We start from the raw sequence: 243,781 nt of genomic DNA, 5'->3' as shown, positions 1-243,781 counted from the left end.
GACAAAACTGCAGTCAGAAACTATCCGATGTGTGCAGTGATGGAAAAGGTATTTAGATTGTAGACTAAAAGGTATAATGCCAGAACAAAAATAAATAAAATACTCCAATACAATTAAATGTCATGCGTTAAAAATACATTCAAATATGTCCTGCTGGGAAACTTCTGGGCCTGGTATTCATGTGGATGTTACTTAGACATGAAGCACCCACCTAGACCAGACCAGACACCCCCACCCCATAGCAATGGCACTCCTTCAGCACAAGGCTTTGACCTGGCCTCCAAATTCACTAGATCGAAAACTCATCAAGTATCTGTGGAATGATCCACAGAGGCTCGTCCCCTCAACGCATGGGACCCAAAGGCCCCCCACTTCCAGTACCACAGGACGCCCTCAGAAGGTCCATGTCCATTCTCTGATGGGTCCCAACTGTTAAGGAGGCCTACACAATATTAGGAAGGTGGTCTAAATGTTATGCCTGATCGTTATATGTGTTAAACATGATTAAGATTGCAGTATTCTTGAGGCAACGACTCCCTCTTGTGGACAAAAGTGGAATCAACCCCCTGAACTTGACATTTGCGCAGCAGCTTTAAAGGTGTACAGTTACAACAGCATGAAAACCGTACAATGAAACAAAGGACACTTGTCGTTGCTTTTTACTTGTGAGTTTTATTGCGAAACCTTTAATGTACCCTACACAGGAGTGCACAGGCCTTATAGAACATGCCCTGCATGCATCAACATTGTCATAATAATCTACTGCTGTTCATACAGAAAACCTGGAACGAAACAAAATGTACAAAGCTACAAATTATAACTAAAGTAAGAAAGGTAAGAAACCACATATTAAAAACTTTCCCTCATGCTATTTATAGTTTAAAAAAAAAAAAAAAAAAATGCCCCCCTGGTATTCACAGAAAAAATAAAAGGCACACATAAAGGTTAACAAGTGTAACATGTTGATAGTGGCTTTACACAGAGACAAGAAAGGTAAAGACAGACTGGCAGACTGATATTAGGGGAGGCCCAGCACACGTTAAGACGGGATCACATCACATCCTGCAGATGTTTCTGTGCATTAATTATCTTTCAAATGCTTGAGTTGACTTTCCAGAAGAGCGGAGGAGAAAATGAATGCATTTGGGAACACTGGAGTAATACAGCAATAAAATAAAAGAGAGAGAGGAAGAGAGAGAGAGAGAGAAAGGCAGAGTAATAATAGAAAAAAGAGATAGAAGATGGCGGTAAGGGGATGTCATCTCCAGCTCATGACAACAAAACAAGAAAAGGAGAAGTGGACTTAGTGACCCAATCTAGGTCAGGAGGCGCAACGCCAGCATTGCCCCTCCTCCGAAACCTTCTAACCTCCCTCGCTGCTTGCTTCCTTCCCTCCCTCGCTCCTCCCTCCTCCTTTTCCACTGTATATTGGAAAGGAAACGCTGACAGAACCCTCCCTCTCCTCCACCTCTGCCTCCCTTCTTTCTTTCCTTCCTTCCCTACTCATCTCATTCTTTCTCATTTCCCCCTTTTCCCCTTTCTCACCAACACCACTTTTTATAACTTTTTCATTTCATTTCCTCCCCCCTGCTTCGCCCCCCTCCCCCTCCTCTCATGCCTCTGACACTACTAAATCAGCAACATGTGGGCTTAATGGAAACCAGACCCTGACCCATTCTTCTCATGCATGCAGGCTTCTCCCTCGCAGACTTAATTAGCTTCAACTCTATTTACCTTTAACGTGAAAAATGAGGAGGAGATGCAGAAAGGAGGACGCCGTTGCTACGTTTTTTTACTCTTCACAGATTCAGATTTTATAAAAAAAAAAATAATAATAATTTTTAAATACCACTAATAAACCTTTTTGATTCTTCTCATAAAAAAAAGGGGGAATAAATCCCAGCACTGGCAGTGGTCGTATATCAATACGTCTCCGCTGGGATTGTGTTTTTAGTGGTGCAGTCTGAGCATTTACCATGGCTGCGGTGGGAGGAGGGGAGGCTGGAGCCTGTGTGTCTGTGCACAAAAACTCTATGAGCCTTTGTATGGGTAAATGGCCTCTGCATGTGCACATGTGGACATGTATGCACAAACGAGTGCAGATATAGGGGATTTTTTTTTTTCTCTTCTGAGATCATGTGATGTCGGAGCATGTGTGTGTGTGTGTGTGTGAGAGAGACAGAGAGAGAGGGAGGGCAGACATAATGGGCTCAGTGGGGGACGGGGCAGTCACGGACACGCAGCTGTCTAACATTCCTACGCTGGATCGGGGCTTCGCCTCCGTGCGTCTGTGTGTTTAATAAGCAGATCTGCTTTGCACGAACAAAAAAACAAAAAAACCAAAAACACACACGGGGTGCAGAGGAGCAACCTCAGCGAAAATAACCACAACAAAAAAACAGAATCAAAGTGCAAATTATCTGTTCTAAACAGAAAGAAGGAAAAAAAAAACGGTCAAGATTGGTTGAAGCACCAGAGTCGAACATATGGAAAACTTAAAAGCACTTTTTTTTTTGTGTATGTACAGCAACGTGTGCTTCTCTATTACGTATGTGCTCTAACGACTTTATCTGCATTTATACTACAAATAAGATGTCCCACCTCTGTCCGATTAGAAAGGATAGACACAGACACTCCTAGCGTGTCTTTTACAGTACACAGAACGTGACTTTTAAGCAGGTATTTTTAAGAAACAGGTACGTTTTGAAAGGCACGGAGATAGGCGCGGGAGAAAAACTTCTGGCTGAGCGGACGTCAAGGTCAGAATGAGCAAAAAAACTGTAGCTCCACAGGCACGACTTTACGAATAATTATCATTTCACATGAACAATAAAAGTTCCCACAATGAATACCGGGGCCCAAAACGTTGAGGTAACTCATCATCAGCTTTCTAAAACTTCAGCGCTGTGTCAAAGCTTCGTTCTCGCCAAAGTGACTGCACCAGACAAATGATGGATACCCGCTCTAATCTAATCTTCTAACCGCGCACCTCACACCCAGTCCTGCAGTGAGCGCTTGCAGTGCACCAAGGCCCTCGGCGTCTCTTTGTTCTGCAGAGTCCTGAGGATGGCGTAGACGAGGATGAGGATGAACAGGATGAGCACCAGAGGCACCGTCACCATGATCAGGGTCATGATCTTCGACTCGTTGTCGGCCACCGTCACGATCACGTTCAAATCTTTGTCCTCCGCGTCTTCCTCTGTGCCGTCGGGCTTAGTGGTGTCTCCTTCCTCCGAGTTGGTGCCCTTGCCTTGGTCCCTGTCCGGCTCTTTGTTCTCGTCTTTGCCCCGGTCCGAAGGGTTGACTGGTTTGTCACCTGGAACCTGGTCGGGGTCTGCGTCGGGCGTTGGGTGTGAGACTCCCGCACAGCCCATGAAATCTTTCAGGATGGATCGGGGGTAGCCTTTGTCTGCTTCTGATTTGGTGTTGTCAAACCTCCAGTAATTGGCGCCTTTGTAGAAATAGGTGTAAGCTGCATGGGAGGAAGACGAGACAAATTTCTGTTCAGTTAAATTATTTCAGACCTTCATTTTTTTATTCGTGGAAGAGGAATTTAGGGTTTAAATTTAAACTTTCAAAACAAACAAAGCATTTTGGGAAATAATTCCTGCTCGGTTGCTGACTTGATTTATTCCACTGTCATACTTCAGCACGAAGTCTGGAAACAAAGGGAAACAGCTACCCTGATCCCAAAGATCCAAAGATACCAAAATATGCACACCAGCCTCTCACCAAATAAACAGTTTTTTTGTTTTATTGTGGAGATGGAGGTATTTGGTAGCCTAGATTTGGACAAACCCCGTTGCTGGCTGTTTCCAGTCCTGTTTATGATAAGCTAGTTGGATGCAAGGAATGCCTCAATATTAGTCATCAGCCGTCTCATTCAACTTTTCTTTTAAATTCCCTTTAACAGGGGAAAACTAAGCTGACTTTCTAAGCAAACAAAAAGTAATTTAATGTCTCTTTAGGGAGCAGTTAAGCTATCGCACCCTCCCCAACACGAGTAACATTCCCCTCATACAGATTTTTCTAGTTTCCAGCCTTAACTGATAAATATTGTACCAGATTGTGCATGAACGCGCCTACAAGATGTGTTGCTTTCACACATTAAATTGGCAAAAAGAACCACACGCAGTCTTCTTGGGGGTAACATTTTCTGGGCGTAAATGTGGCTCCGTAGTGGAAACCAGGCTGCATGCAGCCGACATTAGAACCGTTAGGGTGGAGATGAGATCTGACGGTTACTGAGAGCATTTAGAGCAGCTCTGCCACAAATCTAATTTCCAAAGGAAGGACGGGCCAAGCCTCAAACCAGAGCTCTCATTCCTCTCTCTATTCTCTCTCTCTCTCCGTCAACCCCCTCACCCTTCTCTCTGCTCCGCTCTGCTCTGCTTGCTCCAGCCTAACCAGTCTCCGCAGTGTTTTTCTGTCTTTTACACACCCAATTTCACCCCTTTAACCTCTCATTCTTTCCCTCCCTCCACCTCTAGTCTCTCACTTGTCCTTCCTCCAACACAGAATGTGTTTTTTTTTTCTCGTGTCTGTTGTGAATCCCATAAGCCCAAGCTGCTGATTTTCCTGTCCTCCAAGAAATAACGGCTGCAAATCGACCGATTTAAAGTCATTATTTACCGCCGTCGTCACTGAGGAAGGCTCCTTTGGGGGAGTTAGGGATCTTGCCCCATCTGCTGATTGGTTTGGGGAAGTCTCGATCTGTAGTTCGGGTCTCCTCGTTGTATCGCCAGTACCTGCACACAGACGCGTGCAGATGTCTTCACGGTCCACTAAATTATCATAAACAGATAATAAAATGCCACAACCATGAGTGGTGACTTAATTGCACGGGTGTGCATCATACCTGTCATCTGAGAAGAAGTACGTGTATCCATTAGGCTCCCACCAGATAGCTGTGTCGATCTTGTGCGCAGGAACTCCTTGTCCGTACTGATATAAGGGCTGTGGGTATCCTGGCAGCACATCGGCCTCCCTGAACACCCAGTATCTATCATCTGCGGAAAGAAAAGGCAATAAAGTCTCCAACAGAGACATTCATTCATTCACAGCCATCACCGGGCGAGAGGCGGGGTACACCCTGGACAGGTTGGCAGTCTATCGCAGGGCTCGCACTCACGCGCACACCTACGGCCGATTTAGAATCGCCAATTAACCTAATGAGCATGTCTTTGGACGGCGGGAGGAAGCCGGAGTACCCCGTACCTTCTTGCTGTGCAGCATCAGTGCTAACCACCACGCCAGCCACTGTGCCGCACTCCAAAGAGACAGTGGCACAAAATAAAAATTGAGGCAAGAGAGAGGAGATGCAATGCAAAGGTTAAGGAAAAACCAAGCAGATGTATAGAAAGTGATGGCCATGGGTGTCGCTCCAGGAGAAACACAGAAAGAACAGGCAAGGTAGAAATGATACGCTTATAGGTTTAACACAAACTTTCCAAGATATCCTTGTGTGAAAGCCAACTTCTCTCTTAACACTAAGGGCACAGCCATTTTCCACTTTTACTGCCAGAGTTCTGCAGCATTGCAATATACTGTACTGAACTGTAATGGCTAAGTTTCCGCTAATAGTCTTTAAAGAAAGGTTATTTTTTTTTCTTGTCTCTTTTTGTTACATAATCTTGACGTCACGTGGGCGCCATTCCCGCGGGTTTTGATCCACGCGCTATCAAATATGACTCACGACCCCACCGTGGCGTTCGATGAGAGCGAATCCGCCATCGAAAGCTCGTTCAACTTCTGAAAATCCATGACAAATCACAACATGGCCTCGTTGTAAAAAGTTAAAGCGTCACAGCTGTTCACATCTGGGGCAGTGCAAGCGCGGAGAAAGGCTGACGCAATCCTTCCACCTCTCTCTCATGAGGCCTTTTGGGGCTCAGCTGGAGCTGGAGTCGTACCGGGCCAACAACAGCTGCCACGCTGCGCAGGCCTCGCTCAAGACACCCACTGAACTCGTAAACACGCAATACTTTTTTTTTTTTTCTCTCGCTCTATCGGCGGCCATATTTTCTGAATACTTAAGCGGTGAATCACCTTTGCGTTCACTTCGAGCGTCGGATGTGGAGAGTTGTAGCTGTGCTGGATTATTACCATCTCCTTGTAAATCAAGCCGAGTGTTGGGAAACAAAAAAAATGCTTCGGTTGCACTGTTTTCTTTCAGCCTGTCCAGTTCAAATCAAAACACAGATTTGTGTTTCACTCCCCATTTTGTGTTTATAGAGCGCGCTCTTGAACTGTTCCAGCGAAAGCAGGAGGAGGAAACAAACAGGGTGCCATACCCCTGAGCGAGATCCTAAATCATAAATTGTTTAGTGCGCTCTTTCACGAAGGTTTTGACGTCAACACTTCACGCGCTCTGCTCAGCACGTGGGCTCGGTGTTAGTGAAGCGACTTTTTGTCACTGGTAATAAACGGCAGGGACGCACCTTTGAAGAAGACAAATTTGCCGTCGTGGCGTTCGTAGGCGGCGTCGATGTCGCTGGGGAGGCCAATCCAGAAGACGGATATCGGCATCGGGTAGTTATCGAGGACCCGGTTCCTCCGCACGCGCCAAAACCAGCGACCCTGCATAAACAAGAAGAGTCAAGTTTATCTTTCAGCAGAGTTATTTATTGCTCCCTTGCGTGACTCGTGTGTTGTTGTGACATTTCAGTTTATAACCAAAGCAAATGAAAACCAGCGCTTTTAGGCCTCACCTTGAAAACAAACATCTCCCCCCTCATCATGGTCACCGTGTCAAAGTCGCCGTCGCAGATGTCGGGGGCCTGGTTGTCTGGCACTTTGGGAGGCCGAGGAGGAGCCGGGGGCCTGGGAGGCGGCCGAGGAGGGGGGACATCTTTCCTGACAGGCGGGGTGACGGGTTCTGGCTCAGGCGCAGGTTTGGTGGGGAGGGCGGGAGGCGAAGTAGGGAGGAGGCTTGGCTCCGGTCGGGCCGGCGGGTCCAGGCTGGCGTCAGTCGGTTCGGGTAATTCGGGCGGGGCGTCGGGGGGAGAAGAGGCAGTGGGTTCGTCTTCAGGAGGTGAAGAGGAAGTGTGGTCGTCGGGGTCGTCGTCACGGGTCGGAGGAGAAGTGGGTGAAGCTTTAGTGACAAGCGGAGGACCTGAGAAGGAAAAGACGGAGGGCTTGAGCGCAGAACAAGAATTCAACAGAATGAATGAAATCCTCCAGCCTGTCTGTGTGGCATTAGACGTCCATAAATCATTTTAAACTCGTCTCAATACATCCTTTCAATCAGTGTGAACATCATTTTCCATTTTGTGCAGAAGCCCACTTGACTGACTGTCACTGCGCCTCTGCTCTTTGGAAAAAATTGCCCTTCTGGTTGCTAAGAGAGGAAAACACACAGCCAGTTGTGTAATACAGACGGGCAGCTGATGGGGCTTGAAGATGTATTGAGTTACACCGAGACAAAAATATTCCTAGAGGATATATCAGTGCCAGCATCGGCCAATGACTAGCAGCTATCAGTGTGTGGAGACATTCAGCATCTGCAGCATTTTAACCTGCATCGCAGTTTACAGACAGTAAAGACAATAAAGTCATTGTTTGTTTCCAAGGATCTAATATTTTCCAGTAAGGCCTCTTAAAGCACCAAGGAGCCAGCAGAATCATAGCACAAGGCAAATTCAGCCAAGTCTTTAATATATATTTTTTGTCACTTGCTCAAATCTGTGTTTGGACTGTGTTTTATTTTACTTGTGACCTCGTCTTCAAACTAGATTGTACTTTAGAGGACTGTAAATCTCACCACTACTAAAAGAGCTATTTTTTAATCACAGGAAAAACTATATGCTCACGCCAGCAGCCCAGAGAGGAAGCACGTCCGTGTCTCCACACAAAGAAAGGGAAATGACCTCCCAATAACGATAATTCAAACCTCTTAGTAAACATTTAGCAAGGAGAGAAGCGTTAGCATTTATTCAGAGCCACCTGGTGAACGCGAATCTCACACTCGCTCCCCTTTTAGAACAGTTTCGTATCCTCCCACTCCGGAGGGATATAGGCGCTAAATGCTATAGTCTATATTCACCAGCCAGCTGCTGACTTTGTCTGTCGACCGTTTGCCGCTGTGAGCGTGGCGAATGCTACGTACGGTGGGTTTTTGAAGCTTGCCAGCTGAAAAACAGACTGATGAGAGAACATATATCCCAAAAAAAATTATTAAAGCTGAATGTTTCTTGTTATTTTAATATCTTAAGTTCTCCCTTTTTGTCCAACAGATGGACCCATATACACCGATCAGGCATAACATTATGACCACTTTCCTAATATTGTGTAAGTCTCCCTTGTGCCTCCAAAACAGTTGTGACTCATCAGAGAATGGACATGGGCCTTCTGTGGGTGTCCTGTGGTGTCTGGCAACAGACTGTTGTTAGTGGGGGCCTCTGTGGATCATCCCACAGATACTCGATCACTATGGGATCTAGTGAATCTGGAGGCCAGGTCAACACCTTGAGCTGTTCTTCATGTTTTTTAGTTGTTCTTAAACGGTTTTCGTGTGTGTGCCTGTGTCAGGAGTGTCATTGCTATGGGGTGGGGGTGCCTGGTCTGGTCTAGGTGGGTGGTACATGTCTAAGTAACATCCACATGAATGAAAGCCAGGTCCAAAAGTTTCCCAGCAGAACACTGAATTGTCACAAGATGGCCAATGTTATTTACTTCTCCTGTCAGTGGTTTTAATGTTGTGGCTGATCGGTGTACTGTGTAGTGTATATATTAGTGCGTTTCCTGGCATAACCGGCCACCTTTGACAGCAAGTAGTAATCAAAGTTCCAGCGCCGGGTAAGAAGATGCCAAATGTTTCTGTTCAGTCAAAATGCTTCAGTGATGTGTCAAGAGATGAGTAGCTGACCTGTGCAGAAAACTGCAAAGCTGCTGGCCTCTTACATAAAAACCCCTTCAAAAAAACCCAACTGTTTAATCTACTGACAAAGTTTATACGGTGTTCGCTTCTATTTAGATTCATCAGATCTCTTTTCTTGTCCAATTATGGGGTTTGCTCCAAAGAAATATTTCAGATCTGTTTAACAAAGGCTAAACATTTATCTTAGAGTATCTGCAGGACAAAAAACCGGCAAGATTTTACACATTTCGCTTGCCAAAACTGAAGTTTACTCGGGTGCAGCTTCTAGTACAGGCTTATCAGCAGGTGGAGTAGAAAGATTTTGGTTTTTCTGGAAACCACAGACCATAAACATTCAACCCAAAATGAATCAGACTTGTTGTTAGTGTGATAGCGGGAATGTGAAAATGAGCAAAAATGATGGACAGTAAGCATGAAAACATGATTCTGGTTTTTATCTGAAGCAAAAGAAAATCAATCATAAAGTGTCTCAGCTCTATTAGGAGGACAACTTCCACACACACACACACAAAAATGTCCTCGGCGAACTAACAATGCCATCTATTCACTGAGAAAGATGAGAGCATCCTAACGGCATGCATGACATGCTGCTCTGAGTGAGGCCCACTGATGTGTGTGTGTGTCTGCTGCAGATGCTCATGTGCACAATGCTTCTGTACATGGATACTTGCCTCCCTTACACGAAGATACAGATGTGATACGAGTGCGATAAACCCTCAAATTACAGCTGGCATTCTGCCCTCTAACCTCACAGGGATTTTACAGCCAAAGCAGCTTAAGTGAAAAGGCAAAACACATAAAAAAAAAAAAAAAACTTGGAATTCCCAGGTTGGTTTTGTTGCTTTGCAGCTGGCGTGGGTGTCTCCGCAAACTCAAATGCTTGAAAAGGGGACTTTTGTTGAAAAGGTTGAAAAGGCCTTGACAAAACTGAACTATGGACATTAGCTTTATGTTGTATTATGCACAAAAAATACAATTACATGACATGAAGCATGTTTTTTACCTTAGCCATGGTCTTAGATATACATAGACTGTATATAAATATGGACAATGCGTCCCCACTTCCTTACATTAGCCAAACTGACGCTATTTTCTATATCTTGCGGTTTTGGAGCCAGAGCCTGCGCAGTACGGTCTGAGATTGGAGCCACGCAGAGCCGCGACATCGATGACCCGCCCACACTTCCTCCAGACTCACTCGCGTTTCGTTTAATTAATACTGCGCTCCGCTCTACCTCCACCAGTTACAAGGAAATCTTGGACTATACACTGTACTTACTCTTAAAAATTGTTTTTACAACTTTCACGGTCTCACAGGACTGCTTTACGTAGCGGTTGGTGGGGCAACTGGCGGTCGCCATTATGTCACATCCTGTTTCTGTAGCGTCAAATAATTAACTAAAACGAAACTTAGACACTTGAACATGTATTAACATTATATAAACTCACTAAAATGACTGAAACCATCCTTGAAAAAAATGATTTGACGTGTATTTTAGTGCTTTAGTTCGGCCCAAGTTCCATCCACTAACACGGAGGGGGTGGAGCTTATGACCTATACTGCAGCCAGTCACCAGGGGGAGCTCTACTTGCTTTGGCTTCACTTTTGAGGAGCTGTTCCGCCGTCCATATTTATACAGTCTATGCCTTGAACTAATGCTGTATTGTAGTAAATATAGCGGGATGTTTCTACCTTAGGACTGCTCCAGGTGTTTTACATTCACATAAACTGATGGTGGCATGCAAGGTGCTCGCCTGCAATCAGGAGCAATTTCGGGTTCCCTGTTTTGCTGAAGGCATCCAACACATGGACAAACCATTCTACCACATGTGCCACAGCTGTTTATTTTGCGAGAAAGACTACGAACAGGTGGATTAGCTGTCTTCACACAGAACTAAACTGAACAAGTGTGCAAGCACAATTTACCAGAAGAGTCGTGAGCACATTGACTGGATATGGCTCATTTCAACACATGTTAACAGCACATTTATTCCACTATTTAGGCTGTGGCCTTCTCACGTGACCTCTTCTGCATAAACAGACCTGCGCGCAACACCACAGGTTAAACAGCACCATTAGATGGCAAAACAGTGGACAGATTTTCGGGAAAAGTTCTGCTTGGGATTAACAATATGTGCTTCTTACCGTAAATGTACTGTATTCCTCTGATGTCGTCCTCGTGCAGGGTGAAGTTCTTCGTGTGAGTCCACTGGTAGAAGGGAGCCATAGTGGCGCTGGGGTTATCCGAATGCTCCAGACCCAGAGCATGGCCGAGCTCGTGGACCGCAACCAGGAAGAGGTCTATACCTACAGGACGAGGGAGACACACAATATAGTGGTAACTGTAGGTGATACACAACAAAAGGTGGACGTAAATGCTGACATTTAAATTGCTAAGAAACTGTGCTAATAGCAGGCCAGACATGAAATCTAAATCTTAGTTACCAGAACAAAACTTGAGCCTCTAACCTTTTGGGTTGTAGTTCTCCAGTGTCCAAGGCTCATCCGCATCAAAGTGTGTATCCCCACCAATTCCTGGCCCGGGATAGTAAGCGTGTGCCAGCGACCCGCCCTCGCCGTCAAACAATGACATATCGCCATGGAAACCGGAGGCAAACAACAGCAGGATGTCAGCGAGCTCTGCCTGGCTGCTGTTGACGCCGTTTACGGCAGGAAGCTCCACAAATGTGAGCGGCGTGACCCGCCTCCACACGTCAAAGGCCTTGCGGATTGCCTCGTATGTCAGGTCCTCTCCCAGCGATGGGGGGATGTGCTGGTTCATTATGCTGAGGCCAGAATAGAGAAAGAGGTGTCAGAGCTGGCATGTGGAAATATGACCATTTTATTTATTGATGTTTTTCAGCGCTGTTAACCTGTAAGTGATGTGGTCTTTGTGCCACTGCTGCCCCGTGAGAGTGTAGCGTTTCCTCCTTGCTCCTTCGACCAGCTCCTCTGGTTTTCTGTCGGGGAGGCCACAGCGAGGCCGGCGCATGGCCCTGCGCACACACACAGACACACACACCGTTCGCTGCCAAATCTGTCTGTAAAATCTTCTCAATTCTACAAAAGCGGTATAATATAATGGTACACCCATCAGCCACAACATTATGACCACCTTCCTAATATTGTGTAGGTCTCCCTTGTGCCTCCAAAACAGTTGTGACTCATCAGAGAATGGACATGGGCCTTCTGACTGTGTCCTGTTGTTATTGGGGGGCCTTTGGGTCCTATGGGTTGAGGGGAGAGGCCTCTGTGGATCATCCTACAGATACTTGATCAGTTTGGGATCTAGTGAATTTGGAGGACAACACCTTGTGCTGTCCTTCATGTTTTTTTTAGTTGTTCCTAAACGTTTTTTTGTGTGTGTGCCTGGTCTGGTCTAGGTGGGTGCTACATGACTACGCAACATCCACACGAATGCCAGGTCCAAACGTTTCCCAGCAGAACATTGATGGTCAACGGTATCAGTTGGGTTTAAGAAACAGGCAATCATTTTGGGAGGTGGGTCTGTTTATTTTTGGCCAATACTATGATCAAGATAAACAGCAAAATGAGATCAGGGTGAGCTTCAACAAGTTATTGCACCTTCTCAGGTGTGCATAGTTACGTCAACCAAGCCTATGCAGAGACACAGAAACACTTGCATCTACACTGCAGGGCCGGTGGTTAACGATGCAGCCACCACTAGCAACTCTGTAGCTTAGCTTCGCTTAGCTTAGCTTAGCTTAGCAAGAAGACCAAGGAACAGCCTCATGTTAGTGAGTTTCAAGGTTTTTCCAGCCTTTATGTAAAGCTAAGCTAACCTGCAGCTGAACCGAACTGGCTGTTCAACTTGGCGAACCTGTGCATAAGAAGAGAAATGGAAGGCTATCTTCATATAATCTGAATATTCACACACCCAAATACAACAATAACAATCATCTGAAATTAATAAACCATAGAGCAGCTGATCAGCATGTGTCCTACATAGATTCTTTCTAACTTCCTCGCCTCTCAGCGAATTCTAGCTCTTCTGGTTTCCACATTTGTTTGGCGAAGTTATACGACTGCCACCTGTTGGTTTTAAGAGTTTTGCGAGGCGGGGAACAAATGAGCCAGGTGGCCGTTCAAGTGCAGGCGACCTGCATACTGCATACTTCCAAAATGTCGAACAGTTTAGTCACTAAAAGTTACATTTGACTAAAAGGATACGGCACATTAGGCATACTGTAGCTTCCTGAACAATGAAGATGTGATACAAGCAAAATGAAAGTGAAACCGTCTCACCTAAAAATACACTATTATAAGCAGGCATTGTCTCAGCAGCCAATTATTTGAACACAAATAATATTTTGGAAATATTATTGGAGCAAAGCCAGTTCTCTGAAACAAATTGCTTCAGGAGGGCTGGCTGCTGAGTCTAAGTTCATTGGCTATCCGTGCCATGAAGGAGAAATTGAGAAAAGGGGAAACTCCTAAAGCAGTCCATGAGATCCCCGGATTCACTTTCTGGTCACACAAATGTTTTGTGATGCTGAATGTCTGTGAGGCTTACGCGACAGTAGCAGGGTCCATCTCACCGGTCACCTCCAGCCCATAGAAGTGCTGCATTTCACTGATGGCTTTGGACAGAATCTGGGCCGACTGCATGGTGGACATTTGTCTGCTCGCCTGGGACAGGTAGCCGAACCTCCGAAGCCATGCCTGCGTGAAGAAATCAGACTTGTTTAGGCTAGGCCACAAAAAAACAACAAAAAAAAACCCAAAGTGTTAACACATGTGTGTGTCTTTCTATTTAAGCAGTGAATGATGTATACATGTGTATGACGGATGCAGCTGCAATGTTATCCGGGAACAAGTCTAATGATTGGAGAGAGCGTCTGAGGAGTTAAAAGAAAAGAGAAAGCAGAGATAAAAACCAGATGGTTTGCATTAACATTACGACATTCCTGCTCTTTCATTCCTGCAGTGACAGCCAAGATGAGGAGAAGAGAGGAGGATGGAAACAGGAAAACTAGAAGGTTCCTGACAATATTAAAACTGTATGTCAGTCATGTGGTACACAAGCTAAACACACAGCCCTGCATGTGTGTGTGTGTGTTTGCGTGTGTGTGTGTGTGTGTGTCTTTGGCTGACAATCCAGCAACACATGTTGAAAGTTCTCCTCTTTGTTCCTTGTGTTTGCTGTCAGTGAAATTAAGCGTGCAAAGCCACGTAGTCGTAGCAGGGTCCATCTCAGGGGGGGAAAAAAAAAAAGAAATGTTCTATCAAGCGTTGAAATCTGCCCTTTGAGAAGCCTCAGCGACGGGGCCGAAAAGTGACACACACAACAGGCCGTCCCACGCAGCTGGATGGCGGAGTTTCATGCGTGTGTACAGTAAGAACAAAGGCCAGGGGGCAAAAACACACACACTTTCATGCAGGGCACGCACAAAAATAAAGATGACCTATTTTTTTTTTTTTTTTTTTGGCACAGCAAGACAAGTCTCAACCAATCTGATGTCTGAGCTGGTTTATTCATGCAAAAGGCTGAAGAAGGTGAAACAAGGAAAGTAAAGCAAGTCAAACTCTACTATAAACATGGGTTATGCAAACTCACTCCATCCATACACTGCATATATAAAAACTTACAACATATACATAAGGTAGAAAGTAATCTAAATAAACAAGTATCTATCTATCTAACCTCCCTGTTAAAGATTTATACACAGAGTATGGTCACTTAAACACACTTTTTAGAGTTTACCAGTGGATTTGTCAACACTCATACCTTCCTACCATCAGCATCTAGTGCATAGCAGTTATGCAATAACACAATACAGTTGATTAAGCACATCAGTAAGTCCTTACGGCACAACATTAGCTGTTTGCCCACATGTAAAAGTCATTCACAGATGTTCGAATCTCATGAAGCAGCAAAGATTTCACCCTTCACCTCTGAAATGGTTCACGTTTATCTAAAATACAAAGGAATCAGACTTAGAATAGCGCAATATAATCTGTCTTTGAGATGCCTGATACGGGAAATTGTTCGAGAAATAGATTAATGTGTGCATAGAATTGAAAATGCCTACATGTGTGCCAAGTGTAAAGTGGGAATTTTGGTTGGTTACGTTGACTTAACTTATTTTCACATATAGATAGATAGATAGATAGATAGATAGATAGATATGCATCCTTTCTGTGTCTGCTCCACATGTGCAGTGTTATTTGGAAAGAGGACAAAAGGTCAAAAGACTCTGCTGCCTGCAGTGCATCAGGCCTCCTGATGTTTTGAAGGTGTTTGCTTATCTAACCTCTAATCATGCAATCAACTGTAAATTAGAGTGTTTCCTCAAAGTAACTTTGAAGCCACAGTGACTTAAAATGTGTATGTAATTAAAAAGTAACATAGTTTATTGTACCTCAGCACTGAAGCCTTCTTCCTCTGGGACCTCTGCCACTGAGCTGCACAAGATTATTGAGAATAAAGACGCTGAGGTGATGATGACGATCTGTGTCCAGGGTTGTTTGGATGCCATCTTCCTTTACGATCTGCTGCGCAAAGACTTGTGGAGTGATGAGGATGAAGCTGACAAGCGGGGGGTGAAAAATAAGCAAGCAACTTCCTCAGAGCGCACTTACAAACCCTGCACACAAAAAAAAATCTGAGTGCTGCTAATCCATTCTCGGTGGCAGGCAGCTCGGTTCGGGCCGGGACAGCAGCCTCATGGCTCAGCCAAGCGCTTCATACGGCCGTTTCTTTCATGCGTGCAGCTAACGCAGGAGCCAGCGGGCAAATGAAGAAGTCCTTGCCCACTTTCCGACGTCCACACAATGGCTGATCAGGAGCGGCGGCGGCAGCAACAGCGACCGGTTCCAAACCATGCAACAAGTCTCTTTACACAAGCGTCCGAGCGCAACAAGAGTGGATCAGGGAAAGTACCTCAAAAGTTAAACACTTTCTGGAGTTTATTTAAAAAAACAAAAAAAAAACAATACGCGGACGACAAGTAAAATAAATCTTGAAGTGGCTGTCAAATTTGCTGCTACTCAAAACAACCTCCACAATAACCGGAAAAGCGATGGGCAAATGTATCCGAGCCCACCATCCGACAGCTGTCTGTGGTAAAAGATTTCTCAATGATTGCCCATGAAGAGCCCCCCACCCCCCCGTTTAACCCAATTCTTCTTCAACCTTGTAAACCTAACCCACATCAGAAGGCCAGAGAAGGCAACGGTCTGTGCGCCATCTGCCTTCTCTGAGGAGGAACTACAGCTGATCCACATGTGCGCAAACATCCATTTTGACTGAAGGTGGATGGATAAGGAAATAAAACTTGCAAAATGTCAAAGTAAAAAGAAATAAGAAAAGACAGCAGGATTTTTAGTCAGGCTACAGATCAGCACCTGCAAATCTGCAGGTCAAAGGTTCCCCTGTAGTATTATGTTGAATTTAATTAGCGGCATCCAGGAGTTCTTGCTTTCATTATTTTTCGTAGTGTTTAATTTCTATGCAAACATTGTCTCCAACATGATCTACACTGGGAAAATCCACTGTCAGACTCAAGTCTTTTAACCTGGATCACCACCTTTAGTGGAGTTAATTAACATGAAGACGTATCACAGCGACATGAAGCTTAATGAGATAAGATAACGAACCTAAATGTAAGGTCTCAAAACGACACTCTTTTTGAGAAATAGTAAAATTAGGAGAGAAATAACGAAGATGATGATGATATGGACCATTTTCAAAGTTTTATTTATGCTGCCGGCCGCAGCCGCATTGTCGTCACTGCTCTTCCACTTTTGCTAATCTCCTGCTGCCTGCCTTGGCCACGGTGATGAGGACGATGAGGAAGAAGCCCACGATCCAGACAACAGCTACGGGCAGCACCACAGTCATCAGTATGCCTGAAATAAATGTAGTACAAATGAAGTGTAATGGTATCCAGATCAAACCCAGTGAGGCCTACAGACAAAAACAGACCATTAGAACGTGCAACGACATCCCTGATGATACAGCGTTAGTGTACAAAGAATGATAAAGAGATTACTGGATGGAGGTCTGTCTGGCATTTCAATCCTGATGGGTCCATATGAGAGGAGGCTCTGGGCGGGGTCCGCTCTCACCGCCTCTCGTTTAGTGACTGAATTACAGTTCTGTAAAGAAAACAAATCAAGATTCTGTTACGTAGGGAAAATAATGAGCCAATAAATGCTCCTTCCTTTGAGACATGAACAAAACAAATGCATCGATAAATAAATTCATAGGAGCATCTTTAAGCGTGGCAGTGAGTAAGGGAGCTCACAGGCGTGCAGGACTTGGGGTCCTCCGGCTCACACAGCTGCACAGTGCAGTGCAGGTAGAGGTCGTGAGGCTCCGCCGTGAAGCGAAACATGTCGAAGCTGTAGCGAACCGTGGAGCTCCTCCCGTTACGTCCCGACTGCGCCTCGGTCACGTTGAGGAAGGAAACGGTTCGGTCGTTCGCACATCTGCATTGAGGGGGACAGAGGAGGAGGTGTGGAGTTCATCATAGCTCACGGGACAAAAGAGCTGTCAGTAGGAAGGGATGATCTAACCCGTTCAGGAGCAGAGTGTGAACCAGCGGCTCTGAAGTGTTCAGCTGAGGGGACTGTGTGGCCCAGCACTTGTTGATCAGAAGCAGGAAGAAATCTTCAGGCTCCGTCACCTTCACCTCGACGTACACCTACACAAGAGACAAACGTATTAAAAAAATGATTTGATATGGATGAATAATCATTCTTCTGATCTGGTTCTTTGAAAGACGAGAAATAATTGACTTGCTCATTCTAGTTATTGTGAATGGCTCCTTATTTGAAACAAAGGCAAAACGAATCTGGTGTCTTGCAACTGAATGTTGTTAGTGGGGGGCCTTTGGGTCCTATGGGTTGAGGGGAGGGGCCTCTGTGGATCATCCCACAGATACTTGATCAGTTTGGGATCTAGTGAATTTGGAGGCCAGGTCAACACCTTGTGCATCACATTTTTGGAGTTGTTCCTAAACTGTTTGTGTGTGTGTGCTTGTGTCAGGCTGCATCCTGCTGGGGATGTCTGCTGGCATCAAGGAGTGTCATTGCTATGGGGTGGGGGTGCCTGGTCTGGTCTAGGTGGGTGCTACATGTCTAAGTAACATCCACACCAATGAATGCCATGTGTTCAGATAAAATGCACACTTTTGCAGGATGACTGACTTTTTAGACGATTTTAAACTAGCTTAAAGAACCACCCCCCTGATTGACTTAATGCAAAATACTGGACAAATCAGCTGACTGCCTACCTTGTCTCTGAGTTCAATGGTGGGAGCACTGGTGTAGGCCTTAGCGTAAGTGTGGTCCGTGTACAACATCATCCGGATGGTGGCATCGAGGTCTTCAACACGCATCACCGTCTCACTGTTGGTATACACGCAGAGAAAGAGAGTGGTTGTTTGATGGCTTTGACCACACAGCTTAAAAACATTTTCACATCCCGGTCGTGATCTTCTGGACGAATAAACTGAAACCGTCTCAGATAAAAGTTTCAGGAGGCTGCACATGCATCATAAGAAAAGTCATATTAACTAAATTGGGGTGTATTATAGACAGCGCTGGTGTGTTTTTTTCTTTACCTGGAAAAGGGGATAACTGGGAAAGGCAGACTGACTCTTCTGATGTACGGATAGACGCATGCGAAGTCCATCTTAATCACCGGATCTCTGATGATGTTTCCAGAAACCTGAGGGTCTGACAGTAGACTCAAGGAATACGAAATGTGAGTAATATTTTTCTGCAAGAGGAAAAAAAAAACAAAACACATGATCTATAGCTGCTTCAGGCTGACGCAGGTATTTTAAAAGTGGATAATTATGCTGCTTGTACCTCAAGCGGCTTGCCTCCACAGGTGAGGTATTTGTCTCTGGAGATCCTGGACATGAAGTACGGCACACCGTCGATGACCTCCCTCTGAGCACGACAAGACTTGTTTGGTAAGTGGAGGGACTCCAGTGGGATGTTGTGATACCTGAAAAAATCCTCCGCCGCTCTGATCGCTATGTAATCTTTGCCACACATGACTTTGACGTGTGCATCTGTAAGGGGAAAGATGAGGAAAGTGGATCCTCGAGATTCGTTAAAATGACTTTTTTGTGTGTGTGTGTGCTGGTTGCATTATGGGAAATGTAGGATCCAGTGCTGCTGCAGCCTGAATCTTAAACGTATCCTAAGTTACCCAACTTTATTTTAAGCACCCTCAAAAAGTGAGTCAACAGCAAAGTGGAATTATTTACATTGAAAGGAACATGTAAAATATTTTAAATAAGTAATATCTGCACTATCTATTGGTCAGCAATCAAATCATGCTTCCACTGAAATACACTTCCTGATGACACATGCATTTTTATTCACTTTCAGCTGTTGTTCAGTCGTTATAAATATGACCGTGCCTCAGGTTTCCAGGAACACTAGCTAGCTTTCTCTGCGCTGACAAAAGGTTTCTCAGGAGGCAGCGCACAACACTCTAAAACTCTCTGACCACATGCACCCAAAGCACAATTTCGACCACACACACACACACTTTGTTCACTGAGAGGCAGAGAGGGAAGGTCCATTCCAGACGCAGAGGACTACACAAAAAAAGCAAAAGAAGGCCGTGCCATTTCTCAAGAGGGAAATCAAAACCAAACGCTTGGAACCAGCATTTCACACAGCATGACAGGAAAGAGAGGACTCCATTTACAGTACACTGCAGTCTGTCAAACCCACAGTGAAACACGGTGGTGGGAATATTCCAAGCTTGCAGCTGCGCTAAAGCGACTTCTCTCCAGGGAGAACCAGCCCTCCAGTCTCCAGAGACGTGCCGCTTCCTCTGGTTTGCATCTTTTGCGGAGAAGGATTCACACTGCAGAGGGATTATGAGCCCAAACACACCTCAGAGCTTTGCAAATGGAAGAGGAAAGAGGACTTTGTTGACTGTCACCTGAAGAAAGCAAACATTTGCAACGTGGAACACATGCGGGTCATACTGGGGTAACATTTGGTGTTGGGTATGAACTATGCCGCCCAGGTGCTGCTGTCAGTATCCATATAAATAAATGAAAAAGAGTATTTTCCCCCACAGATTCAACTGTTTTTTTATGCTGATATCATCACTGGACCTGTGTAACTTGATGATCTCAGACGTTTGAACCTCTGTGGCCTTAGATTGAGATATTCATCCAAAAATAAATACGCCACATAACATGAATTGTCTACTTTTCTTGTCACTGGCATGCATTTATTGCAAATTCAAATGCCCAAAGTAGCAAAACATTCTTGTTATCATACATTTGGACGCAAAATGGAAATGTTTTTCATGGTGAGGGTTAACTCACTGTCGCCTGTTGTGGGTTTTCGCCCACAATAACTTCAAATATGACTGAATTTAGATTTAAAATGCTTACTTTTGTCACACTGGTCATCATAAAATCCGATGGCACACTTGCAGCTTCTCTGGTCTCTAGACAGAACACACCTTGTGGGGTCAGTGCAATGCGCCACACTGCAGATTCCTGCACATACAGTTGAAAACAACTTTAAGAATCTTTCAAAGGCTGCAAACTCAACTTTCCGTGTCTCCCCTTTCCCCTTACCTTCAACCCTGTGGCACTTGAAGCCGAGGAAAAGCACGGCGACAAGGCTGAGCTGATTTGAAGATGTGTGGATTAAAATATATATATATATATTATCAGCTCCCTGATCCTTCTAGCTGAGATGTCTTAAACGTCAGTGCAAAACATATATTTGTCCACACCCACCTTTAAGCCGATTAGTCTCATTGCCGTAAAGATATATTTATAAATGTCGTTTTTTTTTTTAAACGCCGTATCTGGAGTCAAGCCGGACCTTCTCCTCTGTTGTGTTCGTTTTCAACACCTGCTGCTCTCCAATTAGGAACACCTGCTGGGCCGGGTTGTCATTCGAGCTCTTAAACGCGATAAAATCACGCCGTTTATATATTTATTTGTTTTTCATCGTATGGTGTGTCCACCAAACGATCATCAGCGCCAGTGTTTGTCAAACGGGAGTGTTGATTTATTATATTTATTTATTTTCTTGATTTTCTTCCTCCCAACAGATTCCATGATACTTTACTGATTATCCACCACTGTAAATAATTAAAGTCTTTATAACAGTTTCTTCTTCTTCTTTTTTTTTTTTTTTTATGATTTCAATTTTATATTCCTCCTCCAATTATATCCACTTCCAGTGTCGTTTATACATAGCACATGCAGCATCTTACTTTCACCAGTAGATGTCGCTATTGTCGGCTCAAAGTGATTCACTTCACAAAGTTCACCTCAGTAAAAACTCTACCCCGATCAGCCACAACATTAAAACCACTGACAGGAGAAGTAAATAACACTGAGCATCTTGTGGCAATCCAATGTTCTGCTGTGAATCTTTTGGACTTGACATTCATTTGTGTGGATGTTACTTAGACATGTACTCCCCCACCTAGACCAAACCAGACACCCCCACCCCATAGCAATGCAGCGTATCTGTAGGATAATCCACAATAGAAGCCCCTCCCTCAACCCATAGGACCCAAAGGCCCCCACTAACAACATCCTGTTGTCACCACAGGACACTGATGAGTCACAACTGTTTTGGAGGCACAAGGGATACCTACACAATATTAGGCAGGTGGACATAATGTTATGCCTGATCAGTGTATATTCAATTAATAATTATTAAATTTAAATATCCTCTGCACTGCAAACTACAAGAAAATACTAGTAAATCTCTGAGAACACTTATATATATATTTATTTAAACCATCAGTGTGAAGTCAGAGACGGTTTCAGTGTCAGCAGGTCACATCAGGTCTTTGAGTATCACACCGTCTCAAGGGAAAACCATAAGTGGGTCACTGCATTTCCTATTGCGCCAACTCATCACACCCAGAGGCTGGAGTCCATATTTTTCAGACACCATGTTTGGGTAAATACCATCTGCTTGCGATGGGACAGAGCAGAGCCGGAAAGTGTAGCTGGTAAAGGAGGCACCGTGACTGATGAGACAGGACCGCAGCAGGTATACCCCCCTTCTACGACGAATGGCCTCGAATCAAGACATTAAAAGGCTCTGCAAACATCCCCCTGTTATCAAGAGGGTCCAGCAGTAGCATTATTTTACCTGTCTGTCAAAGCCTGAACATGTTTTTCATTACATTACGCACGTTTTGGTAGAGATACCTGTGATATTTGAGCGTTTTTCACCATTGGTGCACAAGATATAAGAAAAAAAGAACAGAAAACTAAAACCCCAGATTTCTGAAGAGGTAAATGTTTGGATATTATCAGTTTTTTTAAGCCAAACTAAACTTTAGGCCTGTGTGAAACTATATAATAGAAAAAAATAGCCATCAAATCCAAATCTGAACATTCGAAGCACTGAGCATAAGTAATATGTGAGGATGGAGTCATGAGATAAAGCTATTCAGCATTTATTTAACCCTGGTATGAATCTCTCTCCTTTTTTTCTGAATAGAAATGATTGATAAATGAAAAGAAATCAAGATTTATACATGTGTTTTTGACAAAGAATTTAAATACATGAAGTTTCATTTAAATTGGGAATGAAAATGCTGAAAGTTGTGGGATCAAACTGATTAAAAAAAAAATCAATGTAATTTTACAACTTTAGGTCAAAATTCACATTTAGTGATTTCTCTATTCTGATGTGTGTCATTATCTGTGACTAAGGTGTGTATTGAGGTGGGTTTGTGCTGATACGGTACGTCCAGAGAACTGTGCCCAGATTTAATTAGCTTTTCAATTTGTTAAATTGCTTCCTCCTGATGAAACCTCAAGGGCTTGGCCTCATGTACCACGTTTTAAATTGTCTTTAAAGTTCTCTTTCTTTAGTTTCCTGAACCTGAAAAACTTCTCTAAATGACAATTTGCTCACACGGTATATTGTTCTCCTTCTTTCATTTGTGCTGCTATATCCGCAAACCAAACAATGACAGAACAAATCTAAGTGCATTAAAAGTATTCTTTATTAACAGACAGATACTGTACATTGTTTGTGGTGATATCCGAGTGAATTTAGCTCACAAACTGAAAAAAACAAGGCAGAAAAAATGTGCTTAGAATGGTGTTAATACTTCAAATTGTAGTTGTGGCACCGACTCCAAGACGAGCCGCCTTGTGTCGCGTTGTGGTCCTCCGCCTCGTCGGCAGTGGTGCGGTGCCACCCTGGTGTTGTGAAATAGCCGGGTTATAGGAGGTGTCTGTCGTCGGCCTGATTCACAACACCAGCTGCGGCACGCGCACCTGAGATTCAGGTCGTCTTCCGGTGCTGGGAGCGTTACCGCCGAGCCATCTCAACCTTGAAGGTGGATTTAAACAGGACACCTTCCACCAGCTGTGAGAATAAAAAAACACCTATAATCCTAACAAATGCGCTTTAAAACAATCTAAAGACAAAATAATGCTTCGGTGTAACACCAACGGACGACATGGAGCTTGGAGCAGCTCTGATTGTGGCAACAGACGAACTTAACATCTCAGAACAGTTATGTGGAGCAGCCAAAACAGAACAGGCCTCCATCTGTGTTCTCTCAGGCCAGACTGAAGGACAGAGAGTGCGGGCCACAAATTTAACAGAGGGGATGGAGGGTGTTTGTTTCTTGCAAACCTCGTACCTCGTGTTGCCAGGCTGTTTGCAGCAGGCATCGGTTTAAGTAGGTTGCAAGGTGCTTTGCTATGATGGAGGTCTAAATGGTCACTGGGGCATGTCCCGACAGACATTCAAGATGTGGTCTGTACAAAAAAACATAAAATGCAATGACAGATTCCAAAAAGGCACCAAGAAAAAGTGCGTTTTGGTCCACATAATTCTCAGTGAGAAAAAACACGTCACCCCAAACAGAGGGACGAGTTGCTCTCTAATATGTCGACAAGCTGATTTTCTTAGAGCATACAAAACTCAACTTGAGTAATCTGGTTCAACAATATGTTCGGCAGCTTGTCTTAATGAAAAAAAAATACAAAACAACAAAACACCCTCCTCCTTTTGTTACCCCAGAGATCACCCCTCTAATACAGACAGAAATATCCCTCCAGTCCTGTAGCCGAGCTCAAGCCAGCCAACCAACCATCTGCCAGGGGGACAGGATGTGTCACAGTTACCACACTACAGCCTGTGGAAACATTCGCGGCTGCAGCCGGCAAAGCTCGGAACTGCGAGGAACAGTTTAAAATCTGTATTATCAGGAAAAATCATCAGATCATTCGCTGCCCATTTAAGAAACAAGAGCATTTAAAGGTGACCTGAATCAACACACGATGACAAAGTCTCGAGTTTGTTGTCGTCGTGACTCTAATGTTCTAGTTTCTCTGAATGAAACAAATTAAATACTTCTAATTGTAAGGTGTGGGCATGTCAATAAAAAGTTGACACTGTGTCCTGACGTGTAAGAACATTAGATGGACTCACAAAGTGGAATAACTCCACTGTTAACTTTAACGTTTGCAGAATAATGAATCAGGGTCGATGAAAAAATTAAAAGTAAAACATTTAAAATCAGGCTCAGGCTCCAGTTTTCGAAGTAGACGCGTCAATTACAGTAGTTAATTCATGAATCTTTAAACAAAATCAAGCAAAATGAAACAAAAATAAATGTAATGGACATTAAATGTTATAAAATAAAAAGACAACTGAAATGTAAACTTATATTTTTTTTTTATTCCAAATCATTAAAGATACAAATATGAAACAACAAAATGGGGGAATAAAACAACAACAGAACAAAACCAACAGACATAACAGGAACACAGATGGGTGAAATAGCTGTCGATGAACGCGGTAGCTTGTACCAAACGAAATGGCAGACATGGGCTAGTGTGTGAATGCCTGGGGGCTTCAATGAGGTTTATGGAAGGAAGGTGAGTTTGTGTTGATCTCAGTTCATGAGTAATTCCATCTGCACCAGTCTGGCGTTGGTGTCCCCGGCCATGTTGTAGGGAATCATGCCGGCAAAGGTGATAAGAGCTCTGGCTTGGCTGCGTAGTTGCTGGAAGAAGAAGAAGAAGAAGAAGAAGAAGCAGCGTTAACATCCATCTTAACTTGGAAATCCGCTCTATTATACTGTACCCTTTAATGAGCATGAATTTGAGGCAAACCGCCTCAACACATCCAGTCCTCTCACCATGTCTCTGTCCTCTATGGTCCTCTGTTGTCGTCCCGGTGTGCCTGCTGGCGCCCCCTTCAGGCGCTTGTACTGTGTGAAGAGGATGTTCATGGTGGCCAACAGCACCTCGGACAGGTTGTGACGTACCTGGAGACAAGGATGAAATGTACCAAATCTATATTTTTATTAAGAGTAAACAAAAAAATAATGTATTTATGAAAAAGACTGGATGTTCATTATTATTGTATCGTTCAGAAGTCGATCGCACCTCGTCACTGAAGTTCCTGAAAGCGGCCACTCTCTCTTCCACGCTGTCCTGACTGAGAGGAAGAAGCTTCAGTCGCTCCATCACCTGAAAGAGACACGGACATTACTTATTAGTCATTAGATGTGTAGCAAAACTATCTTGTGTGCTTTGTTCTCAGGGGCCGCGCCTCTCTCTACATTATCAGAGCTGCACTCACGTCATAGGCTCTGTCCACGTGACCGGCATGGTACTCATCAAAGAACGTCATCAGGTCTATCAGCAGGTAGAAAGTACTATTAACTGACTTCTCTCCTGCTATCCCCTGAGAACGATACCTGGAGCAAACAAGAGAAAGGGGTTCAGTTTTAGGCATTCATGCATAGATGTTAACCGGCACTCTGAGTGCATGTGTGCGTGTTCGTACCTCTCGGCGATGGCTATTGCAGTGTTTTTTAGCCTCTCCTTGTTCGACTGCGGCGCGCTGACCTGAGCGATGACCGGACTCAACAGCCTGTTCATCAGCTCCAACACCTTGTCTGGGTTCTTCGCAGAGACAAATAAAAAGAGACAGGGAGACAATGAGGGGACTGCAAATGACAGCAGCTCTCGGGGGACGATTCCGTGCAAGATTAAAGAGAGGATCTGCTCACCTTGGCCAGCTCGTAGAGTTTGACCGCCTCCTCAAACAAGCCCTTGTTCTCGGCCTCTAGAGCCACTTTACTGATGATGGCTCTGGTGTCCCCGGCAAACTTATCTATGACTCCAGGCTTGACAGAGGAGGGGAAAAAGGCATAGGTGAGCATGAGAAACAGATAATTCCTATTGGTTTGATCAAAGAAAATATCAGTCGCACTACGAGCAACGACTGTGGGAATCTTGAACTTTCTTCTCTAAGAGTTTAATAGAACCCTGTCAGCCATGACAACAGCATTACACACTAATTAGACACCTAACAGACCATGATAGAGACGATATCTTATTAACAACCATTACAAATGTCTTTCTTTGTTTACTTAGTAAGCCTCATTAACATTTTGTTGATTTATTCTTCTAAAGCCAATAAACTAGTTTTGTAAAAAAGTCATCTATTTTTGTTGTTAGTGGAGGGTCTTTGGGCCTCTGTGGATCATCCCACAGATACTTGATCAGTTTGGGATCTAGTGAATTTAGAGGCCAGGTCAACACCTTGTGCTGTTCTTCATGTTTTTTTTTTTAGTTGTTCCTAAATCGTTTTTGTGTGTGTGCATGTGTCAGGCTGCATCCTGCTGGGGATGGCTGCTGCCATCAAGGAGTGTCATTGCTATGGGGTGGGACTGCCTTGTCTAGTCTAGGTGGGTGGTATGTGTCTAAATAACATCCACATGAATGAATGCCAGGTCCAAAAGTTTCTTAGCAGAACATTGTATTGTCACAAGATGGTCAATTTTATTCACTTCTTCAGTCAGTGGTCATAATGTTGTGGCCGGTCGATGATAAATACACATACTATTTTGACGCTTTTAACAAAAATGTATCTAAACAAACTCCTGGTATGAGGAGTTTCCTAACATGCTTCCTGGTTTGTGTTTGTATGGTTATGTCTGTGGTATTGTACATGTCAAGCCTTTATTATTAAACTATACAATAAAACCCTTCATGAAAGTCTGAATGTGAGTCAAAAAAAACATATATTTTTAGCCGGTGTGTAGGTACTTTGTCAGAGCCATGCTGTGAGGCGTTTAACATCGTCAGTCGTGGGCGGGATGAAACATACAGTGATGTGAATTTGCAGAGAAAAAAGGAGCCGGAGACGTCGCATCTTAAAGAGAGCTGTGAGAAATGTCAAGAAACTTTTGGAAGCGAGGCTACAATGAAGCATTATGAAGAGCGTCTTGATCCGTGACAGCCGAACAGAGTGCCTGCCTGCTAAATGGGGTGTGTCAAAACATGTAGGAGACGTGTTGAAGGAAGGCGAGATTTACGACCACGTCTGACTGACTGACTGACTGAACCCAAAGACGGAGCGGAGACAAAGAGTGACAGGATGAGGAGGAAGAGAGAGAAAAGGAAGACGTAAAAGCAGGTGAGAGGAGAAACCAGGAGATGAGAGGGGTAAATGGAAGAGATCAAAGACTTCCTACCTTCCTACTGCCGTCCTTCTCTAATCTTCCCAACAGCATGTCAAACTGTGGAAAAGATAAAAGTCTGAATTACCACATTGAAAACATACAAAGTTACATGGAACATCAGAAAAATAGCTACGCCTGAAGTATAGAAGGCAATCCAACATGTATGCATGCCTGACTAACAATATATTATTAAATTATTGTATTATAATTGAAGTCATATTTCAGCCACTTATCATCAGAGGACGCCTCTCATTGGTTTATAGTTTTATTTGTCTGATGGTTGACTGCTGACACTAAAAGCCTTCAGATCAAAGTACAGACCAAGTCCGATTTATCTGAGCAGATCTGGACTACGAATAAATGGAGATGCTCTGCCTGACAATTTTAAAGAAACGAGACTTTGCTTGTGTGAGGATACTACAGTAAACATTAGCCGATGTCTCGCTGGTGGAAACTATTAGATCTGCAGTTTAACCGAACGACTGAACGGTCTTCATATCCAGGCCTTGGTGTAAATGCACTCACCTCTCGACTCTCAATAACAAGTTCACTGACGCAGCGCATGAACATGTTCTCTCCCTGGCTGTCCTTTTCATTGCTGTGGAATAACACATGGAGTAAGAAGAAGAAACGAAGTTGCAATAGAAATATCATGTAACATGTAATGAGTTTAAGGCTATTTACCGTAGGAAGTAGAAGTACTGGAGAGCTTCCCGCGGATCAGTAGACTCAAACTTGCGAGTGTAAAGCATGAGCAGACGGATGAAGTTGAGGCGGCGTACCATGGGAGGGTCGCCGGGCTCCTGACTCACTGCAGGAGGACACGTGCGCAGCTTATTTGAATGCAATTCTCCTTCTCGGCTGTCTGCCTCCATCTACGAAACAAAGTCGGTAATACTTACGGAGCTGAGCGCTCTGACCGGATGACTTGAGAAGCAGCCGGAGCTCGTACAGGACCAACGCCACGTGCACAGCGTGACTCCGGAGTCTCTCGACACGAAACAAGAAAGCCACCGCTGCCTCAAACTGAGCTGTCAGGAACAACACCTGGAAGTACAGGAACGGCAGCTGGCTCGCGGAGAAGTGGGACTCGCCTGGTGGATATGGAGAGAAAAATGGATGATTAGTATGAAAGATGCTGCTTTAACCTGCAAGAGGAAAAAGATCAAACTTCTAACATCAGATTTAAGATTAATATGTTTGTATGTACAGCTGCAACAGAAATTTTAACTAGTGGCATTGCACAATAAACTAGATATTTAACTCTATACATTTTAAAACCATTCCCAGCATAACAAGAAAGTGTTATTGGAGTGTCTTCCATTTATTTTTTGAAGGTCATCCACTGGCATCAAACGAGGGAAGTCTGGACTGGACCAACTGATTGAAACTTCCATGTCTTAACAAATATACCCCAAACTATTTGCAAAGCTGTTAAAAAAAGAAACTAACTAACCAGACTAAACCAGAAACTAACATGTACAGTATTTTAAACATCTTTATTGTAACTGTTGGCCACAGACAGTCCGTCTTCACCCGAGGTCTGCACATGCCACGTCATCTTTTTTTTTTTTTTTTCATTACATGTGAGGATGAATGTGAAAACATTTTGTTGAGTGCAGGTACTTAGTCATCAAGTTTACTTTTTAATTATAATTCTTAATCCTCTTGTTGGCTGAAAGTTTGAGGAGTAGAACAGGGTGGACCCTGTCAGCCATTTTATAGCCTTATCTCAGACTTACAGCATTTTAGTTCAAAAAGCAAGAGCGTACGAGGGAAGGAGAGAGAGAGAGAGAGAGAGAGAAAGAGGGAGAGAGCGATGAAGAGAAGAAAAAGGACGAAGGAGGAGAGAGAGATAGGAGTGTGGGTGTGAGGAGGGGAGGGCTGCAGCAGCCGGAGTGTGCAGTGAAGAAACGAGAAAGAAGAAATGCATATGCGAGTGGAGAACGTGAAACGGGACAAAAAGCAGTGGGTGGAAGGAAGGACAACAACCGTGCATGTGTGAGAAAGAGGGATAAAGGATAAGAGGAGAGGACAGGGATGTAGCAGGCGAGCGACAGACAAACAGAGCAGATGAGGCTGGAGACTGCTGGCGGTATGTGAGAGAAATAAAGATTTTGGGTTTGATTTTGGGCTTTATGGCCCGCTGTGAAGCAAGATGGAGAACAACAAGGAGCGCCGTGCCAGACAAGCAAGACAGCCGAGCAGCAGAGAGGAAAACAGAATGAGGCTTCAGGCTGTACTTCCCACTGAGCAGGAAGAGTGGGAGCGCCGAAAGAGAGAGACAAAGAGAGAGAGAGAGAGTTTTCAGCCTTATCTGAACGAAGCAGGATCGGCCCATGGAGAACGACACACTCGGGGGAGAAGGCTGTGCTTTTCTCCATCTGTGGGAGGGAAGGCCTAATGCCCCTTGTGTCGCGGGCATGTGGTTTTTTTAAGTGGCAAGTCTTATTTTGAATAGATTCTGAATGAGGAATCAAAGTCCGTCTGGTAGCCCGTGGTTTCACTAATGCTGTGTAAACTTTGATAGTCGTGATGAGTTTTTTGCAGGCACAAGACGTTCACAACCGTGTCGGTCTCAGAAACAATCTTTCACAACTTTCCGCAGCGACAGACCAGACGTTCAGAGAAACAAAAAAATAAAACATACGCCGTTACTTCATCATCATTTGCATACAACTCCATGTGCAACACTATAAATGCCTTTGAGGAGAAGCCTTCTGATAGTATGCCCCTAGTCCCTTCTTGTAATATTAATGGTGCTGAGACATCCAGGACACAGGATTCTTGGAGAGATCAGGGAATCAGTGTGATGCAGCCAGGAGGAGGCGTGGTTACACAAGCACCCCACAACCTAGTTTGGTGCAAGCATGCTGACCTCTTAACGGTGCAACATTTGACAGAGCCTACAGAGGGATGGGGTGGAAGGCATTATTTCATTTGCAACCGGCAGTTGTAACACTTCCAAGCAAGAAACTCTTGAATCATGAGCACAAAAGGCGAGCAACTGTGTTGTTACTTCTACATTTGGCCGCTTGAAATCAATTCACAAACAGAGTCTGGCTCAGTTTTCTTCAGACTCTTGAACTTTTATTTTATCTGCCTTGCGTGACAAAGCTCTGAGTCACACTTGGCTTGTTGTCCGTAGCAACGGCTGCCGAGGCTCCTGGGTACTGTAGTATTTAGAGCGAACATAAATATTTTGAAAAAACTTTGAGATATTCATAGCTTACTGCTCATAAAAACACCCAGGAGACTTGCAAACTTGCCTGTTAAAAAAGCTCTCGAATACTGACGTCATTTTATTTATGCAGTTACCAGCTCCGCGCAGATGTTCACGGTTTTACCATTTACTGGAGTGAACGCCCATCTATTAACAACACGCAGGTGGTTGCAGCCTTATAACAACGAACAGCATGCGAGGCAATGAGCCCACAGTAACCCAGTAACGCATCTGTGCCCGTTTCCCACATCTGCAACAACAAGCACTGCAGAGGAAAAGATAACAGAAAGACAGGCAAGTCCAGAGACATGTATCCCAACTCTCCAGGAACTCGAGTTCATATATTTGCAGCTATTTCAAGAGCGTAAAACAGAAATGAAGTGCCATACCATAGTCTTCCAGCAGCTGTTTCTGTAGCTGTGGCAGAGTGAGCTTGTCCTGAGGAGAGCTGCTGCCGTCATCATCAAAACACACCTGGTTCAACTGCAAGAGGGAAAAAAAAATAAAAAAATTGGCACACATTATGTTAAATAACTAAAACAAATGCAAACAAGTTTAGTTTAAAGGTCGACTGCTACATTAAGAAAGTAAACTGTAATATGCCCAAGCATTGGCAATAGTCGAGCTTTAGAGCAAATATTTAATGATGTCTAAACTGTGGAAAAAAAAAAAAAGCTCAGACATTGTGCAATGCTTGAACTACAACAAGCAAAGTGCACCGTACCTTAAGCCAGAGGTAGTCCATAGTCTTGTCCGCTACCTCTCCATGGTTATCACTGACGTCGCACTTCCCAATCAGGCAGTACACGGCTCTCTTGTAGGGGTCAGCGCAATTCCTCAGCACTCTGCGGTAGTGGAGACGAAGTTTGTTCTCTGAAGTCGGCGAAAGGCTAAAGGGATGAAAGAGGCAAAAATCGATGAGGGCGAGATGATGCCAGGCTGACCTTGCTTGACCTACGCGGGCGTCCGAGTGTGTAAAAAAAAACACGCAAGATGACAAGGAGTTGAGGCGTTCTCACCGCTTGTCTGGGCTGTTCATGTACTCCTGAAACCAGGTCTTGAAGTCTCCTAGCTGATGTTGCACTCTGTTCACCACCTGCATGGTCGCATTCAGATCGCCGCAGCGCAGGCAGTAGTAGATCACAGCCCACACAGGGTGGCCCTCTATCTCTCCATCCTATCGCACACACAAGACAGAGGTCACTATACTTCATTCACTCCTATTTTTTTTTCAGCGTACAATAAACAGGGTCGGACCAAGATCATCCTATCAGTTGCATTATTTGTGCACAATGATTTAGCAAGAAAATGCAAGTAAATGTTCCCAGTATCAATTATTCAATATGGTTTTTGAATGCAATACTAATGAGGGCATGTGCACTCTAAGCAAGTCTTAATAAGTTTAATATGCTATTTATTTAGAGGAATGCCAAAGAAAATCGAAATCTTAAAATTCGGTAGAGCTTTTACTGATTAACTGATCAACTACAAAGTTGAGGTCACAAATATTAGCAGAGATATGACCAGGGATTAAAAAAAATGTAGTTTAGGACATGGATATTTAGCAGCTTTTGGCACATTTTCAGTTTGAAGTTTGCAAATTTACCAACGACTTTGCCAAAAAGTACGCCACATCTTAGATTTAACACGTTGTGTATGTAATACCTGCATGCCAGGCAGGGGCCCCGGCAGTTTGATGTTGAGGAAGCTGCGGACTAGTTGGTACGTTCCAGGCACCCCTCCTAACTGGGCCTGATGGAGGTTCCCAAAGACGGTGACCATGGTGTAGTTTTTATAACTGGGGAAGAAAGGAGACACACAAGAGTTGTTAGCTTTGGCGAAGTTCCGCTTCATTTTCGACTAATGAATATCTTAAAAAGGAACAAAAACGAGCATAGTTACGTGTTCTCGAGGAAGCTCAGCGCCTGACGCACAAAAGCCATTTGCATCTCAACACTAATGCGACTCTTGAGGGTGTCTTTGGCTGGAACCAGCAACACATCTGTCACCTGCTTCACCATTAGCCACATGTCTGATACGTTCTGTGGTGTAAAGAAAATGACAGTCACACAGAGAACCCTTTCTTTTTTGCAGAAAATTAGCCTGCTACGTTTGAAAATAACATTTTATGGTGATAGAAGATGTGACAGATCTTTGTTCTTACCTTGTCATCCAGGCTTTCAGCTACTGAAGCACATAAATCTCCCAGATTAGGCTGAATGCGACCATTCACTATCTTCTCGTTGAAAATGTAGATCTGAATGAGGAAAAGCAAAACATTATTGTGAGTGATTAAAGCAGTTCCACAGATTGTTAAATGCTCAGTTTCAGGTTTAGTTTTGACATTGTGAGGTGAGAGATCGTCTTACAGCTCCCATCCCGGCTTCAAAAGCAAAAATCCTACGACCACCGAGTGAAATGGTTCACAATGAAAAACAGCACGAAAAGAATCAAAACGTTAAAGAGGTCATCGAAGAGGATAACAAAAATCAGACAAATGACGCCGCACGCAATGTGTCGACACATGGCTGGAGGAAAAGCCACATCTAAAGCTCTGCGTCATCCAACAGATCAGAGACAAATGGAGGGAACGAGAGAAGGTCAGACAGGATGATGAGGGAGGAGTGAGGGCGAAACGACACAGAGACAGAAGGGGGAGAGAGATTTACCCCCTCTCCACCCCACAATCAATCAGTATGTTTGATCTGCCACTTCCTGGCTTGCTGTGACCTCATTCCGACCAAATGATCAGACCGACGCCATCATGGACTTTGACTGCATTTGAGCTGAAGTGACTTTAACGAAAGTCAAATCAAGAGATAGGTTGTATTTAGATTTTAGATTAAAAAAAGTATAAAAATCAATTTTAACATTTTGCCCAATATGAGTCTGGCTGACAAATCAATGTAGTGGTATTATAACTGTGATTGTCATAGTATCAGATTAAATGGATGTGACTAATATTAATATACAATATTACAGATATATTGGTATTATTAGCATTATAATGAGTAACAAGAAACTGCTGCATAAGAATCCCACTGAGGTGAATGCGTGAGTCATCCAGCATCAGATATAAACTTGTTAACAAGCCCCAAATCCAACTGTGTGCCCAAACCTGCAGTTTCAATGCGGATCAAAATGATCAGACTGGTGATGACTCACCTGTCGTCCATAGGCAACCTCCACACTGTCCAACGCACTCCTCCCTGGAGCTGTCACTTCACTCACAAAGCTTGGCTACGACAGACAGAAAGGCAAAAGATGACTTAAGAGCTACACTACACACAATAAAGCAGGAAATGTTAAATGGGCCAAAAACAGCAGGTAAGCACCACTACAGCTGGCATTGTTGTCTAAAGTGTCAATTAACATCTTAAATGGGAAATATTTTTCTGTATTTTAATAATATTTCCAGCCAAGATAGAAGGACAACCTGTTTTTCACATGACTTCTGCCCAAGTGCATGCTGGGATTTGCTCCCACAGAATTAAATTCCTTTATTTTACTCAGGGAGAGGATATAAATAGTTTCAATGAGCCTGGGATGAAACCACTTTTATGATTATTTTAGATGAGTGGGTAGACAGTTAAGAGAAGTGTGTCATGGACACTGCTTCAGAGACTCAAGATTTGCTTTTAAGAAGACACAATCAGTCCAAGAAGTTAAAAAACATCATAAAAGAACTGTTTTTTTTGTGCGATGCAATAAATTGGAAAAGCAATTACACTGATTCTCAGTGAATACTGAGTAGAATTAAATTACACTGTATTAATACATCAGTATTTCCACACAGCTGACACACACAGTCAATAATAACTGGTCACTATTATTTGATAAAGCAGCTATTTTAACCAAGACTAATTAAAATTTTTCAGATATAAACTACTAATAGGCAATTTAATTGTAGACCATTAAAAAGACACATCCTCATAAAGGGAGGTACCTGTGCAGTGAATTCTACAAAATTAAATTAACCGACCAATATAACATTACCGAACAATGCTAATTACTTTAAAAATAAGTAAAACAGTGATATCTGAGGTGTCTATCAGGCTGGGACGAGGGGTCTCTAACGACAAAACTATTGTCTCCCTTCTAACCGTGGAGGTCCCTCTTCCCAAACCGTGTTGCGTGTCCTGTACCTCCACATCCTGACTGAAGTCCAGAGCATCTTCTCCTGCTCCGAGTAGCGTGTGCAGCACTCTCTGCTTCACCTGCTCCCACTGAACCAGCATGGACTCACGATGGTACTCTTCAGCCAACAGGAACGTCTGTGTTTTTCAGCACATAAGACCGGACATTCTTAGATTTTGCACTGTTTACACTGAGCATGTAAAATGCACCAGTTTTTTTTTTTTCCCCACAGGGTGTTGCAGCAAAAAAATATCATCATATTAACTTTACTAAGCTTTTTTGGAGTGTATTTATGCAACCTAGTTAAAAGATTTAATTAAGACCCTGTGTGAAAATGAAGGTGCACACACTTGCAGCACACAGGTACGTACATTACGTAAAATGAGGCCTACTTATGCAACACACGCTCGCACTGGATTTAGCAGCAGACCCCTGTCAAGATTATACCACTCCACCAGGAGACACTGCAGTCTATTTTAACTATCCATGGAGACTTAAAAGTGAGATAATGGGAGCACGGCATAATTGAATCTCCAGCTCAGGGAGACGCAAATCTAGACTAAATTCACCATTTACTGGGTTAATTTGCCTGGATGCCAACTCACTTTAAACATTTCAGAGGTTGCAAAGGTGCAACATGTCAAAAAAAAAAATATATCGTTGAATCAGTGACCTACAAATAAAATGGTGAGGATAAATCTGAGCTAATTAAGAAGGTGAATAATGGCTACATACAGAAAGCAGTGATAATTGTATTTTCCTATGCACTGCATTTTTTTAACAATGCAAAAAGAGCCATGCCGGCAAACCTCATACCTCTTATTTTCTACGTGAATTAAAATTCAAGTTGTGGCTTCGGAGCAAGGGGCCGTTTAATATGTACCTTATGTGATGTGTGTATAATTGCACCCATTTCCATTTTCTTTAGCTATCAAATTTGAAGGATTCTTTTAAAAATGTTTAATGTTATGTGAATATAAGTGGCGCAGGGGTAAAAAAATAACTTTTAATTTGCAATAATATTCATGTCAAGTGGCTGCTGTAAGACTGGACAACTCCAAATTATGTCATTTAAAAAGCCACATTTCCTGTGATGTAAAAGCCAAAGCTGTCAGATAGAAATCTGCAAGAACATCCAACATCCACTTTCTTTTTTTTTTTTTAATCCTCTGTGCATTTTCTTTTTCCCCCCACCCTTGCTCACAAGTCCTTTTTCCTCTCTCAGGGAGCAGAGAGAGATAATGGGAACGGCAGCTAATTAACGCAGGGCCTATTAGCTCTGCACATCAGGGAAGCCATTTCAAAATGATTCCCTAAAGGTTCACACCAGAAGGACTTCCAGATCACAGCAAGAAGAGATTACAAAAAATCTGTTTTTTAAGTGTTCGATAATCTGAGGCGCTGCTGTTTAAAACTTATTATTATTTGTAAAACTAAGTTAAACAAGGAAACGCAAGTGTGTGACTACAGAGTCCTGCGGCTGCATTTTATTCTCTAAATTTGTCGATTTCACATGTAATAAATGAAAAATAATGAAGGCAGTATAGAAGACTTTACAGGTTTATCATGTGAACTGGTTTCCTCCATGATAAGATTTAGATTCTGTGGCTTTTTTTTTTTTGAGAAGCAATCAAACACTGGGCAGATACTGACCCTGCGGCGAGACTCCTCGATGGCTGACAGGAGGGCGTTGTCCCTCTCGTTCTTCAAGAAGCCCTAAGGATGAGGCAGAGACAAACAGACAGACAGACAGACACGGAGAGAGGATGAGACACGGTGACAAACAGAGAGGCAGAGAAGACAGAGACAGAGAGAGAGAGCGCAGGAGATATTACCTTAACTGGTGTGGACGAAATGAAACGGGGGTAAACTGTATGCGGTTCTAGAGGGACAGATTTAGCAGGTGCAGCATAATTTGCTCTTCGGGAGATAGACGCTGCGTCTCGACTTTCCATCTTATATATATTTGTTTCCTTCCTTTCTCAATCGGTAATAGTATGGTCACCATTTTATACAAATGTAGATGCAGCCCAGAGACGAGCCCAGGCTTTTCACACACGATTCCTCTATGAGACGACAGGCGGCCTCCATTTTGGTATCAAATCAAGATGGCTGCCGCTGCATGCATAGACCTTTCTTTCTGTGATGATGATGATGATTCATATCTTATCTCTGTGGAAATTATTCACATCTTACACGCTAATAACTATGTATTTATACACACAATATGAGCTATGAAGTGTGTAAAAAAAAAAAACGGAGCGTACACAAGAGTACTCAAGGGCACTCATCTGAAGACAGTGAAAGAAGACGTGACGCTGTGCAAAAACACCAAACGCTATGCTGTGTGAGCTTCGCCCTCTAAAACGCCAAAGAGTTGGGTTCTGGGAATAGGTTTCAAATTCCTGGACAGAATATTATACATGTGTCGCTTTCAATTATATGGAGAAAAAAGAAAAGAAACAATAGTATGTTAGCATCTCTGTATTAAGAAATAAAAGCTATCAAACTTATTAAATGGAAATGTTTGATGCTGGATTTATCTTTATCACCATACACAATATCATGCTAAATGGAGACAAACATTAAACAATGACAGAAAAGGTCCAAATAAGTGGCATAATACGTTTTAATGCCAAAAATGGCAATTAAACAATTTTAATTATCTAGCAAACCAAGTGATTACTCCCTATCAAATAACATAATTCAAACAACGGTCCTGTCTTTTAGGATCACCTGCACATCCTTTAACAGTGTCAGTTCAGTGAAGACACTTTAAGAGACTTTAAGAGACTCTAAATTTATTTTAGAAAGCCTGATGTTTGAAAACTGCACAGAAAATAAAATAATAAAAAAAACTAATTCATTTATTTTTTTTAATTTACGCGAGGAAATATCAGATGATGATGAGTTTTACCGGGGTCACCTTGACTGTTGACTTACAGTTCAATACGTCGCCTAGGAACTGCTTTGTGTAAATTTGCATTTATATGAAAGGCATAGAATTACACTTTTTATTATACAAATAAGCTCTCCGTTATGCTGCATTTTTTTTTAAACTTTACATAACCGTCAACCATCTACTCCTAACATTATAGTCTCTTAAGTTGGAGGAAGGTTGTCCGCTCTGTCGGATAATGGCCTATTAATTTACTGATGACATTTTTGGCACCATCTGTCTTTGCATATGGAGCGTGTAGGATCATTTTAGCCTGAAGAACAAGCGTCTGTTAAGAGACGTAGGATTTGTCGAAGCTACCTCGAGGTTGCTCTACAACATAGGGTGTGGTTGTTCTCAGCTACCCTACTCCTGTCTGTTTTATGTCCGTTTAGTTCAGCCTACTTTTACCTCTTCCTTTCTTTTCAATCTATCACGCTCCACTTCCGTCTGTTATCGCATTCCTCTCCTCCGCGTTCGCTCTTTTCTCGATGCTGCCAAATCACAGCGAAGTGGTAGCACAAAGGGTCCTTGTGCAAATGAAAAACGTCCTAAAAAATGCCAATGACCAAATACAGTTGGGTAACTGATGAGAAATACAACAAACCCTAGTGGTTTTCATACTGATTTAGTCTCAGCAAACTTAAACCACTCTGTATAATAAGGTGGTGCCTATTAATCTGGCCTTTTTTGCAATTAAAAGATTGTCTCATAAACTGGATGACCAACTGAAAGCGATACTGATATATCACTTGCATTTACGCATGCTGATGTACCCTGATGTACCCTGGTGCTTTCCACAGTGAGTCATCTTGACACTTTCTTGTAGGAAATTATGCATTTCATCCAACAAATCCAAGAATGTTAAGCATAATATAAGCGGTTGTCTACGTTTCTATACCCGGTTATTCCTGTTAAGGGTCGCGGGGCGGTTGTCTACATCTTATTCCTAAACTAAAAACCAACTAACCCATCCGTTTTTGATTTCTTCCTTATACGGTTTAACCATATGTGGCCTCTACAGGCACGGCACAGTCATTTTCTATCTTAGCAATGAGTCAAACTTCTTCTATTGTGACCTGCACAATAGAAGACGTCCTCTCACCTGACAAGAGTACAAAATGAAGCACGACAGGCAAGGCGTGCGACAGAAATAAGGAAAGCCTATGCAGACGGTGGTGTTTTTCTGCAGATAATGGGGCACAGAGGTGTATTGTGCTGCGTCAAGGTTGCTGCAAGTCTACGAGTTTACATGAAAAATAACCGGTGGCTGTTATTCGGTCTTGTGATGCACTTGCGTGTTACGGGCTTTGATCTTGTACAGTCACAGTGGACATCAGCTTATTAGTTCCAAAATAGGTCTCATGATGTACCTACCAGAAATTAGGTCTAGGTCACGATGTAAAAGGGAAAGACGTATTATAATTCCTACATCTACCCACTCTAACCAGAGAACAGCTCAGGTCAACGCTCTCTGGATGTCTGAAAAGTTGCTTTGTGTCTATGTGTCTTTGCCTTATGCTGTTACTCTAATTTAATCCAAATAAGCCTTTCTGTCCCCCCAACCCAGCTTTTAATTCACCCCTTTGGTCAATTCCTCATTAACGCAGCTTCCCTCCGCCCGCTCTGTCCCTCTCTCTTTCTTTCCCCATCTCTCTTTTTCCCAGGAGAGGCAGAGAATAGGTCTATATTTAACCACTCTAACCAGGGAAAAGCTCAGGTCAACGCTCGCTGGAGAGGTGCACTGGAAAAAGAATTAGAATAGAATAGAATAGAATAGAATAGAATAGGAGGCTTACAGAATAAATCTACCATGATATATTAGGAGACTTGTCATAGCAATGATTTCGACCGCTCTAGTAAAGTGAAAAAAGGGGAGATTAGACCGACACATTTTTCCAGAAATGGGCTTGAGTTGGGGGGAGCTGCTCTTTCCAAAAGCATCTGAAGCAATGGTGGCACAACGGGTAACACTGGACAACGCTTCTGGGGAGTCGCCTCAGCATTTATTTTGCTTCAGCAGGAGGCAGAGATTTGTCATTGCTGTCATTTTGTTGCCTGTTGCCAGCTGCACTTGCACTGCCAACGACTTTGCCTATACACCGGTTTTTGGTGCCAAATGTAAATTGACAAGTTAGCCAATAGCTGTGGCCAACATTCCCATTTGTCTGTCGTGCAATGTGTTTTTCGCTTTTAGAGAAATAGTTTCGTTGGCTTCTGATAACTGTATTGCTTATCGTGAATACTGGAAGCAAAAAAAGAATGCGCAAAAGAAAAGTCGCTGCTATTTAATATCTCTTTAAAACAAATTCATCTCAGGTTTAATTGTCTATTTTAACTGCTACTAACTACGTATATTGTTTCTCCCCAAACGAAACCAGTTCATTTTCTTCTAAGATGGCTTCAGAGCTTAGGCCTGGGCATGAGCAACACCACTGTTGCTAATATCAAAATTGCTGTGTAATACTTAATAGCGCTTAACAGCTGAAAGACTGGGCATGTTTGTCCTTCTGATGCCACCGTTTCAAGACGCTGCCAACGCTTCAGTTCCTACTTGCAGTTCGTTCCCCAATGGTATAAAATAAACGTAATACGGAAAAAGGCGTAACGGCAAAGGCTGAATCATATTGATATATAAATAAAAAAAGAAAGATAGAAAATTTACTAAAGGTTCAACGCTGGGCAACTGGTTTATCTGTATACGTACACTTCTATTGCCCCACCCCTGTATTGTGTATCCTTAGAGATCTGCAACCTACTGTGAACACCCACAGCCTGCTGGCCAGACAGCCCAGAAGCTTCTACAGGAAGAGGATCACAGCCACGGAAAATGATTTAATAATGGCTGACACATCAGGAAACTCTGCATTGTTAATAATTGTAGGCAACTCACCTTGAATTGGGTTAAAAGCGTAGTCTATCTTCAAATGAAGACGCAAGTCTGTAAGCTCTGCCTAAATGTTCGGAAAGAGCATCTGACTGCGTCTCCAAAAATACACAATTTTTTTAGGCCAGTACGCACATACTGTATTTTAGGATATCGCATAAAGCTGACCCTTAAAAATGTGTGTGCCTCTTCAAATACGCTAATTCCCTGTGCAGGCACACAGGCCCTCTATCTATTAGGCTTGGTTAACATAGTCTCACTGTCTACACCTGAATGCAATCTAACTGTATACTCGGGAAAATCAAAGGATCAGATTTTTCTCTCTTTTAGCTAGATATTAAGCTTATTTTAAGAAAAATAGTACATCGTAGATATACATAGTCTGTGGGACTCTGGAGGCTTCATGAGGACACGGTCAAACAGCAGTTAAATAGGAAATGAAATGAAGGAGCCTTGCTCACTGTGCAAGTCATTGTGGAAGTTAAAGTAGGAGGCATTGGCCATAATGAGCTGACCACTGTCCTAGAGTGTGTGTGTGAGTGTGTGTGTGTGTGTGTGAGTGTGCATGTGTGTGTCGTGAAACCCCACCCTTCACTCTTTCACTTCCTGTGTGACAGACTATATACAGAAAATACAATATATAAAATGTATGTGTAAATACATTTAGGATAGTGATATTTGCGTCCTCGCGATTACACAATTAATTAAATAATCTCCGTAGTCACTACACAGCTACGTACGATGTAGTCTTACCAGAGAAAAGATTAAAATGACCGGTCACGAAAAAGTGTGACAGACAAAGCACACGCCTGTCTGTCTGCGAGTGTATATGTATGTGTACGTATTTATATGTGTAGGCAATACTCACTCATGTTGAGACCCTTCCTGTCTGGCTGGCAGACAGACAGACTGATGAGAAGACAGGATGAGACAAGGAAAAGTAGAAAATAGTTTTTTTTTTTCTTTGTCTTTGCCTAGGTATCTGGGCTTTGACAGCCCAGGAGACCTGCTTTGCGCCTCCACCTCTCCCATCCCACTGTGTCGCTGTGCCAGGCCGGTGGCAGTGGCCGCCATGCTGGGGCGTGTTCCCTGTGCCCTGTCGAGCCGGCATGGCGGTCCGCCTGCAGCCTTTCTCCGCTCTAAAGCAGGGCAGGGACTCTTGCGCGTGAGCCGGAGAACCGAGTAGAAGTGCCACATCAAGACTCACTGGAGGTGGTTTTATTGTCGGAGGGCTGTACCAACTGAGTGTTCAGACACAGGGGGAATCCATGAGAAGAAACTATGGATTCATATAGAATATCAGTTCCTGCCATCAGCTGACACCCCTCCCCTCTCGGCTGTCCATCCTCCATCCTTTCTCTCTCTCCTTCTTTCACTTCATCCGAGCATCTCTGATGGCCCTCTGCCTCCTCCCTCCCTCCCTCCCTCAGTCCCACTCATTTTCTTCCTTTTTTTATCCATCTATGCATCCTTCCTTTCTTCCCTCCCTCTCTCCTCCCTCCCTCAGCTCAATGCAATTATAGTAATGGATTTTTTCCCCCTCGGTTGATGGCTTCCGACATCCTGTCTTGAAATGAGGCTAATCATGCTCTTAAGGGTCATGTTTAGTTAATGAAGGGTTTGGGAGGCACGTGGGGGGATGGGGGCATTCCTATATGCAACCTGGCTATTACAGCACACACACACAAAGCATGCATGTTACGCCACACACCTTCACTTGAAGTTTTGAGCACATAGCAGAATCTCATTCACAAACAGTCATGTGCCACGTAGGTTGTATTTATACGTGCCGGCCAGTGCAGACAAGGACGTACGCACACACGTGTAGAAAAATCTATGCCACACACATGTCATATATGTCACATTTTCATTCATAGACACACGGGGAGACACTGTACACAGCACCAATCGATCCCGACCGGCACAGATACAGGCATGCAAACGCAGCACAAGGAGTGTGTGCATGACACACACACAATCTGTGAAGCTATGTCAGGAGCGTTCGTGTATCTCAGCAGATGCTCTGGGCTTAGCCAACTGCATCCGCAGAACGCATGCCATCACTGCTGAGGGATATGTGTGTGTGTGTGTGTATGTACAGGGCTGGGGAGGGCAGAAGAACAGAAAGAGACGGGGAGAAAGGATGTAAACGGGAGAGGGAGGAAAGGAGGAAAAATCCGAGAGGAAAGAGAGAGAAAAATGGAAAAAAGAGAAAGGGGAGAGTCAGCGGGGGACCAGCTGAAAGGAGAGTGAGGTGAGGAGAACGAGAGAGAGAAAAGGCTGGCAGAGAAAGATGGAGCAGTGAAAAGTGAGATGAGGACACAGACAGGAAAAAAAATAAATAAAAAAATCGCAGCCGGTCGCCATTTTTCTACCGGCACTGCTCTCCGCCTTTCACTTCTACGGGTTTCATTTTTCTCTTCATTTCATGCGATCACTATCTACTTTCTCCGGTTTTCCCCGAGCATGCCACCGAGCGCTTTCTCTTTTCTTCCAGTTTCTCTATCTCTCTGTTTGTAATCCATTTATCCATTATATGACACAAGGAACAAATAGCATGGATTTCATTTTAAAGACTTCTACGTGTTGAGAGGTTGCCAACGTCGTATGTAGCATTAGGTTTGCATGTGTACAGATTCTGTCTAATTTCACATTAATGACGAAAAGAGATGATCCTCACACGGACGTAGACATAGGTGACAAAGCTCAGCAAACAGAAAGACGATCTGAATCGGTAAAATCTATATACAGTATTATACCTTTTTAGCTTTTTCTACAAAACTGATGGAGGATTAAAATTTCCCATGACCAGAAAATTCCTCTTCAAGTACAAGCAAATAATTATTTCCTTATGTATAATATATCTTCCTTCTTTCTCTAAAGATCAAAAAAAGAATAAAGTCAACGGCTTTTTCATTCGATCAGCAATCAAAACCGTATCAATATCGATCAAATAATAAATTATTAAACTAGCTGATTAAACAAATAGTATATATTTAAAAAAAAAAAAAAAAATCGATGTCTTTTCTATTAGACTAGTTGAAGGTAGCACTGTCTTCATACTGTTAATTAGTCCAATATAATTTACGTTTTAATATCTAACAAAGGGGTGTAAAGGTATTCCCATATTAGAACTAGACAGAGGGAGCCTCATTTAACAAAACTAAAACAATCTTATTCATTTATTATAATAAAGATGCCCACAGTATGTGTGGTCTAAAGCCATGGTCAGCACACTGCTAGCTGCCTCCAACATCCATGAAGCCATAAATGCAGGACTCCGAGTCTGTGCAGCCCTCTACCCACTAATTTGCGGTCAGCCATATATACAGACACATCATTCACACACCGCTGCCCTCTGAATGCATGCGTCGTGTGTATGTGCGTTCCACACAGGAGCCGCCGAGGCACGGATCAGCTCACTCATGCGCAAACACACACACACATATATATATATATATATAAATTCATAAACAAAGGCAGGACGTTTGCTTTTTCTTTGTGTCCCGTCTATCAAGCTCGAGCACTCCAGCTCCCTTTACATCGCATCCCTTAAACCAAAATTAAATGCTATGCTACATGGCGACGTCAAGTAAATTGCGCATGTTAGCAGGGACGCGCCGCTGTCATTATCGGGTTCAGTGTTGGTCCCAATGCTGGCCTTACTGAGTGGATCAAGACACAGCGCACATAAAACACTGTGTCTTTGTTAATGTCCTTAATAAAGTTGTAGAATATAAACCGATCTATCAAATATTTAGCAGCCATTAACCACTGTTATTGCCCTCGCACTTCCTGTACACTTCCTCCTTTTCTGTTGTTTGTATTGTTTCAGCTTTGCAGTCATAAAACAAGAATATAATCAATATTTCATGACGCAGAAGTTGATCCCAATCCTGTGTGAAATTTGCTGGACATCTAAGAGCCTTGCTCATGATATATTAAATCCTGTGTGGAGTAAAGGAGCTGGGTCAGTTTGTGACGGGAAGATTCAAGTAGTTGACAAATGCCTTTTAAGTACAACTAACAATAACTGTAGTGAAAAGTATTTGTGTTATTTGCCTCGCCAATTAATGCACTGATATCTTGTAATATGTCAACACCAGTTAACCTCTTTCCTCCTCAGTGTGCTCAGATACGTAAAGCGACTGAGGCTCTCCTGACAGGATATTAAACTGAGATCTGAATTTCCCCGTTGTTTTGTTATTTCAGGCGGAATGTGCCTCGCGAGTCTGCTTAAATTATTATTCTTCTGGCTCCTCGTAACGGAGCAAAACACACACACAGTTAGATTAGACTGACAATTAGTCACAATTTGCAATTAGAGTAAACGGCGTGTCTATACCACAGCCTTCATTAAAAATACCCAATTCCCAAAGTGTCAGCAGGCGGCTTATTAAATACCTACTCACCTCTGTTGGGGTGACCTACACTTCTTCTTTTTATTTATATTTTTTTGAAAACATTGTCTTTTGTTTTGTGTTCATCCATATACTGTATGTTGGTAAGGTGGATAGACCTTTCATTATAATACAGATAAGTGCACATCCTCACTTAAGACTAGGTCCAAAATACTGGAATTGGAAGCGGTTGTCCAGAAAAAAATGTTAAATGAAGAAGACCCTAAATATCTATAAACTGCAAAATGAATGCCAAAGAAATGCTACTCTCTCAACTCTTTCCTTTCATCCTCACCAATTCCTGGAAATTGGCTGGCTAAGTGAAGCTGCGGTTTTGTCTGGGATACGGAAGTAGAGTTTTTCTACAGAATTCCTTCTGAAATGCGACTTTTTAATGCACTGCATACTTATAGACCAACCAGGGGGGAAAGAACAAGAGCAGGGAGGGAGATTAAATGAGAGTGAGTGTGTGTTTTTACCCCCACACTGCCAGAAGCTAAGTGCTCTTCCAGTCAGTCAGTCAAACCCACCCAGGCCGGCATACATCCGGCTGACCAAGAGAAATAAAAGAGATGTCCAAGAAACGGAGAAGAAGATGTAAAAGAATGATGGATGGTAATAGAGGAAAAACAGATATGTAGAGATGAAGGAAGAGCAAGGCGTGGCAATGAACTGGTCTCACATGTATGGCTAAAAAAGATGGAATGGAGAGAGATGAGTGACAAACGGACGCTGAATTAGGTGGAATAGAAAAGAGGGATGGAGAAGGAGAGAGGAGCTGAGAGAAATGCAGCAAAATGTCTAATCCAAAAAGCAAAAAAACAATACGGTGCAGATTTAATATTGCACCCCCATAACTGATTAGACTGTGTATTATGCTTTAGTCTTGAGCCATTTGCCTGAAGCAAAGGAGATGTGTGAGCTACTGTGTACAGAAGTCCGATAAGCTCACACCTTTCAGCTCCACATTTATTTTCACTTTACAAACTCGTAGTGTTCAAGCCCAACCAATGATTACTCAGGGTTAACCAACTACAAATGCACAGAGAGATTATCACGACGCAATTCAGCTACATAACATGTGCAGGGGACCAAAGCCAATTACAGCAAAACCTCTAGAAGCAAAATGATGATGATTCGGATCTATAAATTATGCGTCACGTATTGGAATATGTGTTATAAACATTTTCTCTCTACAAGAACAATTCAGTGCGACTCTTGTGAAGTGCCTCCGTCTATCAAGTAGGTATAAGAACAAGACAAACAAGACCACAGAAATAAAAGACAGTTGGCCAAGCTGCAAATGCATTCTCAATGGAAATGACAATTAGCTCGCCGAGGTGCTTTTTTTCTATGTGCATCTATAATCCCTTCAATCTCCAGTTTTGCCAGCGATAACAAACGAATTTGAAACTTTTTAAGCCCCAAACTAACACACTTGGCAAGAAATGTTCCATCTATATCGGGCTTCGAGATTTTATCATCTGCAGCTAATTAATGCTACTGCCAGAAATTAGCCCCAGAGCAAATTTTAATTCATATTTGCTAATACAATCTCTCTGCAAGGCGGCGTTTGAACTACGCACGCTCAGCCAAAGATGGGTTTGTAGAAAAAGCCCAGTCACGAGACACAGCTATGTAAAACACTGGATAATGGAGTGTCGCTTTGTATTCATCTCAACGGCGGGTGAGCTTTCCTCTAGTGAATCAATCAATGTAAGAATCACAAGACTGCATTAGCGGCAGCAGCTGACCACACTGCCTACCATGTCATTCATACCTGTATGTCAGTGTCTTTGACCGGCTCCAGGGGCTCAAATGTGGTGGCAGCACTTAGACTTTCCAACCTCTGAGAAATGTGGAAGATGTCTAAACCTCTGGAACCGAGGAGGATTGATCTGAGAGTGAGACAAGGAGGTGGTGAGAAAACCGAGGCAAAGGCTGATGAAGAACTGTAGTTATAGTTAATGACCACTAGAGAGCAGAAGATGCTTTGCCACTATTGCAGGTCTAACTGTGTACAGATCAGGTATTACAAAGGGTTTTAAAGGGATTCATGAGAAAAATCACATATTATAAAAATCAGTGGCATTTATAAACAATTTAATATGTTACATATCAAAGAAACAGTATCTTTTAAAAGTGTGCAATCCCTCTTGTATAGCTGTGCCACAGAAAATACATTTTTCAAATTTCAGCAGTAACTATTGTGTCATTTCCAAACACACACAGTAAAAGCAGTGCATGGTTCATATTCCTTACGCTTTAACGTCTGCGGCATCTTGCGATGTACGCGTCAGGGTGCGGGATCGGAGTCTCTCCCCTGCCTGCTGGATCTCCTGAAGGTTTCTCTCAACGTGCGGCAACTCGGACACTGCTTCCGTCTCAGCAGCCAGTTGTTCTGCCTGCTGCAGCAGCTCCCCAAAGCCCTCTGCATCCATACCGCTGTATTGAAACAAAAGAAAGCATTTACAAGTGAACTCTAAGAAAGTAAATTTGACGTACATGTAACTAGCTCTGAGATATATAATTCATATACAGTGAAAAAAGGTTTCAGTTGTTTTGACTCTTGTCTGCAAACGTCAGTCTGAGTTTCGAAACTGTTCATATCTGTTCTGGATGAATAATGGAAACAAATTCTGAGCTATAGGGAGGCACAGTGGAGTGGTGGTTAGCACTGATGCCTCACAGCAAATAGGTTCCAGGTTTGAATTCATGGGCCGACTGGGCCTTTCTGTGTGGAGTTTGTCTCCCCGTGTCTGCGTGGGTTCTCTGCGGTTACTCCAGCTTCCTCCCACAGTCCAAAAGACATGCTCGTTAGGTTAAATGGTGAGTCTAATTTGGCTGTAGGTGTGCATGTAAGTGTGAACGGTTGTCTGTCTCTCTGTGTACCCCACCTCTCGCCCGATGACAGCCGGGCAGGCGGTTACAGAAGATGAATGAACAGCTATATAAGGCCTACGTTAGTTCCTAATCAACACCGCAGGTCCATGGACAATTTAAAATTATGTTAGTACATTGCAAGCAGACAGTGACTGAGGGATTTGAAACTAGAATGATTACTACAAATGAGTGTACTTTTGTCCTGTAAAAATCGAAAGCAATGTGCTAAAGGTTTAAAATTCCTACAATGCGCCTCAAATGTGGATGCACGCAACCTCAAAAACATAAAAATAAATAAAACTAGGCATCTCTTTACATGATATTTGTTTAAAATCCTAAATGCTGCCGGACTATACAACACAGTACATACGCGTCTAGGGCTAACTTGTAACAATAACATTTAATTTAACCCAGGGTTAGTTTATAAATACACTTGGACTCGTTTTCCCGATTTCACCAAGATCATAAAAATGTAAAGTTTAAACGTAAAGCATATACCACACAAACTGTGACTAAGACGTGTAACGTACATATACCTTTTGACAGTGACATCAACAAACACCTGCAGCGCGCGCATGAAGGAGCTTGGCTGTTGTTAGCTTAGCGGAGATAAAATGCTAACAAGTTAACCAGTTAGTAAAAACTCGCCTCATCAGAGACAACAAAAATATATAGTTTTGCTGTCCGTTTCAGCTGCGGAGAAGGGACGTGGTAAGAATGATGACAGCCACATGTTTGGATTATTTTCTTGGCGCTAGCCTTCCGGCCTAGCTTTGTTAGCACGTTACTTTTTAGCTTCAAGCCAAAGTGAACGGCGCTCTCCAGAGTTTGCTAGCAGGCTAAACCGCTAACGTTCTCGCGCACGCTGGCAGCTCAGTTAACTTAAACGGTTTATTTAATTCACAATGTTGGACGCGGGTTTACCTGTCGTGTGAGGCGGGTGAACGTATAATCCAGTCGGTACTTCGCCGGAGAATGTATTTACAGTTATTAGCTTTCACTCAGTTTCTTTCTGTATGAAAGTAATATTATTTGCCCCGGCACTTCTGGAGGCGTTTGTGATTGGACGACACCCGGTCAATGCCGGATGTGTTTCTTCTTCTTTGGTTGTAACGGCGGATTACAAACTATAGTTGAAGGCGCATATCGCCGCCTATTTTTACCCGAGTGCGCAACGTCAATACTTCACAAAGATTTATTATTTAAAAAATATTTAAACATTTATTTAAAACCATTTACACCTAGAAATGGTGACCTCTCAGTTAGACAGGGAGACTTTGACAACCAGTCCAATTGTAAAGACAACAGCCTGATGTTGTTGTAGGCTACTTAAAAAGTGGTCTGGGCCGTTTTGTATAGTAATAACTAATTTTGTAATAACAACATTATTTACAATGCAAAATACAAAAATGTTATTTCACAGTAACAAAGTTAAAGGCAGAGAAAAATGCCTTATATTCACTTGAACGTTGTTGGGGGTTTTTTCTTATTTTTTTTCTTTTCTTGTTTCTTTTTGCTTTGTTGTTAGTGTCTGACACACATCTCTTATGACCTATTAAAATCTTTAGTGTGTTTACAGTGTAATAGTTCACGGTCACTATGTGAAGCAACCTAGGTTTTACCAGGTCCTGCAGCCAGGACATGTGACACAACAGCTCTCCATAAAGCAGGCTAAAGTACCAAACACACCGGGGTCAAGGGTCCAGTGCAATGTTGATGCAAAGTCAGTGGATGAGTTAAATGACTTCATCACTGCTGACCACTGAGTGACTGCAGGACAATGGTGGCATGCATGGATTAAAAGGTTTGATATCACAAGATTTTTCTCATGATAAGAACACATGCACCCCCGTTCCTGTACAATTCAGACTGTTATCTAAAAGTCTATCCATGCAAAACATTAGATATTGAAAACACATATGAATGTTGTGTAAATTAAAAAGCTGTTTTCCATGATCAATGGTTAGCTCTTAAAATTCTCCTTTTGGCCTCACTTCGCATCTTCTTCATATCATATCATTGCCGGTTCCCCCAAAGAGAGAAAAAAACAAAAACAAAAACAAACAAACAAAAAAAAAAACACCAACATCTTTTTTTTTTAATTTTTGCTGTTGACTCCTGTTGAGTTGTCAAGTGATCTGGTCACTTGTTTTAGGGCTGTTTTAAAATACAGGTTGCACAACTGTTTTCTCAGTTATAAAACACAGAAAGCAGATGGGGAAAGAGCAGCACACCATTGATTATGTAATTGTTTACTCTGAGTGACAGAGCTAAAAAACCTAAACTGTCTCAAAATCCAGGGGCTTCTGGATCATCAGCCAACCTTGTGACAAGGTCATACAGTATGTGTGCATTTAAAGTAATTAAAGTAACTACAAACAAAGCAAAAAACAAAACAAAACATACATCTCCAGTTCTCCAATATTTATATGAATGTCACAGGAGCAGAACATGTCTGGGAAGTTAAGGCAGTCTAATAAAACACAGTAAAATAAACTGAACCTTCATATAATGTTATTAGCTCCATCTGGGCATTTCATTTCTTGACATTTCTTGTTTTCCAAAGGGTGAAATGATGGATTTTGTCAATGGGATATGATGGCTTTAGAGAGCACTTGTTTGCAACTCTAAATATCTATTCTTTTCTGCAGCAAAATTGTGATCCGTTCTAAAGCACACATTGTTCTCCTAATTTGTCCTGTATTTTGTGGCCTACATTAACGGGGCTGACCTGCCAGTAAGACGCTGGCCTGATTTTGTCATGAATCACTGTCTGACCTAGATAACCCAAAACGTATTTTTTTATGCATTTTAAATTGGCCAGTGGATAAATATAAATATTGCAATACATTCTAAAAATTCTAATGATCTGGATTCGGCTCCGGCTCCTGCTATTGACTGAATCCCACAAATTGTAATGTTTTTATTAAGACCTGTGCCTTTCATGATGGGTCAAAATGTCTTGTGGCTTTAGTTCATAATTCTGTTAACACTGCAACAAATGAATATCGTTCTTTTAGTCTTTACTGTGACACAAATAAGAAAAAAAAAAAAAGTTCATCACAAGTTTCCAGAGCCCAAGTATTTCAATATGTCTGAATAACGGAATTAAATAAAACTTAGACCTGCAAATCTTCACATTTGAAGAACTAGAAGAACGAAAGAAAGTTTGGCCAACATTCCTGACTATCAAGGTTGCTGCGCATCTTCACAAAGCTAAAACCACGCCAAGTGGACTTGTTTCAGAATGTAGTCTGTGCAGCTCAGTACAGTGAAGAATGTACTTGCACACTGGGGAAACAAAACGACCCATTCACAAACGCATGGCTCAACGCAGGGGAGTCGGGTCTTCGGGTCAGGCCTCAGTAATCCACCTACACCTGAAGGACAAGGGACACTCTTTTGCGGATAAACAACGCAGGCGTTTACCCAGAGAAAAGATGGTTCGAAATAGGAGTAAAGGAGGCAGTCTATGTAAAATCAAATGACCCCTCTCTGAACAGGGAACGTGAGCCGAGGCATAAAATGTCACAACACAGTTTAACCTCTGTCCACTCCTTGGGTCGGGAATATCTGGCCATTAATGGCTCTTCGGATCAGAACAAATTCCTCCAATTGCAGGCGAGTCACTGATCGTCTCAGATCCTATCGTGCGAGTTTCATGTGGGATCCACTCATAGATGTTCCGAATGAAAATTTAGAACTGAAGAAGCTCCTGTGGATGAATGGTAAAACACCCTACAAGTCCAGTGGCCCTCATTTCTTTCTTTCTTTCTTCTTGGCTATATGATAACCTGAATGAATGAGAACCTTCACACACATTGTAGTCGTACTGATTAATCTATTTCTATAATCCAAAATGTCTTCTATAGACCAAGAACATAAAATATTGTTTTCTTGTCAAAAGCCATTTTTGAAATAGCTAGATCAGGTTCTCCCACATGCAGAAAAGGACAAATTAATGTTTTGTAAACTTTGCTGACTTAACGATTGTCTGTAGCTTCGTAGTTTTATTTTTGCAGCTGAGGACTTCTGTGCAGAACATGACAAAAAGAAAAAAAGGTTTTAAAAATGTCAAAAAATGTTTATTTTTTGTAAAAAAACAACATTACAGTCTAATTTAATGATCTGCCTGTTCAACCCAACACATTAACATGTATCACTCCTGTTTATATACACATATATTGTCCTCTTCAACACAGATCCCAGAGGTTTGTGGAGCTGCAGGGCCTCCACAGCTCCACAGTTTGTGTCTGTCCCTCTTAAACATTCATCTACTTGAACTGATTGTCAATGAGAGTGCCCTTCATCTTCGCCTTCTTGGCCTCCAGCTCAGCCAGCTCCTGCAGCCTCCTCTTGCTCATGCCCTTCCTCTCCAGCTGCTTCTCGATAACTTTTGCATTCTGGGCGTACGAGTCCGCCACCTCCCTGGCCTCGATCTCCTCCTCCTCCTCGTCGATGGTGGAGACGGTGACGGAGCTGAACTTGCCCATGTCTTTCGTCCGCTTGGTCATCATCACACGAACCTTCTTGGGAGCCTCCGGCTGCTTCTGGCTGTAGACGCTGGTGTTGCCGAAGCCCTGGCCGAACTTGACCACGGCTCCGTCCACGATGAAGGTGGCCGGGTTGTTCTTCTCCTGGTGCTGGTAGAAGAGCAGCAGGCCGCACTTGCCGCACTTCTTGCGGTACTGCCTCTCGATGCCCTCGGCTCTCTTGATGTACGTGTTCTCGTCGCCCTCCACGTTGCAGAACTTGTGGGCGTGTTTGGCCGCGTCGATCACCCTGGCCCGGTCCCGGGGCCTCATGGGCAGCTTCTCCAGCTGGCAGTCCAGGACCAAAACCATCTGACCGCACAGGCAGTAGTAGACATGAAGAGGCTTCTCTCCGTCGTCGTACTCCTCTCGGTCCCTGGTGTCCGAGCACACGACGCTTCTGGACACGACCTTCGGCATGTTCGGCTGCTTAAATGTATTTTAATAACGACCCAGGGAAAATAAATGTTGTCACTGGGACGACATAGCGACGAAAACAAGGCGTCCTGTCGAAACTTCTATCGCTAACATAGAAACAACGCAACGCTTCCGGTGTACGTCACTGCTCAAGTTCCTAAGAGAAACCGGAGTGTCTATTTTTTTGTTCCGCCTTGTTAGTTTTTTCCGCAGAAGCCCTAGTCCAAATTAATACTCTTTATTGGAGCCATGTTGAGGTTAAAATGACAATATGCCGTCTAAAAATAATATATTTCCCAATGAAACTGCACACAATGACCTAAGATAAATCAAAGTCACAAATTGACAGGAAATGGACAAATTCATATAAGCGTCACATAAATTCACTTTAAACTTACTAAGTTAATCGCTTCTACATTTTACACCGTTATTGGAAAGCAAAAGGCACCTGCAGCCATATCGTTTCCAAAAATACAGCTAAAACAAAGGCAGCTATACTCTAGTTTTAAGGCATTTCAACACTCATCCAAGTGGCTTCTTTGGTTCTTAATGACTGATGGGGTTTATTTGGCACAGTTGTCTGTGTGAAACTCATGCTACAATGGTTCCATTTTATTACCAGACAATCCTCTAGCCAGTTTTTGGATATATTATAGTTGATATTTATGCATTTTTGCTGGACAAGTAGCCTTTAACTTTGTATATTTTAGAGGGGGTGAGGGCCTTTTAAGTTGTCCACGTTTCAAACCTGAGGTTGACCTTTTGTCTGGAACATAGTTTACCCCTCATTAAAACCACAGCAGCATCTTTGTCACAATGACTCGCAGGATTTACCGTTGTGCGGCCTTTCTGATTTTGACCTTAGTCACAACCGCAAACTGCGACACTTCCATACCCTGCTTAAATATTTAAAAAGCAAAACTCCACAACACCAGCTTGTGTCAACACATTTTTATTTCAACAGAAAAGCAATGTAGAAAATGGACTACTCTAACATCTGCAGTTTTTATTCAGCGTAGCGTACGGGCTCCATCACAAGGTCAGAAGGGCGCCGATGCCACTGGATCTTCACTGACAGCAGCTCGTGTCGCATGTCTTCCCTTTGCACACGCAGCCTGAGGCGCACTTGCTGCAGCCAGATGGGCAGCATGGGCAGCAGCCTGCAATCAGGGGGAAAGATTTGTTAGTTACAGACACAAGTCAAATTTGATTTTAAACAACCTCAAAAAGACACATCAGGGACATATAAACAGGGATGCACATTAAAAACAAAACAAACAAATAAAGTTATTGATGCCATAAGATCGAGCATTTTTGTAAATCAATGATGGGATTGGTTTGACTTTCCCCAAAAGCTCACCAATTAGAATCACCTGTGAAGTCTATCACGTTTAATATAGGCTAAAAAAAACAAAAGGTGCATCAGTAGACTACATCTGATGTGTCCTCAGAAAACAAATGTAGTGGGCTGGAGAAAGTAGCATTGACTGGAATCTGATTCAGATGTCAGTAAATCACTCGGTATGTGACCGTGAGGATGAAATCTGACTTAGCCTACTCTTCTTGCAGCTGGTGCAGGAGCAGTTAGTGCAGGTGCAGGATCCTCCGCAGCTGCACTTTCCAGCTGAACATGTAAAAGAAACCGGCTCAGTTTCAGTGTGGCACGTTAACAGACGTTTCGAACAAGACAAAATAAATCTATAAAGGAAGAACACTCACTCTTAGAGCACTCGCAAGGGTCCATTTTTCAGATGATGGCTTGTTCGTTCGTTGAGTTAGAAGATGATTCGTCCGTCTCTTCGTCAGAGTCAGTGTTGTGATAGGAAGATGAAGGGGGCGGCCCTTTTATAGCGTCCAGGGGACAACAGAACCGGGTGCAAAAACGAGCCTGTCACGCCGCACGCCTGCACGTAGTGGTTGATTACAAAGAGGGTTGTGCACACGACTAGGTAAACCACCAAGCAGCGGGGACAGAGGGGCTCCCAGGCGACCGGGACGCGTTGGCCCGTAGTCAGAAGGATTATATAAGCCCCCCACGATCCCCCCTCTTGGAGAAACACAATCTGCGAATACTTGTTTACAAACAGAAAACATAATTTAAGTAAAATGGAGAGATCTGGTTGCTAAAGTTCACCTATAGATTGTTGCTTGGTCATCGAGGACCCTGAACGCCACATGATTCTCACATGATGATTTTATGATTTCCTTTTTATGATGTGGTACTCGGAGAGTAAATTTTTTATGGACCCCATTGTTTATATGGGAGAAGATGGATACACAGTGGCTCAGTTGGGCTTATCATTTTTGCGCATAACTTAAAGGCCTTTATGACACAATAAATCAGTTCAGACAGACAGAAGTGTTTTGAATATTTGATTGGTCTGCACTAAAATATAAAAGGTCTTCCTAAGTTATAGAGGGGGCCTCTGTGGATCAGGCTTGATCCATTGCATCCCACATATACTTGACCAGTTTGGGATCTGTTTTTTTTTTTTTTTTTTTTGCCTGGTCTGGTCTAGGTGGGTGCTACATGTCTAAGTAACATCCGCACGAATGTCAGGTCCAAAAGTTTCCCAGCAGAACACTGTATTGTCACAAGATGGTCAATTATTTACTTCTCCTGTCAGTGGTCATAATGATGTGGCTGATCGGTGTATAAGTTATATAACAATTAATATTACTATTAATATTGCCTTAAAGCCTACTTCTGGCACGCTACAATGTGAATATAAGGCAGGCCACAATTTTAAAATAAAAACATTACATACATCAACATACGTAAAACATATGACCGTATAGTCCTTTTCATATGGCTATTTTGTCTAATGGAAATGCTATTTTTTTTTTTAAAGCTAACAATTAAAATGGTTTTCTGAAGCGTTTCCCAGTGATTTGGGGTCTGTGCACACGGTGCAAACAAAAACTGCTGTGTATCTGAGTCCCTGCTCCTCTCCTCTGCTCTCCTCTCCTCTCCTCCTCTCCCTCCCTGTCTGGTCTGCACCCGGCGCTCGAGAGCAAAACATTGTAATTTAATGTGGTGCATTTACGTGCCGTGTGCTGTAGGGAAAGTACGAATTCAGGAGCGAGTGGAGCGCACATGTCACGTGGGGCGTTGCTAGACGCCACACTGGCATACAAAGTTAGTATTTACTTTAAAAAACACACACACAAAAAAAAATAAAAATAAATAAACTAGGTTTTATGTGTAAGCATATCCCAACTTTAACGATGACACTGAACAACTTGTGACAGACGGATCATGAGATTACGCTTGTTTTGAATCCTGCTGAAAAAACACTTTACTCATATGAATGTTTATTCAGATCTTCATCACCCCTTTCGCTAATGTCCAGAAATGGCGATTATTCAACATTATTTACCTCTGCTTGGATTTAGATCTTGTGATGGGAGCTTGAAGGCAGCATTGTCCCCTTTTTGCACTCGCCACCCAGTGTTTTTCCACATAAGGTCACTGTAACTCTCAGTTCCTGAATGAGCTGAGTCATTACATCGTGTCACCAGTGTAAACCACGGAGTGTGACGTGCCTATTAAAAAAAAATGGAGATGAGTGCAACGTTTTTTTTGTTTTTTTTTTTTGTTGAAATAACTCAGGCATTCATTAACGGGAAAAAAGAGGGGGCCACTCTGCAAACAAAAACATTGGCCACTTTGGAGAGTTTCATCCATTTTGCTTAAAGTACATTCTTTCAGACTGGCGTGAAGAAAACTTCATAAAAACAGATTTAATTTACAACATACTGTCTATTTGACTTTTTTTTTTTTTTTTTTTTTTTTGCAATTCAGTTTTTATTGGTTTTCAGCTGAAAACAAACAAACAAAAAACATAGCCAAAGTGGAACACAAAAAACAAACAAACAAAAAAACAAACCAGAGGGAGTCTAACAGAGACATTATATACACCTACACGTATACCAATATATGCAACGTGTGCAAAGCATTCCTTCGCTGACATATCCCCTTTTGTTTTCCAATGTTGCAACATTACCCTGCATCCAGTAATAAGTGCTGTTCTGCACCATGGGATCTGGTGGACGTTTAGCCCACTTCCCTTTCGGTAGCGCATCCAGTAGACAAAGCAGCGGCTGTTGTACCAGCGCAGAGGACATCACGGTATTAATAAAGGAGATAATCTTAGACCATAACAAATCTATCATGGGGCATGAATACATCACATGTAAGAAAGTGCCACATAAAGCATTACATCTCCAACATAAGTCAGAGTTTCTAAGTCCTAATTGTGCCATTTTGCATGGGGTCAGACAAGTCCTATTTATAATTTTATAACTAATCGAACGTGTCTGCATTTCCCTTGATACTTTAAACCATGATCCAATAATTTGCCATCTTATTTCACCAGATATCTCTTCCCCTATATCCCTCTCCCAGCATCTCTGAAGGCCTTCAAAACTGGGTGTCTGAGACCCCCTCAGAAGGTTGTAGAAGCGTGATGTTTTCCTTTTGAGGTGCCCGTCCTTTTCCAGTCTGGTCTGTGTTTCCGTTCTAGATACTTCTTTATGGTGTGCCAGGATACAACTCTATAACCCTCTCCTGTGAGAAGGTGAGGACTGGGTTATCATAGGGGATCTTATAACCTAATTTGAATAATGAAGACCCGGTCAGGGTTAGGGGTATGTAAGTTCTTTCTCTATAGACACCCACACTGGAGCTTGGTCAGCTGTCATGTATAGTCTGGACAATAGTTTGAGTCTATTTGATAATTTTAAAAACAAGACATATTGCATATTTGCACATATATCTTCAGAAAACTTGCACTTCTAAGAAGTCATGTAAGTTTCACTGTGATATCTATGAGTTAACATTTTTAATTATAAATAGTGCATGCAATACATATTTATTGAGTTTTTACCATTATTTGTGCCATAACTCTCCACTTAATATAGCAGCCAAAGACAGATTTAACTAAGGAAAGGAAAGTAGGATTGTTTTTCTGGGTGTTGACAGTATTTTCTGTTTTATGAAGTGATAAATATGGACATTTCTGTAAAAGCATTTGACCCCTAGCATAGAATTTCAGAAACTTTAAATTCTTAATCGGCTGGTGTCTCCACTTAAACAACACTTAACAGGATGAGACATGAAATTGCACTGATCAGCTTGCAGAACTCTATCTTGAAGCACAAATCAGATCAAAAGTACTCAGAAAACTCAATAAGTAACACATACATAATCCTTTTGCTCTCTATTTCATCAAAAACACATTAGGATATCTCTGGATTTTAATAATGTAGGCAGTGTAAGAGCCTTCAGGGGACATGTATCATGTGGCTATCTGAAAAATCCTGTCTAACTCCGAGAATGATTACAATTCTCACAAACAAACAAAAACACCAGCAGTAATAGATAGTAGTGTTAGAATTATTGTGTGCAAAATCCCGGGCTTTGGTGCTTTTACATTATGACTCATCTCTCACGATTATGATGAAGTTGGAGATGAAGTATTGCGTGTATAATACATGCAAAATCACAGCAGAGTCTCCATCATGCTCAGCAATTTCTCATTTTGTCTGTTGAGAAACTTCTTCGTGGATACTGAATGTCATCGGTTGCTTAAGAGTTTTTAAACTGGTGTTTTTAATTTTTTCAGTACCTTGGAAAAAAAACTGAGATTGTAAATCTGGGACATTGGGGTAGAAAACCATAAAAATAAAAAAAATGGTCAGAGATGTTCAATAAAACTCAAGTTAAAGATGCACTGGTGCACAGGGAGGTGTAGTTTGTGTCAGAGAGCTCTAGGAGGAGACATTTCCACGTTTATTTCCACTGATTAGCAACAACATTGAAAGCACCAACCGGGGATGTGAATAACATTTGTGATCACTTTCGTGCTCCAATATTATTACCTTGTAGGATGAGTTTACATATTATATGTTACTGTACCCTGTGAATTAAACTTTTTTGCTTTGAGTTTGGGGAAAATGTGCAATAACACCTTTTCCTTATTGACTGACTCTCAGCGGGGAGTGTTTATCCTGTTTGTAATGTTGTAGGCAAAGCGATGTGTTGGTTAGCACTGATGCCTCACAGCAAGAAGGTTCTGGGTTTGAATCTACCGGCTGACTGGGGCCTTTCTGTGTGGAGTTTGCATATTCTCCCTGTGTCTGCATAGTTGGTGTGAGGGCACCAATTTGGCAAGGTAACAATTATTGCACCACACATTTTGTTGCAGGCCGCACCCATAACCGCCACTGGAGGGCATCTTAGCCACAGGGTTGTCCTCACCCTCCCGTTGCAGACTGGTTGTACCTCAGGTGGCTGCAACTATTTGACCACATGATGAGTCTCCTAAAAAAGATCATCTGCTGCGAAACACTGACAAGTGACACAAACGGTACCTCATTGAAGGCTGATGTGTCTTCATTGTGACAGAGGGAACACATTCTGATGACGAGCGGCGTTAGCCGAGTCTATACCTGTAGCCTTCTCTATAACAGAAGGAACATACTCCTGGGTTTTTCCACTGTCAGAATCTGTTCCCCTGTCTAAATCTATATTTTATAATAGCAGGAGCTCTACTCTATGACAGTGGGAACACATTCTGATGGGTAGTACCAAGTTTATCTTTGTCAAAATCACTACATGCAGGATTTCGTAGTCAGGTTACTTAACTCAGTCCGCGTGGAAAAGCACAGTTGTGAAGCAGCTCCAAAACTTTGACTCTTAGCCCAACATTCTGCCACAAACTATTTGCAATGCAGTCAAATGAACCATTAGCATTACAGAACATAGCATTCATAACAAAGAGAAAAAAGTAATTATGTGTAAATAATACACTTAACAGTTTGCATGAGATTGTAAATACAATCTGTATCCAGGCTGCTGAACGTCTGTGATGAGGCTTGTTCCAATGCATCCCACAGATATTTGATCGGTTTGGCATTTGGTGAATTTGGAGGCCAGGTCAACACCTTGTGCTGGTCTTCATGTTTTTTTTTTTTTTTTTTTTTTTAGTTGTTCCTAAAACGTTTTTGTGTGTGTGTGCCTGCATCAGGCTGCACCCTGCTGGGGATGGCTGCTGCCATCAAGGAGTGTCTTTGCTATGGGGTGGGGGTGCTTGGTCTGGTCTGGGTGGGTGCTACATGTCTAAGGAACATCCACATGAATGAATGCCAGGTCCAAAAGTTTCCCACCAGAACCTTGAATTGTCATAAAATGGTCAACATTATTTACTTCTCGTGTCATAATGCTGTGGCTGATCGGTGTCTTCTGGTTGGTTATCGAGGATATCAAACAAATAAAAACCTGTTGGCTTTCCTTCAATACTAGTATTGCATGTAATTAAATCAGCATTTTGATTTAATCGCACATAATGAATTGAATTACAAAGGACCTAAAATTTGGAGAATGGGGAGAAGGAGGGGGCTTTATTCTTCCTACAAGACCGGAGAAAAACACAAGACCTATAATTAAATTATAAAAGACATATACAAAAAAACCCTGAAATACAGCAGATAAAATGTTTAAAATGTTTATTTACAGTTAAAAACAGAAAACAAATCCTTGACCTGTCGTCGACAATGTGCTCGACAGGCTGTCGAGCACATTGGTCTAAAGTCTCACTCGAGGTATGCGCTTGAGTCAGTTCAGTACTTTAAAATCAGTGCTGTCCAAAGCTATTCATTCTCTCAGCAACACCAACCCACCAAGAAGACACAAACAAGGCAGTCCGTCTGGCTGGTAGGATTCCTGTGTAGGGAATCGCGTTTTACTGCCTCATGCTGTATTTTTACCACAAAGGAATCGCATTACGGCCGCATCAAAAGGACATAGGCTTCTAAAGGTCCCATCAGACTCCGTACCCCGGGCAACCAAAGCTCATGGATCGCCCGGCCCTCCTACCGACGAGCCTCTTCCCCGCTTTGGGTAATGACCCCATCTTAGGAGAAGGTTTCAGCTCTGGATTGAGGTTCTGTTTCGGCGACGAAGCTGCCTGACGAGCCTCCTGGAGCTCTCTGTGGAGAGGGAAAAAGTGGCATCAAAGTGGGAGAGAAGAGTTACTCCTCACTGGGTTGTTTTAATTAATCATGAAATTCCACCACCTGCTGGTCACATTTATGCACTTGTAGCTTTTTAACAGAGCCTCAGGAACAGGAAGTTGCCTTATTTAGTATAAGCACCAGTTTTTGTTCTTTCCTAACCCTTCATTATAGCAAATTTATGTTGTATGTATGCAATAGTGGTCCTTTATAGGTAAGAATGAACAACAAAGCTTGTTCTAGTTGTCAAACACCAATAAATAAATATTAATCTAGTGAGAACATTAAGTTTATGCATAATGTGACTCACTTTTCAAGCATGGCTGTCCTGAACTTCTCCACATTGAGCTCTCTACGCAGCTGAGCAGCCAGCCTCTCTGTCCTCTTTTCCCTTAAGACCGTGTGCTTGCAAAGCTCCCTGGCAGATGGCCGCCTGGTCGGGTCCGGATCCAGCAGCAACTGACAAAGAAAAAAAACAATTTAATAACTTCCAATTTCTTTGATTAAGTCTTATTTTAAAAAGACAGAAACTTCAGCCCGGTGATACCTGAAGTAAACCTTTGAAGGGAGGCGAGAGGTCCAGAGGCAGTTTGGGTAGTTGGCCCCTTCTAAGATTGTGCCACTGATCTCCGTTTTGCGGTAGAGGGGGAGCCCCGGCTGCCAGCAGCACTGTAAGGCCCAGAGCAAATGTGTCTGCCTTCGGGAGGTTGCTGTAATCCTGGGGAGCAGAGAGATGACAGAAATAAATGCTAGAAACAATGGAAAAACAGGAAAGAGCTACGCTTTCGTGATGTTTTGCTGTCAGATAACAGTGAGGTGCAACCAGCTACTTTCCCCTTCAACTCTCCTACCTCCTGCAGGACCTCGCTGGCCAGAAAGCGGCTGTCCCCCTCCTCAACTTGAGGACTGTTGGTTGATGTCACATGACCCAGGTCACCTGCACAAAACATAAATCATAAACTCAATAAAAAAAATAAATAAGTAAAAACAAGGGACCAATCTGTTCAGCATCTAAAGCAATACCAATTTTATAAATAACTCCAGCCGAAGCGCCTCCGTCGTCTTCCTCCTCGCTCTCCCCCTCAGCTGATGAACTTTGGCTGCGATGCTGGCAAATGAATATATTACCTAAAAAGAGTTGTGCACATTTCAGGCATTACGCACTCTTTGCCCGGTTTACATTTAAACGTGGGACACTGAGACATACTTGGTTTGATATCCAGGTGTACAAGGCCTGAGCTGTGGATGTATTTTAGACCCATAGATACTTGCAAAAGCAGATCCTTCAACTCGGCCTCTGTGAACAGCTCGCCCTGCACCTCCTTCTTCACGATGGCATCACTGAGGCTTCCACCTGAAACACAAACACACATAATAACAGTATCACAACTTACTTTTTATATTGTATTTCTGACGCTAATGTGAAACGTACCGTCACAGTATTCATTCTGAATAACCATGTGATCATCCTCTGCCCAGGCGGAATAATAGCGAACAACGTGTGGGTGGTGCCCAAGAACAGCGTGTGCATACACCTCCTTAAGGGCTAGCTGCCTGAGAAGACATGGACACTGATGAATCTGATCAGTTATGAATATAAATAATAAAACTGATCAGTCTCTCACAAAAAAAAGACTCATAATGCTGACTCACTCGTTGGCAGAGCCAGCCAGGGGCCGGTGAGACCGTTTTATGGCGTACAAGCAACCATCCAGCCTCTTCACGCACTTGTACACCGCCCCAAACTCGCCCACGCCGATGCACTCTAGCTCCAGGAACTCACTCTCATACCGTGACAGCATGAGGGCTTGGACAGCACGTCTCTGCCAGATAAACAGACGGAGGGACCCGTGGGTAAAAAGCAAAGACAGTTTCTAAAGACGGATCACACACGTCACAGAGCTCAGACTCTGGAGCGGCTAGAAGCAGGGTTTTTATTTGGTGCGTCACCAAATATGGTAACACTTCCACAAGGAAAGCGGTTTGTGAAGATTCTGACGGACGATTTTTCTGCCGGAGATTCCTTTGAGAAATCCCGGAAGTAGGACTGGCAGCATGTAATTTTGGACAAAACAAGAAGTGAGGAGGCAGCTGAAGATGACACAGCATGGTGATGAAATTGTTATCAGAGGCATCTGAGAGGGAGGGTTACATTTAGAATAAGCATTGATAAAAATAGTTGTACCTTCGGTGGGAGAAAGGCCTCATCATCCTCTTCGGATGACGTCAGGCTGTGTTTCAATCTAAAAGATGGAAATGCAATTTAGACCTTTATATTCTCTAAAGTGAAAAATCAGGCACAATGTAGAATGAGTTCAGTCCACCACATAATGAAACCAATTTCACTCCCGGTAAACAATTTTGCTAATCTGTTGCCCAGTAATACAAATAAAGTGCAGCTGATTTTCTGCTCTGAATTACACACTTTTTCAATCATCAAATCCACAGGTGGCCATTCAGGTACCTGCGCCCATAATCATCATCATCGTCACTCCTACAGCTCTTCCTCCACTGCTGCTCGCTGTTCCTGCGTACGGTGTCAGGGGTGAAAGGATTCACATTGACAGTAGGTGCCTGGATGAGGATGGCGGCCGTCGAAGCGAAACGCAGGGTCTTCTGCTTGTGGCTGGCTACTTTAGTGCTGGAGCAAGGCTGGGACGATTTTGATAACAGACTCTGCAGCGGGGAAAAAGGAAAGCAATTCATCCAGAGGGAGGAAAACTGATTCGAAGGGACTCACACATGACAGTCACCCTTAAATATTCCCCACCTTAGGCGTGCTGGGAGAGTCACAGAGCCTCAGCTTTTTCCAGGAAGCGTAAGGTATCGGGCTGGTGCATGCTAAAGGGGAAGTCAAGGTGTTGCTTCTGCTGCGGTGGCGTTGCACTATGGGCGTCCTGCAAGCAGAGCCGGGGCTACGGATCCTGGGACTGCGGATCCTGGGGCTACAGATCCGGGGGCTGCAGTCATCCGAGTTGTTGTCGCTGCTGCTCCCCTCCTCTCCACAGCTAGAGAAGTCCAGCTGCTGGCTGATTCCACCAAATAACGTCGCCATGCTCTGGGCCTGAGTTTTGGGAAAAGATTTCTGTCGGACACCTGGACTGATGTTATTTGTAAGATTATGAAGCGTTGATTCTAAATATGGAGATATAATGGAGATAAAGGGTCTTCTAATGAGCCAGTAGTGCTCTCCCAATGGCTGAACTAGGAGGCCTAGTTATACCATATATCCTGACCAGTATGATAGCAAATCTCTATAGACTTCCACAAAAACAGGGCACATCATTTAACAGTTGCTGCAGTTCCTAAAAGTTTATCTTTTAGGATATTTTTCAGCAAAGCACTGCAATTTTTATTTTCAGAGACAACCGAAATCCAAAAGATGCTCCACATATTAGTTGCCTCAGTAAAAAAAAAAAAAAAAAGTCTCCAGCAACGTTTGTTTATGGCGTTTACTCACGAACAAGTCGCCTTCCGCACAAACACCACCACCACCAGCACCACGCTTGAATTTCGCGCCACACATGTAAAGGACTTCCTGTTTAAATAAATTATGCCACCGCGTTGAGAAATGCAGCTCTCTGATTGGTCGAGCTGCCACGCAGCTTTCGTTAAAGTGCCTATTAATTACTTTAACAATTTTTATACAGCGTTACCATAGAAATATAATACGGCACTTATGAATGGGTAGCATGAAAACTAAAAAATAATAATATTTAAAGTCAAATAAAATGATATAAAAATTGTTTACAGGTTCAAGTAAAACGCTAAAGTTGTTGTTATTGATTTATTAAGTATTGGTGCAAACTCTAAGACATGCAGATATGTATTCCTAATGGACAAAATAAATGGCTCATGGCAAAAAATTAGGTCACTGTATGAAATAGTAATATAGACACGTGGGCGGAAGTCAGCTGCGTCATCAAAACAGTGAGACAGGAGGAGGAGGAGGAGAGGCAGCCCGTCAGTGGATGTGACACGCTTACAAATACATAGAAAACAAGCCTGCGAAGCAGCAGGGAGTCATGATCCGGCTCCAACAGCGTGTTTAACCTCCTTCGACAACAAGTGCACGTCGGAGCTTTGCGTTATTTCCCTCCCTTCTTCTCGTGTCCTTGGACGCAGCAAACCGCAGCAGCAGCAGCACCAGCACCAGCACCGGAACCATGGTGGAACAGTCGGATCGCGCCCCGCTGCTGGACTGGGAGGAGATCCCACCGCCCGATGCGAACCAGGCGGCCCAGCCACCGCCTCAGCCGCCGCGGGAGGAAGACGCAGAGAAAAGTTCGCAGCCAGCCGGGAGGCGTTCACCGACAGGCACTGCGGCTGGCACTGGGCGCAGCAGCGTCGCCGCCGCCGCCGCCAGCACCACCGCCACCACCACCACCGTCACCTGCAGCCCGACGCGGACCGCAACAGCTGTTATTGCCGGCGGGCAGGGAATCCCGAGTCGCCCGCGGACGGAGGGACACTCGTGGGATCGTCCGGAGCCTCTGGGTATAGAGCGTAACGTTCCCTTCCCCGGCCTCTCCATGAGGGATCAATGGGAGGAAAAGGACCAGATCGTGGCTGTGTTTGTGGTTACTTTCGATACGAGATCAGGTAAGAAAGGGGATCTGATCTTTTATCTGTCACGTTGAAAATGTTCAGGAAAGGACTATGAAACCAAAGAAAGAACTACCCCATTGTGTGTTTTTTTATATTCACCTTATGTGGGGCAACCATGCCAAAGGAAACGTACTTCCTGGTTTTGGTGTACTGTTTTTGCAAGCTATAAAACAAACTGTGGAGATCATACAGAACTGAAACCTGATCTAAAGAGTGACTACATCCTCCTCTATTTAATTGATCATTTGCAGACTGGTAGTTAAAACAGATCAGGTGTTTAATCAAACTCAACACGGCATCCAGGCCCAGATGTCAGTGGTTTGGCCTCATAGGTTAAATAGGTCAGTGTTTAGATAGTTACAGTAGCTGAGTCAGTGCTTTCTTAATGTCCCTGACCTCCTGCTGCACCATGTCTGGCACAGAATTGAAGAAGGAAGTGTGCATAGTGAGAGCACACTGTAGGGGAAATGATTCATGCTTTCTTTTTGTGTGTCTGTGAATGTTAGGGAATATGGTAGAGTGGTGCCTGCCTCACGACATCAACCTGGATGGAGTCGAATTCAAATCAATGGCCAGCGGTTCCCACCGGATCACCAGTGACTTTATGTACGTACCCCTATGAGTCAAATCCAGTTCTACCGGAGCAGGCATGTGTTTTTCACTCTGTTTACAACGGCTTTGTGGTTGCTTCCGGATAGATATTTTCGTAAAGGCTGTTACTTCGGGCTGGCCTGTTTCGCTAACATGCCTGTGGAGAGCGAGCTGGAGCGAGGAGCGAGGATGAAGTCTGTGGGAATCCTGTCTCCTTCCTACACCCTGCTTTACCGTTACATGCCCTTCCTGGAGAACCAAGTCAGGTAAGACATGCTGCGTGTGCTTTGTATCTGAGCCTTTTTTATTACTCATTATTCCTTTTCACCAGTGTGTTTACACCGGTCAGGCATAACATTATGACCTTATGACCTTCCTATTATTGTGTGAGTCTCTCCAAAACCTCCAAAACAGTTGTGACTCATCAGTGAATGGACATTGGCCTTCTGAGGATGTCCTGTGGTGTCTGGCAACAGGATGTTGTTAGTAGGGGGCCTTTGGGTCATCCTACAGATACTTGATCAGTTTGGGATCTAGTGAATTTGGAGGCCAGGTCAACACCTTGTGCTGTTCTTCATGTTTTTTTGAGTTGTTCCTAAAGCGTTTTTGTGTGTGTGTGTCTGTGTCATCCTGCTGGGGATGTCTGCTGCCATCAAGGAGTGTCATTGCTATGGGGTGGGGGTGCCTGGTCTGGTCTAGGTGGGTGCTACATGTCTAAGTAACATCCACATGAAGCAGAAACTGAATTGTCACAAGATGGTAGATTTTTTCTTGTTGTTATTTACTTCTCCTGTCAGTGGTTTTAATGTTGTGGCTGACTGGTTTATATTCCAGCATATTCTATTTCCGTACTTATTTCCAACACAACTTTCTTCACATACTTCTCTTTATGTGCCTGCCTCCGATCCTCGCTTCTTTGTCGAAAATGTTCTCATCTATTAAACATGAACTCAGAGTCCCAGTTACGGCTTTTGTCACAAGAACCCATTGATGTGCAGTTTTTCTAAGGAGTCTAAGAAAAAGTGGGGGGAAACTTTGACAGCCTCTTTTATCCCCTCTTCGGTAGCACTTCTCTTTCCGCTCAAAAACTTGACTTCCACCGACTCTCATATATGAGACAGCCATAGTTTGTGGTTACAAACAAGTGGATCAGCCGTGAAATGAATGGAATGCGGTTATCTAGCCTGCAGTTATGAGTGGTTCCTGTGGCTTTAGAGTCACTGTGCAATAACATACAGACGTCCAAACTGCTTGAAGAAATCTGTTAATTATGAATTGCATTGAACAGTGTTTAAACCCAGTATAAAGTGTCATTAATTTAATGTGACTGGCCTCAAATGGTGCAATTTAAGAACAAGAAGCAATGGTTAGCATCTGTAATCTTGAATCATGGATGTATTTAAATAAATGACTCACTACTGAGAATTTCTTTTGTCTTTTTGTCATTTCCTTGTAGACACCAGCTGCAGTGTCCGGGCCAGTATTCTCCACTAGAGGCCTTCTACGAGGACAAGAAGGCTCTTCTCCCCCCTACAGGAAATGGCCTGGTCACCGCTTGTCCGACCTGGAGCGTCACCTCCATCAACCGCTGCATGCACCCAGAAATGAAGGTACCTGACAGCACCAGAACACGCTTGCTGTAGTGCATATTGCCCGATGGTGCCTTATCTTGTGTGCCGTGAAACAACAACAACAACAACAGCTGCTTCTTAACCCGCAGATCACCCACCCGGCCGGCTGCATGTCCCAGTTCATCCAGTTTTTCGGGGAGCAGATTATGGTGCTGTGGAAGTTTGCGCTGCTTCGGAAACGTCTCCTCATCTTCTCTCCCCCGCCCGTGGGTGTGGTCTGCTACAGGGGTGAGCAGGGTTGAACATGCACACACACTCCCAGCCTTTTCATTGCACTTTCTGCAGATTGGTAATTCACATCTTTTGTAATGCGAACAGGTCAGGATGTGATAGACTTTTCTTGCCATTTATCTACATTTCAGTATATTGCTGTTGCTGCCTGGCCAATGTTTCTTTACCTGGAATTGGAGTTTCTGTGCCTGAATTGCGGCCTTTCTTCTACATCAATGTAGCCGACATCGGCGCCCTAGAAACAGAGATGTCATACGTAGCCTGTGAGTGAAGCTTTATTGTAAATTGTTAACACTATTTCTTATCTCTAGAAATTATTCCTTATGCCTCATAGTTTTTGTTTTTTTTATATAAATTTCAAGGCACAACAGAGAAGATTTTTGAGGAGAAGAAGGAGCTGTATGATGTCTACATTGATAACCAGAATGTGAAAACGCACAGAAGCCATTTGCTGCCGTTGCTCAGACTGAATGCTGCGGATAAGGAGAAGTACAGGAAGCTGACTGAACAGAGGTAAAAATAAGCATAATTTGATTTCAAATTGGTTTACAGTTTGTAATGTATTTTCATCGTCACATAAGGGTTGTTGTACTTGCATTCGGGATGCATTCACTGACATTATGGAAAAATGCATGTTGTTTTCGGTCAAATGTAATCTGCTTGCTGCATTTCCTTATTTTGAGGACAAATTACATTTTATCAGCACAAATAGATGTCAAATAGGTGTGTTAATGATTATTTTTTCTCAGGCAAATGCTGCTGTACTCTCAGGAGGTGGATGAAGACTGCACGTCAAATGAAGAGGATCTTTTCATTCTGTGAGTCCTTGACGAGCATTTTCATGACTCTTGAGTCATACTCACACTAAACAGTATTTATAAAGGAACCATTATTGCTATGTACTGCTGTTAGATTTATTCTTTTGGGACCACAGTATGATTTTTCTGTAGTTGTTGTCATGTATTTCGTTATCATTATTCCTGTCCTAGGTTCTTCATGGAGCTGAACAACCGCATCTTCCAGACCCTGTCCGACGTAGCAGGGAGCACCGATCCCACTCTCACCGCTGATCACGTGAGGGCCATGGGGCTGGATCCCCAGGGCGATCGCTCCTTCCTGGTCGACCTGCTGGAGGTGTACGGCATCGATGTCACGCTGGTTATAGACAACCTCTGCTGCACTTGAGCCCCTGACCCCACTCCTCACACTGAAGAAATTTGGATGCCACTGGATTATCCGTGCCTTCAAGGCCCACACACACACAAAGACACTGAAGACACTGCCTCCACCCTGGGACTTCTTTTGGGTGTCTTGTTTCCTCTCCGTGTGTCTCATCTGACCTGTGAACCAACCAGTGAGGGTGCTAAGGACGCTTAAAGGTCGCTGGTGCGCACCGGCCGATAATTCCTTACAGACAGTGTTGCGTGGCGGTCGTGTGCTCTTATTGCCGTTCACATCTCACGTCATTCAGTAAGTTTTTTGTCAAAAATTTGTTTTTTTGGTGTGTGTGCTTGTCTGACTTTTATTCTGGCTTAAGGGCCAAGGACTGAAGTACTGGATTAAAATATGAGAAGTCTTCACCCTGTCTGGTCATCTCCCGAAGATGATGGATTGTTCTCTACAGCACTTGTAACAATACAGAAGTCAACGACACTGTCACAATCCTGAAGCTTTATCGTCTGCTTTCGGTTTGTCTGAAGAATACGTCCATATTTGGGAGCGGTCTTACTCCTGGAAACGAATTTGTGTGCTTCACATTTTGGGAAAATCAAACAAAACTTCTGCTGTACTCAGATGTTTTTCATATTCCGGTAAATCTATTTCGAGAGAAATAGTAAAACGAAAAGCTTTCACTTTATTTGCCTTTAAGGAAAGGAAGCAATATGAGTCGTTGCAAGTATCTTCCTTTTTCACGTGTACTCAACCTCACAGCATTTTCTTCCCAGTCTTACCTCACACCTTGATTTCGCTTAGGAAATCAACATGTTAGGTAAGACTGGAACACGCCGAGTGTGATTTCCTCTTTTCATAACGGGGAGGATGAAACTGAGTAAGAATAGAAAAGCTGATATAAATACTTTCTTCACGGTTATGCACCTTCAGCACAAGGTAGATCTTTTCTCTGTGTTTTCTCACAAGTGATCGGGGCTTTATGGGAACTGTTATTCATCATAGCTTCTCATTTGTCGTAATCGGTGAAGCAATTTAAAATGAATGTGATCCTCCAGCACTATCCTACCGTGAATGCTGCACCTCGTCCACCACTGGACTGTTACCTGACGCACACAATCATGCTTAACTGTTTTTATATTGCTACGCTTATGATTCACAGTCTGAGCCAATGAGTAGTTACGGAGTGGGGCGCCTTTGGTGGGTATCTCAGCTTTGTGTTTTTTTTAACTTGGATTACTGTGGAGGCTGGCCTGTCAGCGGAAGCTAACGCACCTCTGGTGACGCCGTTGAATGATGAGTCCTTGAAGGAGCCGTATGTAGTTTACTTGTTGATCAGCTTCAAAGAGATCGTCTCCACTTTGTCTGTGTGCACGACAAAGATCTCTTTGTTTTTTGAGATCTGTTGATGTCCTGATGAGAGCTAAGCAGAAGCTTTAACTCCTCCTCTATGGGCAGATTCACAGAAAGGACCCCGTCTGTTCCGGCTGAGGGTTTTCTCTCAGTCTTTTCATCGCGGCCCCATTGAGTGGATCCAGCTTTAGAGATGGGCCAACCGTGTCTTTTGAACGCTGCTGGCAGAGACCGCTTTCCAGTTCATCCGTCACGTTGCCAATCTCTGTGGTAATTTGTTCCATGTTGGAACACATGAGGCTGATGTTTGCCTTGAGTAAATTAGAAGTTGCTGTCTCAACCTTCTTATGCCCCCCCTTCTGAGATAAGCTAAAACCCGAGTATTTTTTAAAAACTTTTTCATTCACTGGTTGATATTTAATCTTTAAAAATCTTTCGTCAGAATCCAAAAGTAAGTAATTTTGAAAACTGCTGATTTAGAAAGTGGTTTTATGGCCTCTGGGTTGGTTAAAGGAAGTGCACTAAGTCTTGTACGTGAAAGCAAAAGGGTAGTTACACTTTGTTTTAAAATGGCGCCTTAAGAACATGTGACTTTCTCATATTTGCTACTGCTATGTAATTGACCTATTTCCGTATGTGCGTCAACATTATTTGCTGAAATGACTAAGCGTATTGTCCTTTGCACTCCTGAGTGACCTTTGAGTCTCCAGTTAGACCTTTTAACTCTAACTGGTCTATTTACTCGTCAGCAGATGTATCCTCTCCCTCCTCCTGACTGCGTTTGCTTTACAGGTGTATGTTAAATGTAAAAGGGAATGTACACAACATGCACCACTGTATAAAAATGCCTTCTTCGTGTAACACGTGTACCAGCATTAGCTAAGCAAACTATTTGTCCAAGTGTTTCACTCGACTGAATGTCAGCAGAAGTATTGCACACGTGCAGCAACACATCCGAGTAGTGTAACCGTCTCCTTCTTGATTGTAACTCACCGAAATAACAAATAAGTCTTCACCTTTACTAATGTGAAACACCGTTAAGAGATGTCAGTAATGTAACACATGAACTCAATAGCATGAGCAACTGTCAGTTTTACTGTACTGCCATTGTAAACCAATAAAACGCTGATACTGCTTAAGTGTTATCTAACTTGCTTCTTAAGGCTCTTTTAGGGTACTACGAGACATAGGCGCCGTAGCCTATGCACATAGCGTACACATGTAGCCTACGGCGTGCGATCCATTTATACTTGCGCGCTCGTCAGTCTGGCTCGCTCTGTAAAAACGCCACTCCAGTTGGCGCTGTGTCTTTTTTGCCAGTCGGGGTAACTTTTGTTCTGACTTCCTGCTTCACTTTCAGCAATGTCGACTGAAACTTTTGCCAGTCTTTTCACAGCAGTCATACAAATGTTTGTATCTCTGAACCGCCTCAGTTAACCTGTCCTCGATGTGTTCCATCTTTATTGATCTAAAACAATCAAATCAAAAATAGATTTTCGAATTGCAGCCGGAAATACTAAAGCGGGAACATGCTACTACCAAGCAGACTAATCACAGCTCTTGCAGTCTGTGTTGCTGCGGCGTGTAGTTACATTTCTGGGGAGGTGCACGTCGGCTTCAAATTGACGCAGAAGCCTAAACTGCCTTTAACTCCTATTTTTCTTCCACTTATATCAAGCATAAAACAGGTTGTAGAATGATCTAGGAATGGCGAGAAGTGCATTTCTAAATCTTGTAGTTAGGAACTGTGTAAAAAAAATACAGCAAAATGTCCCAAATGTATTATTTAACTGCGATGGACTGGCGACCTGTCCAGTGTGTACCCCGCCTCTCGCCCGATGACAGCTGGGATAGGCTCCAGCAGACCCCACGACCCTTCACAGGAACAAGCGGTTACAGAAGATGAATGGATGTAATTAGTATTACTGATGCTTCATGTATAAGTAGTAGAGCTCATTTTTAGGGATTCCATGCCTCAGGAGGAGCTTTCCTATGTCTGGATACTAAAATGCCAGTTCATTAGGGACACAAGAAAAACAAATTGCCTTGTAATACAACACTCCTGCACTAAATCTCAGCTCCATGAAGGTTTTGGTATTCAGCATTTGTTTAAAATAGTTCCGAGAGCTGTTAATTTATTTTGGAGGCTGTGATTCATAGTACTATTGAATTGTGCTGTGTTGTACTTTGTATTATACTGAAAACCCTGTTTTTTGAGTGGGCTCGGTTAAATAACAGAAACACTTTAGTGTTTAATTCTACTTTATCAGCGCAACAAACTACATCCTCTAATACAATCCTACATTTAGTTGAATTACCATCTTGCTTAAACTGTTTTTGCAGAACATTAAGGGGGATTTAGTGCAGGACTGTTATATTAAAATGCATTAGTTTTCAGTTGTGTACCTAATTCAACTGGCAAGTGGAGTGTACAATCACGTCAAATGATGACATTTTAGGGATTTTCAGGGACGCGGGGGTTAGGAGTTTAACTGGTGCCTGTTATTAGGCCTTCATGTCAGTGAGAGCCGTGGTTGGATGTTATTGGATTTGCTCGTCTGTACCATTCTTGTGGTGGACTTTCTTTAACGTTACGACTCAAGGAGTAGAATTTGGGTTTTCAAAAGTCAAAGATCAAGGTAACTGTGCCCTCACAAAACATGTTTTTAACCCTCACATATTTATATCTATGTTGAGATATCACAAAAATGTCTGACGGGGTTAAATGTGGCGACCATTTACATCCAAAAAGTCAAAGGTCAGCTTCACTATGACATCATAATGTACAGCAAAAACATTTTTTAATAAATTCCTAGATATATTGTATTTTATGAGTCTGGGCAAACAGAAGTAAACAGAAGCTTCAGTGTTTGGTGGAGGTGTACATCCACAGTCTCTCTCCATCGTTCTCTATAGCGGCGCCTCCAGCTATCCTAAATTATTAAAGTGCCTCTTCAGTATAGAACAACAACGAAACTGATTTCATTTCTATTTATTGACCTAGATCGAAATATAGTGGACTACTTAGAATCCACCAGTGAAATTTACCACTGCCACTTCACCGCTAATGATAAAACACCGCCGAGAGGATGGCTTTGTGTTTTCCTAAAGAGTTCAGCATGACAAGGAGTCTGCAATGCAGCCACCAGTTTAATCCTGCAGATTAACTGTCCCCGCCATCTGTCAGATCAGACACAGACTCGCCAAGCAGTGTGCCAAAATGCCTCCTCTAAGCTACTGCAACACAGAAAAGGATCAGACTCGCTCCATTCCTCTGAATTCATTTGCAAATGTACACCAAACTTCTGAACACTCCTTCCTCTTTTTCTAAGAAGAGAATCTTCAACATCACACCTTTCCCTATACTCCTCATCCAAAACAGGCATATGCTTAATTCATTCATAAATGTCACAATGGTTAAAAAGAAAAACTGTCGGCAATGACGTTAAAGACATGACTTGTTTTTTTTTTATTGACCCAGTTCAAATATGATGGCAACAGTAAACCATTCAGTAAACACAATAACTGTAAGACAACCTGTGGATCAGTTACTGCCATCCACAGTAGAGAGGCCTTGGTCCTTTCATATACAACAGCCTGTATCGCAATCCTCTTTGTAATTGGTTAAAATAACTCTAACTGAATATGTTATGTTGACTCGTAGTTAAACAGCTTCCTCAATCCGTCGTCATGATCATTTAATTCCTCTGGTGAGGCAAAAATCTGTTTTCAAAATGTCAGAATGGCATCTGGTCCTTTGCTTTCGTGTTCCTCTTGAGATCAGTTTTTGTACTTGTCTTCTTTCTGGTTTGCATCTTCTCATCACTGAGTCTGTGAGAGGAGCTGCTCCCTGCGCTCTGCATTGATGAAGAAGCGTAGTTTCCGTGGCAACAGCCTTACCTCCACAGGCATGGCCTCGTAGTCCTCGTTGTCGATGTTGTAGAAGCCGGACGTGCCCTGCAGGATTGGAGCACAGATTAAAATATCAAGGCATAAACCAAATGAGAGTAGGCTGACTACTTGTGCTACACTGTGTGTGACAGTGAATCAGATAAAATCATTTAAAGGGTTTCTGACCTCTGGCAGCTGCAGTCGGCAAGCGCTGGCTTCCAGTTTAGTGGAGTTTTTAGTGAATACAGTTGGATCCTCTTCCTTTTTAGTTCTATAATGAAGAACAATTACAATATATTACTTTGTTAAATGCAAACATGAACTTTTAAATGATGTGTTATTCCTCAGAAGTGTTATTAGCATAAAGGACGCTAACAAAAAGCTGCAAGTACCGACCCGACAGTGATGAACTCGCCCACAGTGAAGTCGTCAGGCTCCGCACAGAGCATCAGGGAGTCATTGATACGCTGAAAATTCAAACAAAATAAGAATAAAATGAGAGTGAAAACAAGGCAATTGGAGCTTACAAGGGTTGGGATTTTAGGATCATTTCAGAAGAGATTTTGGACTGACCCTCTCTACAGGGTTTTTGTTGTGCGTTTGAATGAAGAGCTCTAACGTCGACAGCTGCTGCTCCACCCATTTCTCCGGCTCTTTTTCTTTTGGAGGTTCTGAGCAAACACAACAAAAACACAACTATGTACAGTGTGTTGGTTTTCTGCAATGCTGTGATTCAATAACCATCAAATTGCACACACACTCACCTTCGACTGGTGGATGCCAGTAATTCTTCAGTCTGCGGATGATGCGGTGGAGCAAGTTGGGTCTGGGAGGCTTCTGAGGCAGCAAGTCAGGGGGCCGGAGGGTGGGAGCCAAGTAGGACACTGTGACTTCACGGACCAAAGGCCACTCCTGCGAGATTAGAGCGTAAGAACAAAATACTAAATATCAACGGCCATTGATTCATAAAAGCCACGAGAGATACTAAGACGATTTTGAATAATGATTCAATATATTATGTCCCAGATTATGTCAGTAAGAAGATTTTCTGTGGAAAGACCTCATAAAGTAATAAATTAAGACAGACATGAGAAAAAAAAAAAAAGGTTTCTCATTGATCGCATGGCTCATCCTTCATGAAGCTGACCTAAGAGGTACCTCAGGGTTCTGTCCTCGGACCCCTGAGGTTGAGCAGCTTGAGCAGAGTTCTTTAGTCCTGTTTCTTGGAGCTCAGGAGACCCTCCAAGATCAGTTCAATTGTATCTGGTAAATATCTAGGACTGTCTGTCACACTACTGTCACTCTCTCTACATATGCCCCAGTCAATATAGTTTACAGAAATCACAGCTTGCAATTTAGAATTTATATTTAGATATTAAAAGAAAGTTAAAGGGAGAAAAGGAGCCTTACCCTTAGAGTGCTAAACCAGTGTGCTGCATTTGTTTTCAGTGGGCCAAGGTACCAATATCTGTGTGAAGAGGTATCATGGTTGATTATTCTTACACAAAGGGAGTCATGTCATCATTGCTCCCCCAAGGTTACCGTCTCAGTCATCTTACTTGCTGATTGTTGCGGCCACGTCTCTAAAAGCCCCCCAACGGAGTCCCATAAGAGCAAAGACCGGCTGCTCTTTTTCGCCCTGCAAAAACATACACATCAAATTCATACTAAATGCAAACTTGAAATAAATCTTATTTAGCCATCTAATCCGAGTATGTATTAAGAAACTAAATTCATGACTTCCAGGCCACGTGGAGCAAAGAGACCCTGTTTCTCACTTTGATTTGCAGCACATCCAGAGGTACAGTTTCTCCCTGGAGAATGGACAGTGTTGCTGATGTAATGTTCCTGGAAAATAATTTTTTTTATTGTATGAGAAAATCCTCGCTTTATGTACATTGAGTGAAACACACATGCAATGCCATTTATTATAGGATTGTGTGGCAATAAAATATGGATCTTTTTACTTACTTGACCTTGTTGTCACTGAGGAGATGAAGACTTGGGCTTAGAGAATTGCTAGATCCCAGAGGAATGAATCCAATTGGTGTTTTACTGAAGGTCTCCTGTGGCAATAAACAAAATCCATCAGAACAAAATCACGTGAAAACAGTTAATAAATGGTTAGACAATGATGAATAAAAACAGCTACGACATTACTTGATCTGGCCTTCGCAGTAAACCTGTGATGACTTCCTGCAACGTGCCATCCCCTCCAGCCACAATCAACATGTCCGTTTGTTCCATAAACTCCATCAGTTTTTTTGCCTGGCCTTCGTAATCCGTCTGTGAAGGAATGTATAACATACAGACATTATGTCAAGCCTTGTAAAAGAGGCACTCGTGAATGATCGAGGTAAATTACTAAATGATACCTTGACAATTTGAATCTCCACACCAGCCAGGTGTAAAATAGGGGCAGCATTCTTTTCAAACAGCTTGTTGGCTTTTCTGCAGAAGACAGGAAGTTGGAAGTAGTTTGTGAATATTTGGAGTCTGAAGTCCAGATATGTCACTCAGTGATCTGTTGAGAGATGTGCGTGTTCTTACCCACTGCAAGCTGAAGGGTTCAAAATCACTGTTGCTTTTCTCAGCTGCTCCCCTGGTGCAATCAGTTGACGTCCAAATTCCTAACAGGCATGATTAAAATTGGAGTGAAATCACTGAAAGAAAACTTACGTGATGTCTTTGGGCTGACAGTTTATGAGGATGAATAGTCTATCTCTTACCCTGGCCACTAGACAAGCCTCTCGGCGCAGAACACTGTCACTGATAACACACAAGACACAACATTAAAACACACGAACAGGCACTGCATACTGTCCAGTTTGCTCATTTCATATTTACAGATCTCACCAGTTTATGCCATACAGCCAGTATCCTCCGTAGGACAGGACGCACACAGCGAATGTGGACTTCTTCCAATGATTCCGCAGAGTCCGAAACACTTTCACAACACGAGCCATGGTTACATTTAAAACGCCCTCAAATCCTCTAGTTTAGTGCCTTGATACATTTATAATCGTACGTACAATTTAAAGGCACGAATGACAAATTTCCATGACAGCGGTCACCTGTGACAGACTAGCATGGACATCTTGGTGTAACATGAAAAATAGTACGGACAAAAACAGAGCGGAACCGATGTTGGTGCCGCATGTGTTTTTTTAAAATATGTCAGCGCTGGTTTGTTTTAGAAAATAATGTTTTAAATAGAAAAAAACTACATTATTTAATAAAAAAAAAATTAATTTTGTCAATTTAAATTGTCTCTTGAGAAGTTAATGAGCGCCGGTAAACCACAATTTCCATCCGACCTAGATAAACGGCCGGCTTACTCTACGAAGACCCCGCCTGAAAAAAATATACAGAATTGCGATAATGTTTATAATATCGAATAGACATAATTACCTAATATACATTTAAAATTAGGAGTGAGATGTATTTTTAGCTAAGCAAACATAACCAAAGCGTAACACATTTATTTATTTTAAATTTCAAACCGGCACATGCGCAGACGCTTCTGTCCAGTTTTCCGAGAGTATCATGGCGGCGCAGATGGCGGTAAATTCGGGTAACTATATTTATTTCATTAAGTTGCGCTACTAGGTTCATTTCGAGCGGTGTACGTGAATGGTTAATGCACACATGAGCAGGGAAATAGTCAGTGTTTGGTGGCAGTTTCGTAGAATATCTTATCTTTTGACCACATGGTGCCGGATCACTCAAGTTCAGTCTCAGTCTGTTAGGCTAACTTAGCCTAGCCCAGCCCTGCCAATAAACGTCACGTTAGCAAGCGCTGATTGTGACTACATTTACTCGTAACTCAAGTCTACAACAACTAAAACTAAAGCCTTGGACACATATTTGTCGCTACGCCTGTCAAACGGGTCGTCTGACGAGTTTGCTTATTTTGAAGTAAAACTGAAACTAATTTACATGGAGCTTAGAGCAAGCAAATCCATGTTTTGGCATCAGTGTCTGGAAAAGCTTACACCAGGAAAGCGTTTGTGCCAGTGCGCCTTAGTTACTAGGAAATAACTTACAAGTAGTGTAGGGTCCAAACTTAAATCGGTGTCCGGCTTTTTATTCTCCCGGCTGTAAGCAATAAATCAGCGTCGGTTGTTTCCTGGTAACGTTGGTCAGATTAATTAAGCAACCACATCCATATACAGTCATTTACAACTTCATTAAGAACACTAGTGAAAAGAAATGCATTCTAATAAAACAGCTAATAGTAATAATGTTCATTTTGGGTTGAAGCAGCTTACACATGGGGGTAATTCAACTGTATGATCAGTTTGGAGGATGCAGTTTGTGGTGCTGTTAAACTGCATTGAATTGAAGTGTTATTCAGCTTAGCCTACTGACTAAACTGGGATTGTCAAAATAATATAAACACGTGCCAACAACACAATACAGTTAAATAGTACTACAAACCACAGTGATTTTAAAGAAATGCTGAATAACACAAGCTTAATGTAGCTACGATTTGCTTATATTACACTGCATTCATCACTAGTGTATGCAGTAAACTTGCAAGTGAGTGTATACCTCCTGGTACTTGCCTTACAGTAGCTAGTAAATAATGTGAACATTTCTGTAACTGTAACTATTAAGTGTGCAGGTACTGTCAACTATATTAGCCACATGACCACCTGTTACACCTCCAGTAGCTGTTACTGATCATTGCATTGGTTCAGAGTATACACATAAGCAGTTTCCATCAGATGCAATTAGGTTAGATTATATAGATTAATATTGATTTATTGGCAAGGATCCGGCTGTTGCAGAAACACATTCACTCACGTTATGTATCATAATGCACAAGAGAATTGTCAGAAATTACTGTTTGTATTATGAGCCAAGATCTTTAAAAGTCCATCTACTCTACCCAGGAGCCAGTCTGTGGGGGCCACTGAAAGAGTTATGGGAGACGGTGGATGGAGCTGTGTTGAGGAGACAGACGGAAAGTGTCCACCTCCTGGACCTGCAACTGAAGAAACACAAACCGCACTTCATGTCACTCTTCAGGAACCCGGTGAGATACTATGCAAACGACACAGCCTTGCAAACTGTGGATGTTCTAGTATTTTTTTGTCTGTGTAGCTTGTCTTCCTTAGTGCGGAAAGTTAAATGCATTGTTATACAGTGTGTCTTTTGAGAGTCTTATGGCAGTATCTTATGGTCTTCTCATAATTTTTAGCCAAAGAGTGCAGAGCAGAGAGAAAAGGTGCGTAAAGCCAGCACAGAAGGCATCGCCATTCAGGGTCAGCAAGGATCGCGGCTTCTTCCAGAACAGCTTCTGACGGAGGCCTTCATCCTCAGTGATCTGTTTGATATTGGAGAGTTGGCAGCTTTGGAGCTTCTTTTGGCAGGTACAGTGGACATGAGAAAAATGCGTGACTTGTAAGCAAAAGAAAGTTGTAAATTGACATAATTATGTTCCATTTTGCTTTAGGGACACAAAATTGATCATAATGGCTATTCTGACTGTCAGTTGTACAGACTGTGATATTTAACACAATTGATTTTCTGATTATATTTCCTTCAGGTGAGCAGCAGCAGCCTCATTTTCCAGGTCTAACACGAGGTCTAGTGGCTGTCTTACTCTACTGGGATGGAAAACTTTGCATGGCCAATTCTTTACGTACACTCATCCAGTCACGACATGGCAAGACCTTCACCTTGGATTTAAGGTAAAATATTATCAACAAGTAGTAAATTTAAACAAATACAAGTGCCTGTTGGTGATTTTTTTTTTGTGTGTGTATCTCGCCTATAAATGTTTTGTTCACCTGCACGTTTTTGTTTTGCTATGGCAGTGGAGAGCTCGTGGCTTTGACAACACGTTTCACAGATGAGCTAATGAGCCAGGGTTTGACCAGACGCATCCTAACCTTGGTGTCAGAGATAAGTGTGACGCGGGAGTTTGAACGACTACAGAAGGAGCGTGGCCTTGGCAATGAAAAGCACAGGAAAGAAGTAGGACAACAAATTCAAATTACATTTATTTTCCATCATAAAGGGAGGGAGAACTTTGGATAACTTTTATTTTCCACTTCTGTCACCAGGTTTCAGACCTCATCAAAGAATGTCGGCAAGCACTGGCAGACAGCCTATTTTTGTGGACCTGCCAATCACCCTTGACTAAAGATGACACTCTGGCTCTTATTGGCCATCTGGAGACGGTAACAGCTCAAGCCGATGGCTCACTGGACAGTGTGAACATGGCTCTGGTTATGGCACTTCTCTACTGCTTGGATGTCAGCTTTATAGAGCAGGGAACTGAAGATAGAGAAGGTAAGTGCATGATGTTAAATTGTCACTATTAGATCCAGTGCAAAGAAACACTCGATAAGATTTCTGCTAGTGCATTTTACAGGCATTAAAGAGTTGTTTATGTGTTCCCATAGATCTGCTCCAGGCGCTGCCTTTGCTGACAGAGAGGCAGTACGTTTCTGCAGTGCACACTCGTCTGATGGACGGTCAACCATGGAAGCTTCCAGGGCTGCAGGCTGTGTGTCGACTGGCCTGGGCCCTGTCTCTGAGAGTCCTTTCCCAGCTACCACAGGGCTCCGGTACGACCTGTATTTCTTGGACCTCCCGAGCTGTATGAAGGAATATCCGCTCTTTAAAGTTGTAGCCAACTAATGTATTATGTCATTGTTTGTGCTGTGCAGCATTGGTTGAGTTCACTGAGGCAGATGAGGCATTGGCTGACCAGGCTCTCCTGGGAGATGTCTTCTTGTTTATGAAGGAGGGCATGCTGGGATGCGAGAGTTTTTCCCAGGAAGAATTTTACATCCGTCGCCTCCATTCGCTCATCACAGACTTTCTGGCACTTATGCCAATGAAGGTTAGAGATCCTCCTGGATTTATTTTTTGTAGATATCATGTTGTGGTATGAACATGCCAGATTAGGTATTCTACAATTAATTCTCAGATTTTATTTCTCTTTTGCATCTGAGTGTAAGTATTTAATTACTGCGTGTGTTTGTATCTCTTCAGGTGAAGCAGCTTCGTAACCGTGCTGATGAAGATGCCCGTCTGGTGCACATGTCCCTACAGATGGACAGTGAACTTCCATCATCATTGCGCAAAGACTTGGATCATCTCATGATCCTGGTCAGAGTTTTATTTTTTTAAAAAGCAAATATTTACATACACATACTGTATTAGTTAATGTAACCTTTCACATTTTTAACTGGTGCTCGACTGACACATTTGGTTTAAGTTTGTCTGTGTGCTGGTTTGTCTTTTCAGATAGGGGAGTTTTACAGTAAGGACACATTTGGGTTAGAACTGGGTCTTGAGTTCTGGTGTCCCACAGAGTCTCTCCAACACACCACACTGCAGGGATCCTACCTGGGAATGGCCCTGCAGCGGCCTCCACATAAACAGGTATGTTTTCTAGACTCAAATTACAGTTAAAAAATAAAATATATGACTTTCTTCTTTTGAGAGATGTTTTTCCTTTTCTTGATCATTGCTATAGGTGGTTCTGTCCAAGTTTGTGCGTCAGATGGGAGACCTTCTGCCCTCTAACCTCTACATCTCCTATCTACGTATGCTGAAAGGCCTTGCCAATGGCCCTCAGTGTGCTCACTACTGCTTCAGTCTGCTTAAAACCAATGGAGCTACACATAGTAAGAGCAGATTGCTTCCTTCATGTAAAAGATTTCTGGATTCTTTTTTTGAATTTGGAGTTTCACCAAAGAGATCACCTTGCAGTAATTCAGAAGATCATTAGTTGTTGTTTTTGCTGTTCATATTAACCTTTAATGCTTAAAGTAACTCAACTCAATCGTATCCAAATGAATACCAACTAACCTCTTGTTTATATGTGCAGGTGACAACATCCAGGGCGTCTCAGGTAGCCCGGTGTCTTGGGAACATTTTTTTCACTCCCTTATGCTCTACCATGAGAATCTGCGACGGGACCTTCCAAATCCAGACGCAGCACACTACCGCCACCCACCACTCAGGGGCATCACCCAGAGAGAGCTGGACGGACTAACCTCCTTTTTGCAGCTGCTTACTACCATCATTACATGGGTATGGCACAACATGCATCATCACTTGTAGCCATATTTCATTCTGAAGTAACACGAAGTCAAGATTTATTTGTGTTTTTTTCCTCCCCAGAGTGAGAATGCTCGTCTGGCGTTGTGTGAGCATCCCCAGTGGACTCCTGTTATAGTCATGTTGGGGTTGCTGCAGTGCAGCGTTCCTCCAGTCCTGAAGGCCGAGCTCCTGCGCTGCCTGGCAGCGTTTGGGAAGTCGCCAGAGATCGCAGCTTCACTCTGGCAGTCGCTGGAGTACACACAGGTAGAGTAGAACCATTATAGCTTGTGTTTTTTATAAGCAAGGATGATATACTTTATTTGAAGATGTGAACATGATTACTGAAAGTAAATAACAAAGGTGGGTGTTTCATTTCTGTTGGGAAAATGAATCACATTAATACAAGAGAAGAGGATTCTCATTAGTGGAGCCTTTTCTTTTTTGAAAGTGAAATGGGATAATACATAAAATTCACAAACTGACTCTCTTCTGTCAGACTCATGGAAGCAGTTATGATAATATTCTCTGTGGATCAGAATTTTTCAAGCTATATTTTTAGTTCATCTCATCTTTGACAGCTTTGATTCTCAGCAGTTTGACAGATTTTCTTTCAGGAATAGTTCTGCTGTCAGTTTTTTAGTTAAATAGATTTCCCAAGGACAGTTGCACAAGCCTTCAGAAACTCTTCCAAGTTAAACCTAGAAAAAATGAAACCCTTTTCGTGGCTGAGCAGATTTTTAAGAATTGCTGTAAACAGACTTGAAAGCATTAAGTAGCTTAGCAACATTAGTCTACAAACAACCCTGAATGTATTCTCTGTAGATTGTATTATTCTTGTACTCTCTCCATTCAAAAAAAAAAATACCTGATGTTGTCTAGTTGCTAAATCTTATATGTGGATAGATAAGTTAATTATAAAGACTTGCCACTTGTTTAGAATTTCAAAGCTTGCTGCTTGAGTATTTCATTATCGAATAACTCCTCTTCTTTGAACCACAGATCCTTCAGACAGTTAGAGCCCCAGGACAGAGACAAGCAGCTGGAATTGAGGTGAGTGAATAAGATTTAAGATTTTCAACGTACAATCTAATTTGAAACTCTTAGAAGTGACAAACTTTCTGGCTTGTGTTCTTGGTTCTCAGGTCGAACTGAATGAAATTGAGTCGAGCTGTGAGGAGTACCCACTGACGCGAGCCTTCTGTCACCTGATCAGCACATTGGTCGAGAGCAGCCTGCCTGTCAATTTGGGGGCAGGACTACGTGTGCCAGGCTTTCAGCCCTACCTGAACTTCTTGCGTGACTCTGTATTCCTACCCTTCCCCACCAGAGCATATCGTCATCCAGCTGAGAAGGTGAAGCTTTCTTCTACTGCTAAGCTGTAGCTAAAACGTGCACATATTAATTTGTTCTGTCACATCTCAGTGGGAGGTAGCTGACTCTGTGCTGGAGGTGTTCCACAAGCTGCTGCGGGACTACGAGCCCCAGCCATCAGACTTTGTCCAGGAGATGGTGGAGCTGCAGGGTGAGCAGGTCCCGGCCCACAAGCCCCCCGGCCACAGCATCATGTTCCACATGCTCAACGACTCACCCATGTTGGCCCTCTGCCTTAGCCTGCTGGAGGAGGGCGTACGCCAGCTGGACACCTATGCACCATTCCCCGGTGAGAGAACATACTCTGCTGCTGTCAGAGAAATAGGGATAGTTTGTGTGTGTGGTTGTTATGGCAACGCACTTCATTTCTCATTCCCTACAGGTAAGAAGCACTTGGAGGCGGCCGTGCTGCACTGCCTATGCCTACTGGACTTGGCTCTGCAGAAGGAAGTGGTGTTCATGGACCTACTAAGAGAGAGCCAGTCGTCCCTGCTGGTTTCTCCCCTGGAACAGCTCCTGCAGGGGGTCAGTCCTCAAACCAGAAGGGCCGATCACATTGTTAATATCGCCAGGTAAGAGAAGACAAGTTGTGGTATTGGTATTTTTGTTGAGTTCGTTCTTGTTTGAAATGTCAAACCTCCTTTCTAGTCAATGAAGGTTATGTGTAAAGTAATTTAAATGAAGACTCTCTAAAAGGTTGATGGTGTTTAACTTTTTGGTGGATTTTTGTTTGTCTCTGGCAGGTATCTGTACCACGGCAGCTCAAACCCAGACGCTGCTTTCCAGAGTGCCAAGATTCTGCGTCGTATTGCCAACTACCCCAATATACAGATAAGACTGGTGGGAGATTTCACACACAGCCAGGTATAGCCAATATTTTATCATATCTTTTTTCCCCCCAAGAGATAAATTGAATTTTAGACTAAAACCAGAGCCTTTTAAGTCTATTAAGTCGTACCATCCATCCATTACCTATACCTCCATGCTCTGGAGAGTCGACTGGACCACCACAGGCTGGAGGCTGTCCCAGGTGCCACTTGGCAGTAGGCGGGCTACACTCTGGACAGGTTGCCATTCCTTCACAGAGCAGACAGAGAGACACTAAAAACAATTCACACTATGTCATACTAGTGTATAAATGATGTCTAGTATAATGTATAGTAAAAAGTCAGGTTGTTTTTCTACTCGATGTGGGTACATAAGCTTCATTGTTGTGGAACTTCAGTTCAGGGATCAATGTATGTCTCTGTTCTTCAGGCGGTGAGTGACAAGCTTATGGCAGGCTTTGTGGAGTGTCTCGACAATGAAGAGGCTGAGGAGGGAACCGAGAAAGGAGATGGTGAGACATGCCTCATTCATTCCTCGTGGTCTATGCAACATTTCTTGAGACTTAAGTCTGCAAGCGTCACACTTTAACTCACCTTCCTTCTTCACCTTTCCACCCAAACTGTTTCTCTTCAGACGCAGACCCACAAAAGAAGGTGGCAAGAATCCGACATGAAACCCAGATTCATATTCTGAACCTGCTCATCACGTCTTTGGAGCTGAAGACACCCAATCTGGCCCTTTATCTTTTGGGCTATGAAGTCAAGAAACCCGTTTCCTCCACCAATCTCCAAGACCCAGGTGAATGTCTGGCCTCAGCAGTGTACATATTGGTTTATTCTATTTGTGAGTTGAGTGGAAAATGGATCGGTAGAGTGTTATCTCTTAGTTATGATGTTGACTTTTCTCTTACAGGTGTGTTGGGATGCCCACGCAGCTGCCTGCACGCCATCCTGAGTCTGCTGCAGAGAGGCACTGAGAAGAGATCTGGCCCTGTACTCACACAGCAGGCCCCACACCTGGCTGAGCTCTGCTATCAGGTAATGACAAAAGAAGGCCCTGACCTGGAGATCAGTCTCTGCAGGGAGAAGTGTAGCACATGTCTGCCGCATGGGTTGGATGTGTACATGAAGTCGGTGTGCGACCTCTGCTCTCTCAGGTGATCTACCAGCTGTGTGCCTGCCCTGACACATCTGGACCCACCATGCGCTACCTGAGGACAAGCCAGGACTTCCTGTTCTCCCACCTGCAGCACCTACCTTTCATCCTGCCTGGTGAGCTCAGAATCCTTGTTGTCCTGATAGTAGAGATAGTAAGAATAGAAAGCAGCAGTATTATTAATAGAAATTAGTGCTTGTTGTGCCTAAAGGAAAAAAAAATGCATCTAAAAGGTAGGAGTAATGATGGTTCACTTTAATAGTACAAGACTTTCATTAAATATGATTCCATTTCTTTTCAGAAAACCAGATTGCTGCCCTCTCCCAGATGTCTTGGCTCATGAAAACAGCTGCAATCGAGCTGAGGGTCACCTCACTGAACCGCCAGCGTTCACACACACAACGCCTTGTCAGCCTCCTGCTGGATGATCAGCCACACGCGCAGCATGCAGGTATGAGTAGGTTTGGATTCTACAAAATCTTCCATATATATTTTCTTTTTTTCCCCCTATATAAGTTTTGAGGTTGTGAGGTTGTTTACTTTTTGTATTTTTTGATATGAAGTTTGATTATATTTAGAAGACTTTGTATCAGATGCATTCTTTACGTAAACGTCCTCAAAACCTTCCCAAACTCTCACATATTCCCATACCCAGCAAATGTAATGCACCTAAGAACTTCGTATTTTTGATTTTTAGCCGATGGGGAATCAGGCATGGAAGAGGAGACCAGATCAGTCAGCGGTTTCCTGCATTTTGACACAGTTTCTAAAGGTTTGTTGCACCTCTAATGAAGTCACTCATGACAGCTGTCGTCTGTGTTCTTAAGATTTATAACATGCTGTCTTTGACTCTTCTTCATCAGTGCGCAGGAAGTTGCTGAGTGTGCTGGACGCAATTGATTTCAGTCAGGATATGCCTGAGCTGCTGCAGTTGGATTTCTTTGAGCGCACCCAGATAGAGCAGGTGATCTCCAACTGTGAACACGTCAACGAGCAAGGACACACCGTGTGCAACGTTAAGGTGGGTTTGCAGATGGATGATTAGTTTTTTTTTCTCTGGTTTGGTTGATTCAGCTACTTTTTAAGTTTGATTTTCTACCGATTCCTGCATCGAAGTTTGTCCTCATTTTCCTTACAGCTCCTTCATAGAGTGCTGGTTGCAGAGGTGAACGCACTGCAAGGAATGGCGGCGATTGGACAGAGGCCTCTCTTAATGGATGTGAGTGAACTATGACTAGCAGGATTTATGTGTGGGGCAGAAATATCTAGATGGAAACCAACATGTTTTAAAAATGGACTTTCCAAATATTAAAATTGGATTGACTTCTTGTTTTCAACTGTAATCACATCAGAAGCCTACTCCCACAGCAGTTCTGTCCCTGATGCAATGAATCCTTTGTGTCAAAATGTCATTTTCCATCTATTCTCACAGGAGGTGAACTCCATCCTGCAGCAAGTGGTGGAACGCAACCGCGTCCGTCGGAGTCTCAGTGCAAAGCGGCATGCCTTGCAGTCCTGGAGGAGCCTGGTGGAGACCCTGCTGACCGCCTGCCCTGCTGATCTCATACCTGCTGATGACAGGCAGCTCATCATCAGAGACTTACTGCTGGACCTGCATGATAAGGTTAGTGAGGATGTTTGGCGCAGTAAATTGCAGTAAATTAAGATCACCTCAGCACTCATTGCATGTGCGCTGGGATAGGGAATTTGTAATTCACAACTAAATGAAATTGTCGTTGGGCTTTCTCTAGGTATTAAATGAGGATGCAGCAGGAGAATTGATGCCCATTGTTGCAGGGGCAGTCTTCACTTTGACAGCCCAGCTCAGCCAATCGGTGCTCTCTGAGCAGCAGCAGGGGGTGGGACTAGAAGCATCCTCTGGCTTTGCCTCCATCGCCAACTCTGCCCTGCATCTGATCCTCCGCAAGCTGCTGGACTTCATCCTTTGTACTGGTTAGTCGGAACTGAAATCTCATTTGACTCGTAAACCCAGGATTCTCATATGGTATACATTGTCAGGATGATTTTTAAAAAAAAAATTGTCTTCTACCCTTAAAGGAGGTGGATACCAGCGTCTGCGTGCTCACCTGTACGGCTCTCTGTTGTACTACCTGCAAATCGCCCAGAAACCCGAAGAACCGGACACTCTGCAGACAGGTACAGCAAAGAAATAATAATACAGACAGTCTCTTAATTATTTCTTGTATTTCCTGACAAATTCTGACTGTTCTTATCTGTTTATAGTCAACTGAGTAAATCTCTTTGCTCTTGCAGCAGGGAAAGCAATGTGGGAGCGCCTCACAGCCCCTGAAGATGGTTTCTCCAAACTGCAGAGAGAGAACCTCGCTATCATCGAAACCTACGGGAGCGCTCTCATGGAGGTCGTGTGTAGGGATGCTTGTGATGGTCATGAAATTAGCAGGGTAAGGTTTATACAGTACACTACAGTAATTATATATTATCTCAAACAAACAAGTTTTTTAGAAACCTTTCTCTGTTTGTTATCATTGTCCAAGCCTGATACTGTTTTGAGTGCCTTCTCATCCTTCTCTTCTCTCTCTCTGTCAGATGCTCGCTCTGGCAGTGCTGGACCGTATCCTGTCAATAGACCGCCAGAACCAGTGGCTGCTGTACTTGTGTAACAGTGGCTACCTGCGCTCATTAGTGGAGAGCCTGAGACAGGATGATGCCGCGCTGCAGACGCTTCTCACTCCTCAGCCTCCACTCCTCAAACCACTCTACATCTATGAGAGCAAGATGGTGAGTGGATCATTTTAAAAGGCGGAGGCTAAAGCTGCTCAAAGTGAGAGTGAGTTATGAAGGTGAAAACTCTGCTGTGTGTCTTCAGGCTCTGCTGACTCGCGTGGCTAAGACAGGGCAGGGAGCGGTGGAGCTGCTGCGCTGTGGGCTGGTGGCGCAGCTGATCGAGTGTCAGGTGTTTGACATGGTACCTGACAGTGACGCACACAGGTATGGAAGGAGAAAGCGGATGGCTAAAATCCCTTTTTGTAATTACATGACATTTTAATTTATATTTTTGAACTGGCCATTTTGAGGCCAAATTGCCAAACTCAGTCCTGACTTCAAAACTTTTTTTTTTTTCTGTTGTTTTTATAAACTTCAGGGTGATGAGGGACCCATCAGGATTCATCCCCAGTCCCATAGACCGCTACAGGCAGATTCTTTTACCAAGCTTGAGACTCTTCCAGGTGATCCTGACGTCTACCTCCGTAAACCACCAGCAGGGGGCAGCACAGGTCAGCACAAAAAATCTGTTTTATTATGCCAGTATATTATGTCTTATTGGTTCGTCCTTAAGTATTTGTTATTAGTTGGCTGACAAAAACAAAATTTTAAAGTTAATTAACCACAATGTGTGTCTATGTAGGTTCTACAGTGGCTGATAGTCCATGCAGACACCATTCAGTCCTTGCTGCGCAGCCAGGAGCTCAGTATGGGAGCTTTGCAGGAACTATCTTTGCTTACTGGAATCATCAGCAAAACAGCTCTGCCAGGTACTCTTGAATTCACTTTCTGTTCTGTATTTTACCTTAAACCAAACAGCATTTTCATGTTTCAGTAGCTCAGTGAGTGGCTTTCAGGTGTTCATATGCTGCTTGGTCTCTCAGGTGTCCTTGAGATGGGTGGAGAGGTTGCCAGTGCTGCTGTAATGGAATTCCAGGGACACATTAACAGATTCCAGGTCAGACAGTTTGTTTTTTTATTATGTCATTATTATGACAGCCACCTTCCGTATCCGTCCCAGTTCATCTGATTTTCAGTGTAGGAAGTAACGTGTCTCTTTTTTTTTTCCTTTTAGCGTCTGTGTTTGTCACTGCTTGGCCGTCTGGCAGGAAGTGAGCGGGAGCGGTTGTTAAAGCAGGTTGAGATCTCTACACCTGGAGACTCAGCAGAACAACGAGAGGAGATGGAGGTGGCCATGCAACAGGTTTGACAAAATCCTTTTATAAATAGTGTAACAATAGTCTAACAAGGCATGAGAGGTGGGTGGGTGGGTAGACTATTTTAGGCCTGACTTCCCTTCAGTCTGTAGGAGGTTACCAAGTGTACTCCAAAATAAAAATTTCCACTGGGGAAAAAGGAATATAAATGGCACTGAAATGTCTGTGGAGTTTGTATCCATTATTATTCATCAGTTCTGTATCACCATTGACCTAAGCAATGCTGTCCTCTGTCCCTAGGTGTGCGCTAACATCATGGAGTACTGCCAGACCCTCCTGCTGCAGAGCTCTGCCCAGGCACAGTTCAGCATCTGCCTCTTCAGCCCGTCAGGCAGCGAGCCAGCTGGCAGGGACGGAGGACGCACCGGTCAGTGATAATCTTCCTGGGCTTTTGACTCATGTCACTGTTAAACAAACCATGCTTCCTGCCTTATCCTAGTACTTATTGTTTACTCTTTACTGTAAAATGTTGTTTTCGGTGACTGATTAATCTAGAAGTCCAGTATCTTTTTATTTTTAAAAGCACAAGTATGAGACTGAACCAAAGCTCTTATTTGTTTTTTAAAGATCTTTCATCCACTGTGCCATCAATGGCTTACTCCCGGGTCCCCAGCCTGGGTCTGGTCCTCTACCTGCTCAAGAACAGTGCTGCAGATTTCTTCAGGTTCCAACAAAGTCACAGACAGAGCCTGGGCAAGCTGCAGAGTCTGGATCAGCTGCCTCCCGAGGAGCTCAAGGAGGTACAGATGAACCCATCCATTAATTCACTCTGTCTGACACTCGCTGTGGGGATTTTCTCGAATAAAATATTTCTTTGTTAGTTGAACATTCTTTATTTTATGCACCACATTGGTTCCACTGTGCTTCAGTTTTAACCACAGACCTCTTCTCTGTAGTTGTGCCAAGGCCTGGTGTCGGGCCCAGGAGGGGTGGAGAAAATCTCATCAGTCCAGAGAAGCCTGCTAGCCAAGAGACGACTGGTCCAGCTTATCAACAACAGAGCCAAGCTGCTGGCCCTGTGCTCCTGTATCCTTTGGCCCTTGCAGCACTAACAACATTAAACAGATTGGCGTCATTTCAAGCTTTCTTTGCCATATAGTGTGTGTTTGTCGTAATGAGTACTCATGGAGATTAGCATCCAACAACACCATGTAGAAATACCTTGACCTACCTCCTCCTTAGATGTTATTGAGACCTGCTTGTTTGTGTTGTGGCGTCACCTGGAGTACTACCTGTTGCATTGTACCCCCACCGACCCCAAGGACTCCCTGCTGCCTGGAGCCAGTTTATACAGATCACGCCTCATGGACGGTAAGAAATAAATGACAATTATTCTTAAATATATTGCCGATGTACCTAGCATATCTATTTAGGAGCGTGATTTATATTTATTTTCTTTCTTCAGACTCGTTTGGCGGGCTGCAGGCTAGTGGAGGACGTGGACTCGGGCTATCCAGAGTCAGCCAGCAGGACTTAGACCTGGTAAGAAATTTCTTTCTCTCCTTCACACAATTATACATATTCACACTAAAATCATTCCTGATCTCGTCTGTCTTGCCTCCCGTTTGTGTGTGCGCGCAGTTGAAAAGCGACATGGCCGCAGGATTCGGCGAGGCTCTGCAGAGGAAGCTCCTCGAGGTGGAGAGCCTATACAGCCAGGTCCGCTCCCGCTACACCTTCATCCAGGCCCTCGTCCGCAGGATCCGCGGCCTGCTCCGGCAGCCCAAGAGCTGAGACACACACAGACTTTTACAAGACCTAAATTCTCCCCCTTTCTCCCAACGATTGCGTAACGATTAACAACACCAGAAAACTCCTATGGACTCAGAACGCTGATCTGGAAACATGACTCTTTTTTACTCCTCTTGGTGCACCTCTGATTTGATGCACTTTTTGTGTGACCAATACTGATAATGTTAACTAACGCTGTGTATGGAGTGTTTTTTTGTTTTTTTTTGAGGAAGTGAGAAACTGCAGACTTGCGAAACAAACTTAATGAAACTTTTACTTGTTTTGTTTGCTCTGTCTGATGTATGTTTTTTGCCATTTGTGAAAATAAAAACGTTTTCTAAATCTGTTAAATAATTGTCTATTTCAACACATAACGTAAATCACAGTTCATTAGCAGAGTTCATTTTTGTTTGTAAGGTAAAATTAGGGTCACAAAAATGCCGCTGCTTGTGCTGTTCTTGTTTTACAGGAACATATCCACATTTGTTTTCCTGTAGTTTTTAAAAAAAAAAAAAGAAAGACTTAACAGCTTCAACCATCGCACAATCTCGAGTTTCAGTCATATCTAACAAACAGCAGCTACAGAGTGCACCTATTTCTACGTGCATGTCTAGGTGTCTTATCAGGAGAAGCAAAACAAGGAACTAAAACAAGCTGTTCTTTGTGAAAGTAACATCGCAGTCACATGAAGTCTTTTTTATCACCAAATAATCCTGATCCACATAAATCATTGTAATGTAATTTTATTTTCTTTGAAGGTACACTTTTTTTAGACTTTAAAGTGCGTAGATTCTCTCTCCTTTAGGAAGAGAGGACATAAAAATCCGGATATACATTCAGATCTAACAGAGAGAAGTTTTGTGCTCTTGTTTTTTTTTTTATTATTTTTTTTTATTTGAATACTGAGGGCAAAGACTTCAGAGAGGTGAGCACCAGCATCGAGCACAGGAGAAATTCCGCGAACAGGGCCGTGGGCATGAACGAACTGAACTCACTGTGGAAAATATAGGCACATTTCCCCCGTCCCCTGTCCCCCCTCCCTCGCCACGGACGTAGAGAGTCCGTCCAGTACACGGACTGGTCGCTTGGTTAGTGGAAACAACAAAAACAAAAAATAGGCTCTACCTAAAGCACTTCTTAGTTGACAGCGAGGGAACAAGTTTGTGCTACGTTTAACAGATCATGCTCGTCGTACTCTATAAATTACTTTAAATAATAAAAATTAATTACAGCATTAGAAACACATTTACATTTGTCGCACTGGCTTGCTATGTCTGATTGTGCTGCTAAACATAAAAAAAAAGACGATGATGATCCCATCTCTCTCCCTGTGAACTGAACTGTGACGAGCATTTAGAACCTGCATGATTGCAATGTGGCATGTTACTATAAAGAGCTCTGTGCATACCACAGGGTTTGTATCCTTTCTATATAGTTATTTACTATATCTTTAAAAGGTTATTTAACTTATTTGACGATCAGAAGCCTGATAATGTTATTTAGATATCAGGAAAATCCTGCGTTAGGCTTAAAATACGGTCACAAACCCCATTAATAAAATGGGTAACAGGCTTTGAAAGAGCTTTAACAGGCACAGACCTTGCAGCTGAGATGCATTGTGGGAATTGAAGTGCATTTTGCCGACTCTGTGGAAGCAAATCCTCAAAGCTTTGTGTTTTATATTTTAACTATAAAGCGTGGAAATCTGTATTTCAGACAGGATTGCATCTGCGCCAATTTGATTCACAAATCACGGCTTTCTGACGTGACAGATTGTTCAGCAGAGATGAGATCATCATTATCTGACCACATGATCGTTATTACAGTTTTGCAACCATCTTCTCAAGCAAAGAAAAAGGGGAATACTGTAAATACTCTATATCATACTTAGTTTTTTTTCTATTTTTTTTATAGAAACAAAGTTTTCGTGGCTAATTTCTGTACATAAAAACACGACTGTTCCTTCTCCGGGGAACAAAAACAAAACATTTATACTGTACAGGTAAAGAGAGCTGCAGCACCGGCAGACTTAGTTTGGCCCTTTCGCTTCGCTCTGCATCCTCAACGGGGCGATTTGTAAGTCTGGGGTAGTCCACTGGCTCAGGTCCATAAAGACTGAGTTGGAGCTGTCCTTAATAGTGCCTGTTTGAGGGAGGTTCATGTATCCTGAGGCCCCTCTGCTCTAGTGTTGATTGTACCAGAAGTGTCCGTTAGTAATCCAGCACAGCTTTAGCAGTGGAGAAAATCCGGGCATAGAGTGAGACACAGGAGGAAAAACAAGGAAAAGGCAGCTTATCCAGCACTTATTTCTCCACTTTGTCTTTTAAGATTCAGATTCAAGGGCAGAACGGAGAGTGCGTGTCTGTGTTTCGTGCATGCAGCACACATCTGCACATCCCATCTCTCTCTTGAAACAGCAGTTTGTATGTAAAAAAAAAGTCCGACAGCAGGTTCGTAGAGCACGCGCCATTATGAGCTATCAGTACTGGCTTCCTGTGTGCTGCTGGTGTCCAACGTGCTGTCGTTGGTCTGAGGGCGCTCTGGCATCTCTCCCGTCACCGCCACTCGAATCACTTTCAGCCAGCGCTGCTTGAGGTCCTCGGTTTCGGCGGAGAAGTTGTGGATGGACTTGGACTGGGTGAGGCGGAAGCTGGCCGGAGGGTCTCCGGCTTTTGGGCTGTCATCCACGGAATAACCCAGCAGGGGGATGGTGCACTGGGCCTTCACATCCTGAGAGGCAAGAACAAAACAAAGAACTCATCAAATCACTGCAGGAACCCGTTAAATAAACACATCTGTTTGAAATTTTCTGCCTCATGTTTCACCTGTGGAGCTCCGTAGAGATAGAGAACCATGCCCTCCTTTTCGGGGATGACGCACCAAACCTTCTGCCAGATTTTGGTCTTCTCAGAGTACTGTAGGAAGCCGCACATGATGCTGCTGTCCGCGAACTGACCGGCCTCGATCTGAACAGTAAAGGTGGCCACAAATGAATACAAGAAAAAAAAAAAAAGTCTAAACTGCCTGTAATACAACAGCCCTGCAAGAAATCCTTATTTCCCCACTGTGATGTTGATGGGGATGAATAAAGGGAATGAATTATCTTATCTTAATGTTCAGCTGCAGTGAGTGGTGCAGTTAAATTTGAGTGTCTGTTATTGGGCCAGCCGTCACTGCAGTACAGGGTGCACCTAATAATCTGTCGACTAAGAGTACAGGTATATATTCACCTCCAGGATGCCCTTCCTCTTGCCCTCAGCTTTCCCCTCTCCCGTCAGGATGCCGAAGCAGTCTTTGCACACTTTGTTCATCTTGTTGCTATCATATTCAAGCGGCGCCTTATTGTCTGAGCATTTCCAGCACACCACCTGTGAGAAAAAAGAAATCATCTCGGTCAGTTAGGCAAGATTACAGATAGATACAGACACAGATACGCAAAACAATTAAAAAGTTAAGTACTTGGTTTTATTCCACCCCTGCTGCTTGGGGGTATTTTTGCTACGTGCGTATCACATTATTTCACATCTGTGTGTTTAAAATTGCACTTATCCCCCCCCAGCATCGCTCTCTCCTTCACCCGCTGCCCGTGCATTATGCGTCGGGCAAAAACATCCAGATTGCTTACATAGCCGCAGGCTCGGCAGTGGTGTCTTCGCCGCGTCAGAGCGTTGAAAGGCTCCTGGCACTTCATGCACATCGTCACTTCATTGTCGCGGATCCACCGAGGAGCGCGCTTCCCCAGCTCAGCTTTCTGCATTCAAACAGAAACACACACACATCAGCTTGACGGCTCAGACATGCGACGACACTTTCACCACGTACGGTACTGATGCAGCACTGACCGACACTTCCTCCACGTCCTTCTGCGCATTCTTGAACGACTCATTCTTTTGCTGGAAGATCTCGATGGTCTCCTGGAAAGCCTGGGAGGAAAAGAAAACAACAAGGACACAACATCAAACATGGGCGTTATCCTAAAAGTAAAATTAAACTTAAATAAATGATTGTGATTGCACTGTGTGTACCTTAATCCAGCCTGCCTTGTCTTGCTCTGAGCTGAGGAGGGGGACGAAAAAACGAAAGCATTAAAACAGTGGAACTGGATATCCACCACTTCCTGTTCCTCCTATAACACCAACGTAGCAATTGGTCGTGGTCAGGGAGGTTATTTAGAGATTTACAGGATTTAAAAATGAAAACTGGGTGTGCTCATTTGGGTGGAATTCCATATATATATATATATATATATATGACTTTATAATGTGGTGTGCCAAATTACATGTAATTATACACATTAACGTGGGAAGCAACTATCGGGTGTCGTATTTCCAAAAGTACCTGGCCTGGAGCTCCAGCGTCCTCTCCTTGCCCGACACTTGGAAGGTATGAGGGTAGTCCTCATTGGTCGTTTCCAGCACCTTCATGCCGTCGATGCCGATCCGCGTCCTCACGGTGTACTTGGGCCCTCCCAGGCTGAATTTGGGCACGCAGTACAGCAGCATGTTGTTAAACTGGCGGAAAAAGAAAGCCGCGTGAGCATGTGAGCTGCACGGATCAGAATTATATTTGCTTCCTTCAACAGCCTGAAAAACTCTGCAGGTAACCCGAATTACCCGGCGGGGACACATTCAACGAGCAGCTAATAAGAGCCGGCCCAGAAGATAATCACATCAACTGGTAATCTCGGTAATTGAGAGATTTGTTCATGTGCCCCCGACGTATCCTTTCACAGAGGACTTCCTGGCATGAAATGATTCACTTGTTTCAATTGACAAACTATCGCCTCAGCGTATTCCCCTGCAGCGACCTTCATTAGGCGAGAACGCGGTGGTGTGTGCCCTGCAGCTGCTCTCACCAGGAAGAGGTATCGCTCCATGGCCGAGGTGTTCCTGGCTGCCAGCTTCAGGATGTGGCCCTCTTTGATGAACTCGTTAGAGGGGTGAACAATGTCCTCCTCCTCGCCCAGCATCTCGTATATCTCCATCAGTTTCTTTAGATTGTCCTGGGGGGATATTTATTTTAGTCAGATAGGAAAGTTTTGGCTTAATTTCGTATCAAGAAGCTAAATCAACATCTTTACTTACCGATTTTCTTATGGCGCTGTTGGAGTGAGTAGCGGCTGTGGCAATAATTTCTAATGATTCTGAAATCAATTAAAAACATAAAATGCATTAGACAAAACAAGAAACTATAGTCTAATAAGTACCTTAAGTGCGATAAAAGTACTATTTCCACATACTTTCTGAGTCTCGTCGGTCAGGGTCGTCCTGAGGCAGCTTCTTCAGGTAGTCTTTAAGCAGCATCTCATATCGAGGGACTCTCTGCACCGGCTCCAGCATGTGATGCTGAAGCGTTAGACAGCCACAGGCCTCTTGACTCTGTGCAGGTGAAAATGAGAACGCTTGATTTTCTTTTTCCTTAACATGAAATTATTTCATACCGCAAAACCCTCAATCCTGTTAGAAACTCGCAAGCAAACGCAACAAATTACTCGCTCGTTTCATGAATCTAGATTCGGATTCTGGAGTCCACACCTGTATCTCTTGAATTATGGCCTTGAACTGAGGCGAACGGTCGGTCCACTGCTTCAGCAGCTCCATGGCCTTGTCGAAGTTCTTCACGTACTCGGCGTACATTTTGAGGAAGGGTGTGAGTTTCTGCAGGATGTCTCCGATGCGAGGTGTGGAATCCCTGCAGGGAAGGGAAGGAAAGGGAGGACGAGAGCAAGGTGAATCCCTTATTGATGAGTTTTAGGACCTTGTTGTTTGCATTTGAGGTACTTTACCAGCTTTATCAGCTTTATCAGCAAGCCTCTAAGAACTGGTTTTAGTATGGAGCGTCATGAACGTGCATTTCGGAGCTCACCATTCTCCCATGCGCTTCTCCAAGTCTGGAAGGAGAAACTGGCTGTGGAAGGCGTGGATGGAGCAGATATTGGAGAAGATGTTCTTCACTACATCCACGGGGAACGTCCCTTTGTTTGCCTCCTCCATTAGCTTAGCGCAGAACACCTATGCAGACGTATGCAGTTACAGTGAATCTGTTGTACAATGTAAAACCTTTACTACCAAAAAAAAAAACACCAACAAAAAAACAGAAGTGATTTTCGGCGAGTTCCTCACATGGTCGAGCAGGTTGAGCCGCGCTACGTAGGCCTTCTCTGTGTGCAAGAGCTCGCTGGCGATCTTAAACAGCTTCTGTTCATTTGTCTCCTGGAAAGAGAGGGTACAATAAAAAGGGATTATTTATTAGTTTAAGGAGACATTTTGAGCTGTTGAGTTTCTCTCTGTAATACTGCAAGGTCTTTAAATGTGTTTGGACTGGCACTATGAAAACACAATTTGCATCGCACAAATTCTGCTTCGATAGAATTAGTGAGGTGCGAAAGTGATCTTATGCTCATGTGCTAGACAGAGACAGTGTCATACAGTTTGTTGGCATGAGAATGTCAGTTTCAGACCAACACTTATGATAATGATGAGAAACAATGACTTGGTTGAGTATATTTGGCTCGAAGGAGCCTCACAGAGAATGGAAGTAATCTGACCCGAAAATATTGCAGAAGTTCGGAACAAAGACCGTCTCGAACAAAGTGCACTCGAGTTTAACTCAGTACTCATTCCCAAGTCTTTGGCATTTTTGAAAGTGCAGCTTCCTGTCCTTCTGCAAGTTCCCCGTTTGCCTTTCGACTGCAACACCACAGCGTTTAAACCATGAAAGAGAGAGCAGCCTGCAAAGCAACAGAAAACTCGCAACAAACTGTGCATTCACTGTGCGTACGCGGTCTCACCAGTGACCCTTGTGCCTTGTGTTACATGCAGTCGGGCCGTTGTCATGTACAGAAGTATGTAGCACTGGCGTGCGTTTCATTAACACTGGGCTGACAGGGGGCCGGCCTGTGGTGCAGCACAGACGGAAATGAAAACATGGGAGACGGGAAATGACACCAAATCTAACAGAGAGGAGCACGTCTCTAAAACAAAGCCTCAGGTGAGAGGACGATTATCATGACCAGACAATTAAGCGGCGCCGCTAAATCGCCACACTCACACGCACACTCACGACTGGATGCACACGCACCCTGTTGCACGGGGAGTACGTTTTACCACACCGTAACCTTAGCAACGCAATTATTCCATGCATCGCGAGAACACAGTGAAGCATTATCTTCATCCGCAGTGTTGCTGATTGTCCGGCGAGCTTCTGGGGACTTGTTTTTTTTTATTTTTTTCCAAGGCTAACTTAAAAGTAAACTTTGTTTCAGGATAAAGAGCACTGGTCAACAGAGGGTTACTTGGCTTTCATTCCAGTGGTTTCACATAACTTGTTACGGGAAGTCACTGAAGCTTTGTAAAAAAAAGTAGCCGTCTGCTTCTGTTTCTGTCCCCAAATAAATGATCTAATCAGAAGAAAAAAAGAAATGCAATAATTGTATTTTCTTGTGGATTTAGATTGCTACTGACTCACACTACATGCTGGGGAAAGATATTGCACTTTTTACTTCACTGCCTTCATCCAACAGTGTTTCCAGATCCAGATTGTACATAAAGAAACATATTAGAAGCTTATTAAAACTGGTACATCACCATTGGAGACTGGTTTAATCTGGCTTGTGACACTTCCATTTATTTAAGACCTAATATATTTGTATATTGTTAAAGAAGGAGTCTATGAATGCCTGTCTTACTTCAACAATCATCTCACAAACCCTCACATTTATGTTGTAACCCACTGGACAGGAGCTGACGCCTCTAGGTGAAGTACTTTGTTGCATACAGAGCTCCACCTCGAGCTGTAACATGCAGCCGATTGTTGCATCAGTCATCTACCGATGCTACACATCCACCAACGTCACTGTCTGTGGAACACACGCTTTTACTTTTTTATTCTTTACCCATAGGAGAAGAAAACCAGTCTGCAGGAGACACTTCGACTTGTCACGGCAGGAAATGTCCAATTTAGAGCCCCAGTGATCCATGAAAGCCACGCATCATCAACAACAGAGGCGGCTCTAAATAGAATGCGGCCATGTTTAATAGCCCTGTGTCAAAATGTCAAGCATGATATCAGATCCACATTTCTGAGCAAAGTGTCAGCAGCAGAGTTGCATTGTGGGTATGACAAACAGGAAAAATGATGAGTAGAAGATATGTTATCTCTTGTTACGGTGTTATTAAAGTTAAATACACTCCAATAAGACGTGGAGTGCAATTAGTAAAGGGTTTCAGATTAGATCAGTAAAGTTCACCACCACGTTTTGATACGACATAACTCGCTCTCAGATCAAGAATACCACTAAAACAAGTAGGATTATCGAGCGCTTTGTGTGTGTGTGTATTTTAAACACTGCTTTTGTCTTTTCCTCTCCCATACCGCTGTGACTGTGTGGTGGTTTCCATCGCGGCAAAGATAGAGAGTGATCTGAACCTGAGATATTTATAATCTGTGGACAACAGCAGGCACCATAGTTTCCCACGGGGGAGGTTGCTGGGGCACAAACTCCACTGCTCAAATGCTTTGCATCTGTTGAGCCTTCGCGAGCGATATCTCCCCCCCGGGGTGCGCTCTCGCCGAATCCAATGAATGGAATATAGACACGCACATACTTCTGCATCCCTTGTAACTCTAGCCTTACAGTGTTACCCAGAGATGAAGTAGTTCAGATGATTTAATTGCCCTGAAAGCTGATACGATAAATGGGAGAACGTGGAGTGGAAGCGTCTAGCTAGCTATGTCAGGCTGTAAATATGTGACATACAGGGATGAAACTACACAGCACCTTTGGGTTCAAAGGTCAGAATAGTAAAAATGGAAAATGAATCAGACATTATGTACGTACCTTATGATCTGTGCTCCCTTCTTCGCTTTTGTGCTCACTTTCCGTTTTAGTCTCATCATCCTCATTCTCAGCTTGGCTTTCTGTATCAGTCCTGTCTGTATGCGGAGGTGAAAGATCATCGTCTTGCTCTTCGCTCCCCATATCGCCGTTCACAAGCTTGGCAGTCTCTGTCCTCACACTCTCATGGCTCTCCTCCTCTTTGTCCTCTTTGTCCTCTTTCTCCTTGTCCTTCTCCATCTGCACTAGCGACCCGTTAGCTGCCGGTTTGTGGGCATCCTGCGTTGCGGCCGGCACGGCGGATTGGTGGTTCTCCTGAGTCCTGCTCGCCTCCGTTTGCTTCTGGCAGGCGCGGTGAGCTGGGCTGCCGTTGGAAGCCTTGCTGGTATGTTTGAGCGGCGAGCTGTCTCTCTTGTTCTCTGTGTTGCTAGAGGAACAGAAGAAACGACAAAGGAGGAAGTGGGTCAGCTTGACAAGAGCGCAGACACAGTTAACTAACAACCTTCCATAAATCATTAGAGGTAAAAAACATAATAAAAAAAAGGGGGGAAAGGATTACAGGAGGCTCTTAAGTTGCTCCGCCGACTGGGATACTACCGTCTAGTGTGAAACACAACTGTAAGCAGAGCGGTTTTTGCACATGAGTGTGAGAGTTAAAAATAAATCTGCGGAGATGCACAAACTTCCTGCTGTCTTATGAGGCTGCCGAGAGCTGCAGAGGAAGTGTAAGAGGCGCAAAGAAGGAATGGAAGGTACAGTAATGAGGAGGACAGGAGGAATAGCAGGAGTACAAGACTACTCCCAAGAGGTAGACTCTGTCCTACTTCCACACACACACGCACACATCGACCACCTGCTTTATATATTGTGCTGCAAGGTCGCTTTCACTCTTCGCTCGGACATGAATGGAATGGAAGAACTGTTTTGCACAACGCAATTTGAAATACAGCGCAGGAATGGAAGCTCGATTAACGCAGCAAACAAAACACACATGCACTCCGTCACATTGTCAGCGTGCAGCTGCCCTACATCCTGTACCAGCAGTCAGTGCAGCTGTTTCCCTGTAAGTGACCCTGCGGACCCCGAGCAGCAACAGTAGCCACTGCTTCTCAGTTTCAGCTCATCTCTGTTCTGTTTTCAAACCGCCCACGGTTCATGCAAAATTGCATTGAAAGTCTAGCACGTCCTGCAGGTCCTATATATGTAATCTCAACATTTACTAATGCAAACAACAGAAAAAAAGGACATCTGTTAAGCCTGAGCAGCTTTCTCTATGGCTTTGAATGTTGTTGGTCGGTTGAAACAGGAAGTATGTATAAATAGAGGAACAACAACCGGCTGGCGAAACACTCCATAGATGAATCAGGTCTCGCCACCTGAGGTATGTTAGCTTGAAACAATACATTTTCGCCTCTCAGTGGGAGACGGAACAATTAGCCGGAGACAAACAATATTAAACGGTGTCTTTAGTAAAACACTTCACTTTGTAGGTGCCCGCAGAGAAACAGCCCGTGAGCCCATGACTGAGTTTTTGAAACCGGGCCGAACCAGACGGGAATTAAGAACAGCTTCACTCGCCGTGTGGTTGTCTAGGTGCCTTTAAGGCAGCCGTGAGCCATGCGAACCAGATTAGTATATTAGCAGGCTAATTCTGTTTCTCAGAAGCTGCGGGCCTTTTCTCTTCGTTCCTTTCCAGAGCCACTAGAGGGATAATCCCCGGAGCCCAGCAGAGTTTGAATGAAAAAGATGCACCAGGTCACTCTGATTAACCTCATTTCACACTTTAAATTGCGATGAAAGGTGCAAAAGAAAGCCTGGAATCCCGGTTAAGATTTGGCACTTTTCAGAGTTGAGATCAGATCCTGCAGGAGTTACAAACTGGGAAATTTAAGTGGGCTGCTACTGCCGCGGCAGATTTAATATTTTTCTTTTGGGTACAGCCGTGTGAGCAGCTCTGACAAGGGCGCCATTGTTCGCGGCCTCTCGCCACTTTTAAAGGACCTCCAGCCTCACAGAGACAAGGCCACGGCGAAAACTTTCATAAACTGTAACAAAACACAACGCACAAAAAAAAAAAAAGGGGGGACACAGATACAGATCAGGATCGGTGAGCTTTGCGGAAACTTCTCACTTGATCCTACATTAGAAGCAGACAACTCAGCTTTCTGACCACCACGCAGTAGGGGTACTTAAATCACAGTGTAACCAGTTAACCAGTAAAACAAGATAAGAAACCACTATCAAATTACAGATTCTTGAGTTGAGAGCAGAGTTAGCCGAAAAGGTCCTACCTCACTCTCCGGGGTTTCATTTCGCAGCACAGAGCGCTGTCCCACGACTCAATGAGGACCCGTGTTTCCCCTCGCCTGTACAAATCCCCTTTCATCCCGTCACTAACGCTTGGCTCGTCAGGCACGGACTAATCTCCACTAGCTTTCTCTCTCTCTTTCTCTCTCTCTGTCTCTCTCTCTACAGCTCTCCTCTAAGGTACAATCAATGAGTCAAGGCTGAAGACTTTTAATCGAGAGACTTCTGCTTTTCATCCCTGAAATAGCCGGGGAACGAGACGTTAGGAAAGGCGCCGTTTTCCGTCACTGTGATTACGACAGCCGCGCTGAAATGTTTCATTACAAAAGCAATGACGTAACACGGAGGAAGAACCAAATCAGTGACGCCAAAAACTATACAGATATTGCTTTGAATCCGGCAGCATTTCCAAGGTGACAGTGATGCTGAAGCCAACTCTTCTGAATGATATCATAGAAGAGAATTTCTTCCACATATGACATTCCTTACACATCAGGGAAGAGACAAACATACACCAGCAAAGAGTTCGCACAGCCCTTACCTGCTCTCCTCAAAGCGGCTGATCAGGTGTGAGACTTTGGAGCTTATCTCCCGGGGTCTCTCCCGATTCACGGCCCCTGTTTTTCCCACTCCGCCACCTCCTCCTCCTCCTCCCTCCTCCATTGTGAGTTTAAGTGGTTTCTTCTGGGTGGTGCCAAGCGGGGACGAGAGCTCCGTCAATGGGCTCTGGAGGTGCAGCGGCTTTGGCGGCACTGCAGAGGAAAAAAGACAAAACGAAGTATGAGCAAATACCTTGAGCGCAGATAAACGGCCTCGGCGATTCAGGTGAAATGTCACTGCAGTCTTAACTTGGAGCTGAAGGGGGCAGCACATCCCAGCTCACACCACTCTCAGGACATGGAGGTGTAATCCTAAGAGTATCAAACGCACTGTCCACCTCATCACAGTCACTCTGCACATTTTTTTGTTTCCACAAATCACAGATTTACAGTAGAATTTCCTGATTGATTTATAACAGGAGAAATAATGGAGGCTCTGTTCTTATCTGTGGAGAATGATTTATCGAATGATAACAGAGAAACAACTCTCAGGGTTCACTGATCCCTGGCCAACTTACATAACTCTTTTTAACTGTTTAACGGACATGTGCACAGCCACATGTTGAGCTCCTCAGGCTCTGGCTCTGCATTGCTTTTCTGGAAAATAACACAGTAAAAGTATGTAAAGCAAACAAGAAGTCACTCTGAGATCGAACAATAAGTTTGCGTGTGTCAATACGCCGTCCCAACCCCGCCCGTCCCGCAGCGTGTGACTGAATTTGTCAAGACATGTTATTACACACCTTGTGGTTTGGACTGCAGCGTACGCCTGCAGCCAGGGACTCTTCCATTGACCTCTCCCTTGCTCCTGTCAGGCGTCCCTCTGCCCGCCCGATTCAGACACGCCTGCACACTGGGCGAGATGCTGCGTTCACAAGCCGGGCTGCTGCCTAGAGCTGAAGGACACAGAGACAAAGAGAGAACATCCATTATGAGAAGATCAATTACAGATTCAAAAGCCCTTTTTTTCACAAAGAAGAGAGAGTGGACATGCAGTTTGCATCACTATGAATATTACTCATATGCCTATTTGTGCATGTTACTGTACATTATAAATATAACCTACAAATATTGCAGCAGCAGCTCAGATGTGACTGAGGCACAGCTAAAATCTTCCCTTCAACCTTTCTCCAAGGCTTCAGAGATTCTGCTGAACTTCTGCCCCTTATTACAAAACATTTTGCACTTTCACATGTTTGTCGATGAATCATGCAGGGATGGCAATATATTGCACATCAGAGAAACACCGCCGTCGTCACAGGATAACCGCTGGAGCCCACTGTTTCCAAAGATAACACCTGCCACGTCGAAGAAGATGCGTGCACGCTTTATTTACACTCGCTTTCCACGGTAATGCTGTCAGTGACCCGTAATATCTGGGGCTGGCGTCGCAGTCAGAATGAAAACAATCAATAGATGTAAAGTAAAATGTCATCAGAGGCTTCGCTGCGAAGCTGACGAGCCATCACACTTCACCAGAAGTGTCGGCATTTCCAGACGCATCACAGAGATAATTCCAACCACATCCCTGTGAACGCGATTATGACGAACAGCTGAAGAGCAAATATAAGAGAATGTCAGCCACTTGGGTTGATTATCTGGTTAACGATCCAGCTGATGATGAGGCACCGGAGAGACTCCTACCCAACCAGCTGGCCACAGATGGCGCATCGTCAGTGTTTAGAGAGCGTAGACGGGTTGATCTTTAAAGGCAGACGACGCAGACTGGCAGTGTTTACAACAGCCTGAACCTACCCCTGTTTGACCTCACGGCACACACACGCACACAGCCCCGCAAAGAGCAGCCTAGTAAGGCAAATGCCTATATAAGGAGCAACACTGGCAAGAGAGTGTATACGTTATATATACGATACCATTATTTTACAAGCAATTAGTCCATTAGTTTCCATTTAAGGTAGTGATTTAAACAGGTGTGTGTGTGTGTGTGATTTAACAAAAGGCACCAAGAAAATCAATGCTGACCCTAACCCTAACTGGAACGAATGAAATCTATTCCAGTAGACGCAGAGTGAAACTTAACGGACACACACATGCACTTCTGTAAGAAAAAAAAAAAGAAAGAAAAGAAAGTCTATTTTTGTGTCTGTTCTGGTTTTCTGTCATAAAGTGTCTGCTAGTACTGAAAGCGAAATGCCGCCTTCGTCCGTTTGACACACGGCCGTGATAAAATGGAAAGAGAGGTTTTCCACCCGCGTGCCATAAATCACTGAGTAGGGGGTCTTAATTTCTTGATAGACTCGGCCTCTTCTTTTCTAAAAATAGATCCGCACTTTGGGGGGGAAGAAGGAGGAGAGCATGGTCGTGCGGACAAACGTCACATCGGACGATTTGGCGAGCTGAAATTAGACGATGAACTGACAAGCAGACTGACGTAAAACTATGTGATACTGTTGAGTAACTAAAGTGATTTTTCAAGCAAAAACGCATCCTGATTTTTGAAATTTTTCACTTAAAGAATATTTTCTTGCATTTAATTGAATAAAAGTTTCAGCTGATAATGAAAATAATTGTTATTTGCAGCCCAAAAACATAACAATGCCTGCCACTGGAGTGAAAAATGTATTTACTATGCATATGATATACTACTGACTGCATGCCAAAACGTCATGTGGAGCCCCATATTTTATTTTTCCTAGAGTGATCTTTATCTTCCCAATCGTAAAACAGAAAGAGAAAAAAAAGAAACAAACCACCACAGAATCACAGAGTCACAGTTTCTATTTTTACAGCCTGACCGTAATTAAAGGCAACAGCTCGAGCGACTGTCTGACTGGAAACGGTCCCACGCCGCGTTTGGGAAAGCAGACTTTCTAAACACGGCCCCGAAAATTACCAATCAATTACGAGGCCGGCCTCAGGAATTTCTCTTGATTAGGTGCTTGGCTTCCCCTTATGACCACATAAAGAGGGCTCATAAAAAAGCATCCAGCAACAAGTTATGCATTTTATTATACGTATATGGCCTGAAATATAGCCTGAGAATTGGACTCCACATGTGGAAGATTGCAAGGGGGGCCCCCTCTGCACAGCCTGGCTCTGTCTCCAAGGATTGTTAGTTGCTATGTCAAACAGCAGTCTGACATAGCAACTGTAAATCACCTCTGCACTGTATGTTTTCGCATGAACCTGAGCGAGCAATACAGGTATTTTAAGTGTGAGAGATGTAAGCAAGGATGTAAGATGTAGAGATTATTTTTTCTTGGGCCAGCACGCAGCAATTCTTCTGTCAATTGTGCATAAAAAGATCAGATCGTCTGTCTTTGAGCTCTTATCGGAATCATTACGACAACGTAACGCAGTCAGCGCTGTTCCAGTAAAAACAGGAATAAACTCCACTTCCTTTCTCAGAACTCCAGTGCTCTGCAAGAAGCGCTTCTCCTGGTAACACACTCATTCTGGCACGTTCTCATTAAAATATTCTTGGCACAAGTGACAGACCGCCGCGTGGAGTAAATCAGAGGCGGCCAGACGCCACTCCGCAGAAACACTTTGATACTCGTTCTCCATCTGTGTGACAGGGATAGGAGCCCTGCTGTCTGGAGCTGAGACTTACTGATGTAAACAGAGGAGGAGGTTTCTGATGGACAAGGACCCAAAGCTCCGTATTCAGATGTGATGTCAGCAGTTACATGTTTTATATGCTTTTACTATACTTTCATTTTTTATTTATTTTTTAGAAACCGAAACGCTGCTGGAGCGCTGTTGCAGTCCCGGAAGCGAGGAGCCAACAAAGTCAAAATAAGATGCAACCTTTGCCTCTGTCCTTGAGGCAGGATGATGAGCCATGCAGCCATGGCAACCACCCCCTTTACCTTCTGAAGATGCAAAACATATTTCACTACAGACTGCGCTGAGCTCTCAATAAATCTGGAGTGGAGAGGCAGATGAAAAATACCCCCGCAAAGGTCAGGTGTACCAGTAGTAGTGTAGATGAGAAGTAGTGGGTGCAAACTTGTGCAAAAGTGCTGGTTTGCAAAGCAATGAGCATGTTTGATTACACGTGCATCCTCCCCTGCAATGATCTATTAGCAAGGACAGCTCATTTTCTCACCGTGTCTGACTCTATGTGAGTAAGAAAGAGTAAGGTCAAAACTGTTAGTAGTAAGGTAGTAGATAAAATCTCTTCAGTGCATTAACTGAACTCAGTAAATTATATGTGTGTGTGTTGTAAAGACCCCATCCCCAATGCAACCGTGCAGCTCTGACACATCACGGAAGAAAAGAAAGAAGGAAAGACGAGAGGCTAAAGAATGCACCATTTCAGAACAAAAATATATATATATATAGAAACAAAACTAAAACAACGCAATGTCCGAAAATAGTAAAGTATCCAAGCTAGTGGCTAAAACTGTCTGGCTCCGGGTACAGCAAGTTCTGCCAGCAGTCTGTTGGTCAAACACTCAAGTACAGGATAGACCGCCATAAAATGCTGAGCAATGGATGTGAAGTTCAGTATCTGCACCTCATGGGAATTTCACTAATTGCACCAACTGTGCTTTCAAGAACATTTATTATTTGGATAAGGCAACAAGAGTCTAATTTGTGTGCATACATATACATAAAATAATATACACACCACTTATAACAGAACTAGGTAATTTTGTCATTTTTCTTCTAATTGTCTCTTAAAGAATCCACAGAGTAGACGAGAAAGACAAGATCCGTTACGTGCACATATATATATATACAGTCAGGAACATTACCATTTAAGGCTAGGACAGACTTTGTTATTGTATTGAAATTGAAAATGGAGTTAACCTTCTCTTTTCTTACTGTGCTGTACATGGAAATGTTGAAGTGGTCTTCAGGAAGGGAAACTCTTTTTTTTTCTCGTATCATAATTTCTTTGTAAAGCTTAGGAGGAAACGGAGGGGATACTGTTGAAGCCCGAGGTGCAAAGTGCAGTTTGACCACAACAGCTGCACCTTCGATAAACTGCGAGGGTTGGGCACCTTTGAGTGTGCCTGTGTGTGTGCATGACGTAAAAGACGAATCAGTCAATTAGTCAACCTGCATGAGTCTTAACGTGACTACAGAGGCTACAGCCACACTTGTAGCTCAGCACTCTGTGTGGGTTCTCTCTGGGTACTCCAGCTTCCTCCTACCGCCCAAAGACATGCTTGTTAGGTTAACTGGTGAGTCTAAATTGGCTGTAGGTGTGAGTGAATGTGTGAATGATTGTCTCAAACTATAGCTGAGACTGATGGGAAAGTCTTTACTTTTTTTTTTTAGGCATCTGATCATGATCATAGGCCAAGGCGCTGAAAGAAATGATCTAAAACGAAGCTAAACTGAGACAAAGGCAGCTGGATCTGACTGAGGCTTCTCTTTCACGCGGACTTGGATGAGTGATATCATGTCTTTGAGAAATCTCAACCAGTTGCATTCGTTTAGCTTTGTTTGAGATATTCAGAGGCGTCAGTGAGCAAGACAGTGAACCCCAGTTGCACTGGTGTGTGAATGTGAGCGCAACTGTAGATGTGGCACGTCACTGTAAAGCACTTTAAGTACCAAAAGGTAGAAAAGCGCTATAGAAAGGCAAGCCCGTTCTCCATTTACCAGATATTGTAGTCTGGTTTACTGAGAATCTTCACAGACACACTGGACATTCTGAAACTGGACCAGAAGAAAGCACTGGCACAGTTTGGTGAACATCTAGGCCGAGAAAATCCATCACGACATTAGCTGCCAAGCTGTTTCACTCAAAACCACAATGTCAACGTCGAGCTAATGGCGGAAATACATTTGGAAAGGTCAATAGGATTCATCCTCTGGGAACCTTCACTGTCTGTTCATAATTTCATGGAAATGCATCAAGAAGTTGTTGAGCTGTTTCGGGCTAAGCCAAAGCGGCATCTCGAGAGCTGATCCCATGAATCACAACAGGAACATGCAGCTAATGGAGCAAAGCTGGACATTGTTTTGTATTACGAGGAAACACGCAGACTCAAAACCACCCATGTTTAACCACCCACTCAATCAAGTGAATACTTGAAATATTTCTACCACACGCTCACCACTTCTCCACGTTCCCGCAAGTCACCTGAAGGCAGTCCTGCTTGACCTGTCTGTTATGTATCCTTCTTCTTAGCGTTTCTGTCCCGCCCGCCCCTCTGGCGAAATACGTGCAGATACTGAGACGTTAGAGGAAAAAAAAACAAAACACACAAAAGGCACACCTGTCTTAGAGGCGCAGTGTGTGTTCCCACCCCGCCACCAACCAGCTCAGCACCAAGGCAAAGGAGTGTCTGACGCAGCTTGAAGCTTTGTCTCCTCGCCTCACGCCCTCCAAGGGTGAGACAGACAGAACACAGGGAATGTCTGAGAGGGGTCTTTGCAAATTCTGCTTTTTCTTACCAAACGCAGTGGCATTGGTAAAGAGCAAAGAGCAGGATAATGAGAGAGGGAAGCGGATACAAGAAACTGCCATTTCCAGAATAACCTCAGTCTTCCCTTTGCCAAAAAGCAGCTTGGAACTGCCACTACATGTTTGACAGTGTAAAAATATTAAGTGCAATGAGCTGTCCACACCTCGTTCTCTATGCAGGCTATTTATTGCATTAAATAGCATTGCAAAACTGTGTCATAAATCAACACTTAAAAGAGATTTTTCTAGCCATTGTCCAAGCGCGATCAGAAGATTCTTTAAAAATCAAACTCCACATGAGGAAAAAGAGAAAGAGAGAAGAGAAGAAGCGTAGAAATCAAATATTCTGTTGAGTTAAAAATCCCAGTGACTGAACTCACCCCGCGTTTGAGAAGAACAGGAAAAAAAACAAAACCTCAGTAAGTCACCAGCGTATCAGCGTACAACCGCGCGTGTCTCAGAAGAGTGCTAAGTTTAGGTTCCATGCAATCTTCCCATGCAGCACAAGACTCCTCCCTCCTCCCTCCACTCTCGCTCACTCACACACCCCTTATTTAAGTGGCTTTTGAGAAAAGAAAAAAAACAACAAAAACCACAGAGCCACATTTCTAGCGGTTCACAAATTTGCTGAAGGGATCTGCTGATACGGACTTTTAAAAGCTGGCAAATGTACAAGACGCACCGGTGAGAGACCACTCTTGCACTGCAAGAGCAATATCGTATAAATGAAGAGCAATAAACCCGATGCAATAATAAATTCACCTCTACATGCAGAGCCCGTGCAGGACCGTCATTATTAAAGCGTCCTCAGGCTTCCTCTGATCATTTCTTCTTTTTTTTGATTGTAAAAGTAACAAACGAATGAAGCAGGGTGTTGGCGTGAAACAGGATGACTTGCAGAGGACAGGCGCTAGAAGAGCACAGGGGTGACCTGTCCCTGCCCCCGTTATCAGGCAGTTAGTCAGATCAATGATTGACCAACTCCACAGCAAAGCAGCCTGCAGCGTTTCTCACCCATTCTGTTAGCTGTTAGTTAACATGTCAGCGTAAACCTCGCGGCAGCCACATTGTTATTTCACTGACTTTCCCCCCAAGCACATCACTGGTGCAAATATTTAAAGCAATAGAAACAAAAAAGTTAGAGCTAAAGCTCGGTGAGAAGTCCACAAAGAAACACAAGTTTGCATGAAAAGGAAACTATATGAAGAAAACCACATCAAAATGAAACAAAGGTCCAGAGGACAAGTTTATGAGCATAAACGAGATGTACCTTTAGCAGAAGTCTGTAGCGGGAACTGAAACTTCTCCATGTTCTGTATCAATTATGTGCTGCTGAGCTGCTCCCTCGCATCTGTGACAGTAGGGTAATAGCTCATCTACACTGAGCATCGCACTGAAAAGCCAAACCAAAACAGGAAGCCCCAGTTTGGCTACGTATATGATGTGACAAAAAAAAAGTTGTTAAAAAGTTTTTTTTTTTTTCCTTTATGTTCTCTGTGAGGTGTGCATGTGAGTGGTCATGCTCGAGTACATGCTCCTCCTTAGACACATGTGAAAAGTGCACACACTGTCAAACACCTGCGCGCTCGCAGATGTGCATTTCAGGTCAGCGCAGGAGGGAATGACAGTAAACCAGTCCGACCAGAGCAAAATTCCATTCACCAATTTTCCCCCCCTACATCACTTTTAGGATTCCAGCAGTTCGAACAAGGCTCAGCTCATGATCCGATTCGTTTAGCAACAGATAGACGAAACGACCAATTGTTTACGCGAAACCCACGGTTAAAAAAAAAACACCGAAGGGCTGCAGCGATGACCAAAACTGCACACTCATGCTCACACCTCGAATGTGTAACAATAAGTTCCTGCCGCCCGCTCTCTTGTGCAGATGTTTGCAGGCTTATTGTTTGCAGGGTTTCACTGGTATCTTAAAGCTCCAGCGGGATACTGTGTTGGTACTAAGCAGAGCTTTCCTGGTGCACTTTAACCCGTTAACTGTCCCCAGTTGGTGGTGGTTTGAAAAATATGTGGAACAACCAGCAATAGAGGTTCCTGTTGGTAATGTGCCTGTTGTCTTTATAGTTTTACCTGTGCCAGAGAAATGACTGGGAAAAAAACAATCTTTGCAGTTCCAAGTAGTCATTCTCTGTCCCTCTCTCTTGCCTGTGCTTCTTTATTTGTGTTTTATCCTCGTGTGGTACCATAGCACTGTTGGCTTGTTGGAAGACACGATGCCAGCGCCTTTGTGGCCTCTGAATTGGTGGAACACCCATAATCCTTGACTCTGTGTAGACGCCGGAGAGCTGCATAAGCGGCCACCAACGTAGTGCCACGAAATCAGCCTCGATTCAGTACAGACGGGACTTGGAAGAGTGATATTTGACTTTGGAACCAGGTCAAATATCAGGCCACGACACTCAGATACTACTTTTCTCAAAGTATTATATATATATATATATAAAAAAGAAAGTGATCTGAAAACTTGTCAATTTTTGCCCTCATTTGATTGTTTTACAATGTTTGATACGTAGTTAAGCTTCCTCATTCAAAAGCTGCTAGCCTTACCTGACCTCAAAAGTACTAATCTACAAGGAAGTATCTTTTCCTTTAATCTGTCTGTTGTGTTGTCACATCAGTACTTTCCTTGTCGTAACATCTTTGTCATTTAGTACAGGTATGCACACATACAAACACTAACACAGTGAAGTAGATATTCAACCAAGCTGCAGAGAGACAGTTTTAAATTGTGTGTCCTTTGTTTCTGTGCTCCGGATTTGTCGAAAGATGTTGTTTTCTTACAGTCATCTCCAAAAATGTCTGTAGGATCCTTACAGTTAAATGCTTTGCAGATGTAGTTAGAGTGGGAGCAAAAAAAAATGAAATAGTAAGACATCAAACCACACAGTTTCTAACCATTCTGTCGCCCTTCATCGCTCAAGATTACAGCGTATGGCTGTCTATCTGTCTATCTGCCCATCGTGCTGGCACATGCTGACCGTGTGCATGGTGAGGCAGCATGACAGACTAAGTGACAGATAACCATTACCGCCAGGCATGGAGGATTAGCCGTTTGTGTTCAACTACCCAGACTTTCTTCAGATTAACCCTGCCTCATCCTCTAATCCAAGGGCCAGAGTGAGATTAGAACCTCCGGGCTGTGTTTAACCAGAAACCACCGCAAAACTGGCGGGACAATGTGACGAGGAAGGGGACTGAGTTCAGGTCGGCGAAAACAGACGGGGGGAAATGCAGTTGACGAGACAAAGGCGAAAGCTGGAGGAAAACACAGAGTGAAACAGGCAGCAAAGGAGAAAAGGAGTGAAGGAAAAAGACAGAGTACGGAGAAGACAGATGAGAAGACAGATGGTGGAGGGAGGGGGGAAAGGATCGAGGGATTTACAGGGGAGAAAATTAGAGAAAGTGAAAAATAGGAAGACACAAGGGGGGCTGGAGGAAAACACCCATTCATCAAAAAGAAGGAGACCAGGAGCCACACACACACTGGTTTGATACAAAAATAGAGCAGAGGCGTGCAGCTTCCTTCTCTCCCCCCAGCATGGCAGAGAACTGCAGGAAGGAGTGTTTACAGTGCCCTTCACAGCATCATCCTGCATCATCTCCGTGCACATTAACGCCGATTTGCTCAGAAGAATGAGAAGATCTTGTTTTAGTCAAGCTTAGAAAGACACGGAAAGCGTGAAACTCCTGCAAGATGCTGATTTTGAAGGCAAATATGCACCAACCTCTTGCATCTAACGTGTACGTGACACACCTCACGAGATGAAGATAAGGTGGACACAAGCACAAATGCAGTTTAGTCAGAAAACCACAGGTAAATAACATGGACAATACAGACATGTATAAAGGAAGGAGGAAGAGAGTGGTGGAGCGAGTGGAAGCGGCGCTGCCTACCTCTGGAGTGTTCGAGTTTCACCGCCACGCAGGCGTCCTCAACGGCGCTCTTGGTTTTGCAGCAAGCCGCTTTGCTTTTCTTCTCTGCAAGAACAAAAACACAAGATTCTCCGTGTTAAATTACTGACACGCTTGCCGTGGAGTATGAGCGAACTACACGGAACAGAGGAATATTTGAATACGCTACACGCTTATGAGGCAGGAGCTTCGAGCAAGTTGTAGGCACCCCCCATGTTTTATTTAAGAGGGGCGCCAACTGAGTAGTTGAAAGTGTGCATAGAGGAATAAGAGACAGGCATTAAGCATGCCATAACATTTTATTTCTCCACAGGTTCTCTGACTTACACAGCAGCTGAGGCAATAAACTGGTCGTTCATTAGGCTGGAGGTATTCAGATTTCTAGCAAAAGCCAAAGCAAGAGCTTTGGAGCAGCCTTCTGGTAGCTGCATTTATCAAGATCTGGAGCAGACTTATGTTTGTTTTGAGAATGAAAAGGAATTAACCAGCCCTTGGAGATAGAACCCCTAATTAGTCTGTCTGTAATATGTAGGGCATCGTCTGCGGGGAGAGCTAACACTCTTTCAACACAGCCGTTTAATATGCACATAAAAGATTAAAGAGAAAATATCAACGGTTGTAAAAAACAATGATGGGCTCCTGAGCATTACTAAACCCCCAAACACACACACACACACACACACACACACACACACATATATATATATAACTCAGATACAATTAAACGGACTAGAGCGTGCACAAACACTCGCTCTGATCTAATCCAAAGCATCAAAAATGCTGAATGATCAGTGCAGTAGCTGACATGCAGCAACATGTGCAAGCGACACACGGAACCATAAACACAACAGCTGTGCTGCAGTACGAATTAATACTGAGCTGGCTTTGTTTTTTCACTCTCCGACACTGTGGCTGATAGACGATGAAGTAATGATGACAGCAACAACTTTCGTAACGCTTTCCCTCTTTTCTTTCTGGAGGGTTATTTCGAGAAAGCTAACACCACTTTTAGAAACTGCAGGTGCACATTAAGGCTGGATGATAATGGGTTAACGTACAGCACATCTACCGGCATCAGCATGTAGTGCAGGAGAAAGAAACTGCAGAGAAGCAAACTGCAGCACTCAATGTGACATTGTGTCTTTGCTCAGGTAGAAATGTTTTGCATATTTCCATTTGTGGTTATTAAGATTATTTAAAAGGTACAAAGGTTCAGGTACATTTGCTGTTAACTTCCTGCTATACTTCCTCAACAACAGTCCTCAGTGTGTGCGGGTGGAAAAAAATCTCCAGTCTCATTTCCCTGAGCACCGGTTCCCCCCAGGGCTGCGTCCTGAGTCCGCTGCTGTTTATGTTGATGACACATGACTGCTGCGCTAGGTCACCGCTAACCACATCGTGACGTTTCCAGATAACACGAAAGTAGTGGCCCTCATCAATACCAACAATGACCAGGCTTTACAGAGAGGAGGTGACACCTCTGGTGGACTGGTGTGGGACCAGCAACTTGATCCTGAATGTTGACAAAAACAAAAGAGATCATTGTGGACTTGAGGAAGAACCAGCCCAGCCACACTTCTCTCACCATCAACAACTCAGCAGTGGAGATCGTCAGCAGCACCAGGTTCCTGGGGGTGCAGATAACAGACTCCAAACACACTGGAACCCTTGTAAAGAGGGGCCAGCAGCATATGCAATTTCTGCGCCAGATGAGGAGCGTACACCTACCCGCTCCCATTCTCACCACCTTCTACAGAGGTACTACAGAGAGCATTCTGACCAGCTGCATCTCTGTCGGGTCAGGGGCCTGTAACGCCTCCGACTGGAAGTCCCTACAGAGGGTGGTGAGGACAGCGGAGAAAATCATCGGGACTTCTCTTCCTCCCATCCACAACACTGCGAAGAAACGCTGTCTGACAAGGGCTCAAAACATCACCTCAGACCCCTCCCACCCCCACCATGGACCGTTCTCGCTGCTGGTCTCTGGAAGGAGGTTCCGCAGCCTAAGGAGCAGAACAGCCAGGTTCAACAACAGTTTCTTTCCGCATGCTGTAAGACCGACGCATTATAATATTTACCCCCTCCACATCCACACACACCTACACATGACTGCTCCACTAAGCAGTGCACTACCTCTGTGCTGTATTGCCGTGAAATATTACCCTGTAATCTGACTGTGCAAACTATTATATCTTCCATTTATCTTTTTATACAAAAGTCTTTACATGTATCTTTATTCTGTTTTTGTATATATTGTTTCTGTCAGTATTCCTGCTGTGCGCTGAGCCAAATAAAATAAAGTTCGTCTAAGTCTGTTATCTACTTAATTTCTACAACTACTGGATTAATGGCTATGACATTTTGGAAAGACTACATACAACAATCAGCCACAACATTAAAACCACTGAAAGAAGTGAAGAACATTGACAAAACAATGTTCTGCTGGGAAACCACTGGACCTGGCATTCATTCGTGTGGATGTTACTTAGACATTTAGCACCCACCTAGACCAGACCAGGCACCCCCACCCCATAGCAATGACACTCCTTGATGGCAGCAGCCATCCCCAGAAGGATGCAGCCTGACACAGTTTAGGAACAACTCAAAAATCATGAAGAACAGCACAAGGTGTTGACCTGGCCTCCAGATTCACTAGATCCCAAACTAATCAAGTATCTGTGGGATGATCCACAGAGGCCCCTCCCCTCAACCCATAGGACCCAAAGGCCTCCCACTACCAACATTGTGCTGCCAGACACCACAGGACACCCTCAGAAGGCCCATGTCCATTCTCTGGTGAGTCAGAACTGTTTTGGAGGCACAAGGGAGACCTACGCAATGCTAGGTCATAATGTTATGCCTGATTGGTGTATAAAGATGGATGAACCCTGAATATGGTGGAGCATGAGTGGAGGAGCTTGGACTTGTGCCTAGACCATAAACATGTTTATTTCTGCTAAACATGGAGGTCTGCGGGTATTGACTTACTTTTAGAACCAGACTCAAGTGGCCATTTGAGGAACTGCAGGTTTTGGCTCCATTTTTCAGTCCTGTAGATTTTGACCTCACCTCACACATTACTTTTTCAGTCATGCTATATTTCACAGTTTGGCAGATGAAAAGATTATATGAATCTGCCTAAAATCTAAAATCTAAAAAAAAAGCGCGCCTACTTACACTTGCGTGACTGTTCATGCATCACATGTCATTCACCCAAATTAGTCTTTGCACCATTTAGCGCTGTGTCAGTCAGGATTTAATAACACATCAGTGCTGAACCGAGACGACATAATGGAGTGTGGATAATGACACGTAAAAGGAAACCGGACAATCTCAGTGGGATGCCGTGCAAACAGACGAGGAGAGGTACAGATGACGGTGTGATTGTGTGGGCGCGAGAAGGTGGGGGTTATAATATCCTGGCTCAGGGATTAAAGGAGGGCTTTCTCCACCCACCATCTGGACTCCTCATGACAGGCCTGCCTGCTGTTCACACACACATATATACCAACTTACTTTACAGTGCACAAGTTGAACCCCAGTGTGTTTTATATGTAGTGAGAATATAACATACTACGTAAGCAGCTTATCAGATGTACTGTGTGCACATCGGACACTTCTCTATAGAGACAACCACTAACCCCCTCCTCCTCTAACTGGCTCTCAGACGTGCGACATCAGACGCCCATTGTTTCCTCAAGTGGGGGATGTGTTACGGCGTCAGCACTGAAAACACACGCACACAATACAGAGAAAGCCACACACTATGCCAGAATATAAGGGAAATGAAGGTGGAATGAATAGGTTTCATAGACGTGGCTGTTGCTACTGGTCCAGCTACTGGCTTGACCTCCTAACTTCAACTTCCTTTTTTTGCTGAAATGCTGAAATCTTAGTGCCCCAAGCCCTAGGCATCATAACCACAAGAGAAGGAGAAACTGCAGGCATCACACGCACACGTCCACACGGGCAGCCGACGTTGGCTAAAGGTCAAGCGAGACCTGTGCAGGGATGCGACGCACATGCAGTTACGAATGAAACTCCACACCACGTACCCTCACGCCTGCCTGTTAAAGCAGCGGTTGTGACACTTGGTGAGAGAGATTGCTAAAAAAAATATATATCAAAAAAAGAAAAAAAAAAAAATGTTGAGATGACTCATTGAGGAACTGAGAGAGCCGGGTAGACTTTCTCTTATGATTCTCTTATGTGCCAGTGACGGTAAATTAAAATAAAAAAACTCCAACAGAGATTTGACGACTTGATACGCCTCATGCCGACTGCACTCTTGCTAGAATAATGAATTAAACATTCACCAATACAGCTTTCTGAATGAAAGTTTTGCATCAGCTGAAACAACCAGACTTAACAACCAAACAGCCAAAAAAGCATTACAGTGGTTCTTTGTGTTTTACTGATCTAAATCAGCAACGATAGGGGCCTAAGTGAAAGCATGGTGGCGTGTCGGCATGGGTGCTTGGTGTCGTCTGTTTATACGGGACAGTAAGTGAACTGCAATAGTTATCACGCGGATATGTACACCACATACAGTATCTTATGATCAGAAAGTGGTGTGAATAAACCTTTCATCAAACGAGACGATCTCCCCGTCGCTGTTTATATCACCTGTGATATGACAGGCGACTGAGATGTCAAACAGAGAATGAGTTACGAGCCCAGTCTGGCTTTCAGTCATCAGACGTGACATCATAGTCTCGTCACACGAATATCTGGTATATTCATCTAGTAATTATAAACTGAACCAAATCAGTCCTGTTCACTTGGCACTGTGTGACCAGGAACTCATACAATACAACAAAAATACAGCACTATTAAAAGTCACAGAGCTGAACTGGTTGACTAATTCTAGGTGAGAACAGCTGCCTTGTAGATAGACTCTTTAACTAACCTTTAGCTAGCCAGGACAGGTCTCGCTTTCCTCTCCAGAGACCGAGTTAAATTTTAAGAATGTTTTTTTTTTATAATGTGACTGTACCCACGCGTAGTCTAGCAGCACCTGCAAGTGTGAGTTTCTGTGTTAAAAGCAACACTTCCTCCAGTGTGTGTGTGTGTGTGTGTGTGTGTGTGTGTGTGTGTGTGTGTTTTTCTTCTCAGTGGTTCACCAGTGTTGTTCACCTCTAGACCTTTTAGTGAAACCAAGTGTTTTTTTTTTAGCGTTGTCATGCTGTCTGGCTGTTAAACAAATGAAAACATCTGTACGGTACCTGTGATCCCTCCTCTCATACCCAGTCTGGTTTTCCCCATCCCGTAAGCGAAGCGATTCTTATCCATCCAAGAAACCTCTTAGAAATATCAGCATCTACGAGGAAATTGGTGTCGCTCTTCTCGTCAGAGACAAGTTTCCCTGTAAGCGATCAGTTCATGTCTGTATTTACCCATCAAATCTTGAGAGTCCCTGAACGTCACTGCACAAACCGGTTTCCTGGAAACCAGAGTCACCAGGTGAGGGAGAGAACAGAAGGAACGCGGGAGGGACAGGTCGTCCTTCAAGATTCACGGTCACTTACGTTTCCATGATAATGTTTTGAGGGTTAGCCAGGATAGCCAAGGGCAAAGACACCCTCGGGGGGTGGGAGGGGAAAAGGGGAAGACAAGAGAAACCAAAAGAGGGAGTGGAAACACTGCAAATCACTGGTGAGGAAAGGAGGAGTCGGATAGAGAAGTGAGAAATATGAGAACTAACTAGCCGTAACAGTTCATATTTAACCATCTGCAGTGCTTTCAAATCAACTCACCAACAACCTATTAAACACATTTCCTGCTATACTGAACCATGTCACCTAGTTTGCCAATGTATCTGAACTGTATTATTACCTAAATCTTAGTGCACAAACTCCCTAGAGCTCATTTATAACCTAGTCTCATCCCTTACACAGCAGCAGAAATGAATGTTGCACATTCTGAAATTACAGTCTGCCCATATCATCCAATAATGATAATAGGTAGTATTAAATATATATATATAATCGTATATATATATATATATTTTTTTTTTACCCATAACGTAACCTCACCTTCATTTGCATGACTGCTCCAGATTGCGATAACTACCATTCAAATATAACTCATAAATAATGGAACGGGGGGAACGTATTAACATGCCAAGTCACACCCCTTTAATCATACTGATGTTCATGCTGCTGATACTACGTGTGTGTGTGGTGTGTGTGTGCGTGCGTGCGTGCGGTCGGGCGTGTGTGTGTGTGTGTGTTTTCATGCTCGACACAGGAGAGATTGGCTCCCGAAAGGGACCAGATGCGTCCGTCTCCGTCCCTCTCCTTGTCCTTCCATAATGGACAATTACCAAAGAGTGATGGCTTTTAGTCCCAAACATAATAGAGTGAAAATTAAAAGGCCCTGTAAAGCCTTTATGTGGTCAGGCCAACCAGATGAGACCCCCTGCCTCCAGCTGATGGTGCAAACACGGATATGTATTACAGTTTGTGGATTGAATAAGCTAATCTCTGTGGTGATTTATTGCCAGTAATCTCTCAAATTTTAGTCTAGTATTCACTCTTCTTTTAGCTTCGTTTTGGTTGACTTACTCCTCTTAAAGCATCTCAATCTTTAGCTACGTTAATCTACTTAACTTTTTTTTTTCTGCAGTTGGTGAACAGTGTTGTTTTCCTGATTAAAACCCTTTCTAAAATTAGCTGCCTCTCTTGATTTAGAATGCATCTCATTAGATCTTACCAGCCTTAGCAAATCCAGCCGAGTTTCCCCGAGACGGTCTTTGGTTGCGGCTACAAAACAACCCACCTCTTTCCCTCGCATTCCACACACTGCAACGTGTGCTTCGTGAAATGCGTACGTCATGAGACAGGTTTCCCAGCATGCTCCCCTACGCAGCCTCAGCATGTGAAGATAAACTTTTAGCATGATCTGAACATGCTCTCTGGCCCATGTCTAATGAGAGCAGGACCACTGGGTGACTGGCTGTGCTGCGATCCAGAAATTGAACAGGGCCCCTCTCCTTGTTGTTAAACCAATGTCTCCAGAATTCAGAGAACAGAGCCCCAGATACTGGCCCAGATGTGAGATGGTAGACATGTTTAGTTCTATGACTGATCCAAGCAGGCATACCTTGAAATAAAAAGTAAGAATAAGTAGCAGAAAGAAGGACGACTGAAGCATAATTGAGAACCAAACAGCAGTGTGGACAGTGTGATCACTGAGAAAGGAATTGATTTGCTGGGGTGAGAGAATGTGATAACATCGACAGGCATCTCTGTTACTCCCTCCTTTTCACTGCGACTCCTTTCTTTCCACTTCCAGCCCCTTGTCTGTTTCTCTATCACCTCCTTTCTCCTTCCATCTCCTCCTCCTCCTCCTCCTATGACCTGCCCGTCTACCTTATAACGGATCACAGCTGCTGGGCAGGAGCTCCCAAATGTGTCAATCAATATCCTGTCTGCACAATTACCACGTCTGACTGAGTCCCAGCAGACCGATGTGTTCACAAACGAACAACAATGCAAATTCACTGCGGGCTCTTTTATGATAAGAGTGAATCAGCCGGACCTGAAAGGGCCCTGCAGATGCAGTTCAGATATGTCAAAGTGACCTATATCCGAGCAGGTATAAAGAGAAAGATGAGCAAACCAGCTGCGCTCGCATACAGTGAACCCTACGGCACCACGTGCCCCCCGAGCCCCTGCCCGCAAACCAGCTGTGTTTTCAATCCATGCGAAACATTTTTATGCAAAATGTTTACAAAAATAACCACCAAAATTTCCATCAGCTCAGCAAAAGTGGATGACTTCCTGAACCTAAAACGAAGCTGCAGCTCCAAAAATAACCCCATGAGAAGTTCCCACACACTGATCCTGATGAGTAAGTTATTCTTACTCATCTCAACGCCAGTCATAGTTTACAATGATCAAAAGAATCAAATGCGCTTGGGTGATATTTTAATGCACAGATGCGACAGACCACAACAGATGCCTTGTGCACATGAGGTGCACGTGACGTTTCTGAAAGGTCGTGGGAGGACAGATATTTTGGCAACAACATTTGAGAGGTTAAGAACAGTAAGTATTATTACTACTTTTATTTTTTTACTACGGTACAGTAAAGAACTTGTGGCCTAGCTGAGCCTTTTCTAAACTGACCAGCAGCCAATCGTCGGATTCTTTGCACATGCCGAGAAGAAAGCTCAACCAATTTTAGAGGTTGGTGTCTTTTTTTTAAACTCTTTCCAAAACACAAAATGTGCAAGAGATTGAGTAAGCAGCATATTTATCTGCTCGAATGTAAGCTGCAAAAACTTCTTGCAGAGAGAAAGACGTCTTAGGGCCCGTCCACACGTACGAAAACGATCTTTTCCCTCTCCGTTTTCGATCATCGTTTCAAGAAATATCCGCGTCCACACAGGTCCGTTTCAGCACGACCGAAAACGCTACTTCATATTCCAGGCCTATAGGTGGCGCTGTTTCGGTTTCAGAAATTCACCAAAAATGGAGAGGAAGATGCGGAGCATGCGCATAAAGCTTGAGCGCTGTTTACAAATCGCCTTTTTTGCTCAGCGTGGTGGCACAGGAGCATGATATTTTGCCCTGGTAACCCTAATAGGCTCAATATCTTCTCCAGCATGAAAACTAGCATGTAGTCCGCCATTGTTGTTGATGTTGTTACGAGACGTCTCGCGGGAGGTGGAAGGCTGCTCGGGAGGGTGGCGATGACGTCATCGTTTTCCCGTTTTCCCCGTCCACAAGAAAACGCAGGAGCTGCGTTTTCGAATTTCTCCACCCTGGGACCCGTTTTCAGAAAAGTGCGTTTTAGGGCAATGCGTTTACAGGATACGTGTGAACGCTCGGCCAAAACGATTAAAAAAACCTCCGTTTTGGCGTATTTGCGTTTACGTGTGGACAGGGCCTTACTGTGTGGGTTTGGTTTTCATAAACAAACAAAAAAAAATAATTAAAACGATTGTAGTTGCACATCCATCGTGTAGAATTTCCTCACAGTGAAGATGCTACACGGTATGAAAGCATAGGCTCATTTCAACAGCTTTGTCCTGCTCTTCATCACAATCGTGGCAAAAAACATTTGCCAAGAACACTGGTTACATTGTCCTCGTCTAAAAAGCCTTTTTGTGACGTTAAAATTCAACCATACTGTTTGAAATGTGCGAACAACAAAGAATAAATCTGATAAAATCTGCCTCTTAGCCGTTGATAGTTGCCACCGCAAAATGGGGAGCTTGTGTCTGCTTTCATCATCGTTTGGATTTTTACCCTGAACAGTGACCACTTCATCTCTATCTGTCTTAAATGCCTCTTTGTTTATATCCTTCTATTGATGAGGAAACCGTAAACAAGGAAGATTCATTAATGCTGAACAGATTTGACTCAATGCATTATGGATGAAGTAAATAGACGCCGAATAATGTAATGCCAATCAAACAGCGTGGGTGAGGACTTGTGTCTCAAACGGGATCATTGTGCTCAGCATGAATGAGCCCCTCTGACTGGAGGCTCTAGAGCCCATATTCTCGGCACAGAGCTGGAATGCACAGAAAATGCTGGTAAGGCCTGAAAGCAGGCCTGCAGGCCGGCCCGGAGCCAGGGCTGGGGCACTAATGAAGCAGAGGGAGAAAAACAGAAAGTAACGACTAGCGCTTAAGAGTGACACAAACTTCCTTCCCACGGCAGATGGTTGCTTGAACTATCATGAGTTTTCTTCCTCATTTCTGATGCCATGTATGTCAACCAGATCTGCACGCTCCACGTTCAAACCCACGGTGCAGTGTTGTTGTTTTTTAAGCCCTCAATCTGACACAGTGGAATAACGTGTCAGATGGCATCAGCATTTCTTGTCGTGGCAGGCTCAGCTGAAAGACAAACCAGTGCAAGCAAGAGAGGACAAAATGACAACACGATCAGATGCCAAAACCTCAGGCAGTGACGCCTTTGCAGGACAATGACAGAGCATTTTGTCAGACGAGAGTAGGATGAATTCCATAATGATGAAGCTGAAGATGCTGACAAAGCACTTCACAGACACTGGACACAGGGACCCCTCAGATAACTGCAGAAAAAGGCTTTTGGGAGTCAGTCTTAGTAGAGCATACATTAGTAGACTACTAACGTGCATTAGTATTCATTATGATAAAGTTCCATGATCTGCTTCCTCTTTTGGCTTCTCTTTAGAAACAACATGATCTTTAATTTTTAGTCCCATTTTTGGTCACAGTAAGTGTCTGGGTTGTTTTTCTAACTTGTTTTTCACAGTTATTTTCTGTACTTCCACTCTGTTATATAACACGGTGCAGGTTGACATGTACAGAAACAGACTCACGATTCTGAAAATGCCAGAAAATTCACCGAAGTCAGTTTGTATTTGAACATCCTAGAAAAGAAACTGCGGCTCCGACCGTGACTCATATCCCCCACATTCCTGAGGGAGAATGGACGTAATAGATTATTCTAGCGAGCAATCAGATCCGATCAGAACCTCTCCACTTGCAAATAAGACGCTCACCTTTTCACCTGAGCTCCAGGATTTGCGTTAGGACTTCCATGTTAGCAAAAAACTAACAAGGTTAATCGCTGGGTCTGTGTGCACTAAGGGCCACTCAATGGTTTCTCACCACTGCAACAAATGCAGCGTGATCTGATAACACCCCTGCCATCGCCTGCCAGTATGGGAAGTCAGCTTTCAGTGGAAGTAACAGCAGCACAGAAAATATATTGCTGCAGATAAAGTTAATGGTTCTAGCTGCAGAGATAGCTAGTTAGAGAGAACAGCACACAGTAGGAAGATGAAGTGGGGAGATTGAACCCAGAGAGAGAAGTACAAGTATATATTAGTTTTTAACCGTCTGGTAATAAAAAAAAAATCATTGCGACTATTTAACTGTTGCAAAAGCAAGAAAACATTTACGTTCAGTCATTTTCCTTGTTGCTGTCAGGAGTTAGGATACAGTTACGTTGGCATCTGTCATTATGAGATTTAATTACAGCTGTTATGGCAGCGTGACTTCAAATCATAGTTTATGCAGGAGCAGGCCACACATGCACACCCACAGACGGACACTCACACGTACCTCACACAAACACACGCTTACATATTTTCCCACAGCTCGCTCTGGGCAGCTGAGGTCGATTATGGCAATCATGTCAAACAGAGGTAAAGTGAAATCAACAGCCTCTGCGTGCACAGATACGTGTGTGTGTGTGTGTGTTGCAGATCTGTGGAGCGTTTCTTGAGACAGGCTACAGCTGAGAGGCTCAGTCAACACCGCCTTAAAGAAAATGAATAGTCTCCATAGCTCCCACTGCTTAGAGCACCCACAGAGATCACACACACACACACACACTTGGCTGTAGCAACTGCCGGAGGAAGATCCTGTGGTGAGATCTAGGGTTTGCCTTTTGTGATGTGTGCTCCTCCCTTTGTTAACCATCACCCTGAGCAGGCAATGCGTTTGTGTGTGTGCGGAATAGCAAATAGCATTTTGTTATCGCTGTGGTCATGAGCCACACACGTTTCGTCTGTCAACTCCCTTAACCCAACGCCCCACGGCTGCATTGTGCGCACTCGACACACGCAGCGCACCGGTGTTGAATGGTGAACCGGTTGTGAAAAGGGGAGAAGCGCACTAACCTGAGAGGAGGCTGCGTCTAGTGACAGCAGCGAGGTGGAGCCCAGTGAAGAATTCAAATCCACTGTAAGGCTGAAGTGAATAGATGCCTCCCCTCTCCCTACGCTCTGTTGCTCACACCGGTAGGTTCAGGCTCGTATTAAACTGCTGCCTCGCTGCATTGGTTGCATCCTCCTCCCTCTCTCTCCCTCCCTCTCTCTCTCTCTCGTTCTCTGACACACACATTTCAACACTCAATGACAAACTGACTCACCCTCAAGCTCAACCTTCTTGATGCTTCCCTTCTTCTTTTACTCTGTCCTCAGCGCTCCGTCTTCCTCTCTACAGCCAGTCAAAATGATCACATTCCAGCGGAGACGGGGCATATGGCGGGGGAGCGACACTCAGCCCCAGAGTAAAGCCCCCTCTGTGTGCGAGTGTGCATACGGCTGCGTGTGTGTCGCACGGACAAGCGGTCCCATTGTGTTGTACGAGGGGAGGGCCAGTGAGAGGGGAAGAAGCCAATGGCCGTACTCATCTGCTGTCCCTGCTGCTGCTGCTGCTGCTGCTGCTACTGCTGGTGGTGGCTATAGCAGATATAAGTGCTGAGGGTGACAGAAAACACCACCCCCACCCCCCCCCAGCAAGAAAGAGGGACACAGGGTGGGGGAGAGGCAAGGCATCTTGTCAATAGATGATAAAGAATTGATCTGTTTTAGATAATAGAAGCCTGAAGTATTGGTTTAAAGAATTTGACTTAACATTTGTCATCTCCTTCAGCTGTCGGAGGTGAGTGATGGGTTTTTGCTACGTGACTAGCGAAATCTGAGGGAGTGGGAAAAGCGGAAGTAAGGGCCGATCACTCTTTTCATTTGACAACCACATTAGTGGCTACACACACCAAATGGAGAGAGAGGAGGCAAACAGATTACATGTGCAAAGAACTCCTAAAGAACTGCACGCAAGTTAAAAAAGACAACATGAATCCACGTCCATGCTGTGAACGCCAGAGTTGTCCATGGAGACAACGGAGAGTTTCAAATCAGTCTCAAATCAGTTCAAAGCAGCACAAGTCTCGAGTCCATTCAGAGCAAGTTACAGTTAATTAAACATTTCAGTCGATAGGCGGTTTGGGCTTTTTGATGCCGTAGCTAAGGCGACAACACAGAGCCATACGCAGACCTGGACGCCGTACCTGACGTGCACCTCCCCAGAGCTGAAAGCTCGGTAGAAGCGTGTTTTCCGCTTTGGTATTTCCGGCTGCTTCTCCTTCACCGCAATTGTCAAATTGATTGTTTTGGATCAATAATGATGGAACACATCGAGGAAAGGTTAAATGAGGAGGTTCGGAGATACACACATTTGTATGAGTCACCTTTGGTGAAATTTCAGCATAAGTTTCAGTCGCCATTTTTGAAAGTGAAGCAGGAAGAAGTAGAAACTATAATTAACGCTGCTGGCAAAAGGTGGTATTTTTACAGAGCGAGCCAGACCGACGAGCAAACAAGTATAAATGGCACGCATTAGCGAAGGCTACACGTGTAGGTTACAGCATCTAGGTCCCGCAGTACCCTAAATCAACCTTGAGCCTCTGCTTCATCTATGCTAACACACCCAACTGAAATAGCAATATTAGGCTAAAGAAAGCAAGTCATAAAACCGTAAATAACTGAGTTTAATCTGCATATTTCTATGCATATTTTCAATTTTTACGAAGCTTGGGGTATCAATAAAAACCATGTGCAATGGAAATGGGGACAGTCAGAACATGGAACTTCAAAGTATAACAGGAATTTGCATGCAGACCTGAACTGACTGTGACGCATCAGAACATGAAAAATAAGAAATGCCATATCTCCATCCTGTTTTCTGCTACTAGTTTAATTATGATACAGTTTTGTTCCCACTTCTGCATTAGTTTATTGGCACACGACTATAAAATGTGCATCACAAGCTATTCATCTCGACACCACAGCAGCGGCAGAAATGCACATTAATTTGCATTTGTCTCAGATTGATCTGAAAAAAGGTTATCTCTTTTTGCACTGGAATGGAAACCTGGCTTGTTTGACTTGTCTGCTCAGAGCATGTGACCATCCATTTAGTGTTATTGTCTAGGACTTCCCCGCTGTAATGGAGTAAGTCAGTTTTCACAACAGTCAGGTCAAATTTAAGCTTCAAGTTGCCCCAGGTCTTAAAGTCTCAGATGCAGAGCTCTTGTGAAACCCTCCAAAATGTCCTCATAACAGGAACTAACAAGTTCTTTTTTAACTTGATGACATTCAACTCATTTTTTTTCCACGAGTGCTGATTTCATAAGCACAAATTGTCAAACATTTCCACCAACCCATATCCAAAACCTGCATTGCATGTAAACAAAAATAAAACAAACATATTTGATAGTGGAATGAGAGTCATTAAATACACAGGTGTGGTGGACGTGTTATTATTTGTGTCTTCCTCACCAAGTCCACTGCCACTCAGACCCGTGTTCATCAGCAGTACACAACAGAACCGCCTCCCTCTTTGTGGTTGACTGGGGTGGTAAATGTTGACATGTTGAGAAAGAACACTGGCTGTTCTCGAACTGTCAAACCTGTCTGAGAAAATGACCTACAGGCACCGATGAGTGTTACAGTAGCACATGGGGGGGAGGGGGAGTGTTGCTTTCACAAGCTTTGTGAACAAACATGCTTTTGCCTAATCACAAATACACACAAAGTAACACCGGAGGCGCCAAGCAGAAAATAATCTCTCTTTGAGTTGATGAGTACCACTCTGTCATTCTCTCTTCTAAATCTGACCGGCAGCCGTCACAGCCTCTTTTCTTGACCCTCTTTCTTTTTAACCAGTTCTTCCTTACTGATAGTCTTTGCTCCATTTCTCATGATTTACCACAGCGTCAAATTCAACGTAAAGCCAGTGATTTTCTGTAAAAAGATTCAACATGAAGTTTTATTGTTTAAGCTTTATAACCTGTGCCGGACATGAACACCCATTAAATACTTTAAGCGCGTATATTTAATGTTCTACTCAAGCTCATGCATCAAACACTGTGAGTCTGCCTGGCCCTATTAGAAAACACAGCAATTAGGGGCTGGAAGGCCTAGAGAGCAATAAATAGATCCAGACGTCACCTTCAGCAGTGTACAGGGCTTCCTGTGCGTTTCTGTGGAGTGTACGTGTGTGTGTATATGTGGGTGTGAACCACATGCAGGAAATCAGGGTGGTACAGAAATAACTGTACGCTCAGTTTCTTCCTGGCCAATTATTGCAGCAGAGCCATTATCACTGTGGGGTCAGTACTGCTGCTCTAGGGTCACAACGCCTGCAGCACAACAGACACATGCAGATTCAAAAGTGAAGGGGGTCTATGAGCCACATGTTTGGGACCCATAAAAGAGAAACAGTTAAGAATCAACCACTAATTACGAGAGTAAAGGCTGAAAAGTCTAGAAAGTTACCCGAGTTGGACACAATGGTGAACATATACCCATATGTAGTAGTTTTTATCTTCTAAATATTTCATTGGTGGTTATTGGTGCTATGCAAGTTATTAAAACAATTTCATCAATTACTAATTACAATTTTGTAATTTAAAACGTTTATATTAGATGATTATTTGCTCAACAGCAAAAGTAAAATCATTTGTAAAAAAAAATGCAAATAGAAAACATTCTGGTCACAGTTTGGGGTTTACTTTGCATTACAGGCTAATGTTAGCTTAGCGGTACATTGCTTTGTCGTGGATTTTAAAGGGATGCCTCAAAATTCACCTCTACATGGGTCAAAAACAATAAAAGGTACTAATAAATTAGTAAAAGCTAGTTTGCAAGTTACTCAATTGCAAAAGTAGAATCATTTGTCAAATACTACAAGCTCTATTGGGAAATGATTATGCTCCGACAAAGATCCGCCAGGCCAATCAAACTGTCTGGTTGAGCTTTATATGGTGATGTACAGACGAGTACTAACCTAACTAAATGGCTTTACGCCAGGCTAGGGGTTTACTTAGCATCACATGCTAACATTAGTTTAGCCGTTCAAAGATTTAACAATAACAGTTAAGGGTTGCTTCAATATTCATCACAATTACTCAACACAAAAAGTAAAACCATTTGTCAAGTATTAGCCCTCGTGCTACCTTTGGGGTCTCTGGGACCCCAAGCGAATGGACAGACAGAGAGAGATTATGCAAAAGGGTAGCACGAGGGTTAGAAAAAGATATTCTGCTAACATTTGGGGTTTACTTAACATCACAGGCTAACGTTAGCCAAGTGATATACAGATCTGTCATAGACCAAGTGTTTCTTCAATAATCACCTAAATTTTGGTCCCAGATTTTTAGAAATAATAATAATAATAATAATATGTATTAGTTTAACAATACTCATCAGCAAATGTGAAACTACTAGTCAAATATTACAAATGAAAAACAATCTGGTTACAGTTGTAAGGCGTTTACTTAGCATCACAGGCTAACGATAGCTAGGTGATACACACAGATCTGTCATAGACCGAGTGTTGCTTCAATAATCACCTAACATTTGGTCCCAGATCTTAGAAATAATAATTAATAACACATATTAGTTAACAATACTCATCAGCAAATTACACTTGTAAGGCATTTACTTAGCATCACAGGCTAACGTTGACTTAGCAATACACAGATTTATCATAGACAGTTAAAAGCTGCTTCCACGTTCACTTTAATTTTGGTCACATCTCTTAGTAGAAATAAATAAATCATAAAAATGATCAGAGGGAATCTGTTCACTTTGTGAAGTTGTGTTAACATACAGAATAATTCACTATAGGGCTATTATTCAGGCTATACTTGTTTTAATTCATGATGTGTAGCTACAGTATGAATTAAGAAATGTTCAAATAACTTAAAAGCACAAATTTATAGTTCCACTGGTATATTAGCAAATATCAGATAGCTAGATTAACGTATTAAGCAATTTATCAAGCCAAGTCAGCGTTGCACATGAAGAGCAGTCAGTCAAGTATATAGAAATCGAGAGTGCTCTGGAACGAGGTCTCTGGAAATATTTACACCACACACACTGTCTTATTTCCAACAGCATCACTTGAGTGTTCCTATGACGAGAAATAGTCTAAAACCAATTGAGGTGAAGGCCCTTCATGTGGCCTAAGACTGGGCTGAAAAAAAAAACCCATGACACTGTGTTACCGCTGCATAATGACATTATAATTTTAGGAAACACAGAATGCTTCAGCCTTGCTGTATAGTTCCTTCACGTGCTAACAGTTTATAATTAACAGTAGCTATGTACTTGCCCTTTCTGTCAGATTAGTGTTTGACCATACTGCTAAGGTTTATCTATTATAAATCAACCTACTTACTGAACAAGAGTATAAAACTGGAGAAAGTCCAACATAGCGATGTGTGCATCCAAGCTTGACTCAGTGAGTTGGACCCTAATTAATTGCAGTTTATCTTCTAAATACAAGTGACATGTTAACACATTAAAAGAAGTCGTCTAACAGCTCAGGGTTACATGTATCCTAAAGGCCACTTAAGCCACTACACTAATTAGAGCAAATCCTTTCAGAAATGTGTCAGGTATGTGAAATCAAATGTGACCACAATGTTTAATCTCATTTGAGCCATTTGGGGAAAAATATTAATTATATTGTTTTGTAATGATCCCTTTATTGATCCCTTATGTGGAAATACTGTCTCTGCATTAAATCCAACCATTTGCAAACACTAAGACTAGTGACCACAATCAGTGGGAAGTGGGGGAGTGGTTTGGGTCCTTTGCTCGAGGCGCCTCAGCCATGGACGAGGAGGGGATTTGAACCTTACAGCCCTAAATCATTTCCTCTGAAAACTACTAGTTCATAGCTGTCCCTTAAACTCTTGTTTCTTGGAAAAAAAAAATCTGTCACAATGTCATGATACAAACAGAGCTATTAATAATTCTGTGAAAATTACACCATCACTTCCGTCTTTTGACTTTCAGAAAAACGGCTGCTGGGTGGTGGTGTAAACATTTTGGAAAGTCAAACCGACGAGGAACCTAAACATAAACTAAACACACATTGATTTTGATCAGAAGGATGCCTGGTTGTTTCCATGGTGACACTTAACACAAGTATTGGTTTTCAGACAGTGAGTAATGGACTTATTTAAGTATTCACTGTACAACCCCGCAGAACGACTTGAGCTTACAGGCATAAATGCAGGCATACGTGCGTGCTTGACAGACAGGCCACAAATCCACGGATCTTTTTCTACATTGTTGCCAGTCACCCGCACACACGAGGCCATATGATTTGCAGAAACGGGCACCAAGTCACAAATACGCAAAGGTGGGTATGAGAAATTCAATCAAACGCTTAATGCGCATGCTGCTGGGTGGCAGATAAGCCCTTCAGTGATGCCCTGCAACCACGGATCAATCTGATGTCACACACTGTGAATGTCAGCTTGAAGAATCCTTTCTGAATCTTTCCACACACTCGCCTAATTTAAACCCGCTCTGTTGCTGCCAACCAGATAAAATTCAAAAGAAATGAATGAATTATCATTAGTTGTTTTTGCACACTTTATTTCTGCACCAAAGTTTCCAGAGTTCCTATAAATACTTCGATCAGTGCAATAAATAATTTACTCTCTCTCTCTCTCTCTCTCTCTCTCTCTCTCTCGCTCTCTCTCGCTCTCTCTCTCGCGCTCTCTCTCTCGCTCTCTCGACTGTTGCCTCCTGTCTGGGCTCTACAGAATAACGAATTCCTTTCCATTTTCTATATTCCACCTGTCAGAACAGCTCAGATTTTGCAGTCTATTAAAGTCCTTCAATTCCAACTCATTTTGAAGCACTAAAACATAATTGTATTCCTTCAAAAACAAATATTCATTTTTTCTCACATATAAATATATGTGCATATATTTTCATGTGTCTAAAGCCTCAGTACCTTCCTCCCACACACCACAAACACAATGCTCACTTCATACTTTGCTGCAGCTGACGTGTCCCTCTCCTCTCTATCACATGCACCTATCTCTTTGTTACTCCAGACCATCTCTCCTTCCATCAATCCATCTCTTTCTTTGCTCTTTGGGCCGAGAAGACAGGAGAGGGGAGGAGAGCAGCATGGCTCCGGGCAATTACCCATCACATCTCTGTAAGCGTAAAACCACGGGCTTCCCACACACACACATCATTAGTTAAACCCACACCGCTCAAAATGCATGCACACGAGCATGTTTGCCAGTGTGCACACACACATTTGGCGTGCGGCATTTGAGCCCTTGCCGTTTTCATCGACTCTCTCCTCGGCCCTGGTGCAGCACGCGCATAATGAAGGTCAATGATGAATGATGGCTCTTGTCTGCAGACACACACACGTGTTGATAGACACGCATATACAAGAACAAAAACTACAAAGACACAACAAACAAGGTAACGAGGCAGGACCTCTCTCTCTACACCGGCACGTAACATCAACGGGATGACACCTGCCCCCTCTCCTCACAGCAACGGCCCACTCTGCATTGCTTCACATAATCATCCTGACACACACACAGCATCGTGCCATTCATGGTGTTAGTCTGCCCCCTGAAAAAAAATCAAATAAATCAACAGCTTGCTAAAATGAATGCTGATTTGCACTGTGATGATCCTGAGCACTTCTGCAAGCGAGATAATAACGTAGCCAGACAATAGCTCTTATCTAGACACCACATTGATTAAACAATTTGTTTAGTGGGGGTGAGAAGATGCTCAGCTGCTTTCATTATCCACCTTATCTTTCTCGTCTTTCCTCACAGTAAACACGAGGAATAAATCCCACTATAATCCACCCTGCATTAACAACAGGAGCTGAAAGGGATCACACGGACTGATAAGTACTAGGACAGCAGGAAGAAGATGTGTATGCGAATGTGTACACGGTACACAGACACATTTGTTGACTTTATTAATGGTCAGTCTATGACGTCAAGAGAATTTCAATCATACCTTACTGACATACCTGTCTTTACAAAAGGAAGGTGTATGTGCTGGGTGAGACTGCTTTGTCCCCGTCTCCTGCTGAACGTACCCACCAGTCTACTCTGTCTGCTTCAATTACCACTCTGTGAACACTTTGCAAACAACGTCCCGGCGAACAGGACTGACTGCGTTCCCCTTTACCCCATTTAGCACTTAGAATGCAATCATATTTCAAATGACTGGGCTGATCAGGTTCTCAGCTCTGACTGACGACAGGAGGCATTTTTGTGTTCACCCGGTTTAGTTTCAAGGTATTTGTGGTATTGTGTGTCGTGACTTGCTGTCAGTTTTACGGCATGCTACAACACCTGTAATGAACGGTGCTTAAACAATTAAAAACATGTTTGCCTTTCCTCCTTTGACAAGTCGGCACATCCCCTGTAGGCTCAGACACACCACTCTGACAATCCTGTTGAAAAGTAAGCCCCCAGGTGGCCAAAACGAAAACTGCACCGTCTGGCCAAAAAAAAAAAAAAGATAATTTATTAGATTAAACAAATGTAAATCTAGTTTGACTTGAAGATGTTTATAGATAAAATAACCAAATGTAAATCTTCTGTTTCTGGGTAATCCAATACACTAAAAACGTGACAGGTGAAGGTATTTTATCACATTAATACTCTCCATAATTACCCAAACACCACATGAGATATTACTATATATTATAACTCGACTGTATCTTAAAATAAATGAGACATTGACAAAGCATGTATGTGTTCAGGCCTATTTAGCAGGAGTTCCAGAAGAACAATAAAATTTTTCAGTTCTAAGAATTGCGAATTGGATTGTGAATGGTTATATTTGTCTGTTCTTATTAACAAATGCTTGCAAGTTTGTTCAAGCATTAGTTTAAACTTAATTGTAAGCTTTAAAGACCAGACAAAGGACAAATTTAAGTCAAAGTCAAAAGTAAAAGTCAGATTTATTGTCAATTATGACATGTGCAACACATTCACAAGACTGAAATCTCTTTCCTCACAGGCCTACGGTGCAGCAACTTAAACATAAAATGTACACATATGAGATTAAAAACAGGAAGTGGAAAATATGTCAAAAACATCTACGGAGATTGCAGAAACTACTACAATTGGGTGAAGAACTCTCCAACGCATTATTAAAAACTGGAAGGATAGTGGGGAACCATGGCATCAGGGTAAGAAGAGAGGCAAATTAAGTAACGCTCCCATCATGCCTAGTGCCTACTGTACAAGCCTGTGGGGGCAGTGCTATGATCTGGGCTTGCTGCAGTTGCTCAGGTCTAGGTTCACCAACATTATGTGTCCAAAGAATGAGGTCAGCTGTCTACCTGAGTATACTGAATGACCAGGTTATTCCATCAATGGATTTTTTCTTCCCCGATGGCACGGGCATATTCCAAGATGACAATGCCAGGATTCACGGGGCTCAAATTGTGAAAGAGTGCTTCAGGGAGCATTAGACATCATTTTCACACATGGATTGGCCACCACAGAGTCCAGACCTTAACCCCATTGAGAATCTTTGGGATGGACTGGAGAAGGCTTTGTGCATTGGTCAGACTCTCCCATCATCAATACAAGATCTTGGTGAAAAAATGAAAGCAACACTGGATGGAAATAAATCTTGTGACATCGCAGACAGTTATCGAAATAATGCCACAGCAAATGTGTGCTGTAATCAAAGCTAAAGGTGGTGCAATGAGTGCTTGACCTTTTTTTGGTGGTGACTTTTGTTTTGGCCAGGCAGTGTATATCTATCTATCTATCTATCTATCTATAGATATATATATCAGGACTCTGACCTTTATATAGGTCAGAGTCCTGAGTTAGTTACAGCAATATTTAATTCATAGATGATCTGACCTAATGTTTTAATGACTGTCTGACTTTCTGTCAATAACTGCTGCCGTGTAAAATCTTCACCACGTCAAGCAGTTTTCTTCATGATAAGTAATTTTTAAGATTTATTGTCCCTGAAGAAGGAGAATGCTTTTTTCCCCTGTGGGTGGAAGCACTGGATGAGCAACAATCATTGGAATGCACACACATTCTTGCAACTCTATATCCAGCTGACAGCCAGCAGATGAGGCATGGGTGAAGGAAATGAATGAACCCCGGGCGGTAACCTGTGGTCACATAATGTTCATCATACTGGTGTGAAATGCGTAATCACATCAGCAGCAAAACAAGCATGTTTGGATGCACACATGCAGGAGGCATTTTGCTTTTCTGACCTTTAGAGAACAAACGTTGCTATGATATACGCACAAATGCTTGTTTGTATTAAGTGTATCCCCGCAACACATGCATTCCTCAAGATGTCTATTGTTAAGCATGCATCTCTCGTCACAATACAATCCGAGCGTGCTTTCAGAAGTCTGGTATGCCGGGAAAGAATGGCGATCAATAGGGAGAGAGGGAGAGAGGGTGAAAAACAGAGAATCACACAGAGAGAGGAAGAGAGAAAAGCTCTCAGGGAAGAAAGAGTACATAGCAACAGAGAAAAACAGAAGATGAAATATACAGTATACATATATATATATATATATATATATATAAAAAGTCTGTTCTTTCTTCAGGAAGCATCTCTTCAAGAGGGTTGGCAACCACACCGCGACTCTGTGGTTAAAAAACAAACAATGGGACTAAATTTAGCTGATCATCATTATCTCCACGACTACAAGAATATCTGGCTTCACCCCAACACTAAGGTACCAGCATCCAGTTAACAACATAACGTGTTGATGAAGCTTTAGAAATCAGATGTTGACGCTCCATTAGAGCTGGGAAGCAAAAATCAGAAAGTAAAAATCAAAGAGACGGCATCTTAAGGACAACTTCAGGCTCTGAACGCCGTTAATTAAGTGATGCAACACAAACATTTTGAACAGAACAAATTATGCATAGACTCTCAAGAGAATGCGGTGAGACTTGTCAGACCATGAGACTTATTGCTTCAAACGGTTCTGTTAATTCAGGCCTAGGTGTGGGGTGGAAGGAAATTCCCAGGGAATCCAAAAAAAGAAAAACGATATCAAAAGAGGGTTTATCCTCTTTGAAGCATGGATGTGCTTCATGTACTTCTTGTTAACCATCCTGTTTTGCATTTTGCAGCAAGTGTGCATGCATAGTGAAAGACTTGGCTGTGTGTTTTCAAAATGGAGAAGCTTTTACATTAAAAGTACTCTCTCACACACAGTAGATGTCATCAAAACATTCTCTGGAGATTGTGAATTAAATAATTCTTCACACGACAAACCGATTAACAATAGAGGCTATTAACACTGACTATCTTAAAGCAACAGCTCAGCACAAAAGGAAATTAAAAAAAAAGTTGTGATTATTTCCAAATAGGCTCAAACATTTCCAACTTCCTACACGGAGGTCCCAGTAAAAATAGAAAATGAACCAAACCCTGCATGACAAGTTCTGTCACGGGCTGTTTTTGACACTCTCTCCCACGTTAAAACAATGAGCGCGGTGAAAGGAGCCCGGGCCCGCCGGTGCTCCCAGCCTTTTCCTTCCTGCCCAGTGAGAATGAAGGCAGAATGGCTCACACTGCGCCCACTGTTCTCGCCTTAAACAGGGGTGAGTCAACCATACCCGCTAACAATACAGAACATCCTAAGAGAGGTGCGCAGTTTGAGGCCGTGCAGTGTTACAACACACCAACTCATTTCCAGGGAACTGCTACACAAACAGTTGGGAAATGGGCCGCCTGGGTTTGTTGCCAAAAGGCCGGACTGGTTTGAAGAGGGTCTTAAGAGGAGGAAACGGTTCCCAGGGCACTCAGAACAAAACTCTCTCTTTTTTTTCCACCATGGCAGATTTAAACATCCTCTTGCAGAGTGGCAGGCCAGTCCACAGAGAGACCAGTGCAACACTCACTCGTTGTACATTTACCAAACATTCGTACTGGTAAACCGCTGACGGGCAACAAAGCCCCAACTGAGCACAGATTACTGATGCGCCCAGCAGAAAGGAGGAACCTCTTAAGATAATTAGTTTGTGGAGCAACTGTGTTCACAAACTACATGGTCAGACGGTACAGCAATACAATAAATGGTCCATGTGGGAGTGCATAAAGATGATAACATTAGAAATCAGATCCTGCTCGCTGGTAGAATGCAGAGATTAACAAGGATAAAAGAGCAACAGGGAATGAAACAAGGGAACTTCCGATGGAAAAAAAAAAAACGATGTAAAAGGATGGGGAGGGAAATAAATCTCTGTCCGAGTATTAACAGCACCGACCCGAATTTTTTTTTTTTTTTGCAGTGTAAATCCAAATCTTACCATAACAGCAGAGCAGACAGATCTTTGAGCCTTTACCTTTCCGACTCCAAAACCAGTACGTGCGGCGTCGTTTCATTACGAGTCCACTGTCTTTTTTTATTTATTTTGAAAAAGAAAAAAAAAAATATTGAAACCCAAGATTTCTTTCAAACAGACATATTCAGCCAAAGGACATCCTCACTGTGCTGTCCTGGGCTTTGCAGATCACCTACCCGAGGCGACATGTCTCTGACGGGACCTCCGGTAACTGCGCGCCAGGTAATCCATGCAGCGTCCGAGCTGAGATCAGAGCGAGTGTGAAAAGATGTGCCTCAAGAAACACTTCAAGCAGCTAGCGCTAAAAGTTTCGCTTCCTATGTGGAAACGGTGTCTTAAAATACACCTTTGTTTAGTACTTTCTCTCCATGCTTCCTCCGGGTAAGTTCACAAAGAGGCAGAGGAGACAACGTTGACTGGTCACAACGCTGCACTAAAGCTCAAGTGAAGAAACACAGCGCCGTAGTGGAACATGAATCACCCTTCACATCTGTTTGTCCTCTCACAGAAGGGATGTTCTTTATTACGCAAAGGTGAGAAAAAAAAATCGGTTTACACAATTCCAACATTTCCACCACATCTTCCTCTGTGTAAAATAACTTCCTCAAAGCGTCGCTTGGTCCCTCAGTGTCCAGCAGGCTGATGCGGAGCGTCTGTAATCTCCTTGTCTGAGCTCAGAGTGAGCTTGGAAGGTGACAGAGTACAGTAGCTTTCTGGGAAGAACCTCTTTGGATAACAATGCCAGTCAGGAGAGCGGGTGAGGGTGGGAGGGGGGCGACACATATCGCAGACAGGAAGCCCTGGCTGCTGCATGGAAAGAAAAACAGTGCGTCCCGGCTGAAACACAGCAGATACTGAGGTTTCTATTGATCGGGCACATTCAGACTTGAAAACACCAGTGCCAGTGGTTTATGTTTAGTCTCGACTTGGTGTGTCAAACACAGGTGATGAGGTTTAGGTGAAAAAAATAAAAATAAACTGCGGTTTCTATAAAAACAAGGTGACATTTAATAAAGTGTGAAAGACAAGTGTGATGATGCAAACACAGGAAGTGTCAAAAGGCTTCCCGCATAACCAGACGTATGTTTTTTTGTTTTCTGGAGAAGTTTTACTTACTATTTTACAAAGAGTCTAAAAGTAGCTCATTGTTTTTCCTGTGAGCACGTTCCTCTGTGTCTTCTCAGAATCACATGAATACTGCATGTCTACGTTTGTGTTACACAATGATGTGACGACAATATAGCTGTCGTCAGTCGTGTTTTTTCAAATATGGAAATATAATGAGTCACAGTGACATTATTAGAAGCACAAGAGTGTAATTATATGCTTTCAAAGATAAGAGATTCGAGCTTGTCAGAACAATTTAAGGCGAAACGGAAGGTGATTCCTCTCCTAATTGATTCGGGAGCAACTGCACAGGATCACACCAGGATAAAGTTAACATCACTCACTGAGCATCCGTAAGATATTTTCCAGCTGCCGGATAAAACATTTGTGAGCATTTGCCTACCCCTACTGGAGCATCTGCAAACTGCACCAACATGATGCGAAACACGTTCACTGATCAGCCACAACATTAAAACCACTGACCGGAGCAGTAAATAACACTGACCATCTATTCTGCTGGGAAACCTTTTAACCTGGCATTCATGTGGATGTTACTTAGACATGTACCACCCACCTAGACCAGACCAGGCACCCCCACCCCATAGCAATGAGACTCCTTGACGGCAGCAGCCATCCCCAGCAGGATGCAGCCTGACACAGGAACAACTCAACAAAACATGAACAGCACAAGGTTGACCTGGCCTCCAAATTCACTAGATCCCAAACTGATCAAGTATCTGTGGGATGATCCACAGAGGCCCCTCCCCTCAACCTATAGGACCCAACGCCCCCCCACTAACAACATCCTGTTGCCAGACGCCACAGGACACCCTCAGAAGGCCCATGTCCATTCTCTGATGAGTCACAACAGTTTTGGAGGCACAAGGGAGACCTACACGATATTAGGAAGGTGGTCCTAATGTTATGCCTGATCGGTGTATGCTTGTGACAGCACGTGTGTGCAACCGCTAGGGTAAATTACACAGACAGACAGACAGACGCACACACACACACACACGCACACACACACACACACACACACACACACACACACACACGTATTAGCCATTTCCTGCTGAGTGCGGCTCACACCCAGGGTAATTATCAACTGAGCAAACCAATAACTTCCTACACACCTCCATGGACAAACATCTGTCTGCGTGAGACATGTGTGCTAGGCACTGACTAAACCAAAGGGAAATATTCCAATAAAGAAATTAAGTCATACTTAAGGATTACTTAATCAAATAAGGAGTTATGCATTAACAAGGAATCAATGATCACTCAGGAATTTTATGGCCTTCAGCTGTCTGCACACCAAGATCAAAATGCTTTGGGCCATAATGAGCCTGTAAAAGTTAGTAGTTATGACATCAAGGGACCTTGGAACCACCATGCAAAACATACAGTATCATAAAATATGAGTTATGAAGATCAGCACAGTGGGGACAGCCTATTAGGACAAGATGTCCTCCTGCTCACAAGGTGCAAAGAACAAAGAGAGAGAAAGATACTACACAACACATTTAACAGCAAGACCTTTTCATGCCAGATGAGATTTTGAAGACACATCAGGTGCACACATTTAATCTCAAGAGGAGTGGCATGAGACAGAGTACTCATTACTGAAATAATACCTCCACGTATAAAAAAAAAAGTATCAAAGGCAGTGTTTATCATTCAAATGGGACTGTCTGATAGAAATTAAAAGAATCTATCATGCTGCGTCAGATTCTGTCTGATCTATTATGTCTATCTATTTGCAAAGCTGAGCAAACACAAGATATTTGCAGTGATAATTAGTTGAAGCTACTCAAATTGATCGGCCAGTGTCAGTGTCAGAATGCTCCATCTACAAGTAATATCTTAATCTGGAATATACTCTAAGATCAACCTTAATTGAATTCATTTACATGTGGAGCTTTTTTTTTTTAATCAGATGAATGCAGGTTCCTTATTTACCTATGTCTCCATAAACTCCAGAGGCAAAGATCTTAACATTCATCTGCTATTTTCTAAATCGTCTGTCATTTAGTACTGGGCCTGTAACAGAAAGTAGTTTCGCACATGCATGTTTTTTTTCCACTGACTATAGCTGCCTGCAGCATCTGTAAACAAAGCTAATGGACCAGAACATTAAAGCTGCAAGTTGGAAAAACAAAACAGTGCCTCGACAAGGACTAAAGTGTGCAGCAAACAGACCTGCGGGGGTGCATAATGACTTTTGTAATGATTACAAGCAGCTCCTTTCATGTTAACACTTCATACGGCACTGGTTGAAATACCTGGACATTCTAAATTTCATTCATTCATTTTCTTTAACTGCTTGTCCTCTGCAGTGTCATTGGGCGGGAGGCGGGGTACACCCTGGACAGGTCTCCAGTCTATCGCAGGGCTAACACAGAGAAACAGACAACCATTCATTCACATGCACACCTACAGCCAATTTAGAATCACCAGTGAACCTAACGAGCATGTCTTTGGACAGTGGGAGGAAGCAGGAGTACCTGGAGAGAACCATACAGAAAGGATTTAAACCGGGAACCTTCTTGCTGTGGGGCATCAGTGCTAACCGTCATGACTACTTTTGTGAAATTTTTCATTTTTTATTTTTTTATTTTTATGTAGAAAATCAAGATCAATGAATTTACCATATACGGTTGCTTTCCCTCAAGCAGTAAAAACATGTATTTAGACCATTAGAACATAAGTGCCGATTCAGGCACTTGCCAACATACACAATATCACACTGACAACATTAGGCCACTTCTTCATGGTGCCTAATAGAGCAGTTACGCTCAGCGTTCATGCATTTGACCCTGATTTAACCTGATAATGTTGCCTTGATCTTGGCTGCTGATTTTCTGGGTGGAAACCACATCCTCCTCAACGTCACTCTGGCTGCGTTCAGACTGCCAGCCAAAATCCGATTTTTAGCCCATTCAGATTTGAATCGGATCTCGATTTTGAAGTCTGAACAGTGACAGATCACATGAAATCCGATTTTTGCCAAACGGTTGCAAACCACATCCAGAGGTAGTTTCATATCGCATTCGTATCGGATATGGACAGATGCGTCTCAGTCTGAACAGCTCCCAACACTCAGATGGGTTTTGACTGTCCGTGACGTCACTTACGCGACGCCAGGCCAGAACCAATGCGCCAGACCGCGTGCCTATTTCCATTGTGGAGGAGCCACGTTACGGCCACGGACAGTGATATTACAGCTATCACAATGGAGGAGGACTTTGAAAACAATTCGCCTTGGACAGAGGAAGAAACTGCATGCCTTATAAATCTTTACACTGACGTGACGTACATCCATCGTGTTGTTTGTTGTTGTTTTGCTTGTCGCTGTCGCAATCATATGACGTCTGACAAATACACGTGCTGAATGACGCTTCCGCTCGTTGCTACAGCAACCTATCAGCCCGGTGAAGAATGTGGCCCAGTCTGAACAGAACCATATCCGATTTGGACACTTGCTAAAGGCAGTGTGAACAGTCAGCCCTAAAAATCGGATATGAGAAGGAATCAGATTTGAATCAGATCCGTCTGCAGTCTGAACGCAGCCTCAGAGGCAAAGGGACGCAATTTGAAACGTATGCCGAAGTTAACCAAACATGCTTCCTCGCCCTATACAGGGTTAAATATTCTTTTTTAGTCATTACTGTAAAATACATTGAAAAAAGATTAAATATAAATATTGGTAAGAAAATCCTTAATGCAATGATGTTTTACTTACAAATAATTATAGTTACAATGAACACTAGATGGTGCAATTGAGTGTTTTTCAAGTTGAGGTAAGTAGTGATTATGAGTGTGTGAGAGAAGTTTTGGTAAAACAAAGATGGAGAGATTGTAAAAAGAAATCTTGTTTAAATCAACATGGACTTACATGTTGATTTAAACTTTTAGGAACCTTTTTATTGTGGGGAACATAATTTGCAGTGGGGAAATGTACCAAATAGGCCTATCACAGTGTTTTTCAACCTTGGGGTCGCAACCCCACATGGGGTCGTCTGAAATTCAAACGGGGTCGCCTGAAATGTCTAGGGTATGTTGCTGCAATAATCAACATTCTCTAAACTGCTTAAAAGCACATTTAAATTCAATCATGATGTATTGCGGGGCTTCTGGTGATTCTCACCCACAGATTCTGACTTTGAGAACTTCTTGTGTAAAATCATTGGAGCATATATCATTCATCTTGTTATTTACAAGACTGTAACTTTACTGTAACCACAAAGCAGCCGGGAGAAAACAGTCCCAGTGACGTTTTAGACTTCAAATACCATATCATATGTGAGGCAATGCCACAACCAGAGCTAAGATTTATGGTTAGTTTGCACTGATGTGGTGCAGTAAATCACGGCATATAAAAAGGAATCATCTTCATGCCATAGTGTACTGAGCTGCACAAGGGGACCACTATATGCTGAAGTAAATTAAAGGCCGGAGAGGACAGTAAGAGGGTTTCAGCTCTGGATGAATGGGTATCAGTGAGGCAAAACAATACCAGCAACGCCAGGCTAGCGGGCCACACAGGTCGTGATTCATACAGCCCCGCCGCTTCCCTCTCAGCAGAATAACAGCTCCATTGTTGGGAGACTGATAGAGCTGTCCTCGCAGTAATATCGGCGCAAACGTACATGCCTCAAAGCGGTTTGGACTAAATTTCACTGTACGTGGAGATAATTGTGGACTGGAGCATTGTGTTTATGAAGCAAGGACGCTGCAATCCTTTTCAGGGAGAGGAGGTTATTTACCATAAAATTCCCCAACACCTATTTGACTTGTATGAATGATGATGTGCAAAAATAGCACAGTGTTGACATTTCTATTCCACTTTTGTGCAACTCAGCTGTTACACCAACAAGATGAGACAAGAGCTGACCGGGTAACAATGCACTGTGGTTTACGTTCAAATGAAACAAACTCGCAGGCTTAGTTCCTAACCATTTGACTAGAAAGAATGGAAATAAAGCATCTTCCGGAGCATACAATAACGGCCTAAAACCCATTTTGTACCAATCTGGCAAATTTTCTATACAGAGACAGAACATGGTAGATCATTAAAATCATGATACTGCGTGTCTACTGAAATACTATGGTCCAAGAAATGCAGGAATCAGCCAGGAAATTGCTGGAGTCACGTTGAATCAAGTGAAACGGAAGAAGTAAATCTTAACTGGGACCGTGGCAATTAAGTTGAACTAAAAACGGATTGTTTTAACCGTTTATAGTCATTGTTTTAACCGTTTATAGTCATCAGTCACAGTTCATGTACAGGTTAGTTTCACTTTAAATGAAAAACAACCTGGAAGACTTGTTATATAATATACCAGCCATCATGGTGGAATGATAAGAGAACACGGTTTCTGAAGCAGTACTGATAGTAGAAACTGTTCATTAATGATAAAAAATCCAATTAATTATTTTATGAAAATGGACTAATTAGCTTTAAAAAAAAAAGTCAACCAGCGACAGTCTTCACAAGCTACATTTCTTTCTTACTGGTCAAATATCATAAAAGCAGGTGTGGATGAAACCTAAAGCAATACAGGATATGGCACAATACAAATGACAAATCCGATCCATACGAATTTGACTCCAGTATTGCTAACAGACAGTGATTCATTGACAGACCATATCTCAGGGTCTTCTGGCATATACCTCACTTTCTGACTCACAGCTTCTAATTTGCAGACCTGACACATGGAGCAGACTGCTGACAGACGTCTTGTTCCTTATGGCCTAAAGCCACCTTGCCTGGACTTAACAATGGCACTATCAAACACAGAGCAAAGTTCACATCAAACTACAAGTACAGTGTTGTCTGCTTCATGTTTGCACAAGCACAAAGCGGCATGCAAGATAAGACAAAGTCATGAGAGCACCTCCTCTCTCAGCGGGTCATGCCCAGACAGTGGAAAGTGTAGTAGATGTGCTGACATTTATTTGGATACTTGTTTTCTGAGAAATATAGTCTGAAAAACTGGGATGAAACCTTGGAAAAAAACTTTCAGTTACAGCCGTCAGGCTGCAGCTTTGCACAGATCCATCTGGAAGTCTGCATGGAGACAGCTCCCAAGCGTTTGATCACACCCATTTCCATATTCCCAAGGGGTGCATTCTGATCCAGAACAGATAAAGTTCCAAGACTTCCTATGAAACTGCTGTTCCCCAGAATGAAAAAAAAATACGTGCCCTCGAGCTTGCAGATGGTTACACAACACGCTGGGTCTTGCCTTTAAACCATGCATACCTGCTGAGCACCCAGTAAGACAGCAGTGGTGTGTAAACAAGGGCCATGGTATAAGTGTGTTTGTGTGCTACAGTGTGATCGCCCCATGCTTTCCCAACCAGGCTGACAGAAAAACATGATGGCTTACACGCAGGACGAATAAAACCATAACAATGGGTCACAATGCTCAGACAGGACAGCACATTAGAGAGTACAAGGGACTTTACATGACTACAATGGCATGCAAGATATGGGAAATTGGGAATTCAGTCGGGATAAAACGCACAATCTAATAAAACAAACGAAGAAAGAAAGAAACACCAGTTGAGCACCCATTTTAGTTAATAGGTCTAAATTTCACTATAAAAAGAGATTCCAAACATTCCTTCAAAACTCACCTGCTTCAATTCGGTGACTATGATCCAGACTTCGCTGTTTCCTACGAAAGGCGACTCTGTTGAAGCCCTCCATTTTCCCCTCAGGGTCTGACCGCTCAGGCATTTTGAGACTTCTAAATGACATTTTAAGTGATCCACAATAACAGTGACGAGTTTGGGAAACGCGATCGCCGCCGACCTCCTCGCAGCAAACTTTGTAGACACCGCGTCCAGCTGCGCAGCGTCAACCCGTGTACCTCAGTGACAAATCTGAACGCTCTGTCCTCCTGGTCAGTAGGAGTAGCATCAAACCTCGGAGGATACACCGGACAGAAATGCTCTAAAAGCCCACACGAGACAGTTTGATCCGCTGGTTTCCCTGCAATGTCACCTTGATGGGGGTGTTTTCTCCCTGAGCCCCGCCCGCCTGTTTCCTCTGTGGCATTACCATACCAGGACAATCATGTCCATTCTGTGGTGCCACGACTAGTCCTCACCACGGACGCACACACACACACAGAAAAAAAATACATAAACTTGGACTGATCTCATTGTTCTTTCTTTCTTTTTTTTTTTTTTTTCTTTTTTTTTTTTTTTGGCAAAGCTAAAATATTAAAATAGTAATTTGATTTTAAGACCGACTTCTTCCTCACATTCTTTAATGTTTAGGTTGCAGGAGCAATATGGAAAAAAAAGCATGTGAACGTTATCAGTCATCAAGGTTATGGTATATTTAAAAAAACAAGGGAAGCCTTTTAGAACTGAAAAAGTAACGTGTGGAAACGTCTTCAAAAAAATCCTACAAGTTTAGCTTTGTTTTTTGTTTTGTTTTTTTGGATGGAAGGGAAAGAGTCAGCCAGACTTGCAAAAAAAACAATATATCATACGGATCATCTTCCTCCTATCAGATTATGCTGATTTGTCCACTGTGGTTTCAAATCTCTTCTCAAGTTACCTGTCTGAAACGGCGTCCCTTGTCTTGTGCACCATTTGCCCCTTATTCATTTCACATTTTTTAAAATGTGGTGAATGAAAATCTTTGTCAAACCTCTCTACACCATTTTGTTTTTGTAAAATACACACATCAGGCATAACATTATGACCATCTTCCTAATATTGCATAGGTCTCCCTTGTGCCTCCAACACAGTTGTGACTCATCAGAGAATGGACATGGGCCTTCTGAAGGTGTCCTGTGGTGTCTGGCAACATGATGTTGTTAATACGTTGAGGGGAGGGGTCTCTGTGGATCATCCCACTGATACTTGATCATTTTGGGATCTAGTGAATTTAGAGGCCAGGTCAACACCTTGTGCTGTTCTTCATGTTTTTTGAGTTGTTCCTAAACTGTTTTTGTGTGTGTACCTGTGTCAGGCTGCATCCTGCTGGGGATGGCTGCTGCCATCAAGGAGTGTCATTGCTATGGGGTAGGGGTGTCTGTTCTGGTCTAGGTGGGGTGCAGTGACATCCACATGAATGAATGCCAGGTCCAAAAGTTTCCCAGCAGAACATTGAATTGTCACAAGATCAATATAATTATAAACTTCTTCTGTCAGTGGTTTTAATGTTGCGGCTGATTAGTATATATTTTATCCTATTTTTTGTTATATGTAGAGGAACATGGGCTCAGCTTCACATGTAGTTAGTAACTTTGTCTAAAGTTTGTCAAGTAATGAAATAGAGAAACAGACACAAACATAAAGTTGCATACAAATTCAAGGACAAGTCTTTTATTTACTCGTGAAATCAGTTAAACACTGTTCTGAATGGTAGAGAAATCGTAAAACCCACTGTAGTACACCATACAGCTCAGCCTCCTTTTTGTTTTTCTTTTCAGTCTTCAGATTAGTCTCCCTCTCCATCCGCCGCTAAATTGTGCAAACAAACCAAGAGGGTTAGGTCATCAGTGAGCCTGCACGGGTTTTCGGAAGCTACTTTTGGACCACAAATGGTTTCATCACTCTGTGTAGTTGCGAAAGAAATCTACACTGTCAACAAGGACATATCCACGAAAATGTATACACACGGAGGACAGAGGGAGTCCACTCATTCGTCGCTGTTGGAACAGAACTGCTGTCGTTAACAACATTAACACTGGCTTTGACGTTTTGGGATATTCATTATGTTGTTTCAATGTGTTGTGGCAAACATGGAGAAGAATATGAAAGGTACCGAAGTATGGGATTTCAATTATGCAAAAAAAAAAGGTAAAAGTCTATCTCACATCATTTATCTCAGGGGGCTATCTCGATTTTGTCACGGGAAATTAACAGTATGCTGTCACTGCGTCCCTCTTTTAACAAGAAAGTCATGGACGCCCCTGCTCTTCTTTTTCGTCAGCCTGCTGGTTAGCTCATGGTGACAGAAATGGGTGAAAGACCGAGGTCAATCTCATCCAGATCAGTCGATGAACCAGTGCTACTGTATTGCTCTAATGCATAGTGCATAATTGTGCTTGTACAGTACTGCATACTGTCTGGAGGAAGCATGTGGAGGCAGCTAAACAAGGAGACCCTACGACGACAGATTAGTGGAGATCAGGAACTAATGATATGGTTGGTTTTTTTTACCAATATAGTGAAAGAGACAGAGAATACTTCATGGTCAGAATACAGTGTGGACAAAATGCTGACAGCAACTCAAGAGGAGGCACGTCTTGGGGGAATCCTCTGTTCTTAACTAATGTTAAAAAGAGGGAGGTCAGTTCACTCAATGGTTACTTAAACCTGTGCAATTCAAAAGGCAAAAAACAAGCAAAAAAAAAAAAAACAGGCCAACAAGAGCCCTAGTCCTGATCTCAAACACTCAGCCTCTCATCTACTCTCGTCCCCGAAGAGACCTCAGCTACGTAACGGACACCATAACCATCTTCTGTAAAAAATAAATAAATCAAGAGGAGGTATAAAATTGACTTGCAAAAAGAACATTGTGTAAAAAAAAAAACCCACAGGCATCCCAAGAAAGACTAATGACGTTAGAAAGGTAGCTGAAATCCACCCATCATCATCACCTCAAACAAAACAATGTCCTAATAAAATAAAATGTCTTTCATTAGTCTGTTTGCAATGACAAACTCACTGTACCCCAACAACCCAATGTAAAAATGGCATATATGGTTTATTATTTTCTATTATTTTTTTTGTTATACTGTCAAAATGTAATATTTTAAATGATGTATAGTATGGTTAGATATATTTAAAAGGAACCAAGAGAAGTTCTGTTTTTGTCTGCATTATTTTTTTTTTTTGTGGAAGATAACAAAGTAGGCCATGTACAGTGGTAGCTGTGCTAAATTCTGTCTTCACCACCGCAGGAAAACACATCTCGATTCCCATCTCGCAGAATGACACACAAAAATAAACATTCAAATAATAAATATCTCAGAAATAAATAATCAACGGTGTAAATAAATTATAAATAAATACTGGTAGAAATATTGGGAAAGACTTCCGCTTCAGTTCAGTCCTCTCAGTCCTTTCTTTTTCAGGACAGGAAGTTACACTTAGAGGAGAAGAGAGCGTCCTGCTCCTCTTCTACGACCCAGGTAACCAGGAGGTCCGCCAGAGCCGGGCCTCGCGGCGCTTGAGGAGGTCACAGAGTTCAGTAAGCACCAGGTTGGACTGCTGGGTTGAGGGGAGTTAAAACCGAGGGAACCCCCCGTCCGGATTGTCTCTGTCTCTGCAGGACTCCTACCAGACCGAGGCCGTGGGGCGGAGCGGCGATGTTAGGTGGCGGGGGGGTGGAGTTGGTGGGCCAGGCAGTTACGAGGGTCGCAAGGGGAGAGAAGGCTACTCCTGCTAGACAGGACTGCCTGGTGTTCCTGGAGGTCTACCACAAATTTAGGACTGAAACAAAGCAAAGACAAAGAAGATAAGAATAAATAAGAGCGTGTGAAACACAAGTGATTAATGGGACAGGGAAAAGGTGAAACTGTGGTTAAAAAAACAAGGTTATAAAGGAAAATGCAACATGTGACAAGAGCAAAATGTCTAATGTGGTTTTCTTAAGGAAGAGTTTGACATTTTTGGGGAAAGACTCTTTAGTTAGATGACAACTGATGCCATTCATGTCTATGTAGTTTTGACACCATCAGTAGCTTATTAGCTTAGCTTAGCACAAACACTGGAAAAGGCAAAAACAGCAAAAAATTTTTACCATTGAATGCAACCAGGCACATTTTCCACACTAAACTAAGCTAAGCTAATCTGATCTAAACTTAATACTTTGTGCACAGACATCTTTCCCAAAATGTCAAACTTGTCCGTTCAACCACCTCAGAGACAGGGCGAGGCTTTGATAATTTCTACCGATCAGAATCATAGACTGCACAAATATGGACAATGTGTCCCCACTTCCTTGCACTGGCCTAACCGATGCTATTTTTCCGGGGATACGGGCAGCGGCCTCTTGCTACTTTGGAGCCAGAGTCTGCGCGGTACGGTCCGAGAGTGGAGCCATGCAGAGCCGTCCACACTTCTGCCAGGCACACTGCCGTTTTCGTTTAATTAATACTGTGCTCTGCTCTACCTCCACCAGTTACAAAGAAATGCTGGATTGTACACTGTACTTATTTTTTTTACAACTCTCACGCTGATGGATCTAATTTCATCAGATCTGTCAGCAGTTATCTTGCTATCTAGATACTGGCTAATGCTCCACAACATATAGCACGTAAATAGAAGGTCAGATCAGTCAGTCAGATTAGATCAATAAAAACAAGGCTGCCCCCAGTTTAGTTTTGCTTCTTTTCATGTAATACACTTCACTGATGAAAAAGGAGAGTGAATAAGGGGCAACATGTTTTATTACGCCAACAATAACAAAATAAATTATTACATGGATGTGGAAGGTGGGGTCTAGAAACCCTCCCTACGCTACCTGAGAAGGAAATCAGATTTCTTGTAGTGTTTCTGAGTTGTCACTTTCCATCAAATGCAGCAAAACTGACTTGCTGCGACTCATTTGATTCCTTAGTCACATCTATGCTTTTCCGGTTGTGGGAAGACAACACGTATGTCTAAGTTAAGCTTGACCTTTGAAACTAAAGTAGATTCTTATGATAATGTCATATTTTTGGATTCCATGTGAACAATAATAGGAGACATTAAATATTTAAGCATGTATACAAAACTGCCATGCAAAACTACACATGCAAAGTGGAAAACAATTCTTTCAGTCCTTCGCTGAATAGAAAGTGTTAATTATTCCTGCAATGCAGGTGTTTCAGTGATCCATCAATACTTAATGTAAAAAATCTGAGTACATGCAGGACCAGTTATGTTGATTAAGGCATGCTACAGGTGAAAAAGTAAATGTATTCTACAAAGAGGATGTGATGGGCCGCAACTAGATAGATAGATAGATAGATAGATAGATAGATAGATAGACAGACAGACAGACAGATAGATGTTGGTAAGCCTGCAGCTTGGTGGTTTCTACAGCTGGTTACCTGCGGGCTAGGGAGGCTCTCCCGCGCCTTAGTTGTGGGGAGAGTGACGGTACTGAGGCAGCAGGCTGCTGACAATCTACAAGAAACTGATAAATTAGACAAATATACAGAGTGGTGACACTCGGGGTTAGACAGGACAGAGAAAACAGGGTGGACAGGACAGGGGAAGGCCTTGTCAGAGACAAAGATACCGAACACTGCAGTTACTTTCATACCGAGGCACCAGTCTGCACCTGGTCTATACACACCTCCGTCCACTACTGCATGCCTGTCATATGCTTGCATGTGATGAGTGTGATGATGAGAACCAGTCTCAAACTGGCACAGCCAGACAATTAACACTGATGGTGGAAAACAAAAAAGAGACAGAGACATGAGCACATTTACAGTTGCCAATACAATACTGCATTGACCGACACAGTGGGACACATACCGAACAATCCAGTCCTGCTCACCTCAACACCTGCTGCATGTGTCTGTTCCTCTGTACTTAGCACTAATATTTAAGTGATTATTAATGTGTTTCAATTGCAATATACATAAATATCTAGATAAAGAAAATGGAACGCGCGCGCGAGAGAGAGAGAGAGGATCCAGCAGCATTTGATGAAAAAATAAACAAACTAAAGCCAAGCAAATGTGATCACACATTGCCATCTAGTGGTAAGACTACTGCAAAAGAAGTTTGTACTGTAACATTGTTGCGCAATTGTGAAAGTGGACGTGTTTATTTTAATGTGCTATACCTCTTCCTCCTCTCCATAGGGGAGTCAGATGCATCCTGAGTAGTATGAGGCCCAGCCTCAGGTCTGACTGGTTTCCATTCTGCTCAGAATAACAGATTAAAGTTGTAATACAGTATAGGCCAGATAAGCCTATTCAAATGTTTTTATTTATTTAAAAAACACAATACTAGATGTGTAAAATAAGACATGCACTAATTACATTTTATGGAAAAAAATAATAAGTAATTCCCTAAATCTGCCACAAGGAGGTGCTGTGAGCCACAGAAACTGAACCTTAAGGTGCAGCCATTTCTTCTCGTCTGACACTTCTGTACTCCAGGAGAATATTACATGATGCCACATTTTATAGCTTTAGCTTTTCAAATGTGCCTGATTTCTGTTCATTAAAAATAATGGTAGTTGAACTTTAAACGATTCAACAACTTTAACAATAGCAAAAATGTGTTTTAGGATGTTTTAATGACTGCACACAATGTCAGAGGCTCCCTCCTTAGTGTTGCTGCACGATTAAACCAAAGAAAACCAGTTTTCCATCTCTCTGCATCCCACCTTATGCAAAGGCTATACCGGTGCAAATGGCCAATCACAGCCTTCTCCGGAAGATAGGTGATACCGAGGTGCTGGGGTTGTGAGACGGCGACAATTTGCCTACGTCCTGTCTTGAATACATGTGTCCTCTGAAATTTAAGGTAAGCCACTCTGGGTTTCTCACGAAGGGCTGGGTGCCCAGAGACCACTTGGAGTAATCCAAGTTATGCAGAGCTGAAGCCGAGGTCTGGATTGTTTCAGAGACTGAGACTGAGGTCGGCACAGACATGGACGGAAAGGTGTTCAGCTCTACGGACGGAGGACTACTGAGGGTCAGGGGGGTGTTCAGGGTGTGGGCTGTGATGATCGAGTGGCTTTGGAGCCTGGTAGGGCTGGGAGGAGCTGTGAAGGCACCTCTGCGACTTACTTTGGGCGGGCTGCTTTTTATCTTGGGCACTTTAGCGCCACGGCCGCGGTGAGTCTGCTCGTGGTCAAACTCCAGATCCTCCAGGCGTTGGGTCAGAGCCAGTTTCTGCTGGATAGCCATGCGCAGGAGAGAGTTCAGTGTCTTCTTCTCATCCTCCGCTGCTGCCAGCTGCCTCTGCATCTCATCCAGCTGGGTAACGTATTCATCACACCTACACGGAAAAGGATAAGAGACAAAGATTTAGCAGGATATACGGTATGTTCAGCCATAGCTTAATATTGACATTAGAACTTGTGGTCCGTTATTCTCTTCCCACCTTGTGGCAAACATGGCCCTGAGAGAGGAGAAGGTGGCAGCGTCTTCTTTCAGAGCCTTGAGCTCGTTCCTCAGCTTCATCATGGTCTCTGTCACCATACACTTTTCATTCTCGTACTTGCTCTTCAAGTTAGCAAGCGCAACTTCCGCTGTCTGCAAAGATAAGATACATACATTCAGTATTGGTAATTACATTTTACACTTTTTCACAATGTATTAAGTGCAAAGAAAAATCCTTTATCACCTGCTTATTGGCCTTGAGCACCAGCCTGAGAGTGGCTATCTGCTCTCTCTTGGTACTGAGCAGGGACTTGAGCTTCAGTATCTCCTCCATGCAGGCCTCCTTATCCTTGTCAAGCATAGGTGCCAGCTCCCTGGCTGCAGCCCTCTGCCTGGACAGCTGCAGCGATCGGTCAACAGCCCTCTGGAGGTGTTTGACCTGATCTCTGATGATGGCGTTCAGGTTATAGATATTCATCGGCTCCTTCCGCAGGTCCCCACCTGCATCCGAGGGCACCGGAGATGGACATGGGGAGATGCTGATGACCGGGGAGCCAGTGTGGTTGCGGGTGGGGCTGCTATGGCAGGATGAAGACTCGGCCGAGTTGGTTGTCGTCTCACCGTGGTTGGCGTCTTTGGATGGGGAGTCTAGGGGACTGCGTGGGGACTCGGAGGAGCAGGCTGCCGATACTGCGGCGAGGCGCCGTGCCAGACGAGGCGAGAGCAAAGCCCGAGGGTCGTCTGAGCCTTTGAGGCTGCCGCTCCGTGTGATCCGGCTCTGGCGATAGTAGTCCAGCATGACGCGGTTCGGCGTCTCGTTATTGCACAGACAGACGTGGTGGTAGAGCTGTGCCAGTTCCTCGCTGAAGGTTACCAGCTCATCCTGCGCTGTATTGAGCATGCCCTGGCTCTCCGTGGCAGTGTTTGAGATTGCTTGGAGCTCTGCCTCCAGACTTGCCACCCTTTCTCGGCCTTCACGACAGCTTCGCTCCAGACGTGTGACCTGGTTGGAACAAATCAGTAGTAATGCAATGTTATGTGAAGTAAAACTGGTTGGGAAATACTACTGAAAAGGTAAAACCAAGGCAGACAAACCTGTTCACTGAGTGCATGGACTCTGTCGTCATTGTGACTGTCTCCCTGTCCCTCTACCGCTTGGTTGTACTTCTCCTTCAGGGCCTTGAGCTCTGCTTTTAGGTCGATCACCTCCGTCACTGCCACCTTGTACTGACACTCCAGAATCTCAAAACCGTGAATATCGGGATCGTGGCAGCCGTTGGCCGGTGGTGACAAGGAGCCCCCGTCAGATTTCTCACTTTCTTGGAGGTCATCAAGCTCTTTGTCACCATTGAGGTGTTTCATGGCGTTGACGTGCTCCGTTAGACGATGAACCCGCTCATTCTGCTCCGTCAGGGCGCCCTGTGTGTGCTGCAACTGGGTCTGCGACTCCTGCAGGTTCATGAGCAGGGCTGCCTTCTCACGCTCCACCTGGAGGATGGAAATACAAAAAATTTTTTTTTCAGACAGACAGATTGGCAAGTTAACAGATCACTAAAACTAACCATGAGAATTTATAGTTTATCATGACTGGCCAAGATCTGGATGTAACATGGACGCGCTGCATTACAATATTAACTGACCTGCCTAACCTATATAATGACATGTGATTCTGGTTTTTCTTCTTGATCAGTCGGTGAACAATCTGTGCTCCCCCAGTGCAAAAAGCATTACTATGAATCCAACTCTGAATAATCCCAGAAGAAAGCAGACGAATGACATGGGAATCAAACACTGTTAAGACAATTTGGTTCTGAAGCAATTTCTAAAAGTAAAAACCACAAACGATCCCTTAATAGTGTCTATAATGAGAAATCAAAAATGGATTTTACAATATTCAACTCGAAGCTGCTGGCGTTTACGTCTTTCTCAGGCTAATCAAGTGAAACAAACAAAAAGAAATCAATTGGTGAGTAATTGTGTTTACAGAGAAAGGCATGCCGCTCCCTTAGCAGCCACTAATCTAATTTTATATTCCCCACTGGAGCTCAGCTTTGGAAAAAAGAAACATCGTAATGACTTTATTTGATTTTTAGCATGAATCTGATCTAGCCGTGATTCCCTTGCCACTAGACATTCTGTCTGTAATTCCCCTAGAAAAGAAGAAAATAAGTGAAAAGAAAACCAGTTCCAGGACATTGCTTTTAGCATTACTAAACTTTTAAGTGTGTAGCACCACCTCAGAACATTTGAAAACATCAATATGCTGCACATATAAAAACGCCTTGTTAAAAAAAATCTGTCAAGTCATTCTTGGTTGTACCAGTAGAAAAATAGTGCATAGGACTGCCCTGCATACTGTAAACCCGGATCAATATAGCTATCTTTTGCAACTTTAAACACAATGTGATATTTACTGACGTCTTTGAAAATGAACATTCACTGACATCAGGAGTCTGAGCAAAGGAAACGTGATTCCTCGAGGCTGCAATTGTAGTGATGCTTTTAATGCGTTAATTTGAATTACTGGCCCTGTTATAAGTCATTTATCTTCTCTTGACCCACCTGCAGCAGCTGCTGTTTGAGCTTCTGCATCTCAGACAGGTTGAGCTCACTGAACAGGTCCGGAACAGGGTGCAGGCCTTCTCCTTTCCGGCCCGGCCTGTAGTCCCCGTTCATCTTAGCCATCCCTGTGCCCACGTGGACGTGACCGTTGCAGCGGTTGCTGTCCTCATTGTTGCCGTTGGCCGCGGGGACGGCGCTGCCGTTGGTGCCGTTTGTCCCGTTGGCGTCCTCGGGGAACTTGAGGCCCTCGACGCCGGTGACGGTGAGCGCCAGGTGGGCCCCTGCTCCGTAGACGCTGTCGGTCAGGCTGATGTGGTGGGCCAGTTCCTTTCTCAGGTTGTTCTTCTGCTCGCGCTCACTCTTGAGGGCGTCCAGGGCTTCTTCTAACTGACCCTCTGAGATGTCCTTTAAGCGCAGCGCGTCCTCCAGCTGGCTGTTGAGAAGGACGGTCTCCTCTTCCAGCACCTTGATTTCATGTTTCAGCCCCTCGTACTCCACCTGGAGGGATGCAGAAAGGACAAGAATGGAAAGAACATAAAACAATTCATTGAATTATTATTTTTAAGGTCTGGGCCCAATCTCAGGCCAAAATTAAAGCACAAAACTATTTTTTTAATGTTGAGGTTAAGCTCCACACAGCATTTCTGTTAGGCTAAGATCCTAGTAGTAACATTATACTGATATATGAGCTTGATTTACTGTATCTATGACCAATGCAGCCTTTGTACAACTTTGTTGCACCGGACAGGGAATACTGTAACCCTATGTGAGAAATAAAAGGCAATGAGTAACTCAATGAGAGCATGGTTTAATCCAGTGCAACCGGGAAGCAAAGACACCAAAGCGGGTGAGTCATTAGACTCTATGATGACTTAAATCGAAACTTATTAGGGCAGGCATTCTTGACGATGACGGTCCACACACTAACCTGGCTCTGCTTCAGTGTAGACACCAGTTTCTGCAGAGTGATGTTCTCCTCCTCCAGCTCAGTGTAGTCCTGAAGCAGCCGGGTCTCTCTGAACTTGTACTCCTTGATCTCCTCCCTCATCCGGCTACGCTGCAGCTCCAGCATCTCGTTGCTCTGGAGTGGGGAGAAAAGAAAAAAGAGAGACGGTAACAGCCCCAGCAGGGGGAGAGACGGGCACAGTAAGGAGAGAAGGGGAGGAAGAACGGGTGGAATTCAACCCTTTTTCAAATCTTAAATTCACATTTGAAACCAGATGCTGTCGTTATGACACCTATAGCCTCACAATGTTCATCCACGTAGGCTAACGGGTAGAAAAACACATCTCTTATGCAAGAGGAGTACGAGAACATTTTATTTTATTATCTTAAATGCACTGAGTCAGCACGCTCGGACACAGTTATTAGTTATCATTAGTTCAGGTAATCTGCCATACACGGATAGCAACCTGAGCATATGCTAGACCAGATAAACTGTCGCTGAGGGAAAAGCACCGAGCACAAAAGTCATAAATCTACGTACGGTACCGTAGGAGTTACTCGGCAGCACCGGGAATATGCTGAGACTTCAGCAAAACCATCTGCACAAACACAATAGGAAGATGCTAAGTTGGCTTTAAAAAAAAAAAAAAGCCCGCCCCCATCAACCTAATGGGACTCAAGTGTAAGGCGAGGCAGCTTACGTGTTGATTGTGGAGATGTGAGAGAGGTAGTTTAAACATTTGTTCGGTCTTACAGTTGTTAACCAAAATTAACTATTCACTAGAAGTCAGAAACAGAAAGCAGGGTGGGAATGTTTTTCGCACACAGATATGACTAAATGTGCACAGTTCAGTTTCAAGTACTCAGAATGCTCACATGCTTGTGCATTTACTGTACGTGCGCGCATGGGTTTGTGGGCTTCTCTTGCTGCAGTCCTCCCCGCAGCTCCCCTGCAGCTCTCTGTACATATGGCAGAAGTGCTGACCCAGAGACAGTGTCAGGAGTGGGTGGTTAAACACACAAGGGGAAGAAGAAACTTACAGACCCGAGACACACATTAAAGTCCCGCAATAAATAGGCTCCTGTGTGTGTGTGTTTTGGCAGGAATGACAATGCTGCTTTCAGAAGAGGCAACTGGACTGAAACTAAAGACTATTATGATACACTGAATCCTCTGATTTATACAGTTGCTGACAGCATCTCCTATAAACTTGGAGCTAATGGAGTAAACTACAAAGTGGAGAGAAGTACAGAATACACTTATATACTAACCCGGGAAAATAACACAGAAAATGACATTCTGGATGACTATTTACATTGAACTCCCCATGCTACATGTTGCTGAAGAAATTAAACTGAGCAGGGTGTGATGAAGTGCACAGGATTAGAGGCCAATTATCAGCCAGTGAGGTTCTGCACTATGCGCTTAAGCCTACTTCGTAAAATCAATCTGCCCATGTTAATGATGTTTGTGAAAGGCTCCTTTGAATCTGCAACAACCTTCTGATTACATGCGAAACGAACCCCCGGTGTGGTTGCAACACCTGCCGCTCACGATGAAAGGGCTGGTCCTCCTCATTAGAAAAGGCATTTCATAAACACGCTATCAAGGACTCATAATCACCGTTCATACAGGTGGCACTTGAGCTTGGGTTTACCTCACCAGTATCGACTAGGCTTCTAAATAAAAATACTGACCGGATTCAACGTGCTCAAACATGTGGAATGCTATTAACTCTGCTTATATTCACACCATTCGACATCAGACTGCACCACATAGAGAAAAATAAACCTGACAACACTCCCTGATCAATTTACTGAATGAAAGTGTGTGTCCCGTGAGTGTAGCGGTGTTACGAGAGCGACCCGGCTCACTCCGTCCCCACACATGTGCCGAGCTCAGGGCATTTCACTTATACCCCAGCTTAGCACCGGATTTTAGCCCCACAATGGGGTCGTGGCCGCAGTGTCTGACCCCTGCTCGAACTCTGGCACTGCCGCAGACGTGCATGCTCGCTAAATGTGCTAATTTGCATGGAGGTTTGACACCTCCCTGCCTGTCAGAGCGACATCTTGACCTTTAACACATACAGTACGTGCAGTAGATCTCCTGTTAGTTAATGTAGTATAAATAAAGATTGTGAAAAGACAAGAGAACTTACAGTTTGTTTTACTTGTTCCGCAAACTAAAATGAAGCAGCTTAGCGGTTTGGTTGATGTTGAGTTTGGTTTTTTACTTTTAATTAAATATATTCCCATAAATACAAAAAAATGCAACTTGGAAAGACAAGGGAAACTACAGTTTGTTTTACTTTTTCCACAATTCTGAGTTACATTCTTTAAAACGCTTACTTCAACCAGGGACTAAATTGCATATTTAATTAAAAAAATACATATATATTTTTAACCAAACCACTAAAGCCTCATTTTAATTTACACTTGAATTAACAATAAATTCTCAGACTAATATAATAAAAAACACTATAAAATGAAATCAGACACAGAGCACTAAAATGATTTAAAATGATTTAATTCAATAAAAAAAAAATACTGTAAAGTACAGGCAGCAGTTTTTGTGTACTTTTATTGTGTTACCGTCTGACTGGACTGATTTCACGTGTTTTTTCTTGTTTTATCCGTCTGCGTCTGTCTGTGCGGTGGCGAGCTCACCTCTCGTAGATCCTGCACAACCGCGTTGAGCCTCTCGTTCTCTGCCTGGGCGTTGGACGCCACCGAGCGACTGAGGGTCACCTCCGTCTGCAGCTCCAGCAGACGGGCCACGTAGTAGGCCTCCTTGGAGGCCGACTCCTGCAGCAACGTCTCCTCATTGGTCTCACCGTCCTCTGCCACCTTACGCTGGTTGGTGTAGGCCTGGCCAAACGCCTGGAGAGGTAAAAAAAATAAAAATAAAAAATGGAAGGAGGGATGGTCAAAAAAAGAAACAGCACTTTGGCAAAGCCAGAATTAAAGTGACACTGATCCAAACCCTCTCATATAGCACCAACCTCTTGAGCCATGAGAGGGATTTTGCACCCACTACATCATTCACAACTACGACCACCAGGCGTACTCCCCCTGCTCTTTTTTACCACACTTGCAAGGGACTGTCCGTCAAGGATACCTGCTGTGCCTCCATATGGCTGATGTTTCACTTTGATCAATAGACACAGTGTTCTCATTCTCCTGACACAGGTTTTCACAGCACCGAGCGCTGACTTGTCATGATAAAGGAGCCGAGGCCTGATTGAGGAAATCAAAGCGGGACAATAACAGCGTACCCTAGTGTGTCAAACAAATGCATAGACTAAAAACATTCAAGGTGAAGGGAATGACACAGCCTTTCATAGTGAATGCAGTTGCAGTCCGGCACTGTTTTCTTGACAAGGTTTCCTGAGCACAGGCAGAATTTCATGACTGGTAACTCCACACTCCATAACATCCATGCAGTAGTCGGCTCAGTGGTTCAATAAATACTATGAACCATCCTTCATTTTCTACATATATCAGCGGGAGATACGGTTATAGTGTCCGGCGTGGCCTCTGGGAGAGGCAGTGAATCAATACTGCATCGTCTGAAAACTATTTTATGGTTTACAGCCGCCATATGAAACTGTAAACAATACAGCATGTATGGATATTCCAGCTCTTCAGGAGGCAGTTCCTGGACAGGGTTACACCAAATGACGAAGGAGCCGTATATTTTGGGCTAGGTGTATTAATAATTCACAAACAGGCCTCTCCAAACCCAGCTCAACATATTAACGGCATTTGATTTGCTCAGGATGAATCATTTAGTTGATGCAAGAATCCATTAAAGACATGAGCTCAGTGTGCAGCTGTCTTCTTTTTTTTTTTAAACCTCCAGCACACAAGTCATTTTTCATTTTCCTGTTCTCTTTTTATTCCCGAGCTAACACGTTAGCGTTAATCAGAAATCAATTTTAGGACAGATCTCAAATGAGACTTAAACAAACAGATATTGTTTAGTGAATGTTTTGCCACTATGATGTTAATTACCACTGTCTGTGTGGTGCAGTTGCGTTAGTAAATGAAATGAGCAGATCACCATGGCGATCTGCAATCCAAATAACTGTATTGATCAACACCTGTCCTGTTATAATGGTTGCACTTTTGATTGGATTGAACTTTAACGGGTCAAAGTGATAGATGCACTTTTCCATTCTGTCAATAACTTATTCTGCACGCTGTAAATCAGCCAAATAGAGTCGTATTCATCAACGACGATTTCCTCAGGGGACGTGCTCATTCAAATTCAACAGACCCTTTGATTGTGCCTTTGAATTACAAATGTAACGGTTAGCATTTGAATAGGCGCGGCCCATAAAACACCTGAATACACGGAACATTTAGCAACTCAACCAAAAAAATTTGTACTCAAGGATTTGCTTTTGTGATGATTAAAAATACTGTATTATAATTTTTTTGTTCTCATTTGTTTCCCTCTTTGCACCTCCCTGCATCTCTTTCTCTTTCATTCCTCGCTTTCTTTCTTTCTTTCTTTCTTTCACATTCTCTTGTTCACTTGCCCCGTTGCCCTCTCCCGTTCTCCAGGGAGGCGCAGTGTGATTGTGGTGAATGATTAAGAGGAACGGCCCCTGGAACAAAACAGCTTTTCGAGCAGCAGTTCCAAGTCGCAGCGTGACTGAATGAGCTCGGACACTAGGCTTGCAGATGAGGGGTCAGGACGGGGGCCAGCAGTAGCAGCAGCAACAGCAGCAGCTGAGCCCTTCGGGAGGGAAATCGAAAATCTGGATCCGTGTCTTTCACATTCACTAGATCTGGCAAAATACGCAACACTTCATGTCTCAAAGTTATTTTTCTGCATTTTCAGATATTATCGTTTCTGTAAGGTAAGTATGAAGCTAGATAGGAACCAGTTACATAAGCTGAGCAGGAAAAAAATAGGTGAGATCTCTTTCCAAAGACAACAAAATTCACAGATGTCTTTAAATTTCATTAAATAACTCCTTATATACAGGTGAAAATCATGCTCTGGACTATTTACTCAGTTGTCAAAGTGAGTGAAGGCTTCACAATGCAACTACTCAAAGCCATAACACATAACCCCCTGTATAAACAAACTTTCGTACTTTGGTTTTAGCATCGAGTAAGAAAAAGGAGATGTAACGTGTGAATCACTGAAGCATATCTTTTTAAGCCGGTCATCTATTGTTCTGCAAGAAAGCATATAGGCATATTCCTCAAAGCTCAGACTATTACTTTAAGGGAAACAGCAAAAAAAAAAGAAAAAGAAAAAGAACAGAGGCATGCTGTAAGTAAAAAGGCCGAGCAAGCACTCTGTGCCAACTTTCAACACTCTGCAGTTTTTAGTACTCTTGACACATTGTTGTGTCAAGAGTACTGGCTGATAAATAAACCAACTGATGGAAAAGCAGAACCACGGTAACAGACAAACAGACGGTTCATTCCCAATAAATCTGCATGTTTTGGAAGCACAACGAGATGCAGATGGCTTCCTTACAGCCCTCCTTCTCGGGACGGCCCGCGCACCTCCAAGTCCTCTCGCTCCATCTGTCCACAACTCCTCCTCTGAAAGGAAATCACAGCAGACGACGTTGATGACCGCGGCTGAGCGTATTACACATAAAGGAGCACAGTGAGCTCCGGGCCTCCTGTTGCTGTTGCGCCGCATAGCTTCTGGAGGGCTAAAAATAACCCCGTGACCGGGCTGTATTTTTCATGCTAATTACATGGACGACGCTGACAATGCAGCACGCGGCGTGATTACAGTGATGGATCTACACCGGCCCTGTATCTGTGTCCTAATTGGCAGCGCAGCATGTGAGGAACAGCAGAGATGATTAAACTTTAATAGTGTTTCCTCAGGATGACATTAATATGTAGTCATTCACCGGCAGCCTGGCTTGGATCGGTGCAGAAAAAAAGAAACACATAATGTATTCAGGCTTGAGGCTCCTCAGCCTTGTGAACCTCAACGGTTAAAGTATACACAATAGACTCCCCTTCTGTAGATATTCATCCCTGGGGCCAAAGAGGGAGACAAGACCAAGCGCTGCACCAGTGTGAGAGGAGGAGTGTGTGTGCAACCCTGAACTCCTTCCCCGTGTGTTGCAGCCCCTAATGAGGAGTCAGGGGAGGGCCTCTGGGTGTGTGATCTCGTATTTGTGAGTGTACACGTACGGCAGGAATAGGAATTTATTTTCACACACAGGAGGGAGAGGAGCGAACTATTTCTGCAGCAGCAATTAATCTCCACAAAAACTTCCATCATTAAGGGCACGTCCAGTAATACAGACATTAACAAGACGTTTATTTATAGCTGGACAGCAAGGTAAAGCCAGCAAAGTATGCACAGACTTGATTAAACATTTCAAGGGCAGAGACCAAAGCTTAGAGCTAAATGTACAGTTTAATTAAAAGTTTCATTAATTAACAGTGTAGAAAGATGGACATGGTCAAGATAGCTATCAAACTCATTTTATAGTTCATTCATGTCTTTTTGTATTCCAGTTTTAAGTAACAGGGATTTTAATTAGATGACCGTACAGTCAGAAATTAACTATAAGGATTAAAGCTGTGGTATAATGGATATGGATCAGAGATGCAGTTGAAAATTAAACTAACCCTTTTATATTTTATGAATGCACATGATTTTAAACGCAACACTTCTATTGCTCAGTTTGAGGCAAAAAAAAAAAAAGCTTTGAATTGCAGCAGGGACTAGACTATCAACCTAAACCCGGCTTGTTCTAATCCCAGCTGCTGCTGCAGCAAAAATTGATAAGTTACCAACAAGCAGATTTCAGGGTATTAGTCAACTCACAAGAAGCGAGTTATGAATAACGTACACACTCGTCCTCGTCCAGATGGTCGGCCCCAGCCAGCCATGTCAGGGATTTCAGAACCATGGAGAGAGACATGCAGGCCTGCTGCTGAGAGGACATGCAGCCGTCAACTGTCGTGTGTGTATGTGTGCTCTTTCCTGGGTTTTACACCATCAGAGTGAGGACATTTTGGCCAGTTCTCACTTCTTTATGAGGCTGTCTGAGGGTTAAGACTTGGTTTTAGCGTAAAGATTCCAATTAGGTTATGGCTAGGGTTAGGGTTGGACACTTAGTTGAGATGGCTAGGGTTAGCGACTAGGGCTTGGGTAATGCATTATGTCAACAAATCTTCACAAAGACATCCATACAAACATTTGTTACAACATTTGTATGTTTTGTAAAGCATCCTGAGAGTTGTTCTTGATGCTATATGGGGGGAGCTGTCATCGAGTGAGAGGTGGGGTACACCCTGGACAGGTCGCCAGTCTATCTCAGGGCTAACACAGAGAGACAGACAACAGACAATTCACACTCACACCTACGGCCAATTTAGAATCACCAGTTAACCTAACGAACATGTCTTTGGACGGTGGGAGGAAGCTGGAGTACCTGGAGAGAACCCACGCAGACACAGGGAGAACATGCAAACTCCACACAGAAAGGCCCCAGTCAGCATGGATTTCCATTACTTCTTTTAAAATTATTACTGTCACAAGCCATGTTGAATAATTAATTTGTTAAAACAAAACTGAATAAACCATAACTACTGCATCACATCCAGCACAACAGCTAAGAATCTCATACACGATCATAAAAAATGAAAATTACATTTCTTTTCTGTCAGTTTAGTGGGCTCTATATCGTAAAGATGCACTCCAAAGCCATATTCATGATGAGGCACCAAAGAGGCTTCACGGGAAACACTGCCCGGCCATATTTTGTCCTTCAACAAGGGCACAGAAGCGTGTCCCCATGTGCTTCTCCGCCACGGGGAAAAGCGCCAAGTCAAGAGATCTGTCACCTATAAAAACACACAAGCACATTTCCACAAGTGAGGGGAAGCTGGGTAATCACAGGCCAGCAAGAACTGGAGGTCAGTCACACAGAAAATAAAATAAACAACGACTAAAGATAGAAAGTAATTAAGAATCCATATGAAAACGGTTTTCTTGATGAACGCCAATGCACACCACAGTCGACCAGAGAGTACTAAATCAACACAGACGTATAAAGCTTATTCATGTAATGTAGAGTGCCCAGGCATGCTCCACTGCGCAGTTTACTTTGGTCGAGCTGTCTGTTCAGGATTTAATGGCAAAATAAACATTGAGCTAGCATGATATGAATGTTTTATGGGTAGTAAGGAGGGCGAATTACCCGGCTTTCTGTTCCTCCTTGCTGAAATCCTATTTAGCGCAGTGAAGCCTATTATTCCTCTGATAACAATATGCTATTATGCTGACACTTGCAGCTGGAAAAAAATGCCCTAATGGTTTTATAGAGGAAGATCCATGGAATTTACAAGAATAGTGTCACATCTGGTGCTCGCTTGCCAACACAATGCGCCCAGTACACGCCGGGTGAAGCAGAGAGGTCTGCCAGGGGACGGCCTGTTTGGTTAAAAAGATGGGGCTTGTTCGGACGATTCAATCTGGCCCACGTCTGCTCCCGATAAGAAAGATGCTTGGATTATCTCCCAGAATGCCTATCACTTAAGTGTACTCAGTCTCTGCCTGACTGAACGGACATTGAAAGGCTGGAGAGGCAGCTGTGTGTAAGATTTGTTTGCCAGATCCCAAACGAGTCTTTATTTACTATCATTTCTCCTCAGAACAGTTTCTCCTCTCTTCTCTGCCTTCCTTATCTGAACATGTAAGCTGAACACACACACGGATCAAGCCTAAGACTAAAGCGCAGGCCGCACCAGCTGTAAGTGTGTCATTCCCTACGCTTGGTAACGTGCCCTCCAGGAGATCATGAGCTAGTCAACCACGAAAACACACGGCCGGACCTTCAAGCCACTCCACCACCCAAATACATGGTACGAAAATACACATGGCTACGGGCGCGCACTCAGACGTGCTCCTCGCTGGTATGCACTGCTGGCTCCTGCCATTCATTTGAAGAGAGAACAAGAGGCGGAATGGAAAATGGAAAAGATGCAAATGAGAAAAATAGAAGAAAGAAAGAAGCAACTAAACACCTTCCTAATATTGTGTAGGTCTCCCTTGTGCATCCAAAACAGTCGTGACTCATCAGAGAATGGACATGGGCCTTCTGAGGGTGTCCTGTGGTGTCTGGTAACAGGATGTTGTTAGTGGGGGGCCTTTGGGTCCTGTGAGTTGAGGAGAGGGGCCTCTGTGGATCATCCCACGGATACTTGATCAGTTTGGGATCTAGTGAATTTGGAGGCCAGGTCAACACCTTGTGCTGTTATTCATGTTTTTTTTTAGTTGTTCCTAAAGTGTTTTTGTGTGTGTGCCTGTGTCAGGCTGTATCCTGCTCCGGATGGCTGCTGCCATGCCATTGCTATGGGGTTGGGGTGCCTGGTCTAGTCTAGGTGGGTGCTACATCTCTAAGTAACATCCACATGAATGCCAAGTCCAAAAGTTTCCCAGCAGAACACTGATTTGTCACAACAGTTATTGACTTCTCCTGGTTTTAATGTTGTGGCTGACGATCGGCATATATAAAGTTTTAATTTTCAAATACATCGGCAAAATGTCTACATCCCAAACGGCCTCATCCTTTCATTATGCCTATGAATTTCTGTATAAAGTCACCTGCCGCCAACAGATTCCTTGCAAAGTTGGACATAATGTAATGCCAGACCGGTGCACATATCGATTAATCCATTAATTGTTTAGCGTGTAATTTAGTGACGTACAATGAGAAAATGATGATTAGAGTTTCACAAACTAAAGAAAATGAGCAAATTAAATGACATGAATGATAATTCTTAAATGCTTTGCCCGTACATCTCTAGTCATTTCACTAATTCACGCTCTGCAAGAAATAACAGTGTGATGTGCATCGAGGTGCACATCCAACAACAACACTTCATGTCATTTAACATTTAACGTCAACGTGTCCTCTGTGTCACGGCCTTCCTAGTTAATGTGTAGTTAAGATTGAGCGTGCTGCCCCGAGTGGATATTTTTGTACGTGTGTGCAGGTGAGTGGAACCGTGAAAACATAGTGAATATGTCGAGGCAGTGAGCTAAAGCTGTGGCCCAGACAAGTCTGCTCCCTCAGGGTACAATCTGATAAGCAGCACAGTGATTCACTGAGAGTGAGGACGCTGAATTAGAACAACGAAATAAGCCAAAAACGTCAATGATAGATAAAACCCTGTTTGACCAAGTCTTAGACTTAGACTTAGATAAACTTTATTGATCCACGAGGGAAACTGCTTGGTCACAGCAGATTAGTCGCACGTAAAAAGGACCACAAGTAAAAGAAAGATTAAAAAAAAAAAAAAGAAATATAAGCAAACATGTACAGAATTAGCATATAAACAAATGTAACTAGATTCTTTCCCCTTTTCTTTCTTTCTCCTGACCCTCAAAGCACTGCATCTCTCGGGGTTGAGAGTTGGAGAACTTGTCAAAGGAAAGAAATATCTCAACCAGCTCTGTGTCCTTTGCCTCAAGTGTTGCTTCCCTCCTACTGCTCAACACCAAAAAAGTGAACACAGACAGAGTCCTTAGACAAATGTGCCAGGAATAATGAGGATGGCGGTGAGAGATAAAAAAAAAAGATAGAGGCGTCTCAAAGCTCACAGGCTTATTGATATTCCATATTAGAGCCAGTAGACACACCCAGACAGGCAGCCAGAGGCACAGGACAGAAAAAGAGAGAGAGATAGAGAGAGAACTGATAAATAAATTGATAAAACAGTCTCCTCTCTCTGCTGCGGGTCTCTCCAGATAAAGAGGGCTCGGTCCAGCCAGATAAACACGGGGCTACAATGGAGAGGCTGGCCTGCACACAGTGACCCTCTTAGTGTTGACACATGGGGCCTCCGAGTGACTCAGTGCTTTTGTGCAGCCACAGGGGAGCCTCCGTGGCCGAGCCTGCGGACCTGTGGGAATCCTCTGTTGAAACAGGTTGCTGATAAGAGTGATATCAGTCAGGAAGTCTTTAGTGCACACCGCTCCATCTGCGTCTGTACGTTTTTCTTCCTTTTGCACTTTAATCGTCCTATTTCCTGTAAATGATTTCACATATTTTCTGTGATAACTGCCTGTTTTGACTAAGAGTCCACAGCTAAGCTAAAAGTAAGTGAGTAAAAACGAGTGGCACGTTTGCCACTTTGATTTCTGAAACATTTCAAAAGCAGGAACACAATACTACACCGTACAGTATACGTCCTTCCCCTTAGCTCTTTCAGTTCCATGGCCCAAGCTGAAACCATCCCCCCTGTGACGGAGGATGGGGTTAATTAATCAGGTTAACTAGGGGATGATTTAATACCCGTCTAAGCCTATATATCCCCAAACAGGGTTGATGTGACAAAGACGGATCTCTGACCCCTATTCCGTGTCTCACACGGTGTTTGCGTGTGCGTGAATAGCGATGAGAGAGAGAGAGGAGAGGCAGGATCATGCTCACTCCAAAGCGCACTTAGCTGGATGTAATGGCCTCTGGTCATCTCGACAGGATGCCCCTCTCTCTCTCTGGCATGCAGAGATGGTGAGCATGAAATAAAACCCAAAAATGCTCCGTCTAGACAAAAACTGAGGAAGAATAGCCGCATTCAGGGATGCTTTGAATTCTGTAAACAGTAACTGATTTATGCGAACGGTACATTTATACAGCAGATGGTACGAGTCTAGCTCCTGAATTCAAGCAAGGAAGCTCTTTGGTTTGTGAAGACAAAAGTTTATCCTGTGAAAATGATTATTTTTTTTCTGCTACGCTTTCAGAGTTTGCAGCACACACAGCTAAAGTAGGAGACTAATCAATAGAGCAGCCTGCAGGCAGGGGAGTCCTGTTCCTACTACATTTCACTGCAGCAAAAAAGGAGCTTTCTGAAAAACATATTCTGTGCAGGGTGCAGGGCTGGGCTCCTAGCTCCGAAAGTCCCAGTTTATCAGGCTCGTGAGATTTCGAAAAACAGGACAAGAGAAAACAATAACGGTTAGATTGAAACAACTTAACAAAACCCTATTATTTCCATGTTGTTGTTTTTTTTGCTGACATATGCGATATGACTCTATATTCACATTCTCTACTCCTCCCCTCTTCACGGTTCAGTCAATGCAACCATAAAAACCTGAAACAACAAAGAGACCCGGCCGATGGTGGCTGGAGCCACTCACCACCAGCACCGCTCCATCCCGCCACGCCTCCCTCTATGGTCTCAATCACAACATCCGCACCCAAAGCCCCCCCGCCCCACCTCCCCTCCTCTTCCTCCTCCCCATGTCTCTTGTTACACAGGAGAGAAAAACAGAAGTCATGCAGGAAAAGAGTGGTCCCGGTGCGTGACTCAAATGGAAATGACCTTCACTTCAGGCTCGCACGAGCACCTTTCACATAAAACAGCAGAGGCCGAGCACAACAGAGGGCAGACAGGTCCTTATTTATATGCTGGACCGCATCCCTAAACCTGTTGCTGGGGTCACAGGTCAACATCCAAGCAGTTCATCCTTTTTATTTTGACCAGCACACCTTCCTTTCTGAAAACACCACAATAACAAGTCATTTTTGAGCAGGCTACGCGAGTGCTAGTGATTTGGCTTTCTCGCCGTGGTGCCAAAACGTGCTTACATTTCTTTTAAAAGCTTCACAGAGCTCTGAACATCAATTTGGTTTGACACAATATGAACACAACAAATGGAGCCGGCCAGTGTTTCATCAACATGCACCGATTACCAGAGCACACACAACGCTGCGCACAATGGAAAGAGGCTTAGCTCATCCGCGATACATTTTCACCACACAGAGCAGAAATCGATGCATAATTCCCACTTCGCTTCAGGGGGGCACCGTAGGGGATTGACGGAGGGGAGGACGGGGGCTGATAATGGGAGATGAGGAGGGGGCGCGGTGAGGCTGACGGTTTGGAGCTGAAAGGAGGAGAACGGCAGCATCTTATGAGGTATTGATTCGGCCCTTCCGTCCGTGTTTACTGCTCTCCTGTGAACCCCCGGCTAATGTAAAAGAAGGACAAAGAGAAGAAGGAGCCTGTAATGTGCACGCTTTCTTCCCAGACACAACAGACAGATTTACAACCACGGCGGCTCTCTTCTGCAGTGGCCTCATTCTTTGTCGATGATTTTTGCTAAACCTTTTATTCAATGTTCCTTTTTTTCCTGTAGGTTCATGGTTTATAAAAAGAAAGTCAGATGTGGAAAACTGGGATCAATGTTATGTCTGCAGCACTTTGCCTAAGAATGAAATGTGACCCTTTAGTTCAAATAAATGCTGTTTTTCTTGCTGCATGAGACACAGAAAGGTCTGATGATCAGTGCGACTTTGAGCAGGTCCTTCACCATGGCCCACAATTCATTCTGAAGGAGGTTATGTTAAGCAACAGTTTCACACCTTCATACGTCCCCGATGACAGAGCAGCGGCATGATGTTACGTTGACTTATGCAGGCGGCGACATTGGACCAGATCCCACGAGGGAAGGACTGACAGCTAATCAATCATCTACAGTACAATCTAAGTGTTTCTGCTGTTTCTACCCTTGAGAATAACTGTACAGCTATAACAGACCCTCCACTTAGAATAAGATATGCTGACGTTGATAACTGATGATAAGAAATCATGTACAGATGCTACCAAGGCCCAGCTGGACTCAGAAATCTGGGTACATTGCAGTACCCCACTGGACACAACACATTTTCAAAACACTATGGTTGCGTTTGATGAGAAATCACAGCTCAAACTCACCAGGAAAACAGCAATAGTAATTTTAAGGTGCAATAATGGTTGTTTATGCAGCTATGGAGCTTTCTGTGGCCGAGACTGGTCACCATGGCAGCCAAGAAGATAGGTTTCCTTTAAACTAAACCATGATCTTTGTCCAAACCTAACTAGGTAGTTTGGTTGGCTAAATCTAACCACTCAGCAATTGAAAAAGAAAGTAATGGTCACAAAAGGAAATAAGAGAAAAAAACGCAACGGTCTCACATGGGACAAAAAGCTCTTAGAATACACAACAGCCTCCTGAATGAAAGCCATTTGTTGGGTCCGTTCCCCCGACAGCGGACTTTGTCTGCACCTCGCCTCACACACCCATCAGCCACCGACAGGAGAAGTAAAGAACATCGACCATCTTGTGACAATTCAATGTTCTGCTGGGAAACTTTTGGACCTGCCATTTGTGTGGGATGCACCCTGACACAGGCACACACACACAAAAACGGTTTAGGAACAACTAAAAAAAACAGTATCTGTGGGATGCACTGGAACAAGCCTGATCCACAGAGGCCCCCCGTCAACCCATAGGACCCAAAGGCCCCCACTAACAGCAGTCTGTTGCCAGACACCACAAGACACCCTCAGAAGGCCCGTGTCCAAACACGGAGTTTGCCCGTCTCTTTCCAAATGTGAAAAAAGCCAGTCTACCAACATTTCACAAAATAACACATTTATTTATTCATACAAGTCACTCTTGGAAGTCACTAGTGGCTGAGAAAGATAAGCTAATAATAAAAAAAAAGGTTGAAAATGTGGAGAAGGTAGGTAGACACAGCTGCAGGAAAAACAAACACAGCCCAGTTGTGAACCCTTCTATCGATGCAAGCCTTGCAGATAAAAATGGTGCAGTGCACAGCCTGTAAGCGCTATGTACTTTGAATAAGAAGGAAACTCATGATGAATCATCTTTTTTCTTTTTTTTTTTTGGTATATAAAGTTTCCACGTGAAGAACTTGATGCGGATCTCAGTTGGCATTTTTCTTAGCCCGAAGCGCCGGGAACAGAAGTGACCGGCGAACTGTCTGTTCCCAGCTCGTCACAAATGTCAATTCTGCTGAAGTATTCTAATCTCAAAGAGCCAGAAAACGGGGTTACGGCAGTCGCTGAGTAACGAGTAACTTATTTTCCAACACGCCTCTTTAGACCCATGAGTTATAAAGATGTTCAAAGTGGAAAGTTGTAGGAAATAAGTCCAGAAAAAAGTCAAATGATTTAAAAACAGGCCAAGAATAAAATTTATTTCTTAGAGGCAAACTGAATCTTTGTTGACAAGAGAGATAAAAATATCCAGAAACCATTTGAACACGTGGCTCAGACCACACAGCTAATCATGCTCTGCAGGGATGGCTTCCTCCTCCTTCTACCTCCCACTCTGTCCTATCTGAGGTTGATCTGCCCGGAGACAGCACTAACAAGCCACATCCACGGGGCAGCCGTGTCTCCGTCACTGCTTAGGCAGCTATCCAGAGACAGACAGTACATACACACTGGAGATGAGAGAGTGATCGGGACGTGAGGCGGAGAGGAGGACGGGGAGGGAGCGAAAGGGCCGGGAGAAGGGACATGTATTTAAGCCAGGAGAGGACACACTTTCTGCTTTCAGCATCAAAACCCGCTCTTAATGTCCTATTTCTGCTTGGGCCCTGCAGACACTGGAGAGATGCATGCAGCTGTTCCTGAGGAAAACCCAAATAGGAAACTGTGATCTAATGACTTTCACTGGAAGAGTTGTACATGTTACACAAACATACTAGGATTAACAGGAAAATCCGGTCTACAGATCGTGGGGGATGTCAGTCTCTCATATCATCAGGGTTTTTTCGTATCATTTCATTTTTAATCAGGAACAAATCAAGGCCCGACACACAAATCCAAAAAGTTTTCAAATGCAAAGCCAAATCGGTCCCGGATTACAGCAGCCGCGGCACTGGTGTCTCTTATAGATTTAGTCATCTGTTTGGGCTGTGCGTGGAAGCTTGTAGCACCAGCAGCTCTCCAGTCAGTTGCTTTCCGCCAGCTGGGACCTGGACGGTTTACAAAAGACTAGAAGAGATATGTGTGACCAGAGAACATATGCAAACACAGTAGGGACAAGCTATCCCGGCTAGTTTGCACGTACACACACAATGGCAAATACTCAGCATGGATGAATTACACCGATCAGGCATAACATTATGATTATGCTAACAGTGCGTAGGTCTCCCTTGTGCTTCCAGTGTCAGTTTATATTTAGTTGTCTGCTTTGAGAATCTGCAGCACAATTGTTTTGATATCTTTGTTTCCAATATTCAGTAATAAATTTAGACAATTTACTGAGGGGGGGAAATACTGTGCACTGTGGTACACCTACTGGAGGAATACACCGATCAGGCATAATATTATGACCACCATCCTAATATTGTGTAGGTCTCCCTTGTGCCTCCAAAACAGTTTTGACTCACCTATGGGTTGAGGGGAGGGGTCTCTATGGATCATCCCACAGATACTTGATCAGTTTGGGATCTAGTGATTTGGAGGCCAGGTCAACACCTTGTTTTTGTGTGTGTGCCTGTGTCAGGCTGCATCCTGCTGGGGATGGCTGCTGCCATCAAGGAGTGTCATTGCTATGGGGTGGGGGTGCCCGGTCTGGTCTAGATGGGTGTTACATGTCTAAGTAACACCCACATGAATGCCAGGTCCAAAGGTTTCCCTCATATATTTCTATTTCCTATAACTATATATATATATATGTGTGTGTGTCCAAACCCTCTCCCAGGCCCCCGACTCCCCATCTCTCTTTTTCTTCCCTCTTTTATTACAGGAGCCAGGAGGGACAAGAATGAACTGTTTGTGTCTGCACACAGTAGTCTTGTGTCAGCTTGAGAATGTGAGTTCAATAAGTCAATGCACTATAAAACACAAGATTATGAAAAAATAATACTGACCGGAGGAAATACTGGATCCAATCTTTTCTCAAATGAAAACATGAAAATGCACGGTGCACTCTCGTAATGAATTTCCACTGTCTTTCACAAGAATAGTCAGAATAACACTTATGAGATTCCACTCAGTCCCAGAAGCAATTCCAATTTCCATCTGCAGTTCCCCTGCCCTTTTTTTTTTTTTTTTTTTTTTTACATTTTTTTTTTTTATATAATGCCTGTCTCCCGAGTTCAGGGAGAGCAGACGTGATGTGATTGTAGTGGCAGGTCTGCACTCTCGCTCGGTCTCATATTCATAGAAATGTGCGACAGGCAGATTTTTTTTTTTGTGCAGGTAATATCAAGGATGGAAAATGTCCCAGACAGACACACAGACAGACACACAGACAGAGCAGCAACTGGTGAAAACATAAAATGTGTGAACTGATGACAGATCACAGGAAAAATCACTGATGCTGACAGCCGTAGAGTTTTACTACAATGGTTTTTGAAGGTGCTTATATGACCAAATGATGAGTGGTGAACACAAGATGCTAGGATCATAATATTCTGTCTGTTAAAACAATTAAAATAGGGATTTCCTGTGTTAATCTTCTCTTTTTGTTGCCATTGTTATGTCTCATTGAGCAGGGGAACTGTAAAACCACTTCCCACTATCTGCCCTCTTTTCCTACACAGCCACCATCTCTATGTTTCTGCTTCTTTCTCTTCTTTGTCTGATCACATTCCCCACCATCATCCACCACGTCACCCAATAATCCATAAGTGTGAGATATCAGCTGAACAGTGCTGCGCTGCCGGCTGCATCGGGCCGTCCCTTCAGCTCGTCTTGCTGCCGTTATCTGCGCAAAGATCATTCTGATTCTGCATGCGTGTCAAAGCCTAAATGTTGAGCTAAGCGCTGGCGTAAGAGAGCATGAAGAATAAAGTGTAAATATATATATCTATCCACGCATGCATAATGCAAGGTTGTCTGTGCTACTCGACATACTGCATAGGCCGGCCATGTGATCTTATCATGATTTTTTTATTTGGTTACATATGGTGGGTGAGCCAAAGTTGCAAAGAAGGCCCGCTAATGGAGTTCAACGATACATCCCAGCCATGAGTACTTATCTAGGATCATAGTAAGGGATAAATATAGATTTTAATGGTCCTGTGGTCCACCCCAAGTAAGCCACAAGTGAATCACGGTCAATACAAGTCTTAAATGAAGGATTGCTTTAGGTTCGGGGCAGCAACAAGACTTGAAGATGGAGGGAATGACTTGGACCATGTTATCGAGGAGGTGTCTGACGAAGCTGAGCATTTAAATAAGAATAACTGGCAACCTTGGTATTTTTCATGGTATGTTTATATAACGGTGAGGATGCACAAGTCCCTCACAAACACGTCCAAAAATCAAACCGGCCTTCAGCTCCTCCTTTCTTTTCCTTGGCCCTTCAGCTCGAGCATCTCCATAAGCGACCTTGAGCTACGAAGCCCTGTCAGCATCCACCTCTTGTTGCTGTATGCAAATATATAAATATATATATATAAGCACAGCTGGCATTCATTATTCAGGCTGTCCAGTCCCAGCAGCCAGAATAACTGCCTGAATTCATGGCATCTGACACAGGCATACTTTTCTTTGAACAAAATCCTTATCTAAGATCAAATGGCACCTGAGCCACCACACAAACTGCAGAGAACAACTCAGAAGATCCTATTTCTGAGGGATTCTTGAAGGAGAAGAAAAATACTTTAGCCTGGCACAGAGTTCCCTTAAAGTAGTGACTTTCCTTCTCAGGGATCTTGATGATATGCACTGGGGTGGGAGCTGTTATTGTATGCATGCACAGTCCTGAGCTTGCAATTGTAATATCCAGTGGTGCTGCTGGCTAAATTCAAAGCGCAAAGAGCATCTTAGGTTATTTATCAAGATATGTGATTACAAGAGGTAACAAGCAAGACCTCCTTTTTTCTTTTTCTTTTTTGCTGGTGGGCCTGGAGACAATCCCTGCTGCTGGATTTAAATCCCCACCTTCTCTGGACGCACACAGGTTGACAAACACATGCTGAGCACACATTAACAGTCGCTCATCACTCATATTAGGCACACACGAGGTAGGCGCAGCTGAACCCACACACCTGACTGCAGTGCGTATCCCTTACCACGGCGTCAGCAGCACACTCCGGTCCCCTTACCTCCTGCAACTGCTCCAACTCCTTCCTGAGGATCTCTTGCTCGGTCTCCAGCTCTGCATACTTCTGCTTCAGCGCCTGGTTCTCCTCCAGGACGACCAGACCGCACTCCGCAGCCCGGATCTTCTCCCGGTTCGCCTCGGCCAGCTCCTGCGTGAGCCGCTCCACCTCGGCCCGGTACTGATCCACCGATTCCCCGCATCCTCCACCGGCGGCCATCGCCCCTGTCTCGCTGCGCGTCTATGCGTATGTCCCCCACCCCGTCGGTCTGCGATCAACACCCCCTGTCTCTCCACCGCTCTGGACGGAGCCACGGAGGCGGGCGGAGGCTGAGAGATGCTGAATATCCGCCCCCCCCTCTCCTGGGAGCCAGCTGCAGCCGGAGACTGAAAACGCAACCTTAAAACTATTCTGTCCTCCCCTTCATTGCTGTCATCAGCCCCGGCAACAGCATCACTAAGTAGCCTAGATGACAAATGAAGCCTTTCGATTCAAAACCAGGTCAATGTTGTCTTCTGTGCGACACTCAGCAAAACAGAGAGCCTCATTTCTGCTTATTCATGTGTGCAAGGGCGCCACCTGTCGATACTTTGAGGCTATCTCTCAATCCAAAATACCTAAACAGACACAACATTACAAATTGCCACTCTAATTAATAAAATCAGAAAGAGAACTTTGAAGTAATCTTTGTATAATGTTTCATAAACATCATATTACAGAACATTTTACTGAACAATTGTTGTGTTTTTGTTTCAATGTTCATTTAAAGTAAGTTTATGGGAGGAAAAACATCTATATAAAAAGTGAAGTCTATTCTAGTCAATTCATTCTACTAATTAAATAATAAAAAGTAGTGATTTAATATAAGCAGAATCAATACTGATGCTAAAGGAACCTTCAGCAATCAGCCACAACATTAAACCCACTGACAGGAGAAGTTAATAACATTGACCATCTTGTGACAATTCAGTGTTCTGCTGGGAAACTTTCGGACCTGGCATTCATTCATGTGGATGTTACTTAGACATGTACCACCCACCTAGACCAGACCAGGCACCCCCACCCCATAGCAATGACACTCCTTGATGACAGCAGCCATCCGCAGCAGGATGCAGCCTGACACAGGTACATGCACAAAAACACGGTGTTGACCTGGCGTCCAAATTCACTAGATCCCAAACCGATCAAGTATCTGTGGGATGATCCATATAGGCCCCTCCCCCCAACTCATAGGACCCAGAGGCCCCCCACTAACAACATCCTGTTGCCAGACACCACAGGACACCCTCAGAAGGGCCATGTCCATTCTCTGAGGAGTCCCAACTGTTTTAGAGGCACAAGGGAGACCTACACAATATTAGGAAGCTGGTCATAATGTTATGCCTGATCGGTGTACACCACGGTGCATCTTTGTGGTATACATATTATTTCCCCTCTCTCAGTAAATTGTCTAAATTTATTAATGAACATTGGAAACAGAGATATCAAAGCAATCGTGCTGCAGATACTAAAAGCAGACAACTGAATATAAACTGCCACTCGGGTATTAATAATTTGTATCCACTGTACTCGGACTGAACCCGTTTAACCTTTAGTGGAGTTTTCATTGCATTACTGACACCAACGTCCTTTTCATGCCGCCCAAATTAAATGTATTTTACAGCTGTTTCTCTTGCTCCTGCACTCGGGATGTTGTTTAACAGTTTTACAGTTTCAAAGTCTGCCCTGTACTTACGCACAGGATGGGACAGGTTTCCAGAGCAGTATAATATTTTGGCAGTTCCTTCAGTAGTTTGTGTAGCCGTTTACAGTGTTTTCAGACCAGTAAAACTACTAAATTGGTCTATTAAAAACCTGTTTCTCTTTGAGTATGTAATTAAAAAAAAAGCGGTAAAGAAAAAAAATCTATACGGCCTTTCTTACTCAGATGTGCAACATGCTCACGATAAAAGATCAAATAAAGACAAAGCAAAGAGCGATGTGGTGTAAAATAATAAATGGAAGTTAAACATGAAGAAAAACACAAAGTACACCTTTGATAAATATCACTTATTGAGATATTTCAGGGTATATTACAGGAATCTGCATACAGGAATCTTGTGTGTATATCTAAGACAGGCTACTATAGACTCCAGTTTGTTACAGCAACAAGAAAACTCACATTATGATTAAACAAACAAAACAAGTACTCTTTTTTTTTGCCCTTCACCAGATATTTTTATCCTCTTTATCCCCACCCATGCGGCCAGCAGTACAATTTATCATACCTCAAACACATGCAATAAAAATATGACCGGGGTGAAAAGTTTAACCGTACTAGCAGCCTTATCAGTTATGGCACTGTTAAGTCAGTTATTGGCTTGATAGTGAATGTGAGTTATCCTTCCTATAATTGGTAGTTTCTGGAAAATGGCCTGTATAACACTTCAGAAAGAAGGGGATGTGCAGTTCGCGTCTACTATAACTAGAGGCAGGCATCAAGATATTACAAGGCTACACAGTTGAGGCAATGGAGGAAGGTTATGAAACGTACTTTCGGTAGGCTAATGTGTCACTTTTTAAATAAAAAGGAATTAAAGCATTAATATGCAGCTTTTCTTTTTGACTTTTGTAAATGTCACCACTAACCTTCTGCTAGTATTTCCACTTTATGATCCGATTTGACACGTTCTCTAAATTCCCTGGCTGACCTGCCAATAACCCCAACTTACAGGCCCAAATTAAGATAAGCACAGGTCGTCAGAAAGTCAAACCGATGAATAGTTCATGGCAACGCTGTATCTTATCTCTGATGTGTCATTAAAAAAAAAAAAAAAAAAACTCTCCTGCACAATAATACTGCGCCGAAGACAGCTCGCTACCAAGAAGTGTGTTGCGGAACAGAGTGCCCTCAAACCTTGATCTGTACAGTAGACTTATCGTGAAGAAAGCCAAGAGAAGGTTTTTCAGTTTTCAGCTTTATAGCGCGGCATAACTCTGGTCACACCTTGACAATTAAAACTTAAGAATAATGTTCTCATCCTTTAGATTACAGTCTTTTTATCATCATATTCATTTAATTAAAAACAAACAAAAAAAAAGGCTTGAACACACATAGTGTCATCAATGGAAGATACTGAAGATGCTATCGGTCTGTCCCCAGCATGTTAAAATAGAGCGTCCTGTGACCTGGGGAATGTGTGGTGGTCAGCACAGCCGGTGTTGATGTCGGTCTGAAGTACAGCCTGGATTGAAGCGGTTCAGGTAAGCAGCAGGGCAGCCAGCACGCTGCCTGCAGCCGGGGCTTCTGTCAGATCGGAGAAAAGTGCAGACCAATGAGAAGTTACGTCACAGGATCAATGAAGAAATCACTGCTTTAACCTGTGATAGCCCTTTTGATTGGATACACAGCTGCCCTGTCTTGAAGGACATATCATTTTCCCGTATTTGCCTTCTTTTTGTTTTATTTTAAATGTATTTACTGCATAATTTTATGAGACATGCTTTGTATTATTATTATTTTGGACAGTGGAGATCTGTGTATGAACTGTTACCTCATAATAAAACAGGTGGGGACTGACTGAACGTAAGTGACGTCTGTTCATCAGCTCTAAGTCCTTCAGCGTTTCAGCCTTCCTCCATTTGGCTCTGCGGTTCTGGAACCAAATCTGAACACACAATGAGAATAAATAATTAGGAATAAAGTATATATGATATATATGTCCTTATACGGCTACAGATTAAAGTTAACAAAGATCTGGCTTAGAAATTTAGTTTGTTAATGTTTTTTATATTATTTTTGTGTCATTTATCAAATTTAATACGTTTTTGCTAATTGTACTCTCCTTTACTTCATTAAAGTATATGAATTAATAATAATAATGAGTGTTAAAAAGGTGTAAAGAGCTTGCGTAGATTTGAGCTGAGCTGCATTATAGTTTGTGTAAATAATCAAACAGTAGTGTTAGATAAATCTGTTACGTTTATCTGAATTTGGTCAGTTTTGATCCAGTGATTTTTTACTAAGCAATCCGTTTTATAGTACACGCTCTAATCTTGCCTGACCTTATCATTAATCATTTGGGAGGTAATGACTTATGCAAGCATCTGTCCAAAGACCACTGCAAAACTTCCAACAGAAAACGATTTAGAATAATGGCAATGTTAATTGAGAGTAATCACTTCACCCCAGTTTGATGTACTGTAAAATAAAACTAAATAAAACTAAAATAAAAAATTTGCTACAAAATAAATACATTGCGCATAAGTTTTGTCTAATCTGACCAAACTTAAGAAGGCGATATAAATAACTACTGGTATTGCTGCATTTACATACTATATTATATTAAAGTATCTAATATTGCTCAAATGGTTTAAGACGTAGCAAAACAGAAACCTAAAAAAAAAAAAAAAGGAAGAAAGAAAGAAAAAGAACAGAAGCAGCAGCATGTGTCCCACCTGTATTCGTCCCTCAGTGAGGTGCAGCCTAGAGGCTAACTGGTCTCTGGTGTTGACATCTGGGTAATGAGTCTCCTGGAAGACTTTCTCCAGCTCCTGAATTTGGAACGGTGTGAAAGTGACCCTGGTCTGCCTCTTTTTCCTCTGACCTGCAAACAAATTGTCATCTTTATCACTGTCATCATTTAAACTTGTGAAAAATATCTTAAGATGTAGCTTTGTGTGAAACTTAATCTCATCTTAACACATGTACTCATTCTCTCTGTATACAATACTCACTCTTGCAGTCTGTTGTGGATTTCGGACACTCTTCGTATAGCATAATTTGTGGATTTTCTAGTGACAGAGAAAACATTTTAACATTCATATATTTTTTTAAATTCATATCTCAGCTTTTAAAATGAGAGTTAAAAACGTACCTGTAAGTGGGTGCTGGTTGGACTCCCTGTTGTTTTCTTTGATAACAGACCAGTTGCGATGAGCCCTGCTCTCTTTTCCGACACATGTGGGCCTTTTCAGAATTTCTTCAATCGAATGGGCTATCTTTTTGCGTGGCTGCGATTCTCTTTCTTGATCCACGCAGGGCTCCTTCTCTGTGTCTCCTCTAGCCCATATTTCCATAAGTTTGTCCTCTGCCATCAGCTCATCAGTCATCATATGCTCCTTTAGAGTACACACTTAAGTCACAGGTGTTGTGGCGTTTAAAAGATCCCAATAATCCCTTGTGTTCTTTCAGGCTCCCTCTTATGAAGACTTGTCAGGGTAAGAAAACTCTTTTTCTCTGACTTCTTCTCTCTTGGATATTTGTTGCTGTGTCACACATGGTTGTCCTCCTTCTCCTGTCAGCCTATGTTTGACCTGCATCACATGGTCATCAAGGAGGAGGAGCAACGGGCAGTATGTAATAGCATACTTCGAGGACAGCCTGGTAATCAGCATCCACTGATACCAAGATTTTCTTGTTTTAGCGTTCCTCGGGAACTGTTAATGTGAGGTGTGTTTGCTGTAAATGTATAAACTCGTACTACTTATATTATCTTCTCCCCTCATCGCTCTATAAACACAGAGTTACGAGTTGTTACATCTGCGCCAGGGTTTTATTTCCCTCGCTGCAAATGGCATACCAACAAATACTTGCACTGCAGGACAAGGCTCGGACAAAATCTCTGCAGTTCTGTAGCCTGGCTGACACCTAGATAACATTGTACTGTAAAACTTATTTCAATTGTTGCTTCTCTTTCTTATCACCTCCTTTATTGCACTGCCGTCTCACCTTGGCCTCAGGATGCCCTCTCACACTTTAGTTCAACTTTCAGAAACGCTGGGAACTTGGTGTGTGGGGAGAAAGGGATTTGTCGCCATCTAGTGGAGCTCAGTTAGTGGAGCGACTCAGTGACTTGATGTCTGATTTTCCAACTGTGACATAATGAGTTCAGCCTGTGGATCATTTCAAGGATACATTATGTCATAACAAGCAAAGGGAGGATGGATTTAAAAGCACTTAAAGGAGGCATTCCACCTACTACTCAGTTCATTTACAAATGCAAATTGTGAAGGGTGAGGGCTGGCAAAATAGAAACAATAGAGGGTGAGATCTTTATCCCCAGTGTGTCTAGCTCTAAGCATTTTGGAAACTAATATTTGTAATGCAACCAAAAGCATATTTTTGTTACTCCTACTAAATAAACTTATATTATTTCTGTAACAGTAAAAACTGTAACTGGATCATTCATTCATTCATCTTCTGTAACCGCCCGTCCTGTGAATGGTCACAGTGGGAGCTGGAGCCTATCTCAGCTGTCATTGGCCGAGAGGCAGGGTACACCAACCTCCAATCAATCTAAAGAGGATGTCTTTGGACGGTGGGAGGAACCCGGAGTACCCAGAGAGAGAGAACCACAGGGAGAACATCCAAACTCCACACAGAAAGGCCCCAGTTGGCCGGGATTCAAACCCGGAACCTTCTTGCTGTGAGGAACCAATGCTAACCACCAATCCACTGTGCCGCCCGTAACTGGCTCAATAGTTTATGGAGTGAAAATTCTGGTGTTGGGTAAATTTTAGCAAATTAGAATCAGTTACTTTTTTCTTTAGTTAAATATGTAATATATAAATCTCTGGGACTGAATAGTTTGTGTTAAATTGAAAAGTCAGAATCGGGTGATTGTGAATGAGCTATGTAAGTGTCAGTGCAACAAATAGGCTAAGTGATCATCATGTGTAAAGTCACTGCATACAGAAGTGCAGTATTGGATTGGGGTTAATCTTTTGATTACACTGGAGTTTAGTTTTTATTCAGAAGCAACAATGCATTTTTAAAAATGTATTAAACAGCATAACAGTCATGCATTTGCACCACAATGCACCAGCAGCTTTAGGTGTGGTCATTTAAATATTTACCATGAATATTAAAGAACAGAATCTCACTGCGACATGAAACCTTTAGGGGGCAGTGTTTTTCTATCTCACTGTGAGTCACAGACTGTGACCCACGTGTGTCCCTTGTGGCTCGTACGTAATCCAATATGCACAGTTCAGAGTCATGAGTAGAGCCATAGATATATATGAGTAGAGCTGAAACTAAATGTGTATGTGTCATTCGAGGAGAGTTATACTACGCATGTTTTTTTTTTTTTTTTTTTTTTCTTCAGGTGACAGGTGACATCACAATAAAAGCTTTTGTTCAAAAACAACACAAAATTGTCACTTGAAAACGAATGAAAACAAATTATTTTTCAGGCAGGGTGTTACATACACGTATAAAACTAAAGAGCTTCCTTCATTGTCCTTCCTTCTTTCTGGATTTTTTTCTTTAATAAAAGTGTACACAATTATCACTCCACAGCAAATAATATAAAAAATGTAAAACAAATTATTTTTTTCAAGTAGCATGTATGTTTAGTAAAGTACAATACGATACAAAAATAAGACAACATTTCTCCCCCTCCTGTGACAGCAGCAGCATTTAGATAAAACAGTCAGGTCTCCTCTTTAATGGAACTGCTGCGGTCGTACAAGAGGGAAACTGAAACTTAAGTGTCAATCTCATTACATTGGTATCGATCAAAATCAATACCAACATTGGTATTGATATTATTGATATTTGGATCGATCTGCCCACCACTATTGACTATTCGGTATAACCCCTAGTATATATGCAGTATAACAGGATAGCGTCCTCGGTCTGTTCTCTTGCTAACTTAAATGTCTTGTAAGTAAGTAAGTAAGTAAATTTAATTTATAAAGCACATTTAAACACAGCATAGACTGACGAAAGTGCTGTACAGTACAAGGATTAAAACAAATAATACAGAAAAACACATTGGACAATTAGTCATAAAAACATAATTAAAAGGAACCACATGGGATAAGCAGGAGTACAGGATTAGGGAACAAGGAAGGCCAGGGAGTAAAAGTGAGTTTTTAGCCTGGATTTGAAGGCAGAAATGGAGGGGGCAGATCTACGATTAGCCTCAGCTTTTGAGGCCTGACCTTGAGGATCAAATGAGTTCTTTATGGCCATCTTCCCCAAATCTCCAAAGCAATGCATATCACAGAACAAAGGAAGCAGCAGACAGGAAGAAGATAGGTTCTTCGTCTGATAACAGTAATAAAAAAAAAAAAATCTTCATTAAACAAATATGTTGATAATAATGTGAAAAAAGTATCTTCGCCAACTTTCTCCAGTCACTATTGATTACTTTATGATATTAGCAATATTATAACTAACATAAAAGTATTTTGAGAAAAGGGGAGAAAAGTTTTCTAGTTTGACATTCAAATGCTAATCTTCAATTCATCCTGTGCAAAGAATGTTTCTGCTGAAGATTACCAGTCATCTGAGCGACTGATTGCACACTGCCTTTCACCCAATTCAATTATGATACAACCTCTCAGACACATATTTTAAAAAGTACACTGTAAATGAATGGGATCATGAGCCTCTGAGATACAGCTTGATGAAAAAAGGAAGAATGAATGAAGACGTGACTGCTTGATAAACAATAGGTCATAGCTCAATGGAGACACAAGCAATAGATAAATAGGCATTTCCCTTTTTTCCCCCCACAAAACTTGTTATGCTTGGTGATCAGACACACATTCCTGAAAATGATTTGTGTTAGTTATCATTAACAAGAGTTAATGAGCAAAAAAGAACACTGGCTCCGATCCCAGACCTACGCGGCTCTGCATGTGATTTATCCTTATATGCTGCATCCAGTCACATGCACGCAGAGCGAACCTCATGATGCATCAGCGCTGCTCCTCTCTGTGGTTTGCAAGCTTCATGTGACCTGAATTTTGAATTCACTTTGGTGTAAATTTCCCTTCCCTCTGTCTGAGCAGCCCACAACAATAAAAGCGAGATCTTTCTCAGATATTCTGCATTTAACAGAAAACACAGAGTACTCGGATCATTTAGTTTTAGTAAAAGTACCCGCACCCTGCTTTAAAAAATAATAAAATTAAATGGTACCTAAGTAAACATATGTGAGCATTATCAAAACAGTAAAATATCAGCGAGAAATTATTAACTATGTACAAAACTAGCTTTGTCATCCAGCCACATATTTTAGCAGGGAGATTAAGGGACTTCTATAATGTAGATCCTGGTCTAATAGCATGGCTAATGGACTTTTTAACAGAAAGACCACAACGTGTGAGGGTCAATGGTGTTTCGTCAGACACCCTTGTCTCCTCCACTGGATCACCTCAGGGCTGTGTCCTCTCACCCTTGCTGTTTGTTTTGTACACAAACGAATGCCGTAGTCAGCATGAGGGACGTCACATTTTAAAGTTTGCAGACGACTCCGTAATTGTGTCCTTGCTGACTAGTGACGACCCTGAGTGTGGCCCCGTAGTGAAGGAATTCACTGACTGGTGTTCCTCCTCCTTTATGTGCATCAATGTGGCCAAAACTAAAGAAATGATTGTAGATTTTAGGAAGGTTGTGTCGGACACACCTTCTCTGGTTATTGAGGATCAAGCTGTCGAAAAGGTTCACAATTATAAATACCTGGGAACAAATATTGATGACAAACTGACCTTTAATGACCATGTTGATGCTATTTGTAGCAAGGCCCATCAACGCATGTATTTTTTAAGGAAATTGAGGAGTTTTAATGTCGACAGCACTTTTATGAAAATGTTTTATTCTTGTTTTATTGAGTCCATTCTTACCTTTTCTTTTATCTGTTGGTATGGTTCACTTTCCCTCAAGAACAGGAACAGATTGCAGGGCATAATAAAAGTGTGCAGCAAAATCGCAGGCATTAGCCTCAATGACCTGTCTGACCTGTATAGGCACAGAACCTTAAGTAAGGCCCGTCTACTCCTCATCGACCTGAACCATCCCCTGGTCGGTGAGTTTGTACTGCTTCCGTCGGGCCGCAGGTATATTATGCCAAGGTGTAGGACAAACAGACTCAAGAAATCTTTTATCCCTGCTGCCATAGGTTTTCTTAATAAGTGACTTTTTATTCTGTCTTCTGTGCTGATGTTTTTTTTTATTTTTATTTTTTTAACATTGTTTTTAATATTGTCGATTGTATCTGTTACTGCTGGCTGCAGAACAATTTGCCCCTCGGGGACAATAAAGACTCCTTGAACCTTGAACCTTGTCAGTGTTAACTTTTTATGTATTACTGTAACTAACTGACTGACTGAGTCCAAGCTACTTTTTAAACCTACTGTATATTTAAATATACTCACTTAAGTTGCTGCAAAAGGTTTCCATAAAATCCTCAGAACAGTGAGTCAGAATGGTGTTGACACGTGGTGTTTAAGTATAATGTATGATGGACAGTAATGCAGTCAATCTAATATGTATCATGCACCATCTAAATTTTTTATTTTTTTGTATCTTCTTCCTTCTTCTATCCCACCTTCCTCTTTTTTTCTTTCTCTCTACCCTTCCAGATTCAAGCATCAGCTTGTCACTGTTGCCTCCTAGTGTTTGACCCGGGGGTTTTCATGCTATGGTTTCATTTTAAAGCATATCAGGAAATATTTGACATTTGTCATTGCTGTTGTTCATTCATTCATTCATTCATTCATTCATTTTCTGTAACCGCTTGTCCTGTGAAGGGCAGCGGGGGCGCTGGAGCCTATCCCAGCTGTCATCGACCGAGAGGCGGAGTACACCCTGGACAGGTCGCCAGTCTATCGCAGGGCTAACACAGAGAGACAGGCAACCACTCACACTCACATGCACACCTACAGCCAATGCAGAATCACCAATTAACCTAACGAGCATGTCTGGAGTACCGGGAGAGAACCCACGCAGACACAGGGAGAACATACAAACTCCACAGTCTGCCTTGATTCATAGCTGTTATATAAACAAAAATTTAACTTGATTAAACCGATAGCCATGAAGCTGATTAGATGTGCTTGCTTTTATTTTTCACTTGCTCCTTTGAGTTGCCACTTTGTGACCTGGATCTTGAATTTGGAATAAGAACAGAAAGATGGCGTGCTAAGATTCCCATGATGCATAAATCGAAAATACACAAATGTCGGAAGCGTTTGAGAATGCGACTCCTCCGCTGCTGCAAGAACTCTTCCTTCTTGACCTTTGTAATGAAGCAGATGAGGGCTGCTATCAAACTCCTAATCTGGACTAATAATGTAATTTAATACTTTACGGGAAATAGAGAGGTAAATTGGGAAATGAAGTTAACATTTACAGTCATGTATCAATAACGGCTTTGTGCTATGTGATAGTTTGCCAACACGTGATAGTCATGGAGGTCTGCCCTCTCAAAACAAATGTTTTGTGTTAAAATTAGAAGGGAGGCAGTCTGGAGAGGGAGAAGACACAACAAAGTTAAAGGCTGTATTTTTTTTAGCTATTAAATATCCCCGCCAACAAAAATGTGTATATATGTAATATATTGGCCTGTCTCCATGAAGTATAACTTTCTATGCTTCCTGATGTTTCTTAAGTCCTGGCATGGCGTTAAAACAAACCACAAGGAGGCGAGAGTATCTCCTGCCTGCCTGCCTGCCTGCCGAACGCTGGTTGGTCAGCTGCTGCTACTGTTGTAATTCGGTTCACATGAGCTGCTGGTGGGAGCCATTTCAATCCACAAGAGCAGCAGTCTCTACTGTTTCATACCAGGCTACCCACCACACCACACCCCACTCCACCCCACTCCACCCAGCTCTCTGCTTCCTCTGTCAGATGCTCTAGTCCCCTCTGACGGCGTTCCCTCCCCTCTGACTAATGTTTTTGCGTTTTTCTTCTCTGTTTCCCGGCTCAGTGGACCAATACCTGAACCTGTAAGCTGTGGCTGACATGACTCCAGAAAAGGAAACTAATGGGCTTGACAACTTTGCCTTTGCAGTGAGTATAAGTTTTGCTTTGTTTTCTACGAGGAAATGTTTTTGGAGTTGCCTCACGTGTACCTCAGTGGCGAATACATGGATTTTTAGAATCACATATGTAACGGCAAACAGATTGTGATTCATCAAACTTTTAAATAATGTCAAAGTGAATATATCTGTGTCATATGTATAACTTGGAGATTTATCTCTTCTCCGATCACCAAAGTGTGTGACTACATGTCTTCCGGGTTTGTCTGTTGGTGCCACAGTGGAAACTAGGCATTATGTGTCGTTAATAATTACATAGATTAAATAGAAAAGCTTACAAAGTAGTGTAATGGATACGTGTGAATGTACATGTTTACATTCTTGCGTCTCCATGTACTAAATCCCATTATTGGTAAGATAAGCAGCCCACTGTTTGGTGAGAGGAACAGAAATAGCTTTGTTTTTTTGTGGTTAAAGTCTCCACATGTCTAAAATAAACGGGGGGAAAAAATCTGTGCTTATCAGGATTTTAATGTGTAACTTCTTTTTGTTTTCATCCTGCCCTGAATATGTTGGGATGTGTTATGTGAATTAGGATTTGTCAGAATAGGAAAGTTCCTGGTCACAGCTGGTTATCTGGCTGAACTACACGTAGAAGCACTCTGCTGTTAATGCTTTGAGTTTTGACCCATTTAACGAAATGATCACCGCTGCAGGATGCTATTGTTTTTATGTGCATTTTTTTATCCAACTGACCTCTTTCTAACTCTCTCTAAATGAAGCTGGAAGGACGCTTCTGCGATCTACCTGACGCCGGAGAAGAGCTGGACTCCTCCGTGGATGAAGACAGCAACAAGCTAGCATACTGTGTAACCGACGTCCCTCCCTGGTACCTGTGCATCATTCTTGGCATCCAGGTACGTCAGCAAAGTGGCCCACGTTTGACAATGCGTCTCAATTTATATGTTTTAGGAGCATAAGTAGCATGATGTTATATAAGAATGCAAACATGACCACAGAGTCACAAGACGGTATCAGTTTGACATTTCCTACATGGTTGGTTAGGCTTGGTTTTAGATTAAATCGCAAAATCTGCTTTAGATACAGTTGAGATGTCAGAGTCCATAACCACTGGTGTATAAACATGAAGTTTACTTTATGTTTAGATGATATCACCGTCTGTCTGACCACTTTAAATCTCTAGCTCCTTTGTCTAAAGTGAACGTTTAAATGAATCTCTCAGTTTTTCCCCACCGTTGCTCTCTCAGCACTGCTTGACTGCATTTGGAGGCATCATCGCCATCCCACTGATCCTGTCACAAGGGTTGTGTCTGCAGCATGATGGCCTCACACAGAGCCACCTCATCAGCACCATCTTCTTCGTTTCTGGTATCTGCACCCTGCTGCAAGTTACCTTCGGCATTAGGTAAGGGGACAAAGAGGTGGCTGTGCTTTTTTTTTTTTTTTTTAAATGCGAGATTGTTTTCTGGATAAGATGTATCTATTGAGTTTCTGCCAGAGTCTGTGTGCACTAATGCAATAATCCAGCAGTACATCAGGGTGCATTAAAGCGGGAATTAACCAGGCCGCTTCTTCTTATTAAACAAGCGGAACAGATCAACCTTTCAGCTTTCCTTCTTCACCTCGTTTGAACTGCGGGGCCTGGCAAAATTAGCATGCACAATGAACAATGGTGTATTTTGCAGAGTTAGTGGACACTGCCTCTGGTGAAGGGATTGCCAGAGAGGAGAAGTATCAAGCAGCTTTGATTTTTTTCTTAACCTTTCAAACATCACCTGATGTTTTGTTATGTGCTTTGCCTCGTTGTTGTACCACTATGTGAAAATAAGTGGCATTTATCTAGTTTTTACTTCATGGCTACTTGAAGATGAAACAACAAGATACAGTTTAATATATTAGGATTTAATATCAGTGAGACAAAGTATTGTTTAAATGCCAGACTGGAAACTCACCACTGTCACAGCGAGTTAACAAAAGCCTGCACAGCTGTTAGCGGTGACACACATGCAGGAGAAGTAACATGACGTCATGCATGATTTCGTTTTGAAGAGCTGCAATCTTTAACCATGTTTTGCAGCTCTGCGCTCCCGTGCACGTGTGCACGCTCAGCCTGGCTGAATATTGGTGTCACAGTTGGATTACCAGCGGAATTTCCATCTTATTACGAATGGAATCTGGCTCTTGCTAAATCCACATTCTCCCGGCTTAGCATCACTGATGCTTTCTTGTCTTTCTCCAAATACCTGGTAGTCAGCTGGGAGGAAAAACAATCGGCGTGTTTAATGGCTCTCTGTTCCGGGCAAACCAAACGAAAACTGTTATTTGTATCCCTCAGGTTGATAACATTGTTTTTTCCCCAATGAAAAGCTGTTTTGTGCTATGCACTTCTGCTATTCCCACAAGTTTTTGCGCAATAAAACGCTTTACTGTTAGAGACTTCTGTGCATGGAGTAGTGGAAGTGAGTTTCTCTAATTAGAGTCACTCTCTTTCTTCACATGATTTAAATTAACCCTTTGATTGAAAGAAACAGAGGTTGTAGATACCAATGGTGGAATGTAACCAAGTCTGTTTTTATTTTTTTCATTGAGTGCCACTTTACACTTCAACTTCACTTCAACACTACACTTTGACGATGTGTGACTGTGACATGTGTCTGGCTTTTACCCTTTCCTTTCTCATGGTCTTTCTTTGCAATCTTTATCTCCAGACTGCCCATTCTCCAAGGCGGCACATTCACTTTGTTGGCCCCCTCCATGGCAATGCTGTCCATGCCAGAGTGGACATGTCCGGCCTGGACTCAGAATGCCAGTTTAGTCAACACCTCCTCCACGGACTTCACAGAGGTGTGGCAGAGTCGAATGAGAGCTGTAAGTAACACGAGACCATTTAATGTCTCCGATCACAGCTTTCTTCTCATTGACGCAGAGCTTACGCCTGGAACTAGATCATTTTCTGTCATGTTTTTAAAGATGCAACTTCGGCTGCACAATAGCAGTGATTGTTAAATGCCTATGAATGATACGATTATGTGTGCACATTTCCTGTTGCTTGAACTGCTTGTTCAAGTATTTTAAAACATTAGTTATGCTGAACCTTGTGGTGGCTGTGGTCGTTCTTCCCCGGGTGGTTTCCTTATGTGAATCCATATTGAAATGCAGGCTTCGTAATGGGTTCTTGGTGTAGTGGTAATGTAAAAAGTGTCAGTGGTGAGTGGATTTAGCTCACATTATAGAATACAAATAGTAGTTGAAGTAAAACTTGCCCCTTATTTGAACTTAAATGTGTAAATAAATGAAATAGGATGCACCCAATTGGGGTAATCTACTAACCGTAATATTACTGTATCACAAACCTATTTGTAATCTGTATTTGCCGACCAAATGTGTTAATTTCTAGTCAATAAAAGAAAAGAATAAAGTTAAAATTCTAACACTCTTGTCAATGTGTCTGTCTTCAGCTGCAGGGCTCCATCATCGTGGGCTCACTCTTCCAGGTGTTTGTTGGTTTCTCGGGCCTCATCGGCCTCTTCATGCGCTTCATCGGACCTCTCACCATCGCTCCCACCATCTCTCTCATCGGGCTGTCCCTGTTTGACTCAGCTGGTAGCAGCGCTGGCAACCACTGGGGCATATCTGCAATGTGGGTACAAATTCTAAACGGGCCCTCTTGGGAAATAAGTGAGTTTTTAGTTTTAGTTAATTTATGAACTATGACAGCGACAGAAAAAAGCTCTTGACTCTAATCTGATTTTAAATTCACTTTCACCTCTAGCTGGAGTGAGGTCAAGTTTTGGAAAGTAAAAACTTTGAAGTTTTAATCTTAAATCAGGGGAGGAAAGCCTATTAGACTTGTTCTTTGAGAACCTGAATAATTGCTCCCCTTTTTTGTTCTGTTGGTTAGAGCTAATCTCACCAATATTTAACACTTTTTTCCTCATATCCCTGCCTCACACAGGACCACAGTGCTGATCATCCTGTTCTCACAGTACCTCCGTCACGTAACGGTGCCCTTTCCGACATACAGCAAGGAAAAAAAACTGCACACGTCTCGAGTCTACGTCTTCCAGATTCTCCCTGTACGTAGGAAGCCAGCTGTATTTCTTTGTTGACAATTATACGTTTATTCTCAAGACCAAAAGACAACACAGATGATTGTTTTTTTATTATTTCTTTGTATCATAAGGTCCTGCTGGGGATCACATTGTCTTGGCTCATCTGTTACATTTTGACAAGCTTCAACGTACTTCCCTCTGAGCCAGACGAATACGGCTACCTGGCACGCACAGATCTAAAGGGGGATGTTATCAGTCAAGCTCCCTGGTTCACTTTCCCATTCCCAGGTAAGACGCTGCCTGATGCTGTTGACTTGATTGGTTGAGGGTAAATAATATAAAGAAGGTTCATAGTGAGTTTACTGTTTCGGTTTACTCTTGTCTGAATCCAACATTAGGTCAATGGGGGATGCCCACTGTGAGCCTGGCAGGGGTGGTTGGCATCTTGGCTGGCATCATTTCCTCTATGATAGAGTCCGTTGGGGACTACCACGCTTGTGCCAGGTTATCTGGGGCTCCACCACCCCCTAAACATGCCATCAACAGGGGCATCGGTATTGAAGGACTGGGCTGTCTGCTGGCCGGTGCCTGGGGTACAGGAAATGGCACCACGTCATACAGTGAGAATGTTGGAGCCCTTGGCATTACAAAGGTAAGGCTACCCTCTATGTTTAGGTTACAGATTATCTTAGACTATTGTTACACAGTTGTTTATGATCACAATGATAGCCCTGAGAGATAAATGCACTGCAGTCATGGATCAAGGAGAACTTGACAAAAAGATGGCATCAGTGCACTGAAATGAAAATTGTGGCAAAATGTTTTCTAAGTGGAGTTTTTTTTTTTTTTTTTTCAAATATGAAATATTAATGGATTTTAAATGGAGTTTAAAAGTGACCTTGTTTGCAGCTGAAGGTGTCATCAGTTCTACACATATATTCTTTTTCAATGGAGAGTGGAAAGTGTTTGATTAGCTGCAAGGTATTTCTTTGAGTTTAAATACTTTGAATCCTTGAATATGGCAATTTTTCCCAGTGGTAACTCAAAGAGTTTTATTGTCATTTCACACACGTTGGTACATGAGGTGGAATGAAATTAGTTACTCTAATTAGTTACTCATACTGAGTGGTCATGCTCTAATACCTGAAAAAATGACACTTGACTATGCATCAGTATTATATTAACTAAAATGTCTTAAATGACAGAAATTAACCTTGAAAAAAATGTATTTAATGTGTATTTTAATGTTTTAGTTTGGCCCAAGTCCCATCCACTAACATGGAGGGGGTGGAGCTTATGGCCTATACTGCAGCCAGCCACCAGGGGGAGGTCTACTTGCTTTGGCTTCACTTTTGAGGAGCTATTCCGTCGTCCATCTTTATCCTGTATATGTCTAATACATCCATGACTGCAACTACAGAAACTACACTAAACCAGCAGAAAAGTAAATGTAAATGCAGAAAACACGAAAAACTAAATGCTGCACAGTTAAAGACAAACCTTTTTTGCTGACCTATGTCGACCCTAGCGACTTCCAGAGTCACCACGACAAGAACAAGTGTGTCCCATCCAGCATATCAAGTGTCCCTTTGAAGCATTTTCTTAGTCTGAATTTGTCCTACTTACTATACTCACTTAGCCTGGCTGACGCGACTGCACATCTCAATGAGATGCTGGTCTGGAAACTACGTGTTTATTTTCTCGTATTTGAGGCGTGGTTTTACAAATGCCTAGAGCCGTTTATTGGGCGCTACGAATGTCTATCAAATGCGCCTGGTAATTCCCATGCTGCCTTGCGCGCGATTCATAGCCAAAGCCTGTTGGTAGCAGAGCAAACACATCCTTCTTGGCAATGAAGTCTTTCAACGCCAAACGTTGCTCTTTTTTTTAAAATAAACTTGCGTTCTAAGCTACTTAAAACACTGTCTAAGGCTGCATCGAACGGTAACGTTAGGTCCGCTGCCATGTTGGATTAACACACTACAAGCTTCGGTGTCGCGCATAGACGTCGTCATCGTCTTGCTGCCCCCCCCCCCCCGGTTCTGTGATTGGTTCCCTATCTCAGGAGAAAATATGGGCGATGGTTTCCAGACTGCTTTTGCAGCGAGAATGAAATCGCGCGCAAAGCAGTATGGGAACACCCAGGCTAATACTCACTCACAATTTTTTACAGGTTGGCAGTCGCATGGTGATAGTGGCCAGCGGGGTGTTGATGGTTGTCATGGGCGTATTTGGTAAAGTGGGCGCTATATTCACCACGATCCCATCACCTGTGATAGGAGGAATGTTCATGGTGATGTTTGGCGTCATCTCTGCAGCAGGAGTTTCCAATCTGCAGGTACACACAATACAGTCTTCACCATTGTTGGCACATTGTGTTGTTTACATAAACCTAAATACATTTTTTTTGCGCGCGTGTGACTTTGTCACATTTTCAGTACGCAAACATGAATTCGTCTCGGAACATCTTTATATTTGGCTTCTCCATGTTCTCTGGTCTGGTCATTCCGAACTGGATATTGAAGAACCCCAAAGCAATCAATACAGGTGCATGAATAAAATGTTTGTATATGAACAGCAAATTTAGAAAGAAAACAAAGGTTTAACTATTTAACCAATGCTTCATGCAGATGTGGTAGAACTTGACCAGATGCTGCAAGTTCTTCTGACAACCAGCATGTTCGTAGGAGGCTTCTTTGGCTTCATACTGGACAACACCATTCCAGGTACTCTTTTAAGTAATTGTATATTTCTGTAACTGTGATATTAAGATCAAGATCAGACATAAGATGTGCAGTCTTGGTATGATGATCCAGTGATCCAGTAGATATTGTAAAGCGAAAAGTCCTAAGGCCCATGTACTACCAAGTGCCTGTAAAGAAAGGGTTAGGGTATCTATGCTTTCTCTCTATTTTGAGAGAGGAACTCCACATCGAGGGCCGAAATTGCCATGGAACATGATGCAATATTTCAAGGCTTTACAAAAAACAAACTGACAGAAAATAGCAAGAAGTCTTGGTTTAACACGTTTCACACATGTCCATAGGATCAAAGCACGAACGAGGCATCCTGGCCTGGAACAAAGCTCACGAGGATGACGCCAGCAACACACTGGAGAGCGGGGAAGTCTACAACCTTCCCTTTGGTATCACCTCATACTTGTCCTCTTCCTCCTGGCTCCGGTACGTACCTTTCTGTCCTCCCGGTACGCCCGGCTCCATGGATGGATGTGAAACAGACACTAATTCACTGGAGCCTAAGCAGCCACTCGGAAGTCCACAGCCTGCGCAGATCATCATCGGAGTTGGTCTGTGAGTGGTGCACTCACTCCGGCCTGCCATTTTTGGGGATATTCCAAAAACGATACCAACAAAGGCAGCTCAGTTTGGACCTTGTGTCCTATGTTAAAGGCGCTACAATCTAATAACCTGGTGCACAGAGTGACATTTACAAATCATGATCATGCATTGGACTGTGAACCAGTAGGGAGGCAGTTTTATTCAACCTTATGTATATTAGTGACATTGATGAACTGAGGATACATATATATATGTGTGTGTATATATGATCTTGAACATGTGTTGAGTAGACTCTAAGATTTCTCTGGTTTAAAGCTTGATGTGTCATAATATTTTCTCTCATGTTATTAGTGTCAAAATGCAATCACATCCAGGTGCTAGTGAACAAACACTGAAAAGACAGGTGAATGTACGTAAATTCCACAATCGACATATACATAGATCCACATGTATAGTTTCATGTATATAAAGTACCTCACGTTTGAATTTTACTTTTTGCTTTTGAGCCAATATTTTAAAGCGCCAATGAACTATTTGCATATGCATGTGCTGAAAGTACACTCTGCTCTGATTGGTTGATTGTTCCGATGGCCGGAACAGACGCCGCCCATAAATCAAGAGCTGAAGCTGGTAATGCTGCTGAGATGCAAGGGGGAAGTTGAGACATGAAAATTTTGTAAAAGCATTTCCCCGGGATGAGTCATCAGTATATAACAAAACAACCTTATATCTCAGTAATTGGCATGCAGTTGACACATACAGTATGCGATTTCATTGGGGCTTTAAAAATTGTTTCATTATCTATGTCTGGGCTCTTTCCCTCTTTGTGCTGACTTCTTTCTGTGGCTTCTTGTAGCCTGCTGCATACAAAATGCAACTTTTCCTCAATGCACAAATCAGGACAGCTGATTGATATCAATGGATTTTTTTTTTTTTAAATGAAATCTTTTTTCTTATGTGCATATAAAAACTATACATGAAACCACTGTGTAGCAACACCAGTGTTGTCAGTTTGTCAGTGTCAGATCCTTCTTGATGGCTTTGTACAAGCTAACGAAAGACTCCGCCCACACAGCTCTTTGGTGTTCAGTAGTGGAACTGGCCATCTTCTGGGACACATATACCAAGGTCAACAGGATACGTTCGAAATCGCCCTGATCCAGGTGACCAGTGTGATTTGAAAGGTCAGATATGAGCCTATATAAGTCTGTTAGCTCCTTGGGAATGATCTCCTCGCAGATGACGCCCAGCTTTCTGGTCTTCTGGAGAGAAGCCAGTTCGGCGTCTTCCACAGAAAATGCTCCACTGGCCTCAAAATGTATGCCAGCCATCAGGATCTGTGGGTGAAAAGACGAGAAAAATGTGTTACGTGTCCATTTTCAGTCATCTTCTGTTGGTCTTCTAATAGTTTGAATATTTTAGTTTCACCTCATATAATAGGTTAACATCATTGAAGGAGTTGTGGAAGGTGGGGTTGACCAGCCCTCTTTTTATCCTGCTTGCAGCTGGGAATAAGGCTAGTGGATAAAGAGAAACAGAAAGTGAAAATAGTAGAAAAACAAAGCCAGTTTCATTACCTTTCAGTTATATTTGTGTTTATATTGTGTTTATGGAGCCAAAAGGCTCCTTTAATCCTTGTGACAAGCAAATAATACATTCTATACCCTGAAATACAGGTTTTACTAGAGCGCTGATGTTCTGGCACATGTGAGGTTCATTTGGCCCGCTGCAAGACACGCTGTGCCTTTTAAAGTCTGCGATCTCTGACCTTGCAGATGAATTCTATCAGCAGACAATGAGACATGACCTCCAACTTCAAAGGGGAGCAGGGGAATCAAAGACGGGGTAACACATGGATTATACAACAAGCTCCAGATGATTCCATCACGCAGTGTATGGGCTTAAAAATCCAGCCTTGCTTCCACAGCATTCCTTGAGACCATAGCATAGACTGTGATATCAACCATAATAAAAACCTTTTCACCTACCTTTTTATGATTTTAGCATCATATACAGTTCATATTCACTGAATGCTACGCTTACTAAGATTAGTGTGCCAGGAAATTAAACTTGTCCTTTGCCTTGCTAATTATGATCATGCACAACAAAATATGTCAAAAATTCATTGACGAGATGTTTAGTAATACTTAAGAGTGTGTGATTAAAGGAAATGTCAGGCCATGGTGCAAGCAACGCTGAAAGGTAAAGGAAGAGCTTTAGACTCTTGCTTTCCTGGTTAAATGCGTGTGGAAACGTGGAGCGGTGGCCGTTTAGATTTTATACGGTATAAGTGATGGATTTCAGTTTAATAAAATGAAAGCATGACAAATGGAGTGACAAATTATGAAATTAATAAAGCATAAACACATGGATAGACACTGGCTAGAAAGTGGAGCCTTTAGAGATTGAAATGCCAACTGAACAAATCTTAAATGCTTAATGGTGACTTCAGAGAGTATTTATTATTCATGCTATCTTTGAGTCGGTTACAGCCACACAATCAATTTAAGAGAGCGAGGCACACAGAGAGAGAGAGAAGTATGGAAACACATTTAAGAAATGTCTTAATAAGAAAGAGTCCATTGCCCAACTACCAGCTCTATTATGTCAGAGTCAACAAGTGAAACGAAATAATGAGATTTTAATGGACTTCTGCAGGATCAAATCATCCACACAAGTTGGTCATAATGTCTTGATAATGATCTCCATTAATCAAAGACCAGTTAGACTTGCACTGTTTAATAGGATTACTTTCCTATTTCAGCGAGCCATGAGTAAATAGGTGAATCCATATTACCACATGTTATACACTGCTGTGTTTAACACCAACAGGTTACTTCCCTGGATAAAGTATATTTACTCAAACACTAAGCTCATTTCCTTACAGAAGATGAATGAATGAATAAATATTCCATCAAAAACCCCCAGCCCAACTGCTACTATGTAAGTACAGCAGTGGCCCATAAACCGGAGGAGCCAGATTATGGTCACCTAGTATTTACTGCTACTGGTGGCGCATATAACCTGCTGATGTAGTTTAAATGACACTGTTATTTGAACAAGTTAAGAATACTGAGCTTTCATGGTGAAATCTAAATCTCTGCAGGGTAACTTTGCAGCCTTGGCTGCTCCATCTGGCAGTCAGAGGTACAGTGAATGTTTGGAAATGTACAACCATATCAGTAAATTGCACAAAAAAACTCATACTTTCAAAATGATTCCATCTATTAAATGATGAAGTGTTCCCTGCTTCTTGGATTCTCGAAATTCCACTTGCTGTCGTAACCTTAACCAAAGCCAGATATTTTTTTTACCATTAGTACTGTTGCACACCACTCATCAGTGTGTTTATTGTTTCTGCCTTTAGTGCATTTTCAAAGATTCTCATCAAAGAACAAAAATAATTGTGCATAGCAGCATGCTCTTTCAGGTCAGTTTTAGCCCTATATAGCTCTCCCTATCAGAAACAGGGGGACCTATAGTAATAACTAAATGATAAAATGATATGTGCACCAACTAGAAAGATATTTAACCTGACAGGACAGATGAGGATCACTCAGCCGAGATTCGTCATTCATCAAGTTAGGGTTAGATCTCTTTTAGGTACATGCAAAAAAACAGATTCTTCTGTCAATGTTCAATGCTTCAGTTCAAGCCTTACCTTTAGTCCGACATCGTGCGACACCTGTCTTGATGCAGCACGACAGAAGACCAACTATGACCATCCTCCAGTGCAGCATGTTGCCCCGATCACTCTAAAAAGGTTCAGCAGAGCTCTTCTCCTACCGTTTTAGTACTCAGTTTCTACTTCTGTTGTGTTTCTTTCCTGCCTATAGCGTGCACTTGCAGACTCACAGAACTCTGAACCACACACGTTCTTCATCACTGTGATTCTTCAGAAATGTGCTTGTACTCCACCCCCAATCTCTCTCCTCTCTCTTTGACTCTCTTTCTCTCTTTTCTCTCTCTATCGCTCATATGCAGCATTTTAATGCTGTCATCTGGTTGTCATCAGGTCCAGAGTCTCATTCTTTCGTTCTCATTTTTTATTTATTTATTTTTTTAAGGTACACGTGATATTGTTTTGTTCTGTCTTCGGTCTCATCTTCATCACTTGTTTTTCTTCTCTTCACTCTCTCTTAAGTTTTAATTTAAGGTCAAAACCCCAACATCCACTCTTCATCATATTCATTTAAATTTTTACTCTAATCATTCAGCTGCAACATGCAAACCATATGATTATGTTCTGTACAGCTGCTGAGCTGCTCTTCTCACTGCTGCATCTGGCCGGCGTATTTGTTGTTGCTTGCTATTAAAAGCTCTTGGAGCACAAAAGGTTGTTTATCTTGTTTTTTTTTTTTTTGAGGAGTGGAAAACTGAACAAAATCCTTCTTACGGTCCTTACGGGAGCAGGGTTGACCCTCCGCCGGTTGGAGTAAATGCAACAGTGCCAGGATGATCTCTGGGCAACCAGCTCACTCTGTGTTCTTCAGGAGGACAAATGTGGAAAGTTCACACTCCATGACCATTAAAATCAACTTAGTGATTGTTTCTAATCATGCAATGCACGTACCCTGAGCTCAGGGCCAAAAAAAAAAAATCTGCAGAAACCACAAAGAAAAACCTTGTTCACTGCCTGGCACAGTTTACCTTTTCCACAAGCCTGAGGAATACTTAACAAAGGCACAACCATATAAAACACCTTTTATTTGTTTTAGCAGTATTGTAGCGTGAATGAATTCCATCTGGGGATTCGAACCGATGCCAACATGCGAGCACAGCACATGGCTATATTTTCTGGATGTTAGTCGTGTCAGATGTGTGTCAGTGTCAGAATCCGAGCGATGTGGCAGTAGGAGGAGGAGGAGGAGGAGGAATGCAACCGCAGACTGTGCCGAAGATGGAAAGAGATCTTTGGCTTTTGAGAGACCTCCAAGAACTACAGCTCCAGAACTTGAACAAACACATTATTCTTTAAACAAGCAAATTAAACGAAAATATTATTCCAGGCTTTGCCCTAATAATTTCCTGTCCTAAATTGGTATAGTTATCGAATGTGGATAAAGCACTTCGTTGGGACAGGGTTTGTCTTTGCGGTTATAAGAAAAATAAAATGGATGGTAGGTCATCACCTGCTCGGTCAATCTGGGTTCATGGACACCGCATCTACTATAAATAATGCCGCAATCCCTTCTTACGGAAAAAGCAACCTGGCAGTGTTGAAGGGAATAAAACATTAGGACAGGAAGGCAGGACATGCCTGTGGACTGACAGCAGTTGTTACATAACAGAATAGGAAAGCCTCCAGTGACTCTGCCTGACATATCGCAATGCGCTTTTCAGTCAGCGACTCCACATATCAGCCAGTGACTGACTGATACCACTTGTCTGCGTTTTTCTATGGAAACCAGACGGCATATGACAAATATACAAATGTCTGTCTGGTAAATTCATGTCTGCTCACCGCAGTCATTTTTTTATGATGCGGAATGTAACCTTTGCTCAAGTAGTGTAGTATTTCCATTTATTATGACTTTCTGTGCTCATTCTACAGCTTCACGGAGGGAATGTTACACACAGTCTGTGATCCAAGATTGTGATCGCCCTATAAAATATGACACGCTGTGCTTGATGTATGACTTCATGTTTGATTTGCATTATTTTTTTTTTCATATAGACAGAGGTATTTCTACTACTGCAGATGAAAAAGATCTGCATCTTCAAACTCCACGGATAAGAAGGGAGGAAGAGTTTTCACATGGCAGACACTTGAGTTATGTTTGTCCGACAGGTGAAACTAATACCATTAATCATGCTGCAATCCATTACATGTGAAAGTACATACAGCACATGTTGGCTCGCTCACATGGCCTAGTGCACCCAAGTGGGAGACAGCCGTCTTGTTATAGTTATTTGTGATACCTGTGCTTTTTTTTTTTATGCTGTGACAGGCCACAATGTATGCACAAGTAAAACGTGTGCAGCTCTGTCCCATCAAATCACAGAACGCTTACTTACGACACAACATTTGATAAAATAATGATACCTCCAAGGTCCATGCTGACCTAAGGCCTTTAAATGAACATTTGACACAGACAGCAACAAACCTCGGTGTAAGACTTGACAGCGATCTGAAATTGGAATTTTTTTCAACTGAGACAACTGCCTAAAGGGAAACCACTTCTTTCTCTGCATCACTTTTTTGAGATTTTAATCCATGCTTTCATCACGACTCATTTAGACTACTGCAATGTGCCTTATGTTGTTGGGCTATACATGACTCTCTCCACTACAGCTGGTTCAAAATGCTGCTGCTCGACTTTTAACTGGTGCCAAAAAACAAGAACACTTTACCCACAATTTTTGCAGCAGTTCGCTTGCTCCCGGTTCGTTCGGATTCAATTTAAAATTCTTTTATTTGTTCTTTTATGTGTTCATGGCCTCGCCCCCCTGTATCTGTCCGACCTGCTTCAGCAGCACGCTCCCTCGCGCTCTCCCAGGTCGATGGATCTGTCAAGGTTAGTTGTCCCTAGGACAAAGAGGAAGCTGAGAGGTGACCGACTCGCCTCCTGTTTTTTTAAATCCTCTTTTAAAACCCATATTTTTCTCTTTGGCTTTTAACTCAGTTTGAGGTGTTTGCCCTTAATGTTTTTTATTGTTTGATTGTTTTATGATTTTAATCTTGTTTCTAATCCTTTTACGTGTTTAATCTGTTCTTGTGTCTGTGTACAGCACTTTGGCCAACTGTGTTGTTTTTGAAGTGCTTTATAAATAACGATTGATTGAAAAAAAATCTCTGGAAACTGAGACACACAGCTAAATATCACACAATAGCATAGTGACAGTTTTTTCCTTACAACATATTAAAAGATAACTGGAAACACTTGCAACCAATAACATCCACTGAGCAGCAGTTAGTCAAGAGAAGAGGGTCACTCTTTAAAAGCAACAGCATGAATCCATGCACCCAGCTTAATTTACGCCGACGCTCCAGACTGCTCCAATCAATCGCAGTTTAAGTGCTACCTCCTCCCTTTGTTGCTTTGTCCATGTAAATCCTGTTATTGAACAAAGTTCTAGAGCTACCTCCAGCAGGATGATGCAACATAAAAGCAATACCAAAAAGGTTTTATTAACATGAGGAGTTTAGAATATTTCAGTCAGCTGCTTTGAATCTAACAGGACAGCTTTGGGGCATGGCAAACTGGCAGCATGAATGCGCAGCTGACTCTCTGACTCCATCCTGACACGATTCATTTCTACACCCACCCTCATCCGACCCCTTTCAGTGTATATCAGTGACTCTTTGTACGGCAAGACTCACATGCACAGACATCTAATAAACGACTCCTATGTTGGAGTAACCTGATCTTGTAAAAACTGACATTTTTATTCTTTATTCTTAATTTTTAGTCTCTATTTTTATTGGTTACCTTATTTAATTTAGTTCTTAGGCACTCGCTCAATTTGCACAATGTGGGTTGCTGCAATTTCATTTCACCGCTGCTGTACCTATACCTGCACCATGCATGTTGCAAATAATAAACCTTTAGTCTTTGACTCCAGGCACTGCTGTGTGAACGCTGTGTGTGAAAGATGAGATAAGATAATCCCTTTAATTTATCCCACAGTGAGGAAGTATTTTCCCGTGTGGGATTTATTTTAGGAAATAGTTTTTTAAAAAAAACAACAACAAAACCCTTAAATGTTAATGCTAAAATTCATCCATAGCCAATTATATACAGTATGCCATGTCATGTGAGCGCTTTGTAATTGTTGTATTGTTAACATATTCACATAAATATGACTGAAAGAGATTATGCAGCGTGCAAAATAAAGGATTAAGCCTTACAAGTTTATATGCCATTCTTAAAGCTGCAAATATAGTTGTAATAGCCACATTTATTCACTAGATGGCAGCCTTTGTACACATTAACGTTCAACTGGTGCAGACAAACTACACAACGATGGCCAACCAAAATGTTCAGTTCACTTTCTCCTACTTTTTTATATTAAAAAAAATAAAGATAAAACCGGGAAATGTGTTTTCCTGATGTGGACTTAGATATATCATAATTCTGCAGTTTGGATTTTATCTGTTGTAGTTGGCCATTTGGTAAACTTCCTCCTTCCTTTACTCAGGAAAGCAGGGATTTTTATTTATTTATTTTTTTTAAAAAAAGTCCACGAACACATATTTTTTTCTAAACTTCATCTCAGTCCATCATCATCTTCTCCTCCACAATTTGGAAGATACCGTACACAACATCCACATGCCCTGGGCGGTCGCCATTTCACGGCCTGGTACGGCAGACATCCCAGCTTTTTCACAGACCATCTGTCATCGCTATGCGCTTGTATTGTACGCTGCTGTCTCCAGGCCAAACGCAGTTTATGATCCGTCCAGCCACCCTCCTGTTTTTAAAGTGATACTAACTCCTCATCATTTCTGACTGTGGGACACTCTCCCTGACCGGGTCTTTCTTCTTGAGGGGAGCGGCAGGAACACATCACCAGTCCGTCAAACGCAGCGTCCATCTGTTCTTCATAGACACGACTGTAATTTGCTGCCTGGAGAAGTTAAAAATCCCCAGAACGCAGTGGAAACGTGACTTTTTGGGATCGTCTACATCCAAATTGCAACCCAAAATAACGTTGTGGGAATGGAGACTCAGTCTCTGGATTCTGGAATGAGCACAATTACCATCCTTTGACAAATGACCTGTGCTTTTTTTTGAGTTTTTGGGGTTTGAGTTGCAACAAATATCCGCCCCCGTGAGGACATGAGAACAGCAGCTGCATTGTCTCGGAACGATGAGAATAAATCCAAGTGCGGTGATGGCATTCTTTCCCTTTTGGGTTTTGAGGAGACACAGAGGCAGATTGAACGGGAATGAAAGAAAAAATAGGTTAAATATTTCTTTGTTGGGAGATAAATAACAGATGGTGGAAATCTGCTGAGTATTCAAAGTATTCTCTTTGACAAAGGAGTGAATTTATTTTATTATTAATATCTATAGGGAGTTATATGTGATAACTATGCTGTAAAAAGTGCGTCTGAGTATCTGTAAGTCTAAAATCACATAATAGAGGAGCAAAATTCAAACTGAATAAAAATAAAATAGTCATATATGAAAGTAAAAATGCACATGTATGCCACTATGAAAACTATTAAATGTGCTATTTTACAATACACATATATATATATATATATATATATATATATATATAACTTTTTGATTCTTAATATATTTTTTTCCAACTTTTCTGTGTAAAATCTTCAGATTTTGTTCAGAAACACATAACAGTACAAAAACAATGCAACACATTTCATATTAGTTTAATCTGGATAATGATTTGCCTCACATAAAATGATTTAATGATTGTTTCATCGTGTATAACGCCCACAAATAACAAAAATACATTTAAAATTAGCTTCTTTCAGTATTGTCAGTTCTAAACTTCCATACTTCCAAATGTTTTAAAAAAAATGAAATGCAACTTCTTACATCTTATATCACCTCTTTTTCCATTCCAAACTGTTTCCATCTTGGATTCTCGGCCTGCAGACGGAGACACAGTCACCTTCTCACAGCCTGGACCCATCCGACCTGAATCCCCCCTCTTATCTCTGAGGACAACAGATGAGCTGTCTGCACCGGCCCGGCGTACGATTGTGCACTTTTATTAGAATGTGTGTCTGCAAATCCCACCTAGATCAACCGCGGTCACTTATTTAAATCCAAGGTCTTATGTGACTTTGCTCACATATCCCTCTTCCTTCTTTTTATGTGCTTTTGTGCAGCTTCCCGTCATCTGTCTCGACCTTGACGTCGGACATCTACCTCCGGCTTCCCTCCTCTAGGATCAGAGACGAAATGCAGAGATGCAGAGAGTTATGCAACATCAGCCGCACAAAAAGCATCATTTATATTTTAGTGCTATTTAGGGAATACTTCAGTTTTTCAAACCAGAATCCCTTTGAAGCCCGTTTGGTTCCACTTTCTTCTCCTGGTTAAGCTGTAGTAATGGCTCAATAATCCGAGCGAGTGACCGCAGGGCTGTGTTTCATGCCGCACAGACTCTTGCAGTTCAAGGCCATTACCTCGGTTATAACTGCGGGTCCTGCTGGGAGCTGTGACCGAGGACTGCATCCCACCACGCCGGCCCAACCGGAAATCATTTCTTTAATCATTTTTGTCATTGCCCAAGTGACAAAACACACAGGCTGGTAAGTAAACATATTTAAAGCAGTTTTGAACATGTGTGCACACTTAGAGACATTTCTGTATGCTAAGATGCCAATATATATTCATCTGTTTAAATATGAGGCCAGTTTATTTGACATGGTGATCAATAGCCTAATGAACCAGATTAAACTGAAAGTACAATAAAGGTTACTGTCTTAATAAATGAGCTATTTTACAGACTGATGAGAATTTAATCAGCATTTATGGTCTCCATTTACTTCTTCCTTTCATTCCTCTTCTTTCTTTTCACCCCGTTACTTAGGAGGTTGGTGTCTGCCTGTTCGCAAGTTTCCAAGACTGCATATTGATGTACAGTCTATGCAGGAATTCATGGTTCCATCTCCCCAGAAATTTAAACCAAGTTTAGCGAATGCCTGAATTTTCCTCTGCTCCATCCAGTTGGTTGACAGTTCTGGCTCGCCGTGAGCTATAACAAGAAATATCTGATGGACTGCCAGTTATTTTAATCCAGACATTCATGGTTCCCGAAAGATGGATCCCAATGACTTTTTAACGCAGTACCACCGTGAGATTTACAGTTATGGTTTTGAGTAAAATATCTCAACGACTAATACATTAATTGCCTCGTACAGGGATCAGAAAGATGTGGCGTTATGCTAACCTAGTGTTAAGTGGTGCTTAGCGGCTAGCTAACATCCAGAGATGGTTCAAATGTAGCCTCACAGCTGCTAGCAAAGCTTTACAGTGTTGTTATTTTAATCTTTCCCTGTGTGTGAGTTCAACTGAGCATTTCAGTGAATGTGTGACAAGCATGTTCTGACCTTGGGCTTTCAAAAGCTTTTAGTTTGGACCTGCTTGCGTGGGAATACAGGTAGAAGCGCAAAAGCCAAGCACAAAATCATTTTAAGCCAGCACAATTGGGAAATAAATTCGAAATGATAGTTTTCCCAGCTGTGCTCTTGGCGCTGATGCTCTATGCCGGGGCGAGTGGTACGCATCGGAGAAGCTGAGCTAAAAAAATAAAATAAAATAAAAGGGAACTAGGAGTGTGTTGTTACAGTGAACAGGACAGGTTTGAGCCGCGGAGCTCAGGGAAGACGAGAGATCAAGGTTAGTTGTAGGTGATTGATGGTGTTGCCTACAGCGCTGTCATTGAGTAATTGACCTGGAGTCATCTGAGTTGTTAGGATTGAATTAAGCATCTGTAATAAAATCATGGAGCAGGACAGCGCTAAATCCAGCTCTAATGCAGGAAGAGTGATGAGGTTACTGCTGCGCTGGTGCTTTCATGTCCCTGTGTGTGGGCATTTCAGTGGGAGATACACAGAAAAAAATTCTCTAATAACTGATTTAATGCTAAGGCTGTTACAGGCTGAGAAATTTGTTCTCGCAGCCCGAGGTACTTGTTTGGGAGTTCTTGCAGCTTGTTCTCGACATGTCCACCGGGCAGAACTTTTTTCTCGTGAGGTGACCGGCAACTATTCTGTGATTGGTCAGAAAATGGAGTGGGTGTGGTTAATGCGTAAAATCTGAAATGCTAGCGGCCGCTCCGTGAGCTCCCAGAAGCTAATATTCGCAGTGTGACCACTAATCTCTCCTGGATAGAGATCGGCATACTGTGTGTGGGTGCAAGGTTGTCACAACAACTGGCTGACGTCCGAAAATAAGAGAAATGCCTCTCTTCGTCCGTCTCCCGCATCTTTTACAATGCTTAGCGCGTGTGATGTATGCTGCAGTGGGAAGGCCCTGTGAGGACTTTCCTGGAGTTTGGCACTTGACTTTCTTGTGAAGTATAAATGCCAGAACGAACTTTGTTCTTGTTCTCGCAGCCCTAGGAGCGAGAACAAATTTCTTGCTTGTCGCCTCGGCTTCGGCCTATTTGCTTTATGTTAGCACCTCTCAACAATACACATACACTATCATGCACCCATCGACAGACACACTGATACTCACACTCAAACCTCATTAATTCTTATGGGTTGATTTTTGGTTTGTTTAAATAAATCAGTTAACCTTTATGTTTAAACCGCGTTTCTCTGTTTTTTGTCGTGGCTTACGAGCCAGGTCATGACAGTATAAATCATATTATCACAACTGATGAGAATAGGTAATTTATTCCAACTTAATGGACAACTTTGTACTTCTACTTGTTTGGATTTTATGTGAAAAATCCGAGTCAGTCATCACGGTGAATGCTTGCAAACAAAGCCACATGGGAATCAGCAGAGCACCCGGTGAATGTTTTACAAACTGCGCAGCAGACCATTTTATAGATTCTACAAAACCTACAGTGTCACAGAATCAGATCAGCAAAACTCACAAAGCTCTTCAAGGTAGATGACTAATGATGAACATGCTGCCTTTGGATGACTACGCCGGCGGCCTCATGGCAGGACCCAGTGAATTACTGGAATCGTTTAATTCCTTCATCACATGCAATACAGTACGAATCAAAACAAGATTTCCGTCTACGGGAATACTGGGTGGGTGGGTTGCTCACTCACTCCTTTTGCGGTCTGACCTCTAGCTGTGTAACGCACTAAAAGGAGACTTTGGTTTGATTTCTGAGCAGGTATTTAGTTCTTTGGTGTACTTAAAGAAAATTACTAACCCGACTAAACCGCTTGATTTCGTAGCCTCAGGGAGCAAACTGCTGCACGTTCATCCTTCAGTTTCAACCGTTACACTCTGATGATATGTCAAGTACAGTGTGTGCAAGGGCTCGCATGCACAGTATGTGGAACGTAAAAGCTCATTTAGGTAGCAGCAACGCCGCTAATGGTAGCAACAGTTTATAATAAACAAAATCAGATGGACAGTGAGTCACCTGCTGACTGGTCGGCATCGTGACTAATCGTTTGCTGAGGGTGGAAACAGGGATATGAGCAATAGACTGATTGTAAAAGCAGCATCTCTGGTTACACCCTCTGGAGTGCTGGCAGGACGCCGATCAATGCTGACTAGATGGGAAAGATATCCACTACAGTTTATTGCACAAAAACAAAATAAATATTTAAATAAGGAAATGGAACTGAGCTGCAGCCGTAGCGTTGTCATTTAACCGAGGGAGAAGACGCCTTTCAGCTTCAGACACAGAAGAGCAGGGGTTCACTAATAAATTCTTACTTGGGAAGCCTTTAAGATTGTATAAATGAATAGTAAAGTAGCAACATAGCCACTTTGTGCAAACATTGAGAGCAAATTATGTGACGAACACTTCATTTTCTGCTATAAAAGAACACCTAAAGGCACGATTTTCTGTGTAATTTGCCTCAACTGCTGCAGCATATCATTAATCTGTCCACTTGGACAGGCTGTTAGTTACAATTTTTTAGCGGGCGGAATTTAAAGTGGGAAGAATGCTTGGGATAATGATTTCAAAATAGAAAGCAATGTTAAATTAAGGCCAGATTGTCTGGGCTGCAGTAATCATGAAGATTATGTTATTAGAATGCGCCGTGGATGCGGCTCAAAACGAACAAATGAAGCCAATTATGCAGTGTCTGCGTTTCAGAGGAGGACTGCAAACGACCGTACACAATGAGATTACTTTTAGTTTTTGCCTTTTATTTCATTACTTTAATCGTTCCCGATCCAGCTAATGCATCACGGAGGAGGACTGCCTTCCCGTGCAGCATAGTTGAAAGATTTCTCCGCGTTGTTCAGGTATTTGTTTGATGAGCTCAATTAACATTCTGCGGGGAACCGTGACATTTCCTCTCAGACTGTATCTACATGGACATCGGCGTCGGGCCCACAGAGCTGCTCTTTCGGTGATGGAGGGGGTGAAAGGTGATACGCGAGAGCAGCTGTTTGGTCTCTGAAGCCCGCCTGGATTGCCTCCAAGCAGCTGATGAGTATCTGTGTACACATGTGGATATGTGTTACTGAGGAACGGTATCACATAAATCAACCACTCTGCCAAGGTGTGAGGTGTTACCTTCTTGTCAAACCTGGAGCATTTGTTTCCTCAACCTTTCCCATAGGTTGTTTCTCATCTTCTTCGACTAAACGGGGAATTTGAAAGAAGAAAACACAAAGATCACTCACAAATGTACAGTATATATCTGTTTGGCTGTTTTTTTTCTGAACATAACAGATTTAATGATTGTAATAAGCATTTTAAATGATTTAAGGACCATGTCAGTGCGTGTCTGTTTGAAGTGCCACATATAAATTACTAAATTGCTGTGAATTCGCCTCTGAAGGGGTCTGGAGGAATGCTGGTTTCACTGTCTGTTTACCCGCATACAGCAATAAAAATCCAGACCTCACACTGTTTAAATCAAATTTTGCCACAACCTGAGTCCTCCCAGAGTGCACGCTGGGACGGATTCCAGACCCCTGACCATGAAATGGAATAAGTGGGTAAGAAAATGGATAAATAAAGGAATTAACATTTGCCACATTTGTAAACCAACGCTGGTTTTTCTTTTGTCTGTGCGCTACAAACCTCAATACACCAGAGACAGAGCTGGTCAGAGGAACGGTACGAGAGTGAAAAAGAAAGAGAGAACTTCAAGTCTGTGGAAATGTAGTTACTGACTGAATCTGTGTGATAGACCGACATCGTTTTCGACCTGAATTCTGGTTAGAAATTTACTTGATGCTCGAGGTACGGCTTAGGGTGATGTTAAAATGTTTGACAACTGCGCAGCTTTAATTTCGGGGTCAGATTAATGCAACCCCGCTCATTAGAATGAGTGTCGAGAGTGTCTGAGCTCACAGCACATCCATACAGATTTTCAGCATCGTTTGCCACCCCGTGCGGGTGCCTGGGCTCCAGCGGACACTGAGTCGAATCGCCAAAGACTTCTCACACATTTCCTCAGCTTGTCCTTATTACGGACAACAACAACAAATAAATAATTGAATTAACATTTTTAAAGCCTCTCTTTCATTTGAGCCACTGATTGAAATGCTAAAATGCCACAACAAGGAGGAACTTGCTGAGTAATTTCCTCTCAATACCGCAGTCGTAAACATCGTGGTGGACTAGAGGGGGATCAGTACAGCCAGTCTGTCCTCAGACATGCATGATTTTACACTATGTCACAGCAATCCATCCGAGAGCTGTTGAGTCTGAGCTGACCAAATCAAAGTGGTGGACTGATCACCCAGCACACCAACATGGCCATCAATGGAGCCACTCCACCAGCTAGGAAACAAAGACACCAAAGAGGCTGCATATTTCAGTTGCATGAGAGACGCAATAAAGTGAGTTCAATCGAATGTGGTGGATCAGATGAATTAGAACAAGAAACTGCACATTCATAGGAAGCGCTTCCTCTCCAGTTTAGCTGTGACTCATCAGAGAATGGGCCTTCTGAGCGTGTCCTGTGGTGACTGGAAACAGAATGTTTTTAGTGGGGGCCTTTGGGTCCTGTGGGTTGAGGGGAGGGGCCTCTGTGGATCATCCCTCAGATACTTTTGGGATCTAGTGAATTTGCAGGCCAGGTCAACACCTTGTGCTGTTTTTCATGGTTTTTAAATTGTTCCTGAACCATTTTCGTGTGTGTGCCTGTGTCAGGCTGCATCCCGCTGGGGATGGCTGCTGCCATCAAGGACTGTCATTGCTATGGAGTTGCCTGGTCTCGTCCAGGTAGGTGCTACAAGTCTAAGTAACATCCACATGAATGCCAGGTCCAAAAGTTTCCCAGCAGAACATTGTATTGTCACAAGATAGTCAATGTTATTCACTTCACCTGTCAGTGGTCATAATGTTATGCCTGACTGGTGTATAAAACACAAGAAATGTGATAGTCTTAATGCTGGGTACGTCTTAAACAAACAAGAATAGGCCAACACATATTTTGGTTGTTGCACTCCTTGTTATTTTATTTATGACCTACATATTTCACAGTCATATCTACATTATCTACATACACATATTGGTACTAATTCAGAGCTGAGAAGGAATGTTTCTAGCAACGTAGTTATAGAATACAGGGAGTTAATAGTTAGATGGGCGTTTGAATCTGGTCATCCTGCTGCCCCTCATGTTACACTGCAATAAGTAAAAGCAGACAGACGATGATAGAAGTAAATCTTACCCCGGAGAGATTTGCATTTCTAGAGTAGTCGATCATTGGGAGGATACTCCTGTTGGAAACGAATCTATTTGTGAATGATTTTTACAGAGATTGTGACTTGGGTTTTTCTTGGCTTCAATTAGAGCCAAATCTTGTGCTTATTCATTACAATTTAAAGTCATTATAATATTTTAACAGTTGCCACATGTTTAATAACGACGCAGTCTCAACCTTTCACCCCGACCCTCTATGTCGTGGAATGTAACAGCTGCAGATAAGGTCTGCAAAGAAATAAAAAATAAAATAAAAGCACTCATAATCTCCGTTAGACCATTATTGGTGCTCCAATAAAAGAGAAAATAGCATCGGATATGTGATGCACTTAAATGAACTCACTTGCCGGTTCACGAATGCGAGCTAAGGTAACAGTCCTGCACTAAATCTTAGCATCATGAAGGCTGCAGTATTCAGCATTTGTTTAAAATAACCGAGAGAGCTGTTGATTCAACTGTGTTTTCATTTTGAAGGCTGTGGTTTGTAGTGATATTGAATTGGATTGCGTTGAACCGACACATGTTTCTGTTATTTAGACAACCCCGTTTTAGTCGGCGGGCTGAATAACAGTAACTGTTAGCACCTTTCATGCTCCGTTTCAACATAAACCGAACACTGTTACAGTCCTGAAGGGGGATTTATTTCAGGACTGTTGTATTAGAACGTTCTCCTTTTCCCTGGTGCTCTTAATGACCTGGCAAGTGAGTGTATATGTTTTATATAATGCGAGGAAGGAAATTGTCTTAATTGTCCTCCAGCACAGTTGCTTGACCTTCCCTTCCTTCTGGATGCGGCGAAACACGATCAACTCCGCAGGTATCAAACTCTTCATTACATCCAGCCACGCTTCATCTGTGGTGAAACTCGCCCCCAAACGTTCCCCCGCTGTGCCGACCTCTCCACGCCACTCCTCCGCAAACACGACGCATCTCACCCAGAGCACATTAGTCTTAATTAAACTAAAGTGTTTTCTCTCCACTGACTGCATCCTCCCTCCGTCCTTGCCCTCCTCCTTTCTGCTTTCCTCCTTCCAGTCCTCCCTCTTCCGTCCCTTCCTCGTTTTCCCCCCTTCCATGCTTCCGAGCAAAGCTTCATCACATTTAACGACTTGGTTGCCTGCTCTCGTGGGAGGTGCAACCAGTTTACATTCATTTATTCACAACTGTGGGCAATAAAAAAAACAGATTTTCGATTCGCAAACCAATGGGATGCTTCCAAGGAATTTGCAGCGACCCTAATGTAAATCATCGGGCTGTGTGCGTAAGGTCTGGTGTGCAGATCTAAAGGCGGTTATAGTATAGGCTGTATATAATGAACACCACAATTTCTTTTATGAGCTGTGTATGTATGTAGAGAAAGTGCAACAAGGATGTCTGTGTGTACAACTAATATGTTGACCAGCCAGTGCTTGCAGCTAATATTGGGTTTACTGCACATATAACCGTATGTGTTATCAGATTTGCATTTTTTATTTTTTTTTCTTACAGTGCATAATGTAAAAAGCATGCTTAGGGTAGTTTAGATCACGCAGTTTCACAGCTCAGCAGAGCGAGACCCACTCACTACAATATTCACAGCAGTGTGTGTTATTCAGCAATCAGTAGATGGTGGTGCAGAGTCGAGCAATATTGTCACAGTGAGTTGCTAACTGGTTTATGTAATGCATTGAAGGACAGATGATAAACTGCTTATCACATCAGTTTGCTGCTGTAAGCGGAAGACTCTTCGCTGGACTTTAGCAACATACATGTGAACATGAATGCCTGAGCATTAAATAAAATCACTCAGATACTGTAAATTACACAAATGAATTGTTATTAAATTAATGTGTTACATTATGTTAGTGTGGTAGCTAGCCAGCTATTGTTGGTCAGTATATAATTTTTACAATAGATATGCAATATCAGTGTCAGCTTTGGCCTAAGATCCATGTTCGGTGCCAGATGCTTCATTTATTTTGTATTTTATGACGTTTCAAGTCTTCCTTTCCCTCTTGAACTTTGCGTATCAGTTTACTCCGTGAGAAAATTTTTCTAGCCTGATTCTCGATGGCTGTGTTGTCAGCAGACAACTCCTCTTTTTATTTATTGTTCCCAAATGAAAATTATTCATTTACCCTTATCCTTAACCTCTCATCATGCGGACCCATTTTGCAATGTTGTACAAAGCAGAATTAAAAAGTGCGATCGCATCAGAATCGGGGCCCAGCGCGGATATTGCACAATTGTATTTACGGCATATTCAGTGTGAACTTTCAATAACATGAATAAACATACATCATACTGTCGACTCTGTCGTTGGTTTAAAAACAGAAATGCCTCCGTTCCGGTTTGGCGCTATGTCCGCCGCTTTCCTTCCTGTCTCTGACCTCAGAGGTCAAGTCAGCATAATGAGCTCCCTCTCCAGTTTCTCTTTCTCTCTCTCCCTCTCTCTCTCTCTCTCCCCCCCGTGCTGTCCTGTCAGTTGCAAAATATCAGTCTCAAAGTTGTTCCGCCTATGTTGCTCCAGTACGACCCCGTGAGTGTGAGTTTTTCCACTCGCGTATGCGTAGGCACCAAAACAGGTATGACAGTGACTTATGGCGAAGAGGAAACAGGAGTGGCTGCGGAAATATCACTGACTGTGATCAGCGTAAACACACACCTCAGCAGTTAGCAGAAGCCCCACTCTACGACGGTCATATATCAACGTCTCGCAGGCAAAGATACAGTGTGCTGCATCAGAATAATGTTTGTTGTCGTGTGGCTGATGCATCTACCCCGCAAACTCCAGTCCATTACACAACCCCCCACCCACCCATAAGATTTTAAAATCACATATACTTGAGTACCATAGAATTTGCAGCCCAATGGGAGACCACAATATGATTTGGTAGCGGAGTTCGGTAAACCTCATTAGCCTTGCCTGGATATAAAAGCCATTTCTAAAGCCTCAAAGGGATCTGTAAAAGGGACTGGGTCAACAATAATGTCTTTATTTGTCTATACGCGGGCTGTCATCTGGTCTTCTGTGTTGTTTTCCTGACAGTCACTTTTGATATAACACATAATCCATTTTAATACAGCGCCGCAAACGCAGACCGGCGGAGCGCACGTTCTGACTTGAAAGGAAGCCATTCGGCGAGGCAATGCATGCGGCGAGTGCATTTAAACAGCCAGTGCACACGCCGTGGGGGGGCTTTGATCGCGCAGTGTTTATTCTTTTCCGCTGCTTGTGATCTAATCATCAAACCCCATTTCTGATTTTTTGATTGCTTTACTTGTGTGTTGAAATTCAGCAGTTACTTCTGCATGTAGTGGATTTTATAACAAAAACATATGGATTTAGATCACACATTCTGCTTCACAATACATGTTAATTGTATCAAGAAGACGTGACAGGATATACGTGTTTCATCAATAAGTGATATACAAAAAAAAACCCTGTTTATTTGACGGTGCTGCAGGCGTAGCTGCAATAACTCCACCCCTGATCTGATGTTGCAGTTGCTCCGTGACTCTACAGAGATTTTATTTACACAGAAACCTAAACTGAAATCTTGTTGAATGTAACTTTATAGTACATCACAGGGCAATCGAATCAGCCACCGTTCACGCTGAGAAAGATGAAAGCTGAGGGAGGAGGAATCGCTCGTTTCTACAGCGATACGTGTCTGGAATGTCTGGAAGCCCTCACCGTCCCACTGTGCCGTGGATCCCTGTGGCAGAGAAACCACTCAGTCTCTCAGTGGCCCCGTAGATGTGCTTTTGCCTATGGCACAGTTTTATTCTCGGCCCAAGTCTTTTTCTTTTTTCCTTTTTTTTGGCAGTATATAAAACTGCTCACTGCTGCCCGCGCAACTCGTCGCATCGCTGCCAACATAGGTTGCGGCTCGCTGGAGGAGGGCAGCAGCCTGTTGGTGGATGTATTCTGTAGCTGCAGTGTGCAGATTAAATCGAAACCAGAAAAACTTCTAGCTTCCCTTCGAAGCCGCGCGAGGTAGGAAGGCCTTTGTGGGTCCCTGTGAATGGCTCGGTAGCTGAAGTCAACGAGGTGCAACGCATGCTGAGGCGTCAAGAGGATTGAAGAACTGGGGATTATTCTAAAGAGGTTCCCAAACAAATAACTCTTTTGTATTAGTGTTCTTTCTTTAACCCTTCCCGGTGGAGGAACTATGAACAGCTTAAGCAAAAACAGCTTTCAAAACAAGAGCTGACGTTTCCCTCTCATCTTAAAGATGATCAAATGCCACTTTCCATTTTTTTTTTTTCTTTTGCCTGCACTTTGTATCCCATCTCTCACCTCAGCTGGATCAAGTCGGAGGTCTGGCACCAGACGTCCTGATAATGGGGAGAAAATGAGAGGAGCGGAAGCTATGAAAGGAAATATCCCTTCAAATGTGCCCCCTTCTTCTTTCTCTAGCCTCCACACCCTCCTCTCTGTCCCCACGCTCAACCTCTATTCCCAGGCTGCCCACCAAGCTGGGCCCTCCGTGGAGAGCAGGAAGCTGGACTGGGAACTGGGAGCCTGCTGTCTCCAAGCCAAGGCAAGGGGGTATAAGATGTCTGCCTAGGAAAGGGTGGCCACTTGCCCAACTCTGAACCAAAGTTAAACTGACAGCCATGTTCAACAGACCCAGGGGAAATTATAGAGTCTGAAAAACCTTAGTGCAAGGGGGACGACATGAAAACCAACACCCAGAGGATGAGCATAATAACACTCATTGTTCTCGCTGGTCTCTTCATATGGGAAATAATTAAACAAATCTCTATCTGGCACACAAAAAAGTCTGGGAAACATTTGGTGGACTTACGAGCCTTTTGGGAAAATTGGTAACCCACAATCCAGAACTTTAAGAACCCCAGTTTTGTCAAACCTCATCCCATGATTACAGATGTAGATAATCATTTGTTGTTGCCTCCCATGTGTTTTATGGCTGGTGATGAAATATGTTGTTCATAAAAGCGTGAGAGCCGTTAATTCTCAGACGTCAATACAAGATGTCAGATTCTGCTGAGGCTCCATCTGCGCACCAAAGACTTTTCTTACTGACATCATCCGCTGCGTCCCCCTCCACAGTTGGGAACGACGCTGTAGTGACGATTTCATAATTGTTACTGTGGCATTTTCTTTTCTTGGATCCCACAAAAATGTGCATTTCGCTTCGGGGCGGGAGGGAGTCTATTTTAACATAAAAATCTAGTAATCCACAGCTAGTTTGATCTGAAAATTAGAAACTTGTGACAAGTCTCGCTGGCTGTTTTTGGTGAACAAAGGCACGTTTTTTTTTTTTTTTTTTGGTAATCTGCTGAAAAAGAGCATTATGTAGACTCCAAGACAGACAGCTAAATGAAGCAGCCTATGGTTGAGCTGGGTTTCATATAATTGAAAACACACTGCTCACTTGCATTCTTGCGGCCGAGAAGAAGCTTGTTTTTAAGAGGTTAACCTCTCTCTTTTTGTCCTGTGTGTGTCATTTGCGAATCATCTCAGGGAGACATAAACACGTAACATCTTTAACTCTTTTCTCACCCTGTGAGCTGCCTTAGGATGCTTTCAAACCACATCGCCACTGCGGAATGTCTGAGACATTAATTTGATGCTAAGAAATTGTTTTTTAAGTGCTGCGGAGAGATGGGTTTTGTGTTTTGCTACGAATGGTTTCCATAAAACATGTTTTGGATTTTAGTTTTAACTGTAAATGGAAGCCCTGTGGGACAGTCTGGTCGATTTAGAAACGGCATTCCATCACATGCTTATTTAAGACATCTGCAGTTTTTATTTTTATTTTTTAAAGTTTTTCACAAAAGAAAAAGGATTAAGACATTGATTTGATCAGTTCACTATTGGAACCAAATGTTCGCAAATTTCCACTTCCAACTTTTCCCTTTCGTTTTAGCTCACTCTTAATTCTCTCACTTAAATTGCTTTTGTAGGTAAACGATTTATTGGTGCAGATACAGTAGTTATGACTTTAGATGCTGCATGTTGTGGTGGTGGTGGTTAGCACTGATGCCTCACAGCAAGAAGGTTCTGGGCTCGAATCCACCGGCCGACTGGGGCCTTTCTGTGCGGAGTTTGCATGTTCTCCCTGTGTCTGCATGAGTTTTGCTTCTTCCCACTGTCCAAAGACATGCTGGTTAGGTTAACTGGTGATTCTAAATTGGCCGTAGGTGTGCATGGACGAAGGAGGGATTTGAACCAGTGACCTTTCAGCCCTAAATCATTTCCTCTGATAACTACTAGTTCATATCTGTCCCTTAAAGGCTTGTAATTGGAAAAAAAATCTGTCACAATGTCATGATACAGGGCGGCACAGTGGTGTGGAGGAAGCAGGGTACTCCGGGTACTCCGTATTCCTCCCACTGTGCAAAGACATGCTCGTTAGGTTAACTGGTGATTCTAAATTGGCCATATGTGTGCATGTGAATGTGAATGTTTGTCTGTCTCTCTGTGTTAGCCCTGTGATAGACTGGAGACCTGTCCAGGGTGTACCCCGCCTCTTTCCCAGTGACAGCTGGGATAGGCTCCAGTCCCGACCCGCAACCCTCCAGAGGACGAGCGGTTACAGAAAATGAATGAATGAATTAATGTTGTGGTGTAGATCTCGGAGATTTCTCCCTACACTTCAAAAGAGTTACAGCGAATGCAGTGTCATTTGAAGAAAATTCAAAAGACTGGCTGCAGGGGATCATCAGACTGGTTCAGACTGTAACATTTTACTGCTGCATGAATTAAAGTGATTTGTTTCATGCAAATTACAACTCTCAAATGGACTGCCGTGACATTTGATAGACATAATAGTGTCCCTCTGAGGAATGAATAAAAGCTGCAATTTGTCTGTGTCTGTTCCCATCAGCCCCAGCCCAACGAACATATTAAACACAGAGCGTATCACATCTGCAGCATGTTAGCATTATCAGAGTGCGAACGTTAGCATGTCCATTTACCTCAAAGGACAGCTGTGCCTCGTTCAGCATCCCTGAGCTGCTAATATGGCCGCTATTTAAGTTACATTTCACTGCTGTCACTGAAATTAAATTCATCCTACCGAGAATGTTGAGATAGCCAGAGACGGTCATTACCAAATCTGCAACACATTAAACCACAAACAGCACGTCTGGCTGCCAAATAAGATAAGAAAATTAGATTAGATTAGATTCATCTGGTACATACACAACAAAATGCAGTTTGGCATCTAACCAGAATAGCAGAAAGTGCAACATTAATCCAATAATGGGGTAATATGGTTCAAAGCATTTCATTATTAAATTTGTCTGCTTGTGTGCATCACTGGAGCTTGATCAAATTCTGTATTCTGCTCCTCCAATCCATTAAATTGAAGTTTAAAAAATGCTGTGCGCCCATTTTCACACAATCCCCCATAAGACAGTGTGACATCTTTTTCATATCTTTAAAAAAACATGAGAGCTTGTGTTACAGCTCGGGTCCACGCAGTTAAATGGCATCAAATATTAATTAACAGATATTAACTGGCTGTTGTTAGTGTGTGCAGTTATTTAATGTTTGAAAGTAAAGCCTTGTGTCTTATCCTTGTCTTTGCCCCCCGTCCACCCCCCCAACAACCACCAGCTGTCACCACAAATGATGGATTGTCCCAATGCTCTGTGAGAACCGACAGCTGCTCCCTCGTGCCCTCTACGGCCTCGCTAACCGAAGAACTATAATCACTTTTGACTGGACAATATCTGTGAGAAGTGCAAGTTGAGGGTAAGGTGTCATGGATGTGTTATGACAGAGATATTAAAGGAATCTGTCTTCATCTTTATCCACTCTCGGACGGATTTGACGGCCCTCTCACACAACATCGTAGGATATGAGAGTCCTGATGCTCAGCAGATTATGGAGAGAAAAGATCTTTTGCAAGATGAATGAATCCCCTTTTTTCAGATGATGAAGAGATAAATTTATCGAATTTCTATGTGGAGCCACAAAGCAACTGATATTCACTGAGTATTCCATCTCTACGAGTCTGGGTGTCATCCTCGACTGCGCTTTGTCTCTTGAAGCCCACCTCCGCAACGTCAATCGACTACGCCCATCCCTAGCACAAAATTGCCTTTGTCACATTGCACATACTACTATGACAACTGTAACTCTGGTCTCTTTGGTCTACCCTCCAAATGTCTCCATAGACTTCACAACTGGTCGAAAACGGTGCAGCTCCTCTCATCTCCCGAACTCCCTCCATGGACCACATCACCCAAGTTCTTCACAAGCTCTACTGGCTTCCAATAAAATCCCATACTGAGCACAAGATCCTGCTACTTACCTTTGAGGCCCTTCACAAATGAGCTCCATCATATTTGTCTGAACGTCTCCAATTATAGACACCCTCCCATACTCTCAGATCAACTCAGTGCACCGCCTGCCCATCTGTCTACCATGGGATTCAAAGCATCAGCTCCACGCCTTTGGACCACACGCCCACCTGACAACCGAAAAACATAAGACTCTCTGACAACCTTTAAATCTCCATTTAACCCACTTTTCCTTTTATTTCTTCATTTCTATATAGGTTTTAAATCTTATTTTATCTTTACTGCATTGTACATTTTATTCTTATGATGTTTTATGCATTGCTGTTTTTTTGTAAGGTGGCTGTGAGTGCTCTGAAAGGCGGCCACAAATAAAATGCATTGTTATAGTGACATTTTTGTCTGTGCAACTCAAAACCTCGTTTGACTACGCATAGATCAGTGGCATAACTCAAGAAAGGATGACTACATCAATAATTCTGAGCCTCCTGCGCTCGTCTGCCAGTTACAGCAGCAACAACATATATATTTATATCGTATATGTACGAATAGATTATTCAACAGTTCATGCCTCGTGGATCTTTAGAACCAACGGGACTGAGAGAGTGACAAAGAGAGTGTGCCTTTTGCTGTAGGCTGAAAAAGTTTTGTACAAGAGAGACCGAGACACAGAGAAAGATTGTATGAAGAACCAGATTAAAGCATTATGAATCCTTACAGATTGAATGGTGCCAAGAGCGGAGTGGAAACTGGGATTAGGCGTTTCGACAAGGCCTGTCAAACCTGAGTCTTCAGCCACTGCGACTTTGCCACTGTCTGACAGTTCCTCACATTTCAAAGCTCCTTACATAGTGATCGTGACATCCGGGGACGAGCGAAGGCATCACGAACACTTCAGTCAAAGTGCATTAAAAATCCAGCAGCAGGGATTTTTTGCTGATCAAAAATGGATTTTCAAACATTAAGAGCAAGCCTCGCGGTTAAGCAGCATCCTTTCATTACCCCAAAGTTTTCCTGCCAAACAGATGGTTTGTTGCTCGATATCTCCACACTTTACGGCCATATAACTTCCATGTGTATAAATATATAGTGACAGTGCTCCTCACTCAGATGCCGTTATCACAGAGGGAGCTCCTCCATGCTAACCTTGTATTAGGGATAAATTAGGGGCTTTTTATGTGTTTGGCTTTTACAGGATTGCAACAGTAGGGCAGAAATCATAATAATTTAGTTTGAGGCAAGAAAAGTCCTCCAAGAGAGACCATTTATGGAGTTTATACCTTTTTCAGGGAGAGGTTATTTACTCGGTTTCTTTATATATGTACATACGACATGCTACATATGTTACCTGCTGTAGAGAGTTGGTGGGTTATTTAGCTCCAAACATGATTTATTCAGGCTTGTAAATGTCTGTTCAAGAATATTTGTACAGATTACACTTCATAAATATCCCATCACGTTATTCACTGCCCCCGTGCTGCCAGAAACTCCAAAACCAATCACATCACGGTAAACCACTTGACCCTCTGCCCCCTGATGCTGGCTGTAACTTCAGTATACGAGGAACCTTACTAATCTCCCACAAACACTGAACAGGAACAGAGTCAGCAGTGCCAGAAAATGCAGTTATTCCCAGGCTGACCCCTTTCCAGAACTGGAAATCCAGCAGTCCAAGAGAAAATGAGGATTTGATGAGGGATATAAAATGCAGTACTACTGAAAGACCATTACTTCTGACGGCAGGTATTTCATTAATTTAATGCCTCATAGTCCAAGTGGCTTATTCATTAGACTCTGGTTTAAGGCAACCGACAGGCAAGCCATCAAGGACGGCCTGTTCTACAAATTATACTTCATATACTACACATGCAGACATGCACACACGTAGATTTATCCATATATGCACCCAGATGAATCTTTCATTAGGCACATTGGTGATAACTACACAATGGCTTTGTTTTTTATGTTTGGTTCTGCTTCAGATGTGCAACATCAGGAGTAAATGTGGGCGACTTCATGGAGTCTGGAAGGTTCTGCTTTGAACAATTTATGGGTGAAACCAGATGGGATTAAGGCTGCAGTGGTAGCAGTGGAGTCTGGGTTTCCCAGGGGCTGTAAATGTAAAGAAGGGCATCCTGCGGGGCCACCTTTCTTTTCTTTTTTTCTTTACTAAAATGACATGGCTGGCTTAATACGCTTATTACAAAGGCGGAGCTCTAGTGCAAAACAGTTTTTTAGGGAATCTCTTGACCATGTAAACTGTGCTTTATCCAAATAAATATTGCGTCATGAAAGTAGCTCATACACACTGTGTCACTGGTCTATTCTAATTTAGCTGTAGAAAAGGCATCAGCTTGTTCAGTGATGCAAATGTTCCCAAATCTGCTGTTTTCTTATTTTCTTTGGAAGGAAAATGTTCAACACCAATCAATACCACACACACACACACCCACACACACTGAATTTATATTGTTTCAAATTCTAGTGTGATTTAAGAGACAACAATAAGCTCCACTGGGGATGATCTCTGGCTCGACTGTGCTTACTCAGCGTTTCCACTCACTATCATATTACTGTAAATGAATAGGAGAACATTAAGCCTATTCTCTGAGACAGAGTATAATTCAATATCTCGATATGCACATGACGCAACGTGACTTTTACGTAATCATAACACGAACTATGTGCTCTTGCTACAATAACATGTCAGAAAATCAAACACACTCAGTGTTCTGTTCTTCTTATGTAAATTTAACAATAACCCTAACCCAAATATATGTGAAATGACATAGTGGGAGCTTACAGCTGAAGAGAATAGCTGCTGCTAAGGTGCAATTACTCCGCTGCAGAGCTTTAGATTTAGCTCTAGAGCCCTGACTTCAGTCAGGCTTCAAATGTTTGATGAGACATCAAACAAATCCAGTCAAAACTTTGTAAATGTAAAGATTCTCTGACTTCTGGCTTTTCTCTTTTTTGCCGTGAAACAGAAGAGGGGTATAACGAGGGAGGAATTACAACAGAGGTGGTTTGGTTCATTTGTTTCCATCTAGTTATCTTGCACTGCGCTCTTTGCTGAAGTCTGCAATCACTGACCTTTTTTCTTCTTTCTAGCTGTCAGCACAAGCTGACTATGCTTTTAGTGCCACTCTTCCAAGAATAGTGCCCTGCTATTTGCTTAATGTCGCAGCTGTTGCTGATTTCCTCTTTTTTTAGGACTCTGCCAGCTTCACCGCAGCAACAAACCCCCGCTGCATCCTTGGACCCTTGATCCTCTGGTGGTATAGAGCAGAGAGAAAGTGGAAACATTTTGGGGCTCATTGGGAAACTTTGAAGATATTTCAACGTGTTCTTGAATATTCAGCTTCCCAGGCTGAGCTCAGATGTCTTGAGGTTGGTATAATGGGAACAATAAATGAATTAAAGGCAAATTCACAGATATTGAGACAAGCCCACACAGTCAGCCAGGGGCTTGTATAAAAATACTCTGGCAAAGGCACTCATGGCAATGCCGTATTTGAGAATCTAATATTACACTCACACTCATTCTGCGATAGCACCCGGAGGCTCAGACATGTTGAGGAGCTCATTAATCACCAACCTGCAGTCATTGCGTTTTGTGTGATAGATTGCAGCGTGAAGGCGCTGCACAAATGATGGGAAGTCTCAGTCTCTGTGTCAGTGTGCTACGATACCACCTTGTGTCTATTCTCAGATTTAACCCTTTCCCTTCATTATGAATCACCCGACAGCTGAAGGCGCAGTGTGGCTGCTGCACGCGGGCGTGGCGTGACTCACCTGGAGGGGCACATGCTGGTCGCCCACCTTGAGGCAGATGGTGATTCTGTTAACATCTGCGTCAGGCTGGCCCTGCTGTAAAGTAAATTTCCCCTCTAGGCCCGAGACAGGACTCTGTTCAGGAGCGTTAACATGCCATGTAATCACACAGGGTCTGTGAATGTCATCAGACTCCCTTTGAAATCTGTAAGGAAGGAGGAAGCAGGTCATTCTTTGTAAAAGCAGGTGTGTGATCATTATGAGAAACCCTCCTTATATCTTTTTAACAGGAGACTGCAGTGTGCCCCTTCTCCTCCTAATGCACATGAAATCAGCCAAAGGGCTATGTCAGGACGCAGGAATAGTCTCTCATTCATGGATCCTGGGCTGAGGTCTTAATCAGACAGAAAATTTTCAGGCGCCTACTCAAGCAGCGTATACCTTACAGAACATGAAAAACTGTGATTGTACACTAATGAGCCTTGAAAAAGAACATACTCCGCAAAGGGTTGGCTTTAATTTGTCAAGTTAATGCTGCATTCAGCAGAATAGGCCCCGTAAGGACTGACCTGGCAACCTGTCCCCCTTTCTTTTCCTTTCTTTTCCCCAAACTTTCCTCCTCGCATCGGACCAGGCGTCTCCTCTGGCTTGAAATTTACGACGCCGATGACGTGCAGCAGCGGTGTTCTCCCCGAGTACTAAGGGGAGAACGGTGGAAAGGGCAATTTTTTGCGAGCTGTCCTCTGACACGCCACCCACACGGTCCTAAGCGAGGTGTTATCCTCCGCCATAAATCACTCAGGTCATTAAATCACACCCCAGACACTCTTCTGCCCTTTCTCATCACAGTGGCTTCTCTTCATCTTTATTCAATTAGGGAGATTAATGGCCCGGGACACAGTGCCTAAGTTGACATTTTGTTATGGGGAGGGGGCATCACGACTGAAATGTCACAGTGCAACGGGGGACACTTTGTGAAACGTCGCGGGCACGTTCATTTAGATTAGACGTGTGGTGATAAGCCGCGCTACGGGAGTTCGTCATTGCTGTTTATCGATCCACCTGTTGCAGCTACCTTGATGTGCATTTAAGACTTACGAGATTTAAAAAGAGAATTAAAAGAAAACTAAATGCTTTCTTGCACTAGACAATATAAGTTTTTTTCTTCAGCTCTCAAGTGCACAATGACTGAGATCTCATCACAGCATCGCGCGCTGCAATTATCCTTACCCTCTGACTCAGTCTAAACATGAGCAGTGCAGTGTGACACTGTAATAGACCTGGAGACAGTGATCTCAGCAATTTAGCAACTGCCAGAAATCATAATATTTCCATGCAATAGAAGGGAAATAGAGTGGGGATTGACCAGCGCTTCGTCTGTCAAACAAGTCGACCACATCTGAATAGAAGCTCCAGGCAAAGCTTTTGAAGCCGCCTTGTTAGTATTTCCCTCAGAACAGCCACTGAAATGTAAATGAGGCGGGCAAATAAACCCTGTTAGCGGAGAAATATGACAATGTGAATGGGAAAGGCTTGAAGTGAAAGAAGCACTCTGTTCCAGATGTATTGTTCTGTTGCTAAGGAGGCTGCCTCATGATATCACCTAAATATAGATTCAAAATGCATATTTCATACATTGCTACCGTTGGTCTTGCATTAATGGTTGGATTTGGATGACACGCAACCGAGCTGAAGGGCTGTAATGGAAGAATAAAGCCTTTTCATCTCCCATCGGGTAAAATATTTCTCAGGCCATGTCGTTGTGCACTGTCTGGCATGTACATGATACAATGAAGGGGACTGAAAAGAGAAGAAAATGGGATTTTGTGTTTTTTGGATGAATGAAAAATGAACGTTCTGTTGCATGACAGCAGCTCCTATTTGTTGTCTTTTTTTAGTCATGCACAAATGGCAGGGGTCCAGACAGTCGCTCTTGTGGATGGGCAGTCACTTGGTTTCCTGAGTGGTATTTCGTGTTCCAGCGCTAATTAGAAAATGCTGTCATGCCAAAGCATACTAAACTAAGACAATGAACAAAGTAAGGATTACACACTGGTATTATCACTAGCAGACATTAGTGTTAATTGCCATACCAGTACGGTGCAATAACATTTATAGTTGAAGGTTCCTTTTAATCCTAACGTTAGATTTCAGGGTTATTACTGCCATTCAAAAACATGAGGTACATGTAAGGGAGCAAAACTAAGACCTGAGATCCAGTCACAGCACAGTAGAAAAAGAAAATTTTTCATTCATTTTTTGCAACGGCTGGAGCCTATGAAAGGTCACGGGGGGCTGGAGCCTATCCCGGCTGTCACTGGGCGAGAGGTGGGGTACGCCCTGGACAGGTCACCAGTCTATCACAGGGCAACAACTCAAACATTGAGAATATTGGAACGTATTTAAATATTTATTTTCTATAGATAGACTTTATTTATGCCGTGGGAAAGTTGGTGTCCAGTAGCATCATTACACAGAGACAAGAGGAATTACAGCCAGCAAAAAAGCATCAAAGAATAAAACAAAACTGACAGGCTAGGTCAGTACCGGGAAGTCAGACAGGAGGATGCTGGAAAGTCTCGCATGGCAAAGAACAACCTGGCAAAGGGGTGAGCGTGGAGCTGGTGCCTATATGCTGGGCTGATTGCATGAGATGAGAGACAGCTGTGCACAGGTGAGTAGAGTAGACTGACGAGGTGGGCGTGGCTGGCAGGGTGGGTGGGGCAGAGGCAGGATCAATTGAAAAATACAGAGAGCTTTATGACTGAACTGTGACAAGTACTACTAATAGATAGATAGATAGATAGATCAGTAGCATCATTACACAGAGACAGAAGGAGTTGCAGTCGGCAAAAAGGGTAATAAAATAAAATAAAAGTGAGGTAGAATGTATAAAATGTACAAGGTATTTACAAAAAAGAAGAATATACAAAGTATTTATAAGATATACAAGGGTATATATAAAAATACAGACTTTTGTACTTGCTTATTACTTTTTTCTCTACTCTAATAAAATGTTATCTTCCTTTTAAAATGGAATTTGCTTTTCAATTCTGATCATTATTCTTTGACCTCCTCTCCTGATGTGAATACTGTTTATGTCTAAAAATAAAATTATTTTCCTTATCACCTCATGGGAAAAAATACTTTGTTGTTTAACTGATGTGTTCTCTGCTTGAGAAGTTCTCTGTGACAATTACTCTTCGCAAACACTCATGGAGGAGCGATCAAGGGTTCGAACCCCCTCTCCATCTGTGCGAGCCACTCATTCTAACATTTCAGCTCAAACATTAGTTGTCTGTGCGAGTGTTGCGTTACGCTTTCCACCTCCCTCCAATACATCACACGTACAAAATGTCAGCGTCGGTGAGGGAAATGGTGGTGGCGGTGGCGGTGGTGGTGGGAGGGGGGGGGATCTGGATGTCAACAACACTTTCTAAAATGTGCTCTACGCTGTCGTGGCCCGCTTATGAAAATATTATGGTCATTATGATTTCAGCGTGCTTGTTTTCATTTCATTAACCACGCTTTCAGCATGAAAAAACAAAGTGTACCGTGATTAATTATAGAAAGCTGAAACAAATGAAAACACGCAGCTGTATGAAATATGCATCTAATGACGTTCAAATATATATATATATATATAAAACAAGAAGAGCACAGCTGCACTGTACTGCAACATGTCATCCAAAAAAAAAAAAGAAAAAAGAGAGAGATGTAAATGTCTTTTTTGCTTTTGGATCACGTTCAAATAACTTTGTCTTCATGTGGAATTTGGAGGCAGGCGGTGGGAGGAAAAGCGAGGCTTGCTGTTCAGCTCCTCTCTCATCGTGCTCTGGAGTCGACTCAAGCTGCCGTCGGCTGCTCGGCCTCTGTTGTCATCTGAAAGGTGACGGACAAGAGCAAACAGCCAGGCGGACACGGTATTGTTCGTTCAGGGGGAAAACCTCCTGGGAACCCCCTCCCCAGACTTCCCCCAACTTTTATAATCCCTTACGAACACAGACGGGATTGTCTGACTATTAGTTAGTATTCATTTCTTTCACTGACCGATTGTCTGGCTCCGGGTTTGCATTGTTCAGTTTGTGTCTTGTGGTTTTAGCTGCTGTATAATGTGACATTTATCGTGAGTGAAGCAGATGGGATCCTGGCAATAAGCTTGTTAAAGAGGACGTTAAATAACCATCTAGTTTGGAATTACAAATTTGGCACGAAAAAGAAAATACTACAAGATATTATACAGCTACTGTCTGCGCAGCCATTTATCTCTGCATTTTATTCTTCGCAGAGTCCTTTGTGCATTGTTTATATGATTAACCTTTACTCATCAATGTGAGCCAAAGCACAGTGGAGCAAAACAATCACACAAATCTCTCCATGTCCGCAAATGCAGTCTGATGAAATGAGGAGGAGTAGAGAGATCTTGGCACAGGAAGTAATGCGATTATGCAGGAACTCGCAGGTGTAACATTTCCAATTACTGCTGTTCTCAGCTTAATCAAAACACCACCACCCCGGAGCTCTACCATCTACATGTTTATGAATTATAGTTAAGAGGGCTGGCTGCGCGGTGCGTAGCTGGTTTAACTCCGGGTGGTACGCAGCGAAAGACGCCAGGATAATAATTTGCTTTGACATCAAAATCAGTCATTCCTTGTTGTAACCAGTCTGCTTTTGTGCAGATAGCAAACAGAGCCGTTTAAGTTTAGGTGTTTCATAAATGTGTTGATTTTATTTGCCCGTTTAGTAGGTGCGATTAGCAGCTTGGCACGAGTCGCTCGTATCCAAGCTGTGACTGCTTTGGCCGTCGAACATTTCAGACCGTTCAGCAGCCAAGAAAACAAACAATGGCAACCGAGTGGAAATGAAGCTGAGAACAAAACATAATGCAACGCTTTTACTTTCTGAAGAAAACGTGAACTTACATCGTGGAACTTTGCAACGCGAGTGGTTTTATGCGCGTTTGTGCAAACTAGGTGCCGACGGAAAGGTTTCAGGACAGGCAGTCTTTTGCATTAATGACAAAATCTGATTTTGTAGCCAGCTATGACGACCACCTTAGACTGGTTCTCAACAAAGTGATCTAACACAAAAAAAAGTCGCTATGAACTGTATTTATTAAGAAAGATTAAGCAACTTAAACGATAAACATAAACGTGATGGGCCAGCCAAAATAACCAAACAAGGGGGAAGACACTCAGGCTAGCCCACAAAGGGCTGTAGGACCTGGTGTCTCCCGTCTAACCCTACACATGCCGAACAAAAACCCTAATCGGAGAGAAGACCAAAAAGAAAGACCGCCGAACCCATCCAACATGACAAATCGGTAAAACAAAAGCTACATAAACAATGACTCGTGCTGGAGGATCTGGGAGAAGAATGTGTGAGAAGGAGAGCCGTGCTTCCTCCCTCTATTTGTCAGATCCTTTTGATTACCGCAGATCAGCTTCACCTGAGGGAAGGAGCACGAGACACCACATTCAACCAGTCTTCGCCAGCAAGAGGGGAAGACCAGGGTCTGTAACACTAATGTAAAAGTTAAATATTTGAATATCAGTCAGTCAGACAGGTCCACCTAACTCCATCGCTTTTACTTTTGTGTCCGTCCCTGCATGCAGCTTCGAATGCATTCAAGAAACAAAGGGGAATATGTGAAATTACTGTTTTTCACTTTCATGTGATGATTGTTCCTGTTGGACACAGGGAATTAGGATGACATGTTTTAAAATATTCACTTCTTTAATCCTTAACCCTAACCTATCTTGTAGATTTGAATATATTTTTTTCTCACACCACTGTATTTTATTTTATTTCGTTTCATTTCATTTTATTCATTCATTCATCTTCTGTAACCGCTTGTTCCTGTTAAGGGTGGCGGGGTCTGCTGGAGCCTATCCCAGCTGTCATCGGGCAAGATTTATTTCATTTTATTTTGAATTTAATTTAATTTAATACATTTTTTATTTATTTATCTTTAACTTTCTTATCTTCTTATCTTTAAACCTATTTTTCTTTTTACTAGTGGTTTCCAATAGTGTTTTTTTTTATGTGCAACTGAGCTACTGTCACCAAGCAGTTCTACTTGTGGATCAACAGAGTCAATCTGAGTCTAAGTCTAACATAGCTGACCATCGAAGCCATAAAAAAAAAGCCATGTTTATCTCCTGTAACATGTTAACTATATCCCAAGAGGCTCCCTATTTCCCATCTTGTCACAGTTTTGCCAAGAGTTGGATCTGCATCCAGAAGGAAATGAGTCTAGTTTAGCGCGAAGAGTCAAGAGGTTATTTAAGGAACTTCCCTGAGCTTCGCCCTGCCTGCATGAAACCTGCCCAAACAATTTGATTGAGTGCGGATGAGTGGTTTCAGCTGAGGCACTGGCAGTGAACGATAATAAATAGGCTTAGTTGGGCAATTTTTAAATTACTTTCAGAACTTTAAAGTAGTGGGAGTGCAAAAGAATCATGTCATGTTGTGTGCTGTTAGTCGGTAGCCTCCTGGCAGCTGTTTCTGGTGCTATTTGGATGGCTGACTGAAGCACTGACCAGAAATTAAGAATTGGTTTTGAATGGAAACAGAGGAAATACACCAAACTTAATGGCGTGATAGTAGGAGCGCCAGTGAAAATACGAGCTACTCCCTTGGTTTTACAGCGTGGTCACTGTTATGGAATAGCTGCTGGCCACTTTTCATTAATTGGTCGTTTGCCATTAAACAGAAAAATTAAACCTAACATCCTTGACCTTTTTTCAAGGCTTTTTAACTTGTCTTTTTGGACAATGGACGGCGAAATGGCGCGCTTCCTTGAATTACATCAATCAGACTTTCTCCAGATGGCAGATGAACGTTGAAGGTGGTTGGAAAAAGCTGGGATATTGGTTGAGAAAGGGAAAAACGCACAATCGCGCCAGAATAGCTCATAGAGTGTGGCCGTTCGATATAAATGACATCACGCTGTCAGCATTGAACATACCGCTCTCTGCCCAAAGCTCGATTGAGAGAAAGTTCTCTAGACTTGCCGAAACTACAGTCTACGTTAGCGTGAGAAGCTGAGTGGCAAGAACTTTGCTCCGCAGACCATTTCTCAGGAATCCTCATACTCACGAGGGGCGTACATACTCTCTTTATCTGCGGCGCGATGCTTTCACTGTGCCATTCTTCGGCCAGGATTGATACTTAGTGAGCGAGGAGGCAAACAAGTAGCCGGGCAACACCATTAGCATAATTGCATCATTAATTGTGAATCCCTTTCACTCGGAGAAATAGTAGCTGGTACCGGGTGTAGCTTCTACTCAAGAAAAAAGGGTCCACACACAGTAGTTTGTAACGAGCCAAAGAAATGCCTGCTGCCTCATTAGTGGTAGATCCCCGCAGGCCTCCTTCTATGAATACAAGGGGGGTCTGATGCCTGTGAATGACAAACCCATGGTGTTTGGTGGAGTGGAGGCATTCAGGTGAAAGTTATTACACTTTTCTTCCCACACTCAGCCGCATAACTCAGCTTTAGTGTTCCCCCCACAGGGACACTCCAAGGTCGATTGTATCTCTCCAAGCAAAGCAGCCACCAAACTTGTGTGTGTTTGAAGACGTGGTCCCCCCCCCAACCGCCGTCTCCTCTTTAATGAGGACGCTCTCCCAAGCATTCCTCGCCTCCGTTTTCGCTGCGAATACTGAATGGGGGAAAGACCGGCGTGTGAAGAGGATGAATGAGTGAGTAATTAGGAGTGTACGGCCGATCTTGAATTAGCAAAGGGATGACAAGTGTGAAAGCCACCTCTTTATTTTAACACACAGAGGAACTTTAGTGAGTGGGCAGAGCAGGATTCACAGCGGGCAGCGTCGAATGCATTCAGGAAGCAAAGGGGAATATGCGAAATCACCGTTTTTTCACTTTCATGCGATGATTGTGAGATTGTTCCATGCGGACACAGCGAATTTGGATGAAATGTTTCAAAATATTCACTTCTTTAATCCTTAATCCTAACCTATCAGAGAGTTAACGTAGCGTACAAACATGTAAGTCAAGCTGCCAAGTCATGTAACCCTTCCTATGTGTATAGTTTATATTTACATTTAATTCTATTTCTTGTAGGTTTGAACATATTTTTCTATTTTTTTTCTAATACTACTGTATTTTATTTATTTTTAATTTAATTTAATTTAATTTAATACATTTTTATTTATTTATCTTTATGATAGATAGATTTTAACATATGGAAATCTTGTATTTGTGCATTTTTTTCTACTACGGTGTGTTATTTTATTTTTAATTTAATTTAATACAGTTGTATTCAGGGGTGCAGATCCGATGTCAGGATTGGGGGGGACACAAAGGTGATTTTTTATTTTATTTTTTTGCCGGTATGCAACTCATAACATGCCACCATAAATCACAACTATATTTGTCAAACATTATTTGTTCCACCATTTCAATCATTTCTTTTTAGATGTGAATCGAAAATGTGAAGAATGTGAAGTCTGAAAATACATTTGTTCAATTTCGAATAATTTAGGTTATTTTAATTGGGGGGGATAATTCATGTTTTTCAGAAAAACATGAATTGTCAAGTTTTTCCTTGTTTCCTGTCTTGCCTTCTTTCTGTCCTGTGATTTCCCAACTGTGTAATTGTCTGCCCCGCCCTGATTGTTTTCACCTGTGTCTCCTCTGCCCTTGTGTATATATAGTCCTGCCTGTGCCGTTGTCCTCTGTCGCGTCAAACTGTTTTTCCATTTCTTGTCTTGTCAGGTTGTACTTGTCTCAAGCCTTGTTTTCATGCCAGTTCATGTGTCGTAGTAGTAGTTTTTGTTCTCATCACATTTGGAATACCTGCAGCGCTTTGTGTTTCCTTTTGTTTAATTGAAATTCATTTTTTGCCAACTTTTGCCTCATTGCCTAGTGTCCAGCATTTGGGTCCTACCTCACCCTGAAAAACCTTGACACAAGAGGCTATTTAAGGAACTTTGCTAAAACAAGCAGCCTTTATATTTACTGTACAGCCATGCACTGTTAGCAAAAAATCAGTGATTGTCAAACTACTCCTTTGGGAATATCTCAATCTCCCATTACCTCTCTTGGCTAAACAAACAGAGCAACAAATGAGAGAAATCCAGTAGCCTAATTAGCATGCTCAAGCTGCTCCACAGTCCACATCCTAAAATATCTAGTGATTCCCAGATGAGATTAACTTGGTTGGAAGCTGGTCTTTCATGGAAGTGTAAATGGTCTCCGCCAAAAGCAATTACTGGGTACATTTTCAAGACTGTATGGTTAAATAATTACTCGGATGCTGTGCAAGAAAATGCATAAATGCAATATTGCTCAAGCGAACAAGACCTGCTTTCAAGATGCAAATATTCAAATCATGTTCAGCTTTTAGTTGAAATGTTCAAGTCTTTATATGATTTCTAAAGCAGTAACAAAAGAGAACTGAATAGTCCTCTGGCTCCATGCAAATAAACTGTACACAAATATATCCGTCATCTCACAGGGTGATTCAAGACTGCCGTGGTGATCGGTTCATTATTCATGAAGGATAAATAATGCAACAAGTGTCACAATGGATAGGATCCGCCGCAGCTTTTGTTTGGTAGATTTTGCACAACATGCATTCCTGCACACTTTCTTTCTGCTCTGCACTCTGATGTGAAAGGTCTGCAGGGAGACATGAGAGCGTTGGTTTAATTTTAAACGTGCAAATCTATTCATAATGAACAATGCTCACGTGGAACGCGGCCTCAACTTCACGGAAAACCAAATACGGTAAAAGGTTTTGCTGTGCTTGTGTTGGATGGTGGAGTCTGTGATGAACGACGTGGGAATTGTGATTTTTGCCAGTTTGTAGCCACCCAGGTGCTGGCGAAAATAAAATCCTTCAAAAAAGCCATGTCTTGAATAAGTCATCCTCTGTTTATTTGTAGATATGTATTGGATTTGCTTTCCATACGCAAGTAAAGCGCCACTAGGCAGTCTCTGGAAATGTCTAATGCCTCAGTGTTTGATCATTTCTGCTTCATGCTGACTTGTTTCAACATTTAAATGTGCGTTAAGTTATACCTTCCAGAGCTTTCTATAAATAATCATCTTGGGGTACCTCGGAAACTTGCGGTGTGTCAGCTACGTCGGGGAAACAATATGTTGTTGAAAGGCCACAAAATTGAACGTTTCATTTGGGGAAGTAGTTGGAAACATTTACTAGGATAATATTTACTCTCCACAGCGATTTATGTTAAGCATCAACTACGTAGTTTAACTTGTCCCCTAAACACACTTAACTTAATGTTTTGAACAGGGTAAGGGGTATTTAAGGGATAAAATATCCTCAGTTGCGTGCTTTTTTTTGCCAAATGAAGTCATCTAACTAATATTTACAGAATGTTTTTAAGGCCATTCAGTACTATACACTATCTATGTATTGCACAGAATTTGTAAGGATGAGTTTGGACAAGTTCAATTCAGTCTTATACACTGCCTGGCCAAAAAAAAAAGAAGTCGCCACCTGGATTTAACTAAGCAAATAGGTAGGAGCCTCCTATTGGATAATTACTGCATGGATGATTATCTTTCGGCTGGCAACAATTAGCAATGAGTAGCTACTCATTTCTTAAACAACCATGTTGAAAGACACATCCCGTGGTCGTGGAAAAGATGTTAGTCAGTTTGAGAAGGGTCAAATCATTGCCATGCATCAAGCAGAGAAAACATCTAAGGAGATTGAAGAAACTACTAAAACTGGGTTAAGAACTGTCCAACACATTATTAAAAACTGGAAGGATAGTGGGGAACCACCGCACCAGGGTAAGAAGAGAGGCAGATAAAGTGATGCACCCATCATGCCTAGTGTCTACTGTACAAGCCTGTGGGGGCAGTGCTATGATCTGGGGTTGCTGCAGTTGCTCAGGTCTAGGTTCAGCAACATTATGTTGTCCAAAGAATGAGGTCAGCTGACTACCTGACTATACTGAATGACCAGGTTATTCCATCAATGGATTTTTTCTTCCCTGATGTTCACGGGCATATTCCAAGATGACGATGACAGGATTCATGGGGCTCAGATTGTGAAAGAGTGGTTCAGGGAGCATGAGACATCATTTTCACACATGGATTGGCCACCACAGAGTCCAGACCTTAACCCCACTGAGAATCTTTGGGATGTGCTGGAGAAGGCTTTGTGCAGTGGTCAGACTCTCCCATCATCAATACAAGATCTTGGTGAAAAATGAATGCAACACCGGATGGAAATAAATCTGGTGACATTGCAGAAGCTTATCGAAACAATGCCACAGAGAATGTGTGCTGTAATCGAAGCTAAAGGCGGTCCAACGAAATATTGTGACTTTTTTTTTTTTTTTTTTGGCCAGGCAGTGTATGTAGATCTTTAGTGTTGGCAATATTTGATCAAAACTGTGGTTCAACAACACGTTGATGTAAATCTGACCTTTCTAGGATCAGCTCCTAACCGCTTTATGGCTAAATAAGCCAAAAATAAATAAATAAATTAATAATTATTTGCTAAATGTGGCTGATACATTTCAATGCAAAATACACCTCTCCCAAGTTCATACCTTGAGTAATATAATAAATTTATATTATTTTTGTGGTGAGTTTTAAGAAATCCTGCCAGTTTCCAGGCATTTATTTCATTTTGCAGTAAAATGTCAGTAAAAAAAAAACTTCTTCTTTGGGTTTACCATGCCCTGAACGACCCAAAGGCTTTTGTTTACAATGAATATCAATGCAATTTAGAAAGAAACACAAATATGTTATGGCTGCTCCTCTCATGATATACTTATCGCCCACTGAAGGCTAAACAAGGGCAAATATCACAGTGATGGAAAAGGGAGATCTATCACATAAGCATATACAGTATGGCCACAGTCTCCGCTGTCGCACCGTGGCATGACGGATGGTCTCTTCTCTGCAATGAAAATCGTTTCCACTTTTTCACGTCCGTAACAAATGGAGCCTCCCGCACACTGGGAAATAAATGCAGCTTATCTCTTAAAATGCTCCCAAACGCTATTCTCTCCTGGTGCAAAGCCGTGGACATCTGTTACAGCTGATTACTAAACCAGACCCCTTTTTCATGTGTTCCTGTTTCTCTCCCCCCTTCACCCCTCTCCGTATTGACCTTTGGGATTGTTTATCGAAAAATTTATGAGCGGCAAAATGCAGTTATGCGAGGAGACGATGCGTATGATAAAACGCAGATGGTGAAGTGTAAAACTCTTGATGAGGCTAGTTAGGAGGGCGCAGACAAGCGGCTGGAAACGAAATGATTTGGTTGTTTTTAAAGAGACGCCGTAAACAAGGAGCAACTGTAAGTCATTCCCAATAATAGTGAAATGAATGGATTGAAGTCCGGTCTGGCAGATCCCACTTTTTGCAGAAATTATAATAAATACAGAACATACAAGATAATCGATGCTTGTGTAAAAGTCTCATAATACTCGGAGTTAGACATACAAAATGTTCTTTCTCCCCCCTCATGCTCAGTCTTCTCCTACCGAACTGGACAGTTTCTGCCGTTCCTTTCCGCGTTTACTTCCAAACATCTTGAAGAGGATCATTTCACTTCCCTTCCTTTTACCATAACAACTAAAAATAACATCGATTTTGTTTTGCGTTGGTCCTTGCGAGAATCAACATTCCCAAAAACCCTTAACCGCCATCTAGCAATATTTACCTCTGTGCCCCGAGTTCTGGCCGCTCTTACATCTGGCAAAATGTTAAGATGCTTCTGCAGTAGATAAACAAAAGACGAGCTCACATTTCTTGTGTATAAACCACCACTGGAAAATTAATCTTTTTTTTTTTTACTAAAAGGTTATTGTAATTGCCTTTAAGTATGATTCCGAAAGTAGAAGAGGCCTATTTTTCTGAGTAGAGGAGAAGATTGCATGGTGATATCCATAATGCCGTTGGATATGCTCTGCCCACCAGCAGCGATCCGCTGCGGCTCAGCGCTGAGCAATTAAACTCCTTCTTGAGTCGGCAGGAATAAAGCTTCTCAGATCTCCACCTTGGATGATTTCCATGACTCCCATTGCTACTTGTTGGGTCGTTCCTGCTGCGTTTAGTTAATTTGTCCTTTGATGACCTCGGGTCCATGTGGAGCACGGAGAAAAAAACTTAAAAATGACACACCGTGTCTTGCTCCTTCTTGGAAATAAGGAAACCATGTGCTCATAGGTGCCAAATACTGAGGCAGCAGCCACTGCCGAGTGTTTGTGTTTTCCTTGCAAACTTTCAACCCAAATATCAGTTGGAACCGAAGATGGTTTGGATCTTGTTGTACTGGCTGCAATTTTTTATTATTTTTTTTTTTTTCCATGAAAACACACAATACAGACACGTAGTACACCACTAACAAGCACTGCTGATGTTTATGAAACAAAGTCTTTAAAAAAGTTTAGTGAAAGTGCAATTTCGGTCTTTTGCTGCTCTCACGTAATATACGGTCAGGCTCTCTGAAAATACCCGGGACTGTAATTATTGAGAATTTCTATTTTAACTCCTGATTTGAAATGTGTTTGTACGGCTTCACCAAATTATATAACCAAAAGAGTACTCCTCAGATTATTGCACTACTGTGTATACTAATCAGGCATAACATTATGACCTCTTGTGGCTTCAAATCTGTTCTGACTCATCAGAGAATGGACATGGGCCTTCTGAGGGTGTCCTGTGGTGTCTGGCTACAAATTGTTGTTAGTGGGGGCCTTTGAGTCCTATGGGTTGAGGGGAGGGGCCTCTGATCATCCCACAGATACTTGATCAGTTTGGGATCTAGTGGATTTGGAGGCCAGGTCAACACCTTGTGATGTTTTTCATGTTTTTTTGAGTTGTTCCTAAACTGTTTTTGTGTGTGTATCCTGCTGGGGACGGCTGCTGCCATCAAGGAGTGTCATTGCTATGGGGTGGAGGTACTGGTCTGGTCTAGGTGGGTGGTGCATGTCTAAGTAACATCAACACGAATGCTAGGTCCAAAAGTTTCCCAGCAGAACATTGAATTGTCACGAGATGGTCAGTGTTATTTACTTCTCCTTTCAGAGGTTTAAATGCGGTTTCTGACTGTTTAAATCATAAAAAAGAATAATGGATGGAGTAGAACCAGAGTTAAGTCTGTCTTTTCCAGTGCATTCTTCTTTCTTGTCAAAGTGTGGTGCCTAGGTTACCCACAATTGCAACACAACCACCATTCAGGACATGATGGGTGTAGTATGCTGGCAGCTCCACTTACAACCCAGCATTCACATGTAGGCTCCAGGACACTTGTGCGTTCTAGGTTGTTGGAATAATTGTAAAACTGACATGAGCGCTCTCCTAAGTCGAAACAACAACTGGAACATTTGCAGCAACAAAATACAGCGTATGTTGCGTGTCGGCTCAATGTTGTTTCCACATTTTGGTTTAAAAACACTTGAACACACCAAAGCCCTAACATGACGTCCTAACTCAGGAAACAAGACCATCAGAAGAGCTTGTAAATACACAATAGATTCCTTAAGAGAGACTCATTACTGTAAGACCAGAACGGACCAGTTAATTTAACTGTTGGGGTGTCAGTAGCTGTGAAATCACATTGGGGGTGCGAACAAAAGGTCACTGCATTAACTCCCGCAACCAATGAGGAAAAGGGTATCGAACTTTTATGACCCCCTTGAGCCGGCTCCCACTGTGGCACGAGATAAAATTTTCTGTTTTCCTTTCCTCTCACCTACCTTTACCTTTTTGTTTAGTCAGTTGTGAATCACCGTCACCGTTCACATGTGGCATCCAGCGCTTAGCGCTAATAGGGAAGTCTGCCCAATGTGGCCCGCAGATGTTGATTTGAAGGGTAATTTGCTCTTGATGTTGCATTAACACAAGTGTTTTAGTCGACTGACCCAGCGGTGATTTATGATCTCTTGGGAATTTCAGGAAATTGTGGTGAACGTGTAATTGCTGGGGGAACGTTTTTAGCACCTCGCAGGTCACTGGACATTGCTGTCAGGTCAGAGGTCTGGCAACCAAAAAGGCACTTAAGTTAAAAAAAAAAAAAAAAAGGCATCGTTGGATGCTAGCGAAGCCACGGCTTTGATTTTTAATACTATAATAATCATAGTGACGAGTGAGGTTTCACATAATTTACTCTGTCCACTTAACTCGTGCTGCCCAAGCTCAGTCATGAAACAAACAGTAAATCATAGAAAAGAACAAAAAGAGGTCTTTGAGAGCTGACCAGTCCGGCCTCTGTACCCCCTCCGGTATTTCCTCCAGGTGTCCACCGCACAAAGAGCAGCTCTGTGAGTGAAGTCGTACCTGAGATCATTACAAAGAAGCGGTGGCACAGTGGAACTCTTTGTTTATTGGACGTTTTGGCGCTTTCAAAAACCTTTAAATTAAGAAACGCTCACCTCTAAACTCACCCGCTTGTAAATTCAGCAGGGTGCGCTTCCTGTTGAGAAATATAAAGGGCACAGTGACAATGGTAGCGCACACAGCAGTTCGCTTTGTGGTGGTCTTGTCGAAAGTGGCTCTCTGATCACCGACAGCTCAATGTAAAAGTATCACCATACCCACAGCTTGTAGCAGCATAACAAGGCCCTATTCTCCGCTTTGAAACGAAGCATGTTTAAGTGTTTGTGACAGGCTGTAGAACACCAGCTCTGATACAGTCTGCTGTTAATAAAACATTACGCTTCTCTCCTAAGGCTGAGCCGCTGCAGTGGACGGATTCAGTGGATCCCACTGAGCTGCAAACAAGACGCGTCGTGTGTTTCCAACTAACGGAGAACTGAGGGGAGTCAGTTTTTAATTTACAAAGCCCCCATTACACCAAACATTTTCAATTTAGGTCCAGCTGCAAAATATCCGCTGCAGTAGGAAAATCACATTAAAGTGGGAGTTTTTTTATTTTAAGGTCCTGATGAGTGGTTCAAAACACAAAACAGAGATCACGAACGAGGTTTGCAGAGATGCTAAAGTAAAAAAAAGAAAGAAAAAAGTATTTCATCTTTAGCAGCGCTGCTACACAAAACAGAAGGCAATAAAGGAAGTTAGCAGCCAACCTCATGTGTGACCCATATCAAGAAACCGTTTCTCTGTTGATTTTGCAAATGGAGGAGATCCGCTTCCATGTGTGCGATCAGCGATGCTTTAAATACCCTTGGGAAGGTTGTCAAAATCTTTCCAATTACAGTCATTTCCCCAAACATTTCTCTCGCTTTCACATCTGTTTGAACAAATAGTCATTCAGTGATTAAAGATGATCTGTATTCAGAGCAAAATAATCAGTTTACAAATAGTAAATCTGGCTTCATTTGCGTCTCCGGTGCAGTTTAAGTCAAATTGCTGTGGTCATGTTGATCAAAAGCGGACGGAACAGTGGTGTGGTGGTTAGCAGTGATGCCTCACATGCCTCTGGGATCGAATCCAGGCTGAATGGGGCCTTTCTGTGTGGAGTTTGCATGTTCTCCCTGTGTCTGCGTGGGTTCTCTCCAGGTACTCCGACTTCCACCCACCATCCAAAGACATGCTCATTAGGTTAACTGGTGATTCTAAATCGGCCATAGGTGTGAGTGTGAATGGTTGTCTGTCTCTGTGTTAGCCCTGAGATAGACTGGACAACCTGTCCAGGGCGTACCCCACCTCTCGCCCGATGACAGCTGGGATAGGCTCCAGCACCCCCCTCGACCCTTCACAGGAAGTGGTTACAGAAGATGAAACATCCACGGGTTGTGAAGGATGTGAAGAGTTAAATGAAAAAAAAATTTAATTAACTTTTACTTTGGAAGCACTTTCAAAACATAGTATGATTTTTTTCAGCCTGCCAGCTGAGAGTGAAACACCCCCATATCAAACAACAGAATAACAAAATACATTTTGCTTTGTAAAATCTCCTCTGATGTTAGCAGCAGACCAAATGTGAAAATATCAAAAGCAATATTGGATCGAACACTACTGATTATTCTAAAAAGTTCTGAAAGATTACATAAGCAAAATGGATTACACTATTTCAGCAGTCGTGTGTTAAACCGTTATAAAACAATGTTGATGTTACTTTACGTCAATACAGCCTCGACACGCACACAATTCAATTTTCAGCTCAATTTTATTTATATAGTGTCGATAACAATACAAATTGTCTCAAGATGCTTTTACAAGACCCGGTCTGAAACTCAGCCGGCCTGAAACCATCAGAGGGAGCGTGTAGGCGACGGTGGAAAAGAAAAACTCCCTTTAAACAGGAAGAAACCTTGAGCAGAACCCAGCTCATGCGGAGGGACCCATCTGCCTGAGGCCGGCTGGGTAGAGACAGAAAAAGAGAGAGAGAAGAGAGCAGCAGGAGGGATGAGATAAACATACTGTCATAGATGCAAACAGCTTTCTGTTTCTGCCAGATTAAAGACAAAACACAAATAAAGAATCCCAGAAACTGTGTCATGGAGCTTGACACATTAGACTCCCTTCATTAAAAGACTTCACAGCCCTGTAACATGATGTGATTCAGACTAAAGAGGAAACGTGAGTGACAGCCTAATGTCTGTGATAGTAAGCAGTTAACCACCAGCGGCTTCAGTTCCATTTTAACACTCGGCATTAAGTGAATATCATTTTGCCAAACATACACATGTCTTCTGATAGCTTCCAGAACTGGTGTTTTTTGCTCTTCCCTCCAGAGCAGAACAACAACATGCTAAATCCACTCATGCGACGACTGATATGATGAATGAAAATGGTTACTGTTTAGAACCTCTGGGCTACGACGCAGAACTATGAAGTTACTCCAAAAGGAGAAAAAATAAATGTTTACTCGGTGTCCCTCAACAGCTGACGCCAACATACTCTCCCACAAAAACTGTTGAATCTGATATCTGACTGTTTACTCTTTGAAATGTTTATACATTTCTACTACACTACATAGATTTGTCTCAAAAAGGGGGCGGTGGGGGTGTATTTACAAGGCAATGCCTCATCAGTCTTGCTGTAAATGGCCACCATCTATAGCATATGGGTTTGGCTGTTTGTATCAAGGGGGCCTTTGTTCATTTCCTCCCGTGTCTGTTTTGAAACACAACAGAAGCAGCAGTGCGTGCTGTTGTTCAGATTTCCCCTCTCGTGACAAAGTTCTGAGGCCTCGAGCTGCTCTCATGGCTGCGGATGGCAAACTTGACGCAATCAAAGGCATTCATCACAGTCATGCATGTAATGGGGCTATCAGCGCTGTTTGAAAAAGAGCCGATCTGCAGAGGATCCTTTCAGGCTCCGGGGAAACAAAGGGTTTTTTTTCCGCCACGTTTGCGTGTGAGCGGAGACAATCCGCACGTGTGTGAGGCTGCACTTAGGCGGCTTAAACAAACGTCAGTCACACACATGTTGGCGAACAATGAGTTGAAACGTGTTAATTGTTCTAACGGCACCGAATGTAACTCAGATAAACACTTCATCTTTGTAACATACCAAAAATTGTGCTGATATTTTACTTCATCGGCTAAAATGTTTAGCACGCAATGCGCCAAGCCCAAAGACCTTATCAAGAGTAGGTGGACCCCAAGAGAAAAAAATGTTGATGGTAAAAACAAGTGGACAGAAGATTGCTTTCCAGCAAGTCATCCAATGTGTTTAATAAATGCATGACATTTCCTCAGATACCTTGAAAGTCTTTCAGTGTTGGTGGTCATTGTCAGTGATCCTCTATGTCTGTGGTAAACATGGTCATAATTATGAGCATAAGAGAATTTTACATTTAAATAAAAGGGGAAACACACTGTTTGTGTCAGAATTAACCTAGGACTCTTCTGGAGCTCAGTCAGACCCACTGGTAGACGTCCAAACCGCAGCTTTGAGAAGTTTTCCATCGGAATTCATTTCAGACCTGTCAGGGGGCCTCCAGGCTGGAACCCTGGCGCTTAGCGTCCTGAAACCTATTTGCAAATTACCTCCTTCACCAGTTGAGTGTAGAATAACACGCAGCGGCCTGCTGTCTGTCCAGGACACAGCTGCCTGGGTCAGCTACTGCAGGGAGAGGAGATACGGGGCAGGACCGAGCAGGGTGTCAAGCCTGGCTAACCAAACCCTACTGATACGAGACCTGTTGCTCCTTCTGCACTCACCCACCGGTGTCGCATTTCTGTTATTATGGGAGCCTTTTAAAGGAAATGTCCAGAGTTGTTAGCAGCAGACTTTTTTACCGGTTTTTGACATTAGGGTATAATAAAGCCGACAATGGCAGACTCGAGTGTGGTGTCCGTGTTCTAGATTTGCATGATGGATGGTGGCAGTGGCTGAGTGCGACATGTTGCCTGCTCTAATGGGTCTCTAAGGAGCTCAATCAGCCGCTCCCACTGCGCAAAGGATAAATAACAACCCGGACAAACCCGTTCTGAGGGGGTCCAGCCAGAAAGAGCTGCACTTCAGCATAAAAAAATGCAAAGAACGCCATGGGACGTATATTTACGGCGATCGTTTTGTAAGAGGACAAACCTGATTTATTCTGTCTGCACGTCAACTTTTGAAAGCGCACGTGCGTGGACTTGTAAGCACAGAATTAGATCTGAGCGTGAAGGAGGATGAAATTATGAGTCATGAACAGGCTGTGTGGCCACTTGAAATAAATGGCCGTGGTTGTCGAGAATATTTAGATATTTATCTTAGAAATGTTTCTCTGATGGGTCGAAATGGCAAAGGAAGGAAGGAAGCAGTCAGGCTCCACCGGCCAGCACTGCTAATGAAATCACTATTAGTCGTATCTGTAATATGAGGTGGAAAAAAATGAGAAATAGTGGTAGTTAAATAATGTTTCTCAAGGTATTTGGCAGGCAACTTGTGTTTCGTCCTTTTTCTCTTCGATCTTTAAAGCTACCAACCAGAGAGACAATGCTGAAATAACATCAAACTAAAGCTGGAATTGAGGAATCACAGACGCACCTGGGGATAAATTGTGAATTGATGATCATTATTATAAATATAAACTCTTGGGATGACACATTTGACACGAGACGTCAAATGTAAGAGGTTCAAATCAACTGTGCACAAAACACATATATTCTTCTGACAGTCAGACCTCAAACAGTAGTGGCTTCATGCACTCTGTAGCTTAACAGTCTTCCCCTCAGTTCGCTCTTAGCAGCCAACAAGCTCTAATTTTGCAGTTTCAGTGTACCAACTTCCGATGCATAAAATGTAATTGTGTTATTTTACTGTTTTTCCAAAAATGTGAGGCCATTTACCAAATACGTCTCACAAAGTACACCTGCGTGCACACAAATGCTGGATTCAGACCACTCAAAAGATCAGACAGGAGGCTAAAGTATAGCGAAAATGCTGCCCATTTTCCCATTGGTGCCTGCTAGTTCAGACATAATGCGTCATCATCATTGAACTATGCAGCCAGTGCATAATTTGTTGGTTTTTTTATTCGATTCCATGTATAGCATTTGCTTGTTAGGACATGCTGAGTATGCTGACACCGATTCAAGTTTTCTACTGTATGTTTTTGGAATGTATATTTCAGTTGGGCTTTTTGACAACAAGTTGGTTAGCTCTGTGCATCATAACAAACCAAACAGCTTGCACGTCTGGTGCCTGCTTTTAGATGTTAAGAAAGAGTTGGGTATCAAGAGGCATTTGGGCACACTCAAATATCGTAATGCCAACCTTTTCCAGACAGCGTACATTAAGCATCAAAAGCTATGTAAACATACACCGATCAGAGCATAACATTATGACCACATTCCTAATATTGTGTAGGTCTCCCTTGTGCCTCCAAAACAGATGTGACTCATCAGAGAATGGACATGGGCCTCCTGAGAGTGTCCTGTGGTGTCTGGCAACAGAATGTTGTTAGTGGAGGCCTTTGGGTCCTTTGGGTTGATACTTGATCGGCCAGGTCAACAACTTGTGCTGTTATTCATATTTTTTGAGTTGTTCCTAAAGTGTCATTGCTATGGGGTGGGGGTGCCTGGTCTGGTCTAGGTGGGTGCTACATGTCTAAGTAACATCCACACGAATGCCAGGTCCAAAAGTTTCTTACCAGAACATTGAATTGTCACAAGATCGTCAATGTTATTTACTTCTCCCATCAGTGGTTTTTATGTTGTGGCAGATTGGTGTAAATATCAGTAGGACCATCATTTGCTTTAGCCATTAGAAGGAAGATTAACTTTTGTATATGTAAACGTGTATGCAAGCCATCTCATTATTCATTCGTTATATCCTCTTCTGCTTTAAGCTGCTGCATTAGTGCATTTTTCATTTTTTTCAGCTGATGCACTCATTAGCCACGTTGTGTAATGGAAGTATGAGAACTCAGCAGATCTGCAGAGTCTGAGATTTAGCTGTACTAGGGTGGCTGTACTCCAGTGACAAAGCCACAACATTAGACAGAT

General features: G+C 42.9%; 13 protein-coding genes across 16 annotated transcripts; 3 read left to right on the top strand and 10 right to left on the bottom strand.

The window, feature by feature from the left end:
• Positions 1 to 538: 538 nt before the first annotated feature.
• Positions 539 to 15,924, bottom strand: LOC311495885 (matrix metalloproteinase-15-like). Its single transcript, XM_084555534.1, has 10 exons — positions 15,263 to 15,924; positions 13,414 to 13,562; positions 11,753 to 11,875; positions 11,349 to 11,665; positions 11,025 to 11,186; positions 6,711 to 7,114; positions 6,441 to 6,579; positions 4,859 to 5,009; positions 4,633 to 4,748; positions 539 to 3,472 (listed from the first exon to the last, which is right to left on the bottom strand). The coding sequence occupies exons 1-10, from the start codon at positions 15,377 to 15,379 to the stop codon at positions 2,991 to 2,993; spliced, it is 2,160 nt and encodes a 719-aa protein (XP_084411660.1). The 5' UTR covers positions 15,380 to 15,924; the 3' UTR covers positions 539 to 2,990.
• A 279-nt stretch (positions 15,925 to 16,203) lies between these two features.
• zpd (zona pellucida glycoprotein d) lies at positions 16,204 to 20,822 on the bottom strand. The gene is made up of 10 exons (XM_084554683.1): positions 20,633 to 20,822; positions 20,468 to 20,519; positions 20,279 to 20,386; positions 18,720 to 18,928; positions 18,470 to 18,627; positions 18,140 to 18,254; positions 17,421 to 17,548; positions 17,150 to 17,333; positions 16,895 to 17,000; positions 16,204 to 16,751 (listed from the first exon to the last, which is right to left on the bottom strand). The coding sequence occupies exons 1-10, from the start codon at positions 20,651 to 20,653 to the stop codon at positions 16,630 to 16,632; spliced, it is 1,203 nt and encodes a 400-aa protein (XP_084410809.1). The 5' UTR covers positions 20,654 to 20,822; the 3' UTR covers positions 16,204 to 16,629.
• Positions 20,823 to 24,570: 3,748 nt separating this feature from the next.
• Positions 24,571 to 48,900, bottom strand: nup93 (nucleoporin 93). The gene is made up of 22 exons (XM_084554585.1): positions 48,762 to 48,900; positions 47,217 to 47,399; positions 46,735 to 46,852; positions 36,383 to 36,445; positions 34,738 to 34,866; positions 33,758 to 33,832; positions 32,757 to 32,849; positions 32,495 to 32,634; positions 32,258 to 32,390; positions 31,612 to 31,769; positions 31,317 to 31,482; positions 30,982 to 31,075; positions 28,272 to 28,463; positions 28,054 to 28,180; positions 27,895 to 27,967; positions 27,382 to 27,426; positions 25,912 to 26,028; positions 25,686 to 25,804; positions 25,479 to 25,596; positions 25,283 to 25,366; positions 25,033 to 25,161; positions 24,571 to 24,897 (listed from the first exon to the last, which is right to left on the bottom strand). The coding sequence occupies exons 2-22, from the start codon at positions 47,393 to 47,395 to the stop codon at positions 24,787 to 24,789; spliced, it is 2,463 nt and encodes an 820-aa protein (XP_084410711.1). The 5' UTR covers positions 47,396 to 47,399; positions 48,762 to 48,900; the 3' UTR covers positions 24,571 to 24,786.
• A 3,015-nt stretch (positions 48,901 to 51,915) lies between these two features.
• steep1 (STING1 ER exit protein 1) lies at positions 51,916 to 53,168 on the bottom strand. The gene has a single exon (XM_084555321.1). The coding sequence runs from the start codon at positions 52,787 to 52,789 to the stop codon at positions 52,112 to 52,114; it is 678 nt and encodes a 225-aa protein (XP_084411447.1). The 5' UTR covers positions 52,790 to 53,168; the 3' UTR covers positions 51,916 to 52,111.
• Positions 53,169 to 53,722: 554 nt separating this feature from the next.
• Positions 53,723 to 54,623, bottom strand: mt2 (metallothionein 2). Its single transcript, XM_084555322.1, has 3 exons — positions 54,506 to 54,623; positions 54,345 to 54,410; positions 53,723 to 53,946 (listed from the first exon to the last, which is right to left on the bottom strand). The coding sequence occupies exons 1-3, from the start codon at positions 54,528 to 54,530 to the stop codon at positions 53,855 to 53,857; spliced, it is 183 nt and encodes a 60-aa protein (XP_084411448.1). The 5' UTR covers positions 54,531 to 54,623; the 3' UTR covers positions 53,723 to 53,854.
• Positions 54,624 to 60,363: 5,740 nt separating this feature from the next.
• Positions 60,364 to 64,148, bottom strand: wee2 (WEE2 oocyte meiosis inhibiting kinase). Its single transcript, XM_084554583.1, has 11 exons — positions 63,573 to 64,148; positions 63,267 to 63,478; positions 62,988 to 63,045; positions 62,456 to 62,625; positions 62,235 to 62,356; positions 62,010 to 62,156; positions 61,826 to 61,930; positions 61,654 to 61,739; positions 61,350 to 61,520; positions 61,113 to 61,261; positions 60,364 to 60,778 (listed from the first exon to the last, which is right to left on the bottom strand). The coding sequence occupies exons 1-11, from the start codon at positions 63,855 to 63,857 to the stop codon at positions 60,613 to 60,615; spliced, it is 1,671 nt and encodes a 556-aa protein (XP_084410709.1). The 5' UTR covers positions 63,858 to 64,148; the 3' UTR covers positions 60,364 to 60,612.
• Positions 64,149 to 64,684: 536 nt separating this feature from the next.
• Positions 64,685 to 72,690, top strand: dennd11 (DENN domain containing 11). The gene is made up of 9 exons (XM_084554584.1): positions 64,685 to 65,404; positions 65,917 to 66,016; positions 66,109 to 66,267; positions 67,458 to 67,611; positions 67,722 to 67,860; positions 67,995 to 68,126; positions 68,226 to 68,376; positions 68,613 to 68,681; positions 68,853 to 72,690. The coding sequence occupies exons 1-9, from the start codon at positions 64,969 to 64,971 to the stop codon at positions 69,046 to 69,048; spliced, it is 1,536 nt and encodes a 511-aa protein (XP_084410710.1). The 5' UTR covers positions 64,685 to 64,968; the 3' UTR covers positions 69,049 to 72,690.
• A 211-nt stretch (positions 72,691 to 72,901) lies between these two features.
• On the bottom strand, positions 72,902 to 77,453 carry agk (acylglycerol kinase). Its single transcript, XM_084555063.1, has 14 exons — positions 77,134 to 77,453; positions 77,007 to 77,046; positions 76,828 to 76,907; positions 76,653 to 76,728; positions 76,438 to 76,563; positions 76,249 to 76,343; positions 76,056 to 76,125; positions 75,837 to 75,916; positions 75,688 to 75,745; positions 75,042 to 75,189; positions 74,851 to 74,948; positions 74,674 to 74,744; positions 74,464 to 74,548; positions 72,902 to 74,343 (listed from the first exon to the last, which is right to left on the bottom strand). Exons 1-14 carry the CDS (start codon positions 77,241 to 77,243, stop codon positions 74,209 to 74,211), a joined length of 1,272 nt encoding a protein of 423 aa, XP_084411189.1. The 5' UTR covers positions 77,244 to 77,453; the 3' UTR covers positions 72,902 to 74,208.
• Positions 77,454 to 77,673: 220 nt separating this feature from the next.
• nup205 (nucleoporin 205) lies at positions 77,674 to 92,000 on the top strand. Of its 2 annotated transcripts, XM_084555530.1 has the most exons (42): positions 77,674 to 77,851; positions 79,176 to 79,318; positions 79,484 to 79,655; positions 79,832 to 79,976; positions 80,103 to 80,262; positions 80,352 to 80,580; positions 80,694 to 80,858; positions 80,961 to 81,136; positions 81,289 to 81,405; positions 81,544 to 81,681; positions 81,776 to 81,926; positions 82,130 to 82,335; positions 82,426 to 82,608; positions 83,344 to 83,394; positions 83,487 to 83,696; positions 83,767 to 84,004; positions 84,098 to 84,287; positions 84,459 to 84,579; positions 84,973 to 85,054; positions 85,177 to 85,341; positions 85,456 to 85,580; positions 85,700 to 85,814; positions 86,000 to 86,149; positions 86,396 to 86,470; positions 86,562 to 86,719; positions 86,837 to 86,917; positions 87,131 to 87,322; positions 87,450 to 87,651; positions 87,757 to 87,855; positions 87,973 to 88,121; positions 88,267 to 88,458; positions 88,547 to 88,668; positions 88,823 to 88,955; positions 89,087 to 89,213; positions 89,328 to 89,401; positions 89,519 to 89,647; positions 89,901 to 90,027; positions 90,228 to 90,400; positions 90,557 to 90,686; positions 90,843 to 90,971; positions 91,066 to 91,142; positions 91,242 to 92,000. In XM_084555530.1, the coding sequence occupies exons 1-42, from the start codon at positions 77,824 to 77,826 to the stop codon at positions 91,392 to 91,394; spliced, it is 5,982 nt and encodes a 1,993-aa protein (XP_084411656.1). In that variant the 5' UTR covers positions 77,674 to 77,823; the 3' UTR covers positions 91,395 to 92,000. The 2 variants fall into 2 exon arrangements, with proteins under 2 accessions (XP_084411656.1, XP_084411655.1); XM_084555529.1 differs by lacking the exon at positions 77,674 to 77,851 and having other exon boundaries at positions 78,556 to 79,318.
• A 117-nt stretch (positions 92,001 to 92,117) lies between these two features.
• On the bottom strand, positions 92,118 to 145,499 carry fgd4a (FYVE, RhoGEF and PH domain containing 4a). 3 transcript variants are annotated; one of them, XM_084555531.1, is made up of 18 exons: positions 145,143 to 145,499; positions 113,434 to 113,517; positions 103,877 to 104,029; positions 103,076 to 103,286; positions 100,231 to 100,654; positions 97,514 to 97,603; positions 97,257 to 97,402; positions 96,926 to 97,082; positions 96,631 to 96,769; positions 96,476 to 96,534; positions 96,247 to 96,393; positions 95,730 to 95,902; positions 95,417 to 95,447; positions 95,234 to 95,314; positions 95,017 to 95,142; positions 94,622 to 94,759; positions 94,217 to 94,357; positions 92,118 to 94,121 (listed from the first exon to the last, which is right to left on the bottom strand). In XM_084555531.1, the coding sequence occupies exons 1-18, from the start codon at positions 145,264 to 145,266 to the stop codon at positions 93,861 to 93,863; spliced, it is 2,685 nt and encodes an 894-aa protein (XP_084411657.1). In that variant the 5' UTR covers positions 145,267 to 145,499; the 3' UTR covers positions 92,118 to 93,860. The 3 variants fall into 3 exon arrangements, with proteins under 3 accessions (XP_084411657.1, XP_084411658.1, XP_084411659.1); XM_084555532.1 differs by lacking the exons at positions 113,434 to 113,517; positions 145,143 to 145,499 and adding an exon at positions 110,792 to 110,857; XM_084555533.1 differs by lacking the exons at positions 113,434 to 113,517; positions 145,143 to 145,499 and adding an exon at positions 109,902 to 110,103.
• Positions 145,500 to 148,192: 2,693 nt separating this feature from the next.
• bicd1a (bicaudal D homolog 1a) lies at positions 148,193 to 175,176 on the bottom strand (the record flags this gene model as incomplete). The annotated part of the gene is made up of 10 exons (XM_084555405.1): positions 148,193 to 148,964; positions 150,569 to 150,654; positions 152,270 to 152,480; positions 152,586 to 152,737; positions 152,829 to 153,587; positions 153,680 to 154,072; positions 155,147 to 155,644; positions 156,075 to 156,227; positions 158,762 to 158,974; positions 174,961 to 175,176. 10 exons carry the CDS (start codon positions 175,174 to 175,176, stop codon positions 148,844 to 148,846), a joined length of 2,802 nt encoding a protein of 933 aa, XP_084411531.1. The 3' UTR covers positions 148,193 to 148,843.
• An 11,518-nt stretch (positions 175,177 to 186,694) lies between these two features.
• Positions 186,695 to 194,933, top strand: slc23a4 (solute carrier family 23 member 4; the record flags this gene model as incomplete). Its single annotated transcript, XM_084554625.1, has 12 exons — positions 186,695 to 186,742; positions 187,494 to 187,628; positions 187,980 to 188,137; positions 189,441 to 189,600; positions 190,191 to 190,372; positions 190,688 to 190,808; positions 190,916 to 191,072; positions 191,183 to 191,436; positions 192,958 to 193,122; positions 193,223 to 193,331; positions 193,415 to 193,510; positions 193,831 to 194,933. 12 exons carry the CDS (start codon positions 186,695 to 186,697, stop codon positions 194,097 to 194,099), a joined length of 1,854 nt encoding a protein of 617 aa, XP_084410751.1. The 3' UTR covers positions 194,100 to 194,933.
• Positions 194,934 to 195,090: 157 nt separating this feature from the next.
• Positions 195,091 to 198,042, bottom strand: LOC311496300 (protein FAM180A; the record flags this gene model as incomplete). The annotated part of the gene is made up of 3 exons (XM_084556103.1): positions 197,745 to 198,042; positions 195,512 to 195,600; positions 195,091 to 195,420 (listed from the first exon to the last, which is right to left on the bottom strand). Exons 1-3 carry the CDS (start codon positions 197,821 to 197,823, stop codon positions 195,091 to 195,093), a joined length of 498 nt encoding a protein of 165 aa, XP_084412229.1. The 5' UTR covers positions 197,824 to 198,042.
• Positions 198,043 to 243,781: the final 45,739 nt, after the last annotated feature.

The sequence above is a fragment of the Chelon labrosus genome (genome assembly GCF_963514085.1).
Source record: "Chelon labrosus genome assembly, chromosome: 11".
Taxonomy (NCBI): Eukaryota; Metazoa; Chordata; class Actinopteri; order Mugiliformes; family Mugilidae; genus Chelon; species Chelon labrosus.
This window is presented reverse-complemented; position numbering and strand designations above follow the sequence as displayed.

Bases quoted from the DNA above. Each gene is read 5' to 3' on its own strand.
- agk (XM_084555063.1), bottom strand. From the start codon at position 77,243: ATGGCTCGTGTTGTGAAAGTGTTTCGGACTCTGCGGAATCATTGGAAG. The intron at 77,047-77,133 runs GTGAGATCTGTA...GTGTGTTATCAG, and splicing joins TGGCTGTATGGCATAAACTG to TGACAGTGTTCTGCGCCGAG. The intron at 75,190-75,687 runs GTAAGGCTCCTT...CTAATCTCGCAG, and splicing joins ACTGGTTTAGCACTCTAAGG to GAGTGGCCTTTGGTCCGTGA.
- mt2 (XM_084555322.1), bottom strand. From the start codon at position 54,530: ATGGACCCTTGCGAGTGCTCTAAGA. The intron at 54,411-54,505 runs GTGAGTGTTCTT...TTACATGTTCAG, and splicing joins CCCTTGCGAGTGCTCTAAGA to CTGGAAAGTGCAGCTGCGGA. The intron at 53,947-54,344 runs GTAGGCTAAGTC...CCCTGATTGCAG, and splicing joins CTGCACCAGCTGCAAGAAGA to GCTGCTGCCCATGCTGCCCA.
- fgd4a (XM_084555531.1), bottom strand. From the start codon at position 145,266: ATGTCATTTAGAAGTCTCAAAATGCCTGAGCGGTCAGACCCTGAGGGG. The intron at 97,604-100,230 runs GTACGTACATAA...CTCTCTTTCCAG, and splicing joins AAGGGAGCACAGATCATAAG to GAGACAAATGAACAGAAGCT. The intron at 97,403-97,513 runs GTGAGGAACTCG...ACGTCTGCATAG, and splicing joins GGCTCAACCTGCTCGACCAT to GTGTTCTGCGCTAAGCTAAT.
- LOC311495885 (XM_084555534.1), bottom strand. From the start codon at position 15,379: ATGGCATCCAAACAACCCTGGACACAGATCGTCATCATCACCTCAGCG. The intron at 11,666-11,752 runs GTTAACAGCGCT...TTCTGGCCTCAG, and splicing joins AAAGACCACATCACTTACAG to CATAATGAACCAGCACATCC. The intron at 6,580-6,710 runs GTGAGGCCTAAA...TTGTTTATGCAG, and splicing joins GGGAGATGTTTGTTTTCAAG to GGTCGCTGGTTTTGGCGCGT.
- zpd (XM_084554683.1), bottom strand. From the start codon at position 20,653: ATGAGACTAATCGGCTTAAAG. The intron at 17,549-18,139 runs GTAGGCAGTCAG...TCTCTTGTGTAG, and splicing joins CCATTGAACTCAGAGACAAG to GTGTACGTCGAGGTGAAGGT. The intron at 17,334-17,420 runs GTTAGATCATCC...CCCTCAATGCAG, and splicing joins CACACTCTGCTCCTGAACGG to ATGTGCGAACGACCGAACCG.
- steep1 (XM_084555321.1), bottom strand. From the start codon at position 52,789: ATGCCGAAGGTCGTGTCCAGAAGCGTCGTGTGCTCGGACACCAGGGAC.
- wee2 (XM_084554583.1), bottom strand. From the start codon at position 63,857: ATGGCGACGTTATTTGGTGGAATCAGCCAGCAGCTGGACTTCTCTAGC. The intron at 61,931-62,009 runs GTATGTCTCAGT...AACTCTTTTTAG, and splicing joins ACACCTGGATATCAAACCAA to GTAATATATTCATTTGCCAG. The intron at 61,262-61,349 runs GTATCACCGGGC...TTTCTTTGTCAG, and splicing joins CCTTCAAAGGTTTACTTCAG to TTGCTGCTGGATCCGGACCC.
- nup93 (XM_084554585.1), bottom strand. From the start codon at position 47,395: ATGGATGCAGAGGGCTTTGGGGAGCTGCTGCAGCAGGCAGAACAACTG. The intron at 46,853-47,216 runs GTAAGGAATATG...TCTCACTCTCAG, and splicing joins GATGCCGCAGACGTTAAAGC to ATCAATCCTCCTCGGTTCCA. The intron at 25,597-25,685 runs GTACGAACACGC...TGTTTGCTCCAG, and splicing joins GCAATAGCCATCGCCGAGAG to GTATCGTTCTCAGGGGATAG.
- nup205 (XM_084555529.1), top strand. From the start codon at position 79,100: ATGCACAAGAGAATTGTCAGAAATTACTGTTTGTATTATGAGCCAAGA. The intron at 84,580-84,972 runs GTATAGCCAATA...TCTGTTCTTCAG, and splicing joins GAGATTTCACACACAGCCAG to GCGGTGAGTGACAAGCTTAT. The intron at 86,471-86,561 runs GTTTGTTGCACC...CTTCTTCATCAG, and splicing joins TTTTGACACAGTTTCTAAAG to TGCGCAGGAAGTTGCTGAGT.
- dennd11 (XM_084554584.1), top strand. From the start codon at position 64,969: ATGGTGGAACAGTCGGATCGCGCCCCGCTGCTGGACTGGGAGGAGATC. The intron at 66,268-67,457 runs GTAAGACATGCT...ATTTCCTTGTAG, and splicing joins TTCCTGGAGAACCAAGTCAG to ACACCAGCTGCAGTGTCCGG. The intron at 68,377-68,612 runs GTAAAAATAAGC...ATTTTTTCTCAG, and splicing joins AGGAAGCTGACTGAACAGAG to GCAAATGCTGCTGTACTCTC.